The following is a 288,358-nucleotide window of genomic DNA, read 5'->3' as shown; positions in this document are numbered from 1 at the left end:
TCTGCAACAAAAAGGGCCTTCTGGGTGCTTAGTCTAGACATCCCAGCCCGCATGTCCAGCCTCTACTCACCTTCTCCAAAAAGCTGCCCCTTGGCTACCCTCCGGCATCTGTGAATGCAGTAGAGACGACATCCACCTGAACTGGGGAGGAGGCTGGTGCAGCCCTAGAGGCAGGCTCAGGGGCTATTTGGTCTGAGAAATACAGGATCCCAGATAGTCAGAACATGGCTTAGGAGAGAGAAGCATGGGCCCTAAGTGGTCATTTCACATTGGCCCCATGATTCCACCCCCATATGATGGGGTTGTGGGACGGGGGTGAGTTGAAGTGGGGTGGAGAGGGGCTCTAACGCTCCAGGCAAGAGAAGGAGACTTATTGACTCAATCAAAGGGCAATGCCGGCAAAGACAGCCAGTGTAAAGTTGTAATAAAATGAGCCAATTAATCACAGTATTTTGAACCACAGGTGATTTCTGTTTCTTCCAGATAATATAAGCCATTTCAATTGTCTGGTAAAGACTTTACCCTTAATACTCCAGAGTAATGCAACAGAAGCAATGGAATTTGTTTCCTAGACTATGTGTAGTCAAGTGGCAAGAAAGTTTACATTTTGTGGAGGTAGACACTACAATTAAATATACACAGGTTCTTTCTCTTCTCTTTCTTCCCTTTCTGAACAATAAAGTCTGAAGGACATTAGGTCAAGCCAAGTAAAGAAGGTGTCTGCCTGAGGTAGGGGTGGGATCCTTTGTTTTATAAGACATTATTAGCACAACTGGCAAAATTTAAGAGGAATTTGAGGTGGTAGTAGTGTGTCATGTTATTAGGTTGGTGCAAATGTAATTGCGGTTTTTGCAATTATTTTTAATCTTTTAAACTGCAATTACTTTTGTACCAATCTATTAACTTCCGGATTTGAATGGTTGTAGTGCAGTTATATAAGAGGCAACCTTGTAACCCATGCATCTGAAGAATTTGGGGGAGATGGGACATCTTATGGGCAAATTATTCTCAAATGATTAAGGAAAAAACAGTTCTGTACTATACTTAGAACTTTCCTCTAAGTTTGAAATTATTTCAAATTTTTTAAAACATAAATGCATTAGGAAAAAACAATAGTAATATGGCCCACTTAAAACCACGGGATAAATAAGTTGATCAAAGTTATCTAAGATGGTCAAAAGATCATCTTTCCAGATTCATCAGTTGGCATAGGTAAAAGGATGTTTCCTCGTGGGAAAAGGAATTGAAAAAGTTAATATTTTACACAGTTTCAAATGGGGAGTTATAAGAGTAGGGGGTACCGGCTCTCGTCTCCTAGCTTCCAGGATGACCAAGAAAAGAAGGAACAATGGTGGTGCCAAAAAGGGCCACTGCCTTGTGCAGCCCATTCATTGCACCAACTGTGCCCGATGCATGCCCAAGGACAAGGCTATTAAGAAGTTCGTCATTCGAAACATAGTAGAGGCTGCAGCCCTTAAGGACATTTACAAAGCGAGTGTCTTCAATGCCTTTGTGCTTCCCTACTGTATGTGAAACTACATTGCCGTGGGAGTTGTGCCATTCACAGCAAGGTAGTCAGGAATCGTTCTCGTGAAGCCCGGAAGGACTGAACACCCCCACCCCGATTTAGACCTGTGGGTGCTGCCTCATGACCTCTGCCAAAGTCCATGTAAGGAGCCAAGTCCTTAAGGACCAAAGAAATATTCTCTGGGGGTAAAGATAAAATGGAAATTACACTTAAAGAAAAAAAAGAGTAGGAGGTATTCATATTATTCTTATGACATAGACTAATATAAGTCAAATAATTGTACAAAGAAAGTAAAACAAGATAAAGAGACAAGGAAAAATTTGAAAATCAGTTGCTTTTCAGAGGGATAAAACCATTTAGAAAGGCATAGAAATATGATGAGTAACTGTTACTGGGCAGTACTAAGGGGAGGATGGATCTACCGCATAAAGAAAGGAAAAGTCCTCAGGATTGCAAGTAGAAACAAAAAGAGCTATTTCAGTATACTCAGGAAAGACTATATAGGTCAGCCAGAGTTTCAGGTGGGGGAGGACGTGGCAGATGGGGAGCGAAGGCAGGGACAATAAGTTGGCAGACTGTGGAGTGGTTTGCATTCTTGTGACCACAGAAGTGAGGTAAGCCAAGAGCAGACACAAGTAGAGTTTGTCCCAGTGAAGCACAGTGAGTCAGACTTTAAACTGAACCTGTTCCACCCCTGGTTGCCTAGCTAGGTATGAGACCCTTTCATGAAGTTAATGAACTGTAATGAGGTGAGTCATAGAAAATGAAGTAAACAATAATTACAGGCAGGGCCATGAGAGGTCCACCGGTCTCCACAGGGGGAGATATCTAGGAAGGAGTCCAGTGATGATTTGTCCCAGACCAAGGAGGAAGGGGAAGGCTTTGATTTACAGAAACTCTGTGCTTGAGAGAGCTACTGGGTTCTGCTGACCTGCTCTTTGCAGATCAGCTATAAGGTTGCAAATGCATGTGGTCCCACCTGTTCTAATCTCTGGCCTCACCATTTCAGGGAAGCCTGGTCTGGGATAAGACTGAAGTGTATATTCCTGGGGCACAGGTGAATTGTCCTGGGTTCAGAGCAATGCAGGCAACCATTGCTTATGTGGTTCTTTTCCCTTTCATCACCCCAGATAACTGGGCCCAGAGGTGGGGAGAGTTGGCCTTGGAACATTCTCCTAAACACTGGAAGCAGCTGCAAATTATTTTACCTTTTTAATCACATCCTTTTCCTTTCAGTTATATGTATAGCCTAACATACACATCCTCTATTTGTAGCTCTCATTTGGCATTCCAGAAATTCTCTGAACCCTGTGTTCTCCTATTAGGATATTTTCAATCAGGCATTCCAATGACTTTAAGAGTAGGGAAAACTGCTTTTCTCAAATCAGGAAAATCTCATTGTTTTTTTCCTAAATTAGAAAACTATTTACATATCATTTATGGTGTAGTGGGAGAACCCAGAAAGCAAAGCAATTTTATGCTAAACATTTGCCATTTTCTGTGAAATTTCTGACATGTTGGGATAAGCACAATTTAAATTTATTCAGAGATCACATTTTAACACTAAGCAAATTTAAAACATCTAAAAAGAGCTCTTAAATATTCCTGTCTTCTGTCAACATTTTCAATCTGGAATATCAGCCATTTACACTTGACTTTGTGTAACTGACAGATTCAAAAGCACACTTGGCAATCACTGTGATATGCTTTTTCTATCCATACTGACACCAGCATTGAGTGGTCAAGATTTTCTTCATATCTGTATTCGGTATTTGTTAGATGCTAAGAGCATTCATGCACAGCCTCCTAATAGATAAAGAGAGGATGGTTTTGAAAGCATTCAAAAGTTATATTCCATTACACACACACACACACACACACACACACACACACACACACACTACACCCTGTTAGAACTAATAAACGAATTCAGTGAAGTTGTAGGTTATGATATCGACACTCAAAAACCAGTTGTGTTTCTATACACTAACAATGAACAATATGAAAAACAAATTTAAAAAAAAATTCCATTTACAATACCATCAAATAAGAATAAAATACTTATGAATTAATTTAACCAAGGAGGTGAAAGGCTTATACACTGAAAACTACAAAATGTTGCTGAAAGAAAGCAGACATAAATAAATGGAAAGATATCCTGTGTTCATGGATTGGAAGATGTAATATTGTTAAGATATCAATACTACCCAAAGTAATTTACATATCCAATATAGTCCTATCAAAATCCCAATGATGTTCTTTGCAGAAATAGAAAAATCCATCTTAAAATTTATATGGAATCTCAAGAGATTCTAAATATCCAAAATAATATTTAAAAAGAAAGAACAAAGCTGAGGTCTCACACTTTTTTTATTTCAAAACTTATTACATAACTGCAGTAATCAAAATAGTGTGGTACTAGAATATGGCAGATATATAGACCAATGGAATAGAATAGAGAGCCCCAAAATAAGCCCTCACATATAGGATCATATGATTTTGGACAAGGGTACCAAGACCATTCAACAGAGAAAATACAGTCTTTTCAACAACAGGTAATCCTGTACATCGTTGACAGGAATGTAAACTGGTACAGTCATTAAGGAAAACAGTTTGGAGGAGGTTCCATCAATCTGATATGAACTACCATATGATCCACCAATTCCACTTCTGGGGATTTATCCAAAGGAAACAAAATTATTATCTCAAAGAGATATCTGCACTCCTATGTTCACTGAAGCATTATTCACAACAGCCAAGCTATGGAAACAACCTAAGTGTCTGTTGATGGATCAATGGATAAAGAAGGTCACACACACACACACACACACACACACACACACACACACACACACTGGAATATTATTCAGCCATTTAAAAAAACAGAAAAGAAAATCCTATCATTTGCTACATGGGTGAAACTGGAAGGCACTATGTTAAGTGAAATGAGTCAGACAGAGAAAGACAAATACCACATGGTATCATTTATATGTGGAATCTTAAAAAAAAAAATTCAAACTCTACAAACAGAGTAAAATGATGATTGCCAGGGTCAGGGTAAAGGGTGGGGGGATAAATAGGGAGAGGTTGGTAAAAGGTACAAACGTTCAATTATAAGATGAATAAAGTCTGAGGATATAATGTAAAACATGGTGACTATAGTTGATAATACTGTATTTTATAATTGAAATTTGCTGAGAATAAAAATTATTCTCACTTCAGAAAAAGGTGGGGGTGAATATGTGAGGTTATGGATGTGTTAATTAATTCAACGGTGAGAATCTTTTCATAACATATACATATATCAGATCATCGCATTGTACACTTTATATAGCTTACAATTGTATTTGTCAATTACACCTCAATAAAGCTTAAAAATTAAAGCGAAAGAAATTCTGCAATATGCTACAACATGGGTGAACTTGAAGGCCATTATGCTAAGTGAAATAAACCAGTCACAAAAGGACAAATACTGCATGATTCCACTTATATAAGGGACCTAGAGTAGTAAAAGTCATAGAGACAGGAAGTATAATGGTGGTTGTTGGGAGCTGGGTAGAGAGAGAATGGGGAGATGTTGTTTAAAGGGAACAGAGTTTCAGTTTTGCAAGATGAGAGTTCTGGAAATGGATGATGGTGATGGTTGCACAACAGTATGAATGTACTTAATGCCACTGAACTATATATTTAAAAATGGTTAAGATGATAACTTTTATGTTAAGTGTATTTCATCACAATTAAAAATAAAATAAAATTTTAAAAGTTATAGTCCTTCTAAACTAGAGTTCCTTAATGTGATTTTTGTCTGAAATCATGTTAATAATAAAACCAATAAACAATAATACAACACAATACACTCTTGTTGTAACTCGTGGATTGAGGAGACCAAGGCCAACCAACTGGTATTTCTGCATTTCTGCACATTGGAAGCTACAGGAAAGCATATTTTTGACTCAATGCAATCATTCATATACCCTCCCCCAAAAAAGTCAAAATAAAACACTAAAATATTAATAGTACAAAGGATAAAATGTACCAAAACAAAGCAAATAAATGCAAGTCACTTTAAAATCATAAAATTAAAAAAGTACCGTGGCAGGGGGCTAGGAATGGGAGGTAAAGCTGGCTCAAGGAGGTTGCCAAGTTTCCCACAGCACCTGGCCTGAGTCTCCAGGAATGAAAGAAACCCAGATGGACTCCTACCCTAGGAGCATGTTTCTTTGTAGCTCTCAGTATGAGACCCAGAGCTGCTTCTTCCATTGGGACCAATACACTAACTGAATAACCATAAAACTAATAGCCATGGCACCATTGCTTGAACTTCACTGTGTTAGGAGCATCCTGGGCCCTCACATGTACCACTTATCTGGTCCTCACTACAGTTCAGTGCCTCACAGCATGACTGGCACAGAACAGCTGCTCAAAATATAGTTGTTAAATTGTTTAACAATGCTATGAGGTAAATGGTGTTATTATTATCACCAATTAATGGACAAGAACTCTGGGACTCAGAGAGGTTAAGCTACCTGTGAAGGTCGCCCAGCAGTGGAGCCACTGTTCTAACTCCCAGATACAGCTCTGTCTTTGTAAGGTCCCCCAAAGTCTTTTGTTTCCCATATAAGAGTCAGAGGGATCCTGTAAGGATGTAAAACAGATCAAGTTACTCCCCAGCCCTCAATCTGCCAAGGCTTCCCATCCCACTTGCCATAAATCAAATGAAAAGTTCTCTCCCTGGCTAGGAGGCCTCATGTGATATGCTGGTGTCCGGCTTCCTCCCAGTTCCAGCCCCTGACCATCCCCATCTCAGCCTGACTCCACCCTTCAGCTTTACCCAGCAGTCGCCTCCCTCGGAGCCTTTGTACTTCCTGCTCTCTGCCTTCAGTGCTCCTCCTTCAGAAGCCCACGTGTCTCATCCCTCTACTTAATTCAGCATTATGTCCAAACTTCACATCCTCAGAAAGGCCTTTCCAGCCCACTTTATCTAAAGAAGTATCACAAACACTCCGTATCCCTTTATTCTGCTTTATGTACCCAAAATCATATTATATAAGAACTTGTTTATTGGGTATTTCCCCCTCAGAATAGAAGTTCCATGAGTTCTGATACTTTTCATATTTTGATCACTGCATCTCCCGAGCCTAGTATTCAGTAAATGTTCACTGAGCAAATGAATAGATGAATGAATGAATAAATGACAAGCTCACTCATCCCACTATTCTATTTTGAGGACAGTAGTTGACTTTGGCCCAGGTCAACTTCCTATAGACACAAAGCTGGTTCAACTTGTCCCTTGAGCGCAGAAAATCATGTCATAACAGACTTATTGAGTATGGAGTCTCCTCCTTCACACATAAATATACTATTCCATACCATATACCACACACCATATGCCATACTATATATGAGTATCATATCATACCATATACCATGTACCATATACCATATCATGCCATATACCACACCATATGCCTTATCTATCATATCATCCTATTCACATCTCATCTTGTACACACAGCACAGTGCCTGTTCCTGTACTTGTGCTGTGCCCATGTCCTTGGCCTTCCTTTCTCTTTCCCCTTCTCTCCCTAACAGCCCAGATTCCCAGTCTTTACACTCTTGGATAGGTACTAGTTGAATCACCAAAGATCAGCTAACTGTGCCATCCCATGGGAAGAAGCTCTCACATTTCGGGAAGCCAGCAGATGTCTTCAGGAGAGAGACAAGGGATGGGGAAAGGGCACTCAAAGGAGTGTGGGTCTCTCTCCTTCACCTCACATTCTCTTTGGACTCAAACTTAAAATACCTTCCTTACTTGCAATGTTGTTGCTTTTAGCTAAATATAAGAAAGGGCATGTCACTAATCAAAACCCTCTAAGTAGAATGGGTAACCAAGGAGAGTTGGGGGGCGGTGTCTGCCGTGGGAAGCCATCAGGCAGAAAAAGACCAGCTGGGCGTGGTTGGAGTAGATGAGTTATAGGGGCATTAACACTGCTAAAACTTTTTAGTGTTTGCTGTTTAATTGACTGTACCTGCTCTTTCATACGCTACTAACAGCTAAGCACTAACTCAGGTATACATCATCATCTCATAATAACCTTATGAAGTACTGGATCTTCTTGTTCTTACCTGTATCAGTTAGTTTTGCTGCATAACAAACCATCCCAAAACTTAGTAGTTTAAAACAACCACTATTTATTTGTTTGCAATTCTGAGTATTAACACTTTGAGCTAAGCTCAGTTGAGACAGCTGGTCTCTGCTCCATGTGACAACGGCTGTGCTTACACATATGTTTGCATAATTATATTGCAAATAAATTTTAACACAAATATAAAAAGTTCGTTCAACTTTTGCAATCTGCCCTGCTGCCCGTCTCAGCACAATGCCACATCTACAAGAAACATAAATCCAACTGCCAAAGAGACATTAAATTGCACAACACACAGCAGAAACATGTTCTAGAAATTATTCTTACCCACCCAAATCCTCTGAGTCCCAATCTTCAAGGTAACTTTCAGAGCCTTCTTTCTATCTCACCCCCAGAATTCCAGTTGGTGATGACTCTCTTCAATTCCCCATGTCTCCTCCCCACCTCTAACCTTCCTCCTGCCTTCCAAATCATTTCTGTATCTTTTCCCTTTTGTCCTGTTGATAGCTCCCCTCCACTCATGAGCCTAATCAGCACATAAATAACATGGCAAAGCAGTGTCCAGCCAAAATCCCTAAGAGGAGTCAGGAAGGGTAAACGACTATGCGTGTCGGTTTGCTTCACACAGATGAGGACATGAAGGGCAAGATGATCCTCTTTTGTGATGGTGACTTTCAGGCTCAGCATCATACTGGGACTGAAGGAGGATTAACTCACTTCTTAGAGCTCTGTGCTGAGTGTCCATGAGCCACTGCTATTTCTCAGGCCTTCATACAGTATTACTGGAGGCTATTTAAATCCTTCCTCTTCACACTTGGATTGTAATTACCAAATTTAAGCTTATTTACTGTGGTGCTTAAGTATCTGATATCCAAATTCTATGGGAACATATATTAAAAGATAGAAGATGGTTACAACTACTAATGACCAAATCCTGCTACGTGCTGGTCTCTATGTTACGTACTTCATGTTTGACATTTCAATTCCTTTTTTTCTTTCCAAAAATCCCAAAAGGGAGGTATTATCTCTATTTCAGATGGAAATGTGGGAGAACTGGTGCTCAAAGAGTTCTAAGTCTCTGAGGGAGTGGGTGGAGGGGGTTCCCCAGCTCACAGTCAACTCTCCTTATGCAGCTGAGATCTGGCTTCTTTTGAGAGAATATGTTCTTGCTGGTCAACTGATGAGGACTTGTCAGAGCCTTTGCGTCCCTGCTGAAAAGCCTGTATGGCATGACCAAGGGAGCTGCAAGCTTCACAGCAGAGCAGGAATGAGGGAGGCCCAATGCTGGACAGATTTGTACTTTGATATGAAGCAGCATCTCTCAACATGTAGCGCTTTGATTGCTGACAACCCCTGCTGGTCTGCCAATTACCTCTGGGCAGCTTGACAGTTTGGGAGGATAAAATAAAAGAGGATTTGTTCATATACTTTTAAATGTTGAATTTAAAATTAATTATAATTTTCAAAGAAATTCCACATATTCTAAAAAATTACTTGGCTACAAGGACTGTTGGTCCATCATCTCAGCTATCAGTTTATAGCTTGTCTTTGTTAACAGAGTCTTGTTATTTTGGTCATTTCTGTTCATTAAATTGATACTTTCTGTTATTTCAGTTGTGTACTTTACATCTACAATTCATGAATGTGAAACAGTGGTTGAAAACTGACTCATCTGAGGCTGTGAAGAAAAAGGAACCCTCATACACTGTTGGTGGGAATGCACACTGGTGCAGCCGTTATGGAAGGCAGTGTGGAGGTTCCTGAAAAAATTACGAATAGAATTACCATATGACCCAGCAATCCCTCTCCTGGTATCTACCCAAAAAATCTGAAAACATTTATATATAAAGACATGTGTGCTCCAATGTTCATTGCAGCTTTATTTACCGTGGCCAAGACATGGAAACAACCAAAGTGTCCTTCGATAGATGAATGGATAAAGAAGCTGTGGTATATATACACAATGGAATACTATTCAGCGGTAAGAAAAGATGATATAGGAACATTTGTGACAACATGGATGGATCTTGAGAGTATAATGCTAAGCGAAATAAGTCAGACAGAAAAAGCAGAGAACCATATGATTTCACTGATATGTGGTATATAAACCAAAAACAACAAAAGAACAAGACAAACAAATGAGAAACAACAACTCATAGACACAGACAATAGTTTAGTGGTTACCAGAGGGTAAAGGGGGTTGGGGGTGGGAGATGAGGGTAAGGGGGATCAAATATATATGGTGATGGAAGGAGAACTGACTCTGGGTGGTAAACACACAATGGGATTTATAGATGATGTAATACAGAATTGTACACCTGAAATCTATGTAATTGTACTAACAATTGTCACCCCAATAAATTTTTAGAAAAAAACAAAAAGCTTAACTTTAAACCAGTTTTATAAATCCGGTTTAAAAAAACAACAACAACAAAAAAGAAAACTGGCTCATCTAACATAGAACTAGTATTGAAAATACTAGTGCTAACGTAACTCAGAATAATGTCTCAAAATAAATGTGGAGCATGACTTCAGTGAGAATCTGAAATGTGAATTTGTATGTGCTAGAACTAAGAGAGTCTCCAACTGCAATAATTCTGCTTTATAGGCCAACACTGGAGAGTGCAAATGGGTAGTACGCTGTCTACTATCAACTTTGCCAAAGAAAAAGCATGAAACCCCTAAAGCTGTCACATCATCTTTAAGGCCCTGTGATCCCTTTGGTGAACTTAATAAGCTCCCCTAGAAAAAGCTCGATTTAATGATTTCTAGTAAAAATAAATTCTAGTGTTTATGTAGAGCCGAAAAGCCTAAAACAACAGAAACCACACATAAAGTTACATCACTCATAGCAAAAGCAGGTGCAAACCACTGGATTCCTGAAAAGGAAAGTAGTGCTAAAATTAATGACAAAAGTTATGCTTAGAAAGAGAAAGAAAAGCTACTTGGAATCTCCCTTTGTCAAAGGATGCAGTAGAGGATAACATAGTGTCAATGGAGTGTAACATAGAAAAGCAGCCGGCACTAAGCCATGGGCATCTCTCTGACAGTTGGCAGAAGCACTGCAAAACAGGGGCAAGAGAAAGCCCTACCACTAGAAGAGAAAATATGAGCTGAGACGCCCTGCTGCCAACAGCAAGATTGGCCCCAGCCACATACACAGTCCATGTGCAGGGAGGCAAGAAGTACCAGGCATTGAGGCTGGATATGCGGAACTTCTCCTGGGGATCGGAGTGTTGTACACACAAAACAGGGATTATTGATGTTGCCTACAATGCATCCAGCAATGAACTGGTCCACACCAAGACCCTAGTAAAGAACTGCGTCGTGCTCATCGACAGCACGTGATATGGACGGTGGTATAAGTCCCACTGTGTGCTGTGCCTGGGCCTGAAGAAGAGCCAAGCTGACTCCAAAAAAAATTCAGAAGAAGCATGATGAAAGAAAAAAGAATGCCAAAATCAGCAGTCTTTTAGAGGAGCAGCTCCAGCAGAGCAAGCTTCTTACATGGATCGCTTTCAGGACCCGGCCAGTGTGGCCAAGCAGATGGTTATGTGCTAGAGGGCAAGGAGCTGGAGTTCCACCTAAGGAAAGTCAAGGTCCCAGAAAGGTAAATAAATCCTCCTCCCTCCTATCTTAGCTCATGTAATAAAGGGGTTTATTGTTCTAAGGGAAAAACATAGAAAAGCACCTGCTATTCCATGTCCCTGGTGGAAGATACTGTGTTCAACAGTCCGACAGGCTATTCATGAGGAGACGGTGAATCGGTGCTTGGCTCCACAGACATGATACATCTACGACGGGCAATTGTTTGATGGCATTTTATTCTGTTTGTCATGGAAAACTGATGCAGCAAGAACAGATATCTTTGTTGTGGTAACTATTGGAATGTGAGTCATGCTATAGACTGGAATATAAGCATCGAAATCTCGACTGATGGAACATTACCAGGCTATGTTCTGCGGGCTGCGGGCAGTGGACAGAGCCCTCCCATATTCACCATTCCTCGGGGGAATACATTCATATCTCGGGCACTGAAACAAACAGTGTCTACTCTCCCTTGCTTATTTGTATTTGGCTGGCTGTTGACCAAAAGGAATGAAATTTTCAATCAAGTTTCTTCATAAACTGATAATCCCAATAAGCCCAGTTCTATGATTTCAAGCAGTTTACTCAAGTGCTTTAGTGCAGCAATAGAGACAGAATCTTAAATATTGTGAACCTGTCACTTTACAGCTGGGTAGAATGATATCTAATGTGAAGGGCAAAAAAGAAGGCTCTTTAAGACTAAATTTAGTGTAAATGGCCTGGTCAAAGAACATTTGGATATGTTGCTATTTAATGTTGTTGTTTAATTGTAGGAGAAAAAAATTAAAGGTTTATGACTGACTGGATTTAAAAACCACATCCACATACCATAACAGTATATGAAGAACTATTCCCAGAGAGAGTCCACTGATTACTACTAAAATAAATGAAAAAAAAACCTACCCAAGTGTGATGAGTTCAAGGATTTCAGGGATGATTTCAGGGAAGGAAAAGACAAAATCATGAGAGGCAATGACACCAAAAACAGTAGTATAATTTAACTGAATTTGGTTAGTACATTTTAACCAAAAAAAAGTGTAATAAAGAGAGGATGAGGAGAGGAGAAGTAAAGCAGAGAAGGTGTTAGAACACTAAACCCTCACTTCTATGACTGACAGTTAATAAATACTGTCTACAGCAGACAAATTCAGAAATACTAAATAATAAATCAGTTTATCTTCCTCTCCCTTTCTCTCTCTATCTCTAGCTGTTCCCCCTTCCTTCTTCCATTTCTCCCTCTCTCTTTGAGTATTTGTCACTCTGAGTATTTGTGCCATTAATTAAGAATAATTAAAAAAACATTTTGAGTATTTGTTGTAATGAATGTGTTACATTGATTAAAAATAATAAAAGTTATTGAAATGAGAAAGGAAACAAAGGAAAGAAACAATGGTTGAAACCATCCCACGGTAGACCCTGACCCACAGATGCAGTTGCCTGAGACCTTGAAACCTTGGGAGTTAATGGAGATCCTGGGGCCATTTGTGCAACAAATTTACTTCCCCTTTTCAAAGGTTCTGCTGATTCATTTTTCTACTTGTTTGCCCATTGATGTTGCCTAAAAATGTGCTCCTTAGAGAAAGTATGTCTCTGTCCCTTTTATCTCTTTGCTTCTAGATTATTTGGTATACTTTTGCTGAAGCCAGGTGCTGGGGACTGCCTTGGCTGCCACATGATTTGCAGGGTATCAGTCTTCATTAGATTTTATTCTCCCTTGTCTTGGTGTGTACCAGCTCTGCATGTGGCTTGTGTCACCCACAGGTCCTTAAATGTGTGTAGTTCAGGAGCATAGTTGTCCAGCCACCATGTATTTATGAAGCTCCTACCATCTTCCCAGCACTGCCTGGGAGGGCCTCGAGCTGGGAGGCTTCCTCATCTAAGGCATTCACTGCCTCAAAACAGTGGGATGTTAGTAGTTTAAATCAACCAATACAAATCTCCAGAGTTGTTTTTTTTAACTGGAATTAACCTCTTGGTTAGCATCAGTCTGAAAATATTAGAAAGCTTAGTAACTTATCCTGTATTTAGCCTATAAATAAATCTAAAATATAAAATCTTCAGGTCACATTGTCAGTAGGTTGCAAAATTTTCACTGGCACTGTCCACGTGTGTGCCACAGTAACCACAGGAAAGGGGGAAAGCTGCGACCTAAAAGGAGGAGGTGTACTTAACGACTTAATTCTCGTTCAGGTGGGTTCATAATTGATTTGTAGTAATTTTTACTTTCCCGGAACATGGCTTCCTTTGGCCTAATTTCTGTGGGTCTTGAGCCCACCGGCTTCTGCTAATAAAGCTGTATACAGGCCTTCTGATGTCAGAGTATTTCAATCTGTCCTTCAGTATGCCATCTCATGCTTTGATCTTCAAACCACTCAATACAGATAGCAAAGATTTTTCTCTACTTCAGAATTAACATGCACCTTGCCAAGTTTTCTTCATTGTACTTCCAAAAACTATTTTAGATTACCAAAAACATATTCACTACAGAAATCGTTGGAAGCTAGAGCCATTTGTTCACAATTTAGATGATAATATTTTTATCTTATTTCTAATATAGAAATAAAAACATTTAGGGATTTATACCAGCTTATGCCTATGCTTAAAAAAAAAGGCTTAGAGTTGCAGCACAGGGGGGAAGGAAAAGAGTTTTCTAAGTATGTGAAAAGCTCAGAGGTAAGAGTGGAAGGAAGAAAGATGAGACTTGAAAAGCAAATAGGGGATCAATCCTGAAGGGCTTGAAAACCAAGGACATTAACCTGTGAGGCGACAGCAGAAATTAATAAGTCCATATACATGTAGAATACCCCAGGCTGAGGCTGGGGACAGGACAGATGAGTGGATGCATTTACCAATGAAAGGGTCAGCAGAGTCCTACACACTCACGTTCCCTCCTCGCTAAGGCTCATTCTTTCTTCCTTGCAGGATTGGAAGCCTGATTTCATCTCATACCAAGTATGGATGCGCTCTCAAGGACAGGCTCTGATTACCCATGAATAAAACCAAATGCCAGAGTCATGTACAAAACAAAAATGCTATTTGTTCACTAGCATGGGAACAGTCCCAGGGACCTAAAACCTGAAGGTGTTATGAGCAGGCTAGCCTCTCCCCTACTGCACAGCCTGCAAAGTAAATTCATTGAGAATGGGAAGGGGCTGTGAGTAGGGTCCTGGAAGAGCTCCATGCATCCCAGTGGGAAGAGAATGGGGTAACCTGTGGCAAAGATGCCTCCCCCACCCCCACCCCACAGACAGCATGCCTTCCCCTCACCATTCTGCTCTCCTTGCTAATTTTACAAATTTTCTTCCTGACATAGTTATGCTCTAGAACTGTGAGGTCCAATACAGTACCCACAGTCACATGTGGCTATTGAGCTCTCAAAACATGCTTAGTTTGAATTGAAATGTGGTGTGACTGCATTGAAATGTTGGTGGGAATGCAGACTGGTGCAGCCGCTATGGAAGGCAGTGTGGAGGTTCCTCAAAAAATTATGAATAGACTTACCATATGACCCAGCAATCCCTCTCCTGGGTATCTACCAAAAAAATCTGAAAACATTTATATATAAATACACGTGTGCTCCAATGTTCATTTCAGCTTTATTTACCGTGGCCAAGACATGGAAACAACCAAAATGTCCTTCGATAGATGAATGGATAAAGAAGTTGTGGTATATATACACACTGGAATACTATTTGGTGGTAAGAAAAGATGATATAGGAACATTTGTAACAACATGGATGGATCTTGAGAGTATAATGCTAAGTGAAATAAGTCAGACAGAAAAAGAAGAGAACAGTATGATTTCACTGATATGTGGTATATAAACCAAAAACAGCAAAAGAACAAGACAAACAAATGAGAAACAAAAACTCATAGACACAGACAATAGTTTAGTGGTTACCAGAGGGTAAGGGGGTTGGGGGTGGTAGATGAGGGTAAAGGAGATCAAATATATGGTGATGGAAGGAGAACTGACTCTGGGTAGTGAACACACAATGGGATTTATAGATGATGTAATACAGAATTGTACACCTGAAATCTACGTAACTTTACTAACAATTGTCACCCCAATAAACTTTAATTTAAAAAAAAAAAAGAAATGTGGTGTGAGTGCAAAAGATGGGATTTCAAAGACTTGGTAGGAAAGATCAAATGTACAATTGTCATTAGTGTTTATACTGATGGCACATTGAAATTATGCAATTTTGAGTATATTGGGTTAAAGAAAATATATTATTAAAATAGATTCCACCAGTTTCTTTCTACTTTTCTTTAAGTGGCTACTGGAAGATTGAAAAGTACAGTGCTGTTTGAGATGCTTTATGGCTACAGTTAGACAACAGTCCAGTTTTACTCTCTCTCTAAGATGCATGTATCTGTCCTGGATCCTTTTGTGATGTTTTTAAAGGTTTCATTCAGAGGGTTTCAAGGTGGGGTTTCCCAGAAGCAGACCCTGAAAGGCTGGTTCATGGCAAGTGATGAGGCTCGTGGAGACCTTACGGCCAGGAAGGTTTGAGCAAGAACAGAGGGTCAGTCTTACCTGCAGGGAGTTACTTGCATCTTTGCTCCCCTCCAGCCCCACCTGCTGGTCAGCAGTCAAGGGCTGTGCAGGGAAGGGGTGGTGTAAATTCCCAGGCTCTCTGGGATGAGTCTGAGGCAGTCTGCTAAAGAAGAGCGAGGCACGAGGCACACTGGGTTTTAGGAGCAAAACCCTGTAAAGGAGGCAGGCGATGGCATAAATAGAAAAAAGAGATAGTTGGGGGTCCGCATGGAGTACCAGTTTTGTCTCCATGACAGCAGGATCCACAAGCCCCCCTCTGTTTCTTAAGGAAAAGCTAGTCAGCAGCCCCAGAGTCTGGACAACACACACCACGGATAAGAGCGTAGTTGCTTGTAGTGAGTTATGGATTGTTATTCTGTGGCTCTCTTCCTCAAGTTTGTCAGGCTCCATGCCTATCATACTAATATCTGATAGATTCAGAAAGCGTGTCATCGTATCATTGCATGCTTAGCGTCTACAGACAAGCCTAGTAATTTCTAAATGTACAGATTTTATTTAAATACCAGAGTGACTATTGAATCTGGAAATATAGGTGTGATAGTCCAGATAACACCACCATCACCCCCCCACCCACAAAGATGCCCATGTTCTAACACCCAGAACCTGAAACTGTGTTAACTTACATGGCAAAAAAGGTCTTTGCAGATGTGACTACTTTATGGATTTTTGAGATGGGGAGATTCTCTTGGATTAATTAATTATCTAGATAGGCCCAATGGTCTCACAAGGATCCTAGTCATAGGGAGGCAGGAGGGCCAAAGTTAGAGGATATGTGACAATGGAAATAGACAGTCGAGTATTGCACCCTGAAGATAGGGTGCAGAGGAAAGGGTCACGAGCCAAGGAATGTGGTGGGCCTCAAGAAGCTGGAGGCTACAAGAACAAAGTCTGCCCTAGAGCCTCCAAAAGAAATGCAGCCCTGCTGTGGACTTGATTTTAGCCCCATAAAACCCATTTTGAACTTCTAACCTCCAGAACTATAAGATAATAAATTTGTGTTGTTTTAAGGCACTGCGTTTGTGGGTAGCTTGTTATAGCAGCAGTAGGAAACTAACACAAGAGTTAAATATATACTAAATGCTTTATTGAGATCATATTTCATTTGACAAAATAATAGTATCTATGTTTCCAGACTTGATGGCCACCCTGTGATTTAAGTTCTCATAGTTTTCTGGTGAGCAAATTAGAGTAGTCAGTTACTTAGAAATTCTTTTAAAGCTTATGATGATTTAAGTGCAATATTCAGATGGTCTTGATCAAGAACTAAAATGAAATCAGTGTGATTTTCCCTTTTAAAATAACAGGACACAATTTGTCCCTCAAAGCCATTAAGAAGAAGGACCACTACTCGATGCTCTGTGGTTTTCCTCTGAAGCGATGCCCCACAATATCAATATCTTCGCTTGCCATTGCAGCTCTGTACAGGAGAGGCAGCTATGGGTCTTGCTAGCCAGTGGCTAGAAAGGTTCACTAGATTCCTTTAGCTCTCACTTCAAGGGTCAGTCATAAGTACTAGATTGCTCATGGTATGGAAGGAAAACTGTCAGCCTTTAAGGTTTGGCAGTTAGAAAAGGCAGTATATGAAGTAGAAGACATAAGAGAGTGCAGGAAGGAAAGAGAAAGAGGGAGACAGAAAAGGTGGAAAAAGTAGGCACTTGGGTTCTCCTGTTTTATCCCCCTCACAACCTCCTTTTTGAAACCAAGCCTTGGTGAGGGGTGAGTTTTAGAACATGTAGGGGTATATAGGATAACTCAACAACATAGAGGTACCTGCCTATTTCCTCTCTACAAACTACCCATGTCCTATCTACAAATCTGGAAGGAAATATTCCCCCAGGCTTCTCTCTCATCATCTCTTCTGCTATTATTAAGCAGAGGGGAAACTCAGGTTCCTCTTCAGAGTCACCCTTTTAACAAGGAAGGTATCCAGAAAAATCCATGTGACTGAACCCAGAAGGTAACTAAGAGCAGGATGTACAGTTGTTCAAACTGTGCACTGCACAAAGACACCACATCCAAGCGGGGAGCTGATGACATGAGAGACATCTTTACTATTGTGGATTTTTGTACACTTCAAAGATGGGTAATTTGCATAATTATTATAACAATTTTCCAGGAGACGGCAATAATATGTCTTATTTTAACAAAATCAGTATACTCATACATTGATAATTTTTGATGGATAGAAGAAAAGTGCCTTCTTCAAAGAGTATAGAATGTATATGATTCTTTATTAACTTCTGAAAAGGGAATTAGTCGATAATCAAAGACCTGTTGAGCTAACTCATCTAAATAAATCTGTGCTTTTAAACAAGGAGCTCTCTTTCAGTCTGATGTACTAATCTGTGAACGTCTTTAAAACTTTTAAAATTCCGCAGGCCAGCTGGGTGGCTCAGGTGGTTGGAGCGCCATGTTCCTAACACCAAGGTCGCCTGTTGGATTCCCACATGGGCCAGTGAGCTGTGCCCTTTACAGCTAAGATTGTGAACAACAGCACTCCCTGGAGCTGGACTGCGGTGAGCAGCCGGAGGTTGGCGTAAGCTGCAGTGTGCTGCTATGAGTGGCTGGTGGCCAGAATGAGTGGCCGGCAGCCATTGTGAGCAGCTAGCAGCAGACAAGAGCTGCTGTGAGCTACTGTGAGCAGCCGACCGACAACCGGCGACCAACTGCTTCAACGGGGGTGGCGGGGGAGCGTAAGACTCATAATACCAGCATGGGCCAGGGAGCTGTGTCCTACACAACTAGACTGAGAAACAATGGCTTGAATCAGAGTGGGAGGGGGGAGGTGAAAGAAGGGGGAAAAACTTAACATTCCCTACTGGTATTAGTGTACTAACTAAATTTTGCATTTTGTATTACAATTTAAGTCACCTGTTGACTGTTTACTATACCAGAATCGTATAACTGAGTTTCTAATTTAAATCTACAACATACGCATTAAGATAAAAAACTTTCAGAAAAAAAAATTTTATTTTCCATTACTAATCCACAAACGATCTGTTTTAATATTGCAATTATTTAATTTCCTTTTATAAAAATTTTGTCAGTAAAAAATTAATTGCTGTTAAGAGGCTTGTAAAGTACATGTTATTTTTAAAAGTTAAAAATTTTAAGATAGAAGATGACGCAGGTTCTGGACAAGATGGCACAGTAGGTAAATTCTGTGCTTACCTTCTCTCACGACCACATTAAAATTATAACTAAACTGCAAAACAATCATCATTGAGAATCACCTGAAATCTTGCTGAACCAAAGCCCTACAACTAAGGACATATGGAAGAAGCCACCTTGAGACTGGTAGGAAGGGCAGACACGAAACAGGCTGGTCCCACACCCATGTGTGACAATTAAAAACAGGGAGAGATATATCAGCTGTGGAGGTCTCCCCCCCACCCCGGACTACTGAAGGGTCCCAGTCCCTCCCCAACCCAGGTTTCCAGTGCTGGAGAGAGAAGTCCCCATAATTCCTGGCTGTGAAAACCAGCAGAGATAGTAACTAAGTAAGACAGAGGACAGCTGACAAAGACCATGCAAAGACTTACTCACTGAAGGATCACTGGCTCTGAGTTCTGGAGCTGGGGCAGCAGCTGGAGAGGTGGCACAGACATGCAGAGGGTAACTGAGTCATCTGGCTTGGGATGGGGGCTGGAGGGGCAGCTTTCTCCTGGATGGAGGAGTTGGTGGAGGCTAATGTTTCTTTGATGAGCCCTCCCCCTTCCCAGCATGCAGTTGCAGATGGCTGCCATATCTGAGTCTCCATTAAGCCAGCTAATGTCATTCGTTTGTCACACCCCAGTGATTCTAGATCTCCTCCTGCCCAACTTTCAGGCACATCCAAGCCACTTCCAGCAGCTTTTAGTACAAACTACTGTGTTAGCTCATGCTGCAGATTTTCCTAGAATCTCTCAAAGGTTTGTAGAACATAGACAAGCCGCATCTGGCTTTAGCTTGTCCTGTACCTCTGGCTGAGCAGCCCTAAGCTCAACACTAGCGGTAACTGGCCTTGGTTCGCAGCTTGGCCTCTCGAGGCACTTTCTAGTATGGCATAGGTGGCAGCCATCTACAGATTTGTTTATGGCTCCTATTGAGTGACCCCAGGTGGGGCAGGAGCTGCAGCTGAACTTGACGTGCAGCAGATCTCCTCCAAGGTTGTCCTGGGGCTGGCGCCCCTAGTGGCCAACTTTGAAAACAAACTGGTCAAGCCCTCCCATTGATGTGCAAATGGCAACCAAGGATCAACTGCAAGAGGTGGGCGCACACAACCCATACAAGGGACACACCTGGAGTATGCAGCTCAATGACCAGGAAGACTGTGCCACTGAGCCCCACAGCACACCTACTACATAAGGCCACTCTACTAAGCCCAGAAGACATGGCAGCCCTACCTAATACATAGAAACAAAAACAGGGAGCCAAAATGGGGGGACAAAAAAACATGTTCCAAATAAAAGAACAGAACAAAGCTCCAGAAGACCTAAACAAACTGGAGAAAAGCAATCTACCAGATGCAGAGTTCCAAACACTGGTTATAAGGATGCTCAACAATCTCAGGAAAAACTTCAAAAAAGAGAAAGGAAACATAAATATGGAGATAGAAAACATGAAAAAGAACCAGTCAGAAATGAAGAATACGAGTGATGTCATAGGAATGGCAGCAGTGGGGCACACTTTATGAGTTCTCCTCCGGATCTTATCACAAACGGGACATATAACCCATCAAAGGACTCTCTGCTCACCAAGGAGAATAGGTAAGAGACTTATGCAAGAATTACTTGCAGGTGGGCAAATTGGACGAGTAGGGGAAGAGGGAAGGGAGTGGAGTGGAAACGCGGTCCACACCTGTGGCTGTGGGGACGCAGCCCACACCTTCGGCTGTGGAGACGCGGCCCACATCTGCGGCTGTGGAAACACAGCCAGCATCCACAGTTGGAGAGATGCAGGCGATCCCAGGAAGGAACAGAGAACACAAAAGCCAGGAGGTGGGCTCTTTCCCTGCGTCCCACAGCTGATCTCTCCCGCCGAGGGGGCAGCATATCCAGCATTTGAGGCAATAACCTCAGCTAATACCTCCAGTTGGGCCCTAGGCCAGACAAAGAACAAAATTCCATACCTGGTCCCCCCCCCACACCCACCCCCCGCTCTTCCAATCCTACCCCCGCCCTTCCAGAGACTTAAACTGGCCCCTGAACTGAGAAGTAGTGTCAGATTACAGAGGAGCCTTAGTGCTCAGGCTCTGGGAAGACGGGGCGGGCAGCTCTAACCCAGGGAAAAGGCTGGGAAGAGTGTGATTTTTGCTGGGCTAGGAGAGAAGAGACTCCTACACCCCCAACCACCCCCTTTTCTGGCCTGCAGGAAGATTGGGACACGGCTGGGCTGGGAGAGAGAAGACCCATCCATCCCCAGCCCCCACCCTTTCTGGCCTGCCTAGGGCAGGGCAATTACAATTGCGGAAGCACTCCCAGGGATTAGCAGTAAGCGACAGACGCAGCTCCCTGCTTTCAGCAGCTCAGAAATCTCCTGCCCGCCACACACACACACACACACACACACACACACACACACACACGGAAGAAGTGCCCTAAGACTCAGGAGAACTGGACACAGGGCTGGTGGTGCTACTCTCAGTGTGCATATGTGCAGGCAAGGGCAGAAGCTGCACTGACTTTGTAGAAACTACCATCCAGACCCCTCAGCCCCACGCATCTAAATCTGCAGTCCCAACATCAATCTGGGCACCAGGTGGCCAGCTCTGCCTGCACAATATGCAAGGGACTCTTTGGTACAGCAGAGGACAACCTGGAGATTACTTGGTGGGCTTAAGCCAAGACTGGCACTAGTTTTTGTTTTGTTATGTTTTGTTTTGTTTTGTCTTCATATCTTTGATATCTTTGCCTGTGTTGAGTGGGGGTTGTTGGTTGTTTTTACATGTGAATATATTTGATTTTTTCTTTGTTGTTGTTGTTGTTGTGCTTGGTGATTTGCTTTGTTCTGAAATTGCCCTATCAGGGCCCAGCTTAAGAGGCACAAGACTCAACATACCCAGAGGCCAACTCCAGACCAAACTAGAGTACTACCAGGTTTGACCTACAAGTGACACTCCCAGAGGGAGTTCTTTACAGGCACAAGAGCCCATAGAGGCCAAACCACAATAAGCGATCAACCCTCACACAGCAGAACACCCTGAGGTGGGCAGAGCCAAGTCTTACATACAACTAGTCAGTCTAGGAGTTAACCCCACCTACTCACAAGCGAAAAACAATTAAAGATCTTCTTTAACAGGACAATATACACAACACAAGAGTCACCTTTGGAGCACACGCAGAGGAGAAGTACGAAGTAGTGCAAGTCAAATATAAAGGACACATACTACATAAGATAATCCAGCAAGAACTAAGAACTCTAGGGGCGCTACCTAATACATCAAAGCAAACACAGAGAGTCAGCCAGAATGGGGAAACAAAGAAACATGTCCCAAATAAAAGAACAGAAGAAACCTCCAGAAATGGAACCAAATGAAACAGAGGTAACCAACCTATCAGAGACAGAGTTCAGAACACTGATGATAAGAATGTTTAAGGAGCTTAGAGACAACATAAAGAAGGACGTAGAAATCATAACGAACAACCAGTTAGAACTAAAGAACACAATTACCAAAATAAAGAACTCACTTGAGGGAATTAACAGCAGGTTAGATGAAGCAGAGGATCGAATTGGCGACTTAGAAGACAAGTTAACAGAGATCATCCAAACAGAACAACAGAAAGAAAAAAGAATAAAAAACAATGAAGATGGTTCAAGAGACCTCTGGGACAACATCAAGCGCAACAACATGCGCATCATAGGAATACCAGAAGGTGAAGAGAGGAAGAAAGGGATTGAGAACATATTTGAAGAAATAATGTCTGAAAACTTCCCTAACCTGATGAAGGAAACCAACATACAAGCCCAGGAAGTGCAGAGAGTTCCAACCAGGGTAAACCCAAACAGGTCCACACCAAGACACATTATAGTTAAAATGGCAAAAGTTAAAGACAAAGAGAGAATCCTAAAAGCAGCAAGAGAAAGACAGCGGGTTACATACAAGGGAACTCCCACAAGACTATCAAATGACTTTTCTACAGAAACATTGAAGGCCAGGAGGGAGTGGCAGGAGATACTCAAAGTGATGGAAAACAAAGGCCTACAACCTAGATTGCTTTATCCAGCAAGGCTATCATTTAAAGTTGACGGAGAGACAAAGAGCTTCCCAGAAAAGAATAAGCTAAAGGAATTTATTACCACCAAGCCAGCATTGCAAGAAATATTAAAAGGACTTCTGTAAATAGAAGAAAGATGAAAACAATCTAACTATAAATTTAAAAATGGCAATAACTATGTACCTATCAATAATCATTTTAAATGTAAATGGATTAAATGCTCCAATCAAGAGACATAGGGTGGCTGAGTGGATAAGAAAGCAAGACCCTTGTATATACTGTATACAAGAGACTCACTTCAGATCAAAAGACACACACAGGCTGAAAGTGAAGGGTTGGAGTAAGATATTTCATGCAAATTGAAATGAGAAAAAAGCTGGAGTTGCAATACTTATATCTGACAAAATAGACTTTAAAATGAAGAAAATATTAAAAGACAAAGATGGGCACTATATAATAATAAAGGGATCGATCCAACAAGAGGACATAACCCTAGTAAACATCTATGCACTCAACATAGGAGCACCTAAATATATAAAACAGATATTGACTGACATAAAGACAGAGGTCAACAGTAACACTATCATAGTAGGGGACTTCAACACACCTCTGACAACAAGGGACAGGTCTTCCAGAAAGAAAATCAATATGGAAACAACAGCCTTAAATGATATATTGGACCACTTGGATTTAATCAATATTTTCAGAGCATTTCACCCCAATGCTGTAGAATACACGTTCTTCTCAAGCGCACATGGAACATTTTCCAAGATAGACCATGTGTTAGGCCACAAAACAAGTCTTGATAAATTTAAGAAAATTGAAATCATACCAATTGTCTTCTCTGACAACAGTGCTATGAAATTAGAAATGAACTACAGGAAAAAAAACTGGCAGACACACAAATTCATGGAGGCTGAATAACATGTTACTAAATAATGAATAGGTCAAGCAAGAGATCAAGGAAGAAATCAAAAGACATCTCGAGATAAACGAAAATGAAAACACGATGACCCAAAATCTATGGGATGCTGCGAAAGCAGTCCTAATAGGGAAATTCATAACATTGCAGGTCTACCTAAAGAAACAAGAAACATCACTAATCAACAGTTTATCTTCACACTTTAAGGGATCTGGAAAAACAACAGCAAAATAAGCCCAAAGGGAGTACAAGGAAGGAGATACAAAAGATCAGAGCAGAAATAAATGAAATAGAAACCAGAAAAATAATACAAAAGATCAATGAATCCAAGAGTTGGTTCTTAGAGAAGATAAACAAAATTGACAAACTTTTAGCCAGACTCATTAAAAAAAAAACAGAGGACCCAAATTAATAAAATCAGAAACGAAAGAGGAGAAGTGACAACAGACACAACAGAAATACAAAAAATTTTAAGAAATTACTATGAGCAACTATATGCCAACAAATTTGACAATCTGGAAGAAATGGACAATTTTCTAGACACGTACAACCTTCCAAGGCTAACTCAAGAAGAAACAGAAAACATGAATAGACTGAATACCACCAGGGAAATTGAACCAGTAATCAACAATGTCCCAACAAACAAAAGCTCTGGACCAGATGGCTTTACAGGTGAATTTTACAAAACGTTCAAAAAAGAATTATCACCTAGTCTCCTCAAGCTCTTCCAAAAAATCCAGAAGGAGGGAAGACTCCCAAACACTTTTTATGAAGCCACTATCACCCTGACCCCAAAATCAGACAAAGATACCACAAAAAAGGAAAACTACAGGCCGATATCGCTAATGAACATAGATGCAAAAATCCTCAACAAAATATTAGCGAACAGAATTCAGCAATACATTAAAAAGATCATACACCATGATCAAGTGGGATTCATCTCTGGTATGCAAGGGTGGTTCAACATCTGCAAATCAATTAATGTGATACACCACATTAATAAAATGAAAAATAAAAATCACATGATCATATCAATAGATGCAGAAAAAGCATTTGATAAAATCCAGCAGCCATTTATGATAAAAACCCTTAAGAAAGTGGGAATAGAGGGATCATATCTCAACATGATAATTTATCATATATGATAAACCCACAGCTAACATCATACTCAATGGGGAAAAGCTAAAACCATTCCCCTTAAGGTCAGGAACAAGGCAAGGTTGCCCACTTTCTCCACTTCTATTCAACATAGTGCTGGAAGTTCTAGCCACAGCAATCAGATAAGAAAAAGAAATGAAAGGCATCCAAATCGGTAAGGAGGAAGTAAAATTGTCATTATATGCAGATGATATGATACTATATAGAGAGAACCTGAAAGACTCCACCAAGAAGCTATTACAGCTGATAGATGAATTTAGTAAAGTAGCAGGATATAAAATTAATATTCAGAAATCAGTTGCATTTCTATATACCAATAATAAAACATCAGAAGGAGAAATTAAAAAAACAATCCCATTTACAATTGCTCCAAAGACTAAAAAGTACCTGGGAATAAATTTAACCAAAGAAGTAAAAGATGTGTATTCAGAAAATTATAAGACACTGAAGAAAGAAATGAAAGAAAATACAAATAGATGGAAACACATACCATGTTCATGGATAGGAAGAATTAATATTCTTAAAATGTCCATACTGCCTAACGCAATATACATATTCAATGCAATTCCTATCAAACTACCAATGACGTTTTTCACAGAAATAGAACATGTAATCCTAAAATTTATAAGGGACCATAAAAGACCCTGGATACCCTCAGCCATCTTGAGAAATAAGAACAAAGTGGGAGGTATAACAATACCTGACATCAAATTATACTACAAGTCTACAGTAATCAAAACAGCATGGTACTGGCATCAAAACAGACACATAGATCAATGGAACAGAATAGAGAGTCCAGAAATAAATCCATGCCTATATGGCCATTTAATCTACGACAATGGAAGCAAGAATGCACGGTGGGGTAAAGACAGTCTATTCAATAAATGGTGCTGGGAAACTTGGACAGACACATGCAAAAAGATGAAGCTGGATCACCTCCTTACACCATATACAAAAATAAATTCAAAATGGCTTAAAGATTTAAATGTAAGATCTGAAACCATAAAATTCCTAGAAGAAAATATAGGAAGAAACCTCACAGACATTACCCGGAGTAAGATTTTTACTGATATATCCCCTCACATGAGGGAAGTAAGAGAAAAAATAAACATGTGGAATTACATCAAACTAAAAAGTGTTTTCACAGCAAAGGAAACCATCAATAAAACAAAAAGGGATCCTACTGAATGGGAAAAGATATTTTCCAATGATATATCTGATAAGGGGTTAATATCACAAATTTATAAAAAAAACTCACTCAACTCAACTCCAAAAAAACAAACAACCCAATTAAAAAATGGTCAGAGGACATGAAGAGACATTTTTCTAAAAAGGACCTACAGATGGCAAACAGACGTATGAAGAAATGCTCAACCTCACTAACCATCAGAGAAATGCAAATAAAAACCACAATGAGATACCACCTCACCCCAGTCAAAATGGCTATCATCAATAAATCAACAAACACCATGTGCTGGGGAGGATGTGGAGAAAAGGGAACGCTTGTGCACTGTTGGTGGGATTGCAGATTGGTGCAGCCACTATGGAAAACAGTATGGAGGTATCTCAAAAATCTGAAAATGGAACTACCTTATGATCCAGCAATTCCACTCCTAGGTATCTATCCGGAGAAATCCAAAACTCTAATTCAAAAATATTTATGCACTCCTATGTTTATTGCAGCACTATACACAATAGCCAAGACATGGAAACAATGGAAATGCCCATCGGTAGATGACTGGATTAAGAAACTGTGGTACATTTATACAATGGAGTATTACGCAGCCATAAAGAAGAAAGAAATCTTACCATTTGCAACAACATGGACGGACCTAGAGAACATTATGTTAAGTGAAATAAGTCAGACAGAGAAAGACAAATACCATATGATCTCACTTATATGTGGAATCTAAAGAAAAAAAATAAGTGAATGAACTAATCAGAGACAGTTTTAGAGACATAGAGGAAAAACTGAGGGTTGCTAGATGGGCGGGGGGATGGGGATAAGGGGGAAGGTGAGGGTATTAGAAAACAGTCGGTAACCACAAGATGGCCACGGGGTTTTGAAAATTAATTTGGGGAACATAATCAATAATATTGTAAAGATTTTGTAGGGTATCCGATGGACACGTGTCCCATTTGGGAGACCACCTCAGGGATGATGTAGATGCCTGATCACTGCACTGTACACCTGAAGCTGAACAATAATGTATGCCAACTATAATTATATATAATTATAGTTGGCATACATTATTGTATGTATATACTTACAATATATGTATGTATATACTTACAAGAAGCAGAGTACAACATTAGGAATAGAGACAGTGGAAATGTAATGGCTCAATGCGATGTCAGAGGGATAGTGGATGGGGGGAGGGGGGTTCACACAGTGTGAGGGATATAAATGATTAACGTCTAAGTATTACTTTGTCTTGTGCACCTGAAACTAATAAAAAATAAAGAAAGAAAAGAAAAGAAAAAGAAAAAAAAGAAGAATACAACCAGTGAAATAAAGAATACATGACAGGGAATCAACAGTAGATTAGATGAAGCAGGGGATAGAACCAACAATAGAGAAGATAAGGTAACAGGAAACACCCAATCAGAACAGCAAAAAGAAAAAAAAAATCCAAAAAATCGAAGGAAGTTTAAGAGGCCTCAGGGACAACATCAAGCATACCTACACTTGGATCATAGTGGTACCAGAAAGAGAAGAGAGGAGTACAAGGGACTGAAAATCTACTTGAAGAAATTATGACAGAAAACTTCCCTAACATGAGGAAGAAAATAGATACAGAAGGCCAGGAAGTGCAGCGAGTCCCAAACAAGATGAACACAAGAGGCCCACACCAAGGCACATCATAATTAAAATGCCAAAAGTTAGAGACAGAGAGAATCTTACATGCAGCAAGAGAAAAGCAGTTAGTTACCTACGAGGGAGCCCCCATAGGAATGACAGCTGATTTCTCAACAGAAACTTTGTAGGCCAGAAGGAAGTGGCAGAAAATATTCAAAGTTCTGAAAAACAAAGACCTACAACCAAGACTACTCTCCCAAGCAAGGCTGTCATTTAAAATTAAAGGAGAGATAAACAGCTTCCCAGAAAAAGCTAAAGGAGTTAATCACCACCAAACCAATATTACAAGAAATCTTAGAGAAATTTCTTTAAGATGAAAAATAAAAGTTTAAAAATATGAAAAATAAAATGGCAATAACCACATACCTATCAACATTACTTTCATTGTAAATGGAATAAATGCTCCAATCAAAAGATAGGGTGGCTGGATGGTTAAGAAAACAAGACCCTTACACATGCTGCTTCCAAGAGACTCACTTCAGATTGAAAGATGCATACAAACTGAAAGTAAAGGGACAGTAAAAAGATATTCCATGAAAATGGAAATGAAAAAAGTAGTATAAAAATAAACTGGGGTACCAATACTTACACCAGACAAAATAGATTTTAAAATAAAGGCTATAACAAGAGACAAAAATGGACCCAGTGATTCCCACTTCTGGGTATTTATCCTAAGAAACCCAAAACGCTACTTCGAGGGGAAATGTACTTCCATATGTTCATTGCAGTATTGTTTACAATGGCCAAGATGTGGGTGTAGCCTGGGTGCCTGTCAATGGATGACTAGCTAAAGAGTATGTTGTACATATATAAAAGGGAATGTTGCTCTGCCATGGAAAGGAATGGGTTCTTGCCATCTGTGGCAGCATGGATGGAGTTGGCATGTGTTGTGCTGAGTGGAGTGTCAGACAGAGAAAGACAGATGCAAAAAGACAGATTTTGCTTATATGTGGAACCTAAACAACAAAATAAACAAACAAACAAAACAAAAATAACCTCATAGGTACAGAGAACATTTTGATGGTTGCCAGATGGGAGGAGATTTGGGGGGGAGGGTTGGGTGAAAAAAGAGAAGGGATTAAGAAGTACAAATTGGTTGTTACAAAGTAGTCATGGGGATGTTGGGTATAGCATAAGGAATACAGTCAATAATACAGTAATAGCTTTGTATGGTATCAGATGGATACTTGATTTATCGGGGTGATAGGAGGAGGGTTGAGGGGCAGGGTGAAAACGTGAAGGAATTAAGAATTACAAATTGGTAGTTACAAAACAGTCATGGGATGTAAAGTAAAGCATAGGGAATACAGTCAATAATATGGTATTAATGATTTACAGTGCCAGGTGGGTACTAAACTAGTCGGGGGGATCACTTCTTATATAAATGTCTAACCACTATGCTGTACACCTGAAATTAGTATAAAATAATATTGAATGTCAACTGCAATTGAAAAAGGGGGGAAAGGGTGAAGGGGAATAAGAGTTTCAAATTTCCAGGTGTAAAACAAATAAGTCATGGATATGTAATGTATGGCATAGGAAATATCGTCAATAATATTGTGATAGCACAGTATGGTGCCAGATGGTTGCTGAAATTATGGCAATCATTATTTTAAGTGTATAAATGTTGAATGACAATGGTGTACACCTAAAATTAATATAATATTGTATATTAGATATACAAAATTTTTTTAAAGTGTGTTTTTCCAGGACCCATCAGCTCCAAGTCAAGTAGTTGTTTCAATCTAGTCATGGAGAGAACCTTGTTGTAAAGAGCACCGCGCTCTAACCAACTGAGTTAACCAGCCACCCCAATTAGCTATATTTTAATGAAAATCTTTTTTAAAAGGAAAGAAATTATTTGAAGAAAAATGCAGTGAATTTTGAAGTGTTACTAAAGTAAAAAAAATTGCAGTCTTCTGACACTGAAATCAACTTCTCAAACATAAAATATACTAGAAAAAGGAAGAACACTCATTTTGACTATAGATTCTATCATTCTTATTCAAAACTAAATTTCCAAATTAATTTTCTTTTTCCCATATTAGATACAATATCCTTAAAAAAAAGTTTTGTTATATTGAAAAATCATAGTCTTTTCATTGTTCGTATGTCGTACATAATTTGAAGACTATAATAAAAATTAATTCCTACAACTATATTAAATTTACAGTTGAAATTGGCTGATAAAAATGGCAAGGAATGTTCAATTAATGGGCTATCCATATGAAGAACTCATAAATTTGGGTGATTTTCTAATACCTAATATGATCCTACTGAAGCATTGCAATGTATTTGTAGCAGTAATTTACCAGATACATTTCTGAGTATTTGTGAAGCTCCCAAGGTATATTTAACTTTTCCATTTTCAGTCACCTGTGGAGAATATAGTTTCTCCAAATTAAGTTTTAAAAAATTACTCAAGATCTACAATGTCACTAGAAAACTGAATGATCATTTCTAGAAAAAGGTATCCTGGAATGTTCATGCATTAATTGGAACTGCTGCAGAGATTTTCATACCCATAAAAATCCTGAGTATAGCCTAATGACTTGGCCTTCCTAATTGTTATTGATCATTTAAATGTTATATTTTTATGTTCATTTATTTGATTTGCATGATTTTTTAAGTAATTGCTTATTTTATTTATGAGAAGTATGTAAAATACTAACAGGTTTTACCTGACGGAGGGGTATATTTTCCATGGGCACCATGTGGAGTAGCATGGCTCAAGAAGCTGCCTGAACACTGTGAATTAGCCTTGTCTTTGAGTCAAACCACAAACTATGCAGATTTCGGGGCCCATTGGGAATTGTACCCAGATTTCATTAACCAGTGAGAGGCAAGTTAAAGCCTGGCCAGCCAAAAGGAGGCTGTTGATACCTCCTAGAAGCATCACGTAGGCCAAAGGAATGAATGATCCGAGTTCTTCATCATGGATTTCCACATCAGAGACCTCAGGAGATCCAAGGCCACCCTCTGTGAAGCCACTGTAAGCCCCTCCACTGATCAGAAATTCTGGAGAAGAAGGAGAGAAAGCTGGGGCTAGAAAGGTCTGCCTAGACTGGATGTATTGAAAGGAAAAACTAAATATTTCCAAAGTTGACTGGATAGAACTGAATAAAGTTCATCTCCCTCCCCTATGCAGAAAGGCCAGGTCAGTAAAAAACTAAACTACATTTGTACTACAAACATCCAAATCATAGTTTGAAGAAATGTTCAACCTCCCTACATGTCCATGTAAAGAAAAACTTCACTTTCTCTGACTTAGTCTAGAGGAAGGGTCCCCCTAAGATTGATCACAGTCCACCCTAAGGGCTGTAATCAGAAAATCTGGCTTATTCTTGTGTGGTTCTGACACGAGACTCAGGCACTCATTAAGGCTTTCCTATATGTGAGGACTGAAATGGAAAACTAAGAAAACAGTAATGACTGGAAATTTGATTTAAATGAATAATAAAATAATTTATTTTTTATTTTTATGTAGTTTTTTCTTACTCTGTTGACAATGAGAAACTGACTCAGAGGTACCATATTTTGATTCTTTGTTGACTTACTTTAAAAGCATTCGTCTAAGCATTTGTTCAGAGATAGGAAAGTAATTTTTATATATATGTCTCTTCTTTCTGAAATCCCACTAAGACAATAATAAAGGGTTAAGTTTCTTTTTGAGGAATAATCCCTCAAGGATGAAAAAAAAGACAACAAAATTTGGATGCTAGAAGCAAATGGAAGAGTGATAAATGACTCAGTAAACCCAAGGAAATTGAATCTTAAGTCAGCAGTACAGAAAGCTGAGAAGTAACATGATATACAATCATCCCTTGATATCCATGGGGGATTGGTTGCAGGACCCTTCAGATACCAGCGTTTACAGATGCTCAAGTCCCTTATATAAAATGGCGTAGTATTTGCACATAACCTACACACATCCTCTGTATACTTTAAATCGTCTCTAGATTACTTATAATACCTAATACCACGTAAATGCTATGTAAATAGCTGTTATACTGTATTGTTTAGGAAATAATGACAAGAAAAAAAGGTCTGTACATGTTCAGTACAGACACAATCATCGTAGATCTAACTACATAGTACACATCAACAATAAACGTAATGTTGTTTTAAAATATTTTTGATCCAAGATGGTTGAATCCATTGATGCAGAACCCACAAATACAGGCCAGGAGTACACCAAAGAATCTTCCAAAGGACTCGGGGATTGCAGCATAAGTGAGGGATAAATGAGAGTGGTTGTATATTTAATAAAATAAAAAAATTCCAACTCCCTTCTTTTTTTATATATATTTATATGTTTTTATTTACTTATTTCTTTTTTTTCATTTAAACTTTTTTTTTCTTTTTTTTATTAGTTTCCGGTGCACAAAACAATGTAATAGTTAGACATTTATCATTTATATCCCTCACACTGTGTCAACCCCCCTCCCCCCATCCACTATCCCCCTGACATCGCACACAGCCATTACATTTCCACTGTCTCTGTTCCTACTGCTGTACTCCGCTTCTTGTAACTATATATATGTATGTATGTATGTATGTATGTATGTATATGTATATGTATATGTATATGTATATGTATATGTATATGTATATTTATATATATAATTGCAGTTGACATTCATTATTGTTCAGCTTCAGGTGTACAATGCAGTGATCAGGCATCTACATCATCCCTGAGGTGGTCTCCCTAACGAGACAAGTGTCCATCGGCTACCCTAAAAAACCTTTACAGCATTATTGACTATATTCCCCAAATTAACTTTTGTGATCCTGTGGCAATCTTGTGGTTACTGACTGTGCTTTCTACTCCCCTCACCTTCCCCCTTATCCCCCCCCCCATCTAGCAACCCTCAGTTTTTCCTCTATGTCTCTGAAACTGTTTCTGATTAGTTCATTCATTTATTCTTTTCTTTAGATTCCACATATAAGTGAGATCATATGGTGTGGGGACAGAGCCAGGAGTCCAGTTTCCAGGCTCTCAGCCTCACGTGGAAAGGTGCTCACTCGGGTAGTAAATGGCCATCAACTGTGATTGGATGGCCATCAGCTGTGGCTAATTGGCCGTCAGTTGCAACCAGTGAGCCATTGGCCACTAATATAACTGCCGTGGCTACGCTAGCAGAAAATGGGGGGCTAGCAAGAAGATGGGGGCTGGCAAGCACGGATTGCAGTTAGCATGGCAGAGTGCAGTTAGCAAGGAGTCAGTCGGTTGGCAGAAAAGCGGACAGCAGGTCGCACATTATGTGGATCCAGCCTCCAGTGAGACTATAATGGTATGACTCCCCTACCTATGGCTCCGTGGGTGTTCCTTTTTGGCCTCACCATATCCTGCATTCTTATGTGGGGAGCAGGAGCAGAGACCCCACAGGCCACCCTGCATGACACATGGTGCAGTGAGCAGGGTCTCCCACACAACATATGATATTTGTCTTTCTCTGTCTGACTTATTTCACTTAACATAATGTTCTCTAGGTCCATCCATTTTGTTGCAAATGGTAAGATTTCTTTCATCTTTATGGCTGTGTAATACTCCACTGTATAAATGTACCACAGTTTCTTAATCCAGTCATCTACCGATGGGCATTTCGGTTGTTTCCATGTCTTGGCTATTGTGTATAGTGCTGCAATAAACATAGGAGTGCATAAAGATTTTTGAATTAGAGTTTTGGATTTCTCCGGATAGATACCTAGGAGTAGAATTGCTGAATCATAAGGTAGTTCCATTTTCAGATTTTTGAGGTACCTCCATACTGTTTTCCATAGTGGCTGCACCAATCTGCAATCCCACCAACAGTGCACAAGGGTACCCTTTTCTCCACATCCTCGCCAGCACTTGTTGTTTTGTTGATTTATTGATGATAGCCATTTTGACTGGGGTGAGGTGGTATCTCATTGTGGTTTTTATTTGCATTTCTCTGATTCCAACCCCCTTCTTAATTCTATGTAGTGGAAACTCCCCCTCTCTCATCCCAACAGAAGACAGATTTATTTGTGGGCAGGTAAAATAGAGGGTCTCTAGAACAGAATAAAGTGTCCAGAAAAAGAGATGTGTGTGTTTAAATTAATGACAGAGGGCACATTTCACTTCAAGTTCACTGAGTTAACTGTTGCCCATCTGATCAATGTGCAGTGGTATTTCATCATGGCTTTAATTTCTACTTCACTGATCATCAAGGAGGTTGAGCGCCTTTTCTTATGAGCATGGACATTTGAAATACCTCTTTTGTAAAATGTATGTTCAAGTCTTTTGCCCACTTTTCAATTGGGTGTCTATCTTTTTCTTATTGATTTACAATCATATTTTAGATATTCTAGATACACAGATATTCCTCATTTTAAATGTAGTCAAAGTATCAATCTTTCTGTATGCATAGAACTTTTTGTGTTCTGTATAAGAAATCTTTCCTTTCTGAGGTCATGAAGATTTTCTCCCTAATGAACTTGAAAAGCCATTTACAGTTTTATCTTTCTATTTAAGTCTATAATTCACCTGGAATTTATTTTGATGGATGGTGTGAGATGGCGGGGGGGAGGGGTGTGTCTAATTTCATTTTATGGCCAAATGGGTGCCCAATTGTCTTAACTTTGTGTTTTGAAAACACAGTCCTTTTCTCACTGCCCTATGGTGCACCACTGTCACAAATTAAATGTCCATAATGCATGCTTCTGGGATCCTTTTTCTGCCCTATTTGTTTGTCTATCTCTATACCAATCCTACATTGTTTTAATTACTTTGATTTTACAGTAATAAATTAGGAATGTGTGCATATCTTGACTAATAATTTTAATGAACCCCAGTTTTCCTGGAAACTTTGGATTCATCAAGTTTCTCTGACAGCCCCATCCGCTCTCCCTTTGGCCATTTCAAGCACAGGACGCTACTCCTTGCCCAGTTACTTGTGTCACAAACTTCCTAAGCTAACATGGTCATACAGATCTCTTGGTTGCTTTTGAGTACATAATGGCAGCCACCAAAACATTTAAGGTGTATGAAGGTTACCTACAACATTTCTGCTAGATTATAATGAAAGCATGACTCAAAACAGATTCTGTCATGCATAGAAATATTGAAAAAAATTAACATTTATTTGTAAGCAGGCAAAAAGCAGTTCATAAAACCTCTCCTGTAAGCTCTATGAAATCCCACGTCAACTACCACTCTATGGGAAAATAGTTCACTTGAGGCAACAATTTTTCAGTGGCAGGAACCTGTTACCCTGACAGTAGGTATTAGGCAGCCAAGTTTTCTGCTATCTAACAGGAAGTTATGACACAGGACTGTTCACAGATCAAGCTCTGGATCTCATCTCTAAATGTATAGATCATACATTCTTAGTTTTTATACCTGTTCATGCAGTGTCTCTTCACTATTTTAGCCCATCTGTACATCTCAAAGGACTTTAATTTCTCTAGTTCACATGGCGTCCAAGTCTTGTTCCTGTCTGGCCCCCAATCAACCAGTCAAGCCATTTGCCGCTGCTCAGGAATCTATGTATATCCATACCTCTGATGATGTCTCCACACACGTGAAAAAAAAAGAATATCACTTGCAGCTCTGCCCACAGGGAGGATTTATTTTACCATTGTCCGAAAGGAAAGCAGGGCTGTAGTGTAGCAGCAATCCATTTATGGCTAGCACCAAAATATCGTTATAAACTATCTGTAAACCTGACCTGAATGTTTTCCTCTTCTGACAGCTAATGATAGGAGCCCTTCCTCCCACCTCACTCTATCCCCATTAAGTCACAGATTTGAATTGGGGCACAGGCATTGATGTCACAGAGATTGTTTCCATGGGATTCTGGGACACCTGTTTATATAATACATGGCTCTTCTGAGCCTGCTCTAGCTGATCTTGAAGGTAGCATTACCTTCTGAGCTTATAAATTGTAGGTCTGATAACACCTGCTCATGTTAGTCAGCTCTGGTCCCACACATACTTGGTGTCTCTAGTTAGGAAATCAGTCTCTACTAGTGCCTGGTAACACACCAGGAGTTGTATTTCAAATGGCAAGTCGTTCTCTGCTGCAGAATGGCGTTTCTTCAGAACTGCAAGGACTTCCCATGGACACCTCCATGGGTGTCAGTTCTTCTGGGTAAAATGGGATGATGGAAGCGTAACTTGGACCTCCTGCAGAGCCCTCTCTTGTCTGAGCCTTCCTTAAAATTGATAGCCTTCTGAGCCACCCAATGAATGAGTCAGAGTAGTATTCCCAAATGTGATATACGCTATGTCTGCAAAATCCAGTCTCACCAAATGCCTTGTCTTTTTTTTTTTTAACTGGTAGAGGATGCAAGGTGCAACCACTTCCACTTCCCCTTTCCCTTAGAGGGGATTTCCCTTCTTTCCCCAAACCATAAGATCTCTAAAATCTTTACTAAAGTGTCAGATTCTTGCATCTTTTTAACGTTTACCTCTCCTCGTCAGCTACACTTGTATTTCACTAGAGCATCTAGAGATCTTGCCAGTTTATACTCAAAAGGTCCAATTCACGTAATATTATCAATAGAGCGGACCAGCATGGTTGTTTGTAGAATGTCAAGATAAACAATGTTTGCATAAATTATGACAAAAAATAGGAGAGCTCAAGAAATTACTGGTATACTTCTCTATAACAGTAAACTGCTTTTATTCTTTTCTTACTGATGGCATTGAGAGATATTCATTTGCCAGATCAATTGCTGTCAAGTGCCAAAAGAGGAGCTAATCTGCTCCAAGAAATGTATGAATGTATGTATGTATGTATGTATGTATGTATGTATGTATGTATGACAGCCGTTGCAATTGGCTACCATTTGTGTAATTTACACTAATCCACTGGAATCTACCATAATACATCTGGGTTGCGCAAGAACCAAACAGGAAATTGAACAGGATATGATAGGGCTCAAACCCCTACATCTTTTGTCCTTGATGGTCGTGCTAGTTGCTGCAATATCTCCCAAGGTGCGGTATTGCTTCTGATTACTTTCTTGGCCAAGCAATGAAAAGGGGGAGTACCTGTCACCCATTCTTCAAGGGTGTCCCACCCGGGTTAACTCCTGCATGTCCAGGTTACACAGGCATAAGTGCTAAGCAAGTACCCGTGGAAGGACCGAAGTTGGCATCTGAGAAGCCGTGGGGTAGGAATGAAGAGGCTATTGACATGGGCTTGTCAAGATGCAAGACACTGTCAGTTTGCTCCTTCACAAAACTGCTCAGAGGCTGCACCATGTGGGTGGCTGCAGCTGTAATTGGAACACTGGTGGAGCCAGGAGGACTTCAAGTGGTTCCATAGGTATTCACTGAAACTGAAAACTTAGCATGCTAGGAGACAGATGCAGAAAGAGACATAGTCTCTTCAGGACAGTGAGTTCTTTAAAGGCAATAATGCTTCTCTCTACCTCCTTTATCAGCTAACATAGGAGTTTCAGGTAGACTTATTCAATAATGTCTATTGGTTGCTGAAACTAATAAATTAATTAAATGATAAAACCACATTGGATGAAAAGATCCGGGTCACATTAAAAGATGTGGCAAGGTTGGATTTTGCTATGCCTAACAACCCTAAAAGGAAAAGTGTTGCTGAGTCAGACTTGCTAGAGTGTGCCCAGGCAGAGATTAGAGGAGGGGACAGGCGACAGTGATATCTGTCCTGACACAGACTAAAGAATACGGCACAGGCCACTGGCTGGTGACTCCCAGGTCTAAGAGGCTTTAGATAGGCACCATATTGTTGACAGAGAAACCCATTTTCTCTCATGAAATTTCTTAAATATATAGCCAGAGCTAAGAAATTGAGGAAGTCCTCAGGAGATAAAGACAAAGGTAACCCACTTCTTCAAAAAGGCTGGGTGGCTTGCTGTGGTGAGGGACCATGTCTGGAGTGTCTGGTAGGACTGCAGGGGACTTTCTGTGTTTCCTGCTCAGGCACCAGGAGGAAGGACGATTGGAAGAGAAGGCAGACAGACCTTCATCTGTGACTACCAAGGCTTTTAGCCTTCTTTCTCCCCAGTGGGGAAACATAAATGCTCAGTCACCAGGCAAATGCTAAGATAGACATATTTAGCTGGGTTAAAGTTGGAGTGGATGGTTTTTGTAGAAAAGGAAATAAAGAGAGGGAGGGGGAGAGGGAGGAGAAAAAAGAAGAAAAGGAAAAGGTGACTGATTTTTTTTCTTTTTTAACTGGCTTTTTTTTGTGGCAGAAAACCACAGTTCCATCATTACCAAACCATTATTCCAGATAAAATGACTAGTCCCAGTGGGGAGCCATAGCTTCAGACTTTGAAAATATAATTAAGGCAGCAGTAAAAGCAACACGTATTGTCTGGATGACAAGCGGCTTGGGCTTCTGACCTTCTTGCAAGCACCCTGCTTGGGGCAGCCTCACCTGGTCTTACGATGCATGTATGAAACTCTCCTTGCAAGACAGCAGCGCCGGCAGAGCAGTCATTTCACTCCATTAACAGCAGCGAACATGTTTGATATTAAAATACGGTATCATGGAGTTTAACCTTCAAATTTGAATGCCTCTTTTCAAGGAAGAACAAGAAAAATTTGGTATTTTTTAATAGCGTGACTATCAATGAGTAAATACAGGAGAACATTTTAAACAAACCATAAAATGGTGATCTCGATTGAGGTACAAATCTTAAAAAGTTGTAAAATCCTTTATGTACTTGCTCAGTTGCTTACTTGCTTGAAGTGGACACAAAGGAATACATTATTCATAGCTCCATCTTTTTTCTAACAGTTCTTTTGTCTTCTGATTCTGAACAATTGAGTGTAGAAATAAGCAATTTGGAACTTTTTAAACTCTAAAGTGCTATATAAATGAAAGGTATAAATGAAAAGTATTATCACTTCCAGTTTTAACTCTAAACCTAGTGTGAAGTAACCCCTCAGATGTCTAATGTTTAAGAATGGATGGATTGAGAACAAAGTATAGTTACATTTTAAAATTTTCCAAACAAAAAACAGCTTTGTGGGGTGAGTCAATATTTAGTTAGTTAGTTAGTTAGTTAGTTAGTTAGTTAGTTAGTTAGTTAGCTAGTTAGTTAAATTAAAGAAAAGAGAAGAAGACCTTTAGCAATATATAATAAGATATCAAAATGCAAGTTTTGGCTCAGACCCTAAGATGAGGAAGATCATAGGTCAAACTGAGGTTTCAAATGAGAATGCTAACTTTTAGGGTAGGTGGTGAGAAACTTTAACCCTTACATATATCAAGGTCAGACTGTGTGGAGACTGGAGAGATGTGTGAGTAGGACTTTTAGGGAGAACTGTTAATGGACTCTAAGTCCCAGCCCCTGGGGGCAGGGGCGGAGGACACCTGTCTTCAACTCCAGCTGCTGAGAGAGGCATGAAGAGAACCACATGGAAAGCCTGGCTTTTGTTCTATGCAATGGGGGCCCAGGAAACTGGTGTCTGATTCCCACTTGAGAAATCTAAGATGTGAGCGGTGTATTGGCTGTGCCAATAGCTGAGGGGAGGGAGAGGAGGCTGGGGGGGGGGGGGGGCCTGTATACCCAAGAAAAGGGGCATGAATGTTTCCTGTGGGCCAGACATGAGCCCACCTGTGAGAAAGCCATTGTGGTCTAGGTCTTATCCAAGAGGATCACCTGGAGGGACAAAGAGCCTCAGGTATTGCTGGATTCCCATGGCTCTGAACAAAACACAATAAGCCAGAAGGAAATCATCTCCCCCAACTAGGGAACTGCAAGTGGGAGATGCCTACACACGTGGGTGGCTGGAGAAAGACCTCTGAGGCACCTCTGCAAATACTCAAAAGAAAAAGTATCAGCCTTAAACATCTGCCAGCACCAGAGATCTAGCAGCCAACTCATGATAGTATCATTTCTACTCTAGTCTCCCCATTAGCCCCATGGAAGCCCCAACCCTGCAGGTGTCAGGAGCCATGGTTAGCAAACTGGAGGGTTTGGGAAGAAATAAAACATTCAATTGGGAAAGAAAGAACTCCTTCCCCAACTGTAGGTGTCCCACCTGGTAGAGAAGAGACCCATTAATTAACTCAAGTTTGAGTTTAGAAAATTGCAGGGGCCTGGAAATGCTCCTTTCTGTAATGAGACAATTTGCATTACTTAAGAGTGACCTGCAAAGTCATAGATCTGCCTGAATTTTTATCTAGGTATAGAGAAAAACTAGTCTCACTGAGTAAATTTTACTGACAGATACAGTAAAATTATTTTAAAGTTTTCAACAAAATTTGAAAAACTTGATGTCTCCCAAAATATCTCTCTTATTACTTTTAAATATAGGTTATTTTTTCAAATGATAAAAGTAGACTTGTAAGAATTTAGAAATTATATAAAAATATTAAAAAACTTAAAAACATCCACAGCATCCTACCGCTATTTCTATCTTAAAGTGTGAATCAAAAGAGTCCTTTCTCAGTTAAAAACAGGGGGGAAAGGGGTATTCAAATGCTCCTACTATTATATTTAAATGGTGTGATTATAGGTCTTTCCCCTCTTTTTTACCTGTCCATGGAAGCAGACAGCTATAATTCTGTCTCCCCAGCTCACTGCCCTCACCATCCCAACCACCTGTCTGCACTTTTCTGGAATCAGCCACCGTCTGTGAATCTGGGTACGACAGAGCTACACTGTTCTTAGGTGATGCCAACTTACATTGCCACTCTCCATTGGTCTAAAGAAGGAACACAGACCCATGCCAGAACAGTGAGAGGTCTTCCCTGGGAATTTGGCAACAGAACAAAGATGTGTAAGTTTATATTCTTTCTTTCTGGGAGCTGCAGATAACAGTGTTTTCCTCTTCTTGGAACTGAGGAACACGGAGAGAGAACAAGAGATAACCAGTGAAACTGACACTGGAGAGAGACATAGCTGAAAGGCCAGAGAAGATCCTAATAGCATTTGAGTCTCTGGTTCTGATTCATTCCCGTGGTCCACTTGCATTTCTCTCTGTGGTTTTTTTGTGAGGTGCCCATATCCTGAAAATAAATTTCCCCTTTTTGCTAAAGATTGTCACAGTTAAATTTCTGTAATCTGAAACTAAGTACATTAATGAATATCTTTACATTTTCTAATTTTCCTTTTTGAAAAACAGCACATATACTTGCTTAACCAGAATTTTCCAAGAACATAGGCCTATGTTTATTCAGATGTGGGATCTGTGTCCACTCTTAGGGAACACAACAGAAAGAAAGCACACTGGATGTTTCCTTTCCATTCTGCTCCCATGTGTGTGCATTTTGTTTGCATTTAAAATGAAAGAACAGTATAAAAGAGGGAAGAAAAATCACAAAATGACAGCTGAGGGGTGTGTGTGCATGTATGTGTCTGTGCGTGTATGTGTGTATACAAGTGTGTGTGTGTGTGTGTGTGTGTGTGTGTGTGTGTGTGTGTAGCTCAATCCTGCTCTTTCCCTGGTTTTGGTTAAAGTCATCACCAATTTCTTATATTTCTAATGGTATCCAGGTTTTTTGGAATAAGCTGCTGGAGCCATGTCCTCCCCCATTTCCTTTTACTGTCCATTTACCAGCTAAAAGGAAGGAGATACAAGAAGTTTGCTCCAGCCCCAACAGGCTATATTGTGTTGGCTTTGTCTGATAGTTATACTTTTGCCTCTAAGGTTTGCTTAGAATAATAGAGTAGCTCACTCTTTGGGATGCCTGCCTCCCCCAGCCTTGTATCAGTTACTTATTACCAACATCTCAAGCAAATTGGGAGGGCCAGGTTTCCACACTGGCACATGTGACTCTCTTCTGCCAGTAGTTACAGCTTTTGTTATACCAGGATGAACATTTGATCGAACTAGGTTAATCAGGTTCTGTCTTTTGGAGACTTCAGATAGTTGGTTTGAGGCAATGGAGCTGAGAGAAAACCTAGAATCAAGGCTGGTGAGACAATCTTTGCTGTATGTGCATCACGTCAAAGAAACTCACCTGTAGATGCAGATAAATGAAGCAATGGAACTGAGAAGAGCAAAGAAGAGATTATGGGATCCACAGAGGTGGACTCATGCATGACCTTGTAACCTCTGTGTATGAGTTTGCTAGGGCTGCCAAAACGAAGTACCCAGACTGGAGGGCTTAAACAGAAGAAATACTTTGTCACAGTTCTGGAGGCTGGAAACCAAGGTGTCAGCAGAGTTGGTTTCTTCTGAGGTCTCTCTTCTTGGCTTATAGATGGTTGTTTCCTCACTGGGTTCTCACAAGGTCTTCCTGCCTTGTGTGTCTGTGTCCTAATCTCCTCTTACAATGACAACAGTCATATTGGATTAGGGCTCACTCACATGACTTCATTATACCTTAATTACCTCTGTAAAGGCCCTAGCTCCAAATATTGTCACATTCTGGGGGTTAAAACTTCACCATATGACTTTCCAGTTCTTGAGCATAGCACCTCGTAGGGCCTGGTTGTACCTCCCATTCTAGAGGTACATGATAATAAATTCTAACTTTTGACTTGTGATAATTTGAGTAGATTTTTGTTCCTTCCAACCAAATACAGTATTTTGCTGTGTATAATGTGCTCCCAAGTATAATGAGCACTCACATGTTTGGCCCAAACTTTCAGGGAAAAAATCTTTCGTTTTAATTTTTTAATTCAAGTTTTTATTTGTTTACATTTAGGTACTTGATTTTTGTATTATAAATGAATTTTAGCATTTATTTTTAACCTAGTATGGTACAGAAATTTTATGTAACAAATAATTATGAAACACCGAACAGATACAAGGTACAGGAAATTTTATGTACCAGTAACAAATTTATGATATTTACGCATCATAGAAGACCAAGAACTCTTCGTCGTTGCAAGTTCGTCATAAGTTCAACAAAACCAATTACCATATTCCAGGATATTATTTTGCACACAGATATCATTATTGAGTTCTAGAGTTATACTTTTAGCTCATATGCATAAATAAAGGAATTAAAAACATTTATATAAATATGGAATTAGTACTATCCATGTATAATAAGCATCCTTATTTTTCCTTCACAAATTTGGGCAAAAAAGTGTATTATACATGGCAAAATACTCCTGACAAAGATAATTATTCTTCTAAAGCAAAAACTGCTGTGTAATTTTCCAGAATGTGTGGACCAGAAATGTTACCACTACCTCTATATGCAGATTCTAAGCAGCAACAATTTCCAAGTAACTCTCTGGGTTTTTATTTTGACTAAGCTCAACCTTCTTGAAGCTTCTTCCAATTGAAAGCTGTGTTCTGACTTCCACATAATATGCCAAATCCAAAATGCTGTCATTAGCATTCCTGCCATCACAGGCTATCTTCACAGACATTTAGGAGTCACCCTGTGGTTCCCACTTTCTGAATTTTGTGATGTTAGATGCACAGTCCTGGTTAGATACTTGACTTTCTCAAGGAAAAATAGAGGATAGCTTTTGGATAAAAGAGTATAGTGGGTTTGAAGAATTTCAGAGTTCATCAAGGAAAAAGATATGACCACAGATGGCAGTAGCACATACAAGTTTCTCTGGTGCCACTTTGACGGTATTGCATTCAGGGAAGTTACTGTGATATAAGACCATGCTAAGGTTACTGTGCAAGAAACTAGCACTCAAAAGAGGACGAGAGCAAGGGAACTCCCCAGGTGATGAGGGAATCAGAGGGGGCAGGGGTTACATGTGTAGGTCATGTTGTTCAATAGCGTGGCAGTGAGTCTCTGGATCAAAACTCACAGGGCAGCAATACCTTGGGGTCTTTATAGCCTCAGGTTTATCTTACCTATGGTTAGCAGACATTAGGCACAGTGTCTCAGGATATGTCTTACTTATTCTAGGTTGCCTTTAGAGAGATGCATTCTTCTAGGATTCTGCACAACTACTGTATATGGTCCTGCAGGCTGACTGCTTTATACATAAAGCTAAATCTATTTCTTTCACTCACACACAGAAAAAGGCAGGCTCTAAATGGCTAAAAATTTGCTTATTTAGGCTATGACTACAGTATGTATAAAAATTTGAGTGTGGTACCAGCAGGCTTTTATGCTCACAAGTCTCAGTCTCCTATGAAGAAATAAACAAACCTAAGGGCTAGTATACCAAGGCCATCTTTGGCTCATTTGCATAACAAGGAAGCAGGAGATGTTCAGAAGGAGAAAGAGAAGGTAGGTAATACACATTTAATTCTTTAAAAAAAAAAAAAAACACTAATTAATGAAAAAGGAATAGACTGTTACTGAACTTCTGATTAAATAGAGGAATGAATTCTGACTCAGTAAACTCCCTAGGTAGAGTTGAGTAGCTTTAGACAAACAACTTTGAATATCATCCATATTCATTCCTTTTGAAGAAAAAGTCTCACATTTAAAACATCTTGATCAAAAGACAGTTCCCTTTGAAAGTACTCACTTATGTTTTTGGTTTTTTTTAAAGCATCATGTGTCTGGTCAAAATGGTGCAGCAGGGAAACACGGTCCTTATTTCACCTCAGGATCACACCAAAGTTACATCTAAACTACAGAACAGCCATCATTGAGAATTGTCTAAAGTCTAGCTGAACATAAGTCCTACAACTAACCATATACAGAAGAAGCCACCACAAGACTGATAGGAGGGACAGAGACACAAAACAGGCTGGTGCCACACCTGCATGTGACCATTGAAAGTCAGGAGGGATATCTCAGCTGCAGAGGTTCCCCCTCCCCCAGAGGAGCAAGGGGTCCCAGCCACACACCAGGGTCCCCAACCCAGGATTTCAGTGCTGGGGAAAGAAGTTCCCCTAACTTCTGGCTGTGAAAACCAGCAAAGATTGTGACTGAGTGAGCCAGAGGGCAGCTATAGTCCCAGGAGCTCCTCTTGGCGGCATGTGCACAGTCTTACTACTGATCGACTCACTTGCTCTGAGTTCCAGTGCTGGGCAACAGCTTGAAAGGTGTCAGGGACATATGGGGAGGAAGTGAGTTGTTTGGTTTCAGAACAAGGGCTGGAGGTGGGGCAGCTTTCTTCCAAACAGAGGAGCTAGTAGAGTCATTGTTTCTTTGTTGAGCACCTCCACCATCCCGGCATTCAGATGCAGGCAGCTGCCATAGCTGAGTCTCCATCAACCTTGTTAATATAATTTGTTCACCCTGATTCCCTGAAGCCCTACCACACCCAACTTTTGGGACCACCCAACCAGCTTCCAGTATAACGGAAGCTTCTGTATAAACGGCCAGCCTTGGCTCATGTTGCAGATTTTCCTAAAAATCTTTCAAAGGTTCACAAAATCCAAACAAGCAGTATCTGGAGGTAGAAAACATTAAAAAGAACCCATCAGAAATGATGAATACAATAATTGAAATTAAGAATACATTAGAGGGAATCAAAAGAAGATTAGATGAAGCAGAGGATTGAATCAGCAATTTAGCAGATAAGGTAGCAGAAAGCACCCAAACAGATCAGCGAAAAGAAAAATGAATCCAAAAAATGAAGATAGTTTAAGGGACCTCTTAGACAACATCAACCACACCAACATTTGCATCATAGGGATACCATGAGGAGAAGAGAGAGAGCAAGGAATTGAAAACCTATTTGAAGAAATAATGATAGAAAACTTCCCTAGCCTGGCAAAAGAAGTAAATATACAAGCCAAAGAAGCACAGAGACTTCCAAACAAGATGAATCTAAAGAGGTCCACACCAAGATACATCATATTAAAATGTCAAAAGTTAAAGAGAAAGACAGAATCTTAAATTCAGCAAAAGAAAAGCAGTTAGTTACCCTACAAAATATTTTCAGCTGATTTCTCAACAGAAACTTTGCAGGCCAGAAGGGATTGGCAGGAAATAGTCAAAGTGATGAAAAGAAACGACCTACAGGAGACTTCCGGAAATATGGCGGCGTGAGGTGAGCCTCTGTAAAACTCCCCTGGAATTTACAACGAATCGAACAACAAAAACTCCACAAAGGACTCCCTGCACAGCAGACAGGCAAGATGAAGAGGCCCACTACCGACTGAAATCACCTACAGGTGGGAGATTCGCGCGAGTGGAGGGAGGAGGAAAGGGAGAAGTGCGCGGAGACGGAGCCGCGTGGGCGCAGGACGCAGACCTAGCTCAGTGCTCCGAGCTCGCTGCTTCCCGGAACTACCGCAGCTGCGTGAGATCGGACTGCTAGGGCTCCGCCAGGGCTCCACAGGGCTGAGGGGACAGCATATAACACGGCTGAACCCAACGCTCTCGGCAGAGACCTCGGAGAAAAGACTGAGGGAAAAAGGCTGAAAACTGTGGTTTAAGCCCGCACTGCCGAGCAGAGAACGGCGCCTTAGGCACTGAGACTAGCCGCCCCCTCCCACCCCTCCCAGAGCTCGCCCCGCCCCAACCTGCCCGGTGCTAGAAGCGAAACAGTAGCAGTGTCAGATCAAAACAACAGAAAATCTGCTGTTTTGAGAACTGTGGGCTGCAGACAGAAATTCACAGCCCAACTAGTTCCGGCAAAGGGGAGGGAGCCGTGGAAACAGGACCGGCTGCGGTGGTGGTTGCCGCCATTGCTCTGGGCCACCTCTCACAACTTACCCCGCCCCTGGCCCCACCTATCTGGGTGGATCCCTGCAGGAGTAAACAGAACTGCTGAAACATACGGGCTCTGAATCAGGAGCTGGAAGAGCTTTGGAACATCAAAAGCTCTCCGCATACCCACCGGGACACTGCGCCCTGTGACCTAGACGAACTATTAACAGAGGAGAAGCCCGTCTCCCAGGGAATCCCCCCATTGTGTGAGAAGCAGGAATAGTGCAGAGAAAACAGCACTACCGTGTGGGAGAAGAAAAATAAGTTGCAGTTGGAGAAATAATAAGACATTCTACCAACAAGTACTGGAAAACAAAAGAAAGACCTCTTCCTATCAACCTGTTGCAGAAGTCACTCCTGTAGATGTCTAGGAAGAGAAATAGTAAACCAGTAATCGCCATGAATAACCAAGGCAACAAGATAGCTCAGAAAGAAAGTGAAAAGTATCCAGAGAAGGCACTTAAAGATACAGAAATGTGTGACTTAAGTGACAGAGAATTCAAGATTGCAGTTCTGAAAAAACTCAACGAGATACAAGAAAACACAGATAGGCAGTTAAATGAACTCAGAAACTCAATCAAAGAACAGCATGAGCATTTTACGAAAGAGATTGAAATTTTAAAAAAGAACCAAAGAGAATTTCTGGAGATTAAGAACTCAATAGAAGAAATTAAGAATGAAATAACCAGCTTAGGTAGTAGAGTTGACCAGATGGAGGAAAGAATCAGTGACATCGAAGACAGAAACCTGGAAATGACACAGATAGAAGAAGAAAGAGACTTGAGACTTAAAAGAAATGAAAGAACTCTACAAGAACTTTCTGACTCCATCAGAAAGAGCAATATAAGAATAATGGGCATACCAGAAGGAGAAGAAAGAGAGAAGGGAACAGAGAATATATTCAAACAAATTGTTGATGAGAACTTCCCAAATTTTTGGACAGAACTGGACCCTCGAATCCAAGAAGCAAATAGAACACCTAGTTACCTCAATCCCAACAGGCCTTCTCCAAGGCACATTGTATTGAAGCTGTCTAAAATCAACGACAAAGAAAGAATCCTCAAGGCAGCCAGGGAAAAGAAGACGGTAACCTACAAAGGAAAGCCCATTAGATTATCATCAGATTTTTCAGCAGAAACTCTACAAGCCAGGAGGGAGTGGAACCAAATATTCAAACTATTGAAAGAGAGAAATCATGAGCCAAGAATAATATATCCAGCAAAGATATCCTTTAAATATGAAGGAGGAATAAAGACCTTTCCAGACATACAGAAGCTGAGGGAATTTTCTAATACACGACCTGCACTACAAGAAATACTAAAGGAGGCTATTCGACCACCATCAACAGGGACAATTTGTGGCAACCAAAACTCAAAAAGGGGGAGAGTAAAGGCCTGAACCGGAATATGGGAATGGAGAAAGTAAGCGTGCTGAAGAAAATGGAATACTCTAAATATCAAACTTTCTTTTACATAAACTTAAGGGTAACCACTCAAAATAAATCCAGAATTGAAATATATACTGAAGTAAAAGAAGAAACAGAGGGAAACATCATAGAATACCACCACACAGAAATAATAGACAACAACAAAAAGGCAAAGAAACAATGGAGACACAGCCTTACCAGAAAACTAACGATAGAATGACAGGAAATCCTCACATATCAATAATCACCCTAAATGTAAATGGACTGAACTCACCAATAAAAAGGCACAGAGTAGCAGATTGGATCCAAAAACTAAACCCAACCATATGCTGTCTCCAAGAGACACATCTCAGCTACAAGGACAAGCATAGACTCAAAGTGAAAGGGTGGAAATTGACACTCCAAGCAAATGGTACCCAGAGAAAATCAGGTGTAGCCATAATGATATCAGATGAAACAGACTTCAAGGTGAAAAAGATAACAAGAGATAAAGATGGACATTTCATAATGGTGAAGGGGACTGTACAACAAGAAGACATAACAGTCATCAATATTTATGCCCCCAATCAGGGAGCACCGAAATACACCAAGCAACTACTAACAGAACTAAAGGGAGAAATTGACCAAAACACAATTATACTAGGGGACTTAAATACATCATTAACAGCTATGGACAGATCATCCAAATAGAAAATAAATAACGAAATAATAGCCCTAAATGACACATTAGATGAAATGGACATAATTGACATTTATAGAGCACTTCATCCTAAAACATCAGACTATACATTCTTTTCTAGTGTACACGGAACATTCTCAAGGATAGACCATATATTGGGACATAAAATCAGTCTCAACAAATTTAAGAAGATTGAAACCATACCATGCATATTCTCTGATCACAAGGCTTTGAAATTGGATATCAACTATAAAAAGAAAGCGGGAAAAAACACAAATACATGGAGATTAAACAACATACTTTTAAAGAAGGACTGGGTCAAAAAAGAAATTAGAGGAGAGATCAAAAGATACATAGAAACACATGACAATGAAAATACATCCTACCAAAATTTTTGGGATGCAGCGAAAGCAGTTTTAAGAGGGAAATTTATCTCATTACAGGCCTATCTCAAGAAACAAGAAAACTCCCAAATAAATAACCTCATGTTACACCTTAAAGAACTAGAAAAAGAAGAACAAGTAAAACCCAAGGTCAGCCGAAGAAAGGAAATAATAAAAATTAGAGCAGAACTAAATGAAATAGAGAACAAAAAGACAATAGAAAAAATTACTGTGACAAAGAGCTGGTTCTTTGAGAAGATTAACAAAATTGACAAACCCTTGGCTAGACTTACTAAGATAAAAAGAGAGAAGACACTGATTAACAAAATCAGAAACGTAAAAGGGGAAGTTATCACGGACACCACAGAAATACAAAGGATCATCCAAGAATACTATGAAGGACTATACGCCACCAAATTCAACAACCTAGAAGAAATGGACAAGTTCTTAGAAATATATAGCCTTCCAAGGCTGAACCATGAAGAACTGGAAAATCTAAACAGACCGATCACCAGTAACGAAATTGAATCAGTCATCCAAAACCTTCCCAAAAGCAAAAGTCCGGGACCAGATGGCTTCACTAGTGAATTCTACCAAACCTTCAAAGAGGATCTAATACCAATTCTGCACAAACTCTTCCAAAAAATTGAAGAAGAGACAGTACTCCCTAACTCATTTTATGAGGCCAACATTACCCTGATACCAAAACCTGGTAAGGACAGCACAAAAAAAGAAAACTACAGACCAATATCTCTAATGAATACCGATGCAAAAATCCTAAATAAAATTCTAGCAAATCGAATACAACAATGCATTAAAAAGATTATTCATCACGACCAAGTGGGGTTCATCCCCGGGGCACAAGGATGGTTCAACATACGAAAATCCATCAATGTGATACATCACATAAACAAAATAAAGGACAAAAATCATATGATTATATCAATTGATGCAGAAAAAGCATTTGACAAGATACAACATCCATTTATGATTAAAACACTTAATAAAATGGGTATAGAAGGAAAATACCTTAACATAATAAAGGTCATATATGACAAGCCCTCTGCTAATCTCATAATTAATGGAGAAAAACTGAAGCCCTTTGCTCTACGTTCAGGAACACGACAGGGATGTCCCTTATCACCTCTGCTTTTCAACATAGTGTTGGAAGTCCTTGCCAGAGCAATCAGGCAAGAGAAAGAAATAAAAGGCATCCAAATTGGGAATGAAGAAGTTAAATTATCATTCTTTGCAGATGACATATATATATTTGCAGATGCTATATATAGAAAACCCTAAAGACTCCACCAAAAAGCTATTAGAAACAATCAACGAATACAGTAAAGTTGCTGGCTACAAAATCAACGCACAAAAGTCCATTGCCTTCCTATATACTAACAATGAAATCTCAGAAAAGAAATACAAAAAACAATTCCTTTTGCAATTGCAGCTAAAAGAATAAAATACCTAGGAATAAACTTCACCAAGGATGTGAAAGACCTATATGCTGAAAACTATAAGACATTTTTGAAAGAAATTGAAGAAGACACAAAGAAATGGAAAGACATTCCGTGCTCATGGATTGGAAGAATCAACATAGTTAAATTGGCCATATTACCCAAAGCAATATACAGATTCAATGCAATCCCCATCAAAATCCCAATGGCATATTTTAAAGAAATAGAACAAAAAATCATCAGATTTGTTTGGAACCACAAAAGACCCCGAATAGCCAAAGCAATCTTAAGGAAAAAGAACAATAATGGAGGTATCACACTTCCTGATTTTGGCTTGTACTACAGGGCTACAATAATCAAAACAGCATGGTATTGGCAGAAAAACAGACACATAGACCAATGGAATAGAATTGAGAACCCAGAAATAAAACCACATAAATATGGACAGATAATTTTTGACAAAGAAGCTAAAAACATACAATGGAGGAAAGACAGCCTTTTCAATAAATGGTGCTGGGAGAATTGGATAGCCACATGCAAAAGAATGAAACTGGACTGCTATTTGTCACCATGTACCAAAGTTAATTCAAAATGGATCAAAGACTTAAGCATAAGACCTGACACAATAAACTGCATAGAAGAAAACATAGGTACTAAACTTATGGACCTTGGGTTCAAAGAGCATTTTATGAACTTGACTCCAAAGGCAATGGAAGTAAAAGCTAAAATAAACGAATGGGACTATATGAAACTCAAAAGCTTCTGCACAGCAAAAGAAACCATTGACAAAATGAAGAGGCCACCAACTGAATGGGAGAAGATTTTTGCAAACAGTGCCTCCAATAAGGGGCTAGTATCCAGAATATACAAGGAACTCATGCAACTCAACAACAAAAAAACAAACAACCCAATTGAAAAATGGGCAGAGGACTTGAAGAGACATTTCTCCAAAGAGGACATACAAATGGCAAATAGACATATGAAAAAATGCTCAACATCACTAATCATCAGAGAAATGCAAATCAAAACCACAATGAGATATAACCTCAACCCAGTCAGAATGGCTATCATCAACAAGACAAATAATAACAAATGTTGGAGAGGCTGTGGAGAAAAAGGAACCCTCATACACTGTTCGTGGGAATGCAGACTGGTGCATCTGCTATGGAAGGCCGTGTGGAGGTTCCTCAAAGAATTACGAATAGAATTGCCATATGACCCAGCAATCCCTCTCCTGGGTATCTACCCAAAAAATCTGAAAACATTTAGAGATAAAGACACGTGTGCTCCAATGTTCATTGCAGCTTTGTTTACGGTGGCCAAGACATGGAAACAACCAAAATGTCCTTCGATAGATGAATGGATAAAGAAGTTGTGGTATATATACACAATGGAATACTATTCGGCAGTAAGAAAAGATGATATAGGAACATTTGTGACAACATGGATGGATCTTGAGAGAGTAATGCTGAGCGAAACAAGTCAGACAGAAAAAGCAGAGAACCATGTGATTTCACTGATATGTGGTATATAAACCCAAAACAACAAAAGAACAAGACAAACAAATGAGAAACAGAAACTCATAGACACAGACAATAGTTTAGTGGTTGCCAGAGGGTAAGGGGGGTGGGGGGTGGGGGGGTGGGAGATGAGGGTAAGGGGGATCGAATATATGGTGATGGAAGGAGAACTGACTCTGGGTGATGAACACACAATGGGATTTATAGATGATGTAATACAGAATTGTACACCTGAAATCTATGTAATTTTACTAACAATTGTCACCCCAATAAATTTAATTAAAAAAAAAAGAAACGACCTACAATGAAGATTACTCTACCCAGCAAAGTTATCATTTAGAATCGAGGGACAAATAGTTTCCCACACACAAAAAAATAGCTAAAGGAGTTCATCAACACTGAAGCAGAATTACAAGAAATCTGAGGGGGACTTCTTTAAGACAAAAAAAAATCATAAATATGAATAATGAAATGGCAATAACTACATATCTATCAACAATTACTTTCAATGGAAATGGATTAAATGCTCCAATCAAAAGATAGATTTGCAGAATGCATAAGAAAACAAGACCCTTACATATGCTGCCTACAAGAGACTCATTTCAGATTGAAAGGCACACATAGACTGAAAGTAAAGAGATGGGAAAAAGATATTTCATGAAAATGGAAAAAAAAAAAAGAGTAGCAATACTCATACTAACAAAATAGACTTTAAAACAAAGGTTATAACAAGAGACAAAAAAGGACCCAGTAATCCCACTTTTGGGTATTTATCCTAAGAAACCCAAAACGTTACTTCAAGGGAACAAATGCATCCATGTGCATTGCAGCATTGTTTACAATGGACAAGATGTGGAGGCAGCCTGGGTGTCCATCAGTGGTTCAGTGGATAAAGAGCAAGTGGCACATATGTACAATAGAATATTGCTCAGCGGGAAGGAATGGGTTGTTGCTATCTGTGATGACATGGATGGACCTGGAGGTGTTGAGCTGAATGGAGTATGTCAGACAGAGAAAGACAGATGCAATGTGATTTCTCTTATATGTGGAATCTAAAGAACAAAATGAACAAACAAACAAAACAGAAACAAACTCATAGATACAGAACACATTTTGATGGTTTGCAGACAGGAGCAGGGTTGGGGGTGGGTAAAAAAGGGAAGGGATTAAGAAGTACAAATTGGTTATTACAAAATAGTCATGGGGATATGGGGTATAGCATAAGGAATACAGTCAATAATATTGTGATAAATATGTATGGTATCAGATGGGTATTAGATTTATCAGGATGATAGAATGGGAAGGGGTTTGGGGGCCAGGGTGAAAAGGGGGAAGGGATTAAGAAGTACAAATTGGGAGTAACAAAATAGTCATGGGGGAATAAATTAAGGCATAGGGAATATGGTTAATAATATGGTAATAACTGTGTATAGGGTCTGATGGGTACTAAACTAGTCAGGGGGATCACTTCTTAAATTATATAAATGTCTAACTATATGCTGTACACCTGAAACTAATATAAAATATATTGAATGTCAACTGTAATAGAAAAATTTAAAAAGTGGGGGACAGGTGAGGGAACAAGAGGTTAAAATTTCTAGGTATAAAACAGATAAGTGATGGGGATGTAATGTACTGCACAGGGAATATAGTCAGTAATATTGTGATAGCATGGTACAGTGTCACATTGTTGCTGGACTTATCATAGTAATCATTTTTAAGGTATATAAATGTTGAATAACTATGGTGTACACCTAAAACTAACATAATATTGTATGTTAGCTACCTTTTAATAAATATCTTTAAAAAAATTATTTTCAACACGTCGTGTGTGTATGCATATACATGTTTTTCATACTTTAGAATGCAATATTTTGATGTAGGTCACACTGTATAAGTTACTATTAGGATGTCTAGATTTCCCATCTTCTGACAGGTAGGTGCTAAACTAGTACATCCACACACACACATTCATTCTAACGGTCACTTTATTAAGCATCATAACTTGCAATGTGTAATGCAGGGTCTCAGCTCCCGCTCCCTGCACAAGAACGCAGGATACGGTGAGGCCAAAAAGGAACAACAACAGAACCATAGATAGGGGAGTCATACCACTATATTCTCGATGGTGGCTGGTTGAGGCATGAAAGCAAACATCAGCCAGTACCCCAATGAGGGGTCTTCCTGCTGCCCCATCTCACTGGCGGCCTTGTGAGACACAGGAAGTAGGATCAACACAATCTGCAATCCACAATCCACTTGCTAACCGCACTTGCTAGCTGCAATCCGTGCTTGCTAGCGTAGCCATGACAGTTATATTAGTGGTGAATGGCTAACCAGTAACAGCTGATGACCACCCAACCACAGAGGATGGCCATCTGATTACAGCTGATTGCGATCTAATAACCGAGCCAGCACCTTTCCACGTGAAGCCGAGAGCCTGGAAACTGCTCTCTGGGACTCTGTCCCCACAAATAATATATTAAATAATAAAATGAAGACAAGCACATTGTTAAGTTGAGCCATGTCATGCAGGTAAATATAGTCAGGTCAAATGAAAAAGAATGTATAAAAATTTCAACTGAAAATATTTTCATGTTGAAAAACCAACATACTGATAAAGTACAATAAAATATGCAAATTACATGTCACTAAGAGGAGATGGAGATAACCTGCAGTAATCCACTAGAGAAGGAACTTAAAGAATAAAAACTCACCCTCACTCTGTGTTTACATGACCAAGTGTTTATAAAACTTGTAAGAGAGTAATTTTACTGCGATTTGTTAAAGCTGTTGCCCCTTCCCATGCCTTCTCTCCCTCCATCACACTTACCTATATGTCAGGTAGCCACACCGATGGGGAAATTGAACAGGGCATACTTTTAATTTAGGCTTAATGGGATATATTATGTGAATTGAAGTCACTTTTATGTACATATAGTCAATTACTGCTAATAATTGGAGGTAGGAATAAGCTTTCTGTCCACTGCATCAACTAACTTGGGGCTGTGACACAGAGGTTCATATTGAGAGGTTGTATTGCAATTAGAACACATCCTAAAACCAGGACTAAAAATATATGACCAATGGAGAGGAAATGGCAAGTGCAGCCAGGCAGAAGCTCATGTGTGGCACACTCTTCCAATTATCAAAAACATAAAGTTTTAAGTGGAGAATTTGGTCCTCTTCAATGCCTGAGTGAAGTGGAATTCTCTCCAGTAAGTGAAGAGTGAAGTGTAGACAATTATAAACACATGCATTTTGTTTTCTTTTGTGATGAAAATGGTGTGAGAAAGAATCAGAATTTCCATGTTTGTAAGACATAAGCCAATAGCAGAACTATAAACAGATAATATGTTTGATATGAAGTCGCATATTTTATACATTCTTACTGTCAATAACAAAAAATAAAAAATTCCAATCACCCATGCTAAAGGAAAGACCACATTTCAATTTTCTCTGTAAGAGATGATATTACAAAATCATTGTTATAACCAAATGTATGCAGCCAAAAAACTGTGGGGACAGAGCCGGGAGAGCAGTTTCCAGGCTCTCAGCCACACATGGAAAGGTGCTGGCTCGGGTAGTAGATGGCTATCAGCTGTGACTGGTTGGCCATCAGTTGTAACCAGTTACCCATTAGCCACTAATATAACTGCAGTGGCTACGCTAGGGAGTTGGTTGGTAGGCAGAGAAGCAGATGGCGGATCGTGGATTGTGTGGCTCCTGCTTCTTGTGTCTCCAATCCAGCTGCCAGGAAGAATATAGTGGTATGACTCCCCTATCCATGGCGCTGTTGGTGTTCCTTTTTGGCCTCACCATATCCTGCGTTCTTGTGTGGGGAGTGGGAGCTGAGTCCCTGCATTACACAAACATATTAAAAAAAATTACAGAAGTGATCCAGGCAATTAATTAATAAAAATATCAAGTTTTTAAGTAATGTTCATGTGGGGACAGAGTCCCAGAGAGTAGTTTCCAGGCTCTCAGCCTCACATGAAAAGGTGCTGGCTCGGATAGTAGATAGCGGTCAGCTGTGGCTAGTTGGCCGTCAGCTGTAACCAGTTAGTCAATTAGCCACTGATATAATTGCCACGGCTGCACTGATTAGTCAGTAGGTTGGTTGGTTGGCAGGCAGAGAAGCAGACAGCAGGTTGCAGGTCATGTGGATCCAGCCTCCAGTGAGACTATAGTGGTATGACTCCCCTATCTATGGCTTCGTGGGTGTTCCTTTTTGGCCTAGCCATATCCTGCGTTCTTACTTGGGGAGGGGGACTAGAAGCCCCGCAGGCCACCCCACACGACAAATGGTGCAGCGAGCAGGGTGTGGTGCTGGCCAAGGCCTACCGAAGGATGGTGGAGCAGTTTGTGCGTGTAAAAGCTCAGCTTTGGGAGGCCCATGAGGAGCGACACCGGTAACGGGAGGCCCGGTCTACCTGGGAGACTCAAACCTCTGGATGGCATGTCGCCCTGTTGGCCAGAGCAAGTGTCATCTTTCTTTTGGTGGTCTGCTGCTGGCGTGGGCTCCTAGAGTTGTGGACATCTTACACGGAGGCCCCCACCCATTCAGACACCTGCACGGTGAGCAGGATTCCAACCAGGAAGGAATGGAGTCTGACTCTGGGCAGGAGGACAGGTGGCCCCCACACAGTGTGTGGTGCCCAGTGGCCACTGTTCTCAGGATTTGGACCCCCAAGGAGGGGTGGGAGGACTTGGATGGCTCTCCAGCCAGCGTGGAGAGGGCCCTGCAGGTTTTGGCTGAGCAGTTGCCAGAGGAGGAGAAGACTACAGCCGGCTATGTGGGCTGGATGTTCCTCAAGGCCTTGAGTCTCAACACGGAAAATGCACTTCATGAAATAGCCCAGGTGTCGGACCAGGTGTCCTGATTGGAGGCACTGGAAGCTCGATTCCGACTTTTAGAAAAGGGGCCCCACAGTGGAGACTCTGAGGCAGAGGCGGAGGAAGCGAGTGGAGACAATGCAGCTCCCAACCCCCAAGTCCGGCCAATCTTGAAGCAAAGGGTAAAACGTGAGCAACCTTTGGGCCCTGGGGGCGTTGCTGCCGGCAACCCAGCTGTGACTGAGTTCACAACCTACACCCCATACACTCCCACTGAGTTGCAGGAGCTGGGGAGGCGGTACCGACAGAGCCCTGGAGAGCCAGTCTCGGCTTGGCTACTATGTTTATGGGATGAGGGAGCAGACAGCATTCTCTGCTCCCCAGGCGAGATGGAAAAGCTAGCCTTTGTGACAGTGCATCCGTCCCTGCGACAAAGGTTACAGAACTGCCATAGGTTGGCCCAAGACCAGGGCAACTACACTCTAATGGAGTGGCTCACTGCTACAGTACGCACAGTATGGGGACAGGCTGGCGAGCTGCCAGACACTGTGAGTCAATGGCAGTCATATACGGAACTTACTCAAATCATCCATGAAATGGGTATGAGACATGCTATTTTCAACCCTAATATGCGGGGGCCGGATGATGAGCTTTTTACAGCCAGCATGAGAGATGAGAGATCTGGTTTTGGATACTGCACCTGCGAGTGCTTTTGGATCCTTGCTTGCCATTCTTATGCCCTATGTGGGGCAGCAGATCCATGGAGTTATAATTGCCATGGCCACCCTAGGGGATGTTGAAATCCAGAGGCAAAGGAAGTTAAGACAGGAGGTCCGAGCAGTTGAGACCTGGAAGCCCAAATCAAAAGTAAAGGGGTGAGGTTGCAGGCCTCAGAGAGTAATACACGCACAGATGTGGCGTAATCTCGGGGCAGCAGGGTCGATGGGGGAGGGGGGTAAATAGACGGACAACTCAATGCACTCTTGTTGGAACTTTGGAAACAGTTGCATCCAGAACAGCAATTCCAGCGAAGACTAAAGGAGAAGTCTGGGAAAGCGCTACCAGTGTCCCTCCAGGACTTCAGGCGGACACTTGAGGCCAACTCCTTTCAGCTTGATTAGAGGTGGGGCCAAGGTACCCCAGCGGGGACCGGAGGCCCCATATGGAATTGTCCATACATTGGTCCCCTTCTAATTTGCAGAGGGTTTTAGCCCTAGTTGACACTAGCACAGACTGCAGTCTTGTTTATGGGAACCCAGAACTCTTCCCAGGACCAGCAATCTGCATTGATGGCTACGTGGGAAAGACTGTGACTGTAAAAGTTGTTTCCTTACCACTGGGTATAGGAAGGCTTCCCCCTCGTACCTACAAGGTTTATGTCTCCCCTGTTCTGGAGTATATTCTAGGGGTGGACGTGCTACAGGACCTCAGCTTACAGACGTCAGTAGGAGAGTTCCGTCTCTGGATCCAGGTGGTGAAAGCAGTGACACGCGAGCATGATCACCACCCTCCACAAGTGTTGCCACAGCCCCGGCGCATGGTTACAGTGCAACAGTACGGCCTGCCAGGAGGGCAGGAGGAGATTGGTCATACAATATTGGAATTGGAAAAGGCACATATTGTGAGGCCAATGCACAGCCCCTTTAACTCCCCAGTATGGCCTATCGAGAAGCCAGATGGGAGAAGCCAGATGTGGACTACAGAGAGTTAAATAAGGTGACGCCACCTTTGCATGCGGCAGTACCTTCAATACACGATTTGATGGATCGTCTGACTGCCTGTGAACATATCACTATGTAGTGGACTTGGCCAATGCTTTTTTTCTCCATTGATATTGCACCCGAGTGTCAAGAGCAGTTTGCTTTTACTTGGGATGGGTGACAGTGGACTTTTCAAGTCTTTCCGCAAGGATACTTGCACAGCCCCACTATCTGCCACGGGCTCGTAGCCCAGGATTTAGCACAGTGGGATCGCCCATCCTCTGTGGCCTTGTTTCATTATGTCAATAATATTTTATTGACATCTGATTCTCTTTCAGATTTAGAGTAAGCAGTTCCCTCTCTTCTCTGCCACCTGAAGTCACGTGGCTGGGCGGTGAATGAGGAAAAGGTCCAAGGCCCTGGCTTATCTGTCAAGTTTTTGGGTGTGGTGTGGTCAGGTAAGACAAAGGTCATATCTAAAGCAATTATTGACAAAATGAAGCCTTTCCCCGGCCGACCAAAGTCTCCCTACTGCAGACATATTTGGATCTGCTAGGATATTGGCGGGCTTTTATACCCCATTGAGCACAAATGGTAAGGCCCTTGTATAACATGATAAAAAAGGGGGCCTCATGGGATTGGACAGAGGCTATAGAGCCAGACTTTGTTGCCACAAAACGGGCAGTGCAGCAGGCACAGGCTCTGCAAGTAGTGGACCCCTGACGCCCATTTGAACTTGATGTTCACGTAACCCAAGAGGGGTACGGATGGGGCCTCTGGCAACGGCTGGAGCATTTCCTGTTGCCAGTGGGATTTTGGTCCCAATTATGGAAAAGAGCGGAAGTCCGCTACTCTCTAATAGAGAAACAACTGGCTGCTGTATATGCAGCCCTAGTGGCCACATACGCCATCACAGGAAAGGCACGGGTGTTGGTTCGAACAACCTATCCTGTCCAGGGGTGGGTCCGTACGTGGACCCAGGGACCCAAAATGGCGGTGGCGCAGACCACCATCCTTGCCAAGTGGGGTGCCTACTTGGAGAAACATAGCACCCTTTGTTCAAGCCCTTTGAGCACAAAGTTACAACAGGTCCTGGGGCCTGTGGAGCTTGTAGCCCAGGCTGAGCCAAGTGCTCTGCCTAGAGGGGAGGAATTGGAGCCCTCGCCCTACAAAGAAGGACAGTTCCCAGTACCTGAGGATGCCTGGTTTACTGATGGGTCTAGCCGAGGAGCTGCAGCCGTTTGGACGGCTATTAGTGTGCAGCCCAAAACAGACACCATTTGGTTTGATACTGGGACGGGCCAGAATAGCCAGTGGGCTGAGCTACGGGCTGTGTAGATGGTAATCAGCGATGAGCCCAGGCCCCTAGTTACTTGTACTGACAGCTGGGCGGTGTTCTGGGGCCTAACGTTGTGGCTCCCTACGTGAAAACACCAAAACTGGTTGGTAGGACACTGTCCACTGTGGGGTCAAGCCATGTGGCAGGACCTCTGGGACCTAGGGCAGAGAAAGGAGGTGACCCTAATGCATGTCACAGGTCACTCCCCCCTTAGTGTCCCCAGGTAATGATGAAACAGATGCCCTAGAACGGGTCCGATGGTTAGAACGGGCTCCTGCCACTGATGTGGCCATTGGCTGCATAGGAAATTGCAGTACGCTGAAAGCCGAACCATGTGGCAGGTGAGCAGATGCTGGGTCTGCCTTTGAAATGGCAGGAGATAGCAGATGCCTGCTATAATTGCGCCGTCTGTGCCCAGGACAGCCCCCAAAGGGGGAAGCTCCCCTGGGAGACACGCATATTATGTGAGGGAGGATCTCCCTGACTTGCTAGCAAGTGGATTACATTAGACACCTGCCTAAGGCCTGCAATGCAATATACGCGTTTACAGCAGTGGACACTGCTACAGGGTTGATGTTTGCTTGGCCGTGTCCGGCTGCGGATCAGCGGCATACAGTAGTCGCTCTTACATGGCTATGCTCCCTCTATGGTCACCCCCAAGTCATTGAAAGTGACAGGGGTACCCATTTTATGGGGCAAGAAGTGCAGCGCTGGGCTGCCAGGATGGACGTGCGATGGTTGTTTCACACCCCGTATAACCCACAAGCAGCTGGCATGATTGAACGCTACAATGGCCTTTTGAGGCAAGGCCTCCAGGTGTCAAAACACCCTCCCGCGATGCGTGACTGGGCCTTGCGTGGATGGGACATCCTGAGAATCCTGAATGAGAGACCACGGAAGGGAGGGCCCACACCAGTAGAACTCTGCTACATCGAACGGCCGCTCCCATTCAATTACAAGTTCCACCAGTGAGACTCTGTTAAAGCCAGGCTACAGCAGAAATGGGAACATTTTGCTGCCAGCACCCACATTCTTGAAAGCAGGGAAACAGCAGCAATGGACTTGGCCCTGGCAGGTCAAAAGCCCCCACTGTTGGTGGTTGGGCCTGACACCCCCATGGGGGGCCAGTTTGACTCATGATTTGCAAGTGACGCCAGGGGTGGTGGCTGAGTGGCCACCACAAGTGACTGTAGTATATGGAGGTCCTGATACCAGGACGATTTTGCAGGGAACATATGTGCTCTCACTATGGCCTATTATGGAGTCCCCTGTTCTGTTACATGTTGAAACTATGCAAGGGACCCCAAGCACTGCCTTAAAGGTCTGGCACCACAAACCAGGAAAGGTGCCAGTGGCAGCGAGCCTCTTTTCCCAGGACAAAAAGCTAGCATGTATCCTCCCAGATGGAAGGGATTTGCCATTGTTGGTTCCTAAGACTACTGTTTCTTTCTGTCCGTAGGTGCCTGTAGGCTAATATGGCACAGGGAACCTCGTGGAAGATGCTTGTCATGTAGATTGTGAGCCGAGACCCTGTAGGGGTGGAGTGTGGGGACAGTCCCAGAGAGCAGTTTCCAGGCTCTCGACCTCATGTGGAAAGGTGCTGGCTCAGGTAGTAGATGGCCGTCAGCTGTGGCTAGTTGGCCATCAAGCTGTAACAGTTAGCCAATTAGCCACTGATAACTGCTGCGGCTGTGGTGGTTAGTCAGTCGGTTGATTGATTGGTAGGCAGAGAAGCGCACAGCAGGTTGCAGGTTGTGTGAATCCAGCCTCCAGTGAGACTATAGTGGTATGACTCCCCTATCTATGGCTCTATGGGTGTTCCTTTTTGGCCTAGCCATATTCTGCATTCTTATGTGGGGAGCAGGACTAGAAGCCCTGCAGGCCGCCCCACACGACAGTTCAGCACATTTATCAGCTTTTTAAAATTTATGAATTGTTATTTATTTTATCATTTGAAATAAACATTCACTTTCTACCTAATTTTTGTTGGGAGACAGTTCTCTATGGGTTTCTCACATTTCTGCACATCTTAAGAGCAGGAGCACAGACAGCTTTTCTTCAGGACAATCTTCTCAGGAACGTTTGTTTGGTGAACAGCTTTGGAAGAACGAGTTTCTGTTCCCCACAGGGCAGAGGGAGATATGTCTGCTGATCAGTGTAATAAAGACAATGACTCCCACCTGGCAAATATTGGGCAGGTTTGCTGGCAGCCTGTGGGGACAGAGCCCCAAAGAGCAGTTTCCAGGCTCTCGGCCTCACGTAGAAAGGTGCTGGCTCAGGTAGTAGATGGCCATCAGCTGTGACTAGTTGGCCATCAGTTGTAACCAGTTAGCCATTAGCCACTGATATAACTGGTATGACTACACCGGCAAATGGAGTTGGTTTGTTGGCAGAGAAGTGGACGGTGGATTGCTGCTAGCAAGTGGGGTTAGTAAACATGGATGGCAGATTGCGGATTGTGTGGATCCTACTTCCTATGTCTCACCTGGCTGCCAGTGAGACTGGGGTGCAGGAAGACCCATCGTTGGGGTACTGGTGGATGTTTTCTTTTGTGTCTCAATGAGCCGCCAGTGAGAATATAGTGGTGTGAGCCCCCTATCCATGGCTCTGTTGTTGTTCCTTTTTGGCCTCACCATGTCCTGCGTTCTGGTGCAGGGAGTGGGATCTGAGGCCCTGCATTACACAGCCCCATTAAAGACTGGGGTTTTCCAAGCTTGAGGTTCCTCAACTGCAATGCAAACCCAACTGTGTGCATCATCCACTTGGTCCCACCCAACAGCACCTGTGGACCTGGGGACAAAAGGAACTTAGATGAATATGAAGCTCATGTTGCCTATTGTGCTGTGAGTAATAAAGTAATAAAATAAACTAATAAAATGTGGTGAGAATGTAAATTGATGGAGCCTCTATGGAAAAAAAGTATGGAGGTTCCTCAAAAAATTGAAAATAGAATTGCCATCTGATCCAACAATTCCACTTCTGAGTATTTATCCAAAAGAAATGAAATCACCATCTCAAAAAGATATGTACACCCATGTTCAATGCAGCATTATTTACAATAGCCAAAACATGGAAACAACCTAAGTGTCCATCAATGGATAAATTAAGAAAATGTGTGATATATATCACACAATGTATATATAGAGAGATGTGTGTGTGTATATATATATATATATATACCTATATATATGTGTGTATATATATATATACACACACACATCTATATATACATCTATATATACATTGTGTGATATATATCACACATTTTCTTAATTTATCCATTCCATTATATATATATATATATATATATATATATATATATATATATATATATATGTATATATAATGGAATATTATTATTCGGCCTTAAAAAAGAGGGAAATCCTGCCATTTGCAACAACATGGATGGACCTTGAGGGCATTATGCTAAATGAGATAGAGAAAGACAAATAATGTATGATCTCAGTTATATGTGGAATCTAAAAAAAGCCTAACTCATAGATACAGACAACAGGTTGGTGGTTGTCAGAGGTTGGGGTTAGGGGAAGTGCAAAACGTGTGAATAGGGTCAAAAGGTACAAACTTAGTTATAATATAAATCATTGGAATCTAATGTACAGCACAGTGACTATAGTTAACAATACTGTGTTGAATATTTGAAAGTTGCTAAGAGAGTAGATCTTAAAAGTTCTCATCATAAGAAAAAAATTTGTAACTATGTGAGGCAACTCATGTTAACTAAACTTACTGTGGTAATCATTTCTCAATATATTCATACATCAAGTCATTATGTTGTACACCTTGGAGTACAACATAATTACATGTCAATTATATCTCAATAAAACTAGGAAAAATATGTCTTGGCAGGAACAAGATTGAGACCTGCTTGCTTCTCTATGTCTCTATGCCTCTGACCCAGGAGCCTCATATCTACTGCCAGCATCCATGAAACTGGGGCAGGCTAACTTGTCAGCTTGCAAGCTAGGTAACATCTCCGGCTCTTCAAAGTTCTTCGTGGTTTTGTATTTGTAATTTGAAATTTATTTTCTTAAAGAGGGACATCAAAATTGTAAAAGCTTCAAGCCCCACAAAAGTGGGATCCACCCTGAGTTTATTTATGATGCTTTTTTGTATCAGTCTCCATATCCAATAGAATGTTACATTGATTTCCTGTATTGGGAACTATATTGAATTTAGTATTCTTTTCTAGCTACTCCTATCTGCTGCCTTCCCTTCATAAATAATACATAGCCCAGTTCTCAGCTGCGTACCATGAAACACTTGTGTGCGGTGACCAGTTGTCAGGCATATCACAAATAATTTGTTACTTATAATAAAAGTAACAAAGCTTGTGGATTACATTCTTTAAAAAAGATTGGGGCTGGTTCAAGCTTACCTCTATAATGTCATACTTTTAAAGATGTATTCCTATATTTATCAGGATTCTTTCAGCTCCAAATACGAAAAAACCTAACTCAAATGCTTAAATAACAAGGAAATGTATACTCACTTTTATGGTAATATGCCTAGGAGCATGGGGTCGTCTCCATGGCTGATTAATTCAGTGACTTCACAACCACATCAAAGTGCCAGGTCTTTTCATTCTTCTGCTTAGCCATCTACAACCTGTCAACTAGCTCTCCTCAAGATTACAAGATGGCAGCAACCCCTATAAGCATTATGCCCTTCACACAAAGGGTCAGAAGCAGAAAATGGGCTCTCTCTTCCTTGGGTCTTTTTTGAAGAGCAAAGACTTTTTGCAGAAGCTCTATCCTCCCCAAGATTTCCCTGTATGTGTCATTGACCAGATTTTGGTCATCTGTCATTTCCTAAGCCAATTACTGACAAGGAGAATAGAATCTGAGTGATTGGCATAGATAAATCAACATTCTCTCCCTGGTCCTGATGCTTGGGCAAGTTTTATCTGAAGCACATGACTTCACAGAGTAATATGAGTATCTTGATAAAATTCAGAGTTCTGTTAGCAGAAAAGAATAATGCAGTCTGAATCCCACCCTCATTGTAATGAATGCTTTTCAATACAGACAGTCCTCCCTGTGTGGTTCTGATAAGCAGAAATTTCAGTTACCACAATTTTGTTAAACAACACCATTTCCCCAGCAGTTCAAATTTCCCTTACAGTGGTATATTAAGTATGAGCAATTGCATAAAGTACAAACTTCACAGCTAGCTCTTCAGTCCAGAGATCACTGCATAAATACCAAGTGTGCATCTTCCTCAGTGACCACCATGTCTGTCATGGACACACTGAAGAACAGCATGGACACCCACCAAAGTCTGGTATGGATGTCAAGACTGATGCCACTACGCACACAGCAAGAATGTGTGCTTGTTATTTACATAATTGAAGTTTTCTGAGGAGGACAGGGTAGGCTCCCAAGCCAGTTCGAAAACCTGCTTGAGAGCAGAGGGGAGGAGACTAGTTCAGGGGTTAGTGTGCTCAGGGGGTGGGCTAGGGTGAGAGCTCCTGCATGTAGGCAGGGGCTTGCGTCGTTTGAATCTCCCACCACTGTCAAAGGAGTACCTGGGCTTTCTTATCAGTTTGCCCAGATGTTGGACACAAGGTTTAAAAGATGTTAGCAGTCAAAAACATTAAAAAATGGAGTCAGATTCTTCATTACAACATCACTCCTTTCAAAGTCTGTTGGTAACTGGTCACTGTGTTATTCAGTTCCCACACAGACAGCAAAGTGTCACTGTGTCACCTCCTCATCTCTCAGTGCTAAACCCATAAGACGTTTTACAAAAAATGGATAGTCAAAAGAGGAAACTGGCCAACAAAGATGAAATACAGCAAAGAAACAAAAAGTGATAGTGCTGAAAATAAAATTCTAATCTACATAAGTGAAGTTATAGAAGAACCAGCTGACCAGGGAACTGGTGACTCTGCCGGCTTCCAAGAGATTTTAGATGTGCAGACAGAGGAACTAAGCGAAGACCAGCTTCTCAACATAAAGGAGCAAAACAATTGTGATGAAAAGGATTAAGATGATCCAGAGGAAGTGATGCCAGGAAAAAAATGTAACATTAAATGAACTTTTGGAGATATTTCATAACATTGAAAGCTCAAAGAATAAAGTGTTGGAAGCAGATCCAAGCTTACAAAGGAGTATGACAATTCACCACGGCATAGAAAAGACGTCTACTCCTTACTGTAAGTTATATGACAAGAAGACAAGCACTGCTCAAGCTATTCTTGATAAATTTTCTACCAAGATATAAAACACTTTAATTCTCAATATTTCTGATGTTTTAAGTTAGTGTCCTAAATAAATATTAGTTTTACTATTTTTTTATTTTTTTTTGTACATTTATAACCCCAAAATTAGAGGTTCCCAATGTTTTGACAAAAATTTGTAAAGGTCATGGAACAATCATATTTTCCTCATTGATTATGAAGATCATTTTGCACTCCTTGAGCTTTCATGTTTATTTTTATGGTCCCTCAATGCCATGCAAAGCGAGAAGTACCTGTATTTATTCTACTTGTCTGTTATGTAATATTTGACTCTTGATCATTCCCACCTTTGTAAACCACAATCCTCCCATTTCTCTGTACCCCATTATCTCCAGAGTCCTCCCTCACTCCCTGAGCAGAAGCCTCTCTTCCTTTGCCTATCTTGTTAATATCAGTGATCCCTAGATTCTGTCCTTGACTCTTTGTTTTTTACTCTACATCCTCTTCCAGTTCCAGCCTTTTGAAAAAGTTGCAACTTCTCTGTCTTAGGTGGTGACGATGGTGTTCAGATGATAGTGAAGAAAGGGGGACTTGCAAAATGGTAGGAAGGAATGGGGAGTAGGACTGTGGGGTATCCCCTTTATTTCACAATCTGTATTTAGGACAGAGTCAGAGAAGCCAACTAACTTCATCAACATGAATGTCTCTGATAACGTCATTCATTCTTTCACAAATGTTTGCTGAATTGTACTATATATCTGGTACAGTTCTTTATAATGGAACATTAGGTAGTGACAGACTTGTGTAAAGCAGCATATATGAATTTTAACTGTGCCCTCTGGAGGTACTACCCAAACCTCTACCATTTAACCCATTAATTATTATAGTAGAAGAAATGACTGAGCTGCTTTATGAGGAAGATATTTTATTCTGGGCAAGAGCATCTTCATCGCGGAGAGCCATGCCACCCTCATCTGCCTATTAGGACAGGCAGTGCTATAAATCAGAATGGACGTAATTAAAAATCTTGAGATTACCTTTGAAGATGTGTTTTGCTTTGTGAAATCGTGGTATTCCCAAAAAGTCATGCATAAATCAGTTTAATTCCTTACATTTACACACTTAGTTATGGTTTACAACAGACTTTGCATAGATTGTTAGTTGATTTTTTTCCTGACAACGCTAAATGGCAAGAGGGGCACTACCCTCATTCCTGTAGAAGAACAGAGAAATCCACAGCTCAGAGTGGTTCCCTGATTTTAAGTGACGGAGCTGTGTTTAAAATAATAGAGATCCGATAATATTTTAAATATCCCTAGAACTACTGAAAAAATTTCTGTTGTGATTGCTTTAGGAAAGCTAAGAATTCTCTTGTAAGTGTAAACTTCCAATTTACTTTGCGGGTAATGCTAGAGTTATACAAATCAGTTTTGGAGGATAACATCCACATGTGGTATGCATTACTAAACCCAGTTCTAAATGCAGCTGAAATTGGTGGGTTACGTGATCATTCTCCGCAAATGCGCCAGCTCCTATCATGTTTAGAACCTTGTGTTCTGAGGTGCTCAGGTTCACACTGAGGAAATTGCTAAACAAATTCTTGGCAAGGAAATCAGAGCAGGGCTTTTCTGTATCCTTAAAGCCTTTCAAATAGAAATGGCAAAATATACTGAGTCCATAATTCCTAAACTTCTGGACTTTCAATCTTGGAGTTTCTTACTACAGTTTGAGTTCTAACTCATTTGCTTCCCCCAAGGAGCATGCCATTATTTTTAAAGTTAAACAGAACAAAAACTTCCTAACTTTGAATGAGGCAGCAATCGGGGCTAAAAATAATTGATTTCGTGTATTTCATGTGGAAAATGGAAGATACACATGATAGGGAAAGACCAATCAGACGTGCGCGGGGCTTCTACCAGTAAGTGGGGGTGTGCTCGAGAGCGGGGCTTGACAGGAGCCCCAAGTTGGCCAGGTGTGACGGTGGAGACTTGGCTGAGGGACTTGCGGGCGTCCTGGCAACATTGTGAATTGCGGCAGTGCTTTGGGAGTCAGTATTTTGAGAGCGTAATAGATCTGGGGAACAGATGGCTAATAAACGGGCATGGTGTCTTAGGACTGCTCAGTGAAAGCAGGGAGAAGGGGAAATGTAGAAGAGAAAGGGAAAACAAAAGAGCCGACAGAAAGAAAAGAGAAGGAAAAAAGAGGTGGCAAGCTGCACGCAGTGGAAACAGAGCAGAAGGGGTACAAGGAAGCGTAGGAGGTGAAGAGAGGTGGGCAACGGCAGAGGCGCGCAGGACACCGCGGTCCTCCTGCCCGCAAGGGGCGCGCGTGCGCCGGACCTCCCGCCCGGCGCGAGCCCAGCCGCTCCGCCCACCCTCCCCGCGCCTGCGCTTCCTGCCCCTCCTCGTCCGGGATGCTGCTGCCGCTGCTGCGGAGTAGCTGCTTCCCTTCCTCCTCTCCTGGCGGCGGCGGCGGCGGCGGCGGCAGCGGCGGCGGCGTGGACGGGGACGCGGGGAACCGGCCAGCGGCGCAGCTGCAGCGCGGAGTCCACGGGCCACCGGGGCCGCTCGAGCGGGCGGACGCCGAGCTCCGGGCCGACCCCCGGCGCACGGCGGAGGCCCAAGGGGCGCCGGAGCCCGGGGCGCGCGGCCCGGGGGCGGGCGGCTGCGGGCGGCGGGCCGAGCGGGAGCCGTATGCGTGCATGGATCCGGGCAGCGCGCTGCAGAGGCGGGCCGGGGGCGGCGGTGGTCTGGGCGCGGGCTCCCCGGCGCTGTCGGGTGGCCAGGCCCGCCGGAGGAAGCAGCCCCCCAGGCCGGCTGACTTCAAGCTGCAGGTCATCATCATCGGCTCCCGCGGCGTGGGCAAGACCAGCCTGATGGAGCGCTTCACCGACGACACCTTCTGCGAGGCCTGCAAGTCCACCGTGGGTAAGGGCTCTGGGGCTGGGCCCTCCTGCCGTCGGCGCTTTCTCTGTCGGCCTCGTTCGCATCGCCTGTTAGCCTTTTTCCAACTATATGGCCTTGGGTGGCCTTGCATTAGGTGGATGGGCCTCTCGGTGACATCTAGGGGGAGGGGGCGGCGGCCCCTTGGAAGCCCTTTGATCCAATTCCCAAAGCCAGACGGAGAAATTTTGGTGTAATCTCCACGCATACTTGCCCTTGGAGCCTGCTGGCGCAAACCTCTCGCACGGCCCCAGTCGGAGCGTCTCAGCGTCCCCTCTCGCACCCTCCAGCGGCTGTCCTGAGGCCAGGGTGATTGATGCATTGGTCCCTTTCAGCTCTGGGACACTGTGAGCATCTCTCCACGGAAACTCCCAGCCCTAATATTAATCACCCAAGAAAAAGGTCGTGCGAGGTGGGCAGCAGGTATGTAGTGTAGTGAAGCTGTGCCCCTGGCTAGAAGCCAAAGTGGGTCATCTGTAGTGAGTTTTGGTGCCTTAGCTTTGCCTCCAGAAGAGTATTTCTACAGTAAACCAGGGTTTATTTTCTAATTTTGAACTCTCTTTTATAAGGCGCTAAAATAACGAAGTTTAAAAATCCCTGTGGAGCGCCTATGGAGAATATTAAGTCTAAAACTACACAAAATGTCTTGCCTTAACTATAAAGGCAGGGCAGAGGGACCTCAGCTGTCCTTGTCCTTGTCCATGACCTCAACGCAGGGACTCACAAAAGTGGAGACAAGTCTTCCAGTACCTCCCAGCTACTGTGAAGTACAGCAGTGATGTAATACAGGAGCACTCCAGGTCAGGAAGTATAGTGTCCTCAGGACCTCAAATTGAAACTGCAGGGGATATTTTTTTCATGAAATCAAATGTACAGGACTCAGTGTAGGTTTGTCAGGTGGGTGTGAGTAACAGTTGTTTCCATGGAAAACCACTTAAAAGCTGTCAAAGCTGCGGGAAACCCATAGATGAGGTGGTTCTTCAAAATAAAGGGCAGTCACATTCATTGGTAGGCCAGGAGGGGAAGTACAAAAAAACATTGAATAGTACTTTGAAATTCAGAATTAAAAGTATCATTTCTCATTTTTGTATATATATTTAGTATTGTAGGTAGTTCCAAAGCAGTACAATTTGGGAATTAATTGGTTTTAAATTTCCATGTAACAAAAAAAAATACTACATTTAAAATGTCTTAATAGAAAATTAATCCCCCAAATTTTATACTGTCTTTTTGTTTTGTTTGTGACAATTTGTTTCCCTTAAAGCTTTTTTTGGAATAGATCACTCTGGAAATACTTGTACTCTCTGTATCCTGTTTGTTTTTAAATATTGGCCTTGGGACCTTGATATTAAAATTCAGTAGCATAACTATACCTGTTTCAGATATCCAGTCTTGGGTCATATAATGAGGGTTTATACTGTTAGTTTAGTACCTAACATAAATAAAAGAGTTAAAAGTAGTTCAGAATTACCATCTGTTTCGGCTCCACACTTTAAATGTATAAAAATGTGTGATGAAGAGAAATCGGCACAGGCACTAATGAATGGGTGGGTAACAGGGCTTGGGTGGATGAAAGTAAGATAAGAGATGGATGAGCCAGAGGTGTGCTTTAGAGTGGGACAGAGGGGAGATGGAGAGGCGTTTTCTAACGGGGGGCCACAGTGGAGCAGCACCCCCACATTCTGCAAAAGACTCGTTAGGGGACTTGAGGAATGAATGCTTCAAGACCTTGACTGCCACGCCAAGGAGTATGGACCTTATCCTACGGCAACTGCAGCATGAAGTCTCTGAGTACAGCTTTGCATGGAGGCAGTGCAACTGATTGGCCAGGATTCCATAGGATATTTGGGAATGAGGAAGAAAGTGGGAGGCAAGGAAACCAGACATTTTCTTCCTCCGTCTTCTTAACAAACAAATACATACACTTAAACATCCACATACTCTCTTCCACAACTACCATTTTGAGGTTCCTTGTGCAGTTGGATTCCTATGTAGCTCATTTTTGTTTCCTCCATATGTAGCCTACAGTACTTGGCTTGGTAAGTGTTTATTAATTGTGGGAAGTTGAGAGAAAAATGATAACTTCTGGTCTGATCCAGAGTGTGAAGGCACTTTAAGAAAGCTAATTAACCCCCTTCAAGCTCTGCCTCTGAATTGCTTTTTCCTTCCACTTATCAGATCACTTAATGAGCACTTAATGTGTTTTGGGTGCTATGCTACCCACTGGGGACTCAGTGGTGCAAAGGACATAATCTTCCCAGATATGGCCCAGAGTCCTGGGGAACAAGATGATCCAAGGGTAGAGATGTGTACAGAATATTTGGGGAGCCCCTCCAACCAAAGGTAGGGTGAGGACTGGTTAGGGGAGGCTTCCTCCCCATTGGAGTGCTGTAACAAATTCATTCCTCAAGTTCCTTTAGAAAAATGCTACTTAAATATGGCATTGGGCGTGGTGTAGAATTGTGATTACCTCACCTGAATGCCTGCCATCAGAGCAATTAACTCATAGGTTCTTCTGGGGCCAGTTTGTCGAGTTTCATCTCCATGTAGTACACTCAGATTTACACAGAGAAAGATTCCCTTCCACAGTAGCACCTACCCTTACCCGTCTGGACTTGCAGATGTGCTCTGCTCATGACAGCAGGATCTGGAAAATACCATGCACCTTGCAACAGGGAGGCTAAGAGTCTGAGCATATGCAGACCAAGGTGCTTCACTGAAGTGATGGCCTGTGTAATTCAGAGGCTAGAAGAAGAAAATGCCTCCAAAGTGCCTTTTTAAAGTGAATCAGACTCACCTGGGCCTTCTATAAAAGATTGTAGTGGAAATCCCAAGGGATTTGAGATAATGAACCTATTTTGTAAAACTAAATGAGCAGAATGTTGATTTTTTAAAAATTATTAATCAGATCAGAAGTTGATTTGGTTTATAAGACACACAAAATTCACCGGAATAAGAAAAGCTAAAAAGACTGTTTTTAATAATTGACTAATGGAAATTGTCTAGGTGGAATATTATTTTCAAATGGTGTCTTGTATTCATGGGATTGAGTTACTTAGTCTGATATAGACAGCATAATTGACAGGTTCTTTAAAAAATACAGGAGCAGTGTTTTGAAGTTTGAGAAATGGATAAGAAGAACTAATTGGCTGTAGAAATTCACAACTAGCATATATTAAAAAAAAACATGAAATTGTTTGTCAACCTTTGTTTTATTTCTATGTAACTGTTGGAAGCTAGCTGCTAATTTTGTTTGGATTGAAATGGTTTTACCAGACAGCACCCAACACTACTCCAGCAGCTTTGCATTCTAGAAAAAAAACTAGAGTAATATTGAGGCGCCTGGGCTCTTGATTTAGGCTCTGCCAAAGTAATTTAGTTGTTAGACATATAAAATATAGCGTTCTATTAGTAGCTACAATCTGTTGAGCATTTACTATGTACCAGCAAAAGCACACTTTCTAATCCTCACAACAATCCTGAAAGTTATCCTCATTTTACAGATGAGGAAAGAAAGGTCCAGAAAGGAAAACAGCTTAGCCGCTGTGGCACAGCTAGTCAGCAAGTGGTCAGGGGCAGGGCTACAATGAATTCCAGCTGTCTTGTGCCTTAGCTTGCCTTGAGATTTATATTTACTTTGTGTTGTGACATTTCTAATTGATCAGAATCATGAAGCCCTTTCCAGCTTATCTAATTTGATCCTCCCTACGGCCCTGTGAAAATCGTGATGTCATTGATTTATGGTATCAATGAAATTGACTTTTTCTATGGCTCTGTCATCACTTGTCAACTTGCCTACTGGGTATTAAAATAATGCTCTAAGAATTAAATTGTTTACCTGGACATTGAGTCACATATCTTAAGCCTTTTACATATTTATTAAAAACTTCCCCAAATTTAGTATTTTAAACAGAGGAAAAGTAGCAGTAAGGCGGTCTAGACCAGAATTCTGATTTTCCTGGGCAGTGAAATTTCCCCCAAAGTGCTGGAGGTCAACATAGGATTACCAGTTCTTTTATTTCACCAAGGAAGGACATTTGGAAATGAAGTAGACCCCTGCAAAATTGGGAAAGACAGAAAATCAGAATTTAAAAGGTTTTTGAATTTGTTCTGAGACCCTCTGTACGCTGTCTTTGTTTTTCTCATTTTGCAGCAGTGCGTTGAACTTCGCAGGCTGGCCCCTGAGAGTAACTGGTCTTAGAAGATGATAGCGCTTTACTGAAGCCATTTTCACTCCGTTACCTGCTGTAGTCCCTGTGTTCTCTGAGAACACATTCCTTTTGAGTCCTATGTTGAGATGAGGGTACACTCAGGATGCCTGTTCCCAGGGTGGGGAAACTTCTGTGATGCAGGTGACTGCATTTTATCAGAATCAGCAGTTCAGCTGGAAGCAGAATCCAGAGGTCCACGGAACAAGTGAATGTAAATCCCCGGCAGAAAGGCCTGTGGGTTTGGCTTTGAATATTAGGTGACATGATCAGTGAAATGCAGTCCAACGAGTGACTGGTCACTTTACCTAGAAGCAATGGAACCGCTATCAAGGGACATTAAATAGTCGTACTTCTCGAAACTTAAATCAGAGGAAACCCGGAATGAATGTCTAGAACTAGATTTGAATTCTATCTAAGCTGTGTATTTTATTTTGCTCTTCTGTATTTATATGTAGTCTTCCAAGCCGTAGCTGAACTGCCTGAGTGTTTCACTTAAAAGAGAGAGAAATTCGTCCAGAATTCCCACTCCAAAAGCCCAGCACCATGGGCTCTGCAGTGTCATTTCACTCCCCTGCCAAAATGATGTAACACGATGACTCAGGGAGATGTGAATGTGAAAGGAACTGATGCATCTTGGTTAACATTTAGTTTTTGTACCAGCATATGCCATGTGTTGTGTAATTAGGTTTATTCAATGATCTTAATGCAAACCAATAGGTTTGTGGAGAAGTGTGTCGGTTTTTGTGAAATAAAATAGCTGTCTTTCAAAGAAAGTATTGAAGTGTAGTTGCGGTGAGGTTGTTTAGGTTGAATACAAATCTATTTAAAGACCTGGCTTAAGTGCATTCAGGCTTTCACTTTTCTGCACTGGCACTGAAGAAGAAAGAGTTCATTATGCATGATAGAGATCCAGATTCTTAGAGATTGCTTTTCTCCCTCCAGCCTGTGCAGTCTTCCAGGAGCAGTCTGTTAACAGATCTTGAAACTGGCTTGAGAAGGCAGACTTGGTTCCTTTGAGAACTGATAGGTCCAAATTATTCACCAGGCTTGGGTGCCCGATACATTGTTCTAATTAAGTATTTGTTTCAATTTGTAAAGAAAACAGCTTTGTACAGTAGTCCGCAGATATTTTTGAGAGGCTGTTCATATTTATGTGAGACACCATTCTGCTAACCATTTTATAGGACACAAAACTAACACCTGCTCACCTGGCTTGTCCTTTTCAGAAAGGGAAGTGAGTCATGGAGATAGCCATAATAAAATGTTTAGAAAAAGGTAAAATGCTATGCTTTTGTACTTCAACAAAGGAAAAATTTGATTTTTCCTTAGGTTCTTTTATTGCACATCTTTGACATTTGGAAAATAATTTGGAAAACCAAAACTGCAGTCCTAAAATAGTGCCCTTAATTAAATGCAATTATTTTTTTAAAATATCCTTTCCTTTAAAATGAGAAAATAACACAGACTTAACAGAATACTACATTCCATAGAAAAACCTTTGCCCCCCCCTCCCCCCCCGCCCCTCCCAACCTGACACCCTCCACTGTTTGGTTACTGGTGCTTACATAATGCCTTCTTAGTTTACAAAACAAAACAACAACCTGAAACTCCACCTTAGGCAAGCTTATGATGGAAGTAGCTGATGAATGAAACTCGCCTTAAATTGGTTTCCTAGCTCAATTTAATGCAGAAGCTTCAGGACCCACTAAGCCAGGACTCAGGTGAAGGAATGGGCCCTTCTAAATGAGGAGTTTGTTCTGCTGTCTCCCATGTGCTGTCTCCCCGCTGTAGGCTTGCTACACAAACTCGGCTCTTATTGACTGCCCAAGAATCACACACCTACCATCTAATTTCCACTTTTAATTTTTCACTTAAAAAGAAAAACACTTGACCTTCTCCTTGGCCACTACTTGCATTCTAGGTTCTCCCCAGGTGAGGGGATATTATGGGAAGAGTGTGGATTTCAGAGGTGGGCTCCCAGTGCTGGATGTAAGTGCCAGCTCTACCACAAGCTATCAGTGTCTTTCAGCGAACAGCTTAACTTCATTTTCCTCATTCATAGAAAGAAAAAAACGAACAAACAAAAATAAGTAGGACTTACACTTTTTTCCCATCTTCTGGTACAGGAGGAATAAATGGGGGTAAAATATCTTAATGTACCTAGCCTAGAACAGGCAATTATAAATGTCAGTTATGTTCTCTTCTCCTAATTTAGATCACAGATGCAAAAACTCTCAAACACTCCAAAAAATAACCTGTTAGCCTACCGTAGTAAAATATATACAGGTTAGTATGAAATACCAAAATGTAAAAACATGACGAGAAAATACAAAATCATTTAACAGTCCTTGTAGTTTTATGGACCCAATCTGAGTAGTAGTAACGTTTACATTTTTTGCATAAGAAGAAAATACTACTGACCCAGCATTTGACCATCTGAGTTTTGTTTTTGTTTTGATTTTTTTCCCCAGATCCTCCTTCCCCATAAAGGTTCTCTTCTTGTGACCAGGAGGTCAGAATGATAAGGGTCTGTAACCAGGGAGCGGAGGAAGGCCTGCACTTGCTGGAACCGTCTGTCCAAGCCCGCCAGCATCCCTCACTCTTACAGTATTTCCCTAGCCATGCAAAATTCTTTTTTTTTTTTTTTCAATTGGGGAATGTTGGGCAACAGTGTGTTTCTCCAGGGCCCATCAGCTCCAAGTCAAGTCGTTGTCCTTTAATCTAGTTGTGGAGGGTGCAGCTCAGCTCCAAGTCCAGTTGCTGTTTCAGTCTTTAGTTGCAGGGGGCGCAGCCCACCATCCCATGCAGGAATTGAACTGGCAACCTTGTTGTTGAGAACTCGTGCTCTAACCAACTGAGCCATCTAGCCGCCCGCAAAATTCTTTTTTAACATAAAGTATATGTTATACTTCCCTTCCAGTTATTCCTTCCTTACACATCAGATGAGGCTGTGCAGGGTGGGGCAGAGCCTGGAGCCTTTCAGCCCAGGTTCAAATCTATGCTCCATTACTTACCAGCTTGATGACCTTGGGCAAGTTATTAACCTCTGACTCCATTTTTTTGTCTATAGGACAATAATAATATCTGCCTCATGCAGCGAGTTAATGTATACTTATAAAGCTCTTAGACTAGTACGTGAAGCATAGTCAACACCACAAAAGAGTTCTTAATAATTTTATTATGAAGAGAAAAGCCCCTTTCTGTAAAATTCTTTCATACGCGTATACTTCATAGAAATGGAATTGCCTGTTCTGATGGGCTTGGAGGTGGTGCTTGTACTCAGTTCCCCAGACATTTACTTTGATAACCTCAGTCTCTCCTCTCCCTGCCTGATGTAGTTTGTGGTGTCACTGTGTGTGTTCCAGTGAGTGCAAGGGTCTCTCCTGTGCCCCTGCACATGTCGGACACAGAGACTCTGTGTGGTCTTTATGTGCTGGAGTGGAGGCAGGTCCAACCTGGTTGGAAGAGAGGCAGATCTTATTAAACTTGGATAGACATCGGATATCCTCAGGCCTGATAAGCATGCTTTGATGGCATATAGTTATTTTACTATTTTACTGGTACCTACTTCTAGACGATGAGACTATTTTAGTTATACTACTTAGTTTTTATGTCGTTCAGTATTCACAACGAAGTGTAAGAAAAAAGCCAGATAATATTAAATAATAGGATTTGTCAAGTTCAGGGGCCTTCAGTACAGGAATTGAAAGATGGTCTACTGAGGGGAATGAGGGTAGATGAGGGTAAAGGGGATCAAATATGTGGTGATGGAAGGAGAACTGACTCTGGGTGGTGAACACACAATGGGATTTATAGATGATGTAATACAGAATTGTACACCTGAAATCTATGTAATTTTACTAACAATTGTCACCCCAATAAACTTTAATTAAAAAACAAAACAAAAGAAAGATGGTCTACTGACAGCCAGTTTGTATTACCTTCTTTTTTTTTTTTAATTTATGGGGGTGACAATTGTTAGTAAAATTACATACATTTCAGGTGTACAATTCTGTATTACATCATCTATAAATCCCATTGTGTGTTCACCACCCAGAGTCAGTTCTCCTTCCATCACCATATATTTGATCCCCTTTACCCTCATCTCCCACCCCCTCTGGTAACCACTAAACTATTGTCTGTGTCTATGAGTTTTTGTTTCTTCATTTGTTTGTCTTGTTCTTCTGTTGTTTTTGGTTTATATACCACACATCAGTGAAATCACATGGTTCTCTGCTTTTTCTGTCTGACTTATTTCGCTTAGCATTATAATCTCGATCCATCCATGTTGTCACAAATGGTCCTATTTCATCTTTTCTTACTACCGAATAGTATTCCATTGTGTATATATACCACAACTTCTTTATCCATTCCTCTATCGAAGGACATTTTGGTTGTTTCCATGTCTTGGCCACGGTAAATAAAGCTGCAGTGAACATTGGAGCACACGTGTCTTTATGGATAAATCTTTTCAGATTTTTTTGGTACATACCCAGGAGAAGAATTGCTGGGTCATATGATAATTCTATTTGTAATTTTTTCAGGAGCCTCCATACTGCCTTCCATAATGGCTACACCAGTCTGCATTCCCACCAACAGTGTATGAGGGTTCCTTTTTCTCCACAGCCTCTCCAACACTTGTTACTATTTGTCTTGTTGATGATAGCCATTCTGACTGGGGTGAGGTGATATCTCATTGTGGTTTTTATTTGCATTTCTCTGATGATTACTGATGTTGAGCATTTTTTCATATGTCTATTTGCCATTTGTATGTCCTCTTTGGAGAAATGTCTCTTCAAGTCCTCTGCCCATTTTTCAATTGCGTTGTTTGTTTTTTGTTGTTGTTGAGTTTCATGAGTTCCTTGTGTACTTTGGATATTAGCCCCTTATCGGAGGCACTGTTTGTGAAAATCTTCTCCCATTCAATTGGTTGCCTCTGTATTTTGTCGATGGTTTCTTTTGCTGTGCAGAAGCTTTTTAGTTTTATATAGTCCCATTCGTTTATTTCAGCTTTTACTTCCCTTGCCTTTGGAGTCAAATTCATAAAATGCTCTTTGAACCCAAGGTCCAAAAGTTTAGTACGTATGTTTTCTTCTGTGCAGTTTATTGTGTCAGATCTTATGCTTAAGTCTTTGATCCATTTTGAATTAATTTTGGTACATGGTGACAGATAGCAGTCCAGTTTCATTCTTTAGCACGTGGCTATCCGGTTCTCCCAGCACCATTTATGGAAGAGGCTGTCTTTCCTCCATTGTATGTTTTCTGCTGCTTTGTCAAAAATTATCTGTCCATATTTATGTGGTTTTATTTCTGGGTTCTCAGTTCTATTCCATTGGTCTATGTGTCTGTTTTTCTGCCAATACCATGCTGTTTTGATTATTGTAGCCCTGTAGTACAAGCTAAAGTCAGGAAGTGTGATACCTCCAGTATTGTTCTTTTTTCTTAAGATTGCTTTGGCTATTCGGGGTCATTTGTGGTTCCGAACAAATCTGATGATTTTTTGTTCTATTTCTTTTAAAAATGCCATTGGGATTTTGATGGGGATTGCATTAAATCTGTGTATTGCTTTGGGTAATATGGCCATTTTAACTATGTTGATTCTTCCAATCCATGAGCAGGGAATGTCTTTCCATATCTTTGTGTCTTCTTCAGTTTCTTTTAAAATGTCTTATAGTTTTCAGCATACAGGTCGTTCACATCCTAGGTTAAGTTTATTCCTAGGTATTTTATTCTTTTTGCTGCAATTGCAAAAGGAATTGTTTTTTGTATTTCTTTTTCTGAGATTTCATTGTTAGTATATAGGAAAGCAATGGACTTTTGTACGTTGAATTTGTAGCCAGCAACTTTACTGTATTCATTGATTGTTTCTAATAGCTTTTTGGTGGAGTCTTTAGGGTTTTCTATATATAGCATCATGACATCTGTAAAGAGTGACAATTTAATTTCTTCATTGTCAGATTGGATGCCTTTTATTTCTTTCTCTTGCCTGATTGCTCTGGTGAGGACTTCCAACACTATGTTGAAAAGCAGAGGTGATAGGGGACAGCCATGTCGTGTTCCTGAACGTAGAGCAAAAGGCTTCAGTTTTTCACCATTAATTATGAGATTAGCTGAGGGTTTGTCATATATGGCCTTTATTATGTTAAGGTATTTTCCTTCTATACCTATTTTATTAAGTGTTTTAATCATAAATGGATGTTGTATCTTGTCAAATGCTTTTTCTGCATCAATTGATATAATCATATGATTTTTGTCCTTTATTTTGTTTATGTGATGTATCACATTGATGGATTTGCAGATGTTGAACCATCCTGGTGCTCCGGGGATGAACCCCACTTGGTCGTGATGAATAATCTTTTTAATGCATTGTTGCATTCGATTTGCTAGAATTTTGTTTAGGATTTTTGCATCTGTATTCATCAGAGATATTGGTCTGTAGTTTTCTTTTTTTGTGTTGTCCTTACCAGGTTTTGGTATCAGGGTAATGTTGGCCTCATAAAATGAGTTAGGGAGTACTGTCTCTTCTTCAGTTTTTTGGAAGAGTTTGAGCAGGATTGGTATTAGATCCTCTTTGAAGGTTTGGTAGAAATCACTAGTGAACCCATCGAGTCGCGAACTTTTGCTTTTGGGAAGGTTTTGGATGACTGATTCAATTTCGTTACTGGTGATCAGTCTGCTTAGATTTTCCAGTTCTTCATGGTTCAGCCTAGGAAGGCTATATGTTTCCAAGAACTTGTCCATTTCTTCTAGGTTATTGAATTTGGTGGCATATAGTCCTGCATAGTATTCTTGGATGATCCTTTGTGTTTCTGTGACATCCGAGATAACTTCCTTTTTTCATTTCTGATTTTGTTAATTAGTGTCTTCTCTCTTTTTATCTTAGTGAGTCTAGCCAAGGGTTTGTCAATTCTGTTAATCTTTTCAAAGAACCAGGTCTTTGTCACATTAATTTTTTCTATTGTCTTTTTGTTGTCTATTTCATTTAGTTCTGCTCTGATTTTTCTTATTTCCTTTCTTCTGCTGACCTTGGGTTTCATTTGTTCTTCTTTTTCTAGTTCTTTAAGGTGTAATATGGGGTTATTTATTTGGGATTTTTCTTTTCACTGAGATAGGCCTGTGATGATATAAATTTCCCTCTTAAAACTGCTTTCGCTGCTTCCCAAAAATTTTGGTAGGATGTATTTCCATTATCATTTGTTTCTATGTATCTTTTGATCTTTCCTCTAATTTGTTCTTTGACCCGGTCGTTCTTTAAAAGTATGTTGTTTAATCTCCATGTATTTGTGTTTTTTCCTGCTTTCTTTTTGTAGTTGATATCTCATTACAAAGCCCTATGATCAGAGAATATGCTTGGTATGATTTATGATTTCAATCTTCTTAAATTTGCTGAGGCTGATTTTATGTCCAAATATATGGTCTATCCTTGAGAATGTTCCACGTACACTAGAAAAAAATGTATAGTCTGATGTTTTAGGATGAAGTTCTCTATATGTCAGTTATGTCCATTTCATCTAATGCATCATTTAGGGCTGCTATTTCGTAATTTATTTTCTGTTTGGATGATCTATCCATAGCTGTCAATGATGTATTTAACACGTTGCATACGGCGGGGTTTAAATCCCTCGTGAAGATTCTCGTGATCCGTACGAAACGTGTTAAGTCCCCTAGTATAGTTGTGTTTTGGTCAATTTCTCCCTTTAGTTCTGTTAGTATTTGCTTGGTATATTTCGGTGCTCCCTGATTTTGGGGGCATAAATATTGATGACTATTATGTCTTCTTGTTGTATAGCCCCCTTTACCATTATGAAATGTCCATCTTTGTCTCGTGTTACCTTTTTCACCCTGAAGTCTGTTTCATCTGACATCAGTATGGCTACACCTGATTTTCTCTGGGTACCATTTGCCTGGAGTGTCAATTTCCACCCTTTCACTTTGAGTTTATGCTTGTCCTGGTAGCTGAGATGTGTCTCTTGGAGACAGCATATGGTTGGGTGTAATTTTTTGATCCAATCTGCTACTCTGCCTTTTTATTGGTGAGTTCAGTCCGTTTACATTTAGGGTGATTATTGATATGTGAGGATTTACTGTCATGCTATCTTTAGTTTTCTGGTAAGACTGTGTCTCCATTGTTTCTTTGCCTTTTGTTGTTGTCTGTCATTCCTGTGTGGTGATATTCTATCATGTTTCCCTCTGTTTTTTATTACGGTATATATTTCAGTTCTGGATTTTTTTTGAGTGGTTACCCTTAAGTTTATGTAAAAGAAAGTCCTATTTAGGGTATTCCATTTTCTTCAACACACTTACTTTTGCCATTCCCATATTCTGGTTAATGCTTTTGCTCTCCCCCTTTTTATGTTTTGGTTGCCACAAATTGTCCCTTTTGATGGTGGTCAAATAGCCTCGTTTAGTATTTCTTGTAGTGCAGGTCGTGTATTAGAAAATTCCCTCAGCTTCTGTATGTCTGGAAAAGTCTTTATTCCTCCTTCATATCTAAAGGATATCTTTGCTGAATATATTATTCTGGGCTCATAATTTCTCTCTTTCAATAGTTTGAATATTTGATTCCACTCCCTCCTGGCTTGTAGAGTTTCTGCTGAAAATCTGATGATAATCTAATGGGCTTTCCTTTGTAGGTTACTGTCTTCTTTTCCCTGGCTGCCTTGAGGATTCTTTCTTTGTCATTGATTTTAGACAGCTTCAATACAATGTGCCTTGGAGAAGGCCTATTGGGATTGAGGTAATTAGGTGTTCTATTTGCTTCTTGGATTCAAGGATCCAGTTCTGTCCACAAGTTTGGGAAGTTCTCATCGACAATTTGTTTGAATATATTCTCTGTTCCTTTCTCTCTTCTCCTTCTGGTATGCCCATTATTCTTATATTGCTCTTTCTGATGGAGTCAGAAAGTTCTTGTAGAGTTCTTTCATTTCTTTTAAGTCTCGTCTCTTTCTTCTTCCATCTGTGTCATTTTCAGGTTTCTGTCTTCGATGTCACTGATTCTTTCCTCCATCTGGTCAACTCTACTACCTAAGCTGGCTATTTCATTCTTAGTTTCTTCTATTGAGTTCTTAATCTCCAGAAATTCTATTTGGTTCTTTTTTTAAATTTCAATCTCTTTTGTAAAATGCTCATGTTGTTCTTTGATTGTGTTTCTGAGTTCATTAAACTGTCTTTCTGTGTTTTCTTCCATCTCATTGAGTTTTTTCAGAACTACAATCTTGAATTCTCTGTCATTTAAGTCATGTGTTTCCATATCTTTAAATTCCTTTTCGGGAGACTTTTCACTTTCTTTCTGAGTTGTCTTGTTGCCTTGGTTATTCATGGCAATTGCTGATTTATTATTTCTCTTCCTAGACATCTACAGGAGTGGCTTCTGCAACAGCTTGATATGAAGAGGTCTTTCTTTTGTTTTCCAGTACTTGTTGGTAGAATGTTTTATTTTCTCTCCGAATGCAGCCTTTTTTTTCTCTCTCACATGGTAGTGCTATGTTTTCTCTGCACTATTCCAGCTTCTCACACAATGGGGGGATTCCCTGGGAGACGGGCTTCTCCTCTGTTAATAGTTCACCTGGGTCACAGGGTGCAGTGTCGTGCGGGTATGCAGAGAGCTTTTGGAGTTCCAAAGCTCTTCCTGCTCCAGATTCAGAGCCTTGAGTTCATCAGTTCTGTTTACTCCTGCAGGGATCCGCCCAGATAGGTGGGGCCAGGGGCGGGGTGAGTTGTGAGAGGTGGCCCAGAGCAATGGCCCACCACCACAGCCGGTCCTGCTTCCATAGCTCCCTCCCCTTTGCCGGAACTAGTTGGGCTGTGAATCTGTATCTGCGGTTCACAGTTCTCAGAACAGCAAATATTCTGTTGTTTTGATCTGACACTGCTACTGTTCCGCTTCTAGCACCAGGCAGGTGGGGCCGGGGCGAGCTCTGGGAGGGTAGGAGGGGGCAGCTAGTCTCAGTGCCTAAGGCTCCATTCTCTGCTGGGCAGTGAGGGTTTAAACCACCGTTTTCATCCTTCTTCCCTCAGTCTTTTCTCCGAGGTCTTCCATGAGCGTTGGGTTCAGCCGTGTTATATGCTGTCTCCTCAGCCCTGTGGGCCATAAGCGGAGCCCTAGCAGTCTGAGTTCTTCCCTCTCCCGCAGCTGCGGTAGTTCCGGGAAGCAGCGAGCTTGGCGCACTGAGCTAGGTCTGCGTCCTGCGCCTGCGCGGCTCCGGCTCCGCACTTCCCCCTTCCGTCCTCCCCCGCTTGTGCGATTCGCCCACCTTTAGATGCATTCAGTAGTGGGCCTCTTCGTCTTGCCTGTCCACTGTGCAGGGAGTCCTTTGTGGAGTTATAGTTATTTGATTCGTTGTAAATTCCAGGGGAGATTTACAGAGGCTCACCTCACGCCGCCATTTTGATGAAGTCTCTGTATTACCCTCTTTTCCTTTATATAGTGCTTTCATTTTCTCTCTCAACTCAGTGAAAATGCTGGAAATCCTCTCTCAGTAGAAATATGATATCCAAAACTGGATGACACTGTATATCCTTGAAAGAAAAGCCACTTTACAAATTTAAGATGGTTGTTATAAAGTGGCAATAAAATCACAACCACTGTTTGAATTGAGATTTATTTCAAAGTCTGAAATCCTTCAACTTCCTGAAAATGTTAAGTAAAATAAAATAAAATCGTTGGTGATGGGGTAGGGCAGAGAAGAAAAAGGGTAGGACGTCTGTTCAGCCGTAATCATAGGCGTGGACCATGGTGTTATTTTTGCGTTTATTTAGCTTTTTCTGGAAAGGAATGTGCAGAAAGAAGCGTCTGTTTATTTTTGTTGTTTTCATTTTTGTAAGTTCTTATGTCCCAGCAAAAAGAAATACAGTGATGTTTTGGAAATGTTTTGTCTTAAGGAGAACTTACAGATCTTATCAGCACTAAATATACCTATTTTTGATGCTATTGCTAAGATTTATGAACTACAACTACAAAGAAAAAAGACAAATTGCAAAGTTAAGCTTTGCTCTTTAACAGCTTGATGGTGATTCTGGGTCATTTGCAGAACATTTCACTTTTCCTTTTTTTCACTCATCTGACTTTCATTGTAACAACTTTTCATTGTGAACACTGTTATAAATTTGAGTCTAGGTTCAACCAGCATGTGCTGTGGCCTTAAAGCATATTACCTTGTCCTCTCCACTGGTGTTTTCCTCCGTAAGATGCAGATAACAGTGCACTCATTGGACTGCTGCAGGATTCCATGTGTTGGAGTCGGCACAGCATGTTTGACAAATATCCACTGTTGTTACTATTAAAGGTAATTAAGATCAAGAAGAAGACACAGTGACTCAAGTAGAGCATTCAGTGTACACCTGTTGATTTGGGATTATAGCCCTGTGACTTATGTACTTCCTTTCTGATTAAAATATTTCTAGAAAGACTTCTATAACGTTAGTAAGCTTAAAGAAAGGTAAGCTCCTGTTGGCAGAATAATTCACCTAGTGGACTACTTCCCATCTAAGTGACTGCATAATTGTAGGAGAAATGAAATACTCTGTTTCTGGAGTGATGTATGTATGCTGGGCACCCCTGCATTTCACTGCTGCTATCCTACCGCTCTGCCCACCAAACACACTATGAACATCTGCCCCCCTTACTACTTAAGTGTTTTCTTTGGGCTTTAAAAAAAAAAGAAATGAGTTCTGAATTTCCCTAAATTTTCCAAAAAGAGTCAGCATTTCTCCTTACATATCTAGCATTTGGTGGAGAAGAAGGGGCGGGTGTCCATTCTTCAGATTTATTGAGTTGCTATTGTGTGCCAGGCAGTGCCATAGACTTTCGGGAGTCAAAGGTGACTGTGCCCTCAGAGGGGACACCAACAAAAAGGAGCAGTGATGTGGTGTGAGAGCCAAAAGAGAGTTCAGGTCCAAGAACTGGGAACACATGAGGAATGAGGATAAGTAAGGGGTGAGGCCCTCAGAGAGGTTCACACAGGAAGTCCCTGAGGACTTAAAAGGTTTCTGGGCCAACAAAGAGGTTCTCTAATGAGGACAGCAGAGAAGAGCGTTTCTTTGCCAGATGCTCGGGTGTTGATTTAGGTCAGTGTTGACTAGTCTTTGAGGATGAGTAGCTTCCCCTCTGTTAGTCGAGAGACCCATAGGAATCTGGGTTTCCGGCAAGGGCTGTGGATGGAAATAAAGTTGCCACCTTTTTGGTCCCCGTTTGTTTATAAATATGGGGCCTGGGGAGTCCTCCTCAGTGAGGAGCTTCTCTGTGCTGATTTTTCCCAAAACTAATCTGATGAATATTTAAGGCTGTTAATGACTTGTTACCTTTCATTAAGGATCGTTGTAATTTCTGTGACATGCAAATAATAAAAGTAGACAACATTAAGAGATACTTTTGATATATAAGAAGGTTTTTAAGAATATTTAGTTGTATATTTTGGTACAAGAATATGTTTTAAGCCATAAATTGGAGTAAGTTTTTGGTCATTATACGCCACTTGGTGTCTGTTTGATGTGATAAAGGATGTTTCACTTAAGAAAGAGGAGTAATTTAATGAACTGTTTTCTTTTATGGAGTTTTAGATTTAACCACTGGTTATTTTTCTGTTGTTGTTAGTTATCTTGTCATTAATCTACTCCCTAAAGCTAGATAGTCTTCATTTTGGCTAAACAGATTATTAATCCTATTCGCTATCATCTTTGTTTTCCTATTAAAATTAGTCATGTATTTATAATCACATGGCGATAACATTATCACTTATTTCCTGATTTTGAGTATTAGTATCCTTTTACTTTTATTCATTAAACTTTGTGGTTACAAAATAGTCCTAGTGTAGGACTGCTAAAGTTGGATAAGTTATTCAAGTTGGTTGAAAAAGAGTATCTGACATGTTCAGGTTCAGAACAATTCTTAGCAGATAGAACAACCTAATCAAAACAAAAATTATTTGCTCTGGCTGTTTCAAAGGATTCTTTTAGTTGATTTGAAGCAGAGCTCATAAGAGAAGTATCATCTGCCAGCTCTTTTCAATAAAGTCATGTTAGACAAAAGTTACAGCTCCCTTAACTAAAACTTTAAAAAAAAAAGTAACTGGAAACAAAAGTAAAATAGAACAGTAGTCATGACAAAATATGAATTTGATTTGTAAATTACTACCACAGAGTAACATGGTAAGGTCCCAACTTGATGCTAAAATGCAGAATACAGTATTTTGTCATTGAGCTATGCCTTTTTAAAATCAGAACAGAAATCTCTCTAGGCTGCTGTTTGTGCCTTGGAGCATATCACTTGAAGCCATGCTCTTCTCTTGGGGTTGAGTCATTAAGGAACTCTGAGGGTGTCGGTGGTACACAAACATGCTTCCTGTTTCAAGGCTGTTTTAAAGTGTCATTTGACTGAAAAAATGTGTTCCAGAACTGAAAGTGAAATTGAATTAACCAGGTTTCATTCACTCGGTGACATTTGAAATCATGTCTGGTGTAAGAGATTAAGAATTGAAATGTAGTAGAGTATGCTGTAGCTTTGTTTTCTTGTGACATTTGATATTCATGCAGTTTTTCTGTATTGTATAGATGAGGGCTGCTGCCCTGCCCCCGCCCAGGGTTATAAACATGTCTTTTGGTATTGCATTGGTGTCTACAGTGTGTTACTAATTATAAAAGCCAGTCACATGCTGTTCGCTTCACCTCAAGAACCTCATCTGACTTTGAAGTGTTGCATCAGTTCCCTGAGGTTCAGAGCCTGGAAGTGGGGTGTCCCTGCTCTCCCTGTGGCCATGTGGCACTCAAACTGGCAGACACGGCCCCTGCCTGTTGGAGGCCCGGCAGCATGGGGATCCTACAGAGCAGTCGGGAAGTAATTCCTGTAGAGAATGTGTTTCTCGTTCTCAAATTTAGCCAGCATTCCTTTGGTTTATTTTTCTTAGTTGTGAAAATTGTGTAAAACATATTATTCTGAAACACTTAAGTTTTCTGTAACTGACAAGCATATAAGGTATCATACATAAATGAAAATTTGGTTTCAAAGAAACAAAAACTCATAGATACAGACAACAGTTTAATAGTTACCAGAGGGTAAGGAGGGAAGAGGGTAATTGAATAGGGAAAAGGGGATCAAATATATGGTGATGAAGAACTGATTCTGGATGGTGAACACACAAAGCAGTGTATAGATGATGTATTATAGAACTGTACACTTGAAACCTATGTAATTTTACTAACCATTGTCACCCAATAAATTGAAAGAAAAAGAAAATTTGATTTAAAAACTATCTGAAGCTTTGAAGGCTGAATTAATTGGAAAGGGACAGAGAGACATGGTGGTTTGCTTCTTAAAATTAAAATAAATAAACATTGGGTATGTTATTTTGTGTGAGTAAATTTTTAAAAAATAATTCCTCTCCCACACTATTGACAATATAATAAAAGAAGTCATGTTAAGTTTCCAGTGTTCTGTGTAAGAATTTTCCCCAAGATAATATTCTTTTAAAGGCATGTTAATATAATTTTAAATGATTTTTATGCTAAACTTGTGGTAGTAATAAATTATATTATGAATATCAAATGCTACATAAATATTTCAGAATAAAACATAACATAGCTTGACTTTTATAGTTGTGTATTGATGTGTAGAATGACTGGGTAGTCACAAATACTGGTGTACTTCTGCTTTTTTCTTTTGGGATTTAGTGATCGGGTTTTTTTGGTTTGTTTTTCTGATAAGGGTATGAAAATGTACAAATCGGATTATGTTTTGTGACAGATTGCATCTTTATTGTTTTTGCTTCATCTTCATTTGTTTTATTTACAGGTGTTGACTTTAAAATCAAAACTGTAGAACTAAGAGGAAAGAAAATTAGATTACAGATCTGGTGAGTGGAGAATCTGCACCTTTAATTGCCCTATGTGTTTAACAGCCCATACGCTTGTCTAATAAAATTAACCATTTGAGCTGGTTTGCCTCTCCTACTTTTCCTCTCCTTTGCTCATGTTTAAATAAAATGAACAGTGAGAGGTCGAATTTAGAAAACTACTTATTTCGTGCTCCATTTGCACATGGGGAGTTGTGGAAAGAAGAACATTACTTTAATGATAGTTCGGAGCCTTTATGCCTCTATTTTCAAATCATTTGAGAAAACTGTCATCACTAAAATGATTGCTAAAATGATTGTCTTCGTTTTTCAAGTTATTTTGTTTGATAGTATTCAAAGAAAGTCCAGTATGTTTCTAACCAGATTTGCACAGTTTTAAGGCAGATCACCCACAGACAGTTCGGGGGTGTCTTTGGTGGCACAGTGCCCCATTAATGCCAACTGAGAATGAATCCACAGTCCCTTTTCTCACATTGTAATCGTATGAGAGACCAAACCAGCTGTGTTACAGCTGTGTCCAGCTCTAAGAGCTTTCTGTAGGCTCTCTGCAGCCCACAGGAGGGCATTCAAAAACCCATCTGTGGAGAAAGGATCAGGTCTGGTGATGGTTTAAAAGTAACTGCTGAGGTGTTCTGAGAATGCCCTTTTGTTTTTAACGGCACAGCTGCAGTGTACTCAGCTTACTAACTCCTCTCGGCAGGTCAACCTCAGCTCTGAGTGTCTGTCCACCATGTGTGTGTTTGCTTTCATCTACGTTAATTGCTGCCTCATCTATGGCATCATCGGTCACCTAATGCTTGAGTGTTAGTGCCATGCCTTCATTCTCCATCCGTGCCGTGTCCCTGTCTGGGGCACGGCTGCAGCCGAACCAGCATCGCTTGCCCACTGGAGGGGTCTGAGGTAATGTCTTCATTTGGTCATCTGTGACTATGTAACCCACTGTAAGGGTTTGTTGGGTTTTGTTGAGTTTTTTCATGTTTTTCATTTTCGTATTTTGGTTTTTGACTTGATTATAAAACATTAACAGTCTTGCCTAAATTCTTGATAAGGAAAAAAAAATGGGTATTTCTTATTAGCCCATGATTGGAAAGGCAGCCCATTTTTTGAACTCTGGAAATGACAACAAAGTATCTTTTACATGAGCTATTGTTTCTAAATGAAAGCTCTTTAATGTAAAGACCATCTTTAAAAGGATTCAGGGTATGTCCACCTCTGTACATAGCATAGCACCTGTGGGTGAGACACTTTTTGATGGAGTTTGCCTCGCAAAGGAGATATAGCTAATACTAGAATGTTTGTGAAGCTTGCTTAGTGGATGACAGCAGTGTCTAAATGACATTGTGGCCTGTCTAAAAAGACAGACCTTAATTAATGTATTAATACTATAGTTTTCATCTCAGGCAGTAGTAATCTGATACACAAAAGTGTTTCCAAATGTCCCTGGAGCTCTGCCCACTGAAGTCTGTGCTGGTGACATTGGATACTTCTGGAATCTCACTTCAGTGCCTTTGAATGTGATCTAAGAAGGCCCTACATTATGAATTCCAGTCCCCGGGGGAAAGTATGATAGTGCAGTTCTGAGAAATACATGGGACACCCGGAAAATACTTCTCTCTTGGATATAAAAGCATTCCCCCAAATAACTCCTCCTCTGCTTCTCCTTGGTTCATCACTCCTCAAACTTCGTCCTCAAATTTTTCAAAACTACAACACTGGTGAAAAATATAACTGGTGGGGGGGGATAAGATTCATTGAATTTATTGAAAGGTTGATTGCAAGTTTTCTACAGGGAACATCCCAGTGTTTCAGATAGGAAGTAGGACTTGTATCATTATTGTTATCCAGTAGGTAGAAAAGAAGTATTGAAGTCATGGTTCATTATTTAAAGTCATACGTGGCTTATTTTGGAGTTAGCAGCAGTCCTTGTGCTGTGTCCGTTGTAATTTGCTTTGTCGTGGGCATGTTGTCATCACTTTACTGTCTGTCACCAGTTGGTGGCATAGGAGGAGCCAATGTAATTGGAAAGAGCTCTTCAAAGAGACTGCTGATAATAGCTGTGCTCCGTGTTTAGACCATCAATGCATGAGAGCACTGCTAGTCGATTTTCATAGAGAGGTGTTATTAGAAGAAGTGCATTTTTTCTTGATGATTTCTGGGTGTAGCCAATCTAAAAAAATATTGTTTACTGTAGATTCCTAACAATTTAAGGTACCAAAAGCTACAGTTGTTATTGTCACATTTTTAGGTCACATTTTATGTCATTGCCACATTTTTCAGTTCCTTGATTATCTGTGGTTAGAAAAAGGACCATTTTCACATCTCTGTACTTAAAGTGTTTCTACGTGACTAAAATTAAAATGTATCTGCTAGAATATAGTTTCATGAATTTACATCCAAATGCTACCCTGGAAGTTATACACGGTCACTACAGTCATGGAGTCGAAATGGACTTGAAGCCACGAAATCTGTGTCCTACCTTTAGGCAAACGTAGAGTTAAAATGAGTCATATAAGGACCCCTCATTCTGTTCATGTGCCAGTCTTCACTGTTGAGGAATTGGGTTTTCACCAGTGTTCCTATAGTGACATCAAACTCCTTTTCTTTCATTCTGTGCTTGGAAGAGGCGGAGCATTTCATACACTAAAATTGGTTCCTGTCCTTCAGATTAGTAATTGTGTCATTTAACTGGATATATTAAATGCAACAAATAAGAATCTTTGTATTTTCAAAACATCATTGTATTACCGAATTGAGGAATTAGAAATTACAAGAAATTTTCAATTTGCACCAAAAGCAGAGAGAGAAATAATAGTAAGATCACGTGCTAGCTGCACTAAATGATGATTTAGCTGACATTAATAAACTGCAAATCTAGAAATCAGCTCTTTATTACTGCAGTGAAAATTCGGATTCATGGAGGTAAAAAAGAGGAAATATTAGGATGCTGCATCTTTATAGAAAGCTAAAAGCATGATAAGATTGGTACTTATCATCTAAATTTTTGAAAAGTGGAGACTTGTATGGGATTTATATGGTACTGGCATATAGTAGGTATTTAATAAATACTTATTGAACTTATCAACATTTCATTTATCCTGTTGACCACATATGATAGCAGATAATTTAGTAGGGAAAATAAATCAAGTCAAGAAGCTGCTGAGAGAAATAGAAAATAAAAATTTTCACAACCCAAATATTTTGGGAATATGGCATAGTCTCTCAAAGGAAGATGCTTTTATAGCTCAAGCATTCAGATTCAGGCACAAGAAGATGGAATTTAAGGAATGGCCTTAAATGGAGAGTAGTGAACTAGTTTATGTTTCCTCATTGGGATTTTTATAAATTAATTTGCTCATTTATTTGTGTTGGAATGATTGCCTCAGATTTTGCATTTCGAGGTCTTTTTTTGTGTGTCTGACTTAAGCCAACAGAGACAGCTAACTTCTTAATGTTTCTAAGATCCCTAAGTATGCTATTCATGCAACAGGTTTTTTTTTAACTATATCAAAAATGCCTTTGATTGTTGGATTTTTATTAAAACTACTTTAGAGATCTGTACAACATTGTGCCTATAGATAATAATAGTGTATTTTACACGTAAAAATCTCTCAAGAGGGTAGATCTCATGTATCTTTCCACAGTAAAATAAAAATTTTTCAAACACTTCTGTTATCTCTAATTTCTCTGTTCCTGAGCCCCTAATTTCTGGATTCTAATTCGTTGAATGTGTATAGAAATGAATGTGAAGCTTAATTTTACTTGGAATAAAGATTTATTAAAGCACGTAATTCCCAAAATGCTCAATGAAGATCTTACATCTGATTGCTGTTTAAATTTGTGTAGCTATATTGTGCTAACCACAGATTTTAGAATAGAAAAATGTATTATTTTTGCTTTTTAAAGAAACGAGTGTGAGATGTTCTTGATAGTATTCAAATATTTTTTAAAACATTAAAAATATTTGATCAAATCCTAATGTGAACAAGCCACAACTTGAGATAGGATGGCAAACCGTACTCTGAAAGATTTAACTCTTTATTGGTTTGAAAATATTAATTATGCCTCCAGAAATAATTTTATTCATTGATTCCTGATGTAAATGAAATCGTATTGAATCTTGCGCACCTCTCTTGAAGGTGCTTATTAGTGTGACCTTTAAGTTGTTTTTAGAAATCCTGAAGAATTCAGTCCCCATCTATCATATTCAGTTTTCCAATTCTTTGGCAGTTCCGAGTCAAAAAATAAAGTTTATTTTGCCTCGAAGTGGCATTAACTTTCTACATTTTAAACATGTAGCTTTTTGTTCTGCACATGTTTATTGATGGCCTGCTCTGGGCCAGTTACACTGCTGGACCCTGGTGGGGAAAAGCAGACCAGCCTTGGCCCTCCTGGCCCTTCCAGTTGAGGGCAGCAGGGGATTCTTACATCCTCTGGAACAAAGCAAATGGTTTTCCTTTTATGTGAAAATGAACTTACCAAGGAGCTTTCTTGTTTGTTTGGCATAATGTCAGTAATGTGAACTAATTGATGGCAAGTCCAATCTGAATGAAGCCATAAAGTATAGCGCCATTGCCAAAGATTGTTTTAAAGACACAGTCCCACACGGTATACCTCAAGGCAAGTGGCATTTGGAAAACGTTGCACACTGTGTCCCCCTTTTGGAAACTCATGATATTCTGCTATAGGCTTTGAATAACCTTGCAGTGAGGAACCTTATTTTTGCTATTCCATTGCCCCTAGCTTACTTCACCATGACTCACCATAGCTCCTGGGAGTATTCCAGGAGTTACAGTTTTTGGGAAAAGCTAAATTATAGATCATCTTTCAAGAAATTGTTTTCCTGATCAGAAGCCCTGCTCTGTTGAGCCTCATTTGTCTCAAGCAGTTTCTTGGCTTATTAGATGGAGAAAATAGGTCTCAGCCAGCTTCTGAATACTATTCGTGTGCTTATGTCACTCTTCATGCTGAAATGGTGACCTCCCCCTGGAGAAGAAGTTCTTAGATTTCTAGAAGAATTAAGAAAATAACAAGACCAATTCTATAGTGGAGGATTCTTACCAACAAAATCACATATTAGCTATTGAGGTTGGTTAAAGGAGAGTTGTGGGTTTAAATTATTGTCCATACATTTTTCTTTGTTAATAACTGCCCTTTCATAGAGGGTGTTACACTTTCCACCTTTTTTAACATCAGGAAACAGCTCAGTTCAGAAAGATTGAGTTCTCCAAAGAAGCAAGAACAGTCCAATAGATACTTGGGAGTCTTAAGGACACTGCCCTGGCCCCGCTTACTGGAGCAGAACTTACCAGAAACTGCTCTTGTCCACCCCCAGATAGGATTTGAGTCAGTGTTTTTGAGGAAATTAGGGAAATAACATACATGTCTGTTAATACACCATTTTATAGAAGCAAAATACCCAGAAAAACCAACTGGAGCATAATACTTTATGATTTAAAAATAGAACAGTTTAGCATCAGCCCACTACCTGATTCTTTGTTCCTCTTTGCTGTTCCTCTTATCATGTTTCCCCGAAAATAAGATCGATCTGGACCATCAGTTTTAATGCGTCTTTTGGAGCAAAAATTAATATAAGACCCGGTCTTATTTTACTATAATATGAGACTGGGTAATATAATATGTAATACAATACTGGGTCTTATATTAATTTTTGCTCCAAAAGACACATTAGAGCTGATGGTCTGGCTAGGTCTTATTTTCGGGGAAACATGGTATTCTTTCATAACAATTTTCCTCACAGTGTAGTAAATTGGGGACTTAGAGCCTTCTAGAACAAAGTTTATGGTTTTGTGGAGGAGAAAAGTGTGGTCAAGTGCACTTATGTAGTTTATGGTAATAATTACCTTATACTTGTATAATTTTACTCTACAATGTCAAAAAATTCATTACAACGCTACTGTTCACTTAAGTGGGCCACTTAGGTACAAGTTAAGAAATCAAAACTTACTTTTATGCTTAATGATATTTCTGTATGAGTTTTCACATTGGAAAAACATTTCATTTGAAAAAATTAAGATTCTGCTATGTACAGAATTTTAGCATCTTTTAATTTTGTGGGATCTACCTTATTCCCCCTTTTATGACTTTTTGTCATGAAAAATTCTCATTTTCTTATTTTCAATATATTGGTTTGAAAGAAATTGGGACTTTACGTTTTTTTGTTTAAGGGTTTAACTAGCTCAGAAAATCTGTCCCCACTGATAATGAATATGCAGACATGAGAAATTGCCTGGGAACTTGAAGGAAGTAGCCTGGTGGGGCCACCGTCCCTGTTTGCATTGGAATGTGGAGTTGCTTACTATGGTTATTGTTGGAGAACTGATTTTTTTGCTGCTGTTTCTTAGGGACACAGCAGGTCAGGAGAGATTCAACAGCATTACCTCAGCTTATTATAGAAGTGCCAAGGGGATCATATTAGTATATGATATTACTAAGAAGGAGACATTTGATGATTTGCCAAAATGGATGAAGATGATTGATAAGGTAGGTGTTGCATTTTCTACTCAGGTGTGAACTCTCTGGGTGTTTCCTTATAAAAGGAAGGAGAAAATGTGTTTATGAAGCTTGCTTTTACATACTAAACATCATTTAATCCATATTACAACAGTCAAAGTAGGTGTATATTCCTGTTACCCCAAACCAGCTTATAAAGAATAAAATCAGGATTTTGATTCTGGTACCATGGGCTGTCTGACTTTAAAGCCCAGACATGTTCATTCCGCTCTATCGCGCTGCTTCCATGGATTTGGGTGCCGGACGTTCCTGTTTCTGCAGAAAGTTCACTTGGACATGCATTTTGTGAGTGTCCACAGAGTAACAGCCTCGAGGAGATGGCCTTCTCCATGGGGCCTGTGGACACTACAAGGACCTCAGCCATTCACTGGACATCTTCCCTTACAATTGTCGATGTCCTTTAGTTCATTTCAAACAGGAGAAGATTTTTACCCTTTGGCTTATGACCGACTATATATAGATAACCTGTGCACATTTAGAAGACAGCAGTTGAGGGTGAGATGTGGTGGTATGTATACAGTGACGATATTTTGAGAGTTTTCTTTCCTTTATACAAAATTTGATGTTTAGTTCCTTTGCATAGCAAGCATATTTAATATATTATAAATTGGATTTTTGTTTGCAAATTGTATTAAACCCATGTGTTAGATAATGTTGGAGAATGTTTATTTGCTAGTTTTACCAAGCCTGTTATCAACGTGTTTTGTGCCTCTTTCAAATGTGTTAGGGACAAGGGACATAGATGAGCGGGAGCAGGCTGAGGGCAGAGCCCGCCTTAGGACCCATTCAGCGGTCCATCATGCCCGGGCTCTGGGCTTTGCGATGGCGTGTTCCTGGAGTGATTCCTCCCATGCTAAAGCCATAGAGTGTACTAAGGAAATTAGAAAGGGCAATCCTCATTGCTGGTTAAAATTTTCAGAATGGAACGAATTTAAAACCGAAAACAATGACCTTAATCCTCGGGGCCCTATTAGGTACTTCAGTTTGTGAACCTGTTGAGGTTTAGTGTTCTCCTCCCTTTCATACTTGACTCTTGCGTTTTATCTGTTTTTGAGGAAGTACTGTCATTTCTTGAGTGCTCACTGTGCACCAGGCACTATACTTACTCCACACCAGTCTATTACTCTCACCTGTACATTACTGATAAGGAGACCAAGACCCTGAATAACTTGGCCAAGGTCATGCCATTCAGATGCTTTTTGCTGCAGGCTATCTCAAGTAATGTTTTGGAATACGTAATATCAAATGAGTTATTCAAGAGATTTTAACCTTTTTAAAGAGAAATTCTATTGTGCCTGTATTTTAAAACTTAGAAATGTAGCTTGACTCTTTTCCTGATTATAAAATTAATGCTGCCTCCTTATTACAGAAAATTTGGAAAATCAAGAAAAGCACACAACTAAATTTTTAAAATCTGTAATTCTGCCGTCCTGAAAAATCAAATTGGCTTCCTACTCCATTTAGTGTTACAGCCTGCTTATATCACTAAATATTCTATCATGAAGGCCTTCCTGTGTCATTCAGTGTTCTCCAAAGCATGTTTTGTTTTGTTTTGTTTATGGCTGCATTCTTTTATGTACCTTAACTTATTTCATTCTTTACCTGTTTTGTTGGACTTTTAGGTGTTTTGATTGATGATCATTTTAAGTATAGGGCTTTGCCTGTATTTGAATCACTTCCTTAGGGTAGATTCTAAGGAATTATTGGTCAAGGACTAAGCACACTGGTTTGTAGTGCCTTTTACCATGTTGCTTTCTAAAATGTTGTGAGTCCTGTAAGACCTGTCATATACACAATAACCAGTCCTGCCTGGGACAGGGGGATGCTCAAAGATTTGTGGAGTGAATGAACAAATGAGTGAAAAATAATTGGATTGGTTTACATTTCCTGTCCCCATATGACAAGGCCCGTCTTTGAAATGCAGCTTTTTTTTTTTAATTAAATTTATTGGGGTGACAATTGTTAGTAAAATTACATAGATTTCAGGTGTACAATTCTGTATTACATCATCTATAAATCCCATTGTGTGAAATGCAGCTTTTTTTTTTAATTCCACAGTATGCTTCAGAAGATGCAGAACTTCTCTTAGTTGGAAATAAGTTGGACTGTGAAACTGACAGAGAAATCACCAGACAGCAAGGTGAAAAGGTGAGAGAAATAAGGGGAGCAGAAGAGAGAAATCACAGTTCCCACACTTTGTACATTTATCAGTGGATACGCTTTCTTATAACAAATTACTTATTTTTTAAATCGTAAAATAATTATACATTTATCACTTAATCACGTCCTTCTCATATGTTCGCTCTTTTCAACTTTCTGCTCCCTTAAATTCATTTTGAAATGGAAGCAGAAAACCATGTTTAGTATATGCTGCATTGTTATCTAACCTGACATTTTATACAGAGAAACATTTTTTTAAAGTGTAAAATTGCTTTTATGGTTTTCTCTTACTCTAATGTATTTTAACCTTACTTGGGGAAGCAGTGATATTCACATTTTAAATGTCAGATACGTTAGTTTTAGAAACTTGGGCACGTAATTTAACTTGAAGGTCTCAGTATCACCGTTGGGATATGTTTTGTTATTTACTTATAATGTATGAATTTGCCGTACTTGTGAACTTTATGGTTGAGTGTCAGCAGCACTTTACAAACCTTTAGTCCACCCCTTTCCTTAAAGCTGAAGCCCTAAAGGTGTGCTTCCCCCTGTCATAGGCCTCATGCTCGTATGTTAGATTACATTGCACCACACACAGAGAAAAAATAATTTTTTGTCTTAGTTTGCACAACAGATTACTGGGATGCGGTTCTGTGAAGCAAGTGCCAAGGATAACTTCAATGTGGATGAAATATTTCTGAAACTTGTTGATGACATTCTGAAGAAGGTAAAAAATAATAATCATCTAAATCATGAAAGTATTTCATCTGAAACCTTTTAATTTTTTTTTATTGTTTATTTCTTGGTTGCGAATTTTTTTATTTTGAAAGGGAAGTACCGTAGTTTCTCTCAGCCTTAAGAACCAGGTGAAGTTGTCCGCTCTGCCAGAAGCCTCCAGCTTGCTGTTAGTGGTAGCTATTTCCCTGCCAGTAGTTTTTAGTGTCCTTGGTATTGATGTCAATATATTTGCTGAGCCTTATGTACATTTTGGTGGAGTGACTGAAGCCAGTACAATGTGCCATGTTTATTTGACATTTACTTTTCCTTTTCTCCTGTTTTCCCACAAGGATTAAGTTAGATACAGATGGTGAAGACCTAGTGGAATGTGCAGGTATCTTAGCTGAGAAGCCCCTGGTTCTTGCCTCACTTGGTGCTCTTGTCTCTAGTGGGAGCCTGATTCCATTGCCAAGGCCTTCCCATCATGCTAAGTGCCAGGAAAATTGCTACAGCAGCGATTTCTTCAGGCATCTTTAGGCTTACATTTGGAGATTTTTTTACTAAGAACTTTGTTATTATGACATATGATCTGCTCAGTTCAAACATAATTCAGAAGCTTCTAATAAAATGGTTGTTTATATACTTGCCAAGAGAGTTTCTTTCTTTCTTTAGTAATCATGTAACCCCTGAGAATGCAGAACAGTTTTTTCATTTGTTAATGCACTAAGTTTCCATTATAGTTGGTTATGAAAGTACATGTTTGAGGTCCATCTTGTCTCTTCCACCACAGGGTATGAAGTAGGCTGGACAGTGTTTGTGTTGTAACATGATGCACCTTGAACCTGGTTTTTGTCTTTTGGCTCAATATTTGAATGTCTAATTAAACTTTGATGATTGGAGAGCTTTATATAAAAATGCTTTGTTCTTATGTAATTGTAGGATTTGCAAAGTACTGATGTATACATTGTATTGTTAAAATGTATTTGTCTTTTGTTTATCCTGAAGATGCCCCTGGATATCTTAAGGAATGAGTTGTCCAATAGTATCCTCTCATTACAACCAGAACCTGAGATTCCACCAGAATTGCCTCCGCCAAGACCACACGTCCGATGCTGTTGATTCGCTACTTTGAAGACAAAGTGGAAATAATTCCTGGAAAGGGGAAAATGTTCTATTATGCACTACAATCATTTTGACAATTTCCTTTCGCACTTTGTAATCCAAGTCAGAGCTATACACTAACTTGTAAATATGCAAATAAGCAATCCTGGGTAAGTTTTGGTTATAAATTACATATTTCCCTCCAAATTATTATATTTCATTCATTATCCCAGTGTCTAGTGTACATACACTGGGAAACATAGTACTTCTAATATGAAGAATGGGAGAAATGAAAGGTATAATGTTTCTTGAAATAAATGTCCTTGTTAATTATATTACGAGGACAGAAGATATTCTGATAAGAAAGATTGTGGTGCTTTGCTTACTGTTTTAAAGAAAATTTGTAAAACTGAAGACTTTTGGGGGAAAATACTATCTTAAGTGCTGTTTTTCTTTATTTACAAGACCTTCCCCCCAGCTGTAGCATCTTTGAAGTATCGGAGTGTTTCTGCCACAAAGCAAAGCTCCATTCGTAGCCGTCATTGAAGGTTATTTATTAATGTTATGTAATGGTAGGATATTCCTGGTTAGAGGATAGGATTTGACTTGGTCCTGAGGCCACAGGGTCTCTCTCATGGTTTCCAAATGGACATACCTTATGCTTTTAAGAACTGAAAGATTCAATAAACAAAGAAATGGTTTTGGAACTATAGTGGAAGATTTTAAAACAACGCTGCTGTCCTAAACAAATCCTGTTTAAAGGAATTTTAAATAGATACATTTTACTATATCAAAGAACATTCATGTATTTGCCTAAACATTCTATATCTTTGTAATGATAAATCTTCTCCCCTTTATGATGAAGCTTATTCCTCCTATTAAGCCTAGACTGTGTTCAAATTTTTCTTTTGGTCTGATAATGAATTTGTGAACTCTATCTTTGGTATATCTTTTATTAAACTGCACTGTTTTGTTTAGTCAAGATAAATAAGTAATTACGTATTTGAATAACTTGGCGTGTCTTGAGTGTTGTGATATGAAAAGCATTGTGGTCTTTCTACACTAATGAAGTGCAAATAAAATTTTGTATTTATGAATGACAGTTGAGTTGCCACACTTGTTTGTGTAATTATAAACTGAATAACTGACAACATTCTTCATAAACGCCACCTCTTAATCTTTTGACTGTTTCAGACAAGAAAAATACAGTGTCTTTTGCTGTGGAAAAAATAACTTGGTAGTTTCTCAAAAAGTTAAACAGAAGACAATATCACCCAGCAAATCTGCTTCTGGGTATATTTGCCCAAAAAAATTGAAAGCAGGGACGCAAAGAGATACTTATACACCAGTGTTCATTACAGCATTATTCACAATAGGCAAAAAGTGGAAACATACCAAAATGGCCATCAATAGATCAATGGATAAATAAGTGATATGTTCAAACAATGGAATATTATTCAGCCATAAAAAGGAGATGCTACAACAGAATGAACCTTACCATGTTAAGTGAAATAGGCCGTCACAAAAGGACAAATACTCTGATTCCACTTATATGAAGAACCTAGAGTAGTCAAATTCATAGAGATAGAGACTGAAAAAAATGGTGGTTGCCAGGTCCAGGAGGGTGGGGGAAGTGGGGAATTAGTGTTTAATTGGGACAGAGATTTAGTTAGGGAAGATGGAAAAGTTCTGGACCTGGATAGTGGTGATGGTTGCACAATAATAGCAAGGTATGAGTACTTAATGCTCCTGAACTGCATTTTAAAATGGCTAAATATATATCATGTCAAGAAATTTTTCTGTTTAGTACACGTGCTGCCAGAGCAAGCACAAAATTTCTGATGTAAGTACCATTTGTCATCCAACAGTTATGGATTGGGCTAACAATTTACCTATTATCTTTCCTCCACACCCATTGACTGTGCTCTGCCCCTTGGGCTGGGACTCTAAAGGATTTGCTAGACCCTCCTGCTCTTCCCGTTAAACCTGCTGATAGGAGAAACTTGAGGGACTTGCAAGAAGAAAGGAAGGGGTTTACTGGCCATGTTTCCGTTCCTCTCTGCCCCCTGTGGTAACACCTAACAGTCGGCTTTAGCTTCCAACTTCTTGTGGCCGCCCAGCTGCAGCCTTGTTGCACCCCACTGGCGGTACCAGAGCACTGGGGCTGCCCACCGTCCTGCCTGCCAGGCCATACCCCCAGGCCTGCTAGGCTGCCCTACTATGCATCCCAGCACCTGCTAGGCTGCCCTACTATGCATCCCAGCACCTGCTAGGCTGCCCTACTATGCATCCCAGCACCTGCTAGGCTGCCCTACTATGCATCCCAGCACCTGCTAGGCTGCCCTACTATGTCCTGAACCCAGCAAGTCCTGCTGCTCAGCGCCTGAGCACCTGCGCTGCCACACACCCCAGAAGCTCAGGCCAGCCTGTGGGATCCTTCCTCTGAGCTAAGTTTTGGCAACACCTGATCTCCCTTTGCTCCTTCAGCCTGGGAGTTGCAGTTGCTTCCTTCGGTTATTGGTCATTGAGTTACCTCTTTGTCAGTTTAGCATTTTAACAATTCTGGCTAGTTCCCTGTATTAAATCCCTTTGTTTAAAGATGCCTCCTTGGTGTCTCTTCCTGACTGCTAGAGTACTTGGTTTCAGGAGTGGTCTCAGGAAACAGATCCTGAAAGATGAGTTTAAGAAAAAAATGTTTGCCATGGGCATTTGTGGTTAAAGCAGTAATCTGTGGTCTGTTTTGTATTTACAACTCAATCTTAGCTCCTGCATTTGTGCCTGTCAGCTATAGTACTAACAAAAGCACCATTCTTGTTCAGTAGAGTAGTTTTGGGGTTAAATGCAGGACTTTGCAAGAAGTCTTACTGTGGTTTATAGCTCTTGAGTTTGATTACACATTTGTTCTCTGGTTTCCCAGTATACTTGTAGGGTTTTTTCCTCCAATAAGTAGGATTTTGTGACAGTAGGACTAAGACTTAAATGGTTTCTATACTATTATCCTCCACAATATTTTAGGGGCTGGTTATTTAATATCCGTTTTGTGGGTGATCTCATGACTGGTGGCCTGTCTTGCTCACATCATGGCCCAATAGGCCATCATGTGATAAGCTGAAACTCAGTTTCAGTTTTTAAAGGAAACTCTCCTTTATTAAGCAGTTGTAAATAATACATTGTTTTTATAGCTCATGGTCTTAGATTAGTGTCTCATTTGATTCTCACAGAAACTGAGATGAGTAGAGATGGGTATTAAATAAATGTTGACTTATCCATGTAGATGGAGAGGAACAAAATCCAAAAAAGTACAAATGAAAATCTTGAAGACTCTAGGATCTGTCTATTCGTTACGGCCAAAAGTCATATTTCCAGTCTGTGAACTTGATGTTAAACTTTGTTGGAGTTCACCTTCTTGGAGAATTAATTGTGGATTGAATTACTTTGAAAGCAATAAGGAAATAACAGGGTTATTCTGTATGTACAAATCTCCATCCCTTCCTCTTTTTACTTTCAGGATCTTGAAGTGCTATTTCAAGTTTGTAGGCAGTTTTGAATTTTGAAACAGGTGACTATAAGTTGATGGCACAACAAAGAGATTGGTCTTGTTTGTCTCTAGCTGTAAAACAAACTACCTAAAATTAGCTGGGTATGTTTTTTTTTTTTCATAAGTGACATACATTACCAGAGAGAGAGAAAGTATTTGTCATATAAATTACTTATTGCCTGGAAGTTGTAACTAGGCCCACAGACTGCAGTTACAGGTGGGTCAGGACATGATGTATGGGCCTGTTCTTTGTTGCAATACTGTAGTCAACAGAGTTGAAATGTACTGCGTGGTTGCTGTATGCAAGGCCCTGTGCTTGGATGCTGTAGGGGATACGACAAAGATAAATGCAACAGTCATTCAAAGATAAATGCAATGGTTATTGCCCTTTAGGAATTCTTCAAGTGCCAGAGACAGACAGACCCATAGCTAGAGTACGAGACAGAGATTCTGTCATGAAAGGATGATACTGAGTCCTGGGGAGCAGAAGAGGCAAAGCCAAGGCCAGTGCAGAGACAGTGGAAAGTGGGGGAATAGTCTTCCTTGGCCTTCAGGAATTGAGTAGGCTACTGACTGGTGGCAAGGCAGAAATGAGTGACAGTGTGTTCAGAAACCAAAGGGACCCTCTGGAAAGAATAGACTACATAGTAAAGCATGCATTGCTAGCTGCCCCAATGGGTTATAGCTTCCCAAACACTTGGCTGCCTCTTGTAAATGTTTGATTAAAACTGTTCTCGTGATAGAAACAAAGTAACTACTAGAAGTGTAGTTGAACTATCTACACACACACACAAAACCTAAATCATGTCTCATTCCAATAAATTTACAGTTATTACTGAAAAGGTCCTGAAAATCTGCTTTCAGATTTTTAGCAAGGGTAAGCTGATGAGTTTGATCCATTTATGAGCCAGGCCGTTTTGTTGCATAGACTTAAATAATAACCCTGTTTGACAAACTGAGAAGAGTGTAAACCAGCCCCAATGCATCTGCTGTTGGTAAATCACCACATAAGCCCAGTGAGATGGGAAGTCCCTCCCAGAGGCATCACCCAGCTCAGACAGCAGGAGTTCCCAACGCAGCGAGAATTTAACCTCCGCTACCCCACCCACTGCAGGGCCTGGGCGCTTAACTTGCTGGGCAATGTTAGCAATAGACGCCCTAATTTCACTAGCTCTTTCTTTAAAAATTTGTAAACCTTTCTGATGCCACTCCACATAAAGTTCAACAAATGCTCGTGGTCAAAATGGGATGCATTTCTTCATATCAAGGAGAAACATGTTTCTTTTAAGACAAAAGGATGCTACCTCACCTGGCAGATTGTAGTTCTGAAGCTCTGAGGAAGAGACTGTTGTCTCAGTGTGTCTCAGACCCATCAGTCCATCAGCTTTACCTTTAGGGTCAGCTAGTTAAGCTCACATTTACCTCAGGGGCTGCTTAGCCCAGTAAGGATCTCTACCCAACTTGTTGAAATACTCTTTAACTCAGAAAACAGCTTTTCATTCCATAATTTGAAGCAAAAGATTTTAATACCGTGTTTCCCCAAAAATAAGACCTAATTGGACAATCAGCTCGAATGAATCTTTTGGAGCAAAAATTAATATAAGACCAGGTATTATTATTATTATTATTATTATTATTATTATTTTATACCCGGTCTTACATTAAAGTAAGATCGGGTCTTGTATCAATTTTTGCTCCAAAAGATGCATTAGAGCTGATTTGTCCAGCTAGGTCTTTCTTATTTTCGGGGAAACGGTATAAGTAACTAGTTAGTTTGGATTCCCATCAAATTGTAATCTGTCATTCACAAGTACAAATAACTGGATATTAGATCATGCCTTGAACTGGACAGGAGAGAGCTGGGAGCAGAGGTCATTGGGTCCCTGAAAGGGAATCATGAAAATAAGGTAGGAAAATGGTTTATAAAGAAAATGAACCCAAGGACGACTGTGCCAACTTCCATTTGGCTCAGTCTGCCTTCTGCCAGCCTGGGACAAGACTATCGGATATTACCACACAGGTGGTCTCCCCAAGGCCCTGCTGCCCCTCACTCAGATGGCTGCACAGAACATCAGGCACCTACCGTGTTTCCCCGAAAATAAGACCAGGTCTTATACTAATTTTTGCTCCAAAAGACATATTAGGACTTATGTTCAGGAGATGTCATCCTAAAAAATCATGCTAGGGCTTATTTTCCAATTCGGTCTTATTTTCGGGGAACACTGTAGGGGAATGTGTGCTCTAAGTGCATTGAATGGAAGCCTTTGCTCACGACCCCAGGAGTGGTCCACCCAATCTCCTGTATGTTCAAGTTCACCCCTGGACCTAAATTAGCTCAGATTTCCACATGTTGGGAAAGCTCTCCTCTGTCCTCCGCTGGAACCCACCACAGGTCTCTAGTCTTGAAGGATCCATTCACACCCACTATCTGCTCTCACACTTCAGGTTCATTTCTCAATTCACTGCTGCCTGGCTCCCAACCACAACTCAGCAAAATACGCTCTGTTTGTGCTAAACCCAGTGGGTGAGCTTTAACGTGTTTGATGTCTCAAAAGCACTGAACACCCAGAGAGCCTTTTGGGCCTAGGGACCTTGTACTAACCCTCAGCATCTAGCTGGACCTTAAAATAAGACTGTTTCTTGAGCAATAGTACAGCAGAGTGGTCAGTGGTCTTTAAAGCCAAATTGTGTGAGCCTAAATCTTAACCATTTCCCAGCTGTGTAATTGTTTGGTAGGTAATTTAATTCTGTGTGCCTCAATTTCCTTGTTTGAGAAATGGGGATGATATTAGATGTTAGCTACTTCATAGGGTTGTTGTGGAGATTACATGAGTATCTGTAAGCTTCCTGTAGCAATCTTGTCGTAACCAATACTCAGTAATAAGTTGTTACTGTTGTGAACTTTTAAAAACTTTTATTTTTAAATAGTTTTAGACTGACATGAAATTGCAAAATAGTACAGTCACCATATACCCTTTTCCTAGTTTCCCCTAATGATTGTATCTTACATAACTATAGTACAATTATCAAAACCAGGAAATTGGTTAGTACAGCACTATTAACTAAACTACAGACCTTATCCAACTTCACCAATTAATTTTTTTTGTAATCCTTTTATCTTTTCAGAATTTTTTCTTCTTCCTTGGCTTCTGTGGCCCCTAATGTCAGTGTCCTCAGAATATTTCTAAGCATCTCTTCCTCTGCTTGTCTTAGGTGCGATGCTCCTCAGGGAGGGGACATCCTATTGGTTTCTATCCAAGTCATTTCCTCACGTGTCTCATTTTGTTCAGGGATTGAATGGCCATGTGCTTCCAGGGAGGCTGCACCTCTCCGCAGTCATGGGGGCAGATCCTGACTGGTGTACACCCACCATGATAACGCCATCCATTTGACGGTGATTGTTTGGAGACAGGCATGTGACCCTCGTCTTGCCAACAAACATGAGCTCAAGTCAACTAGGTGGCTTCTGAGAAAGGGTTTTACTCCTAAAAAGACACACACCGGTACTCTGGTGCCTCTGGAATTAATCATTTTCATGGGATGCTTGGAGCTGCAGCAGTCATCTTGTAAGTGAAAAGGAATTCTGCCTAAAAGGACAGTCAAAATATCAAAGAAAGTAGGTGAGAAAAATCAAAAGAATCCAAGTTACCCCGTTTTAGAAGGATTGAGTTAACTATGTAATTTGCTATGTGAGATGCTAAGTTTACCCCACGTTTAGTTGGGATTGTCCTTACTAACAGCTGGAAGCATCCTCACTCAAGGTTCTGTCCTCAGCCTCTGCAGTGTATAAACTCACCCATACCCATGGCTTCACCTGTATACGAGGGTCTTCCAAGTCTCTAGCCCAGACCACTCGTGAGCTCCAAATACATAGATCAAGCCACCTACTGGCACCTCCACCTTTGTTTGCCACACACACCTCAAAAATCAGCATTAACTGAAACTGATATTATCTTCTATTAGGTTGGTGCACAAGTAATTGAGGTTTAAAAGGTTAAAAATAATTGCAAAAACTGCAATTACTTTTGCACCAACCTAATATTTATGAGCCAGCTCCCTCCAACTAGTCCTCCTGTTTTCCATATCTCAGTGAAAGGAACTGCCATTTACTAGTTACCCAATTCTGAAACTTGAAAGTGATCCTAGACCTGTCCTTTTCTGTCCTCTATATCCAAATGGTCGTCAAACCCCATTAAATTGAATCTTCTCCCCAGTTGTCTGCATTAGTTGAGACCTCATAGTTCATCATTTGCATTTTTACAACAATCACTGATTTATATATATATATATATATTCTAATTATTCTCCTTGTCTAAAAAAATACTCTCAAGTTGACTATGACTATTTATTAAATCTTCTTTTATTATACAAACACATTCAGAAATCCTATCATCTCAAGAGCATTTTCCCAAAATCAAGAGATTCTCTTCCAACTCTATCCAAGATTCAGAGATACCTCCTCTAATTGTTTGTAGAAGGTATATTATCTATTTAAACGAGTCTCAGGGAGATTAAGAACTTGTCCAAATCTGCAGAGTCAGCAAGCTGTACAGCTATGAGAGTCCAAGTCTTTAGACTCCTTGCTGTCTTCTCTCACCATCTTTGAGAAGATTTACTAACCTTTTGTGTTAAATATATAGTAACATGTTCCTTAACAGAGACAGAAAGTACAATGCTGGTAGCCAGGGGCTGGGGGGCGAGGGAGGGAGATTTTGTTTAATGGGTACAGAGTTTCAATTAGGAAAGATGAAAAAGTTCTGGAAATGAATGGTGGTGATGACTGCACAACAATGTGAATATACACTTAAAAATGGTTAAAATGGTAAATTTTATGATGTGTATATTTTACCACAATAAAAAATATTAAAAAGAAATGGGGGAAAAATATCTTTGAAAAGATCAACAAACTGATAACCTTCTAGACAAACTCATCAAGAAATATAGAAAGAAGACACAATTACTCATCTGGAATTAAAGAGGAAACAACATTACAAACACTTAAGACATTAAAAGAAAATAATGAAACACCATAAACTATTCTATGCCTATAAATTTAACAAATTGGATAAAATGAACAATGTTCTTGAAAAATACAAACTGCCAAATCTCATTCAAAAAGAAAGAAATAGGGAACTTTCTCAACCTGCTCTAGGTCTGCTACAAAAATCCAACAGCTAACCTCATACTTAATAATGAAAGACTGATTGCTTTTTCTCTAAAATTAGGAACAAGGCAAGGATAATTGTTTCTTCAATTAACATCATCCTAGAGGTCCTAGCCTGCAATAAGGCAAGAAAAAGGAATAAAAGGAAATAAATAAATAAAATTGTCTCTGTTCACAGATGGCATGATTGTCTACATAGAAATTCACAAAGAATTTATAACAAAACTATTAGAACTAATAAGTGAGTTTAGCTGGGTCACAAGAAACAAAATAAACAAAAATCAATCATTTGTATTTACTAGCAATAAACATTTGGAGATTGAATTTTTATAGTAATATTTAATTAGCACATACACACAAACACACAAAACCCAAGAAATTCTTAGGTACAAATCTAACAAAATGTAAACAAGTTCTGTATGCTGAAGTCTACAAAATGCTGATGAAAGAAATCAAACAAGTCCTGAATAAAGAAATATATGACGTTTTCATGGATTGGAAGACTCAGTATTGTTAAGATGTTTACTCTCCCCAGACTTATCTATAGAGTCAACACTAATCCAACCAAAAATCTCTATAGGACTTTTTGTAGAAGCCAACAAGCTGATTTTTAAAATTTGTATGCAGAATCAAATGAACTAGAGTCTCCAAAGCAGTTTTGAAGAACAATAAATTTAGAAGACTCATACTACCTGATTTCGAGACTTAACTGTATATCTACAGTAATCAAGACATAGTGTGAATTGACGATAGACATATAAATGAGTGGACCAGAATAGAGTCAAGAAATAGGCCCACATATGTTTGGTGAATCGATTTTCAACAAATGTGTTAAGAAGCAATTCTATGAAGAAAAGATAGTTTGTTGTTTGGGTTTTGTCTTTGTTTTGTTTTTGTCAGATGGTGCTGGAACAATTAGATATCCACATGCAAAAAAAAAACAAAACAAAAAAAAAACCCTCAATCTATTATATATTACTCTTACCCTATACAAAAACTAAGTCAAAATAGATTGTAGACATAAATGTGACACCTAAAACTACAAATCTTCTTTCAGCAAGGTCCTAACCCCTCTCAGCCTCTGACAGGATTGTTGTGAAGAGTAAATGAAATAGCAAAACGAAGGTGACTAACGCAGTCCCTGTTCTTTTAAATATTGGTTCTTTCGTCACGTCTCTTCTCCATCTCTCCTATGACTGATCCCAAAATAACTTATCACAGCCTGTTTTAGAAAAGCCAATAGAAGTATTAAGTGATTAGGCATAAGCTGAATACCAAGAATGATGCTGGATGGGACAAGCTGGCTGGCTCATCCATTCAGTCTAGCATTTTCATTAGGCTTATTTTTCACAAAAATGAAGGCAGGCCAACCATCTGCTTGGTGCTTTTTAAAACATATGGATTACTCTTAATCAGCTACACAAATGACCCACAGTCCAAGCTGTTAAAATTGAACACAAGCTTCAAATATCTGCTGCTCAACTTTATCAAAAATTCTGTGGTGCGGATTTCAAAAGTCACAGTCTCTATTCCTTTCTTTAGTATTATTCCCCAGGTCAGAACAGTTCATAGGAGAGCTGGATAAAGAAGCCCATGGTCTTGACTTCCTGGAATTGTCTTCACGGCGCATTGATATCATGCCTTCAGCTAACATGGAATGACCTTGGGAAAACTCTTGTGGAATCCATTATTACTTTCATGAAGGATGTTGTTGAGTACATTGTACTCATGAATTTCTATTTATATATTTTTAAAATTTATTGTAAAGTATGTATTCATCAAGCCACCTCAAATCCCTTGGGAAAATTATATGACTATAATGCAATGAGATATAACAATCGCTGAAGTGGTTCTGCAATAATGCAAACTGTCCATTAGGAGGAGCCAGAGCACCAATGATAAAAACATGGCAGGTTAAAACATTTACAAACTGTACAATTTCTAAATTAGTCTTTATTATTTTAATGCTTTCTATTATATCTAAAAGGCATACATAATTAAAAGGTATCACTTGATATCTATATATGGTACAATTTAGAAGAGGAACATAAATCTTTCAAATTATGTATGCTCTACATTTTAGCAGTAATTTGAACAGACGTAATGAATTCAGTTTAAATTCAGTGGAATTTTCCTAAGGGGAAGACTAAAGATTTTTAAGCATAAAGAAGTGTTAGAGGTGAACAGAGTACAATAATATTTTTAAAGATAAGTCTTTTGGTAAAATTTATTGTTTCCTTTTTAATCTAGGTGTCATTTAAGGAAGACAAAACTGTACTTTATTTACTAAATCTACTTGACATTTGCTTTTAAAATTGTAGCCATGGACCCCATTCAGAGATTGTGAGTCATGGCTGTGGGCATATATTGCAGGACCAGCTGAGGAAAGGATTGGGGGCTGCTAGTGACACAGGGAGAAGGGCGATGGGTAAGGAATCCACAGAAGCGTGAAAGGGAAGTAACAAGGGACCAATTTCCACAAAGTTGCATAGTCCCAGCAAGACTAGAAAAAGAGTTTAAAGAGGACACACAATGTCAGAGTGAGGAACAAGGAGGCTGAGAATAGAAAAACTTCTCTGAGAAGGAGGAAAACAGAAGGGGGATTGGAGTGGATGTTGTAATGAATTTTGTTAAGTATGTAACCTGGCAATGACAGGCTATAATCTAATTTATACCTGCTGGAAGCACAGTATGATTTCTCTTGCTATATGATTGTGTTAGGTAATGATTAGATTTAGGATGTAAGAGAAGCATACTAGCTTTCTTCTGGTTTCTCTCCTTGTCATCTGAGGTTAAGTAGAGAGAAAGCTTGGAGAGGCCATTCTGAGGTAAACAGGAGAAATAGGAGGTGATGAGAAAAAGGCAATTCTCTTCTGGCCTCTTAGAAGGTGGGGATCACCAAAAGATGGCCAGCTGTGGCTACAGAGGGACAAAGGTCCTGTGGACTGGACAAAACAAGATTTTCAGGGGTAGTTTCCCAGAGATTTTTGATTTGTTTCTGTTCTGTTCTGCTTTAGTCATTTTTACTGTAGTACGACATACATAAAGAAAAGAACACAAGTCATAAGTTGTATAGCTGATAGATTTATCTCAAAGTGAACAAGAAAAAGTAGCAACAAAGCCTCAGAAGTTCTCTTCTACACATATTGCCCTAACTTCCAATGCCATAGACTAGCTTGCCTGGGTTTTAAACTTTATATAAATGACTCATTCATAAGATACTCTTTTGCGCTAGCTTCTTCCAATCAACATTATGTGTATGAGATTTTTCTATGTTGTTGATGCAAGTTGCAGTATATTTATTCTCACGGTGTATAATAATCCACTATGTGAATAAACCATCATTTATCCATTCTGTGTAGATGGACATTTGGATAGTCTGGGGTTATTCAAAATCAGGCGGATATGAAAATTTTGTTCTTTCTTTTGGTAAACATAGGTATGCGTGTCTGTTGGGTATACTTAGGAGTAGCATCACTTGATCGTAGGGTATGTATGTTCAGTTTTTATAGATACTGCCAAAGTTTCCCACAGTGTTGTACCTATTTACAGTGTATGTATATACCAGAAGCTCTATCATTAAGTTGCTGGTATTTAATATTATTAAAGCAACAATAATCTGTTATATTATAATAAAATACTAGAATTATTCAAATAATCAACTAAATATTTAAATAAATATAATTATTAATTAGAATTATATTAATATAATTTTTAAACAACTAAAAATTACCTATCCTTTTCATTATATTAATTCTAAAGGGTATATAATTGTACTTCATTGTGCTTTTAATGTTTTTTCTCATCTTTTGCACATTTTTCTATTGAGTTGCCTGCTTTTTTTTCTTATTGATTTGTAGACACTTTTTACATATACTGGATAGATATTCTAATAGAGAATACTCTTGAAGTAGTCTTATAAATGTTAACTCATGATACCAGAGAAACCAATGTCTTTGGGCAGATAAACCTCAGGGAGAAAATCATAGATGATAAGCCCTTACTTGGTGGCTGCTGATGCAACCACAGAACCAGCTCAAAATGGTCCTAGCCTGTTTAACAAGATACTGAGTTGCTTTTCAGAGGCTACAGACCAAAACCACAAGTCATGCAGCTGAAGCTTGCGCAGAGGAGAGAACTTTGACCTCCAGCTGTACCTGGAACCAAAGACTCACACCCCACCCCCCACCCCCCACACACACATGCATCACATATACACATGGACCCAAAGACCAGGACATAATTGGAACTTGAACACCAGAACACTTGCAGAAGCAGAGTATCAGGAAAATCCAGTGTTGATGGCACTTACCATAAATGACCAAGGTCCTCACTTAAAACTTGCCCCACCAGCACTTCCACATACCTGTCAGGACCCTGCATTGGGGAGTTTGTGTTTTTCCAGCTCAAACTGCCCATTCTCCACGGTATAGCGGGATACAATAAACACCACTTTCTTTCACTGCACCCAGTGTCAGTGTAATTGTCTATCTGTAATGCTGGGTAGACAAATTCTGCTCAGTTACTGAGCTTCCCAGGACTGTGGTTCAGAAAGTAGCAGATGCCAACACCATTGATTGGGTCGATTCCAGGAAAAAAAAGAGCATAAATTAATCTAAGAATATGTGACTTTGTGTTTTACTGGACAATTTTTTTGGTCACATCTTCCAAAGAGTAAGTTCTGGAATGAGGTGTTGACAAAAAAACATCCAGCCTAAGAGAAAGCTTATAAGAGTTACTTGAGCCAAACTGACAATTGCCGGGAAGCAAAATTGCAACAGATTGAGAAAATGCTGTGCAAAAATAGCGGTTTGCAGCTTATTTTATATAGAGAATCAAAGGAGGAGGATTACATGAAATTCATTGGTGGGAGATTAAGGGGCTGGAAGAAAGCAAAGTGGGGAAATCTCTGGGATTGGATAAAAGTAAATTGGAGAGACAGGTACTTCTTTTACACATACCATTTTCCCCCCAAAATAAGACCTAACTGGAAAATAAGCCCTAGCATGATTTTTCAGAATGTTCGTAATATAAAATAAGCCCTACCGTATTTCCCCGAAAAGAAGACCTGGTCTTATATTAATTTTTGGTCAAAAAGACGCATTAGGGCTTATATTACGAGCAGCCTGAAAAATCATGCTAGGGCTTCTTTTCCAGTTAGGTTTTATTTTCGGGGAAACATGGTAGGTGGACGCAGGATAGTTAATAGTTCGCTTTGCCCCCCTTTCTTCCCCCTCCCCCCCAGCTCCAGTTCAAGATGTTGTTTCTCAGTCCAGCTGTGTAAGACACAGCTCCCTGGCCCATGCTGGTATTATGTGCCCTGAGCTACCCCGGGCTGAGGCAGTCGGTGGACAGTCGTTGGTCGGTCAGCTGCTCACAGCAGCTCATGGCAGCTATTGCTGGCTGCCGGCCACTCACGATGGCTGCCGGCCACTCACAGCAGCACACGGTAGCCCACACTGGCTGCTGGCCACTCACACAGCCACTGGCCACTCACGGCAGCACAGGGCAGCACACAGCAATGCCTGGCTGCTCACAGCAGCCCAGCTCCAGAGAGCTGTTGTTCACAATCTTAGCTGGAGAAGGCGCAGCTCACTGGCCCATGTGGGAATCGAACCTGCGACCTCTGTGTTAGGAACACGGAGCTCCAACAACCTGAGCCACCTGGCCGGCCCCTAATATTTACTTTTTACAGCACATAGAGATATTAATTAGGGGACAATAATAATAATGTAAGATTCCGTAGTTTCCTGCTCTGGTGGGGGATGGGGAAAGGGCGACTGACGTTCCAAGGATGTCATCTTACGTGCAAAAAGACAATAGACAGGCTCACTTAAGGTGAAGACTGACTTTATGAAGGAAGCTTCAGGTTAAATACATGATTTCCTGCCATGGACCACCTTAGCTATGAATTTTTTTATGTTCACGCCATCTTATGTGGTTATTTTCAGTTTCCTGACTTTGTCAGTTTTAACCTCTGGCCCCTTTTCCATTCTCAGAGGCATTCCTTCAAATTGTGGCCCCCATGATTTATTAGCAAAACAAGAAAGGTTCAATTGTAGGTAATAACTGAATGAATTTGGTGATTTATAAATTCAGATGAATTTATAAAGTATACACTAGCCATTGTCACTCAAGAGTCAGAGCTTTTCAGGTTAGCCTGTGTGAGATAGTGTCAGGGAGGAAAAATTTTCCTATAGCTGTCAAGGTTCTTCTGGCTGGACTAATAATAATTAAATTAACAGGAGATAGGTTAGCAGAAGACAAACAAATTAAAGTTTAATAACATGTACGCCTCCTGTATACATGGGAGAGACCCTGGAACACTGAGTAACTCTGCAAAGTGGTGAAAGACATCACCTTAAATACTACCTTCAGCTAAAGACAAAAGATGTCGGGGATAGAGAATCAGTTATGGGACATTACCAGGAAAAGCACAACAAGGGTAAGATTGTTACACAGATTTAAGTCCCTGCTTTCTCCTTTGACAGTGCCTGGTACAGTGAGGGAAACACCCTTACAAATGGAGATTTCCCTTACAAACAAATGTCTATTCAAAGGGTAACTTCTACTGGTTTTTCCAGAGCTTCTCCCATATCAGTTGTTTCTTAAAATTAACCAGCCTAAAATAATCAGTATCCCAACGAGGCATATTTTGAGGTGGCAAACTCTGTTTCCCTTTGTTGACATAAGAAGTGTACAGAATTTCTTATACCTGTATAGAATTTTTATGAGTTTGAGCCAAACTGACAATTGTCAGGAAGCAAAATCTCAACTAATTTAGAAAATGCTCTGCAGAAGGGCAGTTTTGCAGTTTATTTTATAATTAAAATAAAAGGAAGGTAAAATGAAATCCACTGGTAGTAGATTAAGGAGATGGAATAAAACAAAGCAGGGAAATCACTGGGATTGGATAAAAAGTAAAATGGAAAGACACTTCTTTTACATTGGTGGGCACAGGACAGTTAATAATTAACATTCACAGCACATAGAAAGGGTATTCTGGGAACAAGATAAAAATGAGGGGTTCTGTAGTGCAGTGGGTGTTCCTTGGGGGTCTGGAAAAGATTACTCGGACTTTTCAAGTGTGTTATCTTAGATGCAAAAAGACAACAGACAGGCTCACTTAAGGTAAAGATTGACCTTTGTGTAGGAAGCTTGACAAAGAACATGACTACCTGCCATGATTCGATTTCAGTTAGGTATTTTTATGTTCAGACCATCCCATCTGGTTACTTTCCATCTCTGAGTTGGTTAAAGCCTGCCCTGCAGGCCTCCCCTTGTCACGTTTAGTATGTGGCCCCTTTTCTATCCACAGCTTCAATAGTCAGGAAGGCTAGAGACAGGTTGTAACACATATGTCTGCAACTCGTTGCAGGATGTTCCATTGCGACAGGTTAGTTAGCATGTTGTTAGGTAGACAAGAAGGTCCCTGGAGGAATAAACAAAGGCAGCCATATCCTGAAACTCCAGGTTCTGGAAAGGCTCCTTCACTCCAGGACAAAGATATAAGAATGCACCCTGAGGTTAATAAATTATCTCATAAATCCCTTTTGCCCGGACAAAGGAGCAGATCTGATAGATAGGGATGGGTTCATTAATCCCTCTGGGGGGGCAAACAGGACAAACCTGATAGATGAATTCCATTAGAAGGTGCCAGCCCCCTTCCCCAAGCAGGCTAGGGAAGGTATAAAAGTAAGAGCTTTTGCTTCAGTCACTGGGAAACCCGTTCGGGAACCCCTCTCGTTCTGAGAGCTGCGACTCTTTACTTTTTACTTTTAATAAACTGTCCTCTTTTAAAATTCTTTGCCTCTCTTGGGTCCGTGTTTCCACTCTTCTGTCTCACGAGACACGATTCCTGCACTCACTCACTCAAAAATCCCCTATGTCATTTGGGGAGTCACAGAGACATATTCCTATATCACCCTGAGTCCTCTTACATCAACGGTGAATGCCAATTGCTCACCCGGACTGGCACCCTGGAATCTTATCTTTCACCAGGTGGATAGGAGTGGTCACTTGGAAAGCAGACCTGATAAGAACTATGAACACCTGCTACTTTGGCCTAACTAGTAAATTATGCCTGCTCAAAACCAGCTAGACACTTTCTTGCTTTTCGTGCCTGGTGTAATTTAAGTGGCCCAAACTTCCACTTAAATTAAATCCAGTTTCACATTACAAGAAAGGTCTGAAGAAATATTTTAAATTCAAGGCTGTGCAAAATCTTTAGCCATCACCAGCACTGATATAAAACTGTTGGTGTGCTCCTGGATGCTGAGGGTGGCTACAGCAATTCAATTTCCAACACAAGCCTGGCTTTGTCATTGCCAAGGTTACTCCCTGCCCCTCCCTGGGCACTCACTGCCCCAGGCTGTGCTTGGCACAAAAGGTTCAGGTTTTTTCCTTTTTCCTTTGCCTTTTCTCCTTAGGCAAGATTTTTTAACTCCACCATGATTGTTGTTTTCTCACTATCCCACACCTTCATTTTTAATGTCCAGCAGCTGGTCCCTTTGAGATTTTTACTGTTACCTTTTCTTTTCTCCACCATTTCTGCAACTTTCTTCATCATCATCATTTTATGATTTTTTTTATTCATTAGAGGAAAAAAATACTCTAAGTCTTACATATACCTGAAACTCTTTCTGGAACTGCTGAGCCCATCATGCCCCTGGATGCAAGTTTAACAACTGCCTGGCCATCCTCCTCTTAGAATCCTAGGGTGGGGGTGGGGGAGGTAGGTGGGGAGGGTAAAAGGGGGTGCTGTCATGTTGCCATGGCAACCAGCAACCCGCTGAGTCAGCTAGTTCAGGGTGTTTGCTGTGGCCTGGGCACTGGCCCAGCCACCAGACCCTCCATTGGTATTATGGAAACAACCCTTTCGGCACCCTCCAAGTCCTGGCAGGATCTGCGAGCTCTCTGTGCTCACCTGTCTTTCTTGGCAGTTACTTATTAAGTTTATGCCTGTGTCATGCAGGGTGTCATGCGGGGTTTCTGGTCCCGCTCCCCACATAAGAATGCAGAATATGGTGAGGCCAAAAAGGAACACCCACGGAGCCATAGATAAGGGAGTCATACCACTATATTCTCGCTGGCGGCTGGGTTGGAGACACAGGAAGTAGGAGCCACACTATCTGCAACCTGTTGTCCACTTCTCTCTGCCAACCAACCTCATTTGCTAGCTGCAATCCACTGTGCTAACTGCAATTCACGCTTGCTAGCTCCGCCACCATCTTCTTGCTAGCCCCCATTTTCTGCTAGCATAGCCACTGCAGTTATATTAGTGGCCAATGGCTCACTGGTTACAGCTGACGGCCAACTAGTCACAGCGAATAGCCATCCAATCACAGTTGATGGCCATTTACTACCTGAGCCAGCACCTTTCCACGTGAGGCCGAGAGCCTGAAAACTGTACTCCTGGCTCTGTCTCCACAGCCTGGCTAAGGGTCCACAGAAATTGTATTTTCTCTGCAGGAAAATCAGTCATCACTCTGCCCTCAGAATAGGTTTCTTTGAAAGTCAAGAATTAATGTTTTAAGCTGAAATGATGATCCCCACTTGGTCTTGATGGCTGGAGGCAGGGAAAAGACTAAGAAATTGGAGGGAGGAAAATCAGACAGATTTTGTATCTCATTTGTAGAGGTGGTTTTTATCGTATTTTTAATATCTTACCGTTCTTCAACTATGAGTAGCTCCTCCTCCGAGGGAAGCATTAGGCATGGCTGGAGTCGCGGGAGACCAAAATTGGTCTATTAGAATTTATTTGGTGTGTTTGAGCTGCAGGAGGTCAGGCTAGAAAAGACCATAACCTCTCTGAGCAAAGAGGGGTACGGAGTTTTATAGGAGGGGGTAAACGAGGCTGTTCCTCCTTCAATGCTTCAGGGGCTTTTCATTGACAAAGGGTTTCAGGGAAAGACCAAACCCTCCAGCTCCACACCCTGGCCCCAGGTCGCTGTCCCGACTTCCCAGGCCCACTGATCACAGACCCCTAGGAGTATAAAGCAAGACAAGATCAGGAGAAGATGGCTTTTAAGATAAGGTTTCTGCTCCTGGCCTAAATATGGCTTAACAAATTCCCCCTCTGGGTTTGGAAACTATTGTTAGCAAAAGGGGTGGTTGTCAGTCTGTAACTGCTTCCTGCTGAGCGGGGGTGTCGATCAGAGTCTATAATTAGAGCGTTGGGTGAGGGGGCTGTAAAGGTGCTCTTGTAAGAGCGTGGCAGAAGGAGCAAGAAGGGGCCAAAAAGTAAGAGGAGCAACAAGGTGATCAGGGGGCCTGTGAGTGCGAGTAACCAGAGGGGCTGGGAGCTCAGAAGGATATAGGACGGAGGGGACATACCGAGGTTGGAAGACAGGTTTTGGAGACTCCGTTGTAAGGGAGTTAGTCGGGAGCAAAGGGCTGGGTTACATTCCCAAACGAACCGTCAAGGAAAAGGGGGGCCTCTCGTCCTGGAGGGAGGAGTTCAGAGCTGGCGTTAGAGAACGATTAGTCAGCTAAAATGCTGACCGAGTTGGAGGGTGAAAGAGGGAAGACTTACCTAAGTAAGGGTATCAAAATGGGCTGAGGAAAGTTGGAGTATGGGGGGGGGGCAGCGCGGAGGCAGAAAAGGGCAATAGGGAGGAGGGACATGGATAGTGGGGGTAGTTTCCCAGCAGAGGTAAGCCAGGGGCCCTCCCAAATGGCTCCCTGACTGGTAACAGGCTTTCGAGAGCTGAGGAGGGTAGCTCGGGGTGCCTCCCTGTCATCCTTGTTGTCACCAATGGCAACAAGGCCAGAGCCACTTTGGTGGCCCCTGCAGTGTATAAATGAAGTAAGGGGAAGAAGTGGGGCGGAGAATCTTAAAAGGGTGTCCCTCTAGGGAACATAAAAGGGGTGGAGTAGCCATGGGATGGGAAAGTATCCCATTGAGCCCCACAATCAAGACGAGAGAGGGAGCGAGCTTGCCCGAAAATTCAGGGAGTGCTGAGTAAGTGGTCCCCGTGTCTAGAAGGAAAGAAATGGCCTTACCGGCAACTAGAAGAGTTACCTGCGGTTCCATCAGGCGTATGGTGGAGGTGGAGGCCTGTGACAAGACTGGGCCCCTTCATTCTTGTTGATTAGATTGCACAGAGGATTGGGGTCCCAGTTCTCCCCCTTGGGGCCGGCCCAGCCCAACAGCCCAGAAAACTGCCACAGCAACCATCTGCAAGGCCTGGGCATGGGCCCGTACGCTCTCCTTGCCTTGACCACTGAAGAGCCAAAAGGCCGGCTCTAAAAGATCTGCTTGGGGGGTGTGAGGACCCCTCCGCAGCCTCTGAAACCTCCTGGGAATATCGGGCTGACTGGGAGACGAAACGCATGGCCAAGACAGCTCTGCCATGAGGAGAGTCAAGATTAACACTAGTGCAGGATTGTAGGGCTTCTGAAAGTTGGGAGAGAAAAACAGCTGGGTTCTCATGGCAGTCCCGGTAGACCTCCCCAACCCCTTCGCAATTGACAGCCCTCTGAATGGCTGCCCTCACGCCCCGCAGGAGACAATCAACCATATGGTCTCTCTCTAGGTGGTCGGGACTGGGCTGGGGGTGAGTCTGGCAACTCCAGTTAGGATCCTGGGCAGGAATGGCTGTCTCCCCAGGGGGACAGGCACCACCATTTGGTGATGCATGGAGTCTGTCACTCCTCCAGCCTTTCAAACAATATGATCCCTCTCATCAGTCAGCACAAGTGGAGAGAATAACATAGATGTCCCACCAAGTAAGGTCACCACCAAGGGTGAGGTATTCAAACTCTTTAGTAAAACAGGAGGGACCAGAAGAAAAAAGAGCCCTGCCCAGATTCAGTCTGACTCAGGTCCATCATTGAGAAAGGGACCTGGACCTTAACAGGGCCTTCAGTCCCTGCCACTTCCCGGAGAGGCATCTGGGTGGCTGGGGGTGCATAAGGTTGCCCGGATCGGATATGAGGAAAGGACGAAAGGTCGGGAGCAAGTGGGGCAGTAGTGGAGGAAGAATCTGGTGGTGACATGGAGGCAGCGGGTTGATACGGTGGGGGGAGTTGAACTAGCAGAGGTTGGGGAGGAGAGGAAAAATCAGGGGGGTCCAGAGCAGAGGGAGAAGAAGAGGCAGAAGCTAAACCTAAGAGGCGTGATTCATCCTTAGGTGGGATATGGGACAAGTCCCATTGCAACTCAAAGAAAGCCAGGAGGTAGGGGACCTCACTCCATTTATCCTGCCGGTGGAGATGGTTGTCTAAATCTCAGAGAATATCAAGGTGAAGAGTTCCGATAGGCAGCCAGGGTTTGCCATTATCAAGCTTATATTGTGGCCAGACCACAGTTGAAAAGGAAATAAGGTGTTTAGCCTCTAAAACGGGGTAAAGTCCTCTCTTAATGTGGTCCAAAAGGATCTCCAAAAGGAGGAGCCGGAGCCCATAGTAATGAAGGGAGGGAATAGGGGGCAAAAGAAGGTAAAGTCTAGACCCTCTTAATCACCCAGAGGACAAGGGAGAGTGGAGGGTGTCCCGCTGTCAGTTTCCTCAGGTCTGGTGGAGGGCAAATCTGACCGAGTCGGAGGGCTAAAGAGGGAAGACTTACCTAAGTCGTCCCCTGAAGGGTGGATGAAGGTGGCTCCCCGTATGGGCCACCAAATTGTTAAGCACGGCCAGAGGAATGAGTCGCGGGAGACCAAAATTGGTCTATTAGAATTTATTTGGTGTGTTTGAGCTGCAGGAGGTCAGGCTAGAAAAGACCATAACTTCCCTGAGCAAAGAGGGGTATGGAGTTTTAGAGGAGGGGGTAAATGAGCTTGTTCTCCCTTCAATGCTTCAGGGGGTTTTTTTTTGTTGACAATGGGTTTCAGGGCATGACCAAGCCCTCCAGCTCCATACTCTCACCCCAGGTCGCTGTCTGGACCGCCCAGGCCCACGGATCACAGGCCCCAAGGAGTAAGACAAGATGGCTTTTAAGATATGGTTTCTGCTCCTGGCCTAAATATGGTTTAACAGGAAGGGTTCCTATGGCAGCCCTGTGGAATTTCTCTCTTGAATGCTTCTCTATAAACTAGCTTGAACACAACATGGAGGGATCCACAGTCATTTATAAACCACTTTGTAACAAAAGATCTCCAGGAGAGCTGACTCCCAGAGGCCTGAGCTCTGGAGGAGAGAGGGAGAGAGTGGGGGAAGGGAGACTGCCTGAGCATCCACAACTGTGCGGGTCCTGTGTGGCCTCAGCTGCAGGAGCAGCCGACAGTCTGACCTTAAGATAAAACCCTATTGATCGGTGGTTGTCTGGGCACTTACAGCTCATGAAGTAAAAAAGGGCTTATTCTTTCCTGCCTGTGACTTTGCTACTAATGATGCTGATATTAATAACCATGCTCAAACTGAAACTCAATTTCTTTCCAGGCTGCAAATGGAAGGAAAAATAGCAACTGGAGACAGGGTGGCTGGTGATGTAGCTCGTTTTTCTGAGGATGAGTAAAGCCAGCTCAGCCCATAACATCCACTGACTAACTAGGAAGAGGCCCTGAATGTCAGCAGATTCTGATTTTAGTTTTATGACTGCTACTTACTAATTATGAATTTGGAAAATATACTGGATTTCCTGCAGCCTCAATTTTCTCTCATCTATAAAATGAGATTGTGAGGAGAAGAAGAGCATATACGAGGTCTTGAGACAAACACTGGTTGGGAGTTTCCCCTCATTTGTGCTGAAAAGAAAGGCTTATTCCTTGACAGCCACGCAAACTTGCAGAGCAGTCATGTTTCATTCTTGCTGTCCATCTACCCTCACAAACCCTCTTCCTGCATGCCCCACGACTTCTTCAGCATGTTTCCCTCCCTCCTCGTGGGGCCAGACCCTCTCCTGGAGGAGAAACTGGAGTCAGCCCTTAGCTTTCAAGGATTCGTTATTGGCCATGTGGAGGCTCTTCAAAAATGACTCTTGAAGTTTTAGAAAAGGAACAACATATGACTTCGTTGGAGCTGGAAGTGGAACCACAAGCATGGCTGGAAGTGCTCTCAATGCCTCCCTGGCTCTCTGCTTCTCTTCCTGTCACCAAGTCCTCCAGAGAGCCTGTGGATAGGTAGCATAGCCCACTTCACAGAGGAGGACACTCCAACTTGTTCATCGCCTTGCCCAGGGCCCCCGTGGTGACCAAGACCCAGACTCCTCTCCTATGTTGCTTTGAGTCCCAGCTTCCTTTCTTCCTTAACCTCACGTAATAGTAACCTCAAGGCTGGTTTCAGCAGTTAGCACTTCTGTGAAAGCATTTATCTAGTTCCACTTTGCATAGCTCTTCCCTCCCCTCCAAAGATATTACCTGCCTTTTACCATCGCAGACCAGCTTTGTAGTTTTGAATACCATACAAATGCACACACGGTATCCTATTGTTGGACTTTTACAAAAACGGCTGTTTCTATCAGCTTTGGTATTGGAAGCTGGTCAGCTCCCTACTCAGGGAGCTTTACCTGTCTGCCATCACAGTCAAGACCAACTTCAGGATAGAGATACCTGGAGGGGGAGGGGGGTCGAGGGCAGGCGGGGGGCCAGGGGCGGGGGGGAAGCTTTCCTACCAAATGCCTGATGGGAACTGTGTATACTCAGGTGGGCCTCTGAGCTTGGCCTCCTACTATCTCAGATTCTACATGGCTTTCTGGATGATTTTCTTAGAGTATGAAAACTGTGCTCTAAGAAAAACCCAGGGCAAGCCCTGTGGCTCAGGTGGTTGGAGCGCCAAGCTCCTAATACTGAGGTCACTGGTTTGATTCCCACATGGGCCAGTGAGCTGCACCTTCTGCAGCTAAGGTTGTGAACAACAGCTCTCTCTGGAGCTGGGCTGCCGTGAGCTGCTGAGTGCTGCCACAGGATGCTGTGCTGCCATGGGCTACAGTGTGCTGCCAGGAGTGGCCAGCAGCCAGCATAAGTGGCCGGCAGCCGGCGAGAGCTGCTGTGAGCTGCTGTGAGCGGCTGACCGATGACCAGTGACTGACTGCCTCAGCGGGGGGGAACGCAAGGCTCATAATATCAGCATGGGCCAGGGTGCTGTGTCCTATACAACTAGACTGCGAAACCATGCCTTGAACCAGAGTGGGGGGAGGGAGGCGGAAAAAGGGGGAGGAAGAAAAACCCATATGTGAAAAATCCAAACCAAATAAAGTTGGTTGATCAAAGTCATTATAAAATGATGGTAATTCTTTTGCTTTGTTTGCAAAATGATGATTCACTCTCAGGTTGCTTTAAGTAGTAAGCTCCCTCTCTGCATTTTAAAATATGTGATCTAAAATGAGTTGAACCAATTTTCAGGAACATATTCATACATATGTCAAGACATAACTCACTGGAACATGCAGAGGGTGCCAAAAAAATGTATACATATTTTAAGAAAGGAAAACTGTATTAAAATTGTAATATTCAATATATGCCGATAACAAAAGATGAATACAAGTCTGATTACTGAATACGTTTGACTTCTGCAATTACAAGACGTGCTCAAAGACCCAAACTCAGCGTCTGGACACTTGCGATTACGGCAAACTACTGCTTGAGCAATGTTGACCAGTCTCCACTTGTATACATCTTTTTGGCACCCCTGGTGTTTATGTTTGCAGTTTTCATTCATTTATTTGTTTACTTCTTTGTCAATCCTGCTTTAGCTGTTAGCCACATGGGAGGGAAAGAAAGCCAATAGAGACTCTGCAGAGGTGGAGGCAAGAACAGGATTTTGGGGTTGAGAATGTGACTTTCTTTTTTTTTTTTTTTTTTTTTTTTTTTAAAGATTTTATTGGGGGAAGGGGAACAGGACTTTATTGGGGGAACAGTGTGTACTTCCAGGACTTTTTTCCAAGTCAAGTTGTTGTCCTTTCAATCTTAGTTGTAGAGGGTGCCGTTCAGCTTCAAGTTGTTGTCCTTTCAGTCTTAGTTGTGGAGGGCACAGCTCAACTCCAGGTCCAGTTGCTGTTGCTAGTTGCAGGGAGCACAGCCCGCTATCCCTTGCGGGAGTCGAACCGGCAACCTTGTGGTTGAGAGCCCGCACTCCAACCAACTGAGCCATCCGGGAGGCAGCTCAGCTCAAGGTACTGTGTTCAATCTCAGTTGCGGGGGCACTGCCCACCATCCCTTGTGGGAGTCGAGGAATTGAACTGGCAACCTTGTGGTTGAGAGCCCACTGGCCCATGTGGGAATCGAACAGGCAGCCTTCGGAGTTAGGAGCATGGAGCTCTAACCGCCTGAGCCACCTGGCCGGCCGAGAATGTGACTTTCTTGATTCCACAGAAGGTTGCTTCATATTTGAGTTATAATTACTTATGTCTGTCTTCCCAACTAGATTGTGAAGTACTTGAGGGCAGAGGACATTTCAGTCTTTGTAAATGAGTCTCTGGCCCACAGCAAACAGTCAATGAATGTATGTTGACAATGAATGTGCCTGCCAAGCTGGGGGAGGATGGGGAAGCAAGCAATTGTTAAAAAAAAAATTCAACCACGTAAATTTGAAGATGTAATTGGCTTTCCTTAAGCAATTCATGAAGCTGTGTTTTTTCCTTTGATACAATGTACTTGTATATAGCTGTGGTGTTTCCGTGTAGGAGCATGGATGGATATATGTGTTAGGTAGAAGTTAGAAAATGTAGAAGTAGTAGGGGTGGGAGAGGGTCCATACTGCCTACAGGAAAAGCTCATAAATAGCTTTGATTAACTGCCTCCAGCCACGAATCTGTTACAAGAGCAGATGAGAAGAGGTGGTGGGGAGCAAGATACGGATCTGAGTCAACAGATGTGCATCCATCTTAGGAGATCATGCCCTCCCGTGGAGGAGTAAGCACCACCTTTTCCCCGCCAAATCAATATGTAACTCCTCACCCAGCAAACTATGTAAGTTCTCAGGACAAGGGGACCTGGGCCTATGCTGCTCCCCCACCTGGCGAGGCCCATTCTCTTCCCTGAGAATGTCTCACTAATAAACCCTGCCTGTGTACCAATCAGCTTGCCCACCTCTGATTCTTCACTGAGTTGGCAAGAAGAACCAAGCTTCCTACAACACATAGATACATTTAAACCACAAACTTACAAATTTATTGAAGAATTGCTATTTCTCTATAATTCTGAGACAGAAAGAGAAGTCTTTACCCCCATAAGAACTTCACTGTCATGTTGTAACTTGAGAATTTAGCACTAATTGCTACTCAGAAAGCAAATGTAACTCACTTGTGAAAACACAAATTGCACTGCTTTGCTTTTTTGCCTATTAATACCAATTGAATAATTAATGATGAATAACCAAACTTGCCATTGATGGTATTTGATTAAAGAAGGATCAGGGAGGCAGAACAGAGTCGAATATGGTGCACAATTCTCAGTGATTGCTGGCGGCCAGCCTTTAGTTAAGAGGATTAATTCATTACTTGGGTTCTTTTTTATATTTACTTCCTTCTCCTCCCTGTGATTTTACCCAGGAAAACGGCACCACCTGTCACCTAGGAAATTGGCTCTCACACTGGCTGGTAGACATTGGAGACCACACCCTTTCTCATTACAAAATTGCTTTTGCAGCTGGGCTCCCTATGACCTCTCCCGAGAACAAAACTAATCCGATCATGCTGGTTGAGAAGGCTGGGTATCTGCCTCGGCAAGAGCCTGTTTAAGCTGCTAAACACACTCCCATTTCTTCCCTTAAGAAGGAGGCTGCAAAGTATTTTGGAAATGATTTGAAAATAATAATAATGCTCTCTAGATTTTAACTGTACAAGGCCCTGTGGTTTCTAACTTTGACCACCTTTCTTTTCACCATGTTCTCAAAGAGCCTGGAGATTGGCATTGAACTAGAGACTGAATGAGATGAAGACAAAGACCTTGGATTCCCAGTTTAGTTATGCTAATTTAAAAAGGGGAGTGAGAGTGTGCCTAGACAATAGGGATCCCGCTGCATTTGTCAGCAGGCTAAGTCTTTATTCTGTGGCTTTGGCAACAGCAGCTCCTTTTTCTGCCCCATTGTGTGCCAGTTGGCTCAGCGACTCGGTAGAGACTCTGCTCCAGCTGTATGCAAAGTGCGGGGTCCCAAGGGTGGGAGCCCTGGGCATTACTTCCTCACCTCCCTTCATCTTTCCTTTAAGTAATGACAGCTAGCTAACACCTTTAGCTACTAGGTGCTATTCTGAGCACTTTGATGCATGAAATGACTTAATTCTTAATCTATTACATGGGCACTGTTTGTATTCCAACTTCGAACATGGGGACCCACAGGAGCAGAAGTGTCGTGATTTGTCTGGCCCCAGAGCGAGTGGTGTCCAGCCGAGGGAGCAGCCTGGCTCTGAGACCCTCAGCACCCCGTCCCGGATTCCGGCACACACAGCCAGGGAGAGAGGTTCAGCCCAGAATGGGAGTCAAAGGCTACCACCCGCCAGGCTGGCTCTTCCCAACATGCCAGGGTGATCTCCCCTTCTGTCCCCGCTATATAATGTGACTGGACAGGGCCTGAAGGAAGAATTACCGCCTTCTCCCCACCTGGCACTCTTCGGTCCTTTATTGTTCCCTCTTGACTGTAGCAGGCCTGCGTACAAGGCCAAGGGCAGCACCAGTATGTAGTGCTCTCTGTGAGATAATCGGAATCCAAGGGAAAAGACACTTGTCTAAAGAGAGGCTTTTGTATATCTTATACCCAGGAAAATGATTGACTAGTTAATAATTTTTTATTCTAAAATTTGTATTTAATTTTGTATTGAGTTATAATTGACATATAACATTATATTAGTTTCAGGTGTACAACATGATTCAATATTGCAAAGTGATCAACACAATAATTCTAGTTGACATCCAACACCATACACAGTTACAAAACGTTTTTTTCTTGTAATACGAACTTTTAAGATTTACTCTTAGCAACTTTCAAATATGCAATACATAGTCACCATGCTGTACATTACATCCCATAACTTATTTATTTTATAATCGGAAGCTTGAAGTTTGTACCTTTTTACACGCTTCACCCATTCCTTCACCCCACCCGCTGCCTCTCACAATCAACAATCTGTTCTACGAGCTCATTTTTGTGGGTTTTTTTCTTTTTCAGATTTCACATATAAGTTAGATCATACTGTATTTGTCCATCTCTGTCTGACTTATTTCACTTAGCATAATTCCTTCACAGTCCATCTATGTTGTCACAAGTGGCAAGAGTTCCTTCTTTTTTATGGCAAAAGAATATTCCACTGTAGCCAGTTAATGATTTCAGCTGTTGTTTTGTGAACGTTCGCCAGTGCCCAGCTCTGCTCTGTTAAAGAGGCAGAAGAGGTCCCTGCCCGATGGGCTGACCTTTCCATGCAGTAAATAAACAAAGGAGGTGCCAAGAGGCATGAGAAAAAGTCAAGGTGGTCATAGGACAGAGAATGAAGTGGAGGTGAAGTGGTGCCTTCCATTAAATGCTCAGAGAATGCCTCTCAGAGAAAGTGTTGGGCCGTTTTTTCCTGCGGGGACAGCTAGGATCTCCATCCCCCTCTTCCTCTGATATTAATCAGAGCAGTCTCCAGCGGGCACCGCAGTTAGAGGCCTCCCCGTCAAAACAATGCTGAGCAATCACAGCTGTTAGGGACGGACCTCCCCGGCACCCCGGCCAGATTTCCCCCCCAACCCAGAGGCCTAACCCTATAAAACAAAGCGCCCAACCCCGGTAAGTGCTCAGTCTTTGGGAACAATCCTGCTGAGCCCGCCGATGTAATAAAGCTGTGTTCTCCCTGATCTCTGTGTGCCACTTGAGTCTCTCAGTCCTCACCGCAACATTTTGGTTCCCCTACCAGGAAACCCAACCGCACTGGCCCCTTGCGCCACCGGTGTGGGGCGAGAGGCGGGCCACAGAGCGACGGGAGGCTGGAGAAGGGTGTAGGCGCTCCCCGCCGATTTTGGCGGACCCCGGACCGGGTTTTCCCCAGGCAGCCGCAGCCCGCCCCGCCCCAGCTGGACCCACTGAGAGGGACCGGGGACAACCAGCCGGATCCTCCCATCGGACCAGGTAAGCCTCGAGGCCATTGTCCAAGTCAGTCTTGTCCCATGTGACAGAAGGGGAGCCTGATCACCTCCTGGTAGGTTCTTATAACCTACCCAGTCAGGGACGCCTTTGGGAGGGTGTCCACCCAGTGTAATTGTGTGAGTGACTGATTGTGTGCCTGAATGTTTGCTTCCGCAGCCTTGGCTATGGAAACCTGAGTATGCTTCACCCTGATTCTCGTGGAGCGTCATTTGGCATAACCATGATTCACTCCACGGAGTGGCCTGGTGTTTGAATTATTCTGTACACCGCAGTCAAAGATGCTCCTAAGTTCCCATGAGGGACACGAGCCGGGCAGCACCTGAGTAAATCCCCCTCCCCACCGTCTGCGACATCGTACACTATGGGAGGGAAAAGCCCACAGTCTTAGACTGCATGTTAAAGAATTTTAAAAGGGTTTTGGTGGAGATTATGGAGTCCGCATGACCCCAGGAAAATTAAGAACCTCTATGAATTAGAATGGCCCACTTTTAATGTCAGTTGACAGCAGAAGGAACCCTAGACCTAGCTGTCATCTGACGCATTTATATTGTGGTGACCGGCAATCCTGGTTACCCGGGACAGTTTCCATACATTGACTCCTGGTCGGAAATTGCCAGGACCCTCCCACCTTGGGTACGGTTCTGCTCTAGTTAAAAGGGACAGTGCAGGATTCTCGTAACCCAGGCTCTGAAAGAAACTCCTAATGCCCCTCCGAGAAAGCCCATTCACCAAGAGGACACAAGAAAACTCCACTGAATGTTTGAGGACAGATGTCTGAGTGCCAGAAAAACATTCCAGGGAGCCGCGATCCACTGTGTTTGGAAAGCGCGGAACAGGGGCACCCTCCCTGGGATGCAGGCACGGGCGGCGCAAACTGGGAGCACAGGGCTCCCAGGGTGTGCGCCCGGAGTAATACTTTTGCCTTTCTTTTGCCTTTTCAACACCGAGAGCGTTTCTGCAGTGGAAGCTCAGCAGGCCTCGGGGCAGAGGGAGAAACCCGAGAGCCTTAAGGCAGCGATAGGGGCGCTACTCCCCGGTGCTCTGGGGTCCCTGCTCCCTGCTCGGCCACCTCTGAGAAAGCCTGCGGGCTCCCCGCTGCCACGGCGCCCCGCGCACTCCCGCGCTGCTAACCTAGGTGAAACTGCGGGCTGACTACTGCCACTGGTAGGCTCGTCCCCAGCTTGGCTTGGGGACCCGGGAGCACCCCCGGCGGCCACCCCAGTTGCCCCCATGCTCCGCGAGTGCAGCCTCGGCCTTGCCCAGTCCCCAAACTACAGTGAAACCAATTTTGTTTGGGTAATGCGAGAGAGAAAAGGAAATAGGGAGAAACACAGGAAAAAGGCTTCATAAAACTCAGAGAGTTGCTCGGAAGAGCCCCGACTTTAGGCTTACCCAATATGGAAAAACCTTTCTGCCTGTTTATCCATAAAAAAGACAAAACTGCATTGGGGCTCCTAACTCAAACAGTTGGGCCCTGGATGAGACCTATCGCTTACCTAGCCAAAAGACTGGATCCGGTCGCTTCTGGATGGTCCCCATACCTGTGGGCTTTATCCGCTACAGTACTCTTCATTAGGGAAGATGACAAGCTCACCCTCGGGCAACAACTCACAGTCAAAGTTCCCCATTCTGTAATTATGCTCATAAACTGTCAGGGTCCACGATGGCTCTCCAATGCCAGGCTCATCCAATACCAGGGACTTCTTCTGGAAAATCCTCGCATAAGCCTCCAGACTGTTCAAGCCTTAAACCCAGCAACTTTCCTCCCCACAGCCGAAGGCAAACCAGAACACAACTGCCTAAAATTCATCACTGAGGTTCATGCCAAACTGCCGGAACTACAGGACTCCCCTCTGCAGGATGCAGAGGTTACACTCTATACTAACGGCAGCAGTTTCCTGCAGGGTAGGCTGCATAGAGCTGGCTATGCTGTGACTACAGCCTCGGAAGTTCTGGAGGCAAAAGCACTCCCTGCCGGGTAGTCCGCCCAATGGGCCAAACTCTGGGCTCTCACACAGGCACTGCAGCTTTCAAGAGACAAAAGGCCAATATTTACACAGACTCCAAGTATGCTTTTGCCACCGTGCACATACATGGGGCCATCAACAAAGAACGTAGCCTCCTCATGTCTGAAGAGAAGACCATCCAAAAAAAGAGGCAAAGTCCTACAGCTATTGGAAGTTGCTTGGGCACCCCAGCACTTAGCCACCATCCACTGCTGAGGGCACCAGAAAGGGAACAATAAGCCGGCTGCTGGCAACTGCCTCGCTGATCAAGCCATGAGGGCAGCCGCCCAGGACACAGACACAGCCATCAATGCTTCCACCACCCCAGGCTCGCCAAGCCCTACCTACACCGCAGCAGAAGACAGCTGGGCACAGAATAAGGAAGACACCTTACATCCTCAGAGTTGGTGGATATTGCATGATGGCCGCTTGTTTATCTCGGCCGCCCTCGCTCCCCACATCATTTCAGAATATCACTCTACTTCCCACCTAGGGAAGACTGGACTTAAAAAGCTGCTGGCCAAAAACTTCTATATAGCCAGGCATACAGCCCTATGCCGCTCTATCACAGAGCACTGTGCTACCTGTGCTGAGCACAATCCCAAGACCAGACCGACGCCACCACCAGGGGTCCAATGAATGGGATCTGCCCCTTTTAGGATATCAAGGTAGACTTCACAGAAATGACCCCTCACCGAGGGACAAAATACCTTCTTGTCTTAGTCTGTACCTTCTCGGGCTGGGTAGAAGCCTTTCCCACCCGAACTGAAAAAGCCAGAGAAGTCACCAAAGTTCTCCTCCATGAAGTCATCCCATGGTATGGGCTTCCCCTCACCATTCACAGCAACAATGGACCAGCCTTGTCTCAGATGTACTACGGACTCTGGCCTCGGCCCTCAATGTCTCCTGGAAGCTTCACACGGCCTACCGACCTCAGAGTTCAGGGAAAGTAGAGTGCATGAACCGTACCCTCAAAGAAACATTGTCTAAGCTATGCCAAGAAACCACCCTGGGAAGGACGGATCTACTCCCCTTAGCCGTCCTCTGCTCCTGGTGTACTCCTCGAAAGGATAGTTTTTCCCTGTTTGAAATTCTCTATGGCTGGCCTCCCCTGTTGCTATCATCCATCCCAGGTAACCTCACAGGACTCCCAGGTCAGCTTATTGCCCTAGGAAAGATCCTTATGAGCTTGCACTCACATCTACTAGAAAGAATTATTATCTCATTAGGAACCCCTGTCCTTCCCCACCTTCCAGGTGACAGGGTCTGGGTCAAAGATTGGAGACGTGAGCCCCTCCGCCCAATACGGACGGGCCCACACACAGTAATCCTTGTCGCCCCCACTGCTCTTAAGGTCTCCGGAATCACACCGTGGATTCACCACTCCCGAGTCAAATGAGCAGAGTCGGACCAGCCTGCCTGGACTTCTCATCCAGTGCCCAACGAGCCACTGAAGAACATGCTTAAAAAACCGCCTGAATGCCAGTTCTGATCTGCTTCTCCCTAACCATCTCAACCCTCTGTCTACTGATTCTTTTAGCCTCTTTTCTTCTTATCTCTGCAACCCTGTCTGATTGGACACCCACCCCGAGGGGTCCCCTCCTGTTCGTATCTCTGCTATGGGTTTCTCCTCTGCTCATGCTCACCTGCCTGCAGCCCTCTGGCTCTTGAGTCTCTTTTGCCTCTCCCCCTTAAGTCTCTCCTCAAAATGTCCCTGCTTCCGGGGGTCCAGAACAAGAGCCTCAGACCTCCCAGTCCCCCTGCAATCTCTTCCCCCGCGGGTCTGTCTGCTGGACATACTTGTCCCAAGCCGGGTCCTCCGATGGCGGTGGGGTCCAGGATACTGCCCTCCGCGACATTGCGGTGGCCTGGATTACTGCGATGGCTCGGGCTGCACTATCCAGGCCCTGCTGTCGTCGCCTCGGCCTAACTTCCCTCTGCAGGGTCACACTCCAGGATGCCCAGGACCTTGCCCGGCGGCTCAACGCCTCCATTGTCTCCGGCCCAATTGGCATCCCCTAGCTCCTGCCTTGAACTTGGTCTGTTACCTGACCCCTGGCCGCCACAGGTTCCTGACCCCCTCTGCCAGAGCTTTTCTGCACCTTTACCCTTCTGCACTCCTTCTGGCATTTTCCTCTCCTATGAAGGTGGTTTACTTTTCAGATGCCGAGGCACCAATGACACTGACACTGCCTGCATCCTCACCTTTATATTCCCCTCCCCCTCCCTGTACACTGACTCACAGTTCCAGTCTTGGATTTCCCCTTCTCATCATGCCCATTGGGCATCTGTCATCCCTTTCCTCATAGGTGCTGGCATCTCTACAGGGGTCACCGCTGGTGCCTCTGGCCTTGGGACTTCCATCGACTTTACTACAAACTTTCTCAAGAAATCAATGATGACATGGAGCGGGTCACAGACTCACTCACGTCACTCAGACCCAACTCTCCAGCCTGGCGGCAGTTGCCCTCCAGAACCGGCAAGTCCTAGACCTGCTCATGGCCGAAAAGGGTGGGATCTGTCTCTTCCTCCAAGAAGAATGTTGCTACTACATAAACCTGTCTGGGATGGTCGCCACCAAGGTCCGTGAGCTCCGGGGCCACATACAGAACAGCCGTGAGGAGATCACCTCCTGAGGGTTTGGCTCTCAGTCCCGGACTTCCTGGCTCCTCCCTTTGGCAGGTCTCTTACTCTCCATTTTCCTCCTTGCTACCATCCACCTATGCATCTTCGATGCCCTTGTCCGCTTCATCGAAAGTGCCGTCTCCCATCTGATCACTGCCCATGTCCTTGCCCTATGGGGCTATCGCCCTCTCAGTTTAGATGATGATCTTCAGGGTTCCCCTTCCGATCCTCAACGGGGGGGGGGGGGGATGTTGGGACGTTTTTTCATGTGGGCACCGCTAGGAGGTCCATCCCCCTCCTCCTCCGATACTAATCAGAGCAGTCTCTGGTGGGCACCGCAGTTAGAGGCCTCCCCGTCAAAACAATGTTGAGCAATCACAGCTGTTAGGGACGGACCTCCCTGGCACCCCGGCCAGATTTCCCCCCCAACCCAGAGGCCTAACCCTATAAAACAAAGCGCCCAACCCCGGTAAGTGCACAGTCTTTGGGAACAATCCTGCTGAGCCTACCGGCGTAATTAAGCTGTGTTCTCCCTGATCTCTGCATGTCACTTGAGTCTCTCAGTCCTCGCCCCTTTTTCCGCAACAAAAGGGGCACTGGCTGGGATACAAGGGTAGAAGCAGCCTCCAGAAGACCTGGGGACAGGTCCTTGGAAGGCTCTGGAGCAGGAATGAACCAGATGTACTGACCAAGCAGAAGACAGTGGCAGGAAGTGAGCTAAACAACTAACATAGGTCCTTGAAGGCCTAGAATAAGGGTCTGCACCCCATTCTAAATGCAGTTATTCACCTAAGAGAAAGGAAAACAGCCTGGGTGGTGAAGGGTCTACTGTGCAGTTTGTTGTAATGATTAAATATAGTTATGCATATACATTTGTTGACACACAGCACTAGATTAAAAAATAGTGCTTCCTATGGGTCAGGACTTTATCTGCATCACCCCTGAGCCTGCCCAGCCTCCTGCACTCACATGCTGGGCTCAGCAATGAGTCCAGTTGCTGGGTCCATGCAGCAACTAGTGGTCCTTGGTCCCACACTGCAGCTGCAAAGGGTGACACTATGAGGACAAATAGCATTTATTGACCATCCTCCATGGGCCAGGCATTGCTGAGGAAGGTAAATCAAACGTGATTGATTTTGAAGAGTGTTGTATTTGAATTTCTATTAAACTTGATGAAATCATTCTTATATATGTGATTGGTCTTATCTTATCCTCCCTTTTATACATAAGGCCTGATGTGGATATTACCTTCTCTAAGTTACACATTTAGTACACGGCAGAACCTGAACTTAACAGTTACTTTGGTGGGTGTTCCAGCTTGATATAAAGAGATAAACAGTGAATGGGAGAGGCATGTCATTAGGCCCATTAGCAGACTAGGGCTATGGGCCAAGCTAAAGAGTGAGAAGAAAAGGCTCGATAAAGGAAAAACTAGGATATGTGTGTGTGGGTGGGGGGCAGTGGGGATAATATTTTAATGTGCTTTCAATATTACAACATAATAAATAATGGGAAGAAAAGGGGGATAAAGAAATGGTAAGAATTTGGAGTGTTAAGTATTTTGGGAGAGAGAGAAAAAGAGACAGACAAAACTAAAGATAGAAAAGAAGAAATATTTAGCAAATTAAGAGATCAGGGTTTTATTTGTTTTTACTATGAAGAGTAATCATCTGTTATCTTTTGTTAATTGTCTCAAATATAATGAGCCCAAGTTCCTTCTGTGAATCCAAGCACAGTTGTCAAAAATCTAAAACATTTTTCATTTAGTAATAGATAACCAATCAAGTCTTTGATTAAGACGGGATGTCCAGAATGAAATTGGACCCCCTACGTCATACCATGCACAAAAATTAACTCAAGATGGACCACAGACCTAAATGTAAGACACATAACAATTAAAACTATTAAACTCCTAGAATATATCTTAGGAGTAAATCTTCATGACCTTGGGTAATGGCTTCCTAGTATGTCACCAAAAGTACAATCAATAAAAGGTAATTTAGACTTTATTGAAATTAAAAACTTTTGTGCTATAAACAATACCATCAAGAAAGTGAAAGACATCCACAAAATGATGTCCATATAAAAATATTTGCAAATCATATCTGATAAGGACTTATACCTAGAATATGTAAAAAACTCTTAAAATTCAATAATGAAAAGACAAATAATCCATTTAAAACCGAGCAAAGGATTTGAATAGACATTTATCCAACGAAAATATACAAATGGTCAATAAACACATGAAAAGAACTCAATATCATTAGTCATTAGGGAAATGCAAACCAAAACCGCAATGAAGTACTACTTCATACCCATAAAGATGGCTATACTCAAAAAGGCACACAATACCAAGTGTTGGTGAGGATGTGGAGAAATTGGAATCCTCATACAACGATGGCAGGAATGTTAAATGGTGCTGCCACTTTGGAAAAAAGTTTGGCAGTTCCTCAAAAAGTTAAACATATAGTTATATTGTTACCAGAAAGTGGGCCCTCCTCAGGGCGGTGTCCGGGTTTTTGGTGTCTCAAGCAAAGAATTGAATGAGATACCGAAGTAAAGTAGTGAAAAAGCAATTTATTAGAAGAGATAGTGCACTTCAAGGAAATAGGAGTGGACCCGAGCAGTAGAAAATGGCTCAAGGGCCAAAGGTGGCATTATTAGGAGAAAAAGTACACTCCAAAGAGTTTGGAGCAGGCTGAGCAAAAGAAGAGGTTCAAAAGGGAAAACAGCCCAAAGGGCCAAGGACCCAGGCTCAACAAGGGGCCTCACTGGCGAGTACTTGGAGTTGTTATCCTTTTTCTCTAGAATGGGCTGTTCCTTTCCAGGTGTGGGACCACTTTATTGACACCTGTGATTGACAAGAGGCTATTACCTCATCTTTTTAGACTGTGCAGGTGTGAGTGACCAGTTTGATCTAGTTGGGTATCTTGTATCCATTTGTTTACAGTGAAAAGGGGAAGTTTTGGACAGAGAGGAGAGGTCTTCTGAGCGGTAATGCTGAGACCTGATGTCTGTCTCTAACTACCTGCATTGTTTTTCCCTTGAGAGCTGTGATCCCCATAAAATCTCTATGGGAAGTTAAGGGACAGGGGGTTTGTTCTTCTGTAGGGGTGTAGAGCTGTCCCTACCTATTGGGGGATTCATGGAACTCTCACCGTATCAGATCTTAGATGAGAGGAAGGCATCTCAAGATCCACCTGGAAGACCGTGCTGGCTTCTTTGGTTGTGACTGGCAATCTTGCTGGGGTATCCTCTGTGTCCCCAAAGCCCCTAAATGAGGAAAAATAGATTTTAGTTAATAAATTCATTAGCTCTATAGAGCCTGTGGCCATTCAACCAGTCATTTAGGTGGCCTCAATAGTCCAGGAGCTGGGCCCAGAATGGGTTGGAAAGAACACTAGGCTTCAATGATGACAATCAAAAAGTATACTGATCTGAGGGAATGTTAAAACCTATTTGGTCTCTGGGATGGAAATGTCCAAGAGTTATGTATGGAATGGCTTGGGGGATGTTGGGAAGTCACAGGCTTTCAAGTAGTTACCTGAGAGACATTCTGTGATTCAGGCTGGGAGCAATCTTTAGTCTAGGATATAGAAACTGATTAGAAGAGTAATCAAAGCCAGGGGCTAAGGAGCTAAGAAACTAGGGAAAAGGAGACTTAAAATTTCTATAGTGAGGGGGCTCCCATATCAATATGACCCAGTAATTCTATTCTCTTGGATATATACTAAATAGAAATGTAAACATGTCTGCAGAAAAGCATGGATGTTCATAGCAGCATTATTTATAAAAGCCAAAAAACAGGAACAACCCAAATATCCATCAAATGATGAATGGATAAGCACAATGCCATGTAGTCATGCAAAGAAATATTATTCAGCCTTAAAAAAAACACACACGCTATAGCATAGATGAACCTTGAAAACATTAAGCTAAGTGAAAAAGTCAATCACAAAAGACCTACACACTATGTAATTTCGTTTATATGAAAAGTCCAGAATTGGCAACTGCATTCCATAGAGACAGAAAATTAATTAGTGATTGCCAGGGGCTGAGAGTGAGGGTGGGAATAGGGAAGGACAGCTAATGGTGTGGGGGTTCCTCTGCGGGTGGTGAAAATGTTCTAACCTTAAGGTTGTGATAATGGTTGCACAACTCTATGAATATCACACTTAAAAACACTGAATTGTATATTTTAGAAGTAAATTTTTGGTATGTAAATTATATTTCAGTAAATCTGTTTCATTTTTGTTTGTTGTTTTTTTTTGTTATTTTAAAAAATGTCTTAAGGAAAAGCTTTGAAGAAGAAAGACAGTGAAGTACATACTGCTTGATGTGGACCTGAGGGCTCTCCTCAGCCATCACAAGCAAGCTTCCAGTCTCTGCAAAGTTCCCCATTTCTGAAAAAGTGTTCATCTCTAATTTCATCATTTAGACTCTATGCTCTGTCACACTGGTGTCCTCACCACTCCTCAAACATGGGGCTGTGCCATCTTCTGTGTCCCAGACCATGGTTCTCCTGTTCCCTAGGATGGGAGAATCCTACACATCTTTCAAAGCCCCTGGTCAACCAGGAGCCTACTACTAGTCTCACTTTTCATTCTCCTAGCACTATTACTTCTAAAGTGTCACTTACCTCAGTTACAGGGTGTATCACGAACAAATGGGAAAAAAAAAAATCTATGTCTCATTATGGTGGAAAGTCATCAGAAAAGCACTAAGCCCTCATGCAGAATGTACACACACAATGGCAGAGGGAAAGCCCTTCTTATAGGTGTCAGGGGAGGTTACATGGATCTAGAGGAAAGAAATGGATAAGCAGATGGATGGTAAGGATGCCTTCTGCTCCACGTGTTGTGCTATAACTTTATTTATTTCATCTTCCCAACCCTGTTAGGATTAAATCTGTTGATATTTGTAAAGTGTCTACAATAGTACCTGGTGCATCACATCCTATGTGCTAAATATTTGCTTGGTAAATCAAATAAACACATAAATTGAAAAGAGTATTATTATTATCATCCTCATTTTATGGTGGAAGAACTCAAGTAGAGCTCAAGTAGCGCAGAGAAGGTTAATAAGTTGCCCAAAGATGCATGCTAGTAAGAGACAGAGGCCCTTGTGCTTGGGTAGCCCAGTCTTATACAAAGGAAACAGGAAAGGAGAGAGAAAATAAGTAAGTGAGATATGGAGAAATTGAAAGAACAAAAAGCTTTTCAGATTCTAAGCAATGCCCAGGGCTTAGCTGAGGCTCTGATCAGCTTTCAATACTGGGAGAGAAAGAGTCCCCTCTTTCCTGTAGCTTCCTATTAAAGAAATAATGTTTAAAAATAATGTTAAACAAACACAATTTTAAGTGATATTTTTAGGTTACATAATAGCCAGAGAAACCACTTACGTTAGAATTTAAGGGAAAAAGCAGAATACTTAATTAATATAGTGTGAGAATGACTACATTTGAAAAAAAAAATGAGAGTCATATAAACAGAAAAAGTTGAGGGGACTATATAACAATAGCATTTCTTTCAGCAGGTCTTTTAGTTTCTTTTAATTTGATGTTTTAAATAATATGGAGGGCCAGCCCAGTATCTCAGGTTGTTGGAGCACCGTGCTCCTAACGCCAAAGGCGACTGGTTCGATTTCCACCTGGGCCAGTGAGCTGCACCCTCTACAGCTAAGATTGTGAACAACAGCTCTCTCTAGAGCTGGGCTGCCATGAGCGACCAGAGGTTGGCGTGAGCTGCCATGAGCTTCCATGAGCTGCTGTGAGCTGCTGTGTGCTGCCACGGGCTACTGTATGCTGCCATGAGCGGCAGGTGGCCATCGTGAGCGGCCAGCAGCCGGTGACAGCTGCTGTGAGCTGCTGTGAGCAGCTGACCTGATGACCGGTGAGTGACTGCTTCAGCCTGGGGGAGTGCAAGGCTCATAATACCAGCATGGGTCAGGAAGCTGTGTCCTACACAACTAGATTGAGAAACAACAGCTTGAACCAGAGTGTGGGGGGGAGGCGGAAGGAAGGGGGAAAATATGGAATAATGTGTATTCTAAGAGGTTTCTTTGTTTTTAATGACAAAAACATTAACACTAAGGATTTCATTTTTTTCCTCCTTCTTCTGCCTCCACCCCCCCAACTCCGGTTTCAAGTCATTGTTTCTCAGTCTGGTTGTGTAGGACACAGCTCCCTGGCCCATGCTGATATTATGAGCCTTGCGCTCCCCCCAGCTGAGGCAGTCAGTCACCAGTCGTAGGGTGGCTGCTCACAGCAGCTCATGGCAGCACACGGTAGCCCACGGCAGCTCCCGCCCACCTCTGGCTGCTCAAGGCCACACAGCTCCAGGGAGAGCTGTTGTTCACAATCTTAGCTGTAGAGGGCGCAGCTCACTGGCCCATGTAGGAATCGAACCTACAACCTCGCGTTAGGAGCACGGTGCTGCAACCACCTGAGCCACCGGCCCACCCAGGATTTAATTTTTAAAAGGAAACAAAATAAACCAGTGGTAGGGCGAGGATGCAGTTTTTGTCTCTGATTCTTGGCTAGAGGGGAGTTTGTATAGAATTTAGAAAGGACTTCATTGTTCCAAGTACTCTGAATTTAATGGACCCCTGAAGATAACTCTTTTCTAGATTTGGCAGAAATGCTTTCCCATCATTTATACTTTTTCACATAAAGATGGTCCACAACACTTTGCTGATACAACTGGTTCTAGCCTTCTCTGAGCATCAGAATTACCCAAGGAAACTTTTAAAATACACCAATACCTTGCCCCTGTCCCAAGATACTGACTTAATTTGATTGGGTTGAGGACAGCCATCAGTATTTTCTGGGTGATTCTAATGGGCAGCCAGAGCTGGCCGCGTGCATGGGCTCTGCACCATTTGACCCTCTCCACTAGCTCATGATTTCTGACTACTTTTTCCTCCTGGAAATGTGGAAATTGGGAATATTATTCCTCTCTTGGAAATGTGGAGAAGGGGAAGAAAGACTGAGTCAGCTGCTAGTGGGCGGAGTGTTGGGACTGGGGACCGGATGGATATGTGTGTCTCAGTATTGTGGGCAACACCAACTGTGAGAGAGCAGAGGGCTGGTGAAGAGCCGAGAGAGTAATGAAGAAGATTACCAGCAAAAGAAAACTAGTTTATCTCTCATGGTCTTCCAGCTCTCAAAGCCAATGCGCATGTGGCTGACCCTTGTCTCCTCGAAATGAGGTATAACTCTTTCACAGTAGGAAGTTGGGACTTTTCTCCACTGGAATTAAGGGAGGAAATGAACAAAGAAGGAAATAGCACTGGAAGATCTCTTGGGCTTAGGTATTCTGCTAAGATCAGTGCCTTAAGAGGGAGTCTGTGATTTGGAGTTCAGTGTTGTCAAGAAGCAGCCTATCCGTCTGTCCCCTCGTACCTACCCCTAAAGAAAGGAGAGTCTGTGACACGGATCCTTTCAGGGACTTTGCTTCACCTTTGTGCTTGCACCTTATGTCTCCCTGTTTGGCCCCAGGAAGATGGCTGGTCAGCCAATGACAAGTAAGATTCCCCACGGGGGTGGGGGGCGGGGGAACAACTCGAGCCAGGCACAGTCGAGTGGGGACCAACAGGAGAACCCACGGGGTTCATAGAGGTGGGCACAGCCCCCCACCTTCCCCAGCTAAGGAGAGCTTCTGTCCCTGTGGCTGCATTCCTTCCCACAACCTGCAAGTAAAGAGATTCAATGATGAGCTCTCCATCTATTCATATACATAAAGTTTTGTCCCTTGGGGAGGTACACACATCCTGAGACTTATGGTTCTGCTGCCTGCAGGCAAGGGTGATTGGCTTGAATCAGTTTCCTATTATAATGTATAGGATTCACAGATCTTGAGATTGACAAGCTTTATCCTCACCTAACTAATAAAAGCTAATGCGTGGGCCCAATTGGGACCCAGTCCTTGAGGCTGGAGCCCCTTGGCTCTGCTTGCACTCTATTCATGGCTACTGTCTTTTCTTAACCCTACACCACCCTCCTGGCTCCCCACAACCCTCGTCGTATGGGACGTGACAGTTCAGGAACTGAAGGGCTTCTGGGGGCTGTGAATCTCCGCAGAAGCTCAGGGAGAATTTTATGGGTGTTTGTGCATAAATGTATTCTACAGATGAAAATGTTTGTAAGTTTTATTCTCAAAGGGGTCTATGAACCTAACAATGAAAAACAATTACCTTATAAGAACAGAACATTTCAGGAACATCTCTCCTTCCAAACCTAGGTAGGAATTTAAATATTTTAAAAACAAATAATTTTAAAAACAAATACTGATTATGTTAACCCTAACACACACATACACACACACACACACACACACACACACACACACACACAGAAAGAGAGAGAGAGAGAGAGAGAGAGAGAGAGAGAGAGAGAGAGAGAGAGAAATCAGTATGTTCAGTGCAAATTTTAAATGATGTGTGTGCATTCTGTGTGCATGTGTGTTTATTGGAAATTAGGCTGATTTTTAAGTTTATATGGAAGAGTAATGCCATATGTTGGAGCAACAGTAACTCTCATACACTTTGTTGGGCGTGTAATTTGGTACAGCCATTTTAGAAAATTATTTTGCATTATCTACTAAAATTATAGCTGTCAGACTGCATATACATGTGTATCAAAGAATGTTCATAGCAGCATTATTCTGAATAGTCCCAAAATGAAATGACCACAAACAATGGAATGGATAAATAAATTGTGGTAGTCATATAATGGAATTCTATGCAGCAATGAAAGTGAATAAAATACAGCTACATATGTATGTATGAAACTCATAAACATAAGATTGAACAAAGAAACAAGACACACACAAAAATACACTGAATGCTTCCCTTTATATACAATCCAAAACAGACCAAACTAAACTATAGCATTAGAAGTCAGGAGAGTGGCCACCATTATAGGGAAATGAGCAGGCATCTGGGGTGCTAGTAATGTCCCATTTCTTGGCACTTCAGTATATTCAATTTGTGACAATTCATCAAGATGTACACTTAATGTTTGTGTACTTTTATCCCTAAATACTATGCTCTAATTTAAAAAAAAATTTCTGCTAGTGTATCTGTAAACCCATAATACTAAATTACATTTAAATGAGCTCTTGCATGCACAATATATACAGAATTGTTACAAACATAAAACAAAAAAATTGGCAAAATAAATGAAAAGTAGTTTCACAAAAGAGTGACAAGCAGTCACACAGCTCCTAAACAGTGGCACAATGGGAGCTATTGGGGACTTGCCATCCTTCTGCAGTTTGGGCAGGAAGAAGACAACGATTGGACAGTAGATTTGTCAGCACTCATCACAGGCTTCATGTGGGAACTGGTTTCTCTTACCCTCCAAGTCACATAGTGCTGAATGGCGGCCTAGGGATATGGAACACACAGGGGATCTGAGTAACAGCTGAGGAACCCTAAGCTCAGGAGACCCTCAATCTTAGAAGGGGCTCCTGGCACACTTACCCATTCTCCCCTCCAGACAAAGACCTTTTCTTTATTGTCCTGAAATGTAAGCAAAACTCTGGGGAGAATTTTTGTCCTCTATTTAATGATATTTTTGTCAAGTTAAACTATCAGAAAGGCATTTTTACTTATGTATCCCTCAACTGACTGTTATTCTATACATTTGGAATTCATGGTAGAAGAAGATCACCTCTTTCACACTCTTCTGTCTCCATTTCTGAACTAAAGAAATTTGTAATGCTGTAAATTTTCACTGGTTAATTAATTGTCTCATCTTTGAGTGGTAATAGTTTTCATCTAAAAAGTGATAGTGATAAAGTTCTCAACTTTAATAAGATTGAGAAAAGAACGGCTGAATTGTTACACTCATAAATGAAAAATATGCGTGTGCAGTTTCTCCAGCTGGTATAAAATAGGACGTGAAGTGTTTCCTTAAATCAATAGTTGACTAAACTTCATTTGGTTACAAAATATTTAACTTATAAAATTTTTTACTCCTTCATTTGCACAATTGCCATTTTTCCTTTATAAAATGGAAAGGGAAATTTCAAAAAATATCTAAATTCTGGAGGCCAAACTTATAGTTTTCATTGTCCCTTGGAATTCTGACCATGGGATGCAATAGCCAAGAGTCCCCCCTCCGCCCTTTTTTTTAGGAATTTCTCAATGCTAAGAAAACAGGACTCCTTAATGAGAGGCTGAACTTGTATTTATAAATGAATGGGACACAGCGAGATGTGGTGAAAAAAAGTTGCACAGAGATAGGGGGACTTGTGAAGAGGTTTATGAAAACCTCTCTTTTGTTTTTAAAAGGTAGGGGGCACAACATGATGTACAAAATCTTTTAAATATTTTTTCTATGATTTAATGAGTGTTTGTAAGCTATTGAAATGTGGATTTACATATGAGATTTATTTCCTGTTTAAGATGTCAGATTTGAGGCTCTTGTTCCTCTTCTACGGAAGACCCCAGTGCCAAGTCCTAGAAGGTGGGACAGGGGCTCATGATGGAGGGGGCAGGCAGTTAGGCAGGAAGTGAATGCTGCAGCCAGATCTAGACCAGCTGGACCAGCAGCTGCAGCATTGCCTGAGATCTCACTAGAAATGCAGGTTCTCAGCGGACTTGCTGAATCAGAAACTTAGGGGATAGGTCCCCAGGAATCGGTGTTTAAACAAAGATATTGGGTGATTCTGATGGACCGTAGTCTTCGAGAGCCATCACCCCATAGTTCCAAAGAAAAGATTATTTTCAAATTAAGAAGGCACTATGAGCATCCCTGGATGCCAGTTCAAAGCAGAAATACAAAACAAAGCACAATAGGGAATAATGCTGGATAAAAGCTTTTCTTCCTAAAATGTGTGAGAAGATAAATGCAGAGGGGAGGTCACCTCAAGTAAGCAAATGTTAGGTGGGTTAAGTATTATTTTCCATAACTTGGTCAAACAATTTGAAAAACTATAGCTAATCCAAAAGGAAAGTGCTACTTTTTAGTTAGAAATTTTCATTATGCAGTTTTCCTTGTCCACATTCTTCTAGGAAGCACTGGTGTAAATATTTGAAAATCTAATAAGTATAAACACAGTAAAATATACCTTTGGGACTTTCTTTCTTCCCAACATGACAACGATTAAAAACAATAGTCAGAACTCCCGAAGGAGATAACTTCACTACGATCTTATGGTGCCTAGTTAGTCATGGTTGATTTGACACGTGGCAAATAATAATAGTTTACTCATCGCTAAAAATCCGAGAAAGAAGAATTTTCTTTTTTACCTTCAGGAAACAATAAATGCTAAACCAATGTACAGTTTACTATACTACAGGTAGAAATGCAAGTACTTTGAAATGAAGATAAACCAGGAAGCCTCTTCCCATAGAGCCTACTCCCTGCCATGGCGAACAGACCTCTGAGGCCAGAAAGTTCCTGTGAGGACAGGAACTTTTGGGGTGCTGTCATTCCTCCAACACTGTCTTACACTAGACTCCCAGTGAGGGGCTGCAAGTGCACACAGTGGGGCAAAAACATCCTGTGTGATCTTTTACTGTGGCACCAAATGCCCATCTAACATTTCTATGTAAGGTTATGATGGATCAAAAGTTTATCAATAAAAATATAACTTGTGTTGACAGAAAGTCCTAGAAATATTGGTAAAATTTAAATTGAAAAATAAACAAACAAAAGAAAGAAGAAGGGGAGGGAAGCAGAGGGATGGGGAGAAAAGGAAAGAAATCTCCCTGAAGTGAATATGACCAAACAAAGACTGAATTAAATGCCACATCTTTATAAACCCTTCACACTAATTTTTAAAAGCCATTGTTGCTGTTGGGATTACAAATGCTTTTTCTCCCACAAATTGGCACAAAATAACATATATGCTATTAAATTCATACATTCAATCAAGCATCTGGATTACAGTTAATGTTACGGTTTAGGCCCTTGAGATCAAGGTCCAATTTTACACATATATAATTTTTCTGTCACCTTTTCTGCCAAAAAAAAAAAATCTTTGACAAATGGTCACACTTCTCTGGAGTGTGAAGAAGGAGAGGTGTGTGACTGCTTCCTGGTGTCCTGAGCTCACAGACCTGAAGATTCCACTTCTCCAAGGAGGGGTGGGGCCGAGAACTTGCCGGAGCCCTGAGAGGATGCTAGTTGTGCAGTTCGTAAGGGGGTGGATCAAGGGTTCAGAAGACCATCCGACCTATGCTATCCTGCTAGCAGGTTAACCAGAAGCCTCTACCTGACACCCTTAATCCCTGATAAATTTGAGGAAGAAGAATGATGTGAAGAAGAAACTAATCTTACTGACTGTCTACTGTGTGTCTGGCTAGGTGTTTTATACTTGAAGTCCGATATATGACAAAGCTATAAGGTATGTGGTCCACTTTGCATGCAGCTGAATGATACCTATCTATCTATCATTGCTTCCCCACCCTGGCTCCTCTTTTAGGGGTGCCAAGCTGGTCACTGTCCCTGCAGCTGATAGCTGCCCTCCAGGTGTCTGACCCTGACTCAAGCTGGGTCAATCAGGTTTTCTTTCCAGGTTGTTCCAGAACACAGGTGATGAGAAAAGGAGGGAGCTGTGGGGAACAGAACTGCCATTTCACTGTGGTCACAGTCCAAGCCACCACTGCAAGAGACCAAATCCACATACAGAGAAAATACTAATGAGAAGTAAAGCCATAAGTCAGCCAAGACAGGTAGTTTGCAAGAGAAGTAGAGACAATGAACTCCGTTCTTGTGCAGAAGGCAGATTTTTTAGTGCAATGTGGCTTAACCTTTTTTCCTTTTGTAGAGGCCTGAGGGAGTAGCTCTTGAATCCTTAGTAAAATCACCTTTTACTTATATTAAGTAAGTGGCTTGTGTTCCTGGTGTAAAAAAATAGGCAGCAGGTCCTCAAATAATATTATTTCTTTCGATGCAGTTTTGTTATAATGTTGAGATGCCATAGAAACTTTTGTTTATATCAATTAATCTATGGTAAAACTGGTTTCATTATACCTGTTCACTTAAAGTTGCAGAACCTATCTATGATGTTAAATGCAGAATGATTTACAACCCAGTCTGGGAAGGAACCTAATTTTGTGAGATGTAATTCCCAATATTCTTCTTGGGAGAAATTAGCATTCTTTATTTTATTTTAAATAAAACTATTTGATGATAAACTTTAATGGGATTAAGACTTGTTCTGGGAAACCTGTCACCCACCTACCAGTCAAGGGAGACAAAATTTTCTTTAATCTTATTATATCTGGTTTAATAATGATCACCTAATAACCTTTTTTTCTTTTCCTTTAAAATGTCCCTACCAAGAGTAAATTGTATTGCTCTATTAGAGGCCTTTACCTCTGCATGCAAGATTGCACTAAATCTCATACCTCAATTACCTGAACAGTTTGCTTCAGCAAGAGCAGTCACTGTTTGCCACAGTGGTGGTCAAATGTGGTCACATCTGGGAACTTGCTAGAAATGCAAATTCTCAAGTCTCACCCCAGACCTATTGAGTAGGAAACTCTGGGGTGAGGCCCAGCAATTTGAGCTCCACGTGATGCTGGTACATGGGAAATTTAAGAAGCACTGCCCTGAGGACTCCGAACTCAGAAAGGTTAGAAACCTTTAAGGAAGCTTGAGTTCGGTTGTCAGGATTTGGAGAGGACCCTTCCACAAACCACTTGTCCATATTCTTCTTGGCTCAAAAATGCCCTCATTTCAATGGGTACATTTTCCTGAAGCTAGGGGCTCAGGACCCAGTGAAAAACCCAACTACCGTTTAAACTGTAGACTGTGGGGCTTTGTTTAGGGAACATGACCAATTACTGCTCTACCTGATCCCATGGCAACCCCAAGCTGTTGGCTGGCTCTGGTTTCCTCACTCAGGAGTAGGTTAATGAGTAGACCCTGCTGAGCTTTCCTCCCAGGGAACAAGCCCAAGCAACTCAGCAATAACTCGGATTTGCTTGCAGTCTATTAGCCACGCCAATTCCTTACTGACACATTTAGCTTGGGGATAATGTCATGTCCCCAAACAGGAGGCTTCAAACTTGACAGATGGCAAAAGCATCTTTCTGTAGAATGAGGATCAGGGAAGGAGCCGTAATAATTGGGGGAACAAAATTTGGGAAAGACAAAAATGGTCACCTCCTTTCTAGACCATTCCCTACCAGCCTCCCACCTTCGTTAAGGGAAAGCTGTTTGTTTACTCTTCCCCTTGTGTCCAGTGCAGCACCCATCTCCCCCGACACCGCATTGTACTTTGTTCTTGCACATGTTCTGGATCAACAAGTCTCTTTAAGGGCCAAAGCAATAATTACTCATCTTTGTGTTCTCTGTGTTTGGCACAATTTATTCGCTGAATGAATGAACCTTAATGAGGCTGATCCAGACAGAGGTTTCAGTGAGAAATGCAGTCAAACATTCCTGACTCTACAGATGTTGGACACAGGTATACGCGCATGCATGCTCACACACACACACACACACACACACACACACACACACACACCTTGATGGTGATATCAGGTCACTTAAAATTTCCTTTCAGATTAAACATCTTCCAGTGGCTAGCATAGCTAATTGCAACAGTCCATCCAAATAGAATCAGCTTCCACTGCCTTACTTCCAGATAACACACATCACTTAAAGGAATGTACTACTCACGTGCAGGGTCATTTTTGTTCCCATCCCTGAATAAAGAAAAATCTTGAGAATTCAAATTGGATTTTTTCAACCTTGTCAGTTCCTTAGGGGCTAGTCGGAAATGTACCTTTGTGTTCTCAGGGAATAAGAGGTTGCTTAAAAAGGAGGAGTGTCTATAAGATGAGGCACTGTTTTCTTAGTTGAGTGCGCTGGCACCTTTCAGGGACTTGGAGTGTCATTTACATATAAACAGTGTAATTGCAGTGATAGGAGGAGCTGTCATAGATTAGGTTGGTGCTTGATATGCCAATTACAATACTCTATAATCCAGGTAGGCTGTTTGGAAAGAGAATTTAGAATTGGAGAGAATTGAAACCCTGTGAGGTTATGTAACTTCCAAAGGTCACATGGCTGATTAATTGGAAATTTTCTGTGTGTTTTGAATGTGCAAAAGGTCTTGCGTACAATATCTCATTTAATTCTTTCAGCAACTCTTGGGTGAGTATTTTATTACTATTATTGTCCTGCAGTTGGTAAAGAAGAGAAACCACATGGAAAGAAGTTAAGTCACAACTTGCCCAGATTCACTAGTGGTGAGAGATCCACTGAGGCCCACTGAGGTTTCAGCTGAGATCAGTCTGGTCCCAAAGCAGGACATTTGCATGTTATTCTTTGCTTACTAGACACAGAGCTAAGATTGGGTATACTAATTCTTAAACCAGCAAAGAACATACGCTGCCTAGTCCCCATTATTATGCATTAAAGATGGGTTTCTTAAATCAGAAAAAATAATCTGTAAATTTAAGTTAGCCTTCTAGTCAGTTCCTGACCAACCTTACTATTAACAAGCTATTTCTGCCTTATTCCATTCAAAAGCTGTCTAAATAGCAACAGAGGTTTTATAAACATTTTGAATTAGGAACCAAAAAAAAATGCGTGTGTTTTCTCCCTCACTTGAGATTTGCTGTGTATCTAACAGTGATAGATGTGGTATACTCTCTGTTCTTAACATAAAAAAATAAAAAAATAAACATTCAGGTTTACATAGTTGGAGAGGAGTATTTATACCTTTGCATAGCAAAATACATAGATACATTTCTCTTTTATTCAAGAAATCCCTCAGCAATTGGCAGGGCCTCTCTCAGACTTATCCTGAAATTTTTATACATTCTGGTCCTGGGTGTTCATAAATACAGGAATGTCGTGATTCATGTACCACAAACCCTGTTGAGGCATTCTCCCCCTGTGCTTTGACTTGAGGTTGGCCAAGCATGTAATGATAGGAAACTGGGACTCAGTCATGACCCAGAGGCCTTAAGAGAGCTTGCATGGTGTGCAGCGTGGAACTGAGTGGCTGAGGTAGGAACACTGTGAAAGAGATGGGTGATGGCTATGCCTGGTATATAGTAGATGCTCAACAAAAAAGTTCTCTCTGAATAGATGGCTTAGATATCTGAAGGAGAAAGTTGAACCTTCTGGAGTCTGTACTAACAAAGGACCAGGAAAGCAGTACAGAGAAGGGGCTTCTCTTTTAAGCATCTGTCTGTTCCTTTGTCCTCTAAAAGTGCCTTCTATCAGAATTTCAGAAGCATACTCCTGGCCATCCGTTTCTTCCTCAGACAAACCCTCAGACAGAGCATAGCTCCAATGAAACCTCAATGTCCTCCAAAACAGACAAACAGAAAAAGAATGGGATTGTGGTAACTCTCTCCTTAATCATTAATGTGGAACAACTACCATGGGAGATAAAGAGCTGGAAACGTCTAAATCTGTGACCTAATGAGCTAAGTCAATTTCACACACACGCAATAACATCATGCACACTCATGATGTGATTTTTGCATCCATGACAGTATTATAATTATCAGGGGCTTTCCTAAAACATCTTGTTAAATCAGAATTTGTTTCCATCACATTGTCTCTGTGCTCAAATGAATGTCTGAGACTGAGATACTTACAGTTTTTGAAAGCATGCATCAATGTCATGCTACAGCACATAAGTACAACCCAAAAGCATTCTTGGCAGGTTAGCCCTTGTCTGCTGTTTATTTCATCATGTAGCACAAAGCGAAACTGGTTGAAACACACTAATGTCATTGAATGGACACTGCAAATTCACAAGTAGGTTCCCTTATGCCCCAATGGTCTCTGTTTTCTCAAGTCTCAAAAAATCTAATTGCTCTCTTCTTTGATCCTCTCAAATAACATTCTCCTAGGGCCATATTTAAATTTCTGAAGGGATCTAAAGACAACCAGTTATTTTAGGTGCTCAAGACCAGCCTGTCCTTGGATCACCACATAGGTTTGTGCTGCTTCACATTCAATGGCCCTGTTCAAAAATTTAATTAAAAAACTGCTTCTCCACCTTTTCAAATGTTAACTTACATAAAATTAGTTTGACCAGAATTCACCCTTCCTGTAGCAACTCCATGCACCCCCGAAGGCCTATGATTCCTGATAAATATAAAACTTTCCTTTTAACATCTCACTTATGAATGGAAATTCCAAAAATGCTCTTGGCTTTCTGAATCCGGAGAGTAGTTATCTAGCTTTAAGTTTCCTGTGAAGAAGCAAGATATTAATGGGTATCATCTGCCTGGTGTCCATTAGTTCTTGCCTTCCAGCTGCCTCTCTAGCAGCTCTCACCTCTGTGCATTTTGCGAAGTGGGCTCCATTTCACTCCCAGGAAAGGCCCACAGCAGCTCTGATGGTTGCCGGATTCCTGCAGTAGCATGTGCTGGAAGGTAGTTCAAAGCATGGTGGTGGGGTTTGCTTTGACGTAGCACTTCTGAGTGCAAAACCTGGCCCTGCCAATTAGCGTTGTGGGTTTGGTGAACTACTTCTTTTCTTTGTGCCTTGGTTTCTTCATCTGTAAAACTAAGAGAAAAATAATGTATAGGACTCATTATTCCATTTGATAAGGCTCATTTGCTATCTCTACCAAACCTAATTACTTCCCTCTATGTTTTTCCCCCCTTTCTTCCACCTCCCTCCACCCCCACTCCGGTTCAAGCTGCTGTTTCTCAGTCTAGTTGTGTAGGACACAGCTCCCTGGCCCATGCTGGTATTATGAGCCCTGCTCTCCCCCTGGCTGAGGCAGTTTGTCATCAGTCGGAGGTTGGTGGGCCTCTCACAGCAGCTCACGGCAGCTCTTGCCGGCTGCCGGCTACTCACACTGGCCACCGGCCGCTCATGGCAGCACACGGCAGCGCAGCAGCCCACGGCAGGCTCTCCAACCACCTGAGCCACCCAGCACCCCCCATATATTTTTGTTCTTGTTTTCTTAATTTGCAAAACAGAATACCTATTTATTATTTTTCAGGGAGAAATAAATTATCAAGCACAATCTTTGCCTGTAAGCAGATTTACATAGGAAGCTAAATTACTATCAGAAAGTTGCTTTGTGAGTATGGACTCAGAGATACTAGTATTATGAAGCAATGATACATTGCCTCATATGTTCATCTCCACTAGTAACAGCTAATGTGCAACTATCAAGCAGCAAAATAAAAGTAGTTGAGTTAGTTTTAGGTAGCATTTCTACTGTTCTGGTAAGAACAAAATACATATAAATGTACGAGATTTAAACCACATATTGTGCAATTTCTGTGATTTAACATACAAGCTAAATGATCATTTTTTGTGTGTTAAAGAGTGGCATTACTCAATGTAAAGACTTATGGCAAAATTCATGTTAATAATTTAAAAATCTTAATTTTTCTTTACTTAGAGCAACATTAAATAGCAAATAAAAACAGCATGACAAGTTGACAGAGAGACAATGAGTGAAAGGAAAAACTTCTTGTTGTACAACACCTAGTAACACTTTTTGCCCTGCTTTTTGAACAAGGGACCCTTCATTTTCATTTTGCACTGAGCCCCGCAAATTATGTAGCTGGCCCTGGCTACTGCTGGCATAGCAACTTTGCATCAATATTTTAATTTTCTAAATGTCTATTTCCTCGTAAACTTCTCAAGGGCAGTCCCAGGCCTTTTCATCTTTTATATTCAGTGTCTGTCATAATAATTTCTTTTGAAAAAATAAATGAAAAGTGTATATGAATGAATGAAAGGTAACAAATATTTAAAGAACAGGTAACAGAATTATTTTTCCTATCAACAGGCCTCAGAGACCCGCTAACAAAGCCAAAAGTCTATCGATGAGTCTCAATAGTGTATGTAATTGTACACACACATACACCAGGGCAATTTGTTCAGTATTTCTATTTTCCACTTTGGTCCGCTTTTGTCAATTTTAAATGGTTTTGTTGTCTTAATTTGGCTAAATTTTTGTTACTTTCTTTTCTTTTTTAGATTTGTTGTTTTTATCCCCAAGAGGAAACTAGGATTGGTGGATTCCCTATTGAAATGCAAGTGTTCTGGGCATCTTAAAGTTTTACAGAAGGGCCAAGTAGTAGTGAAAATACAAATTGTAGTTTAGTTAAGAAAGTTACCTCACAGTTGCATCCTTCAATCCACTTTATGTTCATTTCTGGAAGTACAAAACACAAAATTCATATAAAATTACACACTGTGATTCTTTGTGCTACTCATACCCCTCAACATTCGCAAGAGCACTTGTCTGCTCTCAGCAGTTCCTGAATTTACAAATTCTTTAAAGGGTATGAATCTGCTTTGTAGTTCACTTTGAAAACTTCCAGGCATCTAGGAGGTATTACGTGATGCTGATGCTTTCGATTTTGAATTCTCTACACTTCATTATTTGATACTAAAATGAGTTTCTATTTGAAAAAGCTGTAAGAGAACTATACTTTTGGCCCATCTTCTCCCCCTGGAAATATAAGTAGAAGTAGTGTAAAGGAAAGCTTTGGTCTCTCCATAATTTTCAGTGAATAAAGCAAAAATGAAATCCAGAATGTTCTACTTGATAGACTGTTGTCTAAGATTCTAGAATCTTGCAGAGCAAACAGATGGAAGGGTTTCATGCAGGGTGTCATGCGGGGTCTCAGCTCCTGCTCCCACATAAGAATGCAGGATATGGTGAGGCCAAAAAGGAACACCCACAGAGCCATAGATAGGAGGGTCATACCACTATATTCTCACTGACAGCCAGGCGATACACACGAAGTAGGATCCACACGATCCACAATCCGCTGTCCACTTTTCTGCCAGCCAACCAACCAGTGCTGTCATGGCAGTTACATCAGCAGCCAATTGTCCAACCAGCTACCGCCAACAGCCAACCAGCACCCGAGCCAGCACCCCTCCATGTGATGCCGAGAGCCTGGAAACTGCTCTCTGGGACTCTGTGCCCACACTCCACCCCTCCAGGGTCTCGCCTTACAATCTACGCAACAAGCATCTTCTGTGAGGGGCCCTGTGTCAGGAACCCAGCTCACGAAAAAAAAAAAAAGTCCCAGTCCCGTTCAAGTAATGTCCCAGGGGGTGTCCCTCAATGTCCACCTACTTGCTGGGCACAGCCAGAGCTCCCAGGGCACCGCCAGTCCTTCTTGAGCCAGTGTCAACTATGGCCAAGCCCTCTGTACATTAGAAGGTGACCAATGTATGGACAGTTCCACATGGGGCCTCCGGTCCCTAGCTCATCCCCTCTGACCGGGTAGGGTACCTTGGCCCCACCCCTAATCAAGCTGGAAGGAGTCTGCCTCAAGCGGCCACATGAAGTCCTGGAGGGACACTGGTAGCGCTTTCCCAGACTTCTCCTTTAGGCTTCGCTGGAATTGCTGGTCTGGACACGACTCTTTCCAAATTTCCAACAAGAGTGCATTGGGTTGTCGGTCTATCTTCTCCCAATCGACTCCTGCTGCCACAAGATCACGCCACATCTACGCGCATGTTACTCTCTGAGGCCCTCAACCTCGCCCCCTCACTTTTGACTTGGGCTTCTAGGTCTTAACTTCTCGGACCTCCTGTCTTAACTCTCTTTGCCGTTGGCTTTCAACGTCACCTAGGGTGGTGATGACAATAGTAACCTCACGGATCCACTGCCCCACATAGTGCATAAGAATGGCAACCAAAGATCCAAAAGCACTTGCGGGGGCAGTATCCAAAACCAGATCTCTCATACTAGTTGTAAAACGCTTGTCTTCCGGCCCCTGCATATTAGGGTGGGCCATTGGCTGCTGATGTAACTGCCATGATGACGCTGGTTGGTTGGCAGGCAGAAAAGCAGGCGGCAGATTGCGGATCGTGTGGATCCTACTTTGTGTGTCTCGCCTGGCTGCCAGCGAGAATATAGTGGTATGACTCCCCTATCTATGGCTTCGTGGGTGTTCCTTTTTGGCCTCACTATATCCTGCGTTCTTATGTGGGGAGCGGGAGCTGAGACCCCACGTGACACCCTGCATGACACATGGCCCAGGCAGACTGTGCCTCCCGTTCCAGTGCAGCTCCTCATGGGCCTTCTGAAACTGAGCTTTCATACGCGTAAACTGCTCCATTGCCTTACAGAGAGTTTTGGCAGACACCAAATCCTAACTAACTACTGTGTACGGATTTCTGTACTGCCCTGTGGCTCTGGACTAGAGAAGGTTGCACTGTATAGAGAAGTGCAAGAATATGACTATTGAGAGTTGAGAAAGAACCCTTTGCCCAGATAAGAATCTTTATCGCATCCTTGAAAGATGGCCATCAGCCTAGACAACACCCTTCTAGAACACTTGCAATTATATTTTTGGAGATGGCCATTCCATTTTATCTCGCTTATCTTTTTAGGGATGAAAACAATTATATCCTTCCCATACTGTGTTAATGAAACAAAGAACGTTTGGATGTTGAATAAGAAGTGACTTTTATTTTAGCTCCTCTTTCTATGCTTCTATGGTTATTTCATTTTTCATTACTTTATACATTTCCAGACTCACATTAGTAGCTCCCTAATTATATTTGAGAAGCATCCTGCAGAGAAAATAGAAATAAACACCAATTCTCTCGCATGGCAGAGAGGACTTAGGAGTGCAGGAAATAGCTGAAAGCTGTATCCTAGATTATAAAATGGCATTGTGTTGGTGCAAAAGATAAGGTCCTTGCTTCACTGTGGAACAAAAGCAATTTATGGAGCTAAAGACTTTCTCTTCAGCGTCATCTCCAAAGTAGGCTTGATCTGGGCAAGTATTAAGCAGGTTTATTTGCTCAGAGACATATAGCCTTTAAATATATCAATAATGTTTTTTAATATTTATGTAGTCTTTTTCAAGGAGAAATAAGACCCATTTAAGTACAAAAACTATCTTTCACATGTTCATAGATGTGTAAAACAGAATGGATGCTATACTCAGTTTCATCCTGAGTCCTTGCCTTATGTTGACAGTCATAATTATCATCACACCGGGAACACACACACCTCTGGTGGAGTTAGTCGGTATACTGCTCATGACAGTGAGGGAGAATGACACCATGAGAGCCCTCAATAAGAGTGTTAGAAAGGACATGAATTTGGACTTGTGTTAGATGATATTGGGGAGGGTTCAGTGAAGGGGTAATTCTATGACTGGGGATCTTAATAAATCTTATCTAAAAGGTGGGATGATGGGAGCAAGGCTAAAATTGTAATGGATAAGAAGCAGCAGTCACTCAAACTAGCTGGGAGAGAGAGATGTTTGGTTATTTCTGAGGTTTAGAAAATGTTCGTATTTTATCTGTGTTCAGACATGACTATGGAGTGGCCTTGTTTTTGTCTTGATCCATCATAGTCCCAGAGTGGCTTCTTTGTCTGATGTTGAGGTTCTGTGACACTGTTTTATGTTTAACAGGAGAATGCCAAGGCTTAGCTTTGAGAGCCAGGCCAGATCCTAGGAACATGGAGGCCTCGGTGAGAGTGGAGGCCAGCTCTGGATATCAGGGGCAGCTTTGGTTTTGTTTTCTCTCTCTCTCTCTCTCTCTCTCTCTCTCTCTCTCTCTCTCTCTCTCTCTCTCTCTCTCTCTCTCTCTCTCTCTCTCTCTCTCTATCGATCTATATATATATATATATATATATATATATATATATATATATATATATATACAATTTCAGATCAGTACCTTCGGTATGAGAACATAACATTGATTTAGCATACAATCTTCAACAAAAATAAAGTTTACACTTCACTGGAAAGAAAATACATGAGGAATTTATATTAGTGTAATTCTCCATGGATTACAAGTATTATAGCTAAGAAAAACAATATAATGAAACACTGAATAACCAGTTCATAATATTTTTTATATGAGCTTATAAATCCTATAAAGTCAGATGCCACACTTTTTTCATCCCTGCTATGCCCAATATTTATATATAGCCTAGTATTTTAGCAGGTGTTCAATAAATAAATAATCTTTAAATGAATGAGTGTATAAATGAGTGAGTAGATAAATATGCTATGGATATTCTTTAACAGTCTTCTATTTCAATTATACTTAAAAGAGTTAAACAAAATGAAAAGAGTTTGTGTCTTTTTAGTGGATATAAACATGAGTCAGTCAGATCCAGTTGGGAGACAGTCTTACCTTGAGGAATGTACATTAATCATAGGGTGACCATACAGTCCGAGCTGCCTGTTCAGGTCCAGTTCATGCCTGTTGTCTCATGTAATTATTAATAGTACCCCCTTTTCATTCAAATATTCTGTGGTCTTGATGATAAAATATACGATCATCCGAAAGCAGTCCTTATAGAAGAGAGGACTGCTTCAGAATAACAACCTGTGGATACCAGTGATGGGGGTTCCTAAATCAGGGGTGACAAATGAGAGGAATGCAAATGCTTTCTAAGGCCTCTTTCTGCTCTCAAATTCTTAGACCCTGTAGGCAATATTTAAAGAGGCAAATAGGAAATGGGCTTATTCTAAGCAGTAATACTGAGGACCACTTAAAAAACATGATTAACTCTCAAGAGTCTGCCCCTATAGGGTAATCAGGAATATGTATAACATTTGTCGCACTTATTCTGTCATATTAACCTTCTTAATTATACTATTCTATTAACATTCATTTATGTATTTAGTATATTTTGTTAGAGAATGAACAGAGATGACCTGCAATTTACTATGAATAATCCAAGGTTGATAAATAAAATGGCACTTGCAAGTTCCCCTCAACCCTCAGATTCATTAAGCTGGGACATACATTAAAGCTTATTTAAGTTCAACACCCTGATTTTATAGATGAGGCCTCGTAGTCCCCGGAAGACTGAACTGTTTTGTCCAAGTGAATAATCATTGTGACCAGGCATAGAACCAACATTGTTTTATCTTCTCAATGGTAAAATTCTCTTGACATAATTTTACATAGAAATAATAATTAAAATGTATTTTTATGTGTGATCTTATACAGTGTCTTATCTCCTGAATTAATCAGGAAACTTATTTCATAAGCACTGTCTGCTATGGAACCTTCTATAAATCCATTGCTCTACTTTTGCTTTCCATATAAACCTATTCTTGTTTTGTGTGTAAAGATGTGGCCATAGAACCTGCATTGTTACCAAGTTTACCAGGTGATTTTAAGGTACTCAGGTTTAAGAGTCTCTGAAGTCACTACCACCATCACCACCTCGCACAGCTGCCAATCTGGGTATGAGGAGGGGTCAGTGGGTCCTTGTAGGACTGGCCTGCTTCAGATCCCATATGGCATTTTGGCAGTAACCCTGCCAGAGGAGCTGGAGGCACCCACCCACCCCCAGGGTGAGATGTATCAGCTTCAACCTCAGGAGGGCCACCTGACTTCAGGTTGTCTCTTTTAAACCCCTAACTTTCCTGAAGCACCAAAATAATAGCCCATTCTCTTAAAAAAAACACCTCCTTTCGACTCTTTTCAAAGAAGATGATTTCTTATGATTTAAACCAGGAATGATTTTATATTCTAAATGTGCTTTTGTGTTAAGGGGAATAAAACTGGAAAATAGCTATATGCTTAGGTTTGGACAAGGTTTTGAGGTTGTAGAAATTTTGCCTGTGAGTACAGAGCAGTAAGGGAAGTGTAGTCCTAAATCATATTTTTTCCCTCTATGAGTCAAGCCAAGTAAAAAAAAAAATCATTTCCCTTTATATAAATGTATAGACACAGACTAGATTTCTAACTCTCTCTCCAAGTTTGGTTTGCTCACATTTTAAAGAATATTGAAGATTATTCCACTGATATTAAATAATAATGATGATATTGATAATAGTACCTTACCCAAGGCCATGAAGAATACAAGTGACTCAGGCAGGATTTGAACCCATACTTTATTTACCTGGTGTCAAAGCCTCAGCACCTGTAATCATACCACACTGCTCTTTGACAAGGAAGTCAGGAATGTAAGTCATAGCAAATTACTTCTTAAACCAATGCTGCTGCATACAGTTCCTGGGCCTGTACTTAGGCTTCTACAGAGGAATGAGAAAATTGGAACAACCAGGGCTTAAAAAGCAGGGAACTGGTTACAGGGGTCAGGGAGGAGTCAAGAGGCAACTGAGTAACCGAGAGATGTGCAACCACAGGAAGCCACTACCACCCTTGACTGAGAGGCAACAGGAGGAGGCGAAGTTATCAGAGGATGTAGGTCATTCAGTGAAAGCTGGAACCCCAATAAGCCAGTCCATAAAGGACACCCAGCCACTCTGAAGTGGCCACTTGGGGCAAAGAGAGAAGAAATACCCTGGTTTCTACTTTGCTGTTACATACTCCAGGCTCCTGACAGCGCCTCCTACTGGCTCAACCCAATCAGCAAACCCAGGAACCTGAAAAACCAACCTTTAGGGGTGGTTCCTCTCTCTACAGAGTGCAGTCAGGGAAGGGCAAGGAATGGGTCTGAGGGCAGACAAACCCTAACAGGCATATCCACACTGGATTTTGTTGTTTCCCACAATAAAAAATTTTAAGGCTCCTTTAAATAGTCACACCCCTAATGCCTTTAGACTGACTTGACTGAACAACAGAAATTTTTAAAGTCACATGTGACTTTGAAAACATCTGTTATGCAAGCAGGTATCTTTTTCTACCACCTGTAACTCACCGAATATTGGAAAACAAGGAAAGCATTATTGTACACCTCCTTGCCAAGGGTGAGCAGAAACAGGTACCAGGGTAATTAGGAGTACAAATTTTGTTTGACTTATTGCACTAGGGAAAGGGAAGCTGGCTATAAATAGTGTGATCATCTGGCTCATATTTTTTGGAAGACAAATTTACTGAAATATTTTTAAGATGGCCTTTTACATGATTACATACGGTCTGAGGAGCTGGCAAGCTTGTGCTAAGAGTCCTGGACATAATTCTTCAGAAATGTGAGGGTGTTCGAGACTTCTGAGTCTCTGGAGGAAGTTCTAGGTGAAGGTTCTGGGGCTTGAATTCCAGTCAGTTGTGCTCTGGGGACTGACAGCTATCACTTTTCTGATTAACTGGCAGTCGCCGGAAGGGGAGAGTTTGAGCGCCCTCTAGGGGAGAGCTGGTCACGACAAGCGTGGTGGCTGGTACCTTTAAAGCCTTTCTGCAGTGTTGTCATCACCAGGGTCTTTTTTTCTCCAAAATCTCCCTGAAATATGGCCGTGGTCTTATTAGATCTTGCATCAAAGGAGATTCAGTACAGATTATATTTTGTGTGTGCTGTCACACAATGACAGGAATTGCCAGATTAACCACTCACAAAAAACGTAAAACAGCAGCAGAGCACGGAAGTTTCAGTGTCCTCAGAGTTCAGTAACAGGACCGCGGCTGGCATCTCCTTGGGGATTTGAGGAGAAAGCTGACCGGATGTCTTCTGGGAGAATGGCGCTCCTGACTTACAGGAGGTTTTTAAAAAATCATTTTATCATGCGTTTTTTGAAGGAGGTGGCTAAGTAGAGTACTTTGTGGTTAAGATCACAGATTTTGAAGTCTGCTTTTCCTTTTCACAGATTTGTCCCCTTTTCTCTACCACTGCTCCTCATTTGTGCTTACTGCCACAGCTCCCCCCACCGGTTTCCTGTCCTTGCTGCTGCCGCCAGCGGAATCTTTCTAAGCAAATAAGTTCAGTCATGCTCCCGATCCTCCAACGCGTCTACCCCACCCCTCCTGGTGAAAATACCCAAAATCCGCAGCAAAAAATGTGGTCCCACCCACCCTCCTGAGTCATCTCACGTACTGCCCCTGCTTGCCCCTTAGCTTCCCCGCAAAGCCGAGTCTAGACAACAAGCTGTGCCTTATTCATTTAACTATTGCCCAACATCTTATGCCTAGGACTAAAACTGTGCTCAATGGTATTTGAAAAGTACTTTACAGTTTACAGAGCGTTATCTCATATTTGCTCAGTTAATCCCACAAACACTCAGGTGTCAGTATTTTCTAACCATACAGGCGAGGGAACTGAGGCCCAAAGAGGTCAGTGGCCCACATTAGACTCTCAAGTGGCAGACACAGTACTCAGCTCCTGGTTCTCTGAGAGGATCGCATGTAGAATTGAGAATTCCACAGACATGGGTGTGAATCCCCGCTCAGTCAAGTACTGGCTAATGCACCAACTGCACCTCCCTGCTCCTGTGTTCTCATCCTTACAGAAGACGTAATTCCAATTCGGGCTTGTTATGAGGATGAAATAAAACAATACCTGTGAAGTGTCTAACAGTGCCTGGCCCGCTGCTGGCACTATAAATGTGCGTTCCCTTTCTGACCCCAAGTTTGGCGAGCTGCTTCTCCCTTTTCTACAGCAGCTCCCCCTTCTCTGAGCTCTGGAGGCCACTGAGGGTGCCTGCCAACTGTGGAGCAGTCTGTTTTGACGCGATAGCTGCATCAGGTACCAGCAATCCTTAATGGAGTGTGGAGCGACTACGGGCACAGCGTTGAGAGGACACCAGTGGCGGGAACTAACGGGCCCTGAGAGGCAGGGGTTGGATTGAGGGTTCTCTGGTTGGTCAACCGAGGGAAAGCGGAGCTCTAAGGTACACACCACAGGGAGGCCCACCCACGACTCCCGGACCTCCAGTCTCCCCCAAGTGGCCAGTGCCCGCACCCTTCCTCCCCACCCCCACTTCACCTCTCCTACTGCCCTCCCTTCCCAGCACCTGGTACTGCCTCTGAACACTCAAAAGGCAGGGAGGGTCCCAAGACAGTGAGGGCTGAGGGACGCAGCCCGCGAGCGAGCCTGGGGTAGCGAGGCCCCGCCCTTCTGCCCTCCCTCCCCCACCACCAGCGCCTGCTGGCAGCAGGCGGGACATGCGCACCCGGCGGCCCGGCGCAGAGCGCCAGGAGGCGGAGGAAAGCGCGTGCAGTTTCTCTCCGCCGAGAGCGGGCGCGGACCGGAGCGGGCGCCCGCTGCTGAGCGCCGGCCGGCCGTGGGCGGGGAGCAGGACGCGGGAGCTGGGAGCGCGCCTCCAGCGCTGCCGCGGGACGAGTGCGGGTGTGCAAGGCCGCGGCAGCGCACCCGCGAGCCCGGAGCGCAGCGTCCAGGGGATGCGAGCGGTAGGGAGCTGCTGCGCTGCTGTGCCGGGAGAACTCGGGCAGCTGTGACCTCAGCAAAGGGAGAGCGAGGCGACGACGACAGCGAGCCCCGCGGGATCCTCGGGGCCCGGGGTGCGGGGGGGGGGGGGCGGGCGGCAGCGCGGGAGCGCGGGGTGCAGACCGGGCGGGACTGGGGGACAGTGATGAGCGAGCGCGCGGGGAGATTGCACACTGCCGCCGCTACGCGGAGCATCTTCCACCCAAACTGCTGCTCACGGTCCCAGCCCTGGCCATGGAGACGCTGAATGGCCCCGCAGGCGGTGGCGCCCCGGACGCGAAACCACAGCCACCCAGACAACACTACCGCCACCACCTTCACCCCCTGGCGGAGCGGAGGCGGCTGCACCGCGCACCCTCGCCGGCCAGACCATTCCTCAAGGACCTGCACAGCAGGCCAGCGGCGCCCAGCCCAGCCCCGGCCGCCACCTCCTCCGGCCGATCCTCGGCGCCCGCGGCCCCGCGTTCGCCCAGCCTCGCGGGCAAGGCGCCGCCCTCGCCGGCGCCCTTGGCCGCGCCCGGCCGCCTCTCCAGGCGCAGCGGCGGTACCCCTGGAGCGAAGGACAAGCCGCCGCCGGGCTCCGGGGCCAGGGCAGCTGGCGGTGCCAAGGTCGCTCCGGGCCCCAGGAAAGCAGTGCGCGCAGGGCCCGCCGAGCCGCTGCCCCGGGCTGGGAAACCTCCGCCTCTGGTCGGGGCGGAGCCGCCGCCCGTCGCAGCCAACGGCCGCAAAGCCAAACGAGGCTCCGGGGCGACCCCAGCCCGCCCCGCCGGTCCCCCGACCCTCGCCGCCCCGGTCCCGGCGGTGATCCTCGCCGTGACCTCCTCGGCCAGCCTTCCTGCCCCTGGCTCGCGCATCAGTCACACGGACAGCAGCTCGGACCTCTCGGACTGCCCCTCGGAACCTCTGTCGGACGAGCAGCGCCTGCTCCCCGCTGCCAGCAGCGACGCCGAGTCCGGCACGGGCTCCAGCGACCGGGAACCCCTGCGAGGAGCCCCCGCGACGAGCCCTGTAGCTCGAGGGGCGCCGCCAGGCAGCCCGGAGCACCCCGCACTCCTCACCGCGCCCCCCGCCGCTGGAGCCTTCCTCGGGGGTCGGAGCAGCCCGGGCGGAGCGGAGGATGCCGGGTGGCGCGCGCCCTCAGAACGAGCGACCCCCGGGACCCCCAAGGAACTCGGCCCGGGGGAGCAGTCCCGGCTGGTCCCGGCGGGGGAGGAAGAGGAACTGCTGCGGGAGATGGAAGAGCTGCGTTCGGAGAACGACTATCTCAAGGTGAGTAGCCGGCTGCCGAGGGTGTCCGGAGGCGACTCTCCAGGGGCTGGGTGCGGGCAGGGACCCACGAGCCACGCCTTCCTGGCCCTGACAAGTGCTTTCTCCTTTCTGCCTTTCATTTTCCTGTTCCTGAACACACTGGTCATTGGGAACTTAAGCTAAAAGTTCTGGAAGGAGCAACAAGATCTGTGGGTCCGGGCAGATTCTCAACCCACTTAGCTTTTCTTGTTTCTAAAAGTTTTGCTTCTCTCGCCTGAGGCCTTTGCCCCTATCGATGTGCTGGGGGAGAGGTGGTTATAATCACATTTTGGATGCACAGTCGATCCCCGAACCCCCTTACGTGCCCACTCTCACCTGTGGGAGCGCGTTATCTTCTGCCAAGAAGGTCTGGTCCCCGCTCCGTACGGAGGTGTGTCAGTTCCGGAGTGTGCGGTGGTCCATGGTGCCCACCAGCCTGCTGCTTTTCGCATTTACAGAAAGCCAGGCGCCCTGTGTCTTCCTCCGGGGTTCAGAAAGCACAGGCAGCTTCCCATGATAAACCTTAAGTTCAGGGGTCCTTTGAGTGTGGCCTAGGGTTAGTTTAGGGACTACAGTGTTTGTAAGCTCAGGCCTCTAAGCGTTCACGAGCCGTTTATTCCTAGTCAGGAGAGGCCACTTGATTCCCTCTACACGCCAGCCAGCACTTTCGAGGGAATCGCAACCTCTGCCACCCGGTTTCTGAGTATTTTCCGGCAGGGCCTGCGAGCCATGGCCTCTCAGTCTTGTTAGCTTTCGGGCACTCAATGTGACTCCATCTTTTCTCGGAGGAGGAGGGCTGGCGCTGCAGAACAGAGGGTTTTAACCAATGCTGGGGTAGTCAAGCCAAGGTAACCTGAGAGAAAATAAGGGGGATTATATTGAGGGCAATGGTTTTAATTTATTGTAATCCTCAGTTTAGTAAATAGCTCCAGTGGTATAAACCTATTCATGTTTCTATTAAGAATATATATCCCCCCAAACCATTTGGGGAGGCTCTCCTTTATCAGTTGGTTATGATTTGTACTTGTTAGCAAATGCTGAACCTACCTGATTGAGGCCCAGTTTCTGGTAGGTGGGACTAAGGGTGTGGGCTTTAATGGTGAGTAGTGGTGTTGTGCGCAGTGTAAACTGGAATCAGTTAACTGCGGGGTGTTTCCTAAACCTTTTATCTGACCAACTGAACCCAGTAGATGTTTTATCTTGTGTAGAAAGGTAACAGTGGGACAGAGGAGAAACCTGATAAAAGAGAATAGATTGGGACTTGGAGTGAGATGCATGTTTCCCCGAAAATAAGACCTAGCCAGACAATCAGCTCTAATGTGTCTTTTGGAGCAAAAATTAATATAAGACTGGGTTTTATAAGACCGGGTATAATATAATATAATATAATATAATATAATATAATACTGGGTCTTATATTAATTTTTGCTCCAAAAGACGCATTAGAGCTGATTGTTCGGCTAGGTCTTATTTTCGGGGAAACAGGGTATTTAGTATATATTTACTATTTAGTATATGGTATATTACTACTCTTATGTAATAATAGACAACAAAGTGAAATTCAAAGGTGTTGAAGAGAAAGGGCAACTCTATCGTGTGGGACTCTATCTGAAAGCATCACTTTGGTAAATCAACAAATGTAAACTCCCTGAGAGTGAGAAAGATAATCTTGATCAGTTTTGTAACCCCAACTCTTAGCATAATCCATGACCCAGTGTTTCTGATTGATGTTGATCCAAATCATGACTGCTAAGGAAGAAAAACATTTTTTTTTGTTTGTTTGAGAAAAGATGTTTCTCGTTACATCTTGGATCTTAAGGTAGGCAGTCCAACATCATTTCAGGGTTAATTTCTGGGTAACTGGTTATTTGCTTTATCTTTTCATGTTGTTAGTTTCTCAGTGAATGAAATAGGTGCCTGACCCTGGAGGCTGATGTGGTCAATTTGATATTTCAGTGAATCTTCACAACAAATAGGGAGTGATTGTTGTTATATTTATCATAACCCAAATTTCACAGACAAGGATGCTGAGACCCAGAAAATGTAAATGACTTGCCCAAGGTCATACAGCTTATAAGTGGTACAGCTTCCATGTTCCCTGCCTCCAGAGCCTTTGCTCTTTTCACTGCACCAGGCTGCAATCTCTTTCCAGCAAGGTTGCTTTTCTGAGAGTATGCTGCTTGCCTTAGAGTCGTATTAGCTCAAAATGTTCCCAGTGCTTAACTTCCCTAGGGGGCCTATTTTTATTTATTTATATTTTTTTAGGTGAAAGGGCCATAATGAACATCTCTCCACTAGCCTGTGTACAAATGGTCATATAAGTATCACTGGCAATGTTTAATTTGTGGGAAATGTTCAGTTGCCATTTCCTGTGGAGCAAGTGTCATGGCCAACTGTTTACTATGCCTGAGGCGATCTCCCAGGGATTCCTCTGACAGCAGGAGAGACAAATGGGTAGAAGAGGTCTGAAGGGGACCAGAAGAATGATCACAAATAAACTATCACAAATATACGTGTGAGTTGTGTGTTTGGTCATTCAAAAGCTTAAATTAAAACAGTTCAATTTGGGAAAGAAACAACAATCCTGGTAGACTTTTCTAAAGGTCAGCCACTTGTGCAAAATTGGGTGGGGAGCATAGATGACCTCATGGGGTAGAGGCTGTAGGCATGCCTTCACATGTCGTATTTAGAACATGTACATTGTAAGTTAGAACTTCTCTTTTTATTACTCTTTTTGCTTAGCAGTACTTTTTTAGATGGCAGGTGAAAGTGCATTCTTGACTTACTGCTTTTTTTTTTTACCCTTTTTCTGCCTTCCCTCCCCACCCCCCACTCTGGTTCAAGCTGCCCTTTCTCAGTCTAGTTGTGTGGGACACAGCTCCCTGACCCATGCTGGTACCATGAGCCTTGCGCCCCTCTCCCCGCCCAGGCCGTCGGTCGCAGGTCGCCGGTCAGCCGCCCACAGCAGCTCAGGGCAGCTCTCGCCAGCCAAGCTGGCAGCCACTCACGCTGGCCACCGGCCGCTCACAGCAGCACATGGTAGGTAGCCCACGGCAGCACACAGCAGCCTGTGGCAGCCCACGCCGACATCCAGCAGCTCACGGCAGCCCAGTTCCAAGGAGAGCCATTGTTCACAATCTTAGCTGTAGAGGGCGCAGCTCACCTCCTGTGTGGGAATTGAACCAGTAACTTTGGGGTTAGCAGCACAGTGCCCCAACCCCGTTGGGTCGGCCTGACCTACTGCTTTCTTAGGGAATATTGCACAGTATTGTGGCGATTGGATAGCGCATCCCTCTGTTCAAATGTTATCTAACAAGAAGAGACTGAGCCCAGAAATTTTACTTTGATATATTCTGGACGATTGTGACCAAATTTAGTGTAACATTCACAGTTTTGTCATCATTACTGTATAAGACTGTCCTACCTTCTAAGCTAGAATGACCAAGAGGTAATCAAGCAGAAAAATAAGGCCTGCAAAACCATAGGAGGATGTCTTATTGATCGGGAAATTCAAGTGGAATTCTCTGGGTTTTTAGCCAGACTGCTGTATTTTTTTAAAAAACAGCAAATGTCAACAGAGAAGTGCAATATGGGGCCATCCCTGGCCCTGCTTTCTATTCCTTCTCTGCCTTCATCAAAGGGCATCAAGGTGACTCAATGAAAAATGCAAAAATTCCTCAATCCAAGTAGTGGGCATTTTGCATAAAGCACAGAAAAGCACTCTTTTGTTTTCCCTTTACCTCTGATGAACTTGAATATATTTGGAAGTATTCAGAAATTAGGGTGAACAGTTGAGCTCAGTTACCCAAAGTCCTTTGCTTTTTTCTCAAACCAAACCCAGGCATGTTTCTTAATGATGAAGACTTCCACAGAATGTGGCTGGTGTGTTTCCTGCCTGCCACCACTGTGTTTTGCTCAAGTGTTCTGAGACAATCAGACAAGCCTCAGTGCTCATTGTGAACAACATATTAATTATGTTCTCTATTTCCACAGGCTTTTCAGAAGGATCTAATCACTTTGAGTTAATTGGCCTGTTTTGAAAATGCTTTTCACATTACTGGTGATGCACTCACAACACCCCCACCCCTTGCTCCCAAATGGTGTACTCCTAAGTGCTGACGTTTTGTAGGATGGCTGAGGGTTGGTGTAGGGAAGGGCTGCTGCTTTTTTTTTTTTTCTCTGCTTTCTCTGTTATTTCATAAGACTTATTTTTGCTTAAAACAAAAGGAGTCAGTGCTAGCTACAAGGGCAGATAACATTGGATTCTTTGAGAGGAGTGATTTCCTAAGGGAGATCATTGGGAAGGTCTTTACGGTTTTATAAGTTGCAGTGCATCACCACTAAACCAGCCTTACCATCCTGTTCCTCACTTGAGGTCATCTCTTGAGTTTCAAGCTCTGAAATGTTTTGTTAAATTTGGCTGCCTGGATTCTAGGCACTCAATGTGGCCCAGAGAGAGGGGGCACTGTGAGGTAAGACCACGCAGTTCTGAAGTGCTTCTGCTCCTCCTCTCCTCTAGCCCCTGCTCCTCCTCCCTTTCTTTTAGAAGGGTTAAAGTGGACAGCATTCCTGTTCTTCCCCGACATTCCACTTTCTACATCCATTCTTTATTCAGCCTGTGAAAGAACGACTGTAATAATCTTAGGTGACGAGATCATGTAGAATAGGGCAAACAGCCCGTCAGCTGCTGGGTGAATTGTCACTTGGTAAACAATGGTTAGCAGCCCCTGCACCTTCTTAGCTACAGCTGGGGCTCTGCTGAGAACATTTCCATTGTCCGGAGGGAAATGAGGTGGATTATTTGTGTATTACAGCAGACAACAGTTTCTTTCTATAACTCCCAGGAGACGGAATTATTACAGCAGTAGCCAGATGACTCCTCCTACTGTCCAAATTGGGTCTATTTAAAGAGGGGTTATTAAAATAGAACTAGTAATTGATTTTGGGTAGTTGAAAGGAGATTAAGACTTGAATAAAATTATCAGTATGATCAAGAGTTTTCATCACTTATACTGAGAAACCATGGGTATGGTTTTTATTTTGCATTTGTGGCTAAAATTGTCTTCACAGAGGTTTTTCATTGAAACGTTTCATTTTAATCCTGGTTTATTCTAGTGTACACATGGACCTCATTATTCCTTTAATTTTATATACATTATCTGCAGGCAAAGGGGGAATATTATAAAATTATAAGGTTCAATTTGTTATCTGCAGGCGAAGGGGAATAGTTGAAGAGATTCATACTACAATATTTCCTTTTACACACAAAATTTGATAGATATAATTAAAACTAGATTAGCTTTTCAATGAGATAATGATCTAAAATTTAAGTATCTGATAGACCTGATGTTAATTCAGTATAAAACTGTTAAGGGCAGTTATTTTCTTATTAATTTGTTTAGGAAAAAAAATAACAGCAAATTTTCACTTTTACTTACTACGTCTAAACTGTATCTGCCAGAAACTTTTTGTTCTGCTTGATTTGGTTTTCTTAAACATTTAAATGGCCAACATCTTTACGGTTCTTTAATACAATGTTTTCTAAATTAGAATATGCTGTCAGAAAATTAATGTAATGTTAGTTTGAAAATTACTAACCATCATGACCCTAATCTGAATAATCAGTTTTTGCTTTCCAAATGTCTGCTGCCAGTCTACACTGCTTATAATTTGCTTTTCTTGTAACTTCTTTTCACTGAACCTGAAAATTGCTTTTTTTGAGGCTCTATTAAGAGTTGAAACCCTGGCTTCGTCCCATCTCTGAGAAAGACTAGTGTTGGGAAGCTATTTAAACTTTTAGAATCTCAATTTCATAATTTTAAAAACGGGGGATTAATATATTTTCTGAACATTGCAATATTTTTCTGAGGCCCAATTGTGATAATGTATATACTTGTACATTGACAATTGTCAAGCTCTAAATGTTAGCCTGATTTTATTATTTTACACAGATAGTGGGCTTTTCAAAGTACAACTTAATGCCTATTATTGTTTCCTTTGTCCTGGTCGTTGCAAATAATTTATAATATTTATTGGAAAGAGCATGTGTTTGGAACCAGACAACCTGAGTTGGCAGTCTAGCTTCCATTTCTTAGCAGGGACTTTGGACATGTTAACCAGCGTTGGTTTGATTTCCTTGTCTACACAATGGGGTTAATGTTCCAGGAAGGGTTATTATAGGGTTAGTAATGACAGTAAAGTGGTTAACAAAAGATGTCTTCTGTTCTACAAATTTAGTTAAAATATGAGTTAGAAAAACAATAATTCAAATACTTGCATATTATGGTCTTTCCTTAATTTTGCCTCCCTGTAATTAATGTTGGTAATTATTTATGCCAAAAAATATTAGCTGTTTATATCTGGCCTACTCAATGATTTGGAGGTGTGGGCTCATCTAGCCCTTAAACAGTTTATTTTAGCCTGCAGCTGATTACACATCTATATAACACATCCAGCACGTAACATTACGGTCGATGAGGGCCCTCCTATTACAGAGTCTGAAAACTAGAGAACATTTTTTATGCCTGGAAGTTGTACTTTATATCTTCCTATGGCTATATCACATTTTAAAAACTTTGGTTTGAGTAACAAGCAAGTAATTCCAGGTATTAATGACTTTGACTTTTATGGACAAGAGCAATCACAAATGGAAGAGCAATCACAAACAATTACTTCCAAGAACAGAATGGCCACAGTCACTGTATATTTATATGTATACATATAATGAGTATTGCTTGTATTGAACTATTTTTTATTAGTTACCCAATGATACAATTACATTTTTAAAATTCCAAAGTATTTTATTTTGGAATTTTAATAAAAATTGCAAAATGGTTTTATTTATTTATTTAAAATTTTTTTTTACATTTATTATTATTTTATATTAGTTTCAGGCATACAGCATAGCGGTTAGACATTTATATATTTTATGAAGTGATCCCCCTGATAACTCTAGTACCGCGCCACTCCCCCACCCACCCCCGCCCCCAGCACCACACATAGTTATTACAAGACACAATTGCCTTTTAACTGTACTCAGACACGAGAGTGGAGATTAGGCTCTTCTCAAAGATCCATCATATTCCTTGATGGAACCTGAGTGAAACTTGACCTTTTTTTGAAGATACTGTCTTTATCAAAAGAACGATATCCACAAGGCCCAGTTTACAATTTGGTCTCCTCTACAATGGGGTGGGTCAGAGGCACAACTACTGCGTGGCATCATCCAAGCCACAGTGTGGGCATCCAGCATCAGCAACAACCTCTTCTTTGCTGAAGGTTGGCAAAGACCTTACTGAAATAGTTGAGTTCTTGAGTCCCTTGAAGAGCCCAGCCAGTACACTTGATGTAGGTGATGTTTGATCTGCTGGCAGTTTCTGAGTGTGGGCCGGGATCGTGTCTCGTGAAGCCGAAGAATGGAAACACGGACCAGGGAGAGGCAAAACGTTTTAAAAAGAGGATAGTTTATTAGAGGCTGGAGAAGAGGTTGCAGCTCCCAAGCAGGAAGGTGTCCCGAATGGGGGGTGCCCCATGACTGAGGCAAAAGCTCTTACTTTTATACTTTCCCTTGCCTGCTTGGGGAAGGGGAGCTGTTTGGAGAAAGGAACTGTTTGACGAAGGGAACTAGTGCCTTCTAATGAAATTCATCTACCAGGTTTGTTCTGCTTGCATATCCTAAAGGAATTAGCAAACTAACCCACTCTTTATCAGATCTGCTCCGTTTGTCAGGCCAAAAGGAATTTTGTGATTAACCTCAAGGCCTTGTTACGTTATGTCCTGGAGTGAGTGAAGGAGTGATTTCAAAACCTGGAGTTTTAGGATATGGCTGTCTTTGTTTATTCCACCAGGGACCGCCCTGTCTACCTAGGAATATGCTAACTCTCCTGTATCACATTCTGTTCATGTATATTCGACTGACCGGCTTTTATACTCATTCCAGTAATTACCAGTCCCAGCAAATTTTCCTGCTAGGAACAAGATTTATAGGGAGAGAGCTCCATGAAGGAAAAAAGAAAAGAAATGAAACTTGCTTATACTTTGCAACATATTTTTAAATTAAAGTTTATTGGAGTGACAATTGTTAGTAAAGTTACATAGATTTCAGGTGTACAATTCTGTATTACATCATCTATAAATCCATTGTGTGTTCACCACCCAGAATCAGTTGTCCTTCCATCACCATATATTTGATCCCGTTCACCCTCATCTACCACCCCCCTCCACATTTACCCTCTGGTAACCAGTAAACTATTGTCTGTGTCTATGAGTTTTTGTTTCTCATTTGTTTGTCTTGTTCTTTTGTTGTTCTTGGTTTATATACCACATATCAGTGAAATCATATGTTTCTCTGCTTTTTCTGTCAGACTTATACAACATTTTTAATGTTAAGATTTACCTTTCTTAAGACCTTTCTTAGAACATCTTATATTTTTAATGATGTTTTCATCACTGGTACAGAAATTCTGTAAGAACACTTAGAAGCCAAAAAGAAAAACAGTCTATTCATTTGACCCCTAGGAAAAGCTTTCTTCTTGAACATTTGTTCTCCCTGTAGTCCATTGAAACAGTCTCCATTTGGAGGCATGGTCACTTGAGGAGGTCATTCTCTTGGTTAGGGTAGTGTGGACAGAGTGGGGAGAAGCTATGGGCGAAGGGTTGGGGACATGAGATGGCATATCTTGCTCTTTCCAGAAGACCACTGCATACACTTGAGGTTGACTGGAGAACTACCTTCACCTTATTTGTACAAATCCATTTTTCCGTAAAGTTTCCCAATTTATTTGTTACATTTTTTTGTACTTAATCTTATCCAGGGTAAAATATTCTTCAGGAGGTTTCTTTCTGTTCAATTTCTTGTCTACCTGAGGTTCTGATATTGGGAAACTCTTGAGCTTTATTGTAAGTAAATCCCCCCGTTTTAAGAACAAATATACGATGAACAAGAGTGGCAAGAATCCAGGAACAAATTGAATGTGAGAATGAGAGCTGACAATTTAGGGTGAAGTATGGTAGAGTTTTTTTCCTTGAATCTTGATATTAATTGAACAAAACAATGGGAATGACAGAGTGTGTCCTGTTCTGGAGGCGTTTAAACCATCAATTGTCAAATGAATCAAGAAAATTCCTAGAATGGTTTCCTTAATCTCCCTCCTTCTAAATTGCTCCTTGTTAAGATCTTTTATACTTTAGTAGAATTTGTGTCTCACGTATTGCAGCTATGTCTAGGGACTTGGGAAGAGTTTTTCACAACTAGGTTACAAGACTGGAACAAAGCAAAGGTGCAGTTTTGTCTCATTTTGGTCATCTTTATGATTTCGTCTTTCTACGTGTTGACTATTATTGTATTATTAATACATTCATTCCACAAATATTTATTGAGGGCCTGCTGTGTGGCTAACACTACTCGGAGTGCTGTGAATACACAGAGCAACAAAATACTCAAGGTTTCTGCCCTCGTGGAACTTACCTTTTAGTTTGGGCAACAGATGGTAAATTGACAGTAATGAGAGGTGGGAAGAAAATGGAGCAGGGCAAGGGATGAGAAACAGTGGGGTTAGGGGAGGAAGGTGGTCAGGGAAGGCATCGTGTGCACTCCAAATTGTGTGACAGGAGCTCTGCAAAGTGCTGGGAGGAGTGTTTAAGGAGAGGGCATAACAGGTGAAAGGCCTGTAGCAGTCCTATCCCCCTTGTGACCAGAGAAGGAGGGGCAGCTCGGAGGCCCTGGGGAGGACTTTGAAGAATTCTTAGTTGTGATGGGAAGCCCCTGGAGGGTTTGAGTATGGGAGGAGGTGTGAGTTACATATTAAAAGGATAATTCTGGGTAGAGAATGGACTATGGAAGAGGAGAGGATGAGAGGGGAAATAGGGGAGTCTCCTTGATGGACATACCTGGTTTGTGCAGCTGCCCCCTGAGAAGGGATGGAGGTGTAGTCCTTGGGAAGAGAGCGCCCACAGGTATTTTGATGCTGAGCTGATAGCACTGGGATTGGTTGTAGAATGGGAGGGGTGGAGGGGAGCCAGGGACAACGCCTGGGGTTTTCCTGTATCCTGAGAGCCTTCATGTTGACAGCAAAGTAAAATGGAGATGGGAAATAAAGGATAGGTGAATCGAAAAAAGCAAACCCAGTGTGTATTTGAAGTGATGCACAACATTTTATCTTTAGCATTGCGAGTCACCTAGTCAGTGCTGAAATATGTATTGTGGAACTGAATATTAGGGACATTGGCAGGTATGTTATAATTCCAGGGCAATTCACAGTTGTGATCCCACTCAAGTCCATATGCTTTGAAGACAGGGTCTGTCTGGCTCATCTTTGAACCTGGCTTGTATCTTAGAGATGGGGTCAATTTGGGTTTGAATCTAAAGATTTAACTATCTGTGATTACATAAGGAAATATTGGTAGTGGAATAAATGCTGGGAGGCCAAAATAAATAATCCAGGATGGATTTTAGTTTCTAGACCCATAAGTTTTGAGCAGATATCTGGTGATGTGCTCTCATGTAAGAATTTCCAGAGGTCCCTCTGCCATATCACAAAGGTGCGGCCATAAGCCGATGATAAGTGTGCAGATAGTTAATATCTAGTATCACGGATTGGGTGGTGGTTGTGAAGGGAAAACATCATCCATTTTTGACGTACTTGGCTTATAAATCTACTCTGTCTGACTTGTGTAGGATGAGTTGGATGAACTTCGTGCTGAAATGGAAGAGATGAGGGACAGTTATTTAGAGGAAGATGTTTACCAGCTGCAGGAGCTTCGGCGAGAACTGGACCGTGCTAATAAAAACTGCCGAATCCTGCAGTACCGCCTCAGGAAAGCCGAGCAGAAAAGCCTGAAAGTGGCTGAGACTGGTCAAGTGGACGGCGAGCTTATCCGAAGTCTGGAACAAGACTTAAAGGTGAGCGAGTAGGGCTAATGGGACGTGCATTCCCAGAAAGAGATCCTGTGGACAGAATCACAGATCCTGGACCCCACTTACTTGTGGTCTTAATGTTCTGTTAGTGTGTCTCTCCCTCAACACATTTTAACATGAACATTTTTGTTCACTTTATGAACGAAAGTTCATAGCGTGTGTGTTGTTATATGGCTTTGATGGCCTAAGATTAAAATCTGTTATATGAACTGGAATCTTTAAACTTAAAATAAGAAAGAAAGAAATGAATAGAAACCATCTATAGATCTATAATGAAAAAGAATTACTACCTGGCAATTGGTCTGACAACTGTATAGAAATTCCTTCTAAATATTTGAAATATTTAAGAACTCTATTGATTATTAATTCATTTATAGTCAAAGACCACTCTTAAAAGTTGACCATAGTCACTTAACATTATTATTGTTGTTAAGTTTCTAGGATGCAGAAAACCTGAAATTACCATAACCCAAGTGAGACTTGTGCAGTGGTGATTTAACTGAAGGGGAGAAGTAGGGTCAAAACTAATTGTCGAAAGTATCTTTGAGAACCATTGGCAGAAGTAGGAATCAGGTAAAGAAATCCCAGACATTAAACCATTTGCTCTCTCCATGGGTAGCATGGCTTCTCATATGCCCCAATTATCAAATCATTCATCTAGAGATGAATTATGTACAATGTCTTCCTTATTATGGGAGTACTTATGAAACCTCATTTAGCCTTTCATTATGATAACAGGAAAAGAATCTTTGTAATTCTATCAAATTTATAAACCACTAACGAAATGTCATTCAATGTGATAAAAGACTGATTTATATTTCTCTTGCAAAATCTCTTTCTCATTTCCTTTTATAAAGTAAAAATGTTTAACTGCTTTTAACATTCAAATATTTGAACACAGGAGACCCTCTAAAACTTGACTACATTAAACATCTACTGCATATAGAATTAATTTTGTTTTTTAGCCGGTAGGTTTAGTATTTCCTTAGGGCACAGAACTGTTTGTTTATTATTATTGTTTTTTTTATTTTTATTTCTGATTTATCACTTAAAGTACGTGCAGCTGGGCAGAAGTAACATTCTTGGTGGTATTCTATAAGGAAGTAGGGCTATCCAAAGTGACCTTTTAATTCAGATAAAAGTCGTATTCTCCCTCATAAAGTGGATTTCATGTTTTAAACTAATACCCTCCTTCTTTAAAAATAAGTTTGCTAATATTGCCAAAGTCTTCGTTCTTTGGTGTAATACCATATCCCTTAATGAGTCTGCCTTGGAAGTTGTTTGAGTGTTGCCTTCGTATCTTGGTGACTATCTCTGTAGGTAGCCAAAGATGTATCTGTCAGATTGCACCATGAACTTGAAACTGTGGAGGAAAAGCGTGCTAAAGCCGAAGATGAAAATGAAACTCTACGACAGCAGATGATTGAAGTGGAAATATCCAAACAGGCCCTCCAAAATGAGCTGGAGAGACTGAAAGAGGTAATCCGGAAACCTATGGGAATTTCTCCCTTAGGTTTAATTGCGAAGAACTTGGGACTCCTAGTGTCCTATTCTTATTGTGGTTTAAAGCAGGAATTAGCAAACTATGGCTTATGTGTATGGCCTGGGAACTGAGAGTGATTTTTACATTTTTTACAGTATTATAAAACCACCACCACCACACAAAATAAACCTAAAAACGCAAAGAAACTACATGACAAAAACTGTATGTTGCTTGCAAAGCCTAAAATATTTGCTGTCTGATCCTTTACTGAAAAGAAAAGGCTTGTTGAACCCTAGTTTAAAGCTATTTTTTAAAATAATTTCTCTTCAAATAAGCTGGCCATTAATTTTTTATGTGTCTAAATGGGGTGTATTATTACTAGAAGACAACATTAAGTGTTAGCTTTTTTTCTCAAGAGTCTTCTTTTCCAATGAGTTGGAAAACGGTTGTCTGTTTAAGCAGTGTAAACAGACAATGTGTGTATACTACCTATTATCTATTTTTTAGCCAATAAGATTTAAATATAGGGCTTTTTAATTTTTTTAATTTTAGGGAGTGAATATTTCCTAGCAAAGTGGTCTAGAAAATGAATATATATGAACATGCATATGTATTCGTCTCTCTTTCTCGTTCTTTCTCCTCATTTGCATCCAGTAATGCAAATCCTGTTTTGTTGTTGATTTCTATTGTAAGATTAAAGCTGAGTATTTTCTTGGAAAATATCATGCATATTGATGAAATTAAAAACAGTTGGTGAGGGCTTTAAGATGATGGTTAAAGTCATCCTACTAGCCCTAGCCGCTAAGAGCCTCAATTAGCAGTTTACTTTTCCTTTTGATAAGCTTCCTGATTCACCCAGTGATTCCTCATCCATCCACCCCTCCACCCACCCAACTGAATTCAGGCCCTGCACTAGACAGTGGGCCATGCAGATGTGAATGGCAGCACAGGCCCTGATCTCAAGGTGTTTACAGTTCAATTTGGCACACAGAGAACAAAACAAATTATAGCAAAGGATCCAGTGCTATGACCTGTCTCGTTCCTCCCCGACTTCCTCTCCTCACAGTCATGCCAGCCTTGAGCTTGCCCTCCCCCTGCAACATTCTTTTTTAGACACGTGCACCATTGCGACTCACTCCCTCAGCCTCTGGGTTCTGCTGATGTCTGATGTCAGCCACCCTCCCCTCAGTGCTCACACACTGAGTTGTCCCTGTCCCCACCGTGGCCATCCCTGTCTGCCTTCTCATCTGACACATTATGGAGTTGGGTAAATTACATGTATTTTGTCACCACTTATCTGAAAATGCTGTTGTGTTCTATTTCTTTGTCTCTCATCAGTCCCCCCCCCCCCACTAATGCCTCTCTAGAACTGGAGCTCTATGGGATGGGGCTCTCGTCGGTCCAGTTCACAGTGGGGTTTCTGCGCCCAGAACTGTGTCTGGCACATATGCATTGTCGAGGGTCGCTGGGTGAGGGAATGAATAAAGGGTGAGGGTGTGGAGCTGTGGGGACCACAGCTTGCCTGGGGGACTCTGTGAGCTTCACAGAGGAAGAGGTAGATGCTGAGAACATTCTTTCATTCTGAATAATAACCCTTGCCCCTTAACTTACACATGTACTTAACCCAGGACTGGAGGAATTTCTCCTCTGATTGTGGATATTTTTATCTTTGCATTTACTGTTGTTCCTAGTAATTTACTTCCCTCTTTTTCCTTTGGTCTAACTTTACCAGAAGGTATGTCATAATGGTTTCTTTTCTCAAAATTTCCCGTTTGAGTCTGACCTTGAAGGTATAGAAAACAACTTAGAAGTATATTTTATAAATTTTATATGTTTGTGTATAAAGATTAAATTATATACACATTAGTAAACGAATACATATATTTTAAGCAAACCAAAATTCTTTTGTATACGTTTAAGTGGATTGTGTAGGACTTGGCATACGGTCATGGATAATAACTCTTTGGGGAAAGAAATGATTACTTGCCATTCAAAGCCAGGCAAGTGTGATGCAAGGCTCCTCAGAGAGCCGGGATGTTGGCTCGGCTGGACGTGAGGAGAGAAGGTAGAGGGGTCAGCCCCTCCCTTCCTTTGTGGGTGAAAATTACTCAGAGAGGGTTTGCTCAGTGGGGACACAATAAGTATTTTACCTCTAGAGTTACAGTCAGACTGGTGGAACTGTATATTTACACCACACTTCTAAACGAACCATAAAACCGGCAGGAGTCTGTGGAGGGTTAAACACTGGTGGGCCACGCTGGAAGCAGAGAATGATGGAACCCAATGATAAGGTTAAAAAGCGGTGGAGATATTTATTGGAAAATGCCGACTGTAGTCTCTGTGAATGGGTTCTTTTTATGAAAGCCAGAAGAAAATACACCATTAGTTTTGCTCTAGGGTGGGGATAATATTTCTCTCCCCTGATCCTGCTTATTATTGTTCAGTGTTGTGAATGGATGCATCAGGTTCTGGAAAAGGCAAGGACAGTTGTGCATTGTATGTCTCTAAGTGATAGAAGTAGTTGCAGGTGTATATGTGCCCCTTGGCCTCAGAGGACAGTAAAACAGCTCATCTCTGTGCCTCTTCAGCTCTGTAGCCACTGCTGGGGCTTCTGTCTTAAGCTGCAGACTGTATTTTCAGTTTCCTGGTGACTTCTCCAAAATGCATTTCTCTTAGCACTTCAAACTCAGTGTGTCCAGAGACAAACTTATCAATCTCACCCCTACCTGCACCTTCTCCTGTCTTTCCCATTTGTGTCAGTGGTGCCACTGTCCTTTTAGTCATCTAGGCTTAAGCAATGGCCATTGTCCTTACTTCTCTTGCTCCCCACCCTCAGTCGCCTGCCATGTGCTTTATGTTCAGTTGTTCTGCTTTTGCAGTCTTAGAAATTTTCTTTTTCACTGATCCATGGTACAAGATGGATGAACCACAAAAATATGCTAAGTAAAAAAAGCCAGACATATTGTATGATTCCATTTATAGGAAATATCCAGTCTAGGTAAATCTATAGAGACAGATAAAAGGTTAGTGGTTTCAGGGGGCTGAGGAGAGCGGAGAAGGGGGCCCGACTGCTTAATGGGTGTGGGGTTTTCTTTTAGGTGATGAAAATGTTTGGAACTAGACAGAGGTGATGGTTGCACAACACTGTGAATGTGTTAAATGCTCCTGAATTGTGCACTTTAAAATGGTTAATTTTTAACCTCAATTAAATTGCTTTCTCTAGTCTATCTATACTTTCACCCGTCTCCTCTCAAATGAACATCTGAGGGCTGATACTGTGCAGTCCCCACATTAGAGGTGTGTACTACTTCTAGTCTCTCCCTTTTTTGTTTTATCTTCTACACCTCCCCAAATCTGACTGTGTCACTGTCTTCTTAAACAAACAGACTTGCCTTGGTTCCCAATTGTCTAACTCCCTAGCATGACACACAAGATCTTTCCTGCCTGGCCCATCTCCATCTCCCAGTTGGGTTTCCCACCCCATGAATGTAAACCCTGGAGTGAAGTAAAAGGCAGTTGAGAAAGATGAGAAGCGTCCTCTTTGAACTAATAGATGAGTGTCTTGGAAAAGTCACTTTCTCCGTCGATAGGTGAGATGATTAAAGAAGGCTGGTGATATTAACCTATCTGGAATTGTCCCTACTGGTTAGCCAGCTTGCTTGCTTGCTCCCTGTGACTGTTCACGCTGTGGTCCTTGTACCCAAACACCCATAAACCCCTCCAGTTCTGCAAGCTCAAAATTTTTTTGCCTTTTTTTTTTTTTGGTTGGGGGGGTGCTTCTTTCTTCTAGTACTCAACTCTCTCCATGGTAGAATATCTCAAAAGGTTGAAAATGGTTAATCTTAGCTTAGTTTCAACTTCTGAAAGATTGCCCAATTGCTTCTACTCTGAAATCTTGGTATCAAAAATTTTTGAGTACTTATTATATGCTTGACACAAATAACTACCAAGTTAGTCGCACTTTCAAGGGACAGAGACATGTTCTAGATCTGTCCAGGAAACTAGGATTAGTGTTTTGTTTTTTCCTTTTTTTATCCCCTTGTTCCGCCTCCCTCACCCCCCAACTCCGTTTCAAGCCGTTGTTTCTCGTCTAGTTGTGTAGGGCACAGCTCCCTGGCCCATGCTGGTATTATGAGCCTTGCCCCCGCCCCCCGCTCCCAGGCAGTTGGTCGCAGTAGGCTGCTCACAGCAGCTCACACTGGCCACCAGCCGCTCAAGGCAGCACATGGTAGCCCACAGCAGCACATGGCAGTTCACGCTGGCTGCCAGCCACTCATGCTAGCCACCAGCCGGTCATGGCAGCACACTGTAGCCCAGCTCCAGGGAGAGCTGTTGTTCACAATCTTAGTTATTGAGGGCGCAGCTCACTGGCCCATGTGGAAATCTAACAGGTGACCTTGGTGTTAGGAGCACGGCGCTCCAACCACCTGAGCCACCAGGCTGGCCCCTGTTTTTTTCTTATTGAGGTGAAATTAACATTAAACATTACATTAGTTTCAGGTGTACAACCTAATGATTTGCTATTTGCATATGTTGCAAAATGATCATCACAGTAAGTCTGTTAATATCTAACACCATATGTTATAAAATTTTTGTTTTTCTTGTGATGAGAACTTTTAAGATCTATTCTCTTAACAACTATCAAACATAGAATACTACAGTATTATTTACTATAGTCACCATGCTGTACATTACATCCTCTTACCTAAGTAGTTTTATATCTGGAAGCTTGTACCTTTTGACCTGCTTTACTCATTTCACTCACCTACCCCCAGGATTGTTGAATGGAGCTTCAGGGAACCAACTAGCAGTCAGATAGCTCTTGTGGGACATCTTTCATCACCATTCAGGATATGATATTGATTTTGTGGGTTTTATTGAGACTTCTTTTGTGCCTAGAAAATGGCCAGATTTTGTAAATATTTCTTGAGTGCTTTAGAATAATATGTATGTGCTTTAGAATAATCTAATTTGGAGGTGAAGACTTTAATTTAAATCCATTAGATTGAAGATTTTCGAAATTTAACCCATAGCAAGTACACTTTATAGCAGCACTCTACATACAAATACAAAGGTTTCACAAAATAATGCTTATCTTTTCCATATGGGATACATTCTGACATTTTCAATTCTATTTAGTTTTATTTTTTTAATGTTATTAAAAGTTTGATTTGTAGTGGATTGCTACAGTTTGGGAATAATGTATCAGACTACTTGTCAATTGTGTTGTTCAAATTTTCTGTGTCCTTTATAGATTGGTTTTGTCCACTAAGTACATCTATTTGGGGTAAAGTTATGTTAAAAATCATCCATTATCATTTTGCATGTAAATTTTCTTTCTGTAATGTCAAATTTTGCTGTATATATTTTGAATATAAATGCATATAGATTTAGGATGTTCTTTGTGATGAATTGTTCACTGTATCATTGGTAATGACCTCTTTATTCTAATGTGATGCTTTTTGCTATCATCTATACCAAACTTATTTTGGTTAGTATTTGCCTTGTATAACTTTTTGGTGATTCTGTTAGTTTCTATTTTTCTGTGTCATTATGTTTTAGGTGTATTTCTTGTGAAATACATTTATATTATTGTGGTTATTGATTGCATTTTTTCTGTTGTGTTTTATGCTCTTTATATTCCATACCTTTTCTTTGTTTTTTCTATTTTTTATGTTGATTTCTTTTTGATTGAGTTTTTAATTCTCATGTTCTGTTCCTTGGTTAGGAAGTTATACATTCCATTACTATTATTTTAAAGGTTACTCTTACATATTTTACATGCATGTTAGATAATGTTTTTTGTTTTTTTTAAAGATTTTATTGGGGAATGGGGCAATGTTTAAAACTAATCATCACCTCCATTCTTCTGAATAATACAGGTATTTTAGAAAGCTTCAACTCCAACTCCTGTCTTTCATACTATTATTTAGTATCATTTTAGTTTCATCTTTTTAAAATCATCCCCTCAAGTTGACTAATTTCATAATTACTGTTTATTTCATTTATTGCATGTTTTCCAGTCTGTTATCATTGCTTGAGTGTTACTCCTTCTGAGTTCAGTTTCCTTCTCACTGATCTATTAATTATCCTGTAGTAGTTATTTTCAATAATTGGGGTTGTCCAAAAATGCTTTTATTTCATACTCAGTCATGAAAGATATTTAGTTGGACATAGAATTATAACACTTTGAAGATAATATTTTTATTATTTTTTGGCTCATTTTGCTATCAAGAAGTCTGCTGTCAGATAATTATAATTTTTGTGGTTAATCTATCTTTACTTCCTGGTTACTTTTCTCTTTGTTATTCCATAGTTTTAATCAGATGTATCTAGATTTATTTTTATTTTGATCAACATTCATTGTCAACATGAGTGTTTATGTCTTTATGAAATCTGGCAAGTTCTCATTCTTTGGATAGTGTTCAGTAGTGAAATTATCTCTTTGAATAGTGTTTCTTCTCTAATCTCTGCATTTCTTCTAGAATTCCTATTAGTTTTATTTGAGGATCTTCTTATGTTGGCCATTCTTATTTCTTCTTGCATCTTACCTATTTTTTTAAATTTCTTTTTATCTCTCTGTGCTATAGTCCGGATAATTTCTTCAGTTCTTGTCCAAGTTACTAATTTCCTTTTTTACAGAAAACTTACTGTTTCATTTACCCACTACATTTTTTATTTCAATGAGCTTACATTTCATTTCTGGAATTTTTAAAAATTTGCTTGTTTTTCATAATATGTCTTCTTTCCTTATCTATTTCTTTTAAATCCTTAAACATTTTAAAGTCATACTCTCTTTCAGTTTGTTCTGTTATCCTTAGTTCTTGGTGTTACTAATCCTTCTGTTTGTCACATAGGCTTAGAGTATTTTTATACTTCAAAGGAGACTTTTTTCTCCCTCACCCAGTGTCCTGAGAAGAAATGCGCTCTTCCCCTCCCTGGGTGATTTTTAGTTTCCTTTCAACGGGGATGCATCTCTTCAGTGAGTTGCCTGGATGCGTCCATGGAAGCCTCTGGTAATACCCCTGGCTATGAGGGCCTATTTCTGCATCTGGTAATTTCCATTATTCCCTCCTACCCCACAAAACTTAACACATACCCTTGTGCTAACTGCTCTGGTTTTCAATATCTTATACATTTCTGACAGTTGGGAATTTTCCTTTATTGTGTGAGTGAGCTCAGCTGTGTATAAATTTTTGCTGCTTATTTTAGGGAGGGCTCATGATAGCTCAATGTGCTGTGTTGCCAAAACAGGATGTGACCCTTCAGGGCTCAATGGAAGCTCCCCAGTAGCAGCTCTGGAGTACCAGGAGTAACCCCAGTTGACTTCCAGTTCATGACTCAGTACTTTCATCCCTGCCTCTCTGTCTGTTCAGTTCCTTCCACCCTGCTACTCACTAGCTCCCATTTACCTCAGGGCCCTTTTTACTCATGGCTTATCTACATTATGGCAGCTGCTACTCACTGTCTTCTCTGTCGGTGTCTGCTATAGACTGAATGTTTGTGCCCTCTCCCCCCCCCCCCCCAAACTTATATGTTAAATCCTAATCCCCAATGAGATGCTATTATGAGGTGGGGCCTTTGGGCAGTGATTAGGTTATGAGAGTGGAGCCATCATGAATAGGATTAATGCCCTTGTAAAAGAGTCTTCAGAGATCTCCCTTGTCCCTTCCACCATGTAAGGACACATTAAGAAGGTGGCTGTCTGTGAACCAGGAAGTGGGTCTTCACTGAATCTCCCAGCACCTTGGTGTTAAATTTCTCAGCCTCAGAACTGTGAGAAATACATGTTTGTTCTTTAAGCCCCACCTCCCCCATCTGTTTTGTTTTGTTTTGTTTTGTTACAGTAGCTAGAACAGATTAAGATTGTCTTGGTACTTTTTTCTCAATCAGTGTGCAAATACTTTTCTCTGTATGTCATATTCAAACTATCAGACAACCATAAAGTCTGGAAATATAGGTGTACAAATGTAATAAATGGTTTGATTGCTATTATGCTACACTTTAATAAAATAATATTATCTATGTTTTCAGAGTTTATGGTCCCTCTTGTAAGAAAAAAAATGTGTTTGTGTGAGCCAGTGTAAAGCATATTTGGGCTGAGTGCTCATGCCAGTGCATCTTCTTGGACGCTGACCAGGTTGTCAGTGGCTTCTGGGGGGCAGGTCAGGGCCTCACACCTGGCCCAGTCAAGAGTGGACAGTAGGAGTGGCAGGCCATGTGTGTTAGCTTCGTGGGCTCTCTAAGATACTGCAGAAAGAACAAGTAGCATCTGGTTTCAGTTGCTAATCATGAGTTGGGAGGTAGGGTAGAGTGACTAGCTTGAGAATAGGAAGGGGGTAAGAAATCTGGTGCCCTGAATGATATTCCAGTTATGTGGCCTGCTAAGTTCATAATGAGGTAAAATGGAATGAAAATGGGAGAAAAAAAAAAAAAATCAGGGGTGTCTGGTTAAGTCTTTTCCCCAAACACTGAAACATGAGAAGAATCTGGTGTGTGTGTGTGTGTGTATGTGTGTGTGTGTGTGTATGTACATGCAGTGTGTCTGCAGTGGGATCTCAATGGAAATGGCCTTTTGTGTGTTCTGCCTAGACCAGGAAGGCAGGGATAGGATTGGACTAGAGCCACATCAACCAAGGTACAAATACCAGGCCTGGAAATCCAGAGATCAGAAGCTGGGGAGGATTAGGAACAGGGCAGCAATTGCAGAAAGATTTGGCATACATAAAGGGTCTGACAATTAAGTTCGTGAACTTGTTTCAATGATGTTGCTAACCTTTTTTGGTATCAGAGGGATTATTCATTATGAATTTGTACCAAATGGACAAACAATTAACCAAGTTTACTATTTGGAAGTGCTGAAAAGACTATGTGAAAAAGTTAGACGACCTGAACTTTTTGCCAACAACTCATGGCTCTTGCAACACGACAATGCACCAGCTCACACGGCACTGTCTGTGAGGGAGTTTTCAGCCAGTAAACAAATAACTGTATTGGAACACCCTCCCCACTCACCTGATCTGGCCCCCAGTGACTTCTTTCTTTACTCAAAGATAAAGGAAATATTGAAAGGAAGACATTTTGATGACATTCAAGACATTAAGGGTAATATGATGACAGCTCTGATGACCATTCCAGAAAAGCAGTTCCCAAATTGCTTTGAAGGCTGGACTAGGTGCTGGCGTTGGTGCATAGCTTCCCAAGGGGAGTACTTTGAAGGTGATCCTAGTGATTCAGCAATGAGGTATGCAGCACTTTTTCTAGAATGAGTTCGCGAACTTAATTATCAGACCTCATAGTTTTATACTTAAGCTGTAAATGGAATGGTTTTGGTGTCTGGGAAGGGGGTATGTGTTTAGTTAAACAACCATAAATAGCACTAATGACTGATTCACACTGTTGCTGGAAACGATGAGTGGAGCCTATCACAGTCAGTTCTGGTCACTTGGAACCCATGCCCGTGGAGCCATTTCTTGTCAAAATCTAGCTAGAACCATATTGAGGTCTTCTAGGCTAGTCCAGTCCTGAGACTCAGCAAGTCCTAGTGCTCTTCTGTGGGCCTGGATCATGGGCCTCACCAGGCCTTGTGGGATGTGTAGGGCTGGCCTTTTGCTTCTTTGTGGTGAGCTGTGGCGGAGGCTCAAGGAGTTACGGGCTTGCCAAGGTTCAAGTTTTGAAATGCTTTCATTTCTTACATTATGCATTTCATAAAGTTCTGTTGTCAAGGGAGTATTTTACTTTGTGTAGCTGTTACGTTGGGGAAAAAGAAAATAGTGGTGAGGACCACGGGAGGACGTTGGAAGGAGTAACTTTGATGGCTTGTTTCTGATCAGTGTGAAGGCATGTGAGGCCAGATCTAGACCTGAAATCTCAGGCGTACTGATTATTAGAGCCAGAAAAATCCTTGAGATGAGTTAGCCAAGCTTCTCTTTACCTCTGGGAAGAAACCAAGGTGTGGGTGGGTCATAAATTGCCTTAAGTCAGGTGGCCCATCCACAGCAGAGCTGGGACTCTATCTGCCCCAGGTCCACGGACTCTCAGCAACCCTCTTCCTCTCTTTCTTTGCTTCAGACCTTAGCTCTAGACCCACCTCCTCCTTTCTTTGCAGACTTAGAAGCAAGGAGCCAGTTAGCAGGTCAGAGCTGGAGGTAAGCACTATGGAGCCAGCTTGAACGGAGCGTGTTTCAGGGGAAGCTGCTGGAAGAGTGAGCAAGTCTAGGTTCTTCGCTCTGACGGGTCAGTGAGGAAGGGCTCCTGGACCCATTATCTTTTTCGGACCCGTTAATGCTTCTCTATTAAATTAAGTTCTACTTTTAGAAATATTTATTAAGCTTCTTCTTTCCTCTCTACTGAGAAAATTATAGGAAGGAGGAGGGCAGCATTTACCTTTGAAGAGAACAAGCATGGGCCCTCCCACCCTGCCCCATGGGGGCCCTCATGCCTCTTCTCCCTCCCATTTAGCTCCTTGGTCCCTGTCACTTTTTCCCCAGGTGAAAGGGTTCCTGGACCCAATTCCACTGTCTGTGAGTGTGTGTGTGTGTGTGTTTATGTGTGTGTGTGTGTGTGTGTGTGTGTGTGTGTGTGTGACACCAGCAGGGTGTCTGAGAATTCAACTCAGTTCTGACACTGTGTTTCAGGAGACAGCATCAGTTTCCACGGGTGAAGTGCTCAGTCCCATGAGATCTCCCTCCACTCAGATGTCAGTCACAAGCCCAGGTTGTTACCTGTACTTCTGACCAACTGGCTACAGATTGGAGGTTTCAGCGACCCCCCTGCAACTCAGGATGCCAATTGCAAGTCCAGGGTTTTACCTGTACTTCTGACCAACTGGTTATCAATCAGAAGATCTCGCGACCTTCTTCTTGGGTTCAATTAATTGGCTAGGAAGGCTCACAAAACTCAGGGAAATTCATTCAGGCACTAGATTACTGTTTTATTGCAAAAGATGTTAAAAAATATGAATCCACAGCCAGATGAAAACATACATAGTGCGAGGTCCCAAGCAAAGGAGCTTCTGTCCTCATGGAACTTTCGTTCCAGCCCTCGGTTGGTTCCCCTGGCAACCAGCCCCTATCTTTAGGTGTTTCGCAAAAGTCACCTCACTAACACAAACCCAGTTGTGGTAGAAAAGGCTTGTTATGAATAAAAAGACACCCATTTTATCAGTATGATTCTGAAGTTTTTTTAGAAACCAAGGGCAGAAGACTGAATATTATGACAAAAGCTGCTCCCATTGCTCTTACCACTCAAAAAATCCCAAGGGTTTTGAGAGCTGTGACCCAGGAACTGTTGATCAAGACAAAATATATCTGAGAAATACATTTTTGTCAGCTGAATGACTAACTATACATATTTCTTATAAAACACAATATAGGACCAGGATTCCACCTTTACTTACTGAAATGCTGTCCGTTCTTGAAGATGCTCCCGGAAACACCATCTCATTGAAGTCTTCTACAGCACTCTTTTCTGAACTCTGAACAAACGTTTTCTTACGATTAAACCATTACATGGTACTATAGAAAGTTTGAAAACTAAAGAAAATTGTAGAGGGAGAAAGTTCCCATCATGCTAATATCCCAGAGATACATGTGACTTTTCATATGAAATTGGAAGTATACTATATATACCTCTTAGCATAGTATTTTTTATTTTTTATTAAACTTTTTAAGATATTTATAGATTTGCATGCAGTTGTAAAAAAAAAAAAATACAGAGAAGTCCTATTTACCCTTTACACAGTTTCCCCCAATGGTAACATCTTGAGAAGTTTAGTATGATATCACAACTAAGAGACTGACATTGATTCAATCAAGCTATAGAAACATGGCATCACCACAAAGATCCCTCATATTGACCTTTTTTGGCCACATCCACTTCCCTCCTGTCCCCACACCTATCCTTCACCCCTGGCAACCACTGCTGTGTTCTCCATTTCTGTGATTTTTGTCATTTCAAGAATGTTATATAAATGGAATCATACAATATGGAACCTTTTGGGATTGACGTTTATCACTCAGCAGCAGTCTGTGGAAATTCATCCAGGTTGTGCCTAGCCGTAGTTTGTGCCTTTTTATTGCTGAGTTGTGTGCCATAATATGGATGCACCGCAGTGTGTTTAACCATTCCTGGTTGACGGACACCTGGGTTATTCCCAGTTTGGGGCTATCACAAATAAAGTTGCTGTGAATGTTTGTGTGCAGGTTTTTGTGGACCTTAAGTCTTCATTTCTCTGGATAGATGCCCCAGAGATCATCAGTTCCTGGGTCATATAGTAGTTGTATATTTTGTTTTCTTAAAAAACTGCCAAACTGTTTTCCATTTAACATTGCCACCAGTGTGCATGAGTGCTCCTGTTTCTCTGCTTCCTCACCAGCATTTGATGTTGTCTCTTTTTTTCATTTTTGCTGTTCTGAAAGGTGATTATCTTACTGTGGTTTTAATTTGCATTTCCCTAATAATGGCTAATGGTTTTGGACATATTTTCATGGGATATTTGGCATTTGTATATCCTCTTGGCTGAAATGTCTCTTGCACGTTTCTAATTGAATTGTTGATTTCACTGGTGTTTATTTGTTTACTACTGTTGAGTTTTGAGAGTTCTTTTTTTTATGCCTAAGAGTTTATCTAGCTTTTCTCTATTTCCTAAATTTTCTTTTTTTTTTAAAGTTTCTATCCCCCACCGTCTCTCCTTTGGCAACCATGAGCTTGTTCTCTATATCTATGGGTCTGTTTCTGTTTTGTTTTCTTTATTCATTTTTTTTTTTACGTTCTGCATATGAGTGAGATCATACAGTATTTGTCTTTCTCTGTCTGTTGCAAATATTTCCCCCACTCTGTAGCTTGTCTTTCATTCTTTTAACAGGATTTTTCTCAGGGCAAACGTTTTTAATTTTGATGAAGTTTAATTTATAAATATTTGCCTTTTATGGTATCAATTTTAAGAGCTCTTTGCCATGCCCTGGATTCTGAACATTTTCTCCTATGGTTTTTGAAATGTTTCATGTTTTACATTTAAATCCATGGTCTATTTTGAATTCATTTTTGTGAGGCATGAGACTTAGGTCAAGGTTCACTTTTTAATGCCTGTTGATGTCCAATGCTCCAGCACTATTTGTTGAAAAGGCTGTCTTTCCTCCATTGAATTACTTCTGCACCTTTGTCAAAAATCAGTTGGACATATTTGTGTAGGTCTGTTTCTGGGTTCTCTGTTCCATTGATCTCTGCCAATACAGCCATGATTACTTAGCTATATAAATCTTTAAATTTCCTTCTCGGTACAGTGTCTCCAACCAGCAGTTTGAGAGTTTCATCTGATCCCTCCATGGCACTCACATCGCTGCCTTATGGGATATAAATGAGGTCAGATAATTAAGTTTGCAAACTCATCCTAGAAAAAGTGCTACATAACTCATTGCTGAATATCACTATGGTCATCTTCAAAGTACTCCCCTTGGGAAGCTATGCACCAATGCCAGCGCCTAGTCCACCCTTCAAAGCAATTTGGGAACTCTTTCTAGAATGGCCATCAGAGTTGTTGTTGTATTACCCTTGATATCCGGAATGTCATCAAAATGTCTTCCTTTCAGTATTTCCTTTATCTTCAGGTAAAGAAAGAAGTCATTGGGGGCCAGATCAGATGAGTAGGGAGCGGATTCCAATATAGTTATTTGTTTACTGGCTGAAAACTCCCTCACAGCCAGTGCCTTGTGAGCTGGTGCATTACTGTGATGCAAGAGCCATGAATTGTTAGTGAAAAGTTCAGGTCGTCTAACGTTTTCACGCAGTGTTTTCAGCAGTTCCAAATAGTCAACTTGGCTAACTGTTTGTCTATTTGGTACAAATTCATAATGAATAATCCCTCTGATATCAGAAAAAGTTAGCAACATCATTGCAACAAGTTTGCGAACTTAATTGTCAGACCTCGTATGTGTGTCTACACATCCCTGTTCTGATCAAACATTCAATAAATAGTGGTTGAATGAGTGAAGGTTTTATCATCATTATTTTTCCTTGAAAAATAGCCATGACATTATTTAAAATTATCTCAGTGAGGAATTTCTAATTCTCTAAATTATTACCTCAGGATAGTTAATAAATATCAGTAATACTAATCTAGGTCAAGTATTTTGACAATGACCATGGATCAAAAAATCATCCTATTGGGTTAGTGATAAGGAAAGTTTCTGTTCCTGGCTTCCTGAACATTCATCCAGACTTAGAGTGGCCACTGCTGGGATTTACCACACCCATTTGTCCCCTGTGAACTGGGTGGCCTTCTCCTCTTTATTTGTTTCCTGTAGCATCTCACCCACAGACACTGTGGGTGCTCAGGTGGCCTTGCAGGCAGAGGATGGCCCCTTTGGGATGGCTACATCAGAAGCAGTGACGCTGTGCGAGCAGCCGTTGGTTTACAGGCCACACTCACTTGCCCAGAGATTTAAGATCCGGCTGTTCATCCTCTTCCTTCAGCACAACCTTTTTTGGAAGTTGGGAGTCTTCTATAATGTGGAAAGTAACATTTCAACATGTTATCTACTGCTGTTTAAACGTTAGAATGGAACTTGTGAATTTTAGTGAAATGCACACGTTGCTTTTCTTAAAAAAAAAATAATTAAAATGTAGACCAAGCATATGTTTCTGAATAATTTAGATATTCAGAAGCAGTTGACTGCATCAAGCTTGTGCTATGGTAATAAGTAAAAATTATTTCCTTTTCAAAATATGCATTTGATTCTTGAAGTCTGTTATCTTTGTATGCTATAAGTGGTGTTATTTACATAATATAATAATATAATTTAGGTAACGTTTATCTTCAAATACAGAATCAAGAGTCAGAGAAATAGAAATACTTAGACAGTACTACATGGTATTGTCTATTTCCTGAGTACACTTTTCTTGGTATTTCTCTGACTAAAGTAAGAGCTGTCATACACTGAGTGGTACGATTATGAACCAAATAAGCAGTTTTCATGTTTTCCCCTTACTAATCAAAAATTATTCAGCAAGTTATACAAGTATTACACAACCATTCTGAGCCTCTAATGGGCCTTTGAAACCACCCCACGCAAGTGCTGGGATTTTGTTTTATTCAAGGTTGAGCAGTTGATCAAGTAGCATTTCAATTTTTGATCTAAAGATGAGCCTCACGGAGAGAGATCCTAAGCTCTTCTAGGGAACTTTTCTCCTGGTTTATTTGTACAGGTTGGTTAATTCTTTTACTTAAAGAATGTTTGTGTGGGGTGGTTAGGTTCTCTTTTGTTCCTTAGTGTCTTCGATGCTCTTTCCTGTGACCCTCAGCAGTTTTATTGGAACAAGGGAATGTAGAAAATGTGGGGTGCACTCATCAGATGGTTGGCATTTGAATATAGACGCTATTCATCTTTGGATGCTGACATGAGCTGGTTGCCTAGGCAGAGCAATATTTATTTATCAAATACATATTTGTGCTTATTATTTAATTCTGAACAGTTGGAGTAGGCCCTTGTCATTGTTTTCCCGTCATATGTGGTTTCCTCTCTTCTGGCTGGAATCTGAGCAGGACTGGGAGATGGTCCACCAGTGGTGGGACGTCAGGGTACCAGGCATTCCTCCCAGGACTTGGGATGTGGGAACCACCACACGGAGTGGGGATGTGAAGAAGATTATGAATGCTTGGTCATCTGTGTTTATTCACAGGGCTTAGCAACAACTTTTTTTCATAAATGAGTGAAGCAAAATCATTTCTGAAAAATCTTTCATTTACGAGTATTATTTTTTAAATAAATCATGGGAAATATTACAGTTTAAAGATGATGTAATTTTTTGCAACAAGGACCTGTCTGCTTTGGTCTAATATGTGTGTTTAAAACACTTTTAATGATCAAGAGCTTTAAATATTCCTACTAGAGGAGAATTGCAGGAGCATTCTGTCATGTGAGCTAAAATGATTTTCCCTCTGGCTGACTGATTCGATGGAGGGGCGTGGCCAGGTCATTGTTTTGCTTTTCAATATTGAAGTAACACTGGGAGGCTCTTATTTGTTTCCAAGGGTTCTCTTGTGTAGGATTTTTGGTTTGGGTTTGGATTTATCTTTAAACAAGGTTACTCATGGGGTCGCCTAAGTGATGGGGGCCCAGATGTTATACTCATGTTAATATTCATGGAAACATCACATGTTGGGATTGCTTAAGAAATCACTTTTGAGTAATCTGCTTAGAGCAGAGTTTCTTAACCTCCACACTTCAGACACTTTGGGCTGGATAATTCTTTGTAGTTGGTGGCTATCCTGTGCATTGTAGGATGTGTAACAGAATCTCTGGCCTCTACCCACTAGATGTAAGAAACAACCCCCCGCCCATTTGTGACAATTAAAAATGTCTATGGGCATTGCCAGATGTCCCGGGAGGGGCCAGTTGAGCACCATTGACTTAGAGAGACAAGCAAGTGCAAAGGCTAGCAGGACATCTCTCCCTCCACCTGCCCTGAAGCTTTTGAGGAAGAATACTGGTTGACCAGGTAAGCATGTGGCAGTGTTGACCTGTATTTGGCCTTGACAACGGTGTCAGGCTCTTTTATCTTAAAGGAGGATTTGTTTGACATGATTATGAGGGAGCTGCACAAGGTTTTTCTGGTACCTCAGGCAGCTCTCTTGTCTCCCTTTTTACTATATTTGGGCTCAACTCCTACAAGTCTAGAGCTTGGTAAATTATTTTATTTTGCGAAGGATCTGTGTTTTCTAACGTGGCAACGAGGAGGGTAGGAGGTAGGCCCTACATATTCACCTTTGCTTTCAGCCTCTTGGAAAACATCTTCAGAGGTGCTGTTTGAAATGATTGTGTAGATATTTGGAGCCTTCCTTGCAGGAGGATTAGAGAATAGCAGTGCTCAGAGAGGGTTTTGACACGGTACGTCTTGCAGCACCACTTTTATTCTTTTAGCCCTGTGGTGCTCCGCTGTGGATGCACATTAGATTCCCTTGGGAGCTTTTAAGAATCTTGATGTTCAGAACTTCTGAGGTGTGGGGGGGGGGAGGGGGGAACCCAGGCATCTGTGTTTTTAAAGCTTCCCGGTGATTTTAGATCGGCAGTGGCCCCTGCTGTGGTGGGATGGTGTCTCTGAAGCATCTCCATGATTGTAGCTACATATTTCCCACTCAGGAGCAGTGCTGACAGTTGGTTAGCCTAATGAAGAGCAAAATAAAAGTTTCCAAAACAGATGTTTGGGGAAGATGAAGCCTTGAAGTGACCTCTTTCAATCAGAACAGAGGCCCCAGACGATTGAGCTACAACATATAATTGATCTAGAGAGTTAGTCACTTCACAGTCTGGTGTATATTTATGACTGCAGAAGCGGTAAAGGGCAGTGACGATGTGGCTTCCAGTCTATTCATTATAGTTTTCCTAAAACACATCAGAGGCCAGATTCTAGCACACTCATGACAGCGCCTGCATCTGTCTAAGGTTCATTTGAACCTGCCACTCCTCCAAATTGCTCCACCCACTCTGCCATCGTAGTTTTGTGTCCCCCTGCCCTGCCCCCACCGCCCCTTCTATCATTTTCCCCTTTTACTCACCCAAGGAGCGCATTCTTCTAACTGTGGATTGTGCTGATTGTGTGGCTCTGGTGCTCCAGCTCACCAGTGGGACAGGAATCCAAATTAGAATGCAGAGTGACCACGTGGTCCGTCTCTCCTGCCAGCCCCTGAGCAGCTTCTGAGCCTCTCATGGGCCTTTGAAACCACCCCACACAAGTGCTGGGATTTTGTTTTATTCAGTCACTCTCAGAATAACAGACCACATTGCCAGAAAAAGGATGGGAGGTATGAAGGGTGATGTGCTAGCCAGGGTATCTCACTCTCTTCTTTATTTCTGAGAATTCCTTTGGTGGGGGCAGGTGTGGGCGTGGTGGTGGGTGACCTGGAGAAGCAGGAGCAGGAGGTGGAGCCCCGTGAACAGTATGAGTGAGAGGCCCCCTTACAACCATGATGGAGGGTTTCCTGGGTACGAGCGTCAGTCTAAGAACCTCACCTTGTCTCATTCTTAAAGCAACCCACTGAGCTGGGTGGGGCAGACCCATTTTCAGTGGAGAGAATGGAGCCTCCGTGACAGGAAGTGACTTGCCCCAGGTCACACAACTTGTACATGGCACACAGGACCTCACACCAGTAGGGAACATTGACTTCATAAGGGACAGAGCAAATACTTTTTATTTATTTATTTATTTATTTATTTATTTATTTATTATCAAAATGCTTTTCTTTTTTCTGAAAAGAAGTGGGAAAAATTTGAGGGCTTGTGTGTGCAATGTATAATTGTGTCTACTATTATATATTCAGGCTGTGTGTATGCAAAATAAATAAAGAAGATAAAGGATTGAGTCCCCCTCCTTTTTTAATCCTGTGTCACATAATCAGACTGGGTATAGTTGTTTCCATTGGTAAACTATATTCCACTGACTCATCAATGAAAAGGTAAAACATTAAGAGAAAAGAAAACACTGTCAATTAAATTATGACATGCCATAGATCATATTATGCAGTCTGAGTGCAGAGACGTTAAAATATGAAAATGTATATCTTAAAGTCAATGAAATATGGCATGTACCTATTCTTAAAATTCCTTTGGATAACCCTGTTAAGTCCCTTGCCTAAATTACTTCCCACCTGAGGTAGGTACCGAAGGAAGCGTGAGGGGATCTTAAAACATTCCTGGAGTTATCTGTTGCCATGTCAGGTGAAGGAAGATTTTCCGTAGCACCTTTTTAGACTATTCCTATAACGTGTGCTGAATGTTGTCTGTGTTGTCACTCTTCAGGTTCTCTTCTACAAGGTAGTCAAGTTCTGGAAGGCAGGACATTCCCATAAATGTTCCTGGGGCTGACTTTTACTTTCATCTTAAAAACAACAAATGGAACTAAACTTAGTAGAGTGGTTGACATTCATTATAGAGTTTTACTTAGTTCTTGCACTAGGCTTCTAGGCTCCATTTTGACATTTCGTAAGGAATTTAAACAGAGAAGTTTAAAGAGTTTTAAGGATAAATTTTGAGAAAGCAATAAGAAGTGTTCTGTGGTAATGGCACTTCCCAGCTGTATTTAAAAACTGGGGCTGGTTTAAACAACTGAAATGGTAACAAAGGATGGTGCACAGAAGCGTGAGGCAGACATCATGGCTTGGTGGCCTGTGTGACCATGAGGTCGGGTGTTCTTGGGGCTCTCTTTAGAACCTAGTTGACAGCAGATGAAGTGAGCAGAAACCATTGAAGACACCAAGCAGGTGCCTCACAAGATGGCAGCTGGCTTCCGGGGTGTCTCCCTCAAATTCTTCGGAGCTGAGAGTATGACTCAGGGGATGCAAATACTAAATGATCCAGGCTAACCACTCTGTTGGATTTGAGTCCCAGGACACACATGGAGGTGGAAAACTGCCCCTGACTACGTTCAGAACTGTGCAAGAATTGGGACCACACAGGGCTCCATATCCAACTGTAGGACAGAAACTGCTACTAAGTCAAGGTTCCGGTCCACTGGTCCATCACAGACCAGTGGGCTCACTTTCTTGTTTGTTGCTTTTTTGGGCTAAATTTTATCAAAATAAAGAAAGTGAATTTGATTTGGGAAAGTGTTTGCTGCTTTATTATTAGGGGCATAAAAATTCATGATTGTTATAACTTGGTGGATTGTATCTTTTCTGTTATTAAATGCATTCTTTATCCCTGTTAATGCTTGGTTTTATATTCCAATTTGTCTGATATTGCTATGCGTCATATCAGTGTTGCTACATCAGCTTTCTTTTAGGTATTTTTTTGCTTGTATAATTTTTCTACTCCTTTGTTTTCAATTTTTCTGTATCATTGTTTTAAACAGCTTAAATCTGAGTGTCTACGTGTGAGATACTCTAAGTTTATCTTAATAGGTGAGTTTATTCCATTTAGAGTTATTGTGATTGAAGTTGTAATTGGATTTAGTTCTACTATTTTATGTTACATTTCCTGCTACCATGTTTCTTTTTTCTTCTTTTTTAAAATCTTCCTGCATTCTGTCAAAAATATTGGGCTTGTTTTTCATTCCCTCTATGGACTTAGAAGAAATATCTCCTCTCTCTGTTATTTTACTGATTGCCTTTGTGAATTTTAGCAAATATACTTAAAGGATATTTACCATTCTCCTAAACAAAATAAACTCCTATGACACTGAATTACTGACAGTCATTTAGTGTCATCGTCCTCACTCTCTTCCCCCATCTTAAGCTCCCATTTTAAAAAAATTATAAATACTTGTGTTGGATTCACCATTTAGACCTAAATTTACCAACTGCAATTATTACTTTTCTTTCTGGGTTCTTTTTCTTCCTGCGAATTCATCTTTTAGTGTTATTTGAGCAAGCATTAGTAGGAGGTAATCTCTTTAGAGAAGCCTTGGTATATCTAAAAATTAACCACAGTTTGCCCTCCCCAGTGATAATTTAATTTGGTAGAGAATTTTAGGTTAACAGTTATTTTGCTTCAGCACTTCTGAAGTTAAAGTTCCATTAATTTTTGGAATCTATTGTCACTGCAGCAGCTGTCAGCCTAGTTGTCATTCTTTGCAGGTAACCTGACTTTTCCCTCTGGTTCCTTTTAAGATTTTCTTGTAACCATTGTAGTTTCATTATGATGTGTCTTGATGCAGATTTCTTTTTATTTATCCCTTCTGGGTCTTGCAGTATGTTTTCCTCGTTATTTATGTTTAGGATCATGTTGAATATAGTGACCCAGCCTGTCTGGTTCAGGGGACATTTGCCTGATGTCTGGCAATGTTTGTCAGGCATATCTGATGACACAGAGACCAATAGCAAAAGATCTCAGTCAGAGCTTGTAGAAATTAAAATCTGTATTCACTAACTACAGGCCGTCTGAGGTGGCCAACATGTAATCTTACTGGGGTGTGTTGGTCTAAAAGAATAAACATATTTTTCATTTTTCTTATTTCTCTTTCAATACTATTCAGGAAATAACAGCTTAGGCAATAATTTTATGGCAGCATTTCCCTCCAAAAGCATTTTACCTGGTCTCCCAATCCTACACTAGAGTACTTTCCTCTCTTCTGTAGCTGTGCAGTGGAGCAGGCACCCATCTGATTGAAACATGTAAAATAAAGTAGGAAATTCAAAGAGTGAGCAAGTAGGTGATTTTTGTCTTCTCTTACAAAGTTATTTTTATTAGGTACTCTTAATGTGAAGCCCTGAGGATTTATAGCACAATTTTTGAGGTGATGGTCTTTAACATTTTGAGATATGTTGGCCAATAAACACAAATAATTAGAAAACTACCTTGGGGAAGATTTTGGAGGTCTAGTTGACCTCATACGATTTGCGGAGAATGAAGGCATGGCATTTCTTTTGCTTTCAGAATAGGAAATAAAGCTATCTCTTTTGAGATTCCCCTCTTTTCCCTCCACAGAATACAGTTTTTCTCAAAAACTGCCTTTTAAAGTCAGGTTAGACTGACCTGGCCCATGTATAAGTCAGAATACGCTGCTTTAAGAGTCAAAAGGGAGGCTCATGGAATCCTTGGCTAACTTCCACCTTGAATGGTTCTGTAGCAACTATAACACATCAGCAAAACAGGCTCAACAGAGTGAAAAATCACTAATTAAAACCCTGAGCTGTAGTTACTGTACTGAGGCAAGAGTCCACCTAACTCATAGAAGACATCACTGAAGTCTGGAACTGGTATGTTTTGGTGCATGTCCTGTTCATCCAAAAAACATACCCTGAAATGTGGGGAGCTAAAGGGTGAGTGCAACAGTAAGGGACAGGCAGGGGGCTGCTCCACTGGGAAGCATGTCCTCCAGCAGGACTGGGGTGTGTGTGTGTGTGTGTGTGTGTGTGTGTGTGTGTATGTGTGTGTGTGTGTGCGTGCGTGCATGTGTGTGTGTGTGTGTGTGTGTGTGTGTACCGTGTGCACAGTGGGGAGAGGCAGTAACAGAAGGTGTTCTGTTAGAAACATGAATGTGCTTTCCCTTATAAGCCCCTATGCGTATCTGTGGTGTTTATAAGAGATCCTACCCTACCCAGGACGTTTCTTCCCTTTGTTATTAAGGATACATTTTGCAGAGATCAACATCAGCATCTGTCTTATATTCAGAGAGGTCAGGATAATTCAAGAACTGACAAGTTCAGGGAGAACATCAATATGGTGAAATAGCAGTGTCTGATCACAAGCCTCTGCTCAGAGCCTCTGCTCAGAGGGCGGTCTGTGTGCATGCTTAGTTTAACATGTACAAAGAGGGTTGCTGCAAATACCTGTGATGGGAAAGAAGATGAGAGTAACGTGTGTTTTTCTCAAGGATTTTTTTTATTTTTTACTGGGGAATATTGGGGAACAGTGTGTTTCCCCAGGGTCCATCAGCTCTAAGTCATTCAATCTAGTTGTGGAGGGCGCAGCTCAGCTCTAAATCTAGTCACCGTTTTCAATCTTTAGTTGCAGGGGGCGCAGCCCACCATCCCATGAGGGAATTGAACCAGCAACCTTGTTCTTGAGAGCTCATGCCTCTAACCAACTGAGCCATCCAGCTGCCCTGCAAGGTTTTGATTTAACAACTATTGTCTCCTCGGAAAGCATGTAATGTCCCCTAGAGCCGTGGCAGTAGGTATGTGCTAGTAATTGGTTTAGTAAAGAAATGGTTGTATGTTGCTCTTTTTAGTCACTTACCTTTATCTGGGTTGTTCTTCCACTAATCAAATTTCAATCTTTAGAACTCTGTTACTCATATGCATTCAGTGATGCAAGAACCTGCTCAAGCATGAAAAATCCTTGAGAAACAAGATAATGGCCTTTTCAGGATATTGGTTTTATTGGTGCTTCATGCTTTGGTTTTATTTGTACTTTACTGCCCTATGAGGCAAGCTGATTGTTTTATCATCTCCATTAGACCCCGAGGAGATTAATGGACATCATGTTAGCTAATTCATTGAGAAAGCCACATAGCTTCTGGACTGTAAGCTTCTTCAGGGCAGGACTGTGGTCACTGTTGTAGCCATAGTGCCAGCGTGGCACCTTGGACTGTGGTCGCTCTTATATGTGGTGAATGGAATTGAAAATTAAACATCAAACCAGATCTTTTACTTCTTAGGTCTTCTCCCCACAGATGCAGTGTTCTCTCCAGTAAGTAACCGCAGCTGTCTGTCTCCCTTTGTACAGAACAGTCCAGGGCACAGAATGGTTAAGTAATGTGGCCAAGATTTCCTTGGTCTTGGTGAACATTTGAAGTGGGATGAGTGGAAAGTTTGAGGGTTGTGAGACTTTTGCCTTGAAACTTTGGTCAGGTCTGTAAAAATTATATGGACAGCAACAGCAAACTGTGCAACTCAGTAAAAGCTTATGGGATGGGAAAAATAAATGAAGTAGCAGCGAAATAGAAAACTGCAAGAGATAAGAGGAGCCAACTAAATGCACAACAAACCAGGAAGGACGTGAGGGGAAATGAGAAAACAGAAATGATTTACTTTTGTGCCAAGCATTACAGATTCACATACCAGTTAATGAGTGTAGTAAATTGCGATGTGCTTGCTGTTTGGGAGTTTATTTCTCAGTGTGCTTGGTGGCCATCCAGGAACTCATCAAGTCCAATTAATGAAGAGTTAAATGGCTCTTGAAACAAGCCGGCTTGGGGAGCTGGAAGCCCCGGCCTGTGCTCCTGTGGCTTGGCTGCACTCTAGGGGGCACCGAGGTCTGAGGGAAGCTGTGGGAACCAGTTAAGCTATGTCTTCAAGGAAGAACCTGCTTCCCTTCACCCCACTTGGAGCTGCTTTCATTCCTCTCTGCCTCTGTGGATCTGCAGCCTTTGTTTCCTCAGAAGCTCTAATGCAGCGCAGAAAACTACTCTGTACTGGGCCAGTCTAATCATGTGCAGAGGCGAAAAGCTACTTCTCAACAGGATACACAGCCCCAGCTAGGTGGGAGTATGTTGGCAGGTAAGAAGCATACCTGATTTATTTATTTTTTTAATGATGGTGACTTTCAAACATAGATAGCATTTAAAAGAATAGTATAACGAACCTCCAAATACTCATTACTCAGCTTCAACCACTATTGACATTTTGCCAGTCTCGTTTGATCTGTTTCTTCTCTGTTCTCCCTCCCTTCTTCTATGTGGAGTACTTTAAAGCAAATCCCAAATATCTACACACATGACATTTAATACTTCTGAATTCCTGTTTTCAAACAAAAAATGTAGAGCACGTAGTAATAAATGAAGGCATCCATAATTTATGCAATTTCCCTTAATAAAGACCACAAAACCTGAAATTTATGGGGAGCAAGTATAACAATAGCTGTAATGCTATGGATTTTCAAAACGCATATGCTACTCATTCACCTGTATGCCTCAGGTGGTTCCTTTGGTGTTGGTAATAGAGGTTATTAGTATTACTTTTCAACTAATTATACCTGATACTATTTTGCCTTTTTAACTTAAAACCATTTGGGAAATTTGAATGAGTTACTTTAAACTGCTTTGGGTAGATGCCAGAGCTAGAGACGCTCAGGATGGAGAAGCCCAGGGTGGAGAAGCCCAGGGTGGAGAGGCTCAGGGTGGAGAAGCCCAGGGTGGACAAGCACAGGGTGGAGAAGCTGGAGAAGATACTCTAACCATGATTCATTGATATCTTCCTGTTCTTTAGTATAGAACATTGTTCTAGCAGTTTAGTAAGGCCTAAACAATTTTGTAAAATTATATAGCCACATGTAAATGTATAACACATGCATAAATGAATTAGTAATTGTAATCACATTACCTTACTGGTGTATTAGTGTTTATAGTAATTTTATTTTCTGTTCTGTTTTTTGCTTGCTTCTCCCCCCAGTGCAGCATAGGGTCTAGTCCTGAGCACAATAGATCTCAGTACTACAGACAGGTGTATTAGTTTGCTCCTGCTGCTGTAAGACATTATCACAAACTTAGTTTATTATCTCATAGTACTGTAGTTCAGAAGTCTGAACTGGGTCCCACTGGCTACAATGAAGGTTTTTCAGGGCTGCATTCCTTCTGGAGGCTCCAGGGGAGAATCCATTTCCTTGCCCTTTCTAGCTTCCAGATGCTTCCACATTTCCTGGCTCAAGGGCTCTTTCTCCATCTTCAAAGCCAGAAATGGTAGACTGAGATCTTCTCTCTGATTCTCTCTGCTGCCTCCCTCTCCCACTTTTAAGGACTCTGATTATATTGGGCTCACCTGGATAATTCAGAATAATCTCCTCTCTTTTAAGGTTAGCTGATTAACACCTTTAATTACCTTTCCCCGTATGGCACAATACAATCACAGATTCCATGGACTAAGGAAGTGGACATTTGGGGGGAGAGAGGAGAATTAGTCTCCCTTTCACAGTCGGGAAACAAAATTTCAAAGCTCATTTATTCCTTCTTGCATTTGTATACTTGGGAAACTGAGGCCTGGGGCTGATATTTATTATGCAGTGTTGGGTAGTAAATGCTTCCAAATGCTTGTCTAATCTTTATGACCACTCTCTGAAGTAGGCATTTTTATATTTCTCCTTTAATGATAAGAAAACTGAGGTTCACAGTGGCTAACAAACCTGCACTATGTCACGTAAGTAGTAAGTGACAGAACTACGCATGTCATACCCAGAGTTGTCCGGTACCCCAGCCCATCCATACTCTTTCTTCCCCATGTTAGGTGTGTGTAGTTACATATCAGAGGTCCAGTTTCTTTCTTGTATTCTTTTTTGTGTTATACGATCCTGCCAGCTCACATTTTCCTCCAGTGACAGGAGTAATAATACTTTTTCCAGAAGTTCCTTTTTGAAGGAAGATTTAAGTATCATTGGTATTTTCAAGCCTTTTTAACTTTTGTAGCTTCGGATTTCCTTCTCTGAGGGACACTATATATTTTTCATCCACTTGTAGCATGATTTTTATTGTAGATTACCCAATTCAAACACGTTAGAAGATTTATGTGGAAATTCTAAGATATAAACATCACCTGGTTTCCATTCCTTGCCTGCTGCTTCTTAGGACTGAGTCCCATATTTCTTTTCCTTTCTGTCTTTGACACATTCTTTCTGTTTGATTTTTTTTTTTTCCTTAAACAAGTTTGGATACTTTTTTATGAGAGCGTATGAACTCCAGTATGTGTATGTCCTATTGAAACCGTGGTGTGATACGGTAGCTGTCAGGTTTTCTGAATAGTTATAGGAGCCCCCTTTGTTCAAGACTAGGACATTCACGTATGGTTTTCTGTTCCATCTATTTGTTGTAAGGATCTAAGTTGTACTTGAATTCTGTAAAAGAGTCCTTCTTTCCCCCACCCAGCCTCTTACTCATTGGTGCCCTTGTTCTGATGACAGCTAAAGACCTGTGCAGGGAGCGTCTGGGAGTCGGTGGCCCGGAACAGGGCAGCCAATCCCACTGAAGTTTTGTCTGTGATATCCACTAATCCCGTGATCCACAAAGAGATGACAGCTGGGGAGTGGCCTGGGCTGCAAATGGAGAATCAGAGGAACAAATTCGCCTCCTGCCTCCTCATATTTGAGAGGATTTGAGATTTGGAGATTCTCAGTTATAAATCAAATTCAGGACCTTAATTTCTTAAATGATTAAAAATATGTACATTATATGTAAAATAATATATTTTAAATATGTATATATATACGTGTGTATATATATATTATATATATATAATATATATATATATATATATATATATATATATATATATATACATATGTAATACATATATATTCTAAAGAAGAGTGGGAAAAATAATACCCATCTTAGGCAATAGAACATTACCAGTTGGTTTGAAAATCCATGTATGGCTATCTCTTACTCTCAAGTCAACATTATCTTGAATTTTGTTTACTTTTTTCTTGCTTTTCTTTATAATTTGCCAACTATATATGTATCCCAAAGAACTATATTGTTCATTTTTGCTTACTTTTGAATAAGCAACAGAGTGGAGTCATACTGTAGATATTCTTCTGTGACATATTATCACTTGACAGTATGTGTTAGATATTCATTCATGCTGATGCATGTAGCTGTAGTTCGTTCCTTGTTACTGCTCCTTATTATCCCATTGTGTGGATCTCTTATCTTTTGGGTTTTTTTGGTTGCTTCCAGGTTGTTGCTATTATAAAACCATATTTCTGTGCATACACCTTGTCATCTCCTTCTTCCCATGTGCCATAACTTCTATGATGTGTATTCCTAGGAGTAAATGTGCTGGGCTATAGTGTGTGCATATGTTCAACTTAATTTTTTAATTTTTAATTTTTAAAAGTGGTAAAATAAATTTTACCTTTTTAACTATTTTTAGGTGTGCAGTTTAGTGGCATTAAATTTATTGACATTGTTGTGCAACCATCACCACCATCCATCTCCAGAACCTTTTTCATCTTGCAAAACTGAAACTCCCATTAAACAATGACTCCTCATTCTCTCCTCTGGTCCCCCACCCCCACCCCTGCCCTTGGCAACCACCATTCTGCTTTCTGTTTGTATGAATTTGACTACTCTAGGACCTAATATAAATAGGATCATACAATATTTGTCCTTTTATATTTGGTTTACTTCACTTAGCACGTCTCAAGTTTCATCCATGTTGTAACATGTATCAGAATTTCCTTTCTTGTTGAGGCTGAATATATCATTGTATGTATACACCACATTTTGTTTATCCATTCATTTATCAGACACTTGGGTTGCTTCCACCTCTTGGCTATTGTGAATAATGTTATTATGAACATGGGTGTATACATATCTGTTCAAGTCCCACTTTGAATTCCTTTGGGTATATACCCAGAAATGGAATTGCTAGATTATATGGTAATTCTGTTTTTACTGTTTTGAGGAGCTGCTGTTCTTTTTCACAATGGTTGCACCATTTTATATTCCCATCAACGATGCACAAGAGTTCCAATTTCTACACATCCTCACCAATACTTATTTTTTAATTTTTTCATAATATCCATTCTAACAGATATGAAGAGTTATCTCATTGTGGTTTTGACCTGCTTTTCCTAATGACTAGTGATGTTGAGCATCTTTTCATTTACTTACTGGCCATTTGTATATCTTCTTTGGGCAACCATCTATTCAAGTCCTTTGTATGCATTTAATTGTACTAGGTAATGCTAAGTGGTTTATCAAAGTGGTTATTAATCAGCAGTACATATAACCAGCAGTTTATGAAAACTTCTTTTGTTCCATATCCATGCCAAGTCTTGTGTGGTCAAATTTTAAACATTTTTGCCAGTTTGCTGAATAAAGTGATATATCCTTATGGTTTTAGTTTGCAGATGCCGCAAAATGTCTTCCGATTTTGTGGCATATCTTTTCCATTTTTTTGGTAGTATCTTTGATGAACAGAAGTTTAAATTTTAATGTAGTTGAATGTATCAGTCTTTTCCTTTATGGTACATACCCCAAGGTCATCAACATATTTTCCTATAATCTTATACATTTGCCAACTTTCACAATTAACTTCTTGAGGCAAATGAGATTTTATCTTTATGGTAAGGTGTGAGTGGAGAGCCTTTTTCATCTTCCCCCATATGGATGACCAGTCATTTCAGCACCTTTCACTGAATCATTTTGTAGAGTAGTCACTCTCAACTTGGAGCAGGCATGTCCCAGAATTATCGGGGAGCTTTTGCAAACTCTACTCCCTTACCCCGATTCTAACGAGTGAATTCTGAAAGGAGTGTGTATGTTTTTGAGAAAAGACTCCAGTGGACTGCTCTGACCTCTCTGCTCCTCCCTGGGAACACTGCCATGGAAAGGGAATGCTTTATGTTTATAGGTTGCAAAGGCGTGCTGTATAGTTTTATTAGTCAAAACTGTTCTTTAGCTCTGTTCAGAGCTAACTGGCACCCTCTTAGGGTCAGACCTGGCAACCTTATCTTGTATTATATACTTTTACACATCTGTGTTCTGAAGAATTAGAGAGGTGGTCGGCAAGTTTATCACTGGTAATATGAGGTGGGGGTAACGAAGCAGCATGCTGTCTGTAAGTAAAGGGGTGACAGCACTGGTTTTCCCACCTGGGAGGTGTTTTCTTGAACTGTTTTCCCCCATGTCCCCACTGGAGATGATGTTTTCTAGGAGGTCTGCATTTTCTTTTTTAATGGAGTCATTCATGCTGACCTAGCCAGGTTATGAGAACTTGCGGTAGCATGTCCAAAGTACTGAGGATACATACACGGGGCCGTCACTGCTGTCATCAGAGTTGTTATTTCGGGGGTATGTGCCACATGTCATTTCAATCCAAGAAACCCTGGAGATGTTAAAGTGAGTGCTCTCCCACACGAATCCTTGTCCTGTTTGGAGTAAAAATAAGGTTGGGGATACATTGGTTTTCCTTCCTGCGACGAGGCCTTTCTCTCAAGGTGTGTTTAGGGGTCTGCAGACCCTGCTGGCAGGCTCCCCTGTACCCACTGACTCTCTAGAGAATGGAGGCTTCACTGTGGCTGAGCCCAGAGCCCCTGGATTGATGGGTGTGGGTTATTGATGTGGGATGATTAAACAGATAATTATCTCATTCTATCTAGTAGTAATGAATAAATACCTGAGGATTGGGTATACATACTACAATGGGATTTTTTTCTTTTTTTTAATTGGGCTGACTTCTCTGGGTTTCCCATGGGAAAACGCTCCCCTTATAAGACTTAAAATGTAGGATTCACTCTAACTGCAAAAAGGGGGATTTTTCTGTTCTCAGAGAAAGGAGACAAAAGCTGAATGGATAGGGGTAGCCAGTTTAAGATTTAGCTTGGGAACCTGGAATTGCCAGTTCTTTTCTCTCTATCTAGTTGGGCCTTGTCGCCTGGGGCTTGTTTATAATCAAAACGGTCTTTCTTCCTGAGTGTCCCATACTGGCCTGGCTCTTCAGTGGAAATCAGAGAGAATGGTCAGCTCCTTTGGAGTGACTAGTAGGTCCAGAGCCCCAGACCTTCCCTAACGGGTCTGTGAGCACTGCCGGACAACATACGTATTGGGTTTCCTAGGGCTGCCATCACAAAGTGCCACAAACTGGGTGGCTGAGAAAACAATAATTTATTCTCTCACAATTCTGGAGTCCAGAAGTGTGAAATCAAGGTGTTGGCAGGGCCGTGCTCTCTCTGCAGGCTCTGGGGAGGATCTGATACATGCCTCTCTTTAGTTCTGGCATTCCTGGGCGTTCCTTGGTTTTCAGCTGTCCTCACAAGGGCGTCTTCCCTCTGTGTGTCTGCCTCTCTGCCTCTTTTCTAATGAGGACACCAGTCATATTGGATTAGGGTCCACTCTACTCCAGATGACCGCATTTTTAACTCAGTTACATCTGAAAGACCCTATTTCCAAATAAGGGCACATTCACAGGTACTGGGGCTTAGGACTTGAACTTATCTTTCTGGAGGACACAACTGAACCCACAACAGAGGCAAGCACAGAAATTGAGAGAAACTTCTCAGAAATTCTTGTAGGAAATTAACACTGCCCTGACATCCAAGCACAGGATCCGTGGGCTTGCATTTTCTATTTCATTTTTCAGAAATTCATTTTATTTGTTTTAAACTGCTCCTGGAGAGATGTCTGGAGCAGCACTGCTCTGGGTCTCAGGTCCTCACTGCCCCTCCCTCAGGTACCCCATGCTGACGTCCCCCTGAGAGAGATAGGCCTCCCGCTGATAGTAAGAGGAGCAGGTTGGATCTCTCTCTCTCTCTCTCTCTCTCTCTCTCTCTCTCTCTCTCTCTCTGTCTCTCTCTCTCTCTCTCTCTCTCTCTGTCTCTCTCTCTCTCTCTCTCTCTCTCTCTCTCTCTCACACACACACACACACACACACACACACACGAGTGCCTCTTCCTCACTTTCACATCATGCTGGTGGTTCCACTGGTCTTCAGTTCCTAAAGTACAACCTTCAGAACTGCAGTGTCTCCTGGTTCTACCCCTTTTGTTCCATTCTCTGAGCTTCACACCAGAACTGTGGCAGTGGTCCCAGGACTGACCCTTGCCTTGGTCCTACTCTTCCTGTCAGTTCTATATAAGCTGCCTGCCAGATGGGTCTTCTTAAAGAGGCCCCATGTGGTCACTCCTAGGCTCAAGTCACTGGGGCCCCATTTTCTGGTAAATGAAGTAAAACTTTTAGCCTGGCATTAGGCCCCCTTGACCCATGCTCTTTCCGCCCTTGTCTTCCACCCCATTCCCAGGAGCCCTGGTGACTGCTCTGGGCCACATGCCACACACACCCTGCAGCTCACGTGACCGGCTGCCTCTGCAGGGCCCTCTCCACTCTAGTCCCTACCCGCTGAGGCTCCTGGATCCCTTGAGCCTTCTGGAAGTGAGTGCTCTCTCTCCTCCTCTCGCACTCATCACATTCTGCCTTGTTTTGTTCTTAATTAGGGTATTGGTCTCAAGATCTCTGCCAGACCCTAAGCTCATTGAAGGCAGGCACTGTCTTATTCATTTTTATCTCCATCACAGTGGAGTATTATTTAGCACATAGTAAAATGCTAGTGAGTGTTTGCTGTGCGAATGCTTGAATGAATGAATGAATTACCAGCTGCATGCAATAAAGCTAAGCAGCTTAAACCAGTCATATGGAAGATCGTGGCCCTGGGCACGTGCATCCCAAGCAGGCAGGTCATAGTCCTTCTTTCTTCCTGGCTGAGAACACAGGAACTTTGTGGCATCACCAGTAGATTAGCCATTGGTTCAAACCCACTAAGTGATAAAAAATAATTTTGGGAACTATAAACATTCCTACTCTACTTCCTTGAAATTCCCCATGGTTTCTGATTGCTTTTTATTGACAATTTGTGAAATATTTTGTAACTGGTACAGTAAAAATAATGAATGAGATAAATCCCCATTTGGAGAAAAATCTAAACAAAAATGTCAACAAATTTAATGAAACCAAACATTTATAACCAAGAGTAAGAAAACTAAAATAGTCGATGGAAACTTGTTTTATAACTGAGGATGAATTAAAATTTAGACCTACAGAGAAATAGCACTGATTCACATTTTTCAGATCCTAAGGTATTTTAATATACATATAAGATACATATATGATATATACAGAAGGTGCCAAAAAATGTATACACATTTTAAGAAAGGAAAAAACTATTAAAATTGTAATAGTCAATGTATACCGATAATAAAAGATGAATACAAGTCATGTTTGACTTCTGCAATTACAAGAGGGGCTCAAAGTGGTTCCCATCAGCGTAATTTTAATACAGGTTTTTCCTTTCTTAAAATGTGTATAGTTTTTTTTGGCAGCCTCTCTCATATGTATATATATATATATATATATATATATATATATATATATACACACACACACACATATATGTCCTATTTCTGTTAGATTTGAGGGAATATATTGATATATTAGTACAGATTCTGCAGCCTTTTTTTTTATATTAGTTCAGGGTCAGTTACTTCTGTCTTTTGGGATGTAATCATTGGACTATATGCAAGACTTTGATAGGAAGCCACATGGTTTATAAATTGGGACTGACACAGGATCCCTGCCTGTTACAGCCAGATGTCATAGGTGATCAAGGCTCCTTCTCAGGGGCTGTCACAGTCACCTAAGAGGTTCGGTTTTTCAAAGCACTTTCTCACACACAAGGACAAATGAAGTGTCCTCTGTTAGCACCACTAACACATGATGCCACCCTCACAACGTCATGCCTCATCTCTACTTTTAGTTCTGTTATAAATGGAGACCCTGGACTTGCCTTAGATGACCTTATGAAATATTTGTTCACTTACCTTATTTGTTTGGCAGCAGTAAATGGTGGAGCTTTTGATCAACCAGTGGCATTTTCAGTTTCTGGGACATTCTTCCCTGTGCAGTATCTCCAAACTCATTTCATAAAGGCATTGAAAAGCCATTAGAAAATAACAGAGGGAGCACAGTACATCCAAATGCAGTTGCCCAAGGCTCAGGCTATAGCAGTAATTAAATCACAGCAGAACAGGGGAGCACTGGAGTAAGAGGTGCAGGGTCAGACAACCTGGGAACATAAGCCATGCAATGTGACCACTGCAAGGGACTCGGTGTGTGGAGTGCAAGAGTTAAGATTAGCCAGGTCAGGCTGGCTAAGGACAGACCACAGGAATCTAATGTCTGGGCTCGGAGTGTTGGATGCTATTCTGAAAGCAGTGGGGTGCCACAGAAGGACTTTAAAAGGGGAATGACATGATCAGAATTGTATCTTTGGAAGGTAAGTGGCAGTACAGTGAAGCTTGAAGAGAGGGGCCGGTTAAGAGACTGTTAGCAGTAATCTAACTGGGAACAAAGAGCCTGAACTAAAGCAGGTACAGTAGTAATAGGTCTGTGAGCTAGTAAAGGATTATGCCACCTGATAAATCCCCATGAGAACAATATCTTCCATTTGCAGTGACACTAGATAGAGCTCAGTGTATAGTGCTGTAATGCCTGAGTCGGACATTGTTCAGATATCAGATCCTCTTCTGTCCCTTCATAATTATGTGACTTGGGCAGGTTTCTGAATTATTTGAACTTCAGTGTCCACAACTCTATAGGAGAGACAACAATACCTACCTCATAAGCTTGTTCTGATGTTTAAATGAGATAAAGCTTTGCTCTAAGCAGAGGTACAGGCTAACACACACAAAAAATGTGTTGAATCTCTTTCTGTTAATCCATAGGGAATACTTAAATTGTTGTCAGCTGGGGGGGCCATGTGTGTGACTGTCAGAGCCGGACCGGCCTGGAGAGAACCCAGACCTGGGGCCTGCCCTCCTCAAGGGCAGGGCTGCAGCTGTTGCTCTTTGTGTCCCCTGCACCCTGCAGAGGTCCGGACACTTAGGACCAGTGCAGCATGTACTTGTCACCTGGCTGGATGGATGAAGGAAGGAAGTTTCTGTCTTCTAATCAGATGGAGGGCTGAGAAAAACTGTAGAATGCCAACAGCTTTCCTTGGGACTACAAACTTGGACCCCAACTTCACAAAACCAGAGGACGCAGCTCTGCAAAAAGCTTGAGAAGGTTTTTTCTGCGCATGGGAGGAGTCATAACAAGATTATTATCCTGCTTTTTTAATTCATTGCAATTATAATCAGATGATCCATCTGATTTGAGGGAATTCTTGGCTTATTGGAGTGCTTCATCTTCACTACAGTGAAGCAACTTGCCAGTAAAAATTTATTTCAGGGAGTCACAAGATAGTTACCTTTGGCTTTGCTGGGGCTGCGGCCTGCAGAGCTGCCTTCTATTAATATGTTGGTCTATTAGACGTGCAGTGGAAGGAAGTTACTGGGGAGCGTTTTGAGCAGTTGCAGGGGCAGTATGCTGCGTCACTGCTCAGTGTGCCCCTTGACCAGCTCCCTCCTGTGAGTCGCCACGCTGGCCCTCGGCGCCCAGGAGAATTGGATAAGCAGATGCTCTAGGCCCCAGACCCAAAGCAGGACAAGTGGGTGTGGACATGTGACTCTGCATTTTCATGCTTCATGTGCATATCTCACAGCACATGAATTGTGTGTGTCTGGAGTCTGTTGGAAAGAAAATGTGCAAAAAAGAGACTTATAAGGCTGAAGCTTCTGCTGACTCTGCACTTTGACTTGAATGTTTACGAGGAATTTTGAACATGTTTGGACATAGCGTGTGTGTGTTCTGTCAAAAAGAAGCCTTCAGAAGAGTATTCCACTGGGTGCTTGTTTCTCTGTTGTAAGTTTTATATGCAGACACATTAAACATGTCTCTTCCAGTGACCACCCAGGAGTGCAACGTGATGTTTTATCTCTTCTTCTGAGGATACGAGTAATGCTGCTACTACTGTTTTGGGCTGCTGCTCAAAAGTTGGCTATCTCAGTCCTTCTAGCATAGGTTGCTGTTGTTTGGAACAAGGTAACTTAAATTTTGGAACAAGATAACTTAAATACTGTAACTTCTCACTGGGATGCAGTTTTTGACACTCATGTCTCATATACCAACACTAAAAACAATTGCTTTTTGTTCTTGGGAGTTTTGCTGCATGCCCTTCAACAGTCAAGGAGACATGGGGCAAACTTCCTCATGGTTCTGAACCCCACGGATCCAGTGCAGGATGGCATAGGAGCTGGGGAGAGATATGGGGCAGGCACAGCGCAAGCAAGGTCAGCTACTGGCTCAAAGAGAGCCGTTGGTTTTTTGGAAGAGGGGAATATTGCAGTAAAAAGTAGTTAAAGAGAAATTAGATTAGAAATACTTTGAGTTGGAATAGATGGAGTCAATGCAATTCTTTTGGAAAGTTGTTTCATTAACCTAGGCATTAGATATTGAATACCTAGGTTACGGTAGACATGCTGAAAATGAAGAGGAACAATAATTGTGACGGTATCTTGAAAGGAGAATAAGACCAAAAGGAAGGGAAGGGGACAGGTTGAGAGGACTCCAGTGCTTTGAATCTGGGACATCTTGAAAAATCAGAGGCCTGATTTTGGGGCAGAGATGACAAGGTCAGGGTCTATGTGCAGAATGAGGTAAAATTAAACATCATCTAATGTTTTAAATGGGAACATCTAAATAGTGTTATTTTGAATAAAATGTGTAAATATCATGACTTTATAAAAATTACGTGCATATTAGAAGTACTGAGTAGTAGTTTTGTAAACTTCATTAAACTTTTCTTTTTTAATATTTAAGGTTTCATATGCTAGTTGCATTATAACTGAAAGAGAGCTGATTGTTGATAAATTTTAAATAGAAAAAAGAATATCTTTTACGTTTGATGACTCTTTAGCAATTGTTACTTGTTTTTCTAGGTTTGATTTGGAAGAAAATTTAAGAAAGGCCTGGTCTGGCTCTTTGCCTCAGAGAAAACCACATGGAATAGCAAATTAAACAAAGAGTAAAAACATTTCCAGTCTAAGGTGTGCTGCACTTTTTATCGCAGACACACAGATTAATTCTAAAGCTTTTGGGGTAAATTGTTTAAAAATCATACTTGCTACTTTCCCACTTTTTAAACCCAATAGAATAATGTTGAAAAGTATTGTTGCAAATGAGAACTAGAAATTATGATTAATTGATTCACTCATCAAGTATTATGGAGTTGCGACTGGGCATTCTCTTTCTGGGTACATAGGCTATTCAAGGGCCCTGCGCTCCAAGAGGGATGAGATGGGGAGGCCCTGGCCTTCATAAAACAAACCATAAACCATAAGTGAGGCATAAGCACTGAGCTGTAGACAACTAGGACATGAGAAGCCTCCGAGTATACGGAAGGCAAACCATGAACCATGTGTACCAGCATGGCCACCGTGACCTACTACTGCAGGGAGACAGGGTGGAACTGGGCCAAAGGCAGAGGCTGGTTGCAGTTGAGTTTTTACTATTGCTCTCTAGACCATAAAACCAGTTGCCTTCAGCAGAGCCTCAGGGCCACAGAAAGGGATGCAAGTGGAAGTAAATAAGCCAAACGCCTGGTCAGAAATTGAGGGTGCCTGACTAGGTCAGTGCTTGTCACAGATAGAATCTTCTTGCACACTCAGAACTGGATGTAGAAGAGCCCAAGGTGAGTGATCTGGTTTTCTCAAAATTTCACTTTGACTCGAGTTGTTTTCCTTTGACTAAACTCCATAGTCAATTGGAAACCTTCAATCATTATTTGAAATAAGATATTGATAGATCTGGGATTTGATTTTTACCCTACTTAAGGGATTTTACCTTGTTCCAGGGATACTGACAGAAGACGCAAGATTCCTGGGTCAGAGACAAAGGACTTTATTACTTAGGGCACAGCAGGCAGCATCAGCACAGTCAGTTCTGCTTGTTCCCAAGTCCAAGGAACAGGACCCAGTGCGCCCAGATGGACACTGCACGCAGTAGGCCTGTGTCACAGCTGGGGAACACTGAGCTGGGATAAGCATGCCTGCTCTTTGCTGTAGAGAGAGACGCTACCTCATCCTTCAAGGGTGCTCACTGCAAACATAGTCCTGAGAAATGGCCCAGGTAAAGACTGGTCCGATCCTTGTGTCCTTGGCACACCCAGCAAAGAATGGGAAAGACCCATGGAGACCATCTCCTAATGATATAAATATATAAATAGCACAGTGTCACAGATGAAAATCTGAGAGGAGTGTTAAAATTTGAGTTTATTTAGTAAACTACCATTTCACAGAATATAATTGGACTATTTCAAATTTCAAATAGGTATTAATTCCTATTTCAAACTATTTGAAAAATCCCATCGCTTTTCCTATACACTGTGATAAGCAATCTCTTCAAAAATTTGCTCCCTTCCTTTCTCTCCCCCTTATTTTTAAACAATCCCTTTGTGCGTAATATTCTACCAGGTGCTGTTGGGAATATGGAAGAAGTATATGATTCAGTCAATGACCTTGGTTTTATAACATATTAGAATGACGAGACAGGCTTGCATGAAACGATCGAAGTAAATCCATCAATTGCTTGATAATGAAAGACTAATGATGTCAGAAGGAAAAGTGAACCAAATCATTTCATAACATTTCTATCAAGAATGGTTACGTATTTTTAATTGGTCTGTATTCCATAGCCATAGCCACACTGGTTCCTAATAGCTACCTATAGAACAGAAGCATTACAGTTCAGCAAAATGCCTGCTGTCTGATACTGCTCCCTTCCCCACCCCCCCGCAGTTCTCTGGGTCTTGTATCTCTCTTGTTCTCAATTTCTCTGCCTCTGTTTCTGTGAAGTGTAGGAGTATTCATGGAAAGGAGTTTAGTTCTTCAGGCTTTTTGGTGGGAAGAAAATAGCTTGCAGGTTGGACTCACCTGAAAAATCTCCCCGGTGCTGCACCAGCTTTGGTCTTTTCCACATGACAGTGTCATAGAGCACCTGGCTGCTTAGCCAGTTAATGTTTGCTCCCATTTGGACGTGGGGGTGGCACTTAACTTGAAATCATTGAAAACATTACTCTAGAGTTCCTAGGTAACTTTTCTGTTGAGTTGACTAGGTAACGATATAGCATGTTTGAGTAATGCTGAGTGCTTCCGTTCCACAGTCTTGATCCTTGCCTCCAATTTGTGAATTAAGAGCTAACTGGTCTACTCATGGGAGGATGTGGCTCAGGAATGCTAAGGGACTTGCTTGAGGTCACACAGCAAGTGACAGGGCAAGGTCTAGGACTCAGGCCTTCTGACATCAAGGTCACTAGTGGTTTTGGGGAGTTGGGTTTTTGTTGCTTGTAAGCCAGGATTTATTAGATATGAAAACTACCACATCAGTGCCAAAAAAATGGTGCTTAGTCTTTGATTATCTCCCCTATTCAAGCTCAAATTTAATAAGTGGTAGGGGTGGTGGTGAGATAATTATCTAGTTTTGACACGTGCAACATGAGGGATTGTCATGCTGTGAAAGAGTGATAGCCACGCAAGGCTTCCTTCTACCAAGCACACTTCAAGGGCATCTCACACCTTTTCCCTCACTTTCTTGGGACCAGCTCTGCCCCAGAAAAGTCCTCCTGAAGCCATTGCAGAGCTTCTTAGATTCCAGGACAGCTCTCTAGGGCCCCCAGGATAACCTGACCTATTTAGTGATGGGTCATGACTATTTTTAATGTCTAAACCACCTTTGAAAGATAAACTGTCACTTCTGTGAGAGAATACACTTGTAAAGTCCACAGAAGTTTTGCTCACAGGTAGTTGTGCATGGAGCAGGTCTTGATATGAAGGTTATACAGCAAGTTATAAAACATCACACAAATATGATTATTCTCATCTATTTTGTTAGGCTCATATTCATAATGAGAATTCTCAGGCCTGGAGTGACAGCAGAGGCTCTGTCTGAGGGGTAGGGTGCTGAGCTTTTAGTACATGAGTGCTGTGGTCTCTTTTGTAGGGTCTCGGACCTTTCTAGGGGTTGTAAGGTAGTTTGGTGACTTCTGGCCCTTGTCACATTTCCATTATGGAACAGTGTGAGATTTCAGCCTTAGCTAGCTTTGAGAAATAATTGTATATGAGTATATCAAAGGCAAGAGATTCAAATCTCATACAGATAGGATTTCAGGAATGTTGAAGGCTAGAACCAAACTTTTTGGAGAAAACAAAATTTAGAGACTTTACAGGCAAAGGAGAAAGATAAAGTATGAATGATGAGAGTATGTCTTTATCTGGAATTCAGATGCTGTCAGCTTTAAGCAATGAGAACATCCTGGAGTCCTTAAAAAATAGGTTCTGAAGCCCCAAAGGAGCTGTTGTGAATCCCAAGTGATGCATTTAGTGGGTAAAGTTTCCTCTTTAAGCCCTTCCCCTGATAGTATCCAGCTTTTTACCTACTTCTAATGACTGTGGTCATCCAGTACCCCAGCCCCTAATCAATTTGACACCAGCAGGGTAAGTCTGGAGCAGGGCAAAGGAAAGGCTCCACTGACACCTTAATGATGACAGAGGGGCTAGTGCTGGCCCCAGGGATAGTCAGCCAGAGAGCCCATCCCAGAGCCTCCCGAACGCTGGTAATGGAGCCCTAGACGTGAGGTCAGGGTTGACCTGTATCCTATAAATTCCATTTAAGAAGGCAGGAAAAAGCACGATATATTTCTTAAAAGAGTAACTGGGAATTAGAAATATTGGCCTTCCCACTGTTGAATTCTGTGGGTCACCATGGTGTTCTCCTACTAGATTCCAAACTTCTAGATGTCTAGAATTTCATAGTCATCTATAATGGTTAACTCCATTTATTTATTATTTTAAATTTTAGCTCCTACAGGGAAAAGTTTTATTTCCCTGGAAATTATATGTGGAACTCCTCTTTCCCTGAGGATGCCTCATCAGCAAACGGGCACTGTAGGGCCAAAAGATGTGTGTCCTGGCGACCAAGAAAACCCCCAACAGACTTTGTAACAGGCAATTCACATGAAATACAGGGCACTGACAAAACTAAGAAGGCCAGGGAGCAAAAAGACCTGTGAAGAGGTCAAGTGTGACTATTACTGCCCATCAGAAGTCACAGAAGGAGAACTGACTCTGAGTGGTGAACACACAATGCAGTATACAGAGGGTGCCAAAAAAATGTATACACATTTTAAGAAAGGAAAAAACTGTATTAAAATATATACCGATAGCAAAAGATGAATATAAGTCATGTGTATACCTTTTTTTGTCACCCCCGGTATAGGTGATGTATTATAGAAATGTACACTTGAATCCTATAGTTTAGTTAACCAATGTCACCCCAGTAAATTAAAAAAGAAAGTCACAGCAGGCTACGTAACAGGAGAGTTATGCTTCCTCATTCTAACCCATGTGACATTGCGGAACCACATCTATGCAAACACAAAGGTATTTTTGGAGACAGTAACACCCACTCCACTAATCCTTCCCTCAGGAATTATGCCAGACAATACTGCAAAGATTTTCCCAGTTATCGTAACTGTGGCTCTCTTCAAATTTCCTAGCTGGAGATAATTTTGTGTAACATTTTCTTCTCTAGATTACAGCAGTGCCTGTCACTTGGGTTTTCCTTAGTCCATAGGATTTTGGGTAATTAAAGACAGAAGATAAATTTTTCAGGTTGATTAATCTCATTTGTGATGAGCTTGGCACTTCTGCCTTCGGATGCTAGTTAAGCTTATATAACTTGATAAATCTGTAAGAGTCTGATCTTACATGAGCTATTATGTTACTTTGTGCTGTTGAAGTTTTCCTGAAAATTGTTAGTGCTCATTACATATATAGGCATGTTCTCATCTCAAGGGCCAGGGGACCTCAATGAATTGAGAATTCTTGGTTATCAGGTGTTTGTTATCAGACAATAGATAGACAATGGTAAGTGGCACAAGGACTCTGTTACTGCAAATTGTGCTGATAGCCAAGGAAACCAGATGTAGGGTTTTCAAAATAGAGATGAAGAGGGTTGAATGAGACAACATTGTAGATTTCTCTCAAAGATTCCTCCTAGTTTTTCCTCCACTTATTAGACAGTAAAATACAATCGAAATACCTCCTCCAGAATATCTGTCTAGGATAGTGATAGGAGAGGAACAGAAGAATAAAATGACAAAAAGGATGGGAGTGTGTTGTAGGGGTAGTTGTTATTGTTTAATTCTGCATTGGGGATCACTTTTAGAGGAAAATTGCCTTTGAGTGGAAAGACCTACGTAGCAGATCACACCACAAATTGTGCTTTTAAACTCATCGATAGTGTCTGACAGGTCGCCAAACATACTTTTCTGTAAAGTGCATCTTGTGGCTTAAGGTCTAAAAGTGAATGCTGCTTCTCAAAGCAGAAGAGTAATGTGACATTTATTTCTCAAGCTACATACTTTCATCCATCCTTAGCTCCTTCCTAGTCTCTAGCATCACTGAGGAGCTGAGTTCGGGAGGGATTCTGAAAGAATGCTGTTGATCTCAGAGATTCCTGAACACTAACTCCTGGAGCTTGAAGAGCTGCTAACGATTTCTTCCACACAGCCAGGAATACATAAGAGAGGTTTCTTCTCTGTTCTTGCTTCATTGTGAAACTGCTTCCCCTCCCCAGGACCCTTGAGACCCTTCTAATCAGGCAGTTGAAGAGGTTCTCTTTGTTGCAATATGAAAACAATCTCCTGGGAATAAAACATGTTTAAAATGAGAACCTTATTAAAAGGAGGTTGTCCTCTCAAGATCAGGATTTTTAGAAAAGCGTATAATTGGCATAAATTTTTAGAGAAGAGTATAATATCCACAAATGACGATTTGTTATTATTATCATAGTTTCTAGCCCATGACCCACAAAACCCTAGAAGAGGGTAGAGTGGGACACACTTTGGTACGCTGTGTGTGTGCTGGCTGACAGGATGTAGCATGATTTGAAATTCCAGGTTTCTCCAGGGACCTTGAAGGGCTCATGCTCATAGCGCCTCAGTGTCCTGTGGGATCGGGTGTGCTCCACCTTGGTACATTGCAGAGTGTAGTCCTTTCTCCCATTATAAAAGACGCATAAACATGAGTCAGACAAGGAGTGCTTTTTGCCCCCTTTGGGGCCCCCAAAATATCAAGGGCAGCACTATTCTTTGTCTTATACTCTCCTGGGACATGAGTCAACCTCACTGGTCAACCTGGAACGTGAGAGCAGTCAGCATGGAGGTGAGCGACCCACCAGTGATCTGAGCTGGTGTCTCCCCAGCTCCCTCATCAGAGCGCCAGCACAGTTGTGTGGAAAGTCCCCTATTAGGGGACAGACTGGGTTCCAATCCTGCCTGTGCTACAGTAGTAGGCAAGTTACTTTCTCTGAACCTGTTCTCTCACATAGGAAATGAGAACAATAATACCTCACACAGGAAATGAGAATAAATAATAATAATATTGTGAGGAGGAAAGATCTTGAATATAAAATGTCCGGATATAGTGGAACAAGCTATTAGATGCAAAATGCAAGCAGCGTGTTTGTTGACTTACCTGGCATTCTTGCGATGGTCTTCAAGTGGGTGCATAGTCATTTCACCAGGTTTGCCCTACGCACCCCGCAGAAAGCAGGTGTTATCATCTTGGCTTCTCAGCTGACACAGAAGCTGATAGATGGTCACCTGGAGCTATATCTAGAAATAGAACATAAAGCTTGGAACTTTTTTTCTTTTTACTTCCCTCTCGTCTTAACCTCCATTATTTTCAACTTCCTTTATTCCTTTCATTCTTTTTTCTCCCATAACAAGCAATGTATTTGCATGTGTATGTAAATAAAGCAAATATAAAATATTGTAGAAGATCTTCCTGCATTGCTTCCAACAAGTTTTAAGATTTTATACCTCTAGGAAAAAAAATCAAAATTTCTCCCATTAATATTTTGTGGTAAATTATACACATTTTCTCCACAAGTAAGTTATGATCACTGAGAAAAATTATTTACTTCTTATGAAGATAGCATGTGTGTAATAGTTGGTTAAAATATACTGACTTGAAACATAAATAGAGGAGAAACTACTTTTAGAGGTATAATAAAATAAAACTTAAAAATGTGTGCCATTGTTTAAAAAAAGTAAGGCCTTTGGAGAGAAAACTTGCTAAAGCTTTGGTCACTGTTTAAAAGCTGCCTTCAAAACATTTATAAACAGTTTGAATCCATCTGAATGTGTATTTTACAGATTAAAAACAGTACTAGCTAACCTTAGCTTCTTGGCCATAAAAGGAGAGAAGGAATGTATGATATTATACACATGGAAAGTGAAATGAGTCATGGGATCTTATAGTGACATCCAAAATGTAAGCTATAACAGTCCATAGAATTTTGTTTGATGTGCTTTGTTATGGCTCTAAAAATAGACTAATTTGGTTATAATTAGTTATTTTTATTGTGGTGAAATATACATAACATAAAATTTACCACTTTTTAACTATATAATTCAGTGGCGTCAGATACATTCACTGTGTTGTGCAACCATCACCACTATCTATTTCTTAAACCTTTTCATCAGAAACTGCATCCATTAAACAGTAACTTTTTCTATCCCCTGCCCAATCTCCAGTAATCTCTATTCTACTTCCTGTCTATGAATTTGCCTAATCTAGGTATCTCATATAAATAGAATCATAAAATATTTGTCCTTTTTGGGGTGGGTCTGGCTTATTTAACTTAAGTATAATGTTTTCAGGTTTCCTCCATGTATCAGATTTTCCTTTCTTTTTATGGCAAAATAATATTTCATTGTGTGTTTATGCCATATTTTGTTTACCCATTCATCTGTTGATGGGCACGTAGAGTGTCTCTACCTTTTGGCTATTGTAAATAATGCTTCAGTGAACACTACTGTGCAAGTATTCATTTGAGTCTCCAATAATTAGTTTTTAAAGGGTATCTTTGTGTTGGGTGAGATTTTCAAAGAGAAGGTAAAAGAGTACATCAATGAATGTCATCCACATGCTATCTTGAAAACCAGCTTCTGGAGCTGTATTGTGAAATCTTGGTAGTTAAAGCTGACCATGTGCCTGCGGCCACTGCAAACACAAAACACAGTGTCCTTCAGACAGAGGCAACTACCTGGCAAATGCACAGTGACATGTAAACGAGATGGAGATATCTCTGTGCCCCATGAAATCATTACTAAATAGTTCAGCATCAATTGAAATGGGGGGACATTACCACCATGGAGGCACCCAACAGAATGATCAAGGTGATCAAGTCTACTCTTGGCTGCAGGAGAGACAACAAATACAAAAGATTATGTGCAGTGGATGGCATGTTGCAAGTGTGGAGTGAGGAGAGAAGAGATGATGAAAACTACGTGTCTTCTATTCTTGAGGACAGATGAAGGGGCTGCCAGTAACCCCCTACAGGGATGGAAATGGGAGCAATGTCAATAGCAGCTGAAACCGAGGAATGAGAAGGTATCAGCAGATGGGGGACAGTGGAATGAGAAGGATAACAAGTGGGGACTCTGTGGGTTGCAGACTCAGTGAGATCTGAGGCTCTACAGGAGACATGCGAGTAGGAGAGACATGTGAGAAGAAGGGATGGCACAGGAGGCTAAGTGGGATATGCATAACCTGCCCCTTCTCAGTGCTTGGAGGGATATGTCTGTGCCCACCTGTTGTCAACAATAGCTGCTTCTGTCCTGCTTTACATTTCAGTTTCTGTGTAGTCTTTCTCCTCTTTATCAATTTCATTCTTAATTATTTTTTAGTAGCTAAGTGTCTTCTCTACATTTTATAGCCTGAAATAACCTGCTAACTGTACAAAAAACATCTTTATCCAAGGATGTTTAAGCCCATTCAAAATGTCCTAATTTCTAATAAACTGTATAGTATCTGCTCAGAGTGAAGAAGACCTTGTGACAAGACCTTGTGTCCATTTTCAGTCGTGTGGAAGAAATTATCACCCAGAAATTATCAGGGTGATTAGAAATAAAGAATGAGGAAAACAATGTCCGAGAAAAGAACCACACCGTGGAGGGGCCCTCTCAGCACACACATGAGGCCAGCTAGCGGGGGCTCCTACAAGGGGCCAACCTAGGACACTCAGGTCCAACTGATTATAAAAGCATGAAAAGTGCATACTCTAACTCTCTTCTCAGTTACTCCAGTTGGATGTTAGTTTATATCCAGACAAGATTTCATGTATTTGCCCTCTGGCTGACACCATGACCAAAGTGGAGGTCTTTTTAGCACATTTCATTTCACACTCTGGGTGCTTCTCAGTTTCCTAAAAGCAGACAGAAGCTGTTGTATGGAAGTTTCCTACTCTCTTTATATCCCTTTTTCTGTCTCATGCTTTTACTTATCCTTTGGTTCAGCCAATCTCCCTCAACCTTATTATTCACTTTATGTTAATATGTTAAAGAAAAGCCTTGTCAGTCACAAAGACACGTGCCTCTCCTCTGATAATTGGGATCTGCTAAGATCTAATAGCGGAACAAGCCTGTGCTGTCATCGTGTTTCTCCTTGTAGTTTGACTCATCCTAGACGTTGAATGTGAAGCCAATTTTGCCATTGGCTCTTGGCATACTTAATTGCATTGTGGAAAATCTGACCTACTTATCTCCTTGAAATGATAGAAATAATGCTCACTTAATGTGAGAGAGAACTTTTTTTTGTTAAGCTAAAATTTCTCCTGTGAATTATTAACAGACAATAGTAAGATATTTACACAATAGATTTTATGTGGCTCGTGATATGAACTTAAAGTTCTAAATAATCCAAATTCCATTCCATATGCAAAAAAGAATATACAGAAGCCACACAGATAAATAAGTTTACACTTCAAACACACATTTCCCATGCAGAGTGAAAAAGACATTTGTGTAAACATTGTTTTCTTTTTTCCTAGAGAGAGAAGAAAGCTGGAATGATTAATAATGGCTCCTACTCTCTACTTTGAAAAAAAAAAAAGGGGGGTGGGGTGGGGTGATTAGCATTTGAAAAAATTAACCAGGAAAGAATTATAATTGTTTAGCAAGCCAACATTTGCCTTTTATGGCTATCACTTATTAAGCATATGACTTCATTTAGTCTTTACAAGAACCCTTTACATAAAGTAGGTATTAATATTATTCCCACTTTTAAATAAGGAAATTGAGGCACCAGGACGAGCTCAAGGAACTCGTCTAAGGTCACAGGCCATGAGTGATTATGCCTAGATTTGGACACAAATGCCCTTGTTCCTATTCTCCTTTCTCGTTTACACACGTGGTTTACATGTATTCACATGCTTGTTGGAAAACTGAAAAATTCATGAAGATGTTGGTCCAGTTTTGGAGTGAAGTTTTTTATCTAATGCAAAAAAAGTTATAATTTGAATTTTTAAAATTTCTCTAAAGCCATACTGTGAAAGCTTTTAAAAACGAGTTGAAATTACAATTTGTCTGAGAGATCTCAAGTGCTAGAACTCCCTAGACAATAAAAAGAGAAAAAATAAAGTGCCTAAAAGAAGAGTCAAAGCAAAAAGAGTGGAGTACAGAGATGTGTGGCCCAAACACTGTCGTGCCAGAATGAAGCATGAGCTGCGTGGCAAGCAGAAAATGTCAGTGGACATCCAACGGGAGGGGAAAAAGCCTTTTCACTGGCATTTTCCTACTTGTAGGCTGTTTGCTACGTAAATCTCCAAAGGACTCTATTTCTTTGAACACCAGTTAAATTTTCGAAGCTCTTTTGCATCCCCAAGTAAATGTTTGCCATGACCAAGCACATGCACCCGAGTAAGCTGGAAGCAGAGGAGGTGGCAGTGGAGGGGACAAGCGAGCCTTTGGCTGCCGACTTTTCTTCTAGACACCCTCAAAAGGGATGGAGGCATGAGAAGGATGGAAACACGGTGCAGCCACATGTGTATTGTTTTGGTGAACTTGAGGGGCGAGAGATGACTGACAGAACAGGTGGCAGAGGGGCAGGGCAAGGATACCTCAAGTCTAAGTCACTGTGCTCTTGGTGGCCTCATCACAGTGCTTCAGAGGCAGCCTGGTGTGGTGGAGCAGAACACCTCAGAGGGGTGTGACTTCCTCCCTGCACCCCCTTGGATGCATAAAGTACCTTTACAAGCCTCTGTTTGCTCCTGGTTAGTGAGGGACCACGATTCTTCTTGTCCATCCTAGAAAGTGCAAATGGCAAGACGCTGCACACACATGGGGTGTCCTTCCTTCCTCCCACAGTCTCCAGCCCCGTCTGCTCTGGGTGGGAGTGATTTTGTTGAACAGTAGAATTCAGCGAATCCGAGGGTTGGAGGACCTGGGACATATGCTTTCATCTTTGGACAGGCGATGACACAAAAGTAGGCATGCAGGCTTGCTGGAGAGGAGCGATTTGTCCCAGCAGGGAATGGCCACAGAAGCTGCATCAGGGAAGGAAGCAGGACAAAGCTTTCAGGCAGAAGGTACTTCCTGATTAAGCCCCTTTTACCATCAACTCAGAAACCATTAGAGTCCAGCTTGATTGCACAAATGGATTCACATACAGCCCAGGGAGGAGCCATCCTCATGAAGTGCTGCCTCAAGTCTGAATAAAGAACACCCTTGCCTTTCTATATCTAGATGAGGTCTAAATTGTTATAGCTTGCACATAAAGATATAACAACATCTGCATTTTTCAGATGAGTATTTCCTGTAAGAAACCGGTTATAGATTTGGTGTAATTCAGAAGACAAAAAACTAGACTGATGTGGCTATAACAGCACACAGCACATTCTGCACACAAGAAACATGCATTAATAAACACTGCAGCCCTGCATTTTTGCTGTGAAGTGATACCTAACAGGACCACGTCCTTAAACCTCAGCATAGTTCTGTCCCATGACCCCAATCCACAATGCTGGGTCCTCAGGAAGGTTCAAGCTGTTGGAGCTCTTTGAGGGAGAAGAGCAGGTCTCCCTCAGTGTGTGTGTGTGAGTGTGTGTGTGGGGGGGGGGGGGGAGGAGAGTATGCTGCAGGGCTGCTTGGGCTCTCATGTTGGCTCCTGTGCTGTAGCTGTTGAGGGGCTGCAGTGGAAACACACGGTCTGGCAGCTGATTGTGCTTTTAAACACTGTCTGAGAGATTCTGTCTCAGCAACATTACATGCTAGCAGAAATATCCATGGTTTGGGGCGTAAAGCTTCTTAGCCTGTGTGTTCACAAAAGACAGGACCATAGATGATAAAACTGGCTTCCTTGCTTTTAATCACCTAAACCCAGGGCTGTTTTCATTATTCCACAAAATGCCTGTTAGTAACGGCAGTCCTTCCTGGGGCCTTTTCAGGCCACACTGGGCAGGGCGGAGCAGGGCAGCTTCTACCTCTGCTCTGCTTTGTACCCATCCTTAGCCCAAGGCAGCTATTGTTCCTGCCAGGCTGTTCTTGTGGGCCTAGGTTACCTCTTACTGGAAGCATGTTTATTTCCTAGTGCTCACTGGCTGGCCCACCTCAGAAAGCAGGGCTTGCCAGCCCCTTCTGCAGAGTCCCAGCAGCTCTTGGCCTCTAGGGGTTTCTCAGGCTGCAAGAACAAGTAGTATCCGGTCCCTCACACTGCAGCTTAGTTACAGGTCTTGCCTAATTACATCATCTGCAGTTCCCTGAATGGTGGTGGAGGCTACTGGACAACTGACAGAGCTTTTGTTCCACAGGAATCATGAAACTGTGGGCAGGCATTCCCACTCTCCCCTTAAATGAGAGTGTGCATTGATGTTGGAGGTGGGAATTCAAGTTGCCATGGCTTGGAGAAAAGAATTGCTGAAGATTTACCCAAGGGACAGTAATGGTTTTATGCAGAATGCTAGCCAGGGACACTTTTGAGATTTCAGAGCCTTTTGGTAGATGATTAATGGAGCTGAGCAGTGGCTCCAGATAACAGGGCTCCTCAGCCAGACATGGGTCAGCAAGTCAGCCTATGGCTAGTGGGTGGGGGAGCCTCTTTGAATTGGAGCCATCAGGCTGGGAGGGTGATTAGAATCTCAGATCCATTTGCTGTCCCCAAATGTCCATTAGGCCCTTCTTTGTCATCTGTGTGAAGATGTAGTTGATGATCCCCAGTAGCACAGAGCTAGCTAATCCTGCTGGGGGCTAATCTTCCAGCTGAATTTCCTGTTCGTTTCTGCACAGTCCATCCGTCTTGTACATCACTTCCAGGGGAGGCTAGGTAAAGACAACACAAGACTAAGTTTAGTGGGAATGTTTGCATTATGAGTCAATCCTATTGTCCTTAAAATACAACATTTTTTCTGATTTGAAAAAATAATATATATTAATTTTTATTATTTTGGAGAAATACAAAAGGTCTATAAAGAAAACCATGAAGTCATCCATAGTTCTACTGACCGTTGATAAGACCTGTTAGCATTTTAGTGTATTTGCTTCCAAACATTTCAAAGATGAAAATATTTAATCTTGATGAGATTAAATTAACGTTTTTATCCTGCATTTCAAAGATTGGCATATAATAAAAAATTCCCCATGTCATTTAAAATATGTAGTAATCATACTTTGAATGGTTATACAGTATTAACTGTTGTCAGTGAAATTAAAAACTTGTGTGCATAATGTTTTTCTTTCCAACATTACAACAATTTTCAAACATAATAATAGCTTAAACAATTTTATAGCAAACACCTGTATACTCACCTCTTAAATTTCACAGTGACATTTTACTATATTTGATTTATCAAATGTCTGTTTATCCATCTATTTACCTATTAACCCATCTTATTTTTTGACACATTGAAATAAATTGTTGACACCAATTCACTTTTCCTTAAATACACATTTTTGCTTGCAATTTTTTTGAGTTGATTTACATATACTGAAATGCACAGATCTTAGGTTCACATTCAATGAGTTTTGACAAATGCGTGCATAAATTTTATAGTAAAATAGTGCACTCTATTATTTAGAACAATATTGAAAATCAAATTAGAAGGTCCAAAGGGTGTGATGGCAGATTATTATGAAATAATATCACAATTCAAAACTTTTCCGTATATGTTCTTTGTTTGAAAGCTAAACAAAGTACTAAAATAAATATTTTCTCATATTACATGCACCTGAAAAAAATGAGTGATGAATTTTCTTTGAAAAGTGGGCTATATATAAAAGCCAAACAAAGCCAAAAAATACATATATATATACACACATATATACATATATACACATATATATGTACATATATATATGAGAGTGTGTGTGTATATATATATATATGTGTGTATTTTTTGGCTTTGCTTGTGTTTTTTTTTCAAAGTACTTCTTTTGTATTATTTCATTAGATTAAGGAAATAATTTGCCTCTTTTGATGGACTGATATATTTCTTTCTACTAGACAAGTGAGTGCCAGAAACAGATTATTTTTAAAAAGACCCAAGCCTTATCTTCAATTCTGACAGGCAAATGGCGTACATATTTATCTATTTTCAACTTTTCTGAATGTCCAATTGCCACTGTTGTTCACTGCTAAGTAAGTCAGTAGAGGCTTCTGCAATGTGGATTCTAATACGACATTTGATATGATGCTTGGTGGTATTACTGAGTGCCTACGTGGATGTGCGTGTTGAGAGTTGGGATTCCTACAGTTCCGGGAAAGGACACTTTGTTTTTGGTGTAGTCATCATTATGGTCTTACAATGTTCATGATTTTCCATTTTTCTTTTTGCATACTGGTGATAACTTACAGTTTTACTTTATCATCATAAGTTTTGTTTATTTTGTCGTGTTTTAGTTGGGTCTAGTGTGTTGTAGTGTGTTTTAGTCAGCAATTTTCCATCACCAGGCTTCAAGATACATGTCTCTAAGGTTTAAAATGAATCGACCAGCCCATATTACAAAGCAATATATGTTATGTTCCCCAAATGTGCACGTGCAGCGACCTGTAATTTTTATCATCATGTTCTTTACCAGGAGAAGGTGCTGTTTGATAGGTTGAGTGTGCTGGTGGTCTCTGTCCATCTCAGGTGGGCCTCATGCTCTGGACAGTGTGGCTGTGGCCTCACCCTCTTTGTCTTGGCTACTGGGAATCCCAGCCCAGCTCTGACTTTTATGACTGTACCTTTCTTTAGCTAAAATGTCTCAGTATAATTTTCCTGTTCTTCTCCTCATTTACTTTGTGGTATTTTGTCCTCTGATAATAGTTTTCTATCTTTTCCAAGTAAGGACTTTTGCTGCCTGCAGCCTCAGATCCTTTCAGAAATCAGCAGAGTGCCAACAGATATTTTATGGTCATGAAGTATCTCATGAGCAGAGCAGTTTGCAACCATTCCTAGAATAGTTCTTTTGTGCTCTTTTACTAAAGAAAGGAAAGCAGTAAAGAAAGAAGAAACTCTTTGGATGAGAAAACTCAGCAACTTTGGGCTTAGCAACCTTGAGAAAACAAAAACAGCCCAAACTCGGAGATTGGGCTGTGGAAGCCCTGGAAGGCAGCTGTGAGGTCAGAGGCTGTGACTGGGAGTGAGGGTTGCAGTCAGGGTCAGGTTGGTGCCCCATCTCCGAGTTTGGGACACCTTGAAACATTACCTAATTTCTGACTGTATTCTTGTCTGTTAACCAGTGATAATAATATATGCTTCTCAGGGCTCTCTTGAGAATTAGATTAGATGTGCAAAGAAAGAGTTTTTAGCATTGTGCCTGGCACTTGTAAGTACCCAAAAAATTGTAGTTGTTAATATCATATTATCCTCTCAAACAGGGCCAAGGAGAGAGGGTTTCCTTCCCTTTATGGCCATGGATGGTTTTCCACTGAATCCAAGGGGTCTTTATGTTTGTTGGGTCCTGCAGTGTAACTGGTGCAGCTGACTTCAGCCGAGTGCTGATTCCGGGTGTGAAGGGGACCCGTCTCCCTGGGAGCTGTTTCAGGGGCTGGTTGAGAGGAAGGAAAAGGAGGAGGCATCTTCCAGTCAGGATCTTGTCACTTCACGCTGAAGGAGAAGCTAATAATTCTTACTCTTCACATCTCATAACACTTAAATGAGAACTTGAATACAGGTAAAAGAATGTTGATAACTTCCTCCTAAAAGGAAGACGACTTATGCACTTCCATTTTCTTATTTTGATTTTATAACTGTGTGTGCTGTAAGTCAGCCCTCCAAACCCAAACAACTTTCTAAATTATAAGAATCTATAAGAATTCTGAAAATCATCTGCCTACATCTATACCCTCTTTTTCCATATAGACTTATAATTTACAGCACCCTAATTTTTTATTTGCCTCCTTTATTACCAATCTAAATTTTAAGCCTGAAGTCTGTCTCTGAGACACTTTAGCTATTGAGAGCTTGTTAGATTTTTTGAAATTGCTTGGAAGAAACTGACTAACTTAAAATAGAAAACATTAAGAATTGACCTGAAACTCCAAATAATTGCCTAACTTCATATTTTATTTAATCATCTTTAATACTCAACAAATGTACCAGCCTTAGATGGATTCAATTTGGATTCACAGACTCAATTTTTTTTTCCTTTTCAATAGGAATTTAGAGTTAATTTGCTGGCAATTGGCCAGACTAAAAAGAAAGTAGAATTAAACAGAGGGAAAATCCTGCATTATGGGTTCCATTTATTTGATAGTCTACATTTTCCCCTTTCTCTTAATTGTTTCTGGGAAATTGTTTCTGAGACTGTCCACTGGATCTGAGTCATCCAGAGGAATGAACTGGCCACGAATAACACTCACACAGATCATCCCTACACCCAGGGTTCCTTGCCCAGTATGCCCAAAGCACTCTCAGCAGGTGAGCTAGGGAGAAGACTGCACCCTGGGCTGGGGGCCTTGTGACTGCTTGGCACTTGGTGAGGGAGTCATATGCCAGTGACCTGCAGTGCAGTGGGGTACCTGGCCAGTTCCCCCCAACACTTAAGGGGCTTCCTGGTCTTTTTAACCAACAGTGTATGTATAGGTTGTATCTCAAGGACCAGGCTAATGAAAACAATGTCTACTTATGACAAAAGGCCCAAGAAGTTGGTGAATAACTTCTGATGAAGCACCACTGCAATCTGACCTAGATTAGTAATTGCCTCTTCTTTCACCTCTTTAAAGTATGAATTTTAATTTCCTGGTTGCTTTTGTTCTTGCTTTTGTAAAGGAAATAGTATGCACTGTTGATAATCTGGAGACTATGAAAAACCACAAAAAGGAACCGTAAAATCACCCATAATTCTATCACCTGAAGATAATCACCATTAACATTTTGATCTATATTTCTCTAGTCTACTTTTCTAACACATGTAACACATACATATATTTATATTTTATTAGTTATAAATTGAAGTCACAAAATACATGCTGTTCGTAACCCATATTTTCCTTTTAATGTGTTACACTTCCTGAATTTTTAAGTATTCTTCAAAAACATTATTATAATAACCTCCACAGTATTCATTTATTGTTATAAAAGGTACTGTGATGAGCATTCTTACCCATAAGTGTTCGCACATATTTCTGCATTTTTCTTTAGGCTACATTCCCGGAGATGGAATTATTGGGTCATGACATATATACTTGTCAGGCTGAGTTACCCACCTGAAATGCTGCAGGACCCCTACTCACACTGATCTGTGTGTAAGTGCCCGCCTCTGTGGACACTTGCTAACACTGGGTGTCATACGTCCTTTGGTCTGTAAATCTCTAAGTGGAAAAAGTGGTATCTGGTTTTAATTGCTAATCGTGATTATTGGCCCTTTGTTTATTTTCTTATTAAGGTGGTTTTCATATTGCTTGCAAAATATTACTCTTTTGCCTGTCTCGTGTTAGAAATTTTTTTTCCATTTTGTCATTTACTTTTTAATACTGTAAATAGTTTCTTTTGATATATAAAAATTAAAACTCTCACCAATCTACTCTATTAATTTTTCCCTTGGATGTTTTGGCTTTCGTTTCAGTGTTTATAAAGACAAAGAACAAATAGAAATTCATCTCTTTTTTTCTAGTTCATTTATGTTTACTTACATCTAGATTTTTAAAATTCATCTGGAAATTTTTTTTTGAAAAATGATGTGGATCTCACTATTTTTCTCCTGTGTTAAACAGTTATTCCCCCAACCTATGCCAAATAGCCCATTTCCCCCCGCTGTTTTATAATGCTACTTTTGTCAGTTGTTAAAATATACCCTCGAATCTATTTCTGAGCTTTGTTTTGTTCCATTGATATGTCTATTCTTGTACCAGCACCAAGCCATCATCTAATATTTTTATATCAAATAGTACAAACCCACTGTTATTATTCTTCACTTTCAGTGTTCTTGGCTGTTTTTACTAATCTGTTTTTCTAGCTCAGAGATCAGCAAACTTTCTGAAAAGACAAGATAGTAAATATTTTCAGCTCTGCAGGCCATATGGTTTGTCACCACTACTCAATTCTGCTCTCGTTGCACAAAACAACCACAGACAATAGTAAAGGAGTCTGCATTTCAGTAAAACTTACTTAACGAAAGAAGCTGTGGGTTGGTTTGTCCTGAGAGCCATAGTTTGCCAACCCTGTTCTAGATGAATTTTTGAATCATTTTGTCAAGTTCTTCCATCCCCTTACCTCCCTCACAAATACACCAAAAGTATTTGTGTGTGTGAGTATTTGTGTGGTGTGTATATATATATATATGGAGAGAGAGAAGAATTTGGTTAAAATGACATCATAGTTATAAAATGATTTGGGAGAAATGTGACATCTTTGTAACATAAGGTCTTCCCATCAGACACCATCAAGCATTCCTTTATGTCTATCACCTTGGGAACAATTTTATGGTTTCCTTCATGTAGGTCCTGCAAATTTCTGGCTAACTTTAATCCTTACAGTGTTTCTCATCGTAGTTGCCATTGTGACTGGGATCTGTGTTGGCGGTCCCATGACCGCCCCCAACTTCTTCCCTGATTCGCTAGAAGGATCACAGGACTCAGACGCAGTTGCATTCAGGGTTCAGCAAGGGGAAAAGACCGATCCGATGGGCCCGAGGAATCTGTGCACAGGCACCCATTTGGCTCCCTTTCAGCAGGAGGGCTCACTCCGCATGTGCTCTTTCCTCTACCGCTGAAAAGCAGTAACCATGATTGTGCATCGATTTTCAGAAACTACTGTCTCCACTTCTAGCTTTCATCTCACGTCTAGGTAGTTTTCTTGCAGAGTGTGCACAGTCTGTTTTCCATTCACGGAGAGAATGTGATACATGCCGGGTGGCAGGCAGAAGGCTGGCTCTCGCACTTGCCACCTTGATTGCCACCACAGTCCCAGAATTAAAGCCTTGGGAACAGTCTCTCTCCCTGCTTTTCATTGTAACTCCTCTCCATAGTGGATCGTCAGAAGTGTTCATCTCACTCAGCTCATTCAAATTACAGAAACTCCTTCACTGCAGTGTGAAGAATTTTGGAAAACCTACTTATTATGGGTGGAAAAACTCAAGCCCTTCTTAAGACTTGCTTAACTTAACCTGTTAGAGAAGACTGGTTCTCTTTGTAGTTTGACCCTGCTTTTACCAAAAAGACTAAAGGAAACAAAGCTGCTTCTGCTGCAGAGGATCAGAGACAAGCTTCTATACCTGGTCTCTTGATGGACTAGGGAGCACCCACATGCCATGTTGGTTCTATAACATGTTGATTCTCTCAGTTACCTTTTCTCCCCAGGCCTTCAGCCTCCTAGAGGCTAAGGGATGGCTAGAATTTTAATTGTTTCTTAACCCTGAAATTCATCCAAGAAATGGCATGGCCATTTCTTCTGTGAGTGAGACACTTAAAATGTAAACATGGGCCGGCCTGGTGGCTCAGGTGGTTGGAGCTCCGTGCTCCTAACGCCGAAGGCTGCTGGTTTGATTCCCACATGGGCCAGTGGGCTCTCAACCACAAGGTTGCTGGTTCGAGTCCTCAACTGCCACAAGGGATGATGGGCTCTGCCCCCTGCAACTAAGATTGAACACAGCACCTTGAGCTGAGCTCCCGGATGGCTCAGTTGGTTGGAGCACATCCTCTCAACCACAAGGTTGCTGGTTCGATTCCGCAAGGGATGGTGGGCTGCGCCCCCTGCAACTAACAACGGCAACTGGACCTGGAGCTGAGCTGCACCCTCCCCAACCAAGATTGAAAGGACAACAACTTGACTTGGAAAAAGTCCTGGAAGTACACACTGTTACCCAATAAAATCCTGTTAAAAAAAAAAAAAAAGTAAACAACTGAGTTAATTAACAAAAGATCTGACTGTGATGTAAGTGACTTGTGTAAGGGCCTCCTTCCCCAGCTGTTTTGGTATGTGGGTTGCAGCAAAGGAGTGAAGCAGAGAGGGCTCTGAGCCCCGCCACAAGGTGAGCTCCCAGAGGACTCACGTCCACGCCTCAGTTAGGGCGAAGCTTCAGAGGCAAGGGGGGTGGCCATCAAGGAGAATCTCTTCCCATTCACAGGCTTGCCAAGGTCTGAGTGATAACCAGCAAGTCTTCACTACCCAAACTGCTTTCTTCCAACTTGTCACAGGAACACGAATCCTTTCAAGTTTCGAGTTCCTTTGTCTTCCTCTAGGATGCTTCTCACTCTTCTGCCAGTCAGTTCTTTCTGTCTTCATACTTTACTGTAGCATGAACTGCATTGCCTCCCTGTTATTCCATTTCAGACATCCCTTAACCCTTTTATTTATAGTCATGTTTGTATTTCAGACACATTTCTTGCCTATAGCAGGCAAACGTACATTGGTAATGTATGTAAAACTAGGCAGGGAACCAGCCCACTGAAGGACACAGCCAAGATTACTTCATGAATGAATCAATTATGAACTCTTAGAGCTTTAAGATATAGGTTTTGTCATGGATTGTTCATGGAGAGTGTTGCAACTTAAGTTAGGTCTTCTCCATAAACAAGGGCCACTCTTTTCTCCCTCCCTACCACTTTTTTTATCTGGCCTTTTATCTGTAGGCATTCAGGAAACATCAATTAAATTTAATATTAGCCCAAACAAAACATAATTAGGAAGGTAAGGCAGCCCCAGAAATATTACATATCTATTTCCAAAACTTACTACCTTTCTCTTCTCGTCTTCCCTCCACTGGTACAGATTATCCAACCTACCCTCCTTTTTAATTATTAAACTGAATAATTGAGGAATACCCCAAATATAATAATTAGGATTTAAAGCCTCTTAGGATTCAAAGACCTCACCAAGCTGTTTAACTGCATTTAAATGTGACTCTGAGTGGTTTATTGATTCCAGTGAGGAAAAGAGCCTCCATTCACATGTGTGTCCCTGACCAGTGAGGATGGTGTCTGCCCAGTGCAGGTTCCGCATGTGACTCCTCCATAACATAATGTCATGTGGATCTGTTTCAGAGTTCCCTGAAAAGAAGAGGCAGTCGGGAAACGTACAAAGAAAAGAAAACCTTTAACCAGGTAAGCAGAGGTTTCATTCTAATGTTACATCTCCTCAAGAGGCAATCACCTCACTTTGAATTTTCTCAATAAGTGTTAGCATTGTCTTTGACACTACCTGCCAAAACTTTGGACTCATTCAAAACCTCCATGGTGAAAATTTGCTTTCCAAACCAACAGCTCCTCTCTTTTGTTTCTCATACTGATAAGCTGTTGATTCCTTCAAGAAAGAGAAGAACAGACTAGCTTTGTGTGGAGACATAATTTGGTGCAGTTCAAGGCTGTGGCAGTACTCATAGCTGGTAAAAAGCGTTTTGGCCTTCAAAGTCATTCACACAGTAAAGTAGTACAGCTACTGTAATGTTGGGTCATTCATAAGGCACTGTTTTGAGTGTTGGTTTTTTTAAAATGAGTAAGCTGAACAGTATCTTAAATTGTCCTAAAGGAAAATTAAGTGTTCTTGCTGAAAGATGGTAAAAGCATAGCTCTTTCTATGTACATGGTGTGATCTTCAGAACTTTTTTAGCTTTTCTGAACGCTTGTTTTACTGGATTCCTTGTTTTTCTTTTCCTTTTAAAAAAAAATTACTGCTAGTATTAGGTGTTGGAGAGAACAAAAGCATTATTGGGATATCAGCTCCCCAAGCTCTCAGAGCAAGTAGTAATTAGACACAGTAAGTCTGGGTATCTAAGAGCTCTGCTAGCCTGCCTCTGAATTCCACACTGATTCCCTTTGGTTTCTTCATTTTCCAAACTTGTTGATCCCCAGAGTACCCTTCAAGGAGGGCCAGGCCATGTGAACAGCAGGAATGCCAAAGATTCACTGCTCCCTTCCACCCTCTCTACTCCCCTCGTCTCACTTTGGCATCCCCTAATAACAGGGAGATTAAAACCGGTCATTTCACTGCTGGGTGCTTGAATCCTCCTGGGCTTTGAGTATGTTTCAATGTACTGACTCTTGACCAGGGAAGATCTTTTCCTTAAAAGGATAACTGCTGCCCTGTTCTGAAATGAACAGCATGGCATTGCCTTCACCTGTGGGTAAATCAGGCTGAGAACAGCCGCTGCTGCCCCTCAGGAGTGGTTGGGAAGCCCCGGGCACCGGGAATGTGTTCAGTGCCCCCTCAGCCTGCAGTATCATTGAGAAAGGAGTTTCTGTCCAGCAGAGTGGTGGAATGGAGCGCCTTGGGAACTGCAGGTCTGCAACCAAAACTCAAAGGAAACTGGCACCCCGGCGCAAGGTAGGAATGGGAGCAGTCAGCGCTTGGGGTGCTGGCTAGACGTCAGACTTGCAAGCCAAAGAATATATACCCATAGCGATATATTTTTGTTGCTTGACAAGGCCTTTTGGCTGGTGGTGGTGGTGGCGGCGGTTGTGGTGGTTCTGTGTGTGTCCTCCCCTCCATGCCATGCTTGCCTTCTCTGCCTGCAACAGGAACCATGTCATGTGGAAAGTTGGACTCAACCTTCTGCTTTCGTACTGCATTCCTGGAGCTATCTGATGATCTCTTGAAACCAGAGCTTGATGTCCTTCAGCTTAGGATTCAGCCTAGGACACCCCCCCCCTCCCCCGGAGTTTTGGCAGAATTTTAGAAAGTCTACAGTTACAAGATAAGATGGGTAGCTAGCCTTCTACAGCTTTAGCTGAGGCTGTGATTCTCCATTTTGTTAGAAGGAGTAACTTCCCGCTCCCAGAACAGGTTGAGTCCAGCTCCCCTGGCCTCCCTTCTCCCACACACCGGCACCAGAAGGCACAGTGCGTTCTCCAGCTGCCTTAACAAAGTGAAAAAGTCTGACCCCTTTGTTGGATGCACACACACCCTTGGCTTCAAAGATTATCATTCTTTCAAGACCTGCTTTAGTCTTGGTGTCAGGCCTAGTAGCACATGGGTATTGAGCAGAAATGACAGCATGTTTTAATAATACTGTTTCCCCGAAAATAAGACCTAGCCAGACCGTCAGCTCTAATGCGTCTTTTGGAGCAAAAATTAATATAAGACCTGGTCTTATTTTAATATAATATAAGACTGAGTATATTATCATATCATATCATATCATACCGGGTGTAATATAATATAATACTGGATATTATATGAATTTTTGCTCCAAAAGACGCATTAGAGCTGATGGTCTGGCTAGGTCTTGTTTTCAGGGAAACACGGTATGTCTGAATTCCTGGTGTGTGTGTAGTTCCTTCCTTAAGGAACAAGAAGACTTTTTGGATATTTTATCAAACCTTAGGTACTCTACAAATCAGATACTTGTTAGGGTATGTCACAGAGTCTTGCTTCTTTAACTGACCTGAGTTTAGGTTCAGGGGGACAGAGGAGAATGGTTCTGGTTTATAGTCAGACTTGGAGAATGGCAGATGGAAGAAGAATGATGCAAAGTTTAAAGTTTCCAGAAATCAAGGCGATTTGAAGACGTTTTAGGATTTTCTGCCCTAAGCATTTATAACCAACTGTTTCAGAACCCTTGTGGAAAGCCCAGGTTCCATGTACCTCTCAGAGATCCTACTCATTTCCTCAATTTCTCAGTTCAACTTTTGGGTGAAGACCCTTAGTAGAGAACTTGGTTTGAGACAAAAGCTCCCTGAGTTGTGCAGGTCACTCTGCCCCTTACCTGCTCTTTTCGGGCCTGGCCTCCTAGTTGCATGTTTCCATGGAAATAGGGTCAGGGCATTGGTCACAGCTGGTGGTCCTGCTTGAGGTGGGCAGAGGGCAGAGGTCCCTTGTGGCCGCAGATGACATTGTCTTCCATGACTTCTGTTGTTGTCCTCAGGCATGAAGGTGAATTTCTCTGCTTCAAGGTGGAAATAGGATCACTTAGGTGATTTTGGACAAAGGATAAATGCTGGCTATCAAGTTAATGATGGGGTTAAGGGCTCTACCCTGTCTTCCTGACCCAGGGTTTTTACTATGAAATGAATCCATTTGCAAAGTATTGATAGTCTCTCTCCATTGATATCTTAGGAATCTAGGTTTAACAAAAAATTGAAAAGGGGCTTTTGATTGTCTTACTTTAGAAAGTTTTATAAAGTTGGGGTCATTTAAAAGTAAAATGCCAATTTCTGCTACATAGTAGGTACTCAGTATTTATGGAAAGAGTAAATAAATCCACAAATAAGAGTGGTTTTCCTTTAGTATTAGAATTGACTACAATTTTTGTCTTTCACAGCCCATCTATCCATGCAAACCCTTTAAAAATATATATATCATTACCCCAAGCAGTGATGATAACCCATTTTGGTCAGTGTGAGTAGGCAGACAACTTTATTTCCAATTAGTCACAGAAACCCTTTTTATGTCTGTTTAACCAAAACAAACGAATTCCTTAGTGGGATAAGCTCTTAGAACATGAAGACCATGCTCTCCTACTAGTGATATTTATGTTACTCTCTAATGTGCAAAGAGGGTGAAAAAAAGAAAGAAGCAGAGTTATTTGTTCCTTTCCCCCATACTAACTGCGTTTCAGACAAAGTGGAAAGTTAATTTCTGGTGCCCACCTTGCTATACATTTTTCCATTTGTACCTTACTCACAATAACCTTGTGACTAAGTGAGGATCCTGCTTTAAACATGAAGAGATGGGTTTGCCAGGGCTCTGTGACTAGCCCATGGTGCCATGGACAAAAGGGGCAGAAGTGGGACTCAGAGCAGCATTTTTGACCCTAGGCCCAGCAGGACTGGTTTTTCCTCTGCCAAGAGGATGGCAGTGGGAGCGTTGTCTCTCAGAAGACACACAGATAGTGCCAGGGCCTGCTTTCCAGGTGGCACTGGCTCACAATTGGACTTAGATTTTTCCTTTAGTCTTCCGTCGCATTTTTTTTTTTTCTTCCATGGGTTTGTAGTGCGGGGATTGGGGGTCTAGGTGTGTGGAAGGAGGAAAGTTGGGGGCACCAAGGGAAGTCTTTCTGTATCTGTCTGACTAATGGTGTGAGTGCAGCAAGAATATGGCAGAGAATCAGTGTGAAAGCTGCGTCAACTCTACTAGACCATTTGAGCACAAAAGGTGATCTCAGAGAGTTCATTCTCTCTGACTTGTTCCAGAGATTAGTTTGATAACTCTCCCTCCCCTGGGGATCGTACATTCGAGCGTGATGTTGAATTTCTCTGTGTGATGGGGGAAGCCTTTGCTGGAGTCTTTGTTCCCATGACAGCCCTTTGAAACTTTGATAGCCAATCAAAGAGGAATGATTTATGAAAGTGGTCATTTTTTCCCATTCACTGCATGTGATTGAAAACCTTTGTGCCAGTCCAAATCAGAGAGTTCATGTGGCTTCAAGGCTTTGAAACCTGCACTATGAAGGCAGAATCAACTTTCCAATTGGCCAGAAAGTGCCCTCTTGACCTCAGCCTAGCAGTGTGAGCATTTAGTAGCAGAGAGTCTGCTTCGGCGACCTTCCAAAATCTTCTGGTAGTCCAATACCAGAGAACCACTTCTCAGGTTTTGAAACACTTACCTCCTTGCCTTGCGTTTCTGAGATTACTTTCCTGCTGTGTTATAGCAACTAAAGGGAGTGGAATGTAGCCCAGAGCTCTGAAGTTGCACTTGCATGGCGGAAGGTTATGAGAAACCCAAGGGTTTAGGTTTGCAGTAACCAATTCATACTAACCGTCAGAGCGTGGTACTTACTCTGCACCTTGATTCCCAAAGCACCCTCATGCCTTATCATCTCATAATTTTGCCCTCATGTCATTCTTGTGATATACTGAGGATGGAGAGACAGGGGAGGAGGAGAGGCGAATTGCCATGTCTCAGATTCTCAGCAAATTATTCGAAATCTGGGTTCTGATTTGGGGTCACCTGGCCTCCCTCTCCTGGTAATACATGAGTTGCTGGCCACTTCAGATGAGGGAGGTCTGCACAGTGGGGAAAGTGAATGGCAACAGGTAGAAGTGGCCACTGGAGGCTGTCTGCCTGCACCAGGCTTAGTGAGGGGTTCTGGTGTCTCCCACTGGTGCTGGTGATTAGTCAGATTGGACCACAAAGTAATGAGCAATTGCATAACTGTGGGTGCTGGGTTTCATTTCATTTTCTCCCTCTTCACTCATCACCTGTATGATGGTTTTCGTGTGCACGTTTTTTTCCAAACTAACTGTTTGGTTTCAGCAACAGACTGCAGGTCTTGGCCAAGTCCCCTCCATGACGGTCCCATTTCCCCTTGGCTTTGTTTTGGTGTCTTCTACATGTAAACCAACACACTGACAGAAAGATTGGTGTTTTGTGTTTGTGTGTGTGTTGGGGGCGAGATGCGAGAAAAATCATCAAAAACATGAACATTTGGTATTTTCAAATAACCCTTCTCTCGGGCTGTTCTTTCCTGGCAGGAGGACAGTGCCGATTTGAAGTGCCAGCTTCAGTTTGCCAAAGAGGAAGGTTCCCTGATGCGTAAAAAGATGGCCAAGCTGGGGAGGGAGAAGGATGAGCTGGAGCAGGAGCTCCAGAAGTACAAGGCCCTGTATGGTGACGTGGACAGCCCCCTGCCCACAGGGGAAGCAGGTGGGCCACCCAGCACCAGGGAGGCCGAGCTGAAGTTGCGGCTGAAGTTGGTGGAGGAAGAAGCCAACATCCTGGGTCGGAAGATCGTGGAGTTGGAAGTGGAGAACCGAGGCCTCAAAGCAGAGATGGAGGACATGCGGGGCCAGTATGAGCGAGAGAGTTCAGGCCGGGACCACATCCCAAGCATTCCTACCTCACCCTTTGGGGACTCCCTGGAGTCCTCAACAGAGCTCCGCCGACACCTACAATTTGTGGAGGAGGAAGCGGAGCTGCTTCGAAGGTCCATATCTGAGATTGAAGACCACAACCGGCAGCTCACTCACGAGCTGAGCAAGTTCAAGTTTGAGCCTCTGCCGGAGCCCGGGTGGCTGGCGGACGGTGGGGGCAAAGGTGGGGTTCCCCTGCAGGAGGAGCTGAAGTCTGCCAGGCTGCAGATCAGCGAGCTGAGTGGGAAGGTGCTGAAGCTGCAGTATGAGAACCGGGTGCTGCTGTCCAATGTCCAGCGCTATGACCTGGCCGCCCACCTGGGCCTGCGTGCCCCAAGTCCCCGGGACAGCGATGCCGACAGCGACACGGGCAAAAAGGAGAGCGATGGGGAGGAAGGCCGCCAGCCCCAGCCCAAGCGGGAAGGCCCTATTGGTGGTGAGAGTGACTCGGAAGAGATATTCGAGAAGACATCGGGCTTCAGCAGTGGAAAGCCGTCAGAGGCCAGCGAGCCATGTCCGGCGGAGGTCCTGAGGGCTAGGGAAGACTCTGAGTGCTTGGTGAGCATAAAACATGAGGCTGAGCGGCTGGAGCGGACCATGGAGAGCCTCATCACGGACACCGATGCCTTTGTGGACAACGTGGCCTCACTGGGGCCTGGTGTCCAGGGGGAGGGAGGAAAGAAGGAGCCCCAGCTGCTGGGGGCCATCAATGCCAGGATGAAGGCTTTCAGGAAAGAGCTCCAGGACTTCCTGGAGCAGGTGAATCACATCGGAGATGGCCTGAGGGAGCGCCTGGAAGGCCTGTCCCCCTTGCCCCACCTCACGGAGTCTTCCAGCTTCCTCTCCACTGTGACCTCCGTGTCCCGGGACTCCCCCATCGGGAACCTGGGGAAGGAGCTGGTCCCAGACTTGCAGGTAAGGGGGCTCCTGGCTCTGCCTCCCTGCTCGGTTTTGCTCTTCCTCCTTCTTGCTGGCATTGCTGCACTTGAACTCATCGTGCTCACGGCTGCTTGGTTATGATTTCAAACCTGCTTTGTACTAAAGCCTCAAGTGACAACCAAATCCTTTCTATTGGTTGGGTTTCTTTTTTCCTTTTTTTTTTTTAAGTTCTCTTTTATTTCCTAGTTTCTTTTTCCTTTTTTCCTCTCTTATTTTTAACTGTCTGTTGCTTTTGGCTTAGAGGTCCTCCCTCATGACACAAGGCTAATCCCAATGGAAATGGTAGGGATCGACGCAGTCCATCCTTTCTTCTTTTTTGGTGTCTCAAACGACCAGCTATCCCGATGAAGAAGCAAAGAGGAGTTTAAAACAAAGTACAAACTCATTTCTCAGTCAGGATAATTAGCAGACTCGCTCAGGAGCGTTTGCAACTCTACCTGGGTTTATTGCCAAGGGGACACAGTACAGTTTGGAAAGGCCCTAGGCAGCCAGGCCCATCCTCTCCCACTGGCAGATGAGCCAGAATGGGGGAGAGGAGCACAGTGCTGAGAGAAGGATGGTGTGGATGGAAAATCTCGCTGCCGTCTTGCTCCCGCTGCCCTCCCCAAGCCGAGGGTGAGGGCAACGTGGAGTAGCTGTCCCAGGACTGCTTTCCTATTCATCGCCCTTGGGTGCATGACCCAGCTGCTGCCCTGGATTCTGGCTTTGGCTGCTCGACCACAAGCAAGGAAGGAGGAGCCTTGTTTCCGTATCCTTCATGGGTAGAGTGCTTACGGTTGCGTCTGTGACTCATGCATCCTCATTGCATGCGCCTCATCAGTGTTTGGCATTCTTCCCTCCCCTCTCTCTTTCTGCTTTTCAGATCTTTCAGCCCATTATTTTGCTCATCCTCATTTTGGTTCTATTCTCTTCACCCTCTTATGTCACTGTGTTTAAGTTGTTTTTTCTATTCATGCTTTTCTTCGTCTGGTAGTTATCTCAGTCATCTACCTTACCCATTTTTGTTTTCTTTATCCCTCCTCCCCACCTCTACCCTTGTCCTTTGTTTTTTATTTAAAATTAAAAACAAACAAACAAAAAAACAAATCCCTCCCGTGCACCTAACAGTCCAAACTGAGAGATCAGATGGAGTGGCAGCTGGGTCAGGAGCGAGGGGACAAGCGGGAGCAACTGCACCTCCGAGCCGCACGGGACCTGCACCGCCGAGCCGACGGGGATGCCAGGAGCTGCCAGCCGGGAGGCCAGAGCTGTTTCAATCTAGAGGTCAGCGCGCTGGCTGCTCCCACCGGCCACTTTCCCCCGCCTCTCCTTTTGATGTGTGTCTGGCTGTGTGACGTTTCCTACCTGGGTCCAAGGCCCTTAGGAAACATGGTAGGAAAATATGGTACCAGAGGCACTTAGCTAGAAGCAAAGCCCACTGCATGCAACTGGAACTAGAGAGTCTACACAGGGTGAATGCAGGGAACTGCTAGTACCCCATGTCAGACGGGCATCATCCTGGCTTCTTGTCAAATGGTAAAGAATGCAGGGGTAACACCAAGCACTGTTTTTGCTGGTCTGGAGGAAATGCCCTTCCCTGTGTGTCATGTGGCCTATCCTGTACGTGCTTGGTGACAGTGCTTCAGCCTTTGGGCAGAGTGAGGAGTGCACTCCTGACCTGGGGCTCTTCAGCAGTCTCTGTTGTTACCCTAGTAACCCCTTGTCAACAAAGCTCGTAGGCACCATAGATACTCTCCGTTGTATGAAACAGTTGTCAGCAGTCCTGCCAGAGAAAGCTCCTCCATCCAAGTAATTCCACCCAGGACAGAAAGACAGGTGTCACTGAGGAGTGAGTCCCTGACTCTGATACTGCTGGTCAAGGCAGGTTATTGCAGGGTTACAGCAATATATTCCACATTAGAAAATATCTGGATAAAGAATTTTAATGTATCAGTCCCAGTGGGGGTGTTACCATTCAGTTCCAAGGCTTCCCAGTGGCTCCCAAAGGGCAGGGTGAGGAATGGGGGCTCTCTCACACCTGGAAGCAAGCAGAAGCTCCCTCCACTAGAAAGTCAGGCATTTGACTAGGAAATGAAGTGCACAGAGATACTCGGGGTGAGCGGTGCTTGGGCCCTTCGGCTCAGCTTGCAGCGAATGCCTCAGTTAGGCTGCAGGTCAGAGGTGGGTGGGTGGGGCAGCTGGCTTACCAGACGTGAGTTCACGTATCTCCAGTCGGGCTTTTCCCTTGTCCTGTAAGAGAGTATGTCACATCTCTGCCCTTGTTAATTGGGCACACAGTAGCATGAAAACTGCCTCAAAGCCTAAGTAAAACAAAAACAGTTTTCAGGAACATCCTGTGTAGCCCCACTGTCTGTGTAGTGTGACAAGGAGAGGTTCCGCATGCTAAGGGCCAAGCACATGTCAGGGCCTAACTCCCAGAAGACAAGCAGAAGCCCAGCGTACTACATGGGGCTGTTGCGGGCAGCCCACAGGGCAGCAGGATGCACAGGCCCCTCCCAGTCAGGAGCTTACAGTGCCCAGAATAAGCATTTATGATTTTTAAAAATGTTTTCTGAACACGGGTTTTGGACATGGAGTTGGACATATATGATAGCATATCGTCTTCAGTGTATTCTCATTCCAAAATTGCAGGTAAGATGTCCTTAGGTTTTATACCAGAATTAAAACATAGCACCACATATTTGGGTTTTCCCCAAATATGGATTTAGTGATTAGTGTGTCTTGTAACTCTGCAGAACTTTCACAGTAACCCCCTTTGATCAGCCCATGCCCCACACAGGGTCTTCGTATGAGAATGCTGGTTGCTTGGGCAGTAGCAAACTCATACTTATGTACATTTCAAATGCATTGAATGATCCATCTCCAGGGTGGAAACCTCAGGAAGACATGTTTCCAAGCATTCAGTTCACACTGTACCGCTAGCTACGTATAACAGGGCCATCATGCTGAGCTGGAATCAAGGCTGGCGTGGGCATCTGGGCCACTGGGCTCTAGTCCCACTGTGTCCATTACTAGCTCTGTTTCTCAGGCAAATGCCTTGTTTTCTTGTCTGTAAAACGGGAGTAAAAATACTCCCTGCCTGCCTCATGTACTTATATGTGGATGATTCTCAGATCCAATGGGCTGTTGATTGAAAAAGTGCACTAAAAAGTGCTAAATGCTTTGCAAACATCAAGTATGATTCATTAATAATAAAGAGAGAGAAATATGCCTCGCCATTGAAGACTACCAGGCGAGAGGGTGTGTCACAGCACCCTGGTCATGGTACCAGTTTTCTCTGCCTACTGTAGCCCTTTCTCATTTGTTACTGGCTGTTTCCTGGTCCTGTACCAGAAGCACAGTTCTGGCTGAACATGGCAGCCCTCTTCTCTTTGATATACTGTTGGAGGAGAACTGCAGCTCCCTTCCCATGTGCTCTGTCATTCAAGGCACGTCACACAGAACCTGTTTAGCTAAACTCTGATAAAGTGTTAACAGTAGGGCATTGATAAGTCTTCCTGTTGCTTGCCACATACATGCATGTATTGCATAGCTCCAGAAACCGGCAACAGTTTTAGAGAGAGAAAAATCCTTTGAATGCGCTAGGACAACAAACCTCCATGAGTTAGTTGGTGCCGTATGGCGACTTAGGATCATTGAACAATACAGCTCAGAATGGAAGGTCAGATCTTCAGACTGATTCCCTCATGTTGACCACTGCCCCCGTCCCCCCATCCCCATCCCCATTCCCGGGCCCAAACACTCCAACAAGAGCTTCACCTGCTGGGGGATGTTTCTAAACCTGTATCACTCAGGTGGACTAATTGGATGGCCAGCTATCTTGCCATGTTTTTTCTTGTGAACATCTGTCTGGTTTCCTTTAATTTTATATATTTTAATGAGAAACTTAAAACAAACCAAAAAAAAAAAAAAACACGTCATAGTGAAAGGCAAGGTCTAGGGAACATAATTTCCAAGAAGGGGAATCAGGAGCTAAATATCCTTTGTTGTGATTTTTGTATTCACAAAGGCATTACGCACAGAAGAGAAAACCCAATTACCTAGGCAAACACAGTATATTTAAAAATATTTTTAAAAGATAATACACATTCTAGGACTACTTTGATAGCTCCGTAGCTCTTCCTTTCTTTGAGAAGCTGAAGGTAGACCCTTGTAAAGTGTGGTTCTCTGGGGAGCTGCTCTGTCCCTTGGGTGGATGTCACCCTGACAGCTTAGTTTGGTCTTTGAATATTACATTGTGTTAAAGAATGGCACAGTGGACAGCTCTAGGGAGCAGAACTCCATTAAAAGCCTTTTAATGAAAGCATCTCCAAATTCATTGCTCACAACTGCTTTCCTATGAGGCTATATGGAGACAGCACACAAAGATCTATCTCGTCAGTTAGGGCAGCCCAACTGAGAAGCTGCTCCTGTTGAAGACGCTGCCGTAATTGGGGGAAAGGCAAACGACACTTTCATCTAGAATGAGGAAAAGACTGTAGCTGGATGTACTGTTGGCAGTTTTCTTGACTCCCTCTTACACTGCACTTGAAGTTTACAGTAATCACCTGTACAAGCCAACTACTACCATGCGCATAGGAACTTCCTTCAGCTCTTTGCCTTTGGTTCCTCGGGGCAGGCGGGGAGTGGGGGAGGGCCTGATAGGACACCTAGTATCAGCAGCTTAAAAGAAGAAAACAACTTTCTGAATTTCAGCTGAAGTTTTATAACAGAATCATTTCCTCAAGTTCCATCTGTGAAATGTCTTCCATGGTATTTGCCTAAGAGATTTTCATATTTAGGGAAAATGATAAGTTCTGTTTTGGAAGCTTTGGATATGTTGGCCAGGTTAAATAAACAGACTTCAGAAGGACAGTATTCCTGTTGCCTGTTCATCTCAGTAGATAATTAACAAGATTCTCATACCATGCACCAGGTTTTTCCCTGACTGTGCTCCCTACAGCTCCCAAAAAGTCTGCGGAGAGATTCCCATTTGTTAGGAGAGAGAATGTATAGAATATGTGGTTTGGAATGTGCAGGGCACCTTAAAAATAGTTCTGAATGAGAAGTAGCCAAGATGGGCACTGGTCAGATTTCAAATATAGATGAAACCAAGCCTGTACCCAGAGGATTGAGTTTCTGGGTCAGAAATCTCAAAGGGCTCTCTCCCCTAGCTCCCCCTTTATCCTTTAATCAACGAAGCACACGAAGCATTTGCAATCACTTATGCATCAGCTGTGACATACCAGCCATGATAAAATGATGTGGGATTTTATGTCAAGTATGTGTACACATGTGTTGACCTCATATACCACTTTTAGAAGACGCAGTAACAAAACTAGCCAGAACAAAATGGAACTCACCAGAATATGAAGTCATGAAGGATGTGGCCTTGCTAGGTGTTAGAGTGGCTATCATGAAAAGCATTCCTTTTTTTGTGGAATCAGGTAGTGCTGTTATCCTAAGTGTGGACAGTACTTATAAGCCACTTTCTCTGAAGATGTCCAGAAAATTAGAGAGTAAATTGGTATGAGACACAACCATGAGGGGAAAGCATGGGTGGTGCGTGTCAGGACATGAACAGGGAAGGTGCTTATGACGTCGAGATTAATAAGCCTCCACGGCCTCAGAATCAAGTATGGATGGTATTTGTTTATTTGTTTAAACCAACTGCCTTCATAGGGACATCAAGATGAATTTGTTTGATATATAACCAGAATCTTAGGTAAGTGGGCAAAGAATGGCTTTAGAATCAAACTTTTGGGAACTTGGCAATGAAGGGAAATATTTACATTATGGAGGAAATCTGTGTGTTACATGAAAATGTTCTTCAGATGTACATCATCGTATGAGGTTGTGTGGCAGTAGGATAATTTTGGACAGAAACTTTTACCATAGCGTGTTTATATTTTGTTTTTGGAACACTGGAGTGATGGCATCCCGACTAGGAGCACTTAGCTGCCCATAATTTTAATATCCCATTAGTAAAAAGGGACAATACAGGAAAGTAAAAATTCTAATAGATGAGGAGGATCTAAAAGTTTCTGCTGTTGACCGCGTTCCACAGATGCCATGGCCGTCACTGTAGGCAAATCAGATGCCGCAGAAGGACACGCTCTTAGGGCTTCAAGGGTCCTCTCCTCTGTCCCTTCAAACGAGGCCTGAAGTACGAGGCTCATAGATGTGTTTAAAATAAAAATGGTTTATATAATTATTTATTAAGATTAAAATTGAACTATATAGTTTAGTATAATAAATATAAACTAAATTAATAGATCTTTGCTTTTCTTAAAAGATAAGTTTGATTAGGATGCCTGTTTTAACATCTAATTGGAGCTTTGGGGTAGTACCAAATATGTTAAAACATGGAGGATTTTTACATTTTAAATGTATAGAGCAGTGTGTAGCTGAGCAGCTTGGGTAACTTGAAAATATTACTATACAAAACACCTAAAGTGCCAGAAGGGAAGCCCCAGGAGGGCAGAGATTTGGGGCAGCTTTACTTCGACATCCCCAGTATAGTATCTAGCATGACAGGTGCTTGATAAAGATTTATTGAAGAAAATGCCGCCTAAAATATGTAATGTCCTTTTAAATGTATAGCTGAATTCCGAACAAAGTTAGGAAAATCTTCAAGGGTTGGAATTGATTTCAGAATTGAAAACCAGAGCAGTATCTGTGGCCTTTAGGTAGGTGGGTTTTGGGGGAATAGTTGCCTGAATTAGTACCCTTGAGTCATGGGTTTTTTAATAGCTCCAAGAGGTCAGGAGACAGAGCCTTGGGCCGAACACAGGCAGGGAAAAAAATGAACCAGGACCCTCGAAGGGCTGCACATCGTGAAAGGCCAAACTGGAGAAACATCTGCCTACTGGGAGAGGGAGGCAACGGGGAAGCTTGCCCACTAGTGTGGAGTCTCCCCGAGTAACTGTAAGCACAGCCGGCCTTGCCAGGATCGGGCTTTGAACTGATGTCACCTGGAGGTCCAGGAATCCCAAAGGAAAGGAAATTTTATGTTCTCTGGCCGGCTTCTGCAAACAAAGCCCATCTGGAGGCACATTCTCAACCCAGGTCACATATGAGATCATACTAGCTAACTCCCCATCGAAGATGACCTCACAATGCAAAACTGCAAACACCCTAGCCAAAAGCACGCACCTGGAGCGGGAGTCAGCCAATGTCCAACAACAGGATTCAACGCTAAAGACCTTCACATTCTAGAATTATCAGAGGTGATAAAAATAATGTGTTCAAAACTATAAAAGGAAGCAAACAGTAGAAAAAGAGTAAGTCATTATCCTAAAGAACCACACATTAAACAATAAGATAGAACTTTTAGAAAGACAAATTAGTCATTGGAGTAAATTCAATGTGTAGAGAAATGCTTCTCTTCAAAGAGAACCCAAAACCCTGCCTAATCAATACAAAAGACGATAATAATAATAATAATCTCTAATAACCAGTAAATCAAAGAGGAATTATTAATGTTCTCAAGTTTCTTGAAAATAGGATGAGCTTAAATGTTTACTTCCAGAAACTTTATCCCAAAGTTGATGAATCCCCAGCATCTCTGATTTTTCTGTCTCCATCCTTTCTGTAAACTCTCTTGGTCATTATCCGTGCTAAGGGAAGTGAACTGCCCTTTTATTTTCTGTATTTCCTGTTCTTGGGGTATGATTTTCACTCATGACAACCCAGGTAACACCTGATTAGGAAGAGCAAACAATATCCTCAGTGAGAAATAACAGGTTAGTTAAAGCTAATCAGAATGAACTAGTGAAATGACACTGATTTTTATTGCAACAATCCACTCTTAATTCCTAGCTTTATAAATCTCCTGTCTTCAAGTAAAATAAATCAGTGGGTAAAATGTCATGCTTCAATTTTAATATGCCTGAGATTTTTTAATATAACAATGTTTCCATCTCTAAAAAAACACATTTCAAAAGTAGTAGCTCTGATTCCTTTATCATTGCCATTTGAACATTAAAGACATAAAAGATAGCCTCTACCAATAAAAAGAATTTTAAGATTCCTTTAAATGTTTTTAACCTAAAATGTAACGAGCAGATCTTTGTGCAATTCCTCTTAGGCACTGTGTGCAGTTGAGAGGCCCAAAACAATGTGTCTGTTAGTTGAAAGAGCCCCCACCCCAATCACACTGAGCATCCAGGGCAAGACTGCGGGAGAAAAGGAGGGAGGAAAAACTAATAAGAAAGCATATGAACTAATTAATTACACAACTTAGACATGTGTGAGCTGAGCAGTGAATCTAAGGCCCACTGTGTGTGAGGTGGTCATGCTTGACTCTGTCATAATCGCCAGCTCTGATCGGCCCCAGCGTTTTAAAAGACTGTCTAGAAGCTGCTGCGGTAGCAGACACCTCTGGTGTACCCTGGCTCCCTTCTCGGCCTGGCTTGTGGTTACTGTGGTGAGCAAAGTTCAGGTGACAGGCACCACTCACCTACCTGTCTCCTAGGTGGGAGGTGAAGGGCAGGCGGAGTTGTCCCTTCCAGACAATACAAGGGTGCAGGGCGAGAACCTCAGGGGAGGTGCCACAGAGTCACTCCACTGCTGCAGTGCCCGCACGTGCTGTGTCACTCCATGTGTGTCCCTGGCTTGTGCAGATGTCTGTCCTGCGTCTTCACCTCAGGCAGAGTTCTTGCATCCACTAAACCCCCTTCCTTTATCCCACTGATCAGCTCAGGGGCCCCCCTGTTTTATCTGAACAGAGTGTATCGATAGAGGAGCTACAGGGTCAGCTTGCACAGGCGACCAGACTGCATCAAGAGGAGACAGAGAAATTTACAAACAGGATCCGAAAGGTAAATATGTAACATGGATGTCAGCACAACCGGCTCTCTGACTGCAGAGTCCCTGGGGACACAGAGATGACAAGATGTGTTGTAAAAGAATGCTGTCTGTTGGGCACAGACTCCTGTTCTTCAGGGCTGGAGGGCATATGGAAAGGCCATCCAGTTGAGCTGCCCGCCGCAGAAATCTCATAAAGATAACTGCTTCCCTTTCTGCTCTAAAGCATGCTTTTCAATATTTATCATGTGGTCTCAGGAAGTTCTTCTTAATATCTAGTCTAAATTTCCCTGCAGCCAGAACCAGCAAAGTAACATAAAATAAAGGCCCTAAATGCAACTGGGGATGAAAGTGTGTCCAGCAACTTTTGTTGTCCAGCAGATTCGTAAGTTTTGTCAATGCCAGGTAAATTTTCTGATAGAAGCATCAACAACTCCTTCTAAATCATTGTCTTAAAACAAAAAATACCTGCCATTAACTGAGCTGTGGCCTTATTAGCTCTTCTTGCTATTTTAGAATAACTTGTTACTGGCTAATTATCTTTTATCTGTTAAATCCTTTCCCAGAGTGCCTAGTTGAAGGGATTTGAAGACACAGGCACTCATCACCACAGCCTCCCTGTGGACTGGGCAGTCCCTGCCACCCCGAATCTAATTAGGTTGTAAACAGATATCCAGGCTCAGAATTGCCCTTGCTGCTTTTTCCCCTCTTATAGTTGTTCTCGAAAGATACTTGTATCTTTAAAAAACAAAACCGAAAACCAGTTGATCTAGAATGGGACATCACAATGTTGTAAAATGCATGTCCTCTGTAAAATAAGGTATCCAAGAACTTAACACATAAGCCCCCATGTTGTCCGTGGTCACGCTCATCTAAATAGGTCAAACCTGGAGAAGGAAGCGCCTTCTGCACCTTGTAGCTTGGGTAGAGCAAAGCTGGATGCCAAGATCTCAATGTGCTCTGCTAACCTTTACCACTAGATGCCCTCCCCTTTTAAACATTTAATTTTTATGTCAAGTTTCACATATTATTGCAAAAGGAAAATAATTTCCTATCACTTAAAAGGTAAACTCCTAAGTAATATAACTTTCTTTTTTTTTGCGCTGAACCAAAAATCATGTTTGGAAGTCAGTTTATCCCTGGAGATGCTGATCGCAAAACAGCAGGGTCCCAGGTGTTTCCAGTACTTGGATTCAGGATAAAGGAGTGTGTTGAAGGGGCTCCCAGACCTTGATCAGAGATGATGAGATGTCATCCAGACTTATTCATAGGGGAAGGGAGGGTGTCCCCAAACACACCCCAGGGCATAGGATCAGCTCTGAGCCTAGGGAAGTGCTTGGAGCCCTGGAACAAGAAACAGCAAAGGCAGTGGAGGAGGAGAGATCAGAGGGTGTGAGTCAGGAAAGAGCATTTCCAGGAGGTGCAGATGAAAGGACTAAGAGAACATCCCCCTCCCCCAGTGCTGTGACTCCACCAACTAATTCTCTAGCACCTCTGGAGTATCTACCTGGAGTTCCTACCGTGAGCTAGGTGCTCTGCACAGCATCTCATGTTAGCTTCATTTTGCTGCTGAGGAAGCAGAAGCCTTCCCAGAGTCCATGGCCTAAGATGGCACTGCAAGTAAATTGCAAACACTGGATTTCTGGTATGCTAGGTGGCCCCCTTTCCTTACTCTGTCCCACTCCTGTGTCCACAGGGGAGAGAACCAATGGTGGGACTCTGAGGGCTGCTGAGATGGTGAATTAAATCACCACTATTAATGTTATTTCACCTTGAAGTGCAAACAAAATCTGGTATGAGGACAGTGACCAAGCAAATCAATGCACAGACCCGGATTGCTTCCCAGAGCTGGCTCTTACTCTTCACTGGCTGTTAGCACATCAGTCGTGTTGCAGCGTCCACCTCAGGCAGCCTTAGTCATGTTCCCATGGTTTCTGAGCATTCGTTTAGTACTTTAGGGAAACAAGACACACTGCCTTGGTTTTTGGCACAAGAGGGAGTGTTAAATTAGGAGAGGACAGCTGATAATGATAAGGCTGGCAATCTAATCCTTTTTTTGGACTGTGGAACAGAAAGTTTTCATCCCACTTTAGCTACTGTAGATAGTATTTTTGTGCCCTTGTCTGTAAGCTGCAATTTTATTCACACATTTTGCTTAGTCATTATTGACACATGATTGTTTATTGCTTGGAAGAGGGCCTATACCTGTGTTGAAAAAGCAGGAATTCAATATAGAGATGAGAAATATTTCTTTTTCAGTAATGCTTTCATTTCCCTAGAGTTACCCATATCTAATAGGAATGTAAAGTCGTAAGCACGGAAGTAGGTTATGGACTTCCTTTCCTGTCTGCTCACCACTGTATGCAGTAGAGTACTTACTGCATGTTCCACATTCAGAAGGAATGCCTGCTGGCCCCCAGCTCTCACCATCAGGCTCTGTCAGCCTCTCCATCAGCTTGCTGTTCTCCGCTTTCAGTTGGGAGCTGGGGGGACCAGAGGGCCAGGAAGTCAAAGAGAAGGATTTCCACTTCTTCCCCCTTTACAATCGCATGTGCCTTTGTGTGCAAGCTCAGGTTCAGAGGGCAAATGGAATCTGCATTTAAGTCAGCTGTAGCCATCCATCCAAGAAGCAATTCTCCTGAAGGCATTTAGAGATATCTCAAAACATTGTGAGAGACTTGACTATGAAAAATTATTATAATACCTTACCTTGAAAGAGCACTTGCTTCTGAATCAGAAAGCTCATGAGGTTTTATAAATACTAAACATTTCAAGAGGTTTAATAAACTTTTGGTGGCTTCTGTGTTTCATTTCCCGTATGCAAAATGATATAGCTTGAATGGCAGTTTGCAAAAACTCGGTTTGGTTTGGGTGGCACCTTGGGATAGCTGCCTGTCACATTCTCTCTTCTGTTCAAGATGGAGGAGGAGCATCTCTATGCATTGAGGTGGAAAGAACTGGAAATGAACAGCCTGGCTTTGCAGAACACCCTCCATGAGCGAACCTGGAGTGATGAGAGGAATGTGATGCAGCAGGAACTCCGGTCCTTGAAACAAAACATTTTCCTTTTCTACGTCAAGCTCAGGTGGCTGCTGAAGCACTGGCGGCAAGGAAAACAGATGGAGGAGGAAGGGGAGGATTTCACTGAGGTACCTCTACCGGAAGAGTTCATTTTATTTGTATTGGTTTTGTTCTTAACCCCCAGACACTCCTGTGCCCCTCCCCATACACACAGTCATGTTCTGTTCAGATGATTTTGTCAAATCCAACCCAGGCAATGGAAATGCAAAGACCAAGAATTCTGTGCTGCCCTTTGACCTGGTTTAAAGAGTACACATCTCCATTCTGCAACAAACTTTTGCTGCCATCTCTTTTATTGCTGACTTATGAATTCATTAAAGTGATCACCCACCTGAGATGCTTGACTATCTCATTCTACTTCCCTGGTTTTTTTGTAAAACCTGTTTCCTCTTTCCATTTCAGTTGTTTGTTCCTAAAGGCTAGAGCCCGTTCTGCCAATGCAATTTTATAAGGGTCTCTCTTAAGCTCCGGATGGGTCACTTTTTTGCCACCTCTGAAATGTGTGTATGTTCTTGTAAGAAAGAGAACATGCCTCAATTCCTGGAGTTATAGCAGAATCAGAACGGTTGTTTGCTTTTGATAAATTTTATTGATTAAGTCAGAGTGACCGCTAGCTCAGCAGGCTCCTTCCTGGCCTTGCTCTCTGGTGAGTGGTGGGCTGGAACCACTTGTGTCCGGTGTGGCTGGCCACTGAGTCAGCAGCCTCAAGGCATTGTGAATGTTGGTTTCCTCTTAGCCCCCAAAGTCCTTTCATCTGCTTTTCACTCTGGTGAGCAGCATATGTAATTTTAACCATCCTATAAATGGGAAGATATGGTGATTCTCTTTCCTCAAGGTGAAGAAAGTCTTCAAAAATTAATTCAGTCTGCTTCCAAATATCCATGACATAGAAAATCATCATTAAGCAAAACCTAGGAATATTTGTAAAGTTTCATGTTGCTCAATACATTGGGGTTCCTCCTTCTCTAATTTATAAAACTGTGACTGTAAGCAATAATAATTTAGAAATAGTAAACTTCCTAATCTTTTTTAGTGAACTGTATTTACTAAACTGTATGCTCTTTAAATGGAGTAGGTGTCCAATGAGTGAAATGGCCAAAATGAGCATATTAGGGGAAAGGGCTGAGAAGTGAAAACTTGATAACCCATAAGTGGATAATTATCCTCAATCCATAAAAATCAAACTGCATAGGAGAAGGATTCAGGTACAGCTGTGATCATTATCTCTGCTGTTTTCAGAGCGAGCACCCAGGGCCCCACCCCAGGCTTGGTGAGCTTGGAGTTCAAGGGGACCCAAAGGGGGACAGCCCAGAGCACGATGACAACGGCCCAGGGTGCAGCCCTTCCATGGGGGAGCATCGCCCACACTCCCCTGTGCAGGTCGGTGACCATGGATCTCGGCTGCAGCCTGCAGATGGAGAACAGCTCCACAGGCAGGTGGGTGCCAAGGTCCCAGCGTTCGTTCTGCCCACACTTGGGAGAGGAGACTCCTAGTCTAGGTCTGTGTCATCTTTTATCATGGACTGGTGTTCTGGGGAGAAGAAACTTTTCTGGTTTACAGAGGTTGCCTGTTGCTGTATTTTTGCTAGAAATCACATCATTAAAGCTTTCGTGTTAATGTCGGCCGATTAGTTTATTTGGTTTACACATGTAAATAAGGACCGTAATAAGATCAGATCAAGTGTATCTCCTCAAGGCCAGCAAAAGTGCTGCAGAAAGAGAAGAAAAAAGGTATTCTGGAGAGAGGTCTGAGGCCTTGTAAAGGTTGACCATTCTTCCAAGGAGGAGAGCACATGGAAGCAGCGCTCTGATCATGGTCTGAAAACAGAACATACTGGTCTTTTTTTGTTGATGTTTAGCTAAATGGGCATAGGCAATATCACTAATTTGGTAACATAATGTGTAAGGAGGAAAGAACAAGTTGTTGTTGTTTTTTTAAATCTCCAAACATGTATAGTGTTTCAGGTTCTTTTGGGCCACTTGAAACGTAATGACCCAAATAAAAATATTTGACATTTTTTTAAAAATTTAAAATGTATAAAGAGAAGTTGGATTTCAATGTGTAATATTCAGTAATTATTAGTGTTGACAGATGTCACATTTATTAATTTTTAAGCACATAGACCCTACTTAATAAACCAAAATATACTATTGATACCAGCCAGATTTTTTTGCACTTTTATATAAAAAAGTAGCTGTGGTGGGTTTGGAGTGTTGAGACCCTGGGAGGCAACTGGTGTGAAAGCTTTCTCACTCCCAGACTTCCTGGTCTGGTTCTTTTCTGACCTTGTGTTGCTTCTCTGAGGGTTCCACAGGGCAGAGCCTGAGCTCCCAAGCCTTGAACCCCTGGCTCTGGGATGACCCTAGATGCAGCAGTCACTCTGGGCAGGTGGGTGAGGCTGCAGCCGCTCAACCACAACATTTTTGGGCACTCCCTCTGCACTGGACTCCACAGCTGCGGCCCCTCCCTCAGCCCAGAGCCTCTGAGGGTCAAGTGGGAGAGGGCTGTCATCAGCACTTTGGCTCAGATCCAGATGAGGAAAAGTGGTGATGTTTGAGCACAGGCCCTGGGGAAAAGTGTATTTTCCCCTTACTGCTTTCACTCCATGTACAAATCAGATTTTCACAACTAAGGAGCTATTTTCTATGCACCATCATCTATCCTTGAATAATATGACTCAAGAAAGAGGTTATATTTTCAAAGAAGCTTTTGATTACAGTTATTAGGAAGTCCATCATAATGCCAGTGTCCAAGGGGAGATTTTAGCTCATGGAATGAGTTTTCTAGAAATGACTTAGTCAGAAAATAAAATGCTACTTTGCAAATAATCCTTTAAAATCTACCAGTTTTATTATTTTTAAAAGAGATACTGGCAATCAATACTATAAAGTATCTGTGATTAACTCATAATATTCCTTGATTGCCACTTGGTTGTAAACCTGCTGCACTAAGATCAATTGTAGGGTGTTTCCCACGCGTATGTCCAAATGCTTTGGAAAAGGAAAAAAATGTAACACATCTGGTTTTCTAAACAATTGTCATGGAAAGTTTTACCCTTGGGGTGGAAAATAATATAAAGTCACTCAGCTGGAACCTCAAATTCAGCGTATTTTAATATCATCTCTCTGTTCCTCCTCTTCCAACGTAATTTTTTAGCTCTTCCCCTTAAAGTAGAGGTGGACCCATGAGTTTCCGCTTCACACAGTGTGCAGTAGAGACACATGAATATGCTCACAGGATAGGGGCCAGTCGAGCAGAATCAAGTCTGCCTTTAATGGACCCCTATCTCCATAGTAATTAAGTGTATAATGTCATCTATCCCAAAATGGAAGATTAATGGGCTCTACTGTAAGTGACAGCTGGTTTCCTGGCAGTCGACATTCTCCCTTAGAAGATTTGCCTGCCCTTTAGTGGCCTGGGTATTAGTTGGCAGCCTGGGTCTCACAGAGCTGCCATACAGAGCTGCATCCTTTTCAGAAACTCTGAGAGCCTCCCAAGGTGATAGATGAGCAGAATGAGGAAGGAGGCCTAACTTCTTTCCCCAGGATATATTCACAAGTAACAAAATTTCCCAGGCCTTGGTCTTTGCTTTGTGTCATATTGAGCATTCTCACAGTTGAACACAGTAAATGGCAACATTTATCATGTCCAAAGACATAAAGAAAAAAATTCATATATTGAATCAACCTTGGAAATAGTTCATGAAAATCATTAAGTTGGAAAATATTTGGTTCTGCCAATGTTCCCTGGTGACTGATCTTTAGTTACATGGCGCTCTAGCAGCAGTGACCTGATTGTCCTCAAGAACAGTAAGCACTTTCAGTTTGCCCGGCCTGTGGAAGAGCAGAGGCTGGAAAAAGCAAGGGCATGTTGCATAGTTCTCATTGAACTCTAAGACGCTTACCGCTTGCCATTACCTTAAGCTTTTGAGACCAGCACCCCTAAAGCTGTGTATGCATTTTATATTCATTAGTAATTCCAGAAATCAAGTTTTGTTTTTTTAACACAAGGTAATTAATAGTGCCAGAATTATGACCCTGTCTTCCCAGAACTGGATTAATTTATTAAAAGAGAAGATAACTTTTTCATTTAGGGATGTGACATAATACTCTTTATTAAAGCATCTAAGAATAAAATAAATAATTTAAAATTCAGAGAAAGATCTAATGAAATTATGTTTCATATTAGTCTTCAAGTCTTCAGCTAAGACTGGTCACTGAAGTGTCTCACTCAGGATCCAGCCTTAGGACCGAGTGAAATCTGCTTCCCTGGGCCTTTGCCACTGATCCGGGACTCGTCTGAAGCTTAGGTTCTTCAGGGGCAGCCTAAGTAAGAGTCCACCTTTCTCCTACAGACAAAGTACCTTTGGTTCCCTGGACCTCTTAGACTTCGACTCACCTGGGTGCCCAACAGTCTGCTTTCTGGCTGCCCACCTTTCTGCTTTGCCCAAGATGCAGAAACTTCCAGAAAGAACACCTCCTACAGACAAGGCTTGCACATCAGAACTGTGATCTGCCTTTTTTTTTTTTTTTTTTTGTAATAATCAAGCTTTCCTCTTGAACCTAGATAGCTTTTACTTTTCAATTTTGTATGTTGTACCATCGTTTATTCTTTAGACTCTGCAACTTTATATCCTCACCTAGGAGATACGGAACTCTATACAAACGGAACCAGACCAGAGCTTATAATTATGAAACATTTTATTTTTGCTGTGTATTTTAGTTTGTTTACTTATGTTACTGTAGAAATAGCACGTGCTGGAGGTAAAAAGTTATAAGTACTAAACGGGACTTAAGAAAAGGACTCTCTCCACCCCATTCCCACCTCCCAGAGTTAGCTGTGGTTGGCAGTTTACGGCATACCTTTCAAAGTGTGTAACAAACTCTAAACCTCGCTGATGAGTGATTTTTTTCCCATGTGACCACTTGAGTTTCATCAGACCTGCCCTGTTTCTTTGAAGTCTTTGTCTGGTACCTCTTGGTTTATAATTTATTAAATATATGCCCATTAATTGTTTCACACACCCACATTTATTCTTGGGAAATGAAAATTATGATGGCCTGCAGGCACAGAGCCTTCATGGCCCAAATCATCTAGTATGTTTTCAGCCAGAGGACAAATGATTTTTGTACATAAATGAGTCTGTCATCTCTGTAAACCTCCATTGTGGATTATATTTTCACGGCCAGTTTTCAATGAATCATTGTCTTTTATCTGTGGGGGGATAATGGTTTTAGAAAAGAATCTTAAAATTAATCTGAATGTAACAATGAAGGTAAGAATGACCAATGGCTTACTTATTAAAATGTTGCTGGATATACAAATGTATCTTTTCTGGCTAATCTCACAGAAAAGGTCTTACCTGGGGACTCCTGCTGGTTGAGGAGTTCCTGCATGAGGTCCCCTTCTTTATATGTATCAAATAGGAATTATGCAGTATGTGTGGGGCGTCAGGAGCAACTACCAGAGCATCCCAGAACTCTCCTGTGTCTAATAGCCTAAATGAATAGGAAGTGGAGGCCATCACCTCTGTTTTACAACTGGCTTTTTGTGGGTCAGGCTATAACAGCAGGTGAATATATCTGTTCCAACTTTAGATTAAAGCCATTTCCAAAGTTAATGGCTCTGATGCAAGAAAAGTAGATGGTGGTAGTTTAGCTCTTTCACAGAATTATGATGCATATGTCTGAGAAATCTTAGGCAAGAGTGATTTTGTACGATTGCTGGCATTGTATCACAAATAGCTTTGTATGTTACCTTTACCATAAACTTCCTTTTCATTTTCTATTAATAATGTTTATCATATACTTGGATAGTAGTTCTATTGGCTGATGCCCAATCTTGAACCTGTTATGAAGTTTAACACTTTATAGCACAGTTATCTCCTGAGCCCAATTTGGGGATTATTTTAAGCCTCACCCAACAAAGATGAGCTTGGAAAGGCTGAAATGGCCGTAGACTGGTGAGAAGAAATAGTGGAGCCATTATATCCTGTTTCTTTGCCAGAAAACCAACCCGCTGATCTTGAAGAGATTGAGAAGTCAGTCTTTTTAATTGAAATTGGCCTATACTTAACAGATACACAAGTTAAAAGGCTGCATAGCTAGGCCCCTGGCACAGAAGTTTCAGGAGTTCTATATCTGAGCAGACTTTCACCTGAAGACTTTTAAATGAACCAGAGAGTCTTGGTTCCATTTTTAACTTGATTTGGGCCACCTTTTTATCCAAAATATAGTCCAACAAGGGCCCCCGCCAAATAAAAAGTGAGAGAAGTAACATCTACGGTAGGTATTTTTTTTTTTGTGGTGCCTCACTATTATTATTTCCTTTGAAGGAAAAAGAAAAAGAAAAAAAAAATTCCTGGTCAAGGATTTGTGTCAGAATCCAAACATCCTGGCTCAGTTTGTCCACCTTGGATGGGACAGGCCTGTGTTGCAGTCCAGGCGTCCACTTCCTAGCAACAAGATGTTGGCATTGCTGCACACTGTGTTCCTCCTCTGTCACATGGGCAACATGGCAATACGTACCCAGGATTGATGTGAAGTGCAAGGTCATGTAGGTGAATGATTTAGCACACCCCTTGGCCTATTGAAAAGAACATTAGTTATCATTCCTGGGATTTTTGTGTGTGAATTAGCTGTTTAGGAGGATTGTACGCTTCTACGGCTCATTCTGGATCTTCAGACATTTTTACTTGGACATCAGTTCTTGTCGTTTTGCGTCAAGGCAGAGACGTAGTGTGGCTTCTTGCCATGCCACATGTGCTCCTGGGTGATTATAGTAACGAGTACCAATAGTGTGGATTCTCTGAACTTTCTTGCTCCCTTGGCCACCTTTACCCCAAAGCGATTTTGAACTCATTCCATGGTGATTAATATTATATTGATATAATAGGACATTATGTTGATTACTCTGACCCAAATGTATGTGAAAATATTAAAGCTTAATTTTATTTAATCTGATATCTGCTAATGCCAAAAAGTGCTTACTTTCAGAATAAGTGCTCCCAAATTTTTAATTTGCAAAAGGCCTGGCACGTGAACCTCTGCTTTTGAGGAGTACAAAGTACTGGTCCTGATGTTGTCAGAGCTGTTTGGTGTAGGGCTAAGAACCCCATAGGCTGGCCACATAGATGACTTGGGGTTCATAGGGAGCTATTGAATACATATAAAAATTTATTATGTGGTTTTCTGTGTTTATTTTTCAGTGACAATTAGATGACTACAATGACTGGATCAAAATTATTACCATTATTTTATGCTCAAAAATACTTTGACATAAAAATTAGTCATATTTTTAGAAATCTAAATCCAAAGATGAAAGAAAATACCAAATAAATCTACCATAAAATATACATAATTTTCAGTAAATTCTGTACTTAAGACGTGTATTTCTGAAAAAGTTGTTGCAACACCTCTTCTTACTCACCTGCACTTATGTAATTTTTAAATACTGGTGGTATAGAGTTTAAAGAAACTGTTCTGCATTTATTACAGTTTCACATATTTCTTGAGCATCTCTTTGAGCATAGTGGTAATTTATTTATATTCAGATGATTGGAAAGAATGTGTAGGATTTTTAAAGGTTACCTCCTGAGCTTTGCAAATGTTTACTGAATTGTATTCCTAATGCCTTTCTTCTCAGAGCTGTTAAAGTGATAATTGGTATTAAAGGTGAGAAAAATCAAGGAGCAATAAATGCTAACCAATAGGCCTTTCTACTTGATCAAAATTCTACTGTATCTAATATAACTCTTCATATAAGTTATGAGGGCCACTATGGAGTTTTCAGTAATAAATTTGCTCATGTTAAGGAATTTCTCTTTTCTAATTCAACTTTATTTAAATCCAAAGGTATGTCCAGAGTGTCTTAAATTCTTCGCATCTTTGTGTACATGTGTATGTTTAGTGGATTAACTAGTTTTAGAAGCACAACTGACTCTCGAAGTAATGGAGGAGAGGCTCCCAAGCTGGGCAGCCAAAGGGCACTCTCCTCGCTGCCCTTGGCATAAGAGGTTTAACAAGTAGCGGCGATTCTGCCTGACAGTAAGGGCTCTGTCTTCCCACAGTAGAGAGAATCTGCATCCAGTAGGACTGAGAGAGCTTTTATTCCTTTTGCCTCATCAATGTATCAAACAAGATTGCCCCGAGACTATCTGAGAGTTCGTGATGCACTTTTGTGTTTTCTGTCTGATTGGAAGAGATGGGCTTATGTGGCTTTTGTTATTCAGGTACAGAATTAATTCAGTGTGTTTAATTCATTTGGACAAATCTTTCTGATAAAATACCCTTGCTGAAACGTACTAAGATAGCATTCATAGTTTTGAAATCGTGCCTTCAAAGGGCAGGACATGTTTTAGAACATACAAAATCTTTTAAATTAGATATAAGCAGATTAGTAATAAAACTCCATTTTTCATTTACTAGACCTGTTCGCACACTTCACATGAGCCAAACATTGTGGGAAACACTGGAAGTGTGGGGGTAGGTCAGGCTTTGTCTCTCTCCCGGGCACTCACAGTGAGGGGAGGGGTACCAGATAAATGAGCGATGGTTATTTGTGCTGTTAGTGAAGTGGAAAGGAGACGGCAGTGATTCTATCTCAGGGCACCATGAGGAAGCTTTCATGAACAGGTTAAGCATTTACCTTTGGCTTTAATTATTAAACCTCAAAAGTCCCCTCTGGTCCATGGCCATGCTTGTTACATATATGACCTCTTAGTAACTACAAGTCAGAGGATGACCACTCTATGTTTATAAGAGACACTAGACTTTTATTAGTTCCCTTCTGGTATAGCAGCTGGCATTAAAATGACAGCATACATAGGTAAATGTTTGTATTTTGTTATATCTACAGCCCCAGCCAGAGCTTTGGATGTCTGAATTCACACAGAGCATCCTAGCAGCCCTGGACTATGGGGCTCCCTGTGGCCTCCTGCAGCTTCCTCCCTTCAGCTCCAGGTCTCCATAGCAGCCTGTGTTCTGGCCTCCCTCCTATTCCAACAGGCCCTTAGCAGTCTCAGCCTCAGGGCCCGATGGCCGGCATGGGGACACCCTGGCTCTGTACCCATTGCCAATGAATGGCACCTTGGAAACAGCCCATCTTGATTTCCAAGCTCCTCTCCTTTTTGACCTAAAGCCTACCCTTACATGAGGTACCAGAGTTGACTCCCTTGTTCCCACAGGTGGTGGAAAACCAGCAGCTGTTCAGAGCACTGAAGACCTTGCTGGAGGACTTACGCTTAGAGCTGCGGGAGGATGAGCATGCCCGGCTGCGGCTGCAGCAGCAGTATGCCAGCGACAAGGCTGCCTGGGACATGGAGTGGGCCATGCTCAAGTGCCGCCTGGAACAGGTACCTGCCCTGCTCAGTCTCCCCTGGGACAGGTGGCGAGGAGTCACACTTATTCAGATCCATAGTGACCCCCATCGAAGAGAAAGAGGGCTCCAAGGAGAAAATCAGGAGCAGGCACCTGCTCTCTCTTTTTAAAGTCCCCAACCTTTCCAAGGCACCTTCTTTCCCCCCATATGCCCTCTTCTAAGTGTGAAACACAAGCAGCATTTTTATTTTTATTATTTTAATATTTAAAAAAAAATTTCCAATTATAGCTGACATACAATATTATATTAGTTTCAGGTGTACAACATAGTGACTAGACATTTATACAACTTATGAAGTGATCACCCCGACAAATCTAATACCCATCTGACACCATATATAGTTATTAGAATATTATTGACCATACTCTTCATGCTATACTTTACATCCCCATAACTGTTTTGTAACTACCAATTTGTACTTCTTAATCTGTTCCCCATTTTCACCCATCCCCCTAACCCCCCTCCCATCTGGCTACCATCAAAATGTTCTCTATATCTATGAGTTTGTTTCTATTTTGTTTGTTAATTTATTTTGTTCTTTAGATTCCACATATAAGTGAAATCATATGGCATTTGTCTTTCTCTGTCTGACTTACTCTACTCAGCACAATACCCTCTAGGTCCATCCATGTGTTGCAAATGGTAAGATTTCATTCTTTTTTACAGCTGAGTAATGTTCCATTGTATAGGCATATATGTACCACCTCTTCTTTATCCATTCATCTATTGATGGACACCCAGATTCCCTCCATATCTTGGCTATTGTAAATAATGCTGCAACAAACATATGGATGTACATGTCCCTTTGAAGTAGTGTTTTGGGTTTCATCGGATAAATACCCAGAAGTGGAATTACTGGGTCCTTCTTTGTCTCTTGTGATAGCCTTTGTTTTAAAGCGTGTTTTGTCTGATATAATAAGTCCTACTACCCCAGCTTTTTTTTTTTTTTCCATTTTCATGAAATATCTTTTTCCATCCCTTTATTTTCAGTCTCTGTGTATCTATTGATCTAAAGTGAGTCTCTTGTAAACAGCATATGTAAGCATCTTGTTTTCTTATTCGTTCAGCCACCCCATGTTTTGATTGGAGCATTTAATCCATTTACATTGAAAGTAATTGTTGATATATATGTAGTTATTGCCACTTTATTATTCATGTTTTTTACCTTTTTCTTATTATTATTAAAGAAGTCCCTTGAACATTTCTTGCAATACTAATTTGGTGATGATGAACTCCTTTAGCTTTTTCTTGTCTGGGAAGTTCTTTATCTGTCCTTCAATTTTAAATGATAGCTATGTTGGATAGAGTAATCTTGGTTGTAGGTCATTGCTTTTCATCACTTTGAATATTTCCTGCCAATCCCTTCTGGCCTGCAAAGTTGCTGTTGAGAAATCAGCTGACAGTCTTATGGGAGCTTCCTCGTAGGTAACTAACTGCTTTTCTCTTGCTGCTTTTACGATTCTTTCTTTGTCTTTAACCTTTGGCATTTTAATTATGATGTGTCTTGGTGTGGGACTCTCTGGGTTCATCTTGTTTGGTACTCTCTGCACTTCCTAGGCTTGTATGTCTATTTCCTTCATTGGATTAGGGACGTTTTCTGTCATTATTTCTTCAACTTCATTTTCAAGTCTTTGCTCTCTCTCAACATCCTTCTGGATGTTGGTATGAATGATGCGAATGTTGGTACGCTTGATATTATCCCAGAGGCTCCTTAAACTATCCTCATTTTCTTGTACTCTTTTTCTTTCTTGCTGACTGGGTATTTTCTGCTACCTTATCTTCTAAATTGCTGATTTGAACCTCTGCTTCATATAATCTACTGTTGATTCCCTCTAATGTATTCGTTATTTCACTTACTATATTCTTTATTTCTGACTGGTTCTTTTTTATGTTTTCTATCTCCATTTTTATGTTTCCTGCCTTTTTGTTGAAGTTCTTGCTAAGATCAATGAGCATCTTTATAACCACTGTTTGGGACTTTACACCTGGTAAATTGCTTGTCTCCACTTCGTTTAGTTCTTTTTCTGGAGCTTTGTTGTATTCTTTTATTTGGGAAATCTTTCTTTGTCTCCCCATTTTGGCTGCCTTCCTGTGTTTGTTTCTGTGTATTAGGTAGAGCTGCTATGTCTCCCAGTATGGGTAGAGTAGCCTTATGTAGTAGGTGTCCTGTGGGGCCCAGTGGCACAGTTTCCCTGGTCACTTGAGCCGGGTGCTCCAGGTGTAACTCTTGTGTGGGTTGTGTGTCCTTTCTTGTTGTAGTTGAGCCTCGGTTGTCGTTGGCACATCAATGAGAGGAATTAACCCTCAGACTGATTGGTTGTGAGGACTGGCTGTGACTATAGTGGAGGAGCTGTTGTGCAGGAGCAGGATTCACTTTAGTGGGGCTCTGGTGCTTGCCTAGTTTTCCCTCTAGATGTGTCATCTGTGGAGGTGACCTGGTGGCGCTCTAGTGTGGTCCGAAACCAGCCACTGGGCATGCTGGCCCTGGAGCCTCCTGGGAAAGGCCCTACCACAGGCCAAGTTTACCTGCTGTCTGTGCCCTGCAAGGGGCCACCTAGAATGAGCCACAAAGCAATCTTCAGATGTCTTTCATGCTCGCTGGGCTTGGACATGCCTGGGAGAGGCTAAGCTGTGAACCGAGGCCTGCTGCCACTAGTGCTGGACTTGGGGCTGCTTAGCAAGAGGTACGGGGTACACTAAGGCCAGATGCTGCTTGTTTGGGGTTTATGAACTTTGAGAGATTTTAGGAAAGTCCACAGCATGAGCCAAGACAGGTTGTATGGAAAAGGCACTGGAAGTGATTTGGGTGGGCAGCATCTCGGAATCACCAGAGCACAATGGACAAATGATGTTAGCCAGGTTGATGGAGACTCAGATATGCTGGCTGCCTGTGTCTGCACCCTGGGTGCGGGGAGGGCTAAACAAAAGAACAATGCCTTCTTTCTCTCCCCCTTTTCTTCCACTCCCCCCCACCTCCAGTTCAAGCCGTTGTTTCTCAGTCTAGCTGTGTAGGACACAGCTCCCTGGCCCATGCTGGTATTATGACCCTTGTGCTCCCCCCTGTTGAGGCAGTCGGTTGCCAGTCATCAGTCAGCCGCTCACAGCAGCTCTCACGGACTGCCGGCCACTCACACTGGCCTGTGGCCACTCATGGCAGCACCCGGTAGCCCACAGCAGCACACAGCAGCCCGCGGCAGCACACAGCAGCCCATGGCAGCACTCAGTAGCCCACAGCAGCTCATGCCAATCTCCAGTTGCTCACGGCAGCCCAGCTCCAGGGAGAGCTGTTGTTCACAATCTTAGCTGTAGAGAGCGCAGCTCACTGGCCCATGTGGGAATTGAACCGGCCAGCTCGGCACAGTGCTCCAACCACCTGAGCCACTGGCCAGCCCAGGAACAATGCCTTTTGCCACCACTTCTCACTTCCATCTGGGAGAAAGCTGACCCTCCAGCTCTCACTTTGATCCAGACAATTTGTTCCTCCCTGTATATCTTTGGTTTTTTTGAGCTGTTGCCTCAGTGCAGGAGCTCAGAGAGAGTGAGTCTGTCAATGAGTAAGTCCATGCAAGGGCTCATAAAGAGGAATGCCTGGGACTCCAGCCACTCACCAACTCACTTAGTCACTTTGTCACTTAGTCACAATCTCTGCTGGTATTCACAGCCAGAAGTTATGGGGACTTTTCTTCCCAGCACTGGAGCTCAGGGCTAGGGAATCTGGTGTGGGGCTGGGGCACACGATAGCCCATGGTAGCACATGGTAGCCCACAGCAGCCCACGGCAGCACCCAGCAGCCCACAGCAGTATTTTTAAAATAGCATTTATTTTCTCATTCTGCATTGAGCAAGATTGTATTTAGCCCCATTGAAGAATAGGCAGCATGAAATGGTGATCAGAGTACACTGACATAATTCAGACAGGAGCTAAGAAAAAGCAAGTTGTGGTTTAGTTATCTCTGAAAAAGGTACACATGCTTTCCTTTAGATTTCTCCAAATACTGGAAAGAGCTGTAGACCTTCCATTACATGCCCTAAAAATCTAATCAATTTCAGTGTCATTTACACCATAGGAAATGGAGGCCCAGAAGAAGTGGCTGGTCTCGGATCACAGAGCCTTTAGTGCTCAAGTGGAGAAGAGAATGCGTTCCTGCCTCCACACTCCCAACAGAGTAGAGCCTCCTGGGAGATTTTAGACCATGGCATGATTGTTAAGATCAGACTTAGCCAGAAACCATTCTTTTTTATGTTTTCAGAAAAATTTTCTCTCTGGAAATCCTCAAAGCGTTGTCACTTTCTGCAGTTTCTGCTTGCTCCAATTGCTTCTCCAGGTTTCTTCCCACCCCCTTGATCATGATAAGGGAAGAAAGGTCTGCATCTTTGATAATCTATTTTCTAAGCCCTATTTTGAGGCAAAACACAAAATAATTAAAATTTTATGTGAATTGGCTCAGTCCTGCACACACACACACACACACACACACACACACACACACACACACATACACACACACACACACAATTGCCCAGAAAGGAGACATCTTCTGGCCTTAATAAAAGAGGAAAGGGCTTGTCATGTCAAAGGAAAACAACAGCTTTGGTACCCACAGGTTCACCTGCATTGCCACCTGGCTCAAGGGAGCACTCGTATCAGGCTTACAGCCCTGGGAAGAGCAGAGACACAGTCTTCTCTGCAGAGGAAGCTGCAAGGCATAGGAAAAGCAAAGTGTCAGGCCAGGCTGGTCAGATGACGGAGCCACTGACCCAGTTATGAATCCTGCCCACTGCCTAGTAGCAGTCTCTCACTAGGTGCTCTATTTATGTTGGCACACAGCCTGACCAGACAGCAGCAGAGGAGAAATGAGTAAGGATACTCTCTAATGAGCTGCCTTTAAACCTATTTAAAAACATATTTATGGGAGAAAAAGCTAAATATTTTCAAAGATGTAAGTGTAGCTGAAGAAATGAAGCATAATCTTTGATGCAAGCCAGTTTTAAAACATTTCATCTTTGTTTTAGAGGAACCTGGTATCCACCCACATGTTTGCCACCCACATGTTTCCTTCTGCGTGGGTGTGGCGGGCCTGCCGAGCCGCTGTGGAAGTCCCCACACACACACACACACACACACACACACACACGTTTCAGGGAGAGTCATTTAATACTGTGAAATAAAGCTAGGACTTCAAGCCTAGAATCCAGGTGGTAATAGTAAAGATTCATCTGCCCAAATAATTTAAGAAGTTCATTAAACATTTGCAACCCATGAAACAATGAATGTGGGCAAATGCTAGTGCGTTTAAATAGTCCCATCTTTATCCTCTTCTACTTAAAAGCAAAACAGGTGAATTCTACTAAAAGTTAAGTATTTTCTTTCGGTGGAGGCCATTTTGTGTCAGTTCCCAAGTCTGTGATTCCTTCAACTGATTCCTAAATCAGTCCTTATTCTAACTGCCAAGGACTCAGCAACACATACATTTCTTGACTGGGTTCCCAATGCAGTGTGAGACCCAGACAAGGGCTATAATTTGTAATAGCATGACCAGTGCCCCACCAGGCCTCGACACTGCTGTCGGAGAATAGGAGTATGCAGGGCATGCTCCTCGGCTTGAGGATTCAGGGAAGGGTTGTTTGTGAAAGTCCGGGTTAGAATGAATCTCAGAGGATGAATAGGAGTGGATACATAGAAAAGGAGAGAAAAGATGTAACAGACTGAAAAGGACCATTGTGAAGAAAGGAGCATGCCACATTTGAGGAGCTGCACCTAGTCAGTTATGAGAGACAGAAAGAAAAATGTTCAAAGAATTGAAATGATAATCCTAATTTTATAATGAAACTAAAGCATTTTGATTTGCTTTTAAAAAGGTTATTCTGGTTTCAAGGTGAGGAATGAATTAGAAACCATTAGAATTGAATGGATTAACATGGGTCTGTGGGTAGAATTCAGTGATCTGCTGAACTGGAATAGTGAAAAAAATACATCTGTAATTTCACTAATCTGTAACAAAAATTTATGCTCTCCAACAACAGCATACTCCCAATTCCTTCCTCTTGTCCTCTGCTATTGTTGTCATACAGTTTACATATACATGTTCTATAAACACACAATACATTGCAACTGTTTTTGCTTCAGACACTCAATGATTTTTGAAGCAATTAAAACTAGGAAAAATGAGTTTTATATTTGCATTTATTTATGCCGTTTCCAGTGTTCTTGATTTGTTGTGTAGATCAGTGTCTGTTGGTATCATATTCCTTCTGCCTGAAAAGTACGTCTATCATTTCTTGAAGCGCATGTCTGGTTGGAATATTTTTTCCAATTTTTATTTGTTGAAAAAATATTTTTTTCTTTATTTTTTAAAAGATGCGTAGAATTCTATCAAGGTTGCTGTTTTCCCCATCAGCCCTTTAACAATGTCACTCTGTTGTCTTCTGAGTTGCATAGTTTCCAAGGAGAGGTCTTCTGTCATTCCTGTCTATGTGCCTCTGTATGTGGTGTTTTTTTCTGTCTCCAAGGATTCCTCTTTGGCTTTCGGCAGTTTGAGTATATGTCTAGATGGGTGTTTGTTTTTGTTTTTTTGCTTGTTTTTTTTGTTTGTTTGTTTGTTTGTTACCTCCTAGGTGTTTGACAAATATTTGTTGTAGATGCCCAGGTTCCAACACTGCCCCATCACTTGGTTTCATATGGGGGCTAAGGCTATAGGGACAGACAGGTACTTGTCCTCAAAGAGCTCTACACAGGGACAGGCAAGAGTTGGTGGCTCAGAGTAGGGAAGTGGAGCTGAGAAGCAGAGTATGGGAAGCTTAACATTCTGTGTGCATAATTGGGATTTTAAAAATGAAAATTGTTTCATTTATGCGATTGGTCAAATCTTGGTTTAAACATGTTTCCAGGGATAATACATTAGTACGCTGAGATTTTTCTTTACCTGCTAATGTAAGACTTGGCAGGGATGAAGTTCCTAAATTGTTTTTTCCTTGACAGCTGGAAGAGAAGACCGAGAAAAACTTGGGAGAACCAGGCTCCACCACTGACAGCAAAGGGGCATTCAAGAAGGAGAGGGAGACACACCAGAAACTCCTCGCTGACAGTCATGGCCTGGTCATGGACCTGCGGTGGCAGATCCATCACAATGAGAAGAACTGGAACCGGGAGAAGGTAGAACTTCTCGACCGCCTGGACAGAGATCGGCAGGAGTGGGAGCAGCAAAAAAAGGAACTCTTGTGGAGAATAGAACAGGTAAGGAAGCACTCGGACTCCAGAGGCTAGGGAAGAGAGTGGAGACTGCTAAATTGACCTGGAAATCAGAGGACTTAGAGGGAAAAAAAACATTGGGCTGCTTAGAGGTCCTTACTACTTCAGGATGTTTCATGGGCCTCCAGAGGAAAAGGAAGAAATCCTAGAATTTTTAATATTGGAGACCTGGGCTCAGCCCTTCCATTACACAGATCTTTTCATTGCAAAGTTTATAGGTAGCTTCCCGGTGTGTTTCTACGTGTGGTGGTTATATGTTCAGAGCTGTGTGTCTGTGTGTGGGGGGGTAACTTTTAAAAGGAATTTAAATACTAAACTTGAAAGATGAGGTTATTTCAGGTCTTGTAAAGTGATTTCTGCCAAAAAGCAAATTAACTTTTAAGTTTGCCACTAAAGACGTGGTCACAGTGACTGCTCCAGCTTGAATGGAATTTTTGTCCATTAGTAAAGAAATTGCTGAATTAAGTTAGAAGTCAGGCTATTTGCACCTGCTGTGGATATTGCTGAGCTGTAATTAGATAGAACCATAGTCAGGGGAGGTAGCTGGTAACTCATTGTCTTCAGCTAAACAAACCATTGAAAAACTCAGATGTATTCAGGAGATGAGGGGAGTTGTTTTTCTACTGCCCAGATCATCATTCTCTGCATTGCGTCAGATTTAGCAGTTTACATAGCTGTGGTTTTGCCTGAATGATGCACAGATTACATTTTCACATTAAATTGATGAAGATTTAGAATTCCTCCCTGGCCAGATATTTACATAGCATGCATACCTTTTATTTTTTCAGCCGTCACACTTATTAATTCATGAGGCCTCTAGGAAATGTATTAATCAATAAGAAACTGAGTTCAGGGAAAATAACCTCATTACTCTGTTACAAATACCCATACTGCCTGCATTTATGTGGGAGCCCTTTGAAAAATGTGCTCCGTTATCCTCAGACATGGTGCCTGTGTTATGCAGATACAGAGGCAAAGGTTAGTTTCTGCAAACCCTAGGGGAGTGAGAGAGGGAGAATGAACTAAGAGACCTGGAGCCTTTTTTGCTCAGAAAGCATTGAGAAGAAGGAAGTGCACTGCAGAGAAAGGAGCTGAAGCTCTTCCTAGGCTGAATTACACTCACACTCACATAACTAAGTCACTGTATTGATATTTGATATGGCTCATTTCAAAATTCCCTAAAATCTATCAAAGGAAAATTGCCCACTTCCTATATGGCCGAGAAATACCAGAGTTGAGGAGAATCTTCTGTGTTAAATCCTCTGTGTGCCTGTGATCCGTTGTTCAGTGGATACTGTAGGGGCAAACGATGATGTATTCTTATGAAATGGTGACAGATTTATTATATCCAACTTTAGCTAACCAGTATCACAGTATCACGGTAACTCTAGGCACCTTGTTACCAGGGAGGTTCCCTCTTGGCCAGCTTCCCTCCAGGATCTCAGTTTGTCTGTCCCTCCCGTACCCCAGCAATGCCATCATGATCTATGTCCTTTTGGTTCCCCTTTGCCTGTTAGCCATAGGCTTGTTGGTCTTGTCACAACTTCATTTTGGAAGATATACCTTGGATATAAATTAAGCAAGTCTTTTAGTTTTTTGTTTGTTTGTGTTTTTTTCCTTTTGAAAATGAGGATTTTCTAGTAAAGAGAAAATTGGTAAGACATCCAATGATATTCATCTTTCGAAGAGTTGAAGACTGAGGGATGAACAGTTGCCTCCATAGTTTTGAAAGAAAAGAGGGGGAAGGAGCTGAACCCCATTTCTGCAACAATGCCACCAAAGTGACAGCCCCAGAATTCAGTCCTCCAGGTTAACATCTTTGAGCAGAATGAATTCCAGGCATTCATCTGTTCCTGAAATCTGTGCGTGTGTATCCCACAGGCTTTGTACAATGATTTCACTGCTGTTTTTAGAAGAGGATTTGTTGCCAGTGAATGATGCTTCAGATATGTAATGGTGGCTTTCAAAAGTAAATCTGGCCTTTTCCCCAAAATATTCAAGATTTTAAAAGAGGATTTTATAAATCTCAGTGCCCTATCCTGAAAATTAGGTAAAGCAGTTATAGGCATTCTCTGTGAAAGAGCAAATTGGCTAAAATGTGTATGTGTGTATAGAAATATTGTTTATCAGTTAGTGGGTTGCTCACTTATTTAACTTTTAGTTACACATTCCACAGATAAACAAGAATTATAGGTGAACATTCTTAATAATGTATACTCTTGATATGTGTCTACCTTAGTATGACAACCTAATACAGATGGTGAAAGAAGTAACACTAAATCCATTTTCCACTTTCAGAACACATGCTTCATACTTGTCGTGTCATTGAATTCCTACACAATTTCTGTGCCACGTGAGGCATTTTATATGATGAATGACTGTGGGAGTGTGGTTGAGGTCATATAACACATATCATCTATCTTATCAGCATCTCTTGTCTCAATCCAAATTTGATTGGGTCATAGTTAACTTTTATGGAGTCACACTAAATTTCTCCTTAGAATTGTTAAATTCCCAGTTAACGTATAGATGATAGTACTTGCAGCTCTAAAGAGCTGAAAGAAAGTTCCTGTATCATTCCATTCTCCTTCCAGTAACGTCCTTAGATCAATTGCCTCTACTATACAAAGGCCATTCTTTTAAAACCTGTTCACAAAGTGACCTTTTTTCTTTTGACCAGTTCAGATAAGGTGACACTCTTGAGGGTTTATTGTTTCCTGTATTATTTGAAATGCAAATCTTTTAAGTTTTCTATTTGCATTACAAGTTGTTCTGCTGCAGGATTCTAAGCACAGTAATTGCTGATGCCTGGTTTGAAATGATTCTCCTAGGAAACCCTATCCTTTTAAGGACCCATTATTCTATTACAACACCCCAGAGGCATCTTAGCAGCAGATACCTCCAGCTAAAACCCTTCCAGTTCATTTTTAGGAAACCTAACACTTACCAGCTTTAGTGTACATTGCTCCTGGCTGTGGGGGTTTATTTTTGAAATCCCACTTTACTGAGTTAGAACCTGCTTGTTCATCACACTCCTCTTTCATCATTCTTCCCCCTCTTCACACACACCCTCAGTGCACGTTTACTGTTTCAGATGTGATCTTCGCATTTTAATTCCTTGCCCAAAATAGCTCGGAGATGATCATGTGTTGAAACTAAATTGTGCTAACATGCATTAGATGAACATAATAAAAAGCATTTCTTTTTCTTTTTCTTTTTTAAAGAAAGCATGTAGCATCTTTAAGAGAACTGTAAAGAACTGTCATGGGGAGGGAGGGATAAAGAGAAGAGAGGGCGGAGCTAAAATCCAGAGTGACTTGCTTGTTCTCTAATTCAACTGTGATCCTGCCTCAAACTCAAACATTGAAGCTCTGGCTGCTTGAATCTCCATCTTTCTCGTAAAATGAAGATAATACTCTGATACTTTGGTTCCACCACCTCAGAAATTACTGAAAAATGAGTTAAAGTCTTTTATCCCCATTATTTCACGTGGCTTTGTTCCTGATACACAGACTACACTTATATCCAGTTTGTGAATGATTTAAATTGGGACACAAAGGTATTGTTTATGAAAGATGCTTTGTTAAAAAATAAACTAGTGTGCTTCCAAGGGAGTTTTAGAACTTCCTGACACCATCCCAGAACTTGAGGTTTAAAAATCTTTCTTCTGCTACCCCTTCAGGGCAAATCCAAATGTCACTTTAGTCATTCCAATAATTTACTTATTCAAAAGAGCAACCAATGTGTAGAGTGCATGAGCATGTCATCCATTGAAGACCCCATTAGGATATATAGGTGCAGATATCCTCAGCTCTCTCTCAATTGTGCTTTCTGTGCATGTTTTGATAGGGAGGCAGTGAGGAAAGCTCGGGAGACCTAGGGAAAGCCGTCCACTTGGGCTTCTTAACGAGCAAGAGTCTGCTCTCACACCATTCCCTGCCTGTCCGTTGGCTCCCTTCCTGAAGGGCCTCCATGTGGTTCTGTGGTGTATATAAGCAAAATGGTTATCAGTGTGTCCTGGAATCAGGCAGGCCAGAGGGAAGTCAGTGGTAGTTTCACTGACAAACAATGAGCTTCACAATATGTCCAGCCCCTGTAGCACCCCTTCAACCTAGAAGAGAGGTGTGCTATCCCCATTTACAGGTGAGGAGACTGAGTTGAGAAGAGTTATGGACTTTACACCTGCTAGCAAACCAGCAAGCCATGAAACAATGTTTCCAATTCAGGTCTTCCTAACACCAACACTTCTTGAGCTTAAGTCAGGCAAAAATAAAGTGTGTGTGTGTGTGTGTTTTCAGTCATATCAGATCTTTAATTACCTTTATAGTAAAGTTTTAATCATCTCAAGCAAACTATAAGTTGTTTTTGACACCCAGTGATTATAACCTAGTTTGATCACTCAGGTTATACATAGGGCCCATTCCACATGATTTGGAATTAGTGCTCTGGAATTAGTGCTGTGGAATTATGAAACTCTGCTGGTTAGGAAAATTAAATTCACCCTTAGAAGTTTGCTGTCACTGATGGTTTTCCATTGAGTGTTCCTTAAGTTCTGAAGGTAATTACAAAAGAGAGTTCTAAGTATGTCATTTAACAATGTATACTTTTATGTGAGTAGAGAACTCAAAATTATATACAATAACATACAGATTTTCGTCAGAAGGAGTTGGCTTGTGTCTGGTTAATGCATATTTTCAGTCCAGATAAAATTGTGAGTAAAAAAGAAAAACATCACATTTTTAATGTTGGGTTACATTTTGAATTTAAGGTCAGAATTTTAAGAACATTTACTTCTTTGAGATGTGAGCTGTGGAATTATAGATGAATCCATCTGTAATTATAAATTGTGGAGAGTGGTCTTAGGAGAGTAACAAAAAATTGTTTTCATTTTTAAAACCCTTAAGTTACAGAAAGAAAACAGTCCTCGGAGAGGTGGCAGTTTCCTCTGTGATCAAAACGAAGACAATACTCACCCTTTTGCCCTCCCTGGAAGCCCCCGAGTGCTCCATCCAGTGGGGATGTGGCCCTCCGCGGACGCAGACTCCACCCCATTTGCAGACCGACCGCTGTCCAAGCTGAAGGAATCGGACAGGTGCTCAGCCCGGGAGAACCTCTACTTGGACGCCCTGTCTCTGGATGATGAGCCAGAGGAGCCTCCGGCCCATGAACCCCAGAGGGAGTTCAGGAACTGCCTCCCTGAGGTCGGCCTGGGTTTTTGGGTCCAGTTAATTACTACAGAACCAATGGGTTGTTGGGAAATCGAGACATGTGTTTGGTAAGCTCCAGGGTAGGTGTAGAGCAAGGTTGAGTAAAAATGAAACCGTCACAATGCTAAGAGCTTTGCTTGGTGGTCTGACCCCAAACTCCTAGCATGTGCTGCAGTCAATTTCACTTTGCCACCTTTTCTTGGGTTTGGAAATACAGGGCTCGTGTCCTGTGTAAACAGAAAGGTCTCACAAATGGGCACATCCAGTGAAACACACAGGAGGAAACATCATTCTAGGAAGTGTAGATCTTCAACTTTTTAAACAATCATAACACAGTCTTCTCTGACCCTAGAAAACTTACTAATAACAACAAAAAATTCAGTTTTATAGAAAGTACCTCACATTTGCAAGGAACGAATGTCACCAAACAATGACATACCATAAATAACTCATTCTGTGAAAGGGAAAAAAACCCAACGTGTATTAACAATATATAAATTAGATCAGCAAATAGGTGAGCCAAACTCTGTGCTGAAATTTCCATAGCACAGCATTAGGTTTTTCTGGTTATGTCCTTTTTAAAAGCACGGTTTAAAAATGGATTTTAAGCATAATTATCTGTGAGTTAATTTAACAGTTGCTATACCTGTCGTTTAACCTGTCCTGAGTACTTAATAGACTTAGAAGAGTTCGCGCTAAATAGTGTTGAAATGTAGGGAAATTATATTAGGTTGGTGCAAAAGTAACTGCAGTTTTCGCAATTATTTTTAACCTTTTAAACTGCTATTTGCACCAACCTTCAGTCATGTGCCAGCAAGGTTTGGTGCCCTCTCTTTAGCGATTTGTACCCAGTTGATGTGACATCGCCAATATGCCACCCTGTTGGATCTGTTGTCAATCTCACATGATCCAGTTTCACAGCAGAGAGAAGGCAGCCAGGGATCAGGAGACGATTGGTGCCAGCTCTGCAGTGGCCTGGACCCCACACTGACCTGCATGGCAGAGACTTGGCCAAGCTCACTAAGTGGAAGCTCACCAGGCTGTTTACTGTACTGACGAATACATTTCTGTTACCGCCAAGAACTTGCAAGGATCCTTTCTCCTTCTTCAAGACCATGTCAGCGTGTGGGTGTTTTCTCAAGACAACCTGTGTTCATGTTGTTCTCTGCCAGCTTAGTTGTCATTCCTCATAAGCAGAAGTCACTGTAACTTGATCTCTGATTCCAAATGGCAATGTTTAAAACCAAGAAAGCGCTCAAGCCTAAGGATGTCACACCAACCTCTATAAGCGAGGCTTAGACCAAGGGACATCAGCCTGCTAACTCAGTCGGTCACCCTCATCTTTCCTTCTCCCACCTCCTTTCTGTCCCCCCCTCCCCACCACCACCATACACACATGACATCCAGGTCATTACAAAGCCAGGTTTGAAATTCATGCAGTCAGCAAAGTCCTTTGAGGAAGCCTCTTCTTCCATGACAAAGTTTATAGCCAGTTTTTCTCATTCCTATGGGCTCCTCCCTGGACTGCAGAAGCTCCAACCCGTCATCACACTGTGGATTCTGGTTTTATTATTGTACTTCAAAGGGGTGAAAGGCAGTAGCACTCGGAACCAAAACTAGGCTCCAAGTACATTTTCAATAGTGTTTTCCCAGGGCAGGAGTGCAAAACAAATCACTTGCACACTAAAGGCTCCATAAACAACCAATATTAACTGACTCAGAGAAACTTGTTTCTTCTTATAGGAAGAAGAAAATCACAAGGGAAATCTTCAAAGGTAAGTAAGATTGATGAGAACAATAGTAGACACCTGAAATAAAATCCTTTTTGTCATGGCGGTCTATTGTAACACTCTTCAAAATGACTTCTTCAAGTAAGACTTCTGAATAAGTAGTTGCTTTATTATTTTTATTTCATAAATATGGTATTTTCCAAAATTAGCAACAAAAACTCCATAGACATGCGGTGTTCATGTGTGTATTAGTGTTAAGGTAAGAACTTTGCAGTTGTAGTTGTGTGTTGTGTATATAAAGGAATAATTGTCTTAAATGGTTTTTTGGTTTCTGGAAAGTCCATGGAAACCCCTCTCTTCTAACGTAAAGTCTGAAAAAACTCCGTCTTGATAGGCTGTGAGACATTTTATATACTGTACATTTAAAAGCTCTACTAGAGGATTTATTAAAATATTTCCCAGAAACAATCCTTGAAGTAGATATAAAGTACTTGATGTCGTCGATGTTAGTAATCATATATTTTAGGTCATCTGTATGACGGGACGTTTCTAAAAAGACACATATAAGCAAATTTATTTAAATTTAAACATTAAAAATACACAACTGAGAGGTAAGTACAGAGATTTCCCATACCCTCCTCCCCCGACCCCCACACACAGCCTTTTTCTTTATAGATGAATATGTACTATTTCCACTACATACATAAAATTTCTCCTCTGGCCCATTTGATATTTTCAGATCTCCTTATCCCTGGTTTTTCTATGAACTTTGAGTACGTGAATTACCCTCTCCTTCCCATTTTGCCCTTTATCAGATTCACCCAAAACCTAGAATTGCCTATGGTACATTTCTGTCCTTCAAGCTCTGTCTTGTCTGGTCATTCTCAGACTGTACAGGACAGCACTTGAGAGCTTGGGCTCAAGAGGCAAATGGGCTGGGTACAAATCCATTTTTGCCTCTTACTAGCCATGTGACTGGGTGAGTTATGTTACTGATTTGTGCATAAGTTTCCTCATCTGTACACAGGAGGTATTTAGGGTTTTTGTTTACCACCTACATGTATTAATACACGTAAAGCAATGACTGCACAGAATAAGCAGCAAGCAAAGTTTAGCTATCATTATGTCCTCCGCTTTTCTTCCTTTCTTAGCAGAGCTACTCCATGCACTGTAGCTACAGCTGTTTATTATCTTAATTGCTTCTGTTAATTTCAAAAGTAATCCATGGTTGTAAAATTTAAACAATATCAAAATGTCCAAAGTAAGAAAGTACATGTGTCCTCCCCATCATTTCCTTTTCCTTCTAGCTTCATGCAGTTTCGTGTGTTCTCTCCCTACTTTCTTATATGTATCTTGATGTACCCACACATGTTTCAAATGCATCCTGGTTTTTGTAGTTCTGTTTCACTTCGGATGCTGCTAAGGTTGATGTGTTTCCTTTCTCTGTCCACATTGTCTCTGTTCCACTATATCCATCCAAACTCTGAAGGCAAAAGTCCCCACACAGATGCCACTGATTTAACTCTGTGAGTAGATCCTCTATGAGCAGAAGCCGGGGTTAGATGAGCTACATACAGACAGTGTGGAAGGCTCAGGGCTTCGGTATCTGCAGAGCACTTGCAGCCCCCAGTAAACAGTGTTGTGAAGCTCATTGTTACTTCAGCAATTCCTTGACTGGACCAGAGACAAGAAGAGGAAAAATCACTCTTGTTGGAAAGCTTAAGACCTAGTGACAAATTGACCTATCCGTTTATTTCCAGCACTGGTGATAGCCAGCTTTCTGTTATTCAGGTGGCCACTGGACAGTTTGCAGCTTATTTCTAACAACAACAAAAAAGTACCACTGACTTTCGCCTCTAGTGAGAACTAACAAGGTGGGATGCCCCATGGCATTTGTAGCCTGCTCTTTTACCCCAGTGTGACAACCACCACGAGAGGATGTGCCCTGGGGTGAGGGCAAAGACAAACAGAGCTTTGCTGGTTCTGTGGGCCAGTCCATGTGATACACAGACCCCCAATTCTGGCCTCACCATCATTAATGGGTCCTATGGTGGAGTGGCCCATGGACTCCATCTGGGACCCCTTCAGCAGGGTCTGGGCTGGTCTAGAACCCTAGGTATTCTCAAGCCTGTGTTTGGGGGGTGGGAAGATATTAATATGTCCTATGAGAAGGTGGTCTCGTTGCAGAGACAGTGAGTCTGCATACACCTCACCTCCCCGACACCCTATCTGGAGGGATTCCAGGCCAGCGGGTCCAGGGCCTGAACCGCCAGGCATGGCCAGCCGCAAGCCTCCTTCCTGACCACTGCTTCTTTGCCCTGGGTGGGCTGACAAGCTGCCCGAGCACTCCAGTAAACTTCCTGTCTTAGCATGTCAGAATCCCCAGCCTGCCCACCCCTACAGGAGGTAGTAAATTCATGTCAAATAGAAACATATCAAGTTAAAGTGCTAATAGGTTGAGGAATCTATATCCAAATCCACGTCTATCAGGCAGCAGCTTACCCAAACTGGCTGTTGCTTTAGCTCACCTGTCATCACCCTTCATTGTGTACATGTGTGCTACGGAAGTCTTCCTCTTGTCCGGGAACACAGGAGGAGCGAGAACAAAGAGAAACCTTGACTATAAAGAGAGGGAAAAGGAGAGCTGAGCCCCATTGGTGGATTTGGGCAGGGCCAGATGGAATTGAAGGCACTGGTCAGTAGATGGAGAGGCCAGGCCACAGCTGGGTTTCCCTTCTTCCTGTGGAGCACCATAGGCTAAAACAAAACCATCCAAAGTAGGTCTAGAGCTTAGCTGTGACTGCCTGGTAGCCCCACCTTTCCACTTATTCCGACAGTGTTTGAGGGTTGGCTGTATTATATTCTGACCAATTCAAAGCCCCTGGAACAATTCTAGAGCAATGAAACATCCATTAAACATCCACAGAGTCAGCTCAGAAGTAGAGAACGTCAAGCAACTGGAAAGTGTTCTAACAGTTCAGGTGGAGACTGACACAGACACTTCTTGTGTGGGCAGGACACGTGTTGCGCTGGGTCAGGGGTTCGCAGATCGGCGGGCTGTCTGGTTAATGGGCAGCTGACACTGTCTTTTCTCCCACTTTCCCCAGGGCAGTGTCTGTGTCCTCCATGTCTGAGTTCCAGCGCTTGATGGACGTCTCTCCCTTCCTGCCGGAGAAAGGCCTGCCTGCTGCCAGCAGCAAGGAGGATGTCACTCCACCCCTGTCTCCTGATGACCTGAAGTACATTGAGGAGTACAACGGCAAGAGCTGGGATGAGAAGCCCCCGGGCCCCTGGGCAGACAGGACTGAGGGGGCGCAGGCAGGGAGCGATGCCAGTGCCGAGCCTTTCCCTGATTCCTCCTGGTACCTCACCACGAGCATCACCATGACCACGGACACCATGACCAGCCCAGAGCACTGCCAGAAGCAGCCCCTGCGCAGCCACGTTCGCACTGAGCCGACAGGGGTGCGGGTGCTGCACAGCCCGCCTGCGATCCGCAGGCTGGACAGTATCGTGGTGGCGGGCGGTGAGGGCTCGGGCCGGCCGGAGCCTGAGGGCCCGTTTTCTGCAAACAGAGCCAGAGGGGGCACAGGAGACACAAAAGGAGGCCCCTCAGAACACATGCTTAGCAGGTGGCCTTGTGGCCCCTCCAGGCACCCCCGAGACTATGGGGAGGGAGGGCTGCGCCCCCTCGATAGTGCTCTATGCACCCCCCTGGGTTTCACCTCCCCACTGCACAGCTTGGAGTTGTCCAAGAACATGAGTGACGATATGAAGGAGGTGGCCTTCTCCGTCAGGAGTGCCATCTGCTCTAGTTCCCCTGAACCCCCGGTCAAGGACATGGCCTGTCAGACCAATGGGTCCCGGACGACTGGGACGCAGACTGTCCAGACTATCAGCGTCGGCCTGCAGACCGAAGCCCTGCGTAGCAGTGCCATCACCAGCAGCCCCCACAAGTGTCTCACACCAAAGGCGGGGGGTGGTGCCACGCCCGCATCGTCTCCATCCCGTGGCCTTAGGAGCAGGCAGGTGGCCCCCGCCATTGAGAAGGTGCAGGCCAAGTTTGAACGCACATGCTGCTCCCCTAAGTATGGGTCTCCCAAGCTGCAGAGGAAGCCCCTCTCCAAAGCTGACCAGCCAAATAACAGGACCTCCCCAGGGCTGGCCCAGAAGGGGTGCAGCGAGTCAGCCTGGGCCCGTTCCACCACCACGCGCGAGAGCCCTGTGCACACCGCCATCAATGACGGCCTCTCCAGCCTCTTCAACATCATCGACCACAGCCCCGTGGTGCAGGACCCCTTCCAGAAGGGGATGCGGGCTGGGAGTCGGTCTCGCTCGGCAGAACCCCGGCCAGAGCTGGGTCCAGGCCAGGACACTGGCCCCAGTTCCCGGGGACGGTCACCCAGCCCCATTGGGGTTGGCTCAGAGACGTGTAGGGAGGAAGGGGGAGAGGACACACCTGTGAGGCAGGACTTATCTGCTCCCCCTGGCTACACGCTCACAGAGAATGTAGCCCGAATCCTCAACAAGAAGCTGTTGGAGCATGCCTTAAAGGAGGAGAGGAGGCAGGCCCCCCAGGGCCTCCCAAGTCTCAACAGTGACAGCCACATGGGAGAAACAGCCAAAGCTGAATCAGGGTCCATTGAGGTAATGAAGGTTGAGTATTCCACACCCTCTTCTACCAGCTCTTCCATTTAAATTTTGGGAAAACAAGTTTGAACCTGGGATTGTCCTAGGTCAAGAATCCTGATTTCAAGAATCCTGGTCCATAATATGTTCTTGTGATCTGGGGAGATACCAGGTTTATAGGAGAATGGAATAGGCAGAGACACAAACCTTCTCTACTCTAAGTGATTGATGCTCATGTGTTTATCTGGGCTTTTCACTTGGAGTCATAATTTGACCTTTCTAGATGAATTTATGTCCTAGGAATGTATGTGTGAAGTATGTAAGAGTTGTGTCAGGGCTTTCTGCGTGCTCCAGATCTTTCTGTGTGACAACACAAGAGGTATGCTGGAGAGGGTTTGAGAGTATGGATTCTAGAACATCTCTCATGAGGAACTACAAGAACAGCTGGATTCCAGTGTTGGCTTCAGTGCAAAGTAGTAGTCTTACATCTCACAAATCATGTACTATCTCTTTGTCCATGAATCCCCCTAACAATAAAACCAAGTGAGGCAAATAGATACAATTGAAATCTTGCCTCCATACAATGTGATTGTTATTATTTCCCTCACACATCACATATTATCACATTGCATATGACCTCACGTATTATCACATTATTATTATGTGATTATTTCTATATCCCCCCTTAACATTATTCTCAAATCAGTCAACCTTGAATTCTGTTCTGCTGCATATCCACACATGGTGTAGTTGTACCATACCACTTTAAAAGACAGTCCCCATTTCCACTTCAAGAATGACCAAAAAAATAATAATAATAAGTGCCCAATGATAATGTGGGGGGTGATACTGGCCTCACTGTTCACATGGTGCTGAGGACATGGTCCCCAGCCAGCCCTTGGTCAGTCACTGTTCAGGAGTGATCCCACGTGTAGACTTGAGAATGAGCCCTGACCCACCAGTAGCCCAGATGGACAAAGTCCACACCAGTGGGATCCAGATACCCACACGCATTCTCCAAGGGCAGCCCAAGCAGATGACAAGGGTCAGAGAAAAGGAGGAGCACTCCCTGAGCTGCCCCTGCTTTCCCACCCACCATGGACTTCACAAGTGAGGAGAAGAGGAAGATGTAATTCCACCTTCTGCCCCACATTTCCCACAGTGGGAGCAATGAGAGTCAGGTTCCCAGTCTAACCCACCAAGGGTATTTAACTCAAAATACAAAGTTTAAATCTGGACTAGACCATGTGAAGTTGCCAGTGACCTACGGAAGCGTCGATGCCATGTGGTTCAACCTAACTTGACAGCATGGCCCACGTGTTCTGAAGATGCGAGTCTGTGATTGAGTGGTTTACATGCTCTGAAAAGGACAAATCCCATGATTGAGTGTTCTCAGGTGACAGATGGGCTCTTCTGCGGGCTTCTGTTATGCCCATCCCTCCGGAGCCCTCAGGTAAGTGAGTTTCTGCGGCGGAGGGTCTATTTGTGTGAAGGCCCTGCCTTTCCAGGGCTCTGGAGCAATCAGCTGAAATCAGGGCTTTGTCCAAAGCATTACCTGGCTGTGTCTGTAGTGCCCATTTATATTACAGACTAAATAGGAATTAAATTTTAGGAACCAAAAAATGCTTTGTTACTAACAGTGAATGCTCCAAGCAATCTATGGTGATATAAAGAAAATGATGTAATGACTGAAGCACAGCTCTAAGGCCTGAACATGGTTTTATCAGTACAAAGCTGTACACTGCCCCCTTTGGTCCTTTCTAAAGTGTCTATTTAGATTTCCTTCTTACTTAGTGTGTTTGCTACCACGAGACACAATTTGCGACTTTGAGGAAAGCATAGCACAGTTTCAGGGGTTCAGAACCTGCATGGAGCACTCCCTGGCACTGTTCAAATGTCATGGGTTCTTTTTTTTCCCTTTTTTTGTTGGATCTGCTTGTTCTAGATTCCCATATAATTATTCCTTGTCTGAATTGATTTACTGTATTAGGCCCATTGGAGAGCCCTTCTAATCACTCCATAAATTATGCAGTAGTTCTAGGTTTTCATTCCAAAGTCACTAGAACTAAATCTGATTTCCCGACCTGCTCTGAGCACCTTGTGTGGCCTCTAGCCCTGAATGTTCAGTGGGAAACGTAGACATTGGTGACACAGGGAACCTGGCTAGGACTGTGCATAACAGGAAAGCTCCCTTTCTCCCCTCACTCTCACCTTGCAAGCTACTTACTCTGTTTCTCTTGAAGCCATAGCACCAATGCAGTAATGCAGAGAGAAGCTGCAAGAAGGAGTTCTGGTGTGAAGAGAATGAGAATGATCTGGAAATATAATGCTGTTCTTTCCTCCTGTGTCTAAGTGGAAATTGAGAGGGGAAATTTTTGGTATGGGCAGCGGTTGTTTGATCATTGTAACTATATCAAATCTGGCTGTTCTATGCTCTCTGTTTCAAATACAAGAGTCCTGTGACTTCCATCTCTCCGTGTGCCAAAAGGTGTTTGAAATGTTAAAAACCAAAGAGCTACTCAGGGAGAAATAGAAACCAGCAGGGAGAGGCCTGTTGCTGTTCTGCAGTGAGGGTCCCTCCTTCCTCTGGACTGAGGCAGAGGAGAGATCTGTGTGCACATGCCGCTTCTGTGGGACCCCACAGTTCCAACACCTGTCCCTGGAGCTGGCACCCTGCTTATAGACGTTAAGTCTTTACTGTTCTTTTTTAAAAAATACTTTCCAACCTACTTGCTTTTCTTTTCTTTCTGTCTGTTCTGTACAGAACCAAACTGTCTTACTAACTGCCCCCTGGGGACTCTAGCCCTGCCTGCCTCATGCCGTAAGTGCTTTCTTCCTTCTTTCCAAACATTCTGAAGAGGTCATTTGTGTAACTTGGGGTTGGCATCTGACACTAAGAAACAAGGCAGAATCATCCCAGATCGATCTGCTCCCTAGTGGCAGCTGCCAGCACTGGTCCGGGGGCCGCCTGGATAATCCCACTTGCCGAGTCCTGACGGCTCCATGTAAAGAAAGACTTTCAAGTTATAGAGATCCTGCCGAGATTTCCGCTTCCTTGTGCAGTTTGCAGCCAGTATGCTTTCAGAGGGGTAAAGGGACATTGACCAGGAGAGGGGACTGTCTCTGGCACAGACTACCAGAGCCAAGCATTTTGCCAGTCAGCCAGGACCTGCAACCAGTATTTGGTAGCATGTGTGCACTACCACATGCTGTAATGAGGTGTGACCATAATGCGATGAGGCGCCTCTCTTTTTTCTAACCACAGCAGAAAGAATAAAAGCAAATGCATCTTGTCCTTCCAAACATTGTAGGTGAACTAGTAGGTGCTCAATAAATATCTGTTGATTGAATAAACAATAAAACCATTCCTGCTCCAAAAAAGTATTCTCACAAATTGCCTTCAGAACCTAAATTGAGGCACATGAGAAAATACCAACCTTGTTTTTGATCAAGGATATGGTCAATCACCCACCTCATCTACTGGTCTTAACTCAAAGTGCTGAGTACCAAAATACAGTTGGCTCTCAAAGACTAAATAGGTGCTCCAATCGCACACTGCAGTGGCTTGTCAGAAAAGGACAGCACTATTTGCTTACGTGTGCTGGTGTGTTACTAAAGAAAAAGTGTTTTTCCTTGAACTCATGGTCTCAACATTTCTTCCTAGAGGAGACGAACAGATGCTAGTGAAGAGGTGGCACAAAAGTAATGGAAAGCCCATTCTCATCCAGCATCAGCCAGGTGGAAATGGGCTGCATGGTATTGAATAGACACATAGAAGCAGCCTCACTTGCGCACACACACACCTTACAATACCAGGAGCAGTGACACCACAAGACAAAAAACAGTAGCAGATTTCCCAAACCATATGTTCCCTCACACCCTGGGCTGAGGTGCGGTGAGGACAGAGCTCACCGCTGTGTTAGTTCACATTTCAGCTGTTTCAAGTGCTGACGGTGTTTTCACAGATGAGGTGCCTCTGGTTGTCATGGTTATTAGCATAAGTGCTTTGCTGATGAAGGCTTCCCTGTTGTCATATAAAGTGCCAACCACAAAAGAGGCAGGGAACATTAAGAAGTAGTCTGCAGTGTTAATGCTCTTTTTCTGCTGACTCTACAGGGAGGCAGCCACCTCACTCCATCACTCTTCAGAATCATCACGTGTTCTGCCTTCCATCTTCTTCCTCCCTGGTCACATTGTTTGTCACATTGTCCTTCAACACAGCGGCTATCTCCTCCCTGCCGTTGCTCCCTGCTCCGCTGACTAAACATTCCTCATTCTGGTCTTTGCAATTGCTTGTCACCTCTCTTTAAATCCTCTCATCTACTTCCTGACTGACTCTGAGGATCTTTGCTCTGTGTCATCCTTCATTGCAGTGGTTTACCATCTCAGCTTTTTGTTGTCTGAGTGTCATTTGGGCAGTTCTACCCTGTAGAAATCATCATTTCCCCATGCTACAGCTTTTCACATTTCTCTGTGCCAGCAAATTCCAGGTTTGAGTGTCCTTTTTTCCTATTGTATAGACTGAGGACAAGTAGCTAAACATTTTTTAAAACCAAAAAATGAGCAGTGGCCCTTGAGAAGTATTATAGGTGATTTGTAGCATGGTTGAGTGTGTCTTGCATTATCTGTTCTCAGACGGTGTGGGATGTATGCAACACAAAAGCACAAGCGCACTCTGATTGCCCTTTTTAAAATGCCATTGCAAGGAAGAGTCATTAAAGAAAACTAGACCTAAATTAAAATTTCTGCCTGTGGCATTTTTTCCATGTTGTGGGAATTTGTTTAACCTACTGCCAGTCGTTTTGGAATAAACAGTAGCAGAGTTTAAGGTGAGTCTCATTGCTAACACAGCTGGATGAAATCATAGGTTTCTTCATGCCCCCCAAAAGACCAAGGCATAGGGAGACTGATCTCTTAGGACCTGTCACTGTTGCTAAAAACATCATTCAGGAGGGCCAAAATGATAGGATCAGCTGGGTCGGAATATGACCATGTGGCCTGTGTAGACCACACGTGGCCTGTGGCTCTCTCCACCTTCCATATGCTCCAGCGCAGGTCTGAAGGTGCTCTGTAAACATACCCATCTCATGCCATTGCCGTTTTTGATCCTAATTTGAAAATTTCACATTACTGTCGTCACTGATCATTCGTGTTGAATTCTTTACTTATCATTTTAAGTTATTCTCCATGAGCAGAATATAAATTAACATTCAGAAGTTGCCCCTGGTCTATTGCATTTAACTTGAGTCTGTCGAGAAGTGTGTTTGGGGTATATCATCCCCTGGAGGAACTGGCAGTCTGAGTAACCCTGTCTTTCTCTTTCCGGCTTTGAAGGAACTACCTTGTTCCGCACTAGCTCCATCCCTAGAACCCTGCTTCTCCAGGCCCGAGAGACCAGCAAACCGTCGCCCTCCATCCCGTTGGGCCCCATATTCCCCCACTGTCTCACCGGCTCAGTCACACGGAGACCCGACCTCCTTGGAGGAGCTTGGTGATGAAGAACTGCCTGGGGAGAAGCTACAGCTGTGACGTGATGCAAGTTTGCATGGATTATCACGGAATAATTCACTGTAATTTGCATAACCACACCATCATCATCAACCAAACTCCACCCCTAAGGAGAGATCCGGTTTTCCCAAGGTCAAAGAATGTTTTTAAAAAAACAGCTGCTGAATGTTCAACCTGTGAACCTGAGATGTTTCTAGAATGAAACAGTAAATGTGCCTGTAATAACTTAATTTTTTTCATAGCTCAGAAAACTATTTTTGTCTCCATCTTTTTTACACACAATATATTAAACAAAAAAGGTAAATAAGATATAAATTTAAAAAATAAAAGTTTTAAAGATGTACGTTTTAAGAGATTCTGAACACCGTCTCAATACTGACTGCCTCTCTGTTAAATTTGCACTGTTACATTTATTTTGGTTTATTTCCACGTTGAATTAGAGTGTTTTCAGTTAATTTTATTTTGTCAGTGTTTTTGGTTTTTCACAATTTTTGAAATGTTCAGACTGTCTGATTCAGTGAACTTTCTATATAGTGAAAAAGCCATGAAGCCAGTAGACAAGACAGATATCCTATGTACTGGAGGGGATACATGTCAGCATTTTGGAAACGGTACAGAGTCCTTAGCTGGGCTCACCAAATTCTCTGTATAATCCACATATTCTACTCTACTTGCACGTCTTCGGGTTCGAAGCACTGGGGTGCATGTACATACTGCTATTGTGGTCTTACCATCGCCTAAGTGTGAGTCGTCTGTCCCACTGTGATACATTGTGAAATCCCTCGTACTGTATTTTTGTTGTCTTATTGCATTGATGATACAACAGCAATGACATTTTTAAGTTATTGTTGGAAGATTAACTGGCAATATGCAGTGTTTACTCAAAATTTTCTGTTTAAGGAAAAAATACTACAAAAATCATGAGGATACCAAATTGAAACAAAGGATGGTGCCTCAGAGTCTGTATGAGACAATGATGAAGTAGAAATAAAGCCTTTACAAAATGACAGCCTGTTCCCGCCTCTTGTGTTTCATGCGCCCGTCATCTTTTCCTAAGGGCTCAAGTGGAAAGGCTGCAGCCAGGGGCAGGCGGGAAAGGGGAGATCTTTAAAAAGGCAACAGCTGTTGACATATCTAATTGGGAATGCACTGTGAATGCATGACTACGTTGCAGTTTCATTGTACTCCCTAAGAGTGTCCTGGGCTAGATAAAAAGCAACTTCGTATTGAAAAAGCCAAAACCGGTGGATGTGGGGGTGTGAGGAAACTGGCTATCCACAAATAAAAATGTGCCTGGCCTCTCCCTCTCCCTTCCTTTGGAAAGTGGGAGTGGCCAGTAACTCCAGAACAGACATTTTGCTCCCTGATACTGAGATATATTTGATAGAATAGGAGTCTATAAAGATGTGGTGCTGCCAAGAGCACATGAAGAACTATTTCAGGCTGAAGCTTCTAGCTTTAATGTTTCATTAACTCAACAATTTTCTTATCCAGATGGGTTAATGGAATATGTTCTATTCCGAGCATTACCACAGTTCCATCTTTAAATATTTTCCAAGAAATGGAAAGTAACTAGGATATAGAGACACTGGAACCCTGGTGCACTGTTCGTGGTAATGTAGAATGGTGCCACTGCTGTGGAAAACATGATAATTCCTTAAAAAGTTAAACAGAATTATCACATGATACAGCAATTCCATTTCTGGGTTATAGGCCTATGGGAATTAAAAGCTGGTACTTGAACATATATTTGTACACCCATGTTCATAACAACATTATTTACTATAGAGTGGAATCAACCCATGTCCATCAGTGAATGAATGGATAAACAAAATGTGGTCTATCCGTACACTGGAATGTTATTCAGCCTTCGAAAAGGAGATTCTGACACATGCTACAACATGAACGAACCTTGAGAACATTATGCTAAGTACAATAAGCCAGTAACAAAAATAACAATATTGTGAAATTCCACTTATATAAGGTACCTAAAGTAGTCAAATTCATAGATACAAAAGGTAAAATAGTGGTTACTAGGAGGTGGGGAGAGGGAAGAATGGGGTACAGAGTTTTTGTCTGGGAAGATGAAAAAGTTCTGGAAATGCATAGTGGTGATGGTTGTACAACAATATACGTGTACTTTATGCCACTGAACTCTACACTTAAAAATGATTAAAATGGTGAACATTATGTATATTTTACCACATAACAATGTTTTAAAGGAAAAAAACAAAACATTCCACTTAACCACCCTAGACAAAGCTACAAAACAACTATCAACAAATTGACAAATATTTTTGTGTGTGCCTACCCTGGACCCTCAGTAAATGCTGGAAGGTTTGCATTAATATCCATCCTTTCAGTTGGAAGCACCCAGCCAGCAGCAAGAAGGAAAGTTGTTGGCACTCATAACTGAAAAAGTGTTAGCGTCTCGCACGGTTACAATCCAGAGCCTCAAACAATGCCATCAGGACCCTGCTCTATCTCCTCTGTGGCTTTATTCTCAGACAGGCATCTCAAGAGTTGGCAATGATGGTCCCCAGCGGCTCCTATCAGTTTAGCAACTCCTAAAGAAAGAGTCTCTTACCAGTAATTCCCACAGAATCCTCAGGACTGATGAAGCTCATGCGTCTGCTTTAATTCACATGTCTCGCCCTGAGCCCACCGCTGACAGGCCCAGCAAAGGAAAACCAGGGAGCTGTTAGAATAGAGGGGAAAAGATGTGTGGGAGGCTGCTTATAGACTGTGCGGCACTCCAGGAATACAAGGACAAGGAGAGTTTCCGATCATCAGAGAGAACTTGCTATTTGGTTGGGGTGATGGAATTCCCAAACTCAAAAACAAAATGCAAAAAAGGTGTAGTGTAAATCCTAAGTTAAAGGACGAGTTGGACCTGGAAGGAAGAGCAGGATTTCAATGTGAAAGCAGGAAGAGGTGGTTGGATGGGAGAACCGAAATGTAGGAGCAGAGGTGTGAGTGGTGTGAGGAAGTGCTAATAAGTATATCTGACCAGGGCAGTGAGGTACTTGGGCTAGGAGTGGGACCTGCAGTGAGCAAAGCCACATCATACAGTGTCTGTGCTTTGAAAGCTGGTTTGGAACTTCTCCGACCACTCAATTTTCTAATATTTGAGCATATGTATTCTTCAGTCCATTTATTGTGGAACCACTCCAACTTTTGCAAAGGCAAGATGGTAGAATGAAATCATTTTCTACACTCCTGTCCAAATGAATGCTGAGACAGCTAAGTGGGTAATGCAGGGCTCAAGTCAGAGCAGCTGCATAGGGGATGGCCTACAAGAAATATCTGTTTATGTCTCCAGGAGCCGGCATTAATGTGCCGTTGCTTTAATGTCCTAAAGAGAGAAGCACGAGCAGATTCCTCAAACACAGCTAACAGCCCTTGCACACAGGGCTTGCCCTGCCCAATGGGTCATGGCCAGCACCAGAAGCCCAGAGGCATTTCTCATCAAACTGCAGTCAATCTGGACAGTAGCCACATTCCACCCTTTCCTTTTTCCTCCTTACGAGGAGGTTACATGTTACGTTAAGGTTTTCAATATTACGTGTCTTTTTTTAAAATAAGGCATATCGTAATTCTAAATTTTATTTAGTACATTTGTGTTGCACTCACCTTTTAAAATTAGGTTTGCTAGAGTTATGTGTACTTACTTTGTTCAAAAAGTAACTGAGAAGTACAACTATCTATTTTCTAATTAATTGATTTTTTTAAACTGTAGCAAAATACATATAACATAAAATTTATCATTTTAACCACTTTAAAGCATACAGTTCAGTGGCATTTAGTACAGTCACAGTGTTGTGCAATCATCACCACTGTCTAGTCCCAGAACATTTTCATCACCCTAAAAGGAAATATGCATCAAGCAGTCAATCCCTGGCAGTCACTACCCCAGCCCGTAGCACCCATGAATCTGTTTTCTGTCTCTATGGATTTGCTTATTCAGGATATTTCGTATAAATGGAATCACACAATATATGACCTTTTTTGGCTTCTTTCACTGGGCATAATGTTTTTGCAGTTCATCCATATTATAGCCTGTATCAGTACTTTATTCCTTTTATAGTTAAATAATATTCCACTGTGTGGATGTACTACATTTTGTTTATCCACTCATCAGTTGATGGTAACATGTTTATTGGTTACCTTAGACAGCCTTGAGCATTCCCCCAAAGGAGTGTCTGGATAATCAGGAGACTCATCAGTCAATCTACACAACTAAGGCACTTCGGTGTCTTTAAGTCTTAAAAATAGTTGTTTTAAGAGCCCATTAATACATGTGCTTGTCATGCTTTTCTTTGAATTGCATTTAGTCTTTTCAGCATCATTCTTTGAATGTGAGGTGCATTGGAAACCAGTATAGCAAGGAATCAAGCTGCGTCGTAAACAAGTTGGCTACTTGAATGAATTGGATGACACTGGGTCTTTAATACACTCTGAGTTATTAGAACCAGTGTGGCACTGAGAGTGGAAAAATCTGAATTTGTATCTTGGTTTGAACACTTAAAGTATGCAACCTTGGGCCATCTCTTTAAGACTAATTTGAAAAACAGCAACAAATAATACCTACTTCTCAGGCTTATAAGGATTAAGGTTTACTATGTATGTACTGTGTGCAAGATACTATGCTAAGACTTGCGAACACCAGAGAAGAACAGAAAAGATAAGCTCCCTGTTTTCCCAGACCTTTAAAAAAAACAAACCCGAACATTGTTTAAAAACAAAAATACAATGTTAAAAACCAAAAATTCAACCGAGTAAATTTTAAGATTTAATTGGCTGTATGGAATCACGAACCAGGCAGCATCCTGTCTAGCAAATGGAGCTCCAAAGGGCTGTACAAATGGACGGTTTTTAAAGACAGAAAGGGGGCAGAAAAAGGAAATTATTAGCATGAGACAGGTTAGCTAGGTAGACATGGAGGTCCCTGGTGGAATAAACCAAGACAGCCATATCCTGAAACTCCAGGTTTTGAAATCACTCCTTCGCTCCAGGACATACTGTAACAAGGCCTTGAGGTTAATCATAAAATTCCTTTTAGCCTGACAAACAGAGCAGATCTGATAGATAAGAGTGGGTTATTTAGCTAATTCCTTCAGGATGGGCAAGCAGAACAAACCTGGTAGACGAATCTCATTAGAAGGCGCCAGTTCCCTTCTTCATACAGTTCCCTTCTTCAAACAGCTCCCCTTCCCCAAGCAGTCAAGGGAAGGTATAAAAGTAAGAGCTTTTGTCTCAGTCACAGGGCACCCCCATTCGGTACCCCCTCATGCTCGGGAGCTCTGGCCCTTTGCTTTCAATAAACTATCCTCTCTTTAAAACTCTTTGCCTCTCCTGGGTCCGTGTTTCCATTCTTCGGTCTCACGAGACACAATCCCGACACTCATTCACTCACTCCAAAGTCCCCTACATCATTTGGGGACTCACAGAGGCATTGTC

General features: G+C 41.9%; 2 protein-coding genes and 2 pseudogenes across 11 annotated transcripts; all 4 read left to right on the top strand.

The window, feature by feature from the left end:
• Positions 1 to 1,326: 1,326 nt before the first annotated feature.
• Positions 1,327 to 1,610, top strand: LOC109460386 (small ribosomal subunit protein eS26 pseudogene; annotated as a pseudogene).
• Positions 1,611 to 10,199: 8,589 nt separating this feature from the next.
• Positions 10,200 to 11,288, top strand: LOC109460387 (small ribosomal subunit protein eS8 pseudogene; annotated as a pseudogene).
• Positions 11,289 to 68,399: 57,111 nt separating this feature from the next.
• On the top strand, positions 68,400 to 99,608 carry RAB12 (RAB12, member RAS oncogene family). 2 transcript variants are annotated; one of them, XM_019755759.3, is made up of 6 exons: positions 68,400 to 68,928; positions 87,940 to 88,000; positions 94,363 to 94,501; positions 96,590 to 96,679; positions 97,323 to 97,415; positions 98,411 to 99,608. In XM_019755759.3, the coding sequence occupies exons 1-6, from the start codon at positions 68,415 to 68,417 to the stop codon at positions 98,522 to 98,524; spliced, it is 1,011 nt and encodes a 336-aa protein (XP_019611318.2). In that variant the 5' UTR covers positions 68,400 to 68,414; the 3' UTR covers positions 98,525 to 99,608. The 2 variants fall into 2 exon arrangements, with proteins under 2 accessions (XP_019611318.2, XP_019611317.2); XM_019755758.3 differs by having other exon boundaries at positions 97,311 to 97,415.
• Positions 99,609 to 160,032: 60,424 nt separating this feature from the next.
• On the top strand, positions 160,033 to 283,905 carry MTCL1 (microtubule crosslinking factor 1). Of its 9 annotated transcripts, XM_074340356.2 has the most exons (17): positions 160,033 to 161,131; positions 171,825 to 172,049; positions 173,385 to 173,543; positions 230,646 to 230,705; positions 231,847 to 231,924; positions 236,013 to 237,305; positions 238,437 to 238,592; positions 246,008 to 246,130; positions 249,035 to 249,265; positions 250,437 to 250,634; positions 258,383 to 258,550; positions 265,555 to 265,809; positions 270,729 to 271,025; positions 272,775 to 272,806; positions 275,869 to 277,408; positions 280,155 to 280,211; positions 282,725 to 282,864. In XM_074340356.2, the coding sequence occupies exons 1-16, from the start codon at positions 160,097 to 160,099 to the stop codon at positions 280,191 to 280,193; spliced, it is 5,889 nt and encodes a 1,962-aa protein (XP_074196457.2). In that variant the 5' UTR covers positions 160,033 to 160,096; the 3' UTR covers positions 280,194 to 280,211; positions 282,725 to 282,864. The 9 variants fall into 9 exon arrangements, with proteins under 9 accessions (XP_074196457.2, XP_074196453.2, XP_074196454.2 ...); XM_074340352.2 differs by lacking the exon at positions 280,155 to 280,211 and having other exon boundaries at positions 231,850 to 231,924; positions 282,725 to 283,905; XM_074340353.2 differs by lacking the exon at positions 280,155 to 280,211 and having other exon boundaries at positions 246,038 to 246,130; positions 282,725 to 283,905.
• The last annotated feature ends 4,453 nt before the right edge of the window (positions 283,906 to 288,358 follow it).

Source organism: Rhinolophus sinicus, chromosome 4 (genome assembly GCF_057876585.1).
Source record: "Rhinolophus sinicus isolate RSI-liver-muscle chromosome 4, RSI-T2T, whole genome shotgun sequence".
NCBI classification, from domain to species: domain Eukaryota; kingdom Metazoa; phylum Chordata; class Mammalia; order Chiroptera; family Rhinolophidae; genus Rhinolophus; species Rhinolophus sinicus.
This window is presented reverse-complemented; position numbering and strand designations above follow the sequence as displayed.

What these genes read in the sequence shown, in the direction of transcription:
- RAB12 (XM_019755758.3), top strand. Translation starts at nt 68,415, where the DNA reads ATGCTGCTGCCGCTGCTGCGGAGTAGCTGCTTCCCTTCCTCCTCTCCT. An exon ending in AAAATTAGATTACAGATCTG is followed by an intron (nt 88,001 to 94,362) that starts GTGAGTGGAGAA and finishes GCTGTTTCTTAG; the next exon opens with GGACACAGCAGGTCAGGAGA. An exon ending in CCAGACAGCAAGGTGAAAAG is followed by an intron (nt 96,680 to 97,310) that starts GTGAGAGAAATA and finishes TTTTTGTCTTAG; the next exon opens with TTTGCACAACAGATTACTGG.
- MTCL1 (XM_074340351.2), top strand. Translation starts at nt 160,097, where the DNA reads ATGGAGACGCTGAATGGCCCCGCAGGCGGTGGCGCCCCGGACGCGAAA. An exon ending in GTCTGGAACAAGACTTAAAG is followed by an intron (nt 172,050 to 173,384) that starts GTGAGCGAGTAG and finishes CTATCTCTGTAG; the next exon opens with GTAGCCAAAGATGTATCTGT. An exon ending in AGCTGGAGAGACTGAAAGAG is followed by an intron (nt 173,544 to 230,645) that starts GTAATCCGGAAA and finishes GATCTGTTTCAG; the next exon opens with AGTTCCCTGAAAAGAAGAGG.